The sequence below is a fragment of the Cuculus canorus genome, chromosome 25 (genome assembly GCF_017976375.1).
Source record: "Cuculus canorus isolate bCucCan1 chromosome 25, bCucCan1.pri, whole genome shotgun sequence".
NCBI lineage: Eukaryota > Metazoa > Chordata > Aves > Cuculiformes > Cuculidae > Cuculus > Cuculus canorus.
Window position 1 is genome coordinate 6,714,151 of NC_071425.1, and position 223,701 is coordinate 6,937,851.

The 223,701-nt window shown below is 49.8% G+C and overlaps 4 protein-coding genes across 5 annotated transcripts in view; 2 read left to right on the forward strand and 2 right to left on the reverse strand.

Annotated features, from left to right (window-relative positions):
- The first annotated feature begins 29,290 nt into the window (after positions 1–29,290).
- Positions 29,291–202,730, forward strand: MYO1D (myosin ID). The gene is made up of 22 exons (XM_009567284.2): positions 29,291–29,483; positions 68,181–68,389; positions 69,234–69,327; positions 70,344–70,509; positions 72,426–72,479; positions 73,388–73,483; positions 74,413–74,529; positions 76,321–76,524; positions 77,943–78,088; positions 78,170–78,284; positions 79,938–80,108; positions 85,396–85,466; positions 87,853–87,927; positions 89,646–89,778; positions 95,176–95,342; positions 101,440–101,647; positions 117,993–118,216; positions 120,525–120,669; positions 121,442–121,546; positions 131,310–131,423; positions 136,290–136,444; positions 200,678–202,730. Exons 1-22 carry the CDS (start codon positions 29,389–29,391, stop codon positions 200,832–200,834), a joined length of 3,021 nt encoding a protein of 1,006 aa, XP_009565579.1. The 5' UTR covers positions 29,291–29,388; the 3' UTR covers positions 200,835–202,730.
- A 144-nt stretch (positions 202,731–202,874) lies between these two features.
- CDK5R1 (cyclin dependent kinase 5 regulatory subunit 1) lies at positions 202,875–205,685 on the reverse strand. Its single transcript, XM_054088128.1, has one exon. It carries the CDS (start codon positions 205,592–205,594, stop codon positions 204,683–204,685), a length of 912 nt encoding a protein of 303 aa, XP_053944103.1. The 5' UTR covers positions 205,595–205,685; the 3' UTR covers positions 202,875–204,682.
- LOC128854496 (proline-rich protein 2-like) lies at positions 205,593–206,466 on the forward strand. Its single transcript, XM_054088056.1, has 3 exons — positions 205,593–205,900; positions 206,065–206,150; positions 206,219–206,466. Exons 1-3 carry the CDS (start codon positions 205,593–205,595, stop codon positions 206,464–206,466), a joined length of 642 nt encoding a protein of 213 aa, XP_053944031.1.
- A 2,836-nt stretch (positions 206,467–209,302) lies between these two features.
- Positions 209,303–223,701, reverse strand: part of PSMD11 (proteasome 26S subunit, non-ATPase 11) — a 22,134-nt gene continuing 7,735 nt past the window's right edge. The window contains exons 3-14 of one of the 2 annotated variants that reach the window (XM_054088482.1): positions 221,736–221,860; positions 218,902–218,973; positions 218,341–218,398; positions 216,012–216,206; positions 215,388–215,532; positions 215,064–215,124; positions 213,378–213,440; positions 212,647–212,772; positions 211,978–212,013; positions 210,826–210,877; positions 209,699–209,841; positions 209,303–209,567 (exon numbers count right to left, since the gene is read on the reverse strand). In XM_054088482.1, the coding sequence (XP_053944457.1) occupies positions 209,699–209,841; positions 210,826–210,877; positions 211,978–212,013; positions 212,647–212,772; positions 213,378–213,440; positions 215,064–215,124; positions 215,388–215,532; positions 216,012–216,206; positions 218,341–218,398; positions 218,902–218,973; positions 221,736–221,860 (1,076 nt within the window). In that variant the 3' untranslated portion in view covers positions 209,303–209,567. Of the gene's footprint in view, positions 209,568–209,698; positions 209,842–209,870; positions 210,039–210,769; positions 210,878–211,977; positions 212,014–212,646; positions 212,773–213,377; positions 213,441–215,063; positions 215,125–215,387; positions 215,533–216,011; positions 216,207–218,340; positions 218,399–218,901; positions 218,974–221,735; positions 221,861–223,701 lie in introns of those variants that run through there. The other variant, XM_054088484.1, reaches the window with a different exon arrangement.

Sequence of the window (223,701 nt, forward strand, 5' to 3'; positions counted from 1 at the left end):
CGGACACGGTTTTGTCCCAACACTGGGGCTGATCTCTGCTGGGCAGTGAAGCCAAATGAGGCTGAATAAGTGGTGCCTGTTACCAAGAACCAGGTTGTGCAGAGTCACCCTCAGCTGAGGGGCGGAGGTGACAGAGGGATCCGATGAGTTGGGCATCAGGCAGGCAGGGCGAATATGTGCTGCAATATGCGGTGGCTCAAGGACACCATCCCTACACCGCAGTTTTTTTCCCTGGCAGGCTGAACACAGCCATCACCCCAGGTCTTGCCTTGGAGAAGAAGGAGAGCTCACACTGGGTCCAGGGTTTTTGAAGCACTAATGCTCCCGACACTACGGATGAAGGCTTTGGAACAAACTCTCAAATGGACACATTTGTGGGCCCTGTCCCAAACTTCTGCTTCAGGCGTTTCAACTCTGCAGTCCCTGCTGAATGCTATAATTTGGGATCTGGTGAAACAGCACGAGGTCTGTGTCTGAGGCAGTCAGGATTCCCACCCTCTGCAACCTCTCACCATGTCGGGAAGAGCTGCTCCAGCTTCTTGTGAGGTTAAAATGGTCAGAGCCCTCTCTGACTAACAGCAATGTGGTGGCATGGACAGGAACGGATCCAGGGATATGGTAGGAGAGCAGAGAGGAAACCCTGAGAGCATCCGGACAGACAGCCCTCGAAGAGGCTCAGCTGGCGGCTGCTGTTGTGCAGCCTCCCTTTCGGAACGTCCCCTTTCATCACAGCCCCTGTCCTCCGCTTGAACCTTCAGAAATCCCGAGCAGTCGATAAGCTCTCTCCTCTTACAGGCATTCAGATGGTCTGAATTAAACCCCAGCAGCTGCTGCCTGCTGTGTTGCTCTTCCACCCCGTTTCTGCAAGGCAGCCATCCCCTGCCTGGCTGGAGGGTGGGCACAGCTCCGTGTTCACACCTGCTCCCAGATCAGCGGCAGGGAGCTGCCTCGCTCTGTATTCTGTAGCAGATTTCTTTATTCAGCTGCTGTATCCCAGTCCCCAGTTCATGTTCTTGTACTGTTCTGGGTTACCATCCACAGATGGATGGGTGGGTTTCCCCCATACCTTCGCCATCCACCCTTGGAACTCCACTAGCTCCGTTCAGTGCTGCTCCAGCACAGAACAACAAAATGCCAGCGTGCCGTTCTAATGTGGGTTGCTGATTTTCTGAGACTGGAAATATGATAAAATGTTCAAAATATTCACATATATTCTTCTCTTTCTCATATGTGGTGGGAAGGGCTACCCAGAAACAGAGAGACAGAAAAGGAAAGGCAGTCAACCACTGTCCGGCTAGAGACACCTCATTTCCAGGGCTGTACTCAGTGGTTCCTCTGGGTATTCTCTCCCTCTCCTGAGGTTCCCAGCCTTCCACCCAACATCTCGGTCCAGCGCAACCTCTACTGGCATCCCCAGTCTCCCTCACAACTTTGCTGATCTCCTAATTTACTTCCATCCGTCCGACCACCTGTCCATCTATACCTCTGTCCCTTTATTTCCTATGAAAACTGTGCCCATAAGGTAAGATAATTCACACAAACCTTGGAGCTTTAACTCCCTCTCTGTGATGCCTTTCATTTTTAACTTTACCAGAGGAGGATGATCATAAAATCATAGAGTCACGGAATGGGTTGGGTTGGAAGGGACCTCAAAGCCCATCCAGTCCCACCCCCTGCCATGGGCAGGGACACCTCCCACTGGATCCGGTTGCTCCAAGCTCCATCCAACCTGGCCTGGAACAGATCACAGTCCTGGTCCCTGCTGTCATGTGTGAAGAGAGCTGGAGAGAAACACATCCAGGATTTCTTCTGTCCCCAGGATGGATGAGCACCACTGCACGGGGAGCAACAGGGGCCAGAGCTGGGCATGAAACAAGGTACAGGTGTGTCCAAAGTCCTCTCATCTGCAAGACCGTACAAGATGATGACATTCCTCCTGAAACAAAATGCCTAAAAAGAAGGATCCACGAGGCTTGACAGCTCGATTGGGGGGGATGGGACAGCTAAGTATTTACAGACAGATCAGTTGGGGTTTCCTGCAGGCAGGCAAACCCTGGCAAAAATCAACACCCGAGGGATCTTTGCTTTCCAAACACAAAAAGTGCCCTTTACAAAGCAGTCTGGGAGCACACAGGGACGTTTGTCTGCCCTGATAAATGCAAGGCCTGTAGGTTTGCTGTCTGTGAGGGTCCTGCAACTCCCATGCCAGTAAATGCGGCTCGTTCGATGTACCCAGCAGGAGGAGACAGGCAGTGCCTCTTGCCTCATCGAATCATAGAATCGCGTGGTTGGAAAAGACCTTTGAGTCCATTGAGTCCAACCGTACCTGCCCACTACTGAACCATCCCTGAGCAACTCATCTGCCCGGCTTTATACCCATCCAGGGATCAAGGCTCCTCCCTGGGCAGCCTCTGCCAGGGCCTGAGAACACTTTTGGTGAAGAAATTTTTCCTGATTTCCAATTTGAACCTGCCCTGGGGCAACTTGAGGCCATTCCCTCTCATCTCACCCCACCACTTGTTACTTGGGAGAAAAGCCCAGCACCCACCTCCCCATAACCGCCTTTCCGGGAGCTGCACAGAGCGATGAGGTGTCCCCTCAGCTTCCTTTGCTTCAGGCTAAAGAACCCCATGTCCCTCAGCCACCTCTCACAACCCCTGTTCTCCAGCCCCTTCCCCACATCTGTTCCCTTTTCTGGAAGCGCTCCAGCCCCTCAATGTCCTTCTTGGAGCGAAGAGCCCAAAACTGAACCCAGGATTTGAGGTGCAGCCTCACCAGTGCCAAGTCCAGAGGCCCAATCCCTGCCCTGCTCCTTCCAGCCACTCTTCCCTAGGCCTGGAGCTGCACGGGGTTGTTGTGACCCAAGTGGAGAGGGACTGTTCATAAAGGCTTGTGGTGGTAGGACGAGGGGGAACGGGGATAAACTGGAGAGGGGCAGATTTAGGTCTGATATAAGGAAGAATTTCTTCCCCATGAGAGTGGTGAGGCCCTGGCCCAGGTTGCCCAGGGCAGTTGTAGCTGCCCCATCCCTGGAGGTGTTCAAGGCCAGGTTGGATGGGCCTTGGGCAGCCTGGTCCAGTGGGATGGGCAGGGGGGTTGGAACTGGATGATCCAGTCCTCTGCAGTGTTGGTTGCGATGGACCTGCTGGGTGCTAAATCCTACTGTGCGGGCAGGGAGTGGAACAGAAACCCCTGCTGGGACCTGGCGGAGGGAGCTGCTCCTTTCCTGCCAGGCGTGGACTTCTCTGTTGATCAAATCAGGCGGAAGTTTTGGAGGAAAAGGAAACGGAGTCAACAAGGTTTTTCTGGGCAGCGGCACACACGTGGCCTGAGCTCCCTCCTTGCTTTGTACTGGCTGGATATAGAAATGGAGGCTGTTCTTGCGGGTGGACTCAGGACCAAGAAAGAAGCCAACATGTGTTCAGTAATGAACTTCTGTTCCTGTGAGATGCTTAAACCAGCTCAAGCCTCTTCCTTGGATACAATCAGAGAGAACCTATCCAGACCTGGTCATGGGGCTGTTGGGATGAGGGTGTGGGTCTTGTGCTGCAAAAGACAAATTGGGAAGGGTTAATAAAGACGAGAGTGACTGGGGGTGGGACAAACCCCCCTAACAGAGTAAAGCAGTGCTATATTGAGTTTGTTTAACTAAGAAAGTTAAGGAGTGACTCAATCCCAGTCCCTGGTGACAATTGTGATGTTTATTTTAACGAGTAGAAGAATAACAAGTGTCAACAGGCAGGAGGAGAAAGGAGGCAGACTCAGACTGGGATGAAGTGTGGGAAAGGCTCGTTGGAACCATGTTAACGATTCTCCATCAGCAAAGTCCTGAAACCAAATAAAGGGTCTGTGGAAGCTGCAGGCTTGACCAGAAATTCCTGCCATAAAATAAAGTAGTCTTGCTCTAACACGGAGTTGTAGCAAAAGATGAAGTCATTGTTATGTCCTGTCGCTGCCTTGTGTCCTGTTACACTGTCAATGATCTGACTCAGAGACAAACTCCCTCTTTTGGCTTGATGTGAAAGGAGCCCTGTTTATTCCCATGATCCCAAGATGCTCTTGCAACAGACACCACAGGGTAAAGCTGCCATGCTGCCAAGTTGAGATGGGAGCCTGATTCTCTTCTCCGTATATGCAGGCTTTGACATGTCTTAACCAATCAAAGTGTTACTATAGATAAGAGCAACAACTCTTGTATTCGATAGAAAGCAGCTTCTACCCTGTGAAGATAAGAAATAGGTTCTTGGTGTTTAACATAAATGCAAAAGTTCATTAAGTCACTTTACAAAAGAAAGAAACCAGTATCTTTCTTAAGAAAATCAGGTCTGATGAGAATATAAAGCATCTTTCATAGAATCATCAGGTTGGAAAAGACCTCTTGGATCAATGCATCCAAGCACTCCTATCTGCCACTAAACTATGTCCTTGAGCCCCTCATTTACTCATCTTTTAAACACCTCCAGGGATAGTGACTCCAACCCCTCCCTGGACAGCCTCTGCCAGGGCCCCATGAACCTTTCTGTGAAAAATCTTTCCCTGATATCCAGTCTGACCCTCCCCTGGTGCAGCTTGAGGCCATTCCCCCTTGTCCTGTCCTCTGTCACTTGGGAAAAGAGCCCAGCTCCCTCCTCTCCACCACCTCCTTTCAGGCAGTTGTAGAGAGCAATAAGGTCTCCCCTCAGCCTCCTCTTCTCCAGGCTAAACAACCCCAGGTCCCTCAGCCGCTCCTCGTAACCCTTGTTCTCCAGCCCCTTTTCCAGCTTCATTACTCTTCTCTGGACATGCTCCAGAGCCTCAACATCCTTCTTGTCGCGAGGGGCCCATCTTTCATCCCCTTCTACCCACAGGACACTCATTCCTCTCCCTTCCACATGAGGTCTGAGAGCTCTGGATAAAGGAGCCTGCGCTGCCAGCCAGGAGCCAGAAGCCCCATCCAACGTGACTTGGAATGTTTCCAGGGGTGGGGCTTCCACTGCCTCCCTGGGCCAGAGCCTCCCCATCCTCAGCATAAAAAATGTCTTCTTCAAATCCAGTCTATATCTCCCCTCCTTTAGTTTAAAACCATCCCTCCTCATCCTGTCACAACAGGCCTTGCTAAGGACTCCGGCCCCAGCTTTTCTGGAGCCCCTTTCCATACTGGAAGCTGCTCTAAGTTCTCCCCAGAGCCTTCTCCAGGCTGAACAACCCCGACTCTCTCAGCCTGTCCTTGTACAGAAGATGCTCCAGCTGTCAGATCATCTCCGTAGCCTCCTCTGGACCTTCTCCAACAGCTCCATGTCCTTCCTATGCTGAGGACTCCTGAACTGGATGCAGGACTCCAGGTGGGTCTCACCAGGGCAGAGCAGAGCAGAGCAGAGGGGCAGAATTCCCTCCCTCCGTACTGGTCCCACCACTGTGGATGCAGCCCAGGACACGGTTGGTTTCTGGGCTGCGAGTGCGCATTGTTGGCTCATGTTGAGATTGTCATCCACCAAGTCCTTCTCTTCAAGGCTGCTCCCAATCCATTCTCAATCCATGTTGTTGGCTGTTAAAAATAAAATATTACACTCATGAGGCAGATTGAAGATCCATCAGGCAAGGCACCCCGACACCAACTGGTGCTGGAGCAAGGACTCTCCAGCAGTGTCTTCTGCAGCTGAGGGATGGGATTGCTACAGCCACTCTCTGTGTCACCTCTGGTACTGCTGTTCTGGGAGGAAAGCCCTCAGCAGCTAACAGCAGAGATAGGAAGGAACCCAAGGACAGATCCTTTCCCAGCAAACCCTCCTGGTTTCCAGCGATCTGCAGCTTTGGGACTTTCTGACCTGGATGTCCTCTCTGGACTGGTGCCCCTCGGTAGCTCCCACTTTTGGAGACAAGCAGACAGGAGGAGACTGGGAGGTCTCTGACCCGCACTGAGGCTTTCACCAGCGTCTCCACGTGCACCAACCACTCTCAGCACTTTCCTCTCTGCGGAAAATTGGCACTTGCATTTCACCGGTGCGGCAGGGTCACCCGGCTGTGCCGCGAGGACAGGAGGGGCGGCTGCGCTGGTCACTGCCCCTTCCCAGTATTGCTGTGCGCCTGGAAAACAAACGGACCCAACCAGCACTCAGGTCTCTTCCAAAAACAATTACATCATGCCGAAGCCAGCAAGCATGTGATTTCCCAGCCCTGTAACCGAAAGGAGCCTCTCTCGAGGAGAGTGAGTGAAGCTGGGCAAGATCCAGGCAGGATTCAGGGGGAAAAGCTTCATCCTCTCCAGGGAGGCTGTGTCCGAGTAGGAGCTCTGTGACAGGAGATGGGACCGTAGCTCAGTCCCTCTGAGACACCGTGAAGGAGGACATGCTGCAGCCTTTGGAGATGGAAAACACTTGAAAGTTTAGATCTGTCTTTTTTTTTGAGGCTGTTTCCTGGGAAACTGGCTTATTTCTCTCACAGCCATGAAAATATTGATGCAGGTTTCCAAAGAGGGTGTTGGAATCATAGAATCACTAGGTTTGGAAAAGACCTTTGAGAGCATCAGGCCCAACCATACCTGCCCACTGCTGAACCATCTCTAAGCACCTCATCTACCCAGCTTTTAAACCTCTCCAGGGACCTCATTTAAACCCTCCACCACCCCCCTGGGCAGCCTCTGCCAAGGCCTAAGAACCCTTCTGGTGAAGAAGATTTTCCTGATGTGCAATCAGAACCTGCCCAGGGGGGCAACTTGAGGCCATTCCCTCTCATCCCACCCCACCACTTGTTACTTGGGAGAAAAGCCCAGCACCCACCTCCCCACAACCTCCTTTCTGGGAGCTGCAGAGAGAGATGAGGTCTCCCCTTGCCTCCTTTGCTCCAGGCTAAAGAACCCCTTGTCCCTCAGCCACCTCTCACAACCCTTCCTCTCCAGCCCCTTCCCGAGCTCCACTGCCTTCTCCAGATGTGCTCCAGCCCCTCAATCTCCTTCTTGGTGTAAGGGACCCAAAACTGAACCTGAGATTCGAAATGTGACCTCACCAATGCCAAGTCCAGAGGCCCAATCCCTGCCCTGCTCCCAGTGGCCACCCCATGGCAGATCCAAGCCAGGATGCTGTTGGCCTTCTTGGCCACCTGGGCCACTGCTGGCTCATGTTCAGCCAGTGTCAACCAACGCCCCCAGTTTGTTCTCTGCCAGGCAGCTTTCCAGCCACTTTTCTCCAAGCCTGGAAGGGGAGCAGAGGGGATGCACCTCCTGGTGTCATGTTTTAGGGCAAGGGAATGTAAGGACATCTCAGATTTCCTAACCCCATGCTCCGTAGCGTACACTGTGTGGCAGAGAGCAAAGAGCACAGAGTGTAGAGCATATGAACAGCCTGATTTGGTTGAAGAACATTGCAGGGAGGTTGGACTAGGTGACCTGTAAAAGGTCCCTTCCAACCCAAACCATTCCATGATTCTCTATAGCCTAAAACACCCAGCGTGCAGCTTTGATGGCCGGACAGGTCAAATTGCTCTGCCGAGTCCCAGGGCAGCAGGGCCTGGCTTTCTTCTGCACCCGTGCTCTCAATAGCACCTCCATCCCCTGTCCCATTTTCCTGCAGCCTCCTGGTTGGGGGAGGGAAGTGCAGAGGGTGGGCAGCTCCGCTCGGGCATTGAGCGCTGGCCTGACTCATGGCCCACGTGGACATGGCACAAGGATCGCCTTTGATCCGTGCACAGCGAGGAGGCTGCAGGAACAAGGACAGAGGCCACAAACACTGCAGAAGAACTGATCAAAGTGAGGAAACCCACTGGGAACTGTTGTCTGAGACAAATCTCAGTCTCGAGAGACTCAGGTGTGCTTCCCCAGCCGGGAGAGAATCGTAGTCTCATAGAATCATAGGATAGTTTGGGTTGGAAGGGACCTTAAAGATCATTTAGTTCCAACACCCCTGCCATGGGCAGGGACATCCCACTGGATCAGGCTGCCCAAGGCCCATCCAACCTCGACTGGAACACCTCCAGGGATGGGGCAGCCACAACTTCCCTGGGCAACCTGGGCCAGGGTCTCACCACTCTCATGGGGAAGAAATTCACCCCAATGACCAGTCTATATCTGCCCCTCTCCAGTTTATACCCATTGCCCCTTGTCCTATCCCCACAAGCCTTTGTAAACAGCCCCTCTCCAGCTTTCCTATAGCCCCTTCAGGTACTGGAAGGTTTCTATAAGATCTCCTCGGAGCCTTCTCTTCTCCAGACTGAACAACCCCAACTCTCTCAGCCTGTCCTCGTAGCAGAGGTGCTCCAGCCCTCGGATCATCTTTGTAGCCTCTTCTGGACCAGTTCCAACAGCTCCATCTCCTTATGTTGAGGATTCCAGAACTGGACACAATCCTCCAGATGAGGTCTCCCAAGAGAGGAACAGAGGGGCAGAATCCCCTCCCTCCCTGCTGGCCACGCTGCTTTGGATGCAGCCCAGGACACGGTTGGTTTCTGGGCTGTGAGCGCACGTTGCGGCTCACGTCGAGCTTCTCATCGACCAGCACCCCAAGTCCTTCTCTGCAGGGCTGCTCTCAATCACATCATCCCCCATTGTTTACTGAAGTCGGGGATTGCCCTGACCCAGGTGTAAGACCATGCACTTGGCTTTGTTGAACCTCATGAGGTTCTCCCAGCCCCACTTCTCCAGCCTGTTCAGGTCCCTCTGGATGACATCCCGTCCTTCTGGTGTGGCAACCACACCACTCAGCTTGGTGTCCCCTGCAAACTTGCTGAGGGTGCCCTCAATCTCACTGTCAATATCATTGATAAATATAATGAACAGCACCGGACCCAGTATGGACCCCTGAGGGACAGCACTCATCACGGATCTCCATGAGGACTTTGAGCCATAGACCACTACTCTTTGAATACAACCACCCAACCAGTTTCAGGCAAGTCTGCAACTCACAGAGCCTGACTGGGAGCAAAGTATCCTGAAACCTTCCAAGTTCTCTTTCCTGAAAGCTCAGTTCTGCGGATTGAGCAGATGTCTTTGTTGGAAGCCTGAGTACCTGCCAAGAATTACTGTAAACTCTTGGCAAGGTGCAGCCTCTTGGCTCCGACGCTCGGCGGTGGAGGGGGGAGCACGGTTCACCACACCGAGTGGCAAGGCTGATGTTCACACTCCCAGGAAGCCGTTAACTGGAAACACCCCAGGCAGGGGTGATGCAGCAAAACCCGCATCTCTGAAACACCAGGCGTATTTTGGGTTTCCCACCTATCTTACCAAGGAGGGGGAAAGGGGTTCCTTGCCCATTTACTGGGAACAGAGTCACGTATGGTTGGACACGGTCCGACGCGATGGCCATCGCGAAGAGAGTGTCTGCATGGTGTCAGGAGTCAGAAACAAGAAAAGACCGTGATAGAGGCTGATGATCTAGGGTCTAATCCAGGCCTGAGCAGCCGCGGTCAATAGTTTCTGCCATGGAACTTGGAACAGCTCATGCTCCATAGCATCAGGAGAAAGACAACAGATGCCTCTGCTATTGCTTGGGGATGATCTTCATAGAATCATAGAGTAGTTAGTGTTGGAAGTGACCTTAAAGATCATCTAGTTCCAACCCACCTGCTATGGGTCAAGATTTTGCGTCTTTGCAGCCACGTTTGGACTAAGTGAGAGTGCAGGAGGACTCCCTCACTTTGGGGTGGAGTAAAGACCTGTGCAATGTGTTATATTTGTCCACATCATCACTGAAGGACGCTGTGTTTTCAGGCACAACTCCCGCAGGAGCATAACCTTCAGCTCCAGCTCCCGAACACCAAAGGCCACACTCGAACTTGGTGTTCCGACTCTAAAGGACTCTGAAAGACACCTGGCTGATGCAGAACAGCCCTGAGTAACTTGTGTTAGAAGAAAAATGCTTTCTAGAAAAGGTCTGCAACTTTATTTCAGTCTGGCAGTGACTGAACCTGCCAGCACCTCAATGAGTGGCTCCAACAATTTATTACCATCCCTGTTAAAATACGAGCTGTGTTTCCAGTTGCAATCCACCTCAGCTGGCTGGCACTGCTGGCTTGCCTTCTCCTTTTCTCTGCCAGACAGAAGAACTCTCCAATGTCAAACTTCTGTTTCCTGTGGGAACTGACAAAGGTGAAGTCTTTCCTGAGTCATGAGCAGGAGCAGGGGTGTGGGATCCCAATCCCACTCTGGATTCCCCAGTCTGCCAACATGAACTCCCAGCCTGTGGTCCACCATCCCACCATCTAGATCTCAATTTTCCCATCTGACATCACGAAGAGTCATAGAATCATAGAATAGTTTGGGTTGGAAGGGACCTTAGAGATCATCCAGTTCCAACCCCCCTGCCATGGGCAGGGACACCCCACTGGATCAGGCTGCCCAAGGCCCATCCAACCTCGACTGGAACACCTCCAGGGATGGGGCAGCCACAGCTTCCCTGGGCAAGCTGGGCCAGTGTCTCACCACTCTCATGGGGAAGAAATTCTTCCTAATGTCCAGTCGAAATCTGCCCCTCTCCAGTTTATCCCCGTTCCCCCTCATCCTATCCCCACAAGCCTTTATGAACAACCCCTCTCCAGCTTTCCTGTAGCCCCTTTCAGGTACTGGAAGGTCACTATAAGATCTCCTCAGAGCCTTCTTTTATCCAGGCTGAACAACCCCAACTCTCTCAGCCTGTCCTCGTATGGAGGTACTCCAGCCCTCGGATCATCCTTGTAGCCTCCTCTGGACCCGTTCCAGCAGCTCCATCTCCTTCTTCTGTTGAGGATTGCAGAACTGGACACAGTATTCCAGATGAGGTCTCCCAAGAGAGGAACAGAGGGGCAGAATCCCCTCCCTCGCCCTGCTGGCCACGCTGCTTTGGATGCAGCCCAGGACACGGTTGGTTTCTGGGCTATGAGCGCATGTTGTGGCTCATGTTGAGCTTCTCATTGACCAGCACCCCACGTCCTTGCAGGGCTGCTCTCAATCACATCATTCCCCATCGTCTACTGAAACAAGGATTGCCCTGACACAGGTGCAGGGCCTTACACTGGGCCTTGTTGAACCTCATGAGGTTCTCCCAGCCCCACTTCTCCAGCCTGTCCAGGTCCCTCTGGATGACATCCCATCCTTCCGGTGTGGCTACCACACCACTCAGCTCGGTGTCATCATATACATACACACAGTAACCCCCATCCTATACATCAGAACTGTGTGCAGTGCTGGGCCCCACCGTTTATGAAGAAGATGAAGGTCTAATGCACCCAGAGGGGGGCATAAAGCTGGAAGACACATCCTGGGAGGAGCAGATGAGGACTTTGGGTTTGTCTGGTTCAGTGAGAAGGAGGCTGAGGGGCCACCTCATTGCTCTCTGCAGCTTCCTGAGGAGGGGATGTGGAGAGGCTGAGCTCTTCTCTCTGGAATGCAGAGATAAGACACATGGTTATGGTTCAAAGCTGCATCAGGGGAGATTTAAACTGGGTATTTGGAAGCACTGCTTTACTGAGAGGGTGGTCAAAGTCCTGAACAGGCTGCCTAGAGAGGAGGTCGATGCCTGTGGCTGTCAGAGGCTGTCCTCAATTGAAAAATTCCCTTCATGCTTTGACTTTTGATCAGCTCTGAAATGGTCAGGCAGTTGGACTGGATGATCCTTGTGGATCCCTTCTGACTTGTATATTCTATTCTACTATCTTGACAAGCTCAACGTGAGCTGGCCCAGAAGGCCAACCATGGCCCGGACTGCATCCAAAGCAGCGCGGCCAGCATGGCGAGAGAGGGGATTCTGCCCCTCTGTTCCTCTCTTGGGAGACCTCACCAGGAGTATTGTGTGCAGTTCTGGAATCCTCAACAGAAAAAGGAGATGGAGCTGTTGGAACGGGTCCAGAGGAGGCTACAAAGATGATCCGAGGGCTGGAGCACCTTCTGTATGAGGACAGGCTGAGAGAGTTGGGGTTGTTCAGCCTGGAGAAGAGAAGGCTCCAAGGAGACCTTATAGTGACCTGAAGGGGCTACAAGAAAGCTGGGGAGGGACTGTCCACTGTTCACAAAGGCTTGTGGTGATAGGACGAGGGGCAATGAGCGTAAACTGGAGAGGGGCAGATTTAGACTAGAGATAAGGAGGAATTTCTTCACGATGAGAGTGGTGAGACCCTGGCCCAGGTCGCCCAGGGAAGCTGTGGCTGCTCCATCCCTGGAAGTGTTCAAGGCCAGGTTGGATGGGCCTTGGGCAGCCTGATCCAGTGGGATGTCCCTGCCCATGCAGGGGGTCGGAACTGGATGATCTTTAAGGTTCCTTCCGAACCAAACTATTCTATGATTCGATTCTATTCTATTCGATTTGATTCTAGTCTAGTCTAATCTAGTCTTGTCTAGTCTGTTCCATTCCATTCTGTTCCATTACACATGGCCTTCATTTGTTCTTCTGAGTTACACAGACTTAAACATGACCAGTTCAAACACTTTCTCCTTGTTCACATCCAGCTTCTTAGGCGATGGACGTGGCCTCCGTCTGCCATGCAGCACGGATCCAAACCCCATCCCTCGCATCCCCATACCTGATGCTGTTATTGCCAGTGCTGTCCCAGGCTGCAGCCCGCGTGCTGGGACTGGGCTGGGTGTGCAGGGGCTGAAGGGGATGGATCACAGAATCATAGAATCATAGAATCGTTTGAGTTGGAAGGGACCTTAAAGATCATTTAGTTCCACCCCCTGCCATGGGCAGGGACATCCCGCTGGATCAGGCTGCTCAAGGCCCATCCAACCTGGCCTTGAACACCTCCAGGGATGGGGCAGCCACAACTTCCCTTGGCAGGGATGGATGCTGCTGGCAGGAGCGGAGCCCTGTTTCCTGATGGAGTGGCTCCATCTAGTGCTGGTCCTCAGGCTGGTGGGACAACTCAGTGCGGGTGGCCAAGCCAGGAACCCGGAGAACAAGTCTTATGAGGAGCAGGTGAGGGAACTAGGATTGCTTGGTCTGGAGAAGAGGAGACTGAGGGGACACCTGTACAACTACCAGGAGGTTGGAGCCAGGTGGGTGCTGGTGTCTTCTCCCGTGTAACAAGCAATAGGATGAGAGGAAATGGCCTCAAGTTGTGCTGAGAGAGGTTTAGATTGGATACCAGGAACAATTTTTCACTGACAGAGTGGTGAAGCCCTGGCAGAGGTTGCCCAGCACCCTGGTGGAGTCTCCATCCCTGGAGGGGTTAAGAAAAATGTGTTTAGGTAGCACTTGGGGATGTGGTTTAGTAAGTCCAGTGGGGTTGGGCTGATGGTTGGACTGGATGAGCTGAGAGGGCTTTTCCAACCACAATGAGTCTATCACTCCATGATTCTAGGACCCAGGTCTGACAAGGACACATTCAGCAGCTCTGCTCCCGGTGCCATCCCTTGGAAGGTCTGAGTTCAGCCACCGTAATTTAGATCCCTGAAGGCATCATGGGGTGGCAGAAAAACCTGGTGCCAAGGAAGAGGCTGTGTAAGCTTCTTCAGACTCTTTTAGTGAAGATAGAGGCTACCAACCATGCAACACGCTCTCCTGGTCTCCTTTGAATGTGAGAGAGTGTCAAGAGGAGAGACCGGAATGCTGGGGAGCAGTGGAGGGCTCTGGGCCTTTTCTGATTTCTGCTGCATCGTGGTTGGACTGGTACTGGGTGGAAGGAGATAGGGAGAAGACAGAAATGTGGGGAGAAACTCTTACTGTGCATTTAATATTGGGAATCTTTTATATTCTTAAGGACTTTGTGTGCTCTCGCCCTGATCATGGCATGGCTGTAGGACCAGAGCAGGTCCCTGAGTAGAAGGCAGTCAATAGAGATGGGGACACCGCAGAGCGGGTGCCTGGAGCAGGAATGAGGGCTGTGCAGCATCAGCTGCCCATCTCGCCTGTCCTGCCAGCACAGCTCAACTGTTCCCAGCCCTGTAACCCCAAAGAGGAGTGGGAGTTGGGTGGGGAGACTGTAGGAGTCCCTGGCTGGGTGATGGTGGAACTCCTCCACTGCACACTCATGCGTTTCTGGCTTCTTATGGAGCACAACAACCGTGTCCCCTTCTCTTGACTCCTGCTACCTTACACATTTTCCTCTTGCTCTTCCCTGGAGTTTTCTGAGGAGACAGTATCTTCATTCATGATCTGGATGGCACAGCGTTTACTGAGGACACCAGTGGTCATAGTGCCACCCAGAGGGACTTGGAGAAATGAGCTCAGAGGAACATCATGCAATTCAACATCTCTTTTCTTTTCTGTTTTCCCTCTGGCCCTCAGGTCAAACTCACCATCCTTTCTACATCAAATTTTATGTCCTTGCTTTGTCTCATCACAGCAAGCTCTGGCTGCTGGACTCGTCCACGGAGACATCAGAGTGAGAAGATGGGCCCAGGGAGGCAGAGCCCAGCGTCCTCTCAAAGAGGGTCGCCATGACTTGGGTTAACAACATCCCCTCAGTCATTTCACTTCTTTAAATCCACAAACTCTTCTCCATCTGAGCTCATCACAGATTTGCTGATCACAAATTCTGGTAGCTGGAAACCAAGTTGGGCAAGTCTTGGGCTCCAGAGTCCACGGAAAACTCTTCTGTGCCCACTTAGTTGGAAACCATTGAGGTGCACATCCAGCACCTGTCTTTGGCTGTTGGATTTCTTTGGAATCTCTGCTACCCAAGTCTACTCCAACTCCACTCTACCTAACTCAACTCTACTTTGGGTGTGTTTTTGTGGTCCTTCCACACAGCCATCCCCAGCTTTCCCAGGAACTGGAGCCCAGAGGATCTGAAGGTCATTGCTAGCAGCCTCTACTGCTTGACTCGTGTCTGGGTCTGTTCTCCCAGAGCGGGGAGAGCTCCAGGCTGGTGGCTGCTGCACCTGCAGTGGCAGGGGGAAGCTTCTGAAGACTTGCAACACCTTTTTTAACCACAGATGGGGGAAGTTCATGCCCTCAGGAGTTCTCTAGCTTGGGTGGCACGGTGTTTGATGATGACTGGGTGATCATCGTCCTGAGTTATGCTGATATTGCGCAGTTGAAGTCACTGTGCCAGGCTTTTTTTTAAGATACAGGGGCTTTCAACATTCTGAGATAAGCGGAAATACCTCTGCAGATTTTTAACATTCTTTTGGCATTGGGAGTGCAGGTATCTCTGAGGGATCTTCCACTGCATCTTAGATAGCTGGAAACCTGCCTCTTAAACTAGAATTCCCACCCGAGAACTGAGTCCGTTTGCAGCCGGGTTAACTTCCAGGGAGAAAGCAATACAAGGAGACTGTAATTAGGCTTCACGGGTAAGTTGGGGGCTGCTTTTTCTTCTGCTCGTGATGAGCAGCCCCAAATCAGGGAGTCACGGTGGGGTCTGGGCACCTTCTTCCTTTGCAGAGTGGAGGGCAAGGGAAGCAGCTCTGTTTTATCACTTGAGACACCTGCAGGAAGCAGGTGAGCTGGTGGACAGGGCTGACCCAATCTATCACCTATTTTCATGAAAGCAATCAAGTTCACGATCTTTTAGTTCACGTCAGTAGGGACAAGAAATTCTGATGGAAATGAATCATAGAATTATTTGGTTGGAAAAGACCTTTCAGATCGTCGAGTCCAACCATCCCTGTCCACTACTAAACCATAGCTGAGCACCTTGTCTGCCTGGCTTTTAAACCACTCCAGGGATGAAGACTCCACCACCTCCCTGGGCACCCTCTGCCAAGGCCTCACCACTCTTCCAGTAAAAAATTTTTCCTGATATCCAATTTAAACCTCCCCTGTTGCAACTTGAGGCCATTTCTTCTCATCCTGTCCCTTGTCACTTGGGAGAAGAGGCCAGCAGCCACCTCACCACAACCTCCTTTCAGGAGCTGCAGAGAGCAATGAGGTCTCTCCTCACCCTGTTCTCCAGGCTAAACAGCCCCAGGTCCGTCAGCCACTCCCAGAACCTCTGGGCTCCTTCGCCAGCTCTGTTCCCTTCTCTGGACGCGCTCCAGCCCTTCGATGTCCTTCTTGTGCTGAGGGACCCAAACATGAACCCAGGATTCGAGATGCAGCCTTACATTGTTTCCTGTTTATTGTTTTATTTAGTGCAACCCCTTTGGATTCTGAAGACTGGACAAAGGCAGTCGGTCCTTCCACAAGTCCTGCTTTGCTGGCCCTACTCCTGGATCCTCTCCCAGCCCTGTGCTCTTGCCACACTCATACAACGATGGGCGAGTTTGTGATCCCTCAGCAGATTCTACAGAAGGGTTTCCTCACCTCCAAGGACAGGGGACTTGCTCCTTCCTTACCACGACCTGGATAAGAATCTGGTTGGTTGGGTAAGAAACTAGTTGGGTGGTCATATTCGAAGAGTAATGGACAATGGCTCAAAGTCCAGATGGAGGTCCGTTGATGAGTGCTGTCCCTCAGGGGTCCGTACTGGCACCAGTGCTGTTCAATACCTTTATCAATGATATTGACAGCGAGATTGAGTGCACCCTCAGCAAGTTTGCAGGTGACACCAAGCTGAATGGTGTAGTTGCCACATCGGAAGGACGGGATGTCATCCAGAGGGACCTGGACAGGCTGGAGAAGTGGGGCTGGGAGAAACTCATGAGCTTCAACAAGGCCAAGGGCAAGGTCCTGCACCTGGGTCGGGGCAATCCCCGATTTCAGTAGACGATGGGGGATGTGATTGAGAGCGGCCCTGCAGAGAAGGACTTGGGGTGCTGGTCGATGAGAAGCTCAACATAAGCCGCAACGTGTGCTCACAGCCCAGAAACCAACCGTGTCCTGGGCTGCATCCAAAGCAGCGTGGCCAGCAGGGCGAGGGAGGGGATTCTGCCCCTCTGTTCCTCTCTTGGGAGACCTCATCTGGAGGATTGTGTCCAGTTCTGGAATCCTCAACAGAAGAAGGAGATGGAGCTGTTGGAACAGGTCCAGAGGAGACTACAAGGATGATCAGAGGGGTGGAGCACCTCCCATATGAGGACAGGCTGAGAGAGTTGGGGTTGTTTAGCCTGGAGAAGAGAAGGCTCTGAGGAGACCTTACAGTGACCTTCCAGTACCTGAGGGGGCTCCAAGAAAGCTGGAGAGGGGCTTTTCATAAAGGCTTGTGGGGACAGGATGAAGGGGAACGGGGATAAACTGGAGAGGGGCAGATTTAGACTGGACATCAGGAAGAATTTCTTCCCCATGAGAGTGGGGAGGCACTGGCCCAGGTTGCCCAGGGAAGTTGTGGCTGCCCCATCCCTGGAGGTGTTCCAGTCGAGGTTGGATGGGCCTTGGGCAGCCTGATCCAGTGGGGTGTCCCTGTCAATGGCAGGGGGGTTGGAACTGGATGATCTTTAAGGTCCCTTCCAACCCAAACTATTCTATGATTCTATGATTCTATGGTTTTATGATTCTACGACTGGTAGCGGGAATCTAGAAAGTATGATTTGCGAGGGAAGAACGAGAGAATCTGGTTGTTTGGTCCAGAGGAGGAAAGCCTGCGGGAAGACGAGGCAGCTGTGGATTAGTTGACCTCCAGACTCTTTCAGCAGCTGTGTTTCCTGCCCTGCTGTGATCACAGCCCTTCGATAAATAAAAAGCTGCCAGGAAAAGGAAGGGAATAAACCCTTCTCTGTGTCTGCCTGGAGAGGACGGGGAAGCTTGGGATGAAGCTGCGGCAGGAGAGCTTTACTAAGGCATTTAGGGACCAAGTAAATGTAAACAGAGTGATGCGCCAGGACCGATTGCCTGATGCCAGGTCTGTGTTAGCAGACATTTCGGGAGTGAAAAAAAACCCTCACAGATTAGACAAACATCCAGCAGGAAGGGTTTCAGATGTGCTTATCCTGCATTGGAACAGGACATCCCTCCAGCTTTGCTTTCTCTGCTGCTGTTTTTAGCAGCCTCACAGCTCCAGGCGGTCATTTAACGGCAGTCGGCCTCCATCCAGACCATCCTCTCCAAGAGTGGATTTTTGGCCGAGGTGGTCACTCCCATCATTGTGACAACCCAGCTCCTTCAGCCCATGGTGGGGTGGGTGAAGCATGGAGAACCACCTTGAGCACGTCTTGGAGAGACCATGGAGCCAGTGAAGCTTTGACAAAGGTCTCGAAACGCCAAAATGCTTCATTTCATTTTTTTTTTAGAGTTTTACTGCAAAGCATTGGGATGTCAAAAAGGATCACTGCCCCCCAACACTTCCACGGAGCACAGGAACTTGGGGTTCCAGGGGTCAGCCTGGGGTTATAGAATCATAGAATAGTTTGGGATGGAAGGGATCTTAAAGATCATCCAGTTCCAACCCCCCTGCCATGGTCAGGGACATTCCACTGGCTCAGGCTGCCCAAGGCCCATCCAACCTGGACTGGAACACCTCCAGGGATGGGGCAGCCACAGCTTCCCTGGGTAACCTGGGCCAGGGTCTCACCACTCTCATGGGGAAGAAATTCTTCCTTATGTCCAGTCGAAATCTGCCCCTCTCCAGTTTATCCCCGTTCCCCCTCATCCCATCCCCACAAGCCTTTATGAACAGTCCCTCTCCAGCTTTCCTGCAGCCCCTTCAGGTACTGGAAGGTCACTATAAGAGCTCCTCGGAGCCTTCTCTTCTCCAGGCTGAACAACCTAAACTCTCTCAGCCTGTCCTTGTACAGAAGGTGCTCCAGTCCTCCAGTCATCTTTGTAGCCTCCTCTGGACCCATTCCAACAGCTCCATCTCCTTCTCACACTGAGGATTCCAGAACTGGACACAATCCTCCAGATGAGGTCTCCCAAGAGAGGAACAGAGGGGCAGAATCCCCTCCCTCCCTGCTGGCCACGCTGCTTTGGATGCAGCCCAGGACACGGTTGGTTTCTGGGCTGTGAGCGCACGTTGCAGCTCATGTTGAGCTTTTCATCCACCAACACCCCAAGTCCTTCTTCTCTGCAGGGCTGCTCTCAATCACATCATCCCCGATTGTGTACTGGGGATTGCCCCGACCCAGGTGCAGGACCTTACACTTGACCCTGTTGAACCTCGTGAGGTTCTCAGAGGACCATCACTTTGTGCTCAGAAGGGCTGTCTCAGTCTCAGCAGCACATCTCCAGCCAAGGGGAGATGGCATTTTCACCTCGGCTACTGCAAAATCAGCTGCAGTCACAACTTGACGAACATCTCAAGATGTTTCCCTTCTGTTCAGTCGATACTGGCGGTTTTGGCTGGATTCCCAGCCAGCTTGGGGAATCACAGGCACGCATGTGGATATGCAGAGGCTCATAGCAAAGCTTTTGCCATAGGGCAAGTTCCTTCCTCACCAGGAAGGAGACAACAAAGATGTTGGATGCTGCTGAGGGACGAGGCAGTCCAGTAACACATCATGCTGCCTCCAGGTCCTCCAGGTCCTCACCCTGTCCTCCCAGAAATTAAAATATCCTCCAGAGGATTCTCAGAAACAGGTTTGGGAAAGACTTCCCCTTCTTCGAAGTAAAGGAATTGTGGACTTGGCTTTATCTGTTTTGTTTTAAGGGATGTCTTGCTCTGTCTCACTCTGTCCTGAAAAGGGGGCGTTAGTAGTGTTGCCCGAGTATAAATCACCGTGCATTTGTGCAATAGTCACGTTAGAGGCTCCGGAAGTCTCATTTCTGCCTTCATAATGTTTCCTGGAGAACACCATAAAAGAAAACCCAGTCTCCACTTGATGCAACTACAGAAAGCCTGAGGACTCAATATTTAGCTTTGTTTATAGTTTAACATCCTCCTTGTTGGCTGGAGACCACAACATCACTGCTCTCATCACCAGGGGATGTGGTAGACTGGAAATTTTGGGGGGATGTGTAATTTTCTTTTCTACTTCTCTTTCTAAAGAAAACAGAGAAGAGGAAAGGGCAGGTGGCAGTGCCGAGCGGTGACTCTGGGGAGGCCGACAGGGCTGTGTGCCAGCAGCGAGACGGGAGAAAGGAGGAAGGTGGCCTGGCTAATGGAACAGAAGAAGAAATGAAGTACCAATATCGTTTATCAAAAGCCAGACTTATGCTTTTAAAGGGAGACCCAACAGGTGAGGCAGCAGAGTACACCTGTCAGAGAAACCTCTGTATTTCAGTGATCTGGTTTGTCCTCATTTATAGAATCATGGAATGGTTTAGGTTGGAAGGGACCTCAAAGCCCATCCAGTTCCACCCTTGCCATAGGCAGGGACACCTCCCACTGGATCCAGTTGCTCCAAGAACCATCCAACCTGACCTGGAACCCCTCCAGGGGTGGGGCAGCCACCACTGCTCTGGGCACCCTGGGCCAGGACCTCCCCACCCTCACAGGAAAGCATTTCTATGTAAGATCTCATCTCCATCTCCCCTCTTGCAGCTCAAAACCATTCCCCATCATCCCATTCCTGCACTCCCTGATCAAGAGCCCCTCCCCAGGTTTCCTGGAGCCCCTTTCAGTGCTGGAGGGTGCTCTAAGTTCTCCCCAGAGCCTTCTCAAGGCTGAACAATCACAACTCTCCCAGCCTGTCCTCATACAGAAGGTGCTCCAGCCTCCAGTTCACCTTTGTTCTAACCTTCCACCCCAGGGAGAAGCCAGTTCTCAGGGAGGTCCATTCCTGGTCTCCAGTGTGCTCCAGAGATGCGATTTTGATGTGTCCAAACCCACCTGAGTGGACTTTAAGGCTGTCCCCAGTCACCTGCTGGCCACAACAATTTGCCGGTGACTGGTGTGGGCACGTGCCAACACACAACTCCCACACCAGCTCAGTCCAGCTCCCGGAGCCCAAATCCTGTCTTGCTCTGTTTCTGTGATCACTTTCAATGCCATTAAATATCAAAATTGTGGATGACACTAAGCTGGGAGGAAGTGTTGATCTGCTGGAGGGTGGGGAGGTTCTGCAGAGGAACCTGGCCAGGAAGAAGTGGACAGGTACGGTTGGGCTCGATGATCTCAAAGGTCTTTTCCAACCTAGGAATTCTATGATTCTATGAATATCTAAAGGCAACAATCAGATGACTTTGCCTCCTGGCAGGTTTCCTGCCCAGGCACAGGGATGTGCTCTGCACCCAATGCACAGCCCATCGCATCGCAGCACCCTGGCGAGAGGATGTGTGCTCATCCCTCCTTACGTGTGGGACAAGAAACAGCAGCTTTGAATGTCTTCTCCTGGTCCTTTCACTGTGTGCTGTGCTGGAGCACGAAGCAGCCCCTCTGCTTGTTTTCCCGAAGCTGTTTGCTGCCTGATTTAGGTTTATTTGCTCAAAAGTCTCCAGCCAGAGCTCTAAACCCCACAGCTGTGTTTTGCAGATGAGAGGCTTGGGCTGGGTTCAGATATGGTTTTTGGAAAGGCTGCCGCGATCCTGAGCAAAGGCAACACACATGGCACGAGTCCATCCTTTAGAGCGGTGAACCGTGAGAGCCAGGGTCCTCCAGCCCTCACGAAGGACACAGTCTTTCGCTGTTAATTTTAGACCTACAGACTGAAAAAAGCACCTCTTGATGTTTAACCCTTCCATTTCTTCAGCCCATCTAGGCTTCAATCACTGACACTGAAAAAAAATAGAAGATACTATCAAAAAAACCCACCCTGAAAAGCCCTTTCAGGCCCAGTTACGTGGAGGTTCATCCTCCTGCTTCTACCAAAACTGCTTCTGGTGATGACAGAGAGGGTTTTTAAAGGGTGTCCACGTGGTGCATGAAGCCTCTGTTGGCCACGGCCCCTCCAGGAATACATCATTGCATCCAATTTCTGAGTCAAGGCTTGGCACCCGGGTGTTTCCCCATGAATAGGAGGAGAGGAATCGGCCTCAGGTTGTGACAGGGCAGGTTTAGGTTGGATATCATGGAAAATTTCTTCACTGACAGGGTGGTGAAGCCCTGGTAGAGGCTGCCCACGGCAGTGGTGGAGTCTCCATCCCTGGAGGGGTTCAAAGAACATCTAGACGTGGCACTCAGGGACACGTTTTAGCAGGCACGGTGGGGATGGGCTGATGGTTGGACTGGATGAGCTAAGAGGGCTTTTCCAGCCTCAGTGATTCTATGATAATAGGTTGGAGGAGAAGGTGAAAAATGAGAAGAGAGTGCAGTTGCAGAAAGAATGACAAACGTGGACTTCCACATGCAGTTGCTGCGGTCTGGTACCGGGGGACTGTGCCTGTACTTGGAGTGAGCGTGTGCCAGGGCTGCCCTCACCTAAGGAACTGCTGCTACCATGGGGTCAGTGGAGCACATCTCCCTCTTCCCCCAAACCAGACCCTCTAGAAGATCTTTGAGAAGTTGCTTGATTCACTCTGTGCTTCAGATTCATATTTTTAACACAAGAGCTCTCCGTTCCAAAAGCAGAGGGGACAAAATAAAAAGGAAAAAAAGAACAAAAGAGACCAAAGCGTGGATCCTGGAGAGCTGAGGATCAACTAAGTGGTGAGGTTGAGGAGGATCCAGCAGTAGATGCAGAGACGCCCTGCAGGCACCATCCTGGTGCAGAGCTCCTTATGATGCTCTGGCTCTTCCCGGGATGAAGCTGCCTTGATAGCAACATCTTGCAGCTGTATCAGCATCTGAGGATGCTGCTTTACACCACTGACACCCACTAAGGTGTTCGCCACCACATGGTCTAGCAAATCCCCCAACACTGATGGTGGCCCACCAGCCAGCCCAGGTAGTCGCAGGGGATCACTCAGGAACAGGCAGAACTGTTGCCACCTCCCACTGCAAACCCACCAACGAGGCATTTCACAACCTTCAGCTCATGCCAGCATCATGAGGTGGCAAAGGCCGAATCCCTTTGGAAGGATCCATCCCTCTTCCAGCATCTTGCCCATGATCCTGGGAACAGAAGCTCAACAGCCAGAAGGGCTGGTGCAGGGAGGTTGTTCTATCACCAGCAGGAGCTGGTGGCACTTAGCTGGGACTGAGGACACCCTTGCGGGAAGGCGAGTGACCAGGCACTGCCACACAGCCCAACCATCCCCATGACTGGATTTGGAGCTGCAGGGAGGAGGCTGGAGAACCTGGAGACTTCCCTGAGCGCGGGGGGGACCCGTGCGTGAAGGGGTTCCATGAAGAAACAATTCATGCGCTGTCACCACCTAACGTGGCCTCACCAGAGGACACTGCTGCTCTCCAAATGTGGTATTTCCCCAGGACTTGGAGTAACAGCCAACTTTCCTCCTCTACCGGTTTTTGGCCGGATCTGGTGCAGAGAGGATCCAGTTGCCAAGCAGCCGGGGGGGTTGGAGCAAAGAAGCTCCTCCAGCCAGGCAGAGCCCTTTGGACCTCCAGGGACCATCCAGCTGCTCCACAAATACTTATCGAGGTGGGTGTGCACAAGCACCCTCTCTCCCAAAGCCCTTCCTGGGCATGTGGGCGATCAGACCCGTGGTGGTCCAGACCCACCCAGTGTGGGCAGCTGCTGGCCCAGGCTGGAGGCTCTGTTAAACAATAGTAATAAATACTTTATTTACCAAAACCACATAAAAATACTCCTAAGACAGTCCCATCTTGCCAGGTCCCTTCTATAGTGGCTGACAGCTCACAGATACTTGAGGAGGCTTGGTGAGCTCACGAAGCAGCACCAGCTTCATGGCCAGTAGGACCTCCCACTGGCCAAGGTGGCTTCTTCTGCTGCATCGAGAGAGCTGGGCGGCCTCCAGCGCCACAGCCTCCAGTAGACAGGGGCTGCCCAGCAGGGCCAGGGCAGCAGCAAGCAGGTCAGAGCCTCCAGTGGACCACGTCTGCAGGGAGAGCAACCACCAGAGCATCAGCACAGTCATAGAATTGTCTGGTTAGAAAAGAGCTTCGAGATCATTGAGTCCAATCATACCTGTCTGCTACTAAACCACCCCTGAGCACCTGACCATCTGCCTGGCTTTTAACCCCCTCCAGGGATGGAGACTCCACCACCTCCCTGGGCAGCCTCTGCCAGGGCCTGAGAACTCTTTTGGTGAAGAAATTTTTCCCAATGTCCAATCTAAACCTGCCCTGGCGCAGCTTGAGGCCATTTCCGCTCATCCCGTCACTTGTTCTCTGGGAGCAGAGCCCAGCACTCACCTTACCACAACCTCCTTTCCAAGAGCTGCACAGAACGATGAGGTCTCCCCACAACCTCTTCTCCAGACTAAACAGCCCCAGGTCCCTCAGCTGCTCCCCATAATCCCTGTTCTCCAGCCCCTCCCCCACCTCCGTTCCCTTCTCTACATGCGCTCCAGGACCTCAATGTCCTTCTTGTGCTGAGGGGCCCAAACCTGAACCCAGGATTCGAGGTGCAGCCTCCCCAGCATCAAGCACAGGGGGCCCATCCCCTCTCTGCTCCCACTGGCCACCCCATGGCTGATCCAAGGCAGGATGCTGGTGGCCTTCTTGGCCGCCTGGGCCACTGCTGGCTCATGTTCAGCTGCTGCCATTAAGCACCTCCAGGTCCTTCTCTGCTGGGCAGCTTTTCAACCGCTCTTTCCCAGGCCTGGAGTGTTGTGTGAGGTTGTTGTGACCCAAGTGCAGGACCTGGAACTTGGCCTGGTTGAACTTTGTAGGGCAGGAGAACTCTGGAGCTGCCTGCAAGCACAGGTCAGGCAGAGCGTCCCAGCCCCATCCACCACACCATTCCGAGTCAAACCCCTCCAGATTAAGCAAACATGAGGCTTGGATACGAGGACGACCAAGCTGAGCTTGGAAATCAGGTGGTTGCATCCAAGGCTGGCTAGAGCATACCTGGTTTCGGAGCTTGCGGATGTAGGTGCGATAAGCCACTTTCTTCTTCTGCCTGCATGGATGGAGGCAGAGGAGGCTCCGCCAGGGGCACCCAGAAACTCTTTTCTCCCTCGAGATGACAGGGGAGTTGGGCTTCATCGCTGCTGCCCACACACGGCACGGTTGAGCGTCCACGCTTGCGGCGGCCCTGATGTCTCTGTGAAGGGAGAGCGGATCAGGAGTCCCAGCAGCAGGTGCCACCTTCCACCAGGCTCCTCCACCCCAGCCCAGGCTCCCAGGTCATTTGCATAATGCAAATTAAGCACTTGCAATAACACCAACCCCATTCAGAAACTGCATAGAGCAACGGTGGGAAACTTCCCCCATGGAGCCAGACACGGCAGGAGCAAACCACAACCAGGGCATTGGGGGGCACTTCTTCACCTTCAGGAGCTTCTCCAACCCTGTCCTCCTGGGAACAAGGAAAGAACCAGCCAGGAGCTGCCGCCTTTAACCAGAGCGGTTCATTGCTGCCAGCTGGGCTGTGGCTGGGGGTGGGGACGGGGGTGGAGAGAGGGATTGGGATCGGGATGGGAATGGGGATGGAGACAGGGATGGGGTTGGGGAAGGAGATGAGGATGAAGAGAGGGATGGGGGTGGAGAGAGGGATGGGGACAGAGAGAGGGATGGAAATGAGGATGGAGAGAGGGATAGAGATGGGGACAGGGATGGGGATGGAGAAAGGGATGGGAATGGGGACAGAGATGAGGACGGGCATGGAGATGAGGATGGATGCAGGGATGGGGATGGAGACAGGGATGGGGGTGAGAATGGAGACAAGGATGGGGCTAGAAATGAGGATGGAGACAGGGATAGCCATGGAAACAGGGATGGAGACAGGGACAGGGATGGAGACAGGGATGGGGGCAGGGTTGGGGATGGAGATGAGGACAGAGGCAGGGATGGATTTGGGGACAAGGATAAACACAGGGACAGGTATAGAGACGAGGGTGGCCAAGCAGTCTCAAACCCCCTACACCTAAACCAGCAATTCTCACCCAAAATTTAGGTCAGTTTGTGCCTGCTCTCAGGTGCCCCCTACCCTTGTTGCCCTAATTAAGAGTCATTAATCTGATCAGCCTGAGGCAGCAGGGTGGTTCAGGACCTTTGCTCAGCACATCCAAGTGTTGCTGAGGTTCTTCGTGTGGTTTGATTTTGCACTTATTTGGAGAGTTTCTAAGGGTTCTGTAAGAGCCAGAGTGAGCAGCAGAGCCTGGGAAAGCACCCAGGGTGCTGGGTGCAGGATCTGGCCCTCCATGGTGGGGACCTGGGATGAGTGTCCCATGGGTGCAGGACCTGTCCCTGCCCTGTGGCACCCTATCACAGGGGGTCTCCAGGTGCGGGATCATACTCTACAGTGCAAGGTGTTGGAGCAAAAGGGGGGCGGTGGGTGCAGGATTTGGCCCCATCCTGATGGGGCTGAGTGTGTTCAGGTGTTCCCTGGGGTGCAGCCCCCCACCCTGCTGGATGTTTGTGTGGGGATGGGCTCCTTTGGTGCAGCCTTGTGGGACACTGGAGAGGGGTGGGGGTTCTCCTTGCTGGGTTCCAAGGTGTCCCCTTGGCTCAGGATCACACCATGCCCTGCAATGGAGATCCCATGGGGTGCAGGATGTGGCCCTGTAGCACCTCAAGGTCGTGGCATCCCCTGGTGCAGGACCCAGTCCCAAAGCCCCCTAAGCTGGGGCTTCCTTGGGTGCAGGATCCCCCTACAAAGTGCTCTGAGATGAGAGGGGGTTCTTCCCCTGTGCAGGGGGTTCCTCTGGGAGCAGGATGCCACTCTGCAGTGGGCAGTGCTGGCAGTCACCCCCCCGCAGCACCCCAGCATGGAGCCTTTCCTGGGTGCAGAGAAGGACTTGGGGCGCTGATCAATGAGAAGCTCAACATGAGCCACAACGAGTGCTCACAGCCCAGAAACCAACCGTGTCCTGGGCTGCATCCAAAGCAGCGTGGCCAGCAGGGCGAGGGAGGGGATTCTGCCCCTCTGTTCCTCTCTTGGGAGACCTCATCTGGAGGATTGTGACCAGTTGTGGAATCCTCAATGTGAGAAGGAGATGGAGCTGTTGGAATGGGTCCAGAGGAGGCTACAAGGATGATCTGAGGGCTGGAGCACCTCCCATATGAGGACAGGCTGAGAGAGTTGGGGTTGTTCAGCCTGGAGAAGAGAAGGCTCTGAGGAGACCTTATAGCGACCTTCCAGTACCTGAAAGGGGCTCCAAGAAAGCTGGAGAGGGGCTGTTCATAAAGGCTTGTGGGGATAGGATGAGGGGGAATGGGGATAAACTGGAGAGGGGCAGATTTAGTCTGGACATTAGGGCAAATATCTTCCCCATGAGAGTGGTGAGACCCTGGCCCAGGTTGCCCAGGGAAGTTGTGGCTGCTCCATCCCTGGAGGTGTTCCAGTCGAGGTTGGATGGACCTTGGGCAGCCTGATCCAGTGGGATGTCCCTGCCCATGGCAGGGGGGTTGGAACTGGATGATCTTTAAGGTCCTTTCCAACTCGAAGCATTCTATAATTCCACTGTGGCCCTGCAGCCCCTGGGACTGGGTCACCCTGTGGTTCTGGATGCAGGTTCACGGCACTCTGCTCCGTGGGCTCCCCTGGGTGTTGGATCCCTCCTTAGGAACCCTGGGGGCGTTCTCTGGGGTGCAGGACACAGCCCTGCAGAGGATGGGGCTGAGAGGCACCCCTGCAGCACCCTGGCGTGGAGCCTTCCATGGGTGCAGGATGTGGCCCCGCAGCCCTCAGGACAGAGTCACCCTTGGGTGCTGGTTGTGGGTTCACAGTACCCTGGTCCGTGGGCCCTCCTGGGATGGAGATCACTTGGGGTGCAAAACGTAGAATCATAGAATTAATGATAGAATCCCTAGATTGGAAAGGACCTCTTGGATCATCGAGTCTAACCACTCCTGTCTGCCACTAAACCATGTCCCTGAGCACCTCACCTACTTGTCTATTAAACCCTTCCAGGGATGGGGACTCCACCCCCGTCTCTGCGCAGCCTCTGCCAGGGCCCCATGACCCTTTCTGTGAAAATTTTTTTCCTGATATCCAGTCTGACCCTCCCCTGGCGCAGCTTGAGGCCATTCCCCTTTGTCCTGTCCCCTGTCACTTGGGAGAAGATCCCAGCTCCCTCCTCTCCACAACCTCCTTTCAGGCAGTTGCAGAGAGCAATAAGGTCTCCCCTCAGCCTCCTCTTCTCCAGGCTAAACACCCCCAGGTCCCTCAGCCGCTCCTCGTAACCCTTGTTCTCCAGCCCCTCACCAGCTTTGTTGCTCTTCTCTGGACACACTCCAGAGCCTCAACATCCTTCTTGTCATGAGGGGCCCAGAACTGAACACAGGATTTGAGGTGCGGTCTCCCCAGTGCCGAGTCTGGAGGCAGAATCCCCTCCCTGGCCCTGCTGGTCACACCGTTTCTGATCCAAGCCAAGATGCCATTGGCCTTCTTGGTCACCTGGGCCACTGCTGGCTCCTGGTCAGTCGATCAACACCCCCAGGCCCTTCTTCCCCACGCAGCTTTCCAGCCACTCTTCCCCTGGTCTGTAGCTGCACAGGGTTGTTGTGCCCCAAGTGCAGGACCCGGTGTTTGGCCTCGTTAAACCTCCTGCCATTGGTCTCAGCCCATCGATCCATCCTGTTCGGATCCCTTTGGAGCCTCTCTACCTTCCAGCAGATCCACACTTCCACCCAGTTCAGTGTCATCTGTGAACCTGCTAACGGTGCACTCAATGCCTTCATCCAGGTCATTGATAAAGATATTGAACACGGTCCCGCAGCCCCTGGGACGGGGATTCCTGTGGGTGCAGCCCCCCCTGCAGCCCCCCGGGATGGAGATGGGACAGGGTGCAGAATGTGGCCCCTTAGCATCCGTTAGCATCCTCCCCCACCGGTGATCCAAGAGGTCTTTTCCAACCTAGTGATTCGAGGATGCTGTGATGCTGTGATGCTCTGATTGTAGGATCCTCGGGTTCTCGGGTTCTCGGCTTCTGGGATTCTGGGATTCCATGACCTCTGCCCCCCGCCTGCAGCTCCCGCCTCTCCCCTGCAGGGGGCGACGCTGCTCCTGCCGCGCCGATGGGGGCGTGGCCAGCTCCAAGGGGGCTGGGCCAGCACCGGGGTGGGAGCGTTGCCCGGCAAGGGGGCGTGGTCATAAGCAGTGGGCGTGGCCAGAGCAGGGGAGGGGCGGGGCCAGCTCGGAGGCTTGGCCAGTGTCGGGATGGCATGACCGGTGCCAGGGTTGCAGACAGCGCCCGTGCGGGATTGGGAGTGGGGGGGAAGCGAAGCCGCTGGGAGGCGTGGCCAGTGCTCGGAGGGGCTGTGCCCAGAGTGGGGGCATTGCCAGAGCCGAGGGCGGCAGGAGGGGATGGCCAGAGCAGGGGGCGTGTCCATAGAGAGGCGTGGGCATAGTGGGGACATTGTCCGCGCCCTAGAGGGGGCGTGGCCATAGGGTTATCAACGAGGGGCGTGACCACGGATTGCTAACCCTGTGCGAGGGCGTGGCCACGACTAAGGGGCGTGGTCATGAGTGGCTTCCAGTCAATGAGTGGGCGTGGTCAGCGGCGTGACCAGACGAGTTACCTATCCAGGAGGGGGCGTGACCAACGCAGTGGCGGCGTGGTCCTAGGGTAAGCAGTCAATAAGTGGGCGTGACCAGTGATTGTGGGGCGTGGCCACACGGGACTGTCCGCCCGGGGGGCGTGACCAGCGCGGGGGCGGACATGGCCATGGGGATCGGCTGCCCACGAGGGGGCGCGGTCAGGGGCGTGCCCGCCCGGCCGCAGGTGAGGCGGGGCCCGCGGGCTCGAGGCGGGCACCGCGATCCTCCTGGTCCCCGTCCCAGCCATGGCGGAGCAGGAGAGCCTGGAGTTCGGCAAAGCTGACTTTGTGCTGATGGACGCTGTCACCATGCCCGAGTTCATGGCCAACCTCCGCCTGCGGTGAGAGAGAGCGGAGGGGCAGTGAGGGGGTCTGAGGGGGTAGGGTGGACTATGAGGGGGTCTGAAAGGATCCTGAGGGGATGAGGGGGCCTGTGAGGGGGCCTGAGAAGGGCCTGAGGGGGTCTGAGGGGTCTTGAAAGGGTGGGACAAGGTCTTGAGGGGGTCTGAGGGGATGGGAGCAGGAGTGAGGGCGTCTTGAGGGGTTGTGAAGGTGTCTGAGGGGGGATGAAGGGGATGTGAGGGGCTGCGAAGGGATGTGAGGGGCTGCGAAGGGATGTGAGGGGCTGTGAAGGGGTCTGAGGGGCTGCGAGGGGGTGTGAAGGGGTCTGAGGGGCTGTGAAGGGGGCTGAGGGGCTGCAAGGGGACAGAAAGGGGTGAGAAGGGAGTTTCAGGGGGAGTGAGGGGTCTGAGAAGTCTTGAGTGGCTCTGAGGGGGTGTGAAGGGCTCTGAGGGGGTAGGAAGGGCTCTGAGGGGGTGTGAAGACTCGTTTTTCCACTCATTTTTCCACTTGCTTCCCCCCCCTCCCCATTCCCTCATTTTGGATGTGGGGAGGGGATGCGCTGTGCTGGTTTAGTGACCTGTAGCAGCCCTGCACTGAGGGAGCCATGATCCCCTCACTCTGGCAGTGGCTTGGCCATAGCAGAGCAAACCTGGTGCAAAAGACTGGAATTTCCTATAAAATTGAGATACTTGGAAGAGAAGAGTGAGTATGAGAGTGCCTGGGGTGCAGGCAGGGAGCACCAAGCCCTGGCTTTCTGTCACCCCTTTGGCAAACCTTCTCCCAGACCTCCTCTCCCTCTGCCTGCGCCCCCATCGCTCCCCTCTAACCGGAATCTGCCCGTACTGACAGCGTGCAAAGTTGAGACGGAAAAAAACCAGCAATAAAAGTCGCCAAGTCCAAGGCTGCTGCAGCCCCGTAGGAGCGTTACAGCTGCTCACCCGTGCAGACTCGCTGCGTTAACATTTCGTGATCTTTATGGTTTTATTTACCTTCTAGATGTGATGGGCTTTGGGAATAGCTGCATTTTCATTCCTGTTTCCCTGTGAAGCTCAACTCAATCCTGAGCAGCACTGATAGTTTGGACAGCCCGTGGGGACCCTAAGTCCATGGCTGTCTTTCACTTTCCGTTATAAAAGATTCATGTGAGCTTTTCCTGATAAACTCTTCTGCCCCTGCTTGAGCAAGGATTTGGTGATTACCAAAGGAAAGGCTTTGGGATAAAGGTGTGACTTATTGGTTGCCTCTTTGCCCCGGTTTTGCTCAAGTTTTATTGCCAGTTCCTCTCCTGCTGCTTCTGGAGAAGGTGGTGAAATCAATAACTTGTCGGCCCTTGCAGTTGTAGGACATATCTGAGACCAGCTTTGGTGATAGCCAAAGGAGGAAGGGTGGGCTAAGCTGCCTCAGCTGTCTGAAAACTACCAAGGAAGGAGAAAATTAAGCTCTTTCAGGCGATTGTTGTGTCTCCTCTGGATGAAATCTGGAGGTTTTGAGGCCTGGTTGCATCAGGTGCTCAGAGGTGGGGAATCTTTGTGCTGCACAACCGGGCAGGGGGTGCACTCCTCTTCTGTGCTGCAAGGTCAGGACCTCAGATCCCTGCAGCTGCAGGTATAACAACAACCACTGGTGTATTTCTGCTTCTATGTTTTGGATTTCTGTTTGAGTGAGGAGGCATTGGTGTTTAAGTACTACAGGAGACTTAATGTGAACAGGTGAGCTTTGAACGTGAGGAAATGTCAGATTTAAATGCATTCTGTGGTGCTTCTAAAGCTTAAATTTGCATCTCATTTGTGCACACCTCGACACTCTAATTGTATTACAAAGGCCTTACGCACAAAGTTGTTGCAATTAGCAGGAAAAGTGTATAACAGTTTGTTCTTGGAGTTTTGGTGATTTGGTTAATGTGTACTAGAAATCAAAGTGAAGTATTGGAAATGGATTGCTAGATAACTTAAAAATAAGCATAGCATCTTGGTTGTATTTAGGAATTGGTTAATTCAGAGGTACCTTGCACTGGTAGACTTTGGTTTTGTACAAAAGAGGACGAGTAGAAGCAGCTGGCAATTCTGGATCTGTACAGTTGATATGCAGTTCTGACTTTTCCCCTGTCCTGTTCCATGCTGATTGTGCTACAGACATTGTGTGAACATCCCTGCTGTATCCAATAGACAGTCATGTGTCCCTTTAACTCCAACAGTTTGGTCAGTGGTGCTCAACACCAGGCTTTTCCCTGTGACACCCATTCAAACTCCTTTCTCTTCTGCTCAGGAACGTGTGCGCTGCTTTGGCTACGCTCTGCAATTCACAGGCAGAGCTCTGCCCATCTGTCAACGCTGTCTTCTGTCTGTGCTGTGGGCAGAATCATCTTTGTTGAAAAGAATTTCTTACCTTGGTGTTGTTGTCCCCTGCCTTCAGGTTTGCCTGCACTGGCATTTTTTTGGTCTGGAATATAAATTTACCAAAAGTGAGAGCTGTGGCCCTGGCCCGCTGACCTGGCTTCGCTGCTGACCTTATTGCAATGCTCAAGCAACCTTTGCTTCTCTTATTTTTACTGCTGTGGAGGTGGTAATTAACACTGCTAGTGCATTTTGAGTTGTGTCAGACCCACATTGCACCCAAGACTCTGACCTGCTCAGGGCTGATTGTGTCACGTTCTGTTGTGCAGGTTGTGTAGCTGGCACATGTCACCTTTGTGCTCCTCATGTGCTGAGCAGAACTAGGAAACTTGCTTCTCCGTCATTAGCTTCAAGTGGCAGGTTTGTTGGGTTGACACTCAGATGGGCTCCACCCTTTTCCATAAATCCAGCTTTCTGCCAGAGCTATTTTTGTTCAGGGTCAAATCCTGACCCCAGACAGGCTGTGCTGGATTTAGTTCCCAAGTGAGCCCAGATGTGGGTGGAACTGAAATCATTCCAGTTTCAGTGCATGCAAGGATATTTCCCCAAGGATGTCTCCAGTGGGAAAAAGAGAAATGGTGAAGTTGCACTTTTTATTACTTTAATATTTGAATTTAGTGGTGTTGACATGGGTTGGATTAGTGGCTGAGTTGTTTGTTGGCATGAGTACCTACCTGCCTGGGTTGGTGGGATGTGATTTCCTACCTCATTGCCCCATCTTTGCACTCCGTGCCCTCTTGTTTGTAGGTGTGTATAGTGATTCAGCAAGGTTATCATAGTGTTTCCTCATGGTGGTGTCTTACAGCTACGTAACAAACTGGCCATTTCACGTGGACACTCAAGCAATCGCTGCACATTACACATTAATTGTAAATAAAAGTCATCCTGTCCTTGAATTCCTTAGTTCTGAGTGGGCTTTGTACAGAGTCTGGTTGTGGTTCTTAGTCATCAGAATAACTAAAAAAAAAAAAAAAAGCAAGAGTATTGGAAGAGTCAGGGTGGGCTCAGTAGCTGGCTTTGTTTCTATACAGGAAATCTCCAGAGCTTTAACAGATAATTGTTCCTTAAGTGCTCTTAAGTACAAATTCTTCTAAACTGCTGTATTTGAGCAGTTTGCCAGAGTCTGGTTCCTTTAGTCAGCTCCTCGCTGACCTTTCCGGGCAGGTTGATTATTGCAGTAGCAGCTGGCATTTCAGTTCCTATCACAGGATGAAGGAATAATTGAAAGGCTCCTTAAAACAGGGAATCATTTTACTGTCAGAAAGCTCTCGGGTCCTCTTTACTGGCATTCATGGGCCAGTATTTAGCTGTCCTCCAAGTGTGGCCCGCCTCTTGTTTAAGGGAGGACATCCTGCTCCGTACTGCAAACCCTTTCATTCGATATCACAGCGGGAGGGCGACGTTTGGGGTAGTCCTGTATGAGCTTTGGGCTCGAGTCTTTCTGTTCCCACATCTGAATTGTGAGCAGGTGCCACCTGACTCATCTCCCGATTTCTAGTGAGTTGCTCATTTTTCATATGCATTGTGCATATCCCCTCCTGGGAACGGAATAGATCTTTGTCTCAATTATTAAAGAATTCAAGGATGCATGAAAAGAAGGTTGTGGAAGCACCTGGTAAAGTGTAATGAGCATAAAAGGGATTTTGGGTTGTTCTCCTCTTCTTTTAACTCATTCCAGCATGGAACCCGATGTGGAAAGCTGTGTTTGCTGCTCAGGTGGTTCTTCATCATCCCCGCCTGCCTGAGCCTGAGGTGTGGTGTGAACCACGGTTTAGTGGTCCTTGCAGTTGTCTCCCTGCCCACATTGTGATTTCTGACCTCTTAAAGCAACACTTGGTGAAAACACTGTTCTGCAGGGATCTGGCTCACTGACAGCATTTGGCTCTTTGTATCGCACCCTTTCTGCTCTGCACTGACTTAATCTTACTTGAAGTGTCAGAGCAAAGGGGCGCTGTCTTTATTACATTGATGTTTTCACACTTGTCTTTTGAGCACCATCTGAAGCATTCATGGTTGTGGTGGGGGAGGTTTGGCTTCATGCTGGGTAGTAAAGTATCTTTAATCTTGGCCGAGGAAATATTATGTGAATGCTTGGTTTCATTCGTGCTTTTGGTAATGAAATATTCATGCTTAATAAACAAGCTTTTCATGCCTTTAAGCCATTTTAATTTCCTCATTTTAAATAGATATTCATATTTGAGTTGTTCATGTGGTGTTGAATTAAAAAGCTGCTGGGAAGACTCTACTTTCCTCCTGGAGCGGGGTGCCTGCTGCCGCAGGACACTCCTCATGGCTCCTTGGCCCACCAGCAGTTAAGTCTCATCAGCTGCTCTAGGCTTCTTCAGAATTGCTCAGCTTGCAGAGAGCTGTCTTGTGTCGGAATTTGGAATGAATGGAATGAAAGTTCCCCTTAGTCCATCAAGATTTGACTTATGAGCTTGGCCAGGGGCCAGCTTGATCTTCATAGATGGAAAAGGCCATCAATCTTACTTAAAAAGCAGATCCTAACTACACAAGTAGCAGCAGCGGGGATCAGGGCCAGTTTTCGGATTTCTGCAGGGACGTAGCGTTCCGCTTACAGAAACCAAGAGCTGCTACAGGTGGGCTCTGTGCTTCCTGACAGTCGTGTGGATGACGCATTGAATGAGGTGGTGTCCCACGTGGAATTTGTTTCGCCTCTGTATGTGCTGATTTTGCATCGTTTCACTGACTCTGCTTCTGCACATCCTGACTGATGAATCCCTTGGCTTCTCTGAGTGAAATTGTACAGTAGTTTTTTTACAGCAGTGTGGGTGAGGTACTGTTTAATAATTTTAACACATGGGTGTTGAGTAAAATATGAGGTCAGATTTATGAATGAGATCAATTTCTTGGAGTAACTTCCTGTTTTAATGCTTATGCTGGTTGTGCTGTGCCCAAGATCTGCTGGTCCTGGCTTGCTGACTGGCATTGAGCTGCGTTTATGATCCTTGTCAGAGCAGAGATAACAAGATGTCGCTATAGGTTGTTAGCAAGCAGCAAGCTGGGGAGGGATATCCATGTCACATAGCATCAGGTGTGAAGAAAAAGCTCTCCAGAATCCATTTTGTAACCAGAACTATTTTGAACTGCCTCGATAGGAGATGTTCCTTGTTGCATCTTGCTTTAATAAATTGTTTTTTCTGCTATTTACACAAAGGATATCTACAAAAAGTCAGCTGTGAATTTAGGGATTCCTCAGCAGCCTTTTGCTTTCATCCTCGCCTCTTCTCTGCAAGTATTTTGCACAGAATCTTAGAGTCGCATAATGCTTTGGGTTGGAAGGGACCTCGAAGCCCATCCAGTTCCACCGCCTGCCATGAGCAGGGAAACCGCCCACTGGATCCAAGCTTGGTTGCTCCAAGCCCCATCCAACCTGGCCTTGAACACCTCCAGGGATGGGGCAGCCACCACTGCTCTGGGCAACCTGGGAAAACATTTCTTCCTAAGATCTCATCTAAATCTCCCCTCTTTCAGCTGAAAACCATTCCCCTCATCCTACCCCTGCATTCTCTGATCAAGAGCCCCTCCCCAGCTCTCCTGCGAAGATCCTGATGAAGGGACATGGGCCGTGCAGATCCTCAGAGTCTGCAGTGCTTCTGCTTGCGATACTGTAAAGCAGAATACTTTTGGTTTTAAGTGCCACATGTTTGAGATGGCTTGTAGAACCTGCATCGTCTTAAGAGGAGTGATCATCACCTTTGGAATTTCACTAGCTAAAGGTTGGCTTTAAGATATGCCAAATCCTTGTAGTAAATATTAGCTAATATTTCCAATGAGTCCCATTGTCTCCTTTAGTCAAGAGTTCTTTGTATTGAGTTCTGTTCAAATATCCACCTCTTTGGATGGTTTTACTGCTCCACTGACCCCTTGCATTCCTTTTGGGCTTTTACAGTACCAAAACATTTCCCCTGTAGTTATACCTGCTCAAATTCCTTCTAGACATGCAGATCTTGCTGGATCCTTGACTGTTACATTGTCACTCTCCTGTCTCAGTCCCTGGGCTGTGATTACATCTTTTTGTGGGATGAAGACATCCTGATGTGGGGGGAGAAGAAAACTGATGTCTGTGGGTGTTCAGTAAGGGAGCCCCTTTGTAGGGAATGCTCGTTTCCAGGTCTTAGAAGCAGGTATGGCATTTCTAGAGGATTTCTGTTCCTTTCAGGATCCGATGACGTCTCGGCTCACACTGCTGATATCAGGTACTGATGTTTGTTAAACAGATGAGGAGGAGAAGTAAGTTTTCATTGTGGTGCTTTCAAGTGCTACAAGAACAGCTTGGATATGAGATGTGAGTGAGTATATGGGAGTGAAAAAAGATAGATTTAACCTGTCAAAAAGACTTTTCCTTCAAATCTAACCCATTAAACTGTTCCTCAGATAACCTTTATCTTGCGATAGTAATGAGGTTTCTCTTGTTCCAGGGATTTGTTTCAGCCCTAATGGTCTTGCCTGGTCAGTGCTGCTGCAGGTGGACACGGAGCAGTGGGATGATTCTGTTTGTGATTAGTGGTTTAGATCCACACAGATCACATCATCTCTCTCCTTGGGCTTGTGGAAAGCATTCAACACTGATCCCCTGACGCCCTTGCTGTTTGCCTGCTTTGACCTGCTATCCCTGAGACAGGGGAAACCTCAGTGAGGGCTTAGTGTGGGACTGCTGGGCTGCTCTGATCCTGAGCATTCCTTCTAGGAATATGTGCCCTTGGGTGAAAACACAGCATCAAACCAGCCAGCTACCTGCCAGGATGTCATTTCCCATCCTTGAATGTTTCTTGCTGTGTCTACAGTGTCAGTTGTGGGCTCTCGCTGTCCCTCCCAGCAGTGTAGTCCCACCTGACCCTTCCTTTCTCCTCTTGCTGACTTTTCTCTCTCCTCTTGCCTTTAGTACCTTCTTTATACAGATGGACGCTTCTGCCCAAATTTGTCCCTTGCGGAAGTGTCTGTTCGGATGCCTTTAGCCTTCTCCAGTGTTGGTGGGATCTTTTCAGCCTTACTCAGTGAGTCAGTTGGAGTTTTCTTGCTCTAGCAAGTGAGCTTTTCTGGGCAGCAAGTCGCTTGTTCTACCTGTGCCATCTGTCTGGGCCCTTTCTCAGCCTTTGTGTTCACAGTCAAATCTTGCTATTTCCCCCATAATACATCAGACCCACGTCTCAGCTGCATGCAGAGCTGCAGCTCTTACCAAGAATCACCTTCACACTGCTTGCTGTGCTCACTTCTTTGCCTTACACCTTGGCCAACCCTCCTTTCCCACATAAGCTTGTTCAAAGTGTATATACAGAGATTGTTTTTGCTTTCTATTTTATCTGCTTCACCTATCTCTTTGCCTCTTTCCTGTCTGACCTCAGAAACACAGCTTATCTCCTTCTGATGTTTATCTGCTACTCCCGCAGCACTGATCTGCTAACGTGACTGCTTGAGACCTTTCTGACCAGCGTTGGTTTACTTTTCCCTCAGCTGCTTCTTTTGGCATGGAAAAAATACCATATAAATTTTAACAGAAATGCTGCCTCCTCCTTAAACGTCTAATTTATGAAGCCTGTGCAAACTTTATCAAGGTAGGAGGTTTGGTATGCTGTCACTGCTGGTTATTGTGTTGATCTGATCAAGTAGTTTTCTGGTTCCAGGCTGGATCCATGCCCTTTGGAGTTCATGTTCTCTTGGGTCTGGGCAGAGCCTGGCCCAGTGTTGTCCAGTCTGAGGTTGTTCAGGTAGAGAATAATTCACTTATAGTATCAGAATAATTCACTTACAGTGTCATGATCTGTTCCCGTTTAAGGCTGATGTAACTCCGTTTGGGAAGCCTTAAGGCTCCCTGCATCTTCTTAGGAAGTAAAGCTTGGAGCAGTTTTGCGGCAGGTCTCTGCAATATGCGACATACAATGTGCTGCAAAAGGTGGGTCTTGAGTTTAGGATAGTGCATCTAACTCCATCTCCAAACACAACATCTTGAGTTTGTGGTTTTGTGCTTCCCTCCACACGTGCAATCTCATTTTTTTTTGGAGTGAGCCAGCTTAAGAAGTGTTTCACTGGACTTGCTGATGGCCTTTGAATGTCTTCTTACAGGGGTCTGAAGGAAAGGTTTTCAGTGTTGTTCTGATGCAGAGCAGGTGTACGTTGCTGTCCCACAAATGAATTTCCAGATTGCACCAGGGGAGGTTTAGGTTGGATATCAGGAAAAATTTCTTTACCAAAAGAGTGGTGAAGCCCTAGCAGAGGCTGCCCAGATGCAGTCTCCATCCCTGGAGGGGTTCATAAAAACGTGTAGATGTGGCACTTGGGGATGTGGTTTAGTCAGCACGGTGGGGTTGGGCTGACGGTTGGACCGGATGAGCTGAGAGTTCTTTTCCAACCTGAATGATTGATTCTCTGATTCTACGATAATTGTACATTAGAGCACCAGCCAACACTTTCTGCAAAGGTTCTCTTGTAAGATCTTTCTCCCATTATGAGCATTGGACTGGTCAGGGCTTTTGTCATGATACTGGGTTTTACTTATGCACAAAGTCGCCATGGGGAAATCAATTCACTACATCACTCTGTGCAAGAAGCACAACAGCTGAGGAGTTATGAGAACCTGTATGTTAGCTTACAGGATGGCAGCAAAGGCTGTCTCATGCTGAATGGCAAAGGAAAACAGGCTAAAACAAAAAATCCCCTTTTCACAGTGTGTGAAAAGCATGGCTTTCTCTCGGGAGAGCTCTTTTGGGGCTCATTGCAGTGGTAAAATCTCACCTGTCAGCCTGCAGAATCTCTGGTGGCTGTAAAAGCCTTAACATCACAGCTCTCAAGAGCACAATGGGGCTTTCATCTGGCATCTCCTAGATGTTTACAGTGAAACTTTTGCTTTTATTCCTATTGCTGAACTTAACTAAATAGGTTATTTGGTTTATGAGAAGGAATCATAAAGTAAGTTTCACCTTCAAAGGAAAAATCCAGCTATGGTTGTTTGGAGGCCTCTCTTCCTGTGCACTGTTTATAAAGCAACTGGATATCAAGGTTATAAACTTCCGAGGCCAGGAATAGTGCCTTCCACTTCTTCTGAATACTGGCTGATTTGGCGCTTTGTTACTTCTGGATCCTGAGTGTAAAACCGGGGGAATAAATGCAAGAAAACTCCAAGAGCTGTAAGTACAACATAGGCCTCCGGAACAGTCCCAGGGATACAGGAACTGGTTACAAAAAGTAGAATATTTTTTATTTAACCTAAAGTAAAGTTTCATCTAATTAATTGTGTTCTTTGAAAGTTAGACAGAATGTCCCTCTGATAGCAGGGTTTCTTTTAAAATGGTGTTTTTCCAGCCATTGTTCATTCTTTGAAGATGATAATGCCTTGTGTTCAGGATGATGTGTGCTGAACAGATGTCTCTCCTTCTGCAATCCCCTCTGTTTGGAGTTTCCTATCTCAAAGGCAAGGTCAGGCAGAGCTGCAGCCCGCTCCAAATGAGCAAGAGTTTTGATTGTTGCAAAGTTTCATAATAACATTAAAATTAGACCTTGGAATGTAATAGGATATGCATAAGATTTCTGGGAAAAATATCCATATGCATGTAAATGGGAAATCTGTTCTGTCCCAGCTTTTGTCTCATTGCACATGATGGATGGAAATTGCTCCCACCTGTTGCCCAAGCCTGATAAAGGCTGCTTGCTTTTGAAAACTCCAAAATGAGTCTTAGAGAGTTTTATTTACCAGCATTTTTGGTATTGCCAGAATCGCTCATCACGGGGAGCCTTGAAGTGAACTTGTGTAGAGGAACTGTGGCCCCTACATGCGGCAAAGAATATTCTCTCCTTTGTTTGCTTCTCAAAGTATTGGGAAGATGCCATGCTGCTTTTCCTTCTGCTTCAGGGACGTGAGTCGCCCAGGTTTCTTTTTGAGCTGGATGTAAACAGCTCCTTGGAACAGTAGCTATTAAACTTTGTTGAAAAGTGCTTAGCAATGACAAAAAAATGTTATTTCTGAAAGGATTTCTGAAGCGCTGAAGGGGTTTTTTTTTGCAAATGAAAGTCCAAATTTACCACAAAAATTTGCCTGTAACCTCTTATAATTCAAAACATATTACTTGCTTTTCAAAAGCACAGGCAAATTACCAGGGAGACTTTCTAAAATAAGACCCAGGGTTAGATGTATAACTTTGTGGACAATGCTTGGTGATAATAAAGTGTTTCCTTTTTTGAGTTTAGGCCGTGTTGCAGTGAAAAAGTAACTTTGCTTTATGTGGTTTATGTGCTGACCTCATTTAGGTGAAGAGAACGCTAATGACGTTTGTGCATCTCTGCAGGCAGCGGTGCATAAAAAGAAGTATATTACCTTCTGTTTTTCCTGTTGAATGTAGCATTTATGTCTTGAAAGAAACATAGAATCACAGAATCATAGAATCATAGTTTGGGTTGGAAGGGACCTCAAAGCCCAGCCAGTTCCACCCCTGCCATGGTCAGGGACACCTCCCACTGGCTCAGGCTGCCCAAGGCCCATCCAACCCGGCCTTGAACACCTCCAGGGATGGCACAGCCACCACTGCTCTGGGCAACCTGAGCCAGTGTCTCACTACTCTCATGGTGAAGAAAATCCTCCTTGCGCTGGCTCTAAATCTGCTTCTCTCCAGTTTATAACCATTGCCCCTTGTCCTATCACTCCAAGCCTTTGTAAGTAGTCCCTCCCCAGTTTTCTTGTAGCCCCTTCAGGTACTGGAAGGTCGCTCTAAGATCTCCTTGGAGCCTTCTCTTCTCCAGGTTTAAACAAACAATAGAAATCTTGTCTTTATTTGTTCTTCACTTGTTTTTTGGGCTGTACTGCATCCTGGCATTCAAGGATGCAGACATTCCACAGCTCAACATCCCCGATCTCTGGCAGGCAATTCTCTGCGTCTTTATTAGTTGTGCTGAACTGAAATGCTATGAGGAGAGGCCAAGAAAAATCAGATACTGGTAAACCTTTTTAAGCCTGGTATGAAACTACACGAGCCGGATTCGATTGGAACCTGAAGGCAAATTGAATAATTTTGAAATAAAATTGGGACTATTTTGCTTAATTTTTCCCATCAGCTGATAAAAAACATGTTTTCCACTCAGACCTTACATGTTTGGAGACTTAAAGTGGGGCTGCTTATTGTCAAAACAAGCCTTGTCTTTAACAGAATCTTTTGGCTGCTGTCTCTGTATGTCCTGGTGCTCTGTTCCTGCACGCAGGGAAGAGTGGTGGGTGCTGGCCAGGCATCCTGGAGCGATGGGCGTTGTAGATTTGGATGAGTGCTCCTGCCCTTGGGAGCAGAGTAGGGCTAGCTTTGAGGCTGGAAGGTGGAAGTATGGAAGCCAGGAAAGCGGGACAGTGATTCTGGCCCTCTATTCCTCTCTCGTGAGACCTCTGGAGTACTGTGTCCAATTCTGGAATCCTCAACAGAAGAAGGATGTGGAGCTGTTGGAACGGGTCCACAGGAGTCTACAAGAATGATCTGAGGACTGGAGCACCTTCCATACGAAGACAGGCTGAGAGAGTTGGGGTTGTTCAGCCTGGAGAAGAGAAGGCTGCGAGACGACCTTATAGTGACCTTCCAGTACCTGAAGGGGCTACAGGAAAGCTGAGGAGGGACTGTTTACAAAGGCTTGTGGTGATAGGATGAGGGGCAATGGGTATAAACTGAAGAGGGGCAGACTTAGACTAGACATTAGGAGGAATTTCATCACAATGAGAGCGGTGAGGCACTGGAACAGGTTGCCCCAGGAAGTGGTGGCTGCCCCATTCCCAGATGTGTTCAAGGGCAAGTTGGATGGGCCTTGGGCAGCCTTATCCAGTGGGAGGTGTCCCTGCCCATCGCAGGGGGTTGGCACTGGATGGGCGTTGAGGTCCCTTACAACTCAAACCATTCTATGATTCTATGGGAGGACACTTGTCTGTTAAAAGATGCTCTGTGTGTCATCTCCTGTCATGCTGAAAACAAGTGGCAGTGTCAATCTCAAACTTTTTCATTTGCTTAAAGAATGTCTGATTGGGTTTTTTCCTGCTTTTCTGTTGGGTTTCTGGGTTTTGGATCCTCTCATTCAGGTGCCAATGTGGCACCTGCTGCTCGACATATGAAGGAACAATGGAAGTAGTTGGCTGAGAGCAGATAGGTCTCTGCCGTTTCCATGACTTCTCTGGGTTGATGGCTTGGTTTCAGGGCTTCGATGACACATCACAGGCCATGACTGACTTTAGAGACCAGTCCAGGTTTGTTGCTACTGAATTTGGGGAGAAAACTGTAGTTCATCTAAGTCCCCTGCCAGAAGAAGAATTGGTAATAACTGGTTTGTAACTTGTAGTTCAGCTGCTTTGCTTGAGGCTTACTCAAGGTTGGTGAGGAGACCCTGTACAGACAGACAGATCAGAGTAATTTCACTTGTTTTATTGTACAGACTAGTTTGGAAGCGGTAAAAATGTATTGTGTAGCAAACATTGTGGGTGACTCGTAGAAGCTGTTGAATCGGGTCATAATCTTTCGGTCATAATCTCTACCTGATGAGACATTTTAGCCTTCTGCCTTTGCTGTATCAGCCTTGTATCTGGAAAAGAAATAAATTAAATACAGTAAGCAGAGTGAATTTTGAAGGCGTTTTGTAGCACCTTGACTAAACTAAAGGAAAATATTGCTAGGGTTATGTTTACTCATGTAAACTATTAAAACAAATTGCAGGATGGAACAAATTAACAGATTCTTACAGAAAGACTGGCTGGCTCAGAAGATCTGGTTGATGTTGTACGGGAGTATGGGAAGACTGGAGAGCTCAGACATTTCAGTAGTCGCAGTCAGTTTGGTGAGTTGTTTTCATTAAGACACTTCTGAATTTTGAAGGCTCCTCAATACCTGTACTTGGGTTCTGTGTCAGAAACCTTGTGGCAGTAGTAATTCTCACATCACTCTCACATCCTTTGTGCAGTGCCAAAGTATTTTGCACCTCTAGTGGACAGATTCTGGGCTCTCTTTGTGAGTGTGGTGAATCCCATCGCCCCTCTGGGAAAGCTTTCAGGGGGAAAGAAAAGCCAATTCCTAACCTTTCATATGTAGATGTGTTGGCTCCTCTCAGCCCCAAACAACTAAAGATAACTGAGCAGCCTTTACCATAACGAGGCATTTGATGGAAAGGCTGGTAGCAGCAATGGCCAGATCCCAAGAAATTTGCTGTGTAACAGCCTGTAGGAAAATGACACAACTGTGCCCACCCATCTAGTCATTGCTGGGTGGTGGGAGCCTTCGATACGCTTTCGTTTTGTTCTCTGAGTAATGGAGTGTGATGGATATGCTGCAAATGAAACATTCCTGTCCTTGGAGACAGCAATGCCTTTGTAGCTCTGACCTCCGTTTTGGTACTCTGTGTGTTCCAGTGCTATTAGTGCCAAACAGGCCCCTTTTCATTAATGTGGGGAGGAAATAACGTGAAAAAACATCCTACGCCGTCTGTCCATCAGTGAGGACACTGTGTGCGAGTAGTGAGTGAGCAGCGCTGAGAAAGTCAACCATTCCCTCATTTGGGTTTCTGCTTGCTGACATTGAAGCCTTCAGGGTACGCTGTGGTTGCTTCCAAACTTTTCTTCAGAGTGATGAAAGCTGAAAACTTCTCTTAATAAGGGCGAAGACGGCTGTATTCATTTCACTCTAGGAGGATTATTTTAAGAACAGTAGTCATCCTGAGACCCAGGGAATAAATCACAATCCCAGTGGTGAGGATCATTTCTCAGTCTGTAATCTTGCCCTGTGTTTGCCTCCCATCCCAGTGTCGCTGCCACGGCCACTGACCCCTCGGGTTTTCTGCTCTTAACTTACATTAATTCATCTTGCCATCGAGATTGCGCACCAAGGATTTTGCCTCTGGAACTAAATCTTGTGTTCAGTGTGGCAGAGTGAAGTAGTTTTTGGTCTCACAGGAATCCTGTGTGAACACAGACAAGATGTTGGCAACAGAAGGATTTTGTGGAGCAGGTCATGTTGGAATTCACTTTCACAGGTACTTTAAAGTGATGCAAGGACTGAGGGCTTTCATGGGGGGTGTCCCTGCCCTTAAGCACCTTGAGGTGCTGGTGCTACTGCATAGGAACTGATTTGGGTGGGAAAAGGATCTGTTGCTTCTCTGCTCAGAATCCCCAGGAGCCTTCCAGAGTGGGAGTCAGTGGCAGAAGTTGATGCTGGGGGTCCTTGCTTGACTCCTGCTCCCTTGGACTGACAGCCTTCAACTCCCACTGTTTGCTCACTGACCCCCTGCTCCTTCCTGCCCCATCGGGGACCTCATAGAAGGTGTCAGTGGAAACTCTCCTCTCTGAGCATCTTTGTCTTAGTTTTATCTCTCTCACATTTATTTTCCAGGTCAGCCTTCAGGAATGTTCCTCAGTGCCTTGCTTCTTAGCCAGTACTTAACCTCTGGAAGCCACTGAAGCATTGATGGTGTTGCCCTGACGCAAGTCTTTGCTTTGCTGTTAGGTTCTGTAATTAAGCACACTATTTATCGATTCGAGTGCTTTTGGATCCTGATGCAGCTTTTGTCACTTTGCCTTTTGTCACATTTGTCAGCATTTGTCACATTTGCAGAGCATAATGAGCTATTCTTCACGTGGTTTGAATTTTTCTTGTCATATTTGCCTTGAATTACATCACAGAGAAGAAGCTGAAATAGTAGGAGGGTGATTTATTAGGGCTAAGTAATCGCATCTACTCACCTCAGTTTGTCCCGCTTTCTTACCAAGTGTAGTTTGGGAATTCACAAAAACTTATTTATTAGACTGTACGTGTGAAGATAGCATGTGAGATTGTTCCTCTTATTCCACATAGAACCATCCTGGAACCATCTGTTTTATCCAATAGGCACTGGATTTTTGCTGGTAGCCTTTATCCAGGAGCTGGCTTTTTCTTCCCCAATTTGTCCACCTAACAACAAACAGAAAGCCCAGGTGCAGTTGGAGGGTGTCTCTATTCATGGTTTTGCTGCCACCTTGCCCTTCAATCTGCCTTGTTTTTATTGCTGGGAGTGGGAATTGCCCATGGTCATCTTTCGGAAAGCAAAAGCGTGCTATTCCTGCCACTGACTCTGCCTTCTGGCTGGTTTTGGAGGCCTCAGCCTTGGCTTGCAGCAGCCTGTGGGAGCACGGGTGGTTAATTAGTGTGAGTCGCACCACTCCCGGTTTTTAATTTCCTAGATAGTCCCTGGATAATCTCCATTGCAATTATAGTTTCGCTGTTGCAACACTACAGCTGCAGCAGGGACTTGGTTTTGTATTGGTGCGTAGTTGCCTTTCTCAGGGGCTTTGGAGATCTTGGAGCTGATGGGGTGGGGCATGAGAGAACTGAGGAGAAACACTTTTAACCTGGAAACTGGGCTGTGAGGATTCCCCAGGGAGCAAGGACTGGTCTGGTCACGTTCAGAAAATAATACCCAGCTCCAAGCGTTGTGGTCTTCCAAGGGCATCGCCTATGGAAACACCCAGAGAGGAGGAGGAAGTTCCTCCTGCCTTACCCAAAGTAAGATCTTCCTGCTGGGAAGTTCATCCTCGATAGTGGCATCTGCACTTGGATCTGGCGTGGCAGCTCTCAACCTGTGGTGTGATGAGCTGGAATACACAGCTGGAATAGAAGTAGGAAAGAGTTGTAGCTGCAGTTTTTTGTCTGCTCAAGACACTCTTTCCAATTCTTTACCTTTCCTCAGCATTTTTTTTGCTAATGTCTGCATCCTCTGTCCTGTCCTTTATGAATAGCTTGTTTGGAGCCAGGAGCAGTCCTCTCTGCTGGGTGCGTACAAGAGGTGTCTAAAGAATTGCCTTCCAAGTTAATGAGAAAGTTCAGGGGGAGGCAGTCGTCTCCACTTAGGGATTCAGTGAGTGAAGCTGAATGGGAGGGTCTAAATAAAAGCCTGAACTGTGTGTTTCCAGGTTGAAATCAGCCTTGTTAGGATCGGGGCTCCGTAATTGACCAAATTACTTCCTGATATTCACAGATATTACTTCCTAAAAGGAGATTATTGTCAATGCTTTAGTGCTCCCTTGGGGCTTCAACAACAGGGTGACCTGTAGGAAACCTCAAGGGGCTCATTTCTCTCAATTTAAATTCCTTCTGTCAAAACAGGAATAACTCTTTGGATAGGGAAATGGTTTTAGCAGGATCCTCTCTGCTCAGTGGTTGTCTGGCTTTGCTGGATCCAGGCTGGCTGTGCCACAGGGGGAGGAGGTGCTTTTCAGCCCTGTGAGCAGTGGATATGCTGCCCCTTGGAAGCTCCTGCTCCTTCTGCTGCCCTTCCCTTCCCGGCTGGCACAGACGAGCGTGACGCCAGCGCGTCGGCATGGCCTGCGGTTGCACAGCACGCTGCGGCGAGCTCACCAGCTTTAGCAAAACGCTCGGCTTGGACAGATGCGGCTGTGGAGCTGTGATTAATCGGGGAAAAATTTTAACAACCTTAAATGGCAGTAAATTTGTTTTGGCAGGTGGAGGCTGAGAAAGCACTGCTGCAGTAGAGTGCACTCTGGAGGGTTAGAACCAGGGCTTATCTGCCGGGACACTTTCTCATGCTGTCTCCTTTCTCATACTCTTGCTGGAGTGGGAGCAATCTCCTTTTTACAGATCTTTCTAACCCATTTGCCATCCATTTCAGAATGGGGAATGCCATTTTTCAGGCGCTTGCTGAACGTCAGAAGTACCATTTCTGCTTCTTTCAGAGAATGCAATGCACATGCTTATGGATAAGGAATAAAATATCCTCTAGACTGGCATAGTGTGACAGCTTTAGCTTTGTTCTGAAGTTTGTCTTTCCAAGGCATACGAACTGGCATTGCAAATAATGCTGGATATCTGCTGTGAGAATGTGGGAGGAAGTGATGTATCGACTGCCAGGCTAAATTCTTCGCATGTTCCTGTGATAGACTTCCTGAAAGTGAAAAAGTAACTGAGTTTATCAGAGATTTCTTTATAGTAGTGTTCTGGATTAAGATTTGAGCTATTTAGGTTTAGTGAGACAGTAACATGTTTAAAAGATCCTTGAGAAGCGATAGGGATAGGGGAGAATTGATTACTGCAACAATTTGAGCAACATTGAAGACTGAAAAGCTCCAGATTCTCAGCAGCTCTGTTGTATCTTGCTTTGAACGGGAATTTAGTTTTGATTTCAGGAGCTGATTGCTGGCATTTCTCTTTTTGAATCTGTCCTTGTTGGCCAACAAGAGTTATTGTTGGTGAATCATGGAAGATTGTTTATTCACAGAGGCTCTGTTCAGACAGAAGATGCTCACCTGAACCTGGATTTTAAATGCTCTGGGAAGCTTTCAGCCTCTCTCTCTCTAATTGCTGAACTGAAAATGCCTGTTGACTGTTTATATGATACTGTTACTGCCTGGGATGCGCGATGTGTGCAGACGGCTGTCACAGTGACAGCACTGCTTGTGTTTGTGGCATTTTCCTATGTCCTTAATCCTTTCTTTAACTGCAGAAGGTGACCCCGAGCTGCTTTCTTACCAATGCTGCGCTGAAAGTCAGTGTTAGCTGCAGACAGGGAGCAGCTGCTGAAGACTAAGCGTTAGAGTAAGTGTTTTCCTTGTAAAAAATAACAGCATTTATTTCCTACAGTCAGTCTTTCTGTGAACAGACGAGTTGTTAGTCTGGTAGGATGCAATTCCATTTTCCTTAGGAGTTTAGTTTCCTTTTGGCCTGAAGACTGAAGCTCGTCAGTAGCTGTGGGCTGGATCGAAGTGGATTGCAGCTTGCTTTTATCTATAGCAAATGCATCAAGAGAACTTAAAGATACTATAAGTATAGGCCCATCTGTGCATCATTTTCAGTCACATTTTATGGCCTCACGTGATCGCTGCTGTTCCTGGTGCAAAGAACCGTCTGGCAGGCACTTTGGGTATTTTAACAAGGTGTGAAGGCACAGCACAAATCTGAAACAGCCGAGAGATCAGTAGGGCTTAAAGAGTTTATTCTGTTAACTTCAAATCCCAAGGCAGCTCTAACGTGAGGTGTGCTGATTTCTTCAGTCAGTTTGGGTAGAGGCCATGTTGTGCAAGGTGTAGAGATTTGGCATCACAGTAGAGTTTCTAACAAGGTTAAAGCTTGGCCAGTGGCATCAGTGTCTGTGCACACAGAATGGCACAGGTGAGGGTTGTTTATAAAGGCCCCATTTCTCTGTTTGCTGTTTCATAATGACCATGTCTTGTCCCCCTCAGTTCCTTTACTGATGGGTGACTCTCCTGAGTGCCGGCAGTCAGGCAAATGAGAAAACAGACAGAAAAGCCTTCTGTATTCCTGTTCTCCAAAGTGCTTTGAGGCTGCAGCTCGCAGCTCCCGTCTGTCGTGTTCTCGTTGAAGAGCTCCAAGAGGTGCCACTTGGTCGGCGTGGGCTCTGCTGAGCCCGAGATGAGTGTTCTGTGTGGCTTTACTCGGGGCAAGCCAGGATCCAGCCTGCCACCAGAGTGGTGTTCAGAGGATCAAGAGGTCTCCTACTGCTGGCTCAGTAGCCACACCTGAGATGTTTTAAAATCCTTTTCCCTGGTATTGCAAAGACTTGCTAAGAACCTCCTTAAATTCCCTCTTATTTTGTTTTCCATGTGTTTTTTTCTTCACCCTAAGTGGAATCAAGGCAGCCTGGAATAATGTGTGTGGAACTGACAGGCTGGTTTTGTTGCACTCGGTTTTCCTTTGAGATGACCTTTAAGCCTCGGGTTGGTTGCTTTTCCACTTAGGGAATCCTTAAACTATTTGGTATTATTGGAGGGGGAGGCGTAGACAGAATCAGAATTCTGAATGTTTCTTTGCTGATAGTAAGTTGCTTTCTCGTGTGTCCTTTTGATCCTGGCACAGACAATGCTATAAACTGGGCTGTTCTCAGGGAGGTGGCAGCAGAGATGGCAGTGGGAGCAGCCCTTGGGGTGAGAAGGTCCGTGGGGCGAGCGCAGTGGCAGAGACTGTTGAGGGTGCGTGCTCGGAGAGAGGAGAAAAGGTCTAGTCTTGTGCTGAAAACATTCCATGTTCCCTGAAGTACACTGGAGATATGGGATTTCTCAAGATCCTGGACGCATTTTATGTTATGGAGAAACTGTGCCTTAGGGCAGCACCAGGAAAGGTTCTGGAGAGCTGCTCCTTGTTGGGTCATTCTTGACCCCTTCCTCACACATTCAGATTCTAGGATGGCAAAGCCTGCTGAGAACTAGATCAGATCAGGAGCAGTCAAGGCTTTTGCCTTTGCTCATCAGTGCATCTTGGAGTTTCACAGTAGCATCTAATCCTTTATCAGAAACCTTGTTTTCCTCCTCTTGAGTCATTTTATGGTTTGTATGTTTGTATGAACTAACTGTTCAGGTGATGTTTCACTGCTACATTGAATATAAATCTTGGTTTCCTCTGAGAGCTTCAGCCTTCATGTCTGTATTGGTGAAGGGGGGCCGAAGGCGCTCCTGGAGCTCATTGCTGTGCTCTCTGCAGTCGAGAGCATCTGCTCAGGAGATGGCTCATCTCCTCCACCCCTCCGGCTTCCAAGGAGCGGCTGAGGGACCTGGGATTGTTTAGCCTGGAGAAGGTGAAGCTGAGGGGAGACCTTGTCACTGTCTACAACTCCCTGAAAAGAGGTTGTAGAGAGGTGGGTGCTGGTCTCTTCTCCCAAGTGACAGGTGATAAGACAAGAGGAAATGGCCTCAAGCTGCGCCAGGGGAGGTTCAGATTGGACATTAGGAAAAACTTCTTCACCAAAGGGCTCCCAGGCCCTGCTCAGGGAGGTGATTGAGTCCCCATCCCTGGAGGTGTTTAAAAGACAGGCAGGTAAAGTGCTGAGGGGTATGATTCAGTAGTGGACAAGTACGGTTGGGCTTGATGATCTCAAAGGTCTTTTCCAACTTAGTGATTCTATGTTTCTATGCCCCATCCGTACTCCTTCCCTCCCTGGCCCAAGACAGCGTGGCAGGAGCAGCACGGAGAATGCCCTGGCATAAAGATTGCTCTGTCTTAAGTAAGAGCAGTGCCGCAGTCTCATCTGATGCCTGCGTGAAACTTTCACTGAGCTGCTCAGCCATGAGACAAAGTAGGAAACATTATCAGCCATGGAGGAATTAACTTGCTAAAAGTGGTTTTCCATGCAAAGCTGTTATGATTCTTTGGCACCAACTGTGTCCTTGGGAAGCTCAGGTTAGTGTGACATGGTCAGAACACTTGCCATGTATTTACTGTGGGTTTTCAGGCACTAGAGGGGTGAACCAAGTCAGTGAGTTGCTAATGGAACACCTGCAGGAGCCTTAGACAAATGGGCTGAGAGGCTGATCTCCAAAGTTGTGCTCCTTTCACTGAAGGTACCACCCAGCACAGAGTTAGTTTGCAGTGGAGGAAGGTGCAGCTCTTTCTGCTGGAGGGATTTGTGCCCCACAGGTTACTGGAACTCGTTTACAGCTATATTATTGTATTTGTTTCCTTCAGATCTATACAGGATGATTGTTCTTTCAACCTCCTGCTTTTTACGATGATTATAGGTTGTGAGTGCCAGCTGTGAAGGAGGCAATGCCTGTAATTGCCGTTCTCCTGGGAGTGCCCTGCAGACTGTGTCCTCCTCTCTGTCAGTCGTTTTTATTTGAAACAGACTTTTGTTTGGATGCCTCACTGAATAATTTGTCAATAGTTGAAATAATATCTTAATCCCAGAGTAAGCAAGCGGTGCTGCCAGAAATCCTGCTTGCGTGTCTGGCTGGTTCCATGGTCACTGCTAACAACTCGTCTCTGCTCACACTGCCCGTTCTCTTCTTGAATTGCCCGATCGCGATAGATCTGCATGTGCTGGCGGATTGGGTTGGTTATCCATTAATGTAATGTACAGAAAAAACTGCTTGCTCCGCTGTTTCTGTGGCTGGGTTTGTCGATCCTCAGTGTTATCTCATTCCTCCAGTGCTCCTGTGGACTTCCTGGGGGAGTCTGGGCTGGAGGACCTCCCATCCAAGGATAGGCTTGAGAGTTGGATTCCTTCAGCCTGGAGAAGAGAAGGCTTTGGGGAGAACTTAGAGCAACTTCCAGTACTGAGAGGGGCTCTAGGAACCCTGTGGAGGAACTTTTTACAAGGGTCTGAAGTGTTGGGATGTGGGGGAATGGCTTTAAATTGGAAGGAAGAAGATTTAGGTTAGACATTAGGAAGAAATTCTTCACACTGAGGGTGGGGAGGCCCTGGCCCAGGTTGCCCAGAGCAGTGGTGGCTGCCCCATCCCTGGAGGTGTTCAAAGCCAGGTTGGATGGGGATTGGAGCAACCAGATGGAGTGGGAGATGTCCCTGCCCATGGCAGGGGGTGGAACTGGATGGGCTTTTGAGGTCCCTCCCAGCCCAAACCATTTTGTGAGTCTATGATTTAATGGTGGGAATGCCAGCAGAGGCCACCTGCCTGACTTTGGGGTAACCATGGCTAAAACTCACAGCCTAGCTGGCCTTCTTTTCCTTTGCTTGCAGTTGTGAAGACAGTTGTGTCTAAGAATTTTCTCTCTTCTTGTTTTTTTTTAATTAAGGCTGGCTACAATGTGAGGGAGGGAGAGGAACACGACAGGGCCATGAGCCAATTCCAGGGTTCATGAAGCAGCAATAAAAGCGCTATTATAAGTGAGCAATGGCTTGTAAAGGGTCGCAATCTGCAAATGTAGGTTACTGGGTTGATACTATGGATTTACTAACGGTTCTTTAATCTGTTCAGATATTTTGACAGCTGTGTCAGTTTGAATGTGAGGAATTGGTCCCTCATGAATTTTTGATTATTTCTCTGGGTCATTTTAATAGAACTGTAGAATAGTTTGGGTTGGAAGGGACCTTAAAGATCAGTTAATAGTTGGAAACCTGTAGAGTACCACCGAGCTGTACGGTACGCTGCTGCTTCTGATCAAACTATGAGGATAACAGCCTTGATAACTGCAGCAGAGTGGAAGTGATCGTCATCTGAGAAGCTGTAGTTTGAAACTGGGTGCCACTGCCTGGCCAGTGTGGAGATAGAGTTCAGAAGCCTTTAAAATACCACAGAGATGATCTGAGGGCTGGAGCACCTCTGCTGTGAGGACAGACTGAGAGAGTTGGGGTTGTTCAGCCTGGAGAAGAGAAGGCTCTGGGGAGACCTTAGAGCAGTTTCCAGTATGGAAAGGGGCTGCAGGGAAATAGGAAAGTGGCTCTTTATCAGAGAGTGTAGGAGTAGGATGAGGGAGAACAGTGTTGTGCTGAAAGAGGGGAGATTGAGATGAGATCTTAGGGAAACATGTTTTCCTGGGAGAGTGGGAAGGCCCTGGCCCAGGTTGCCCAGAGCAGTGGTGGCTGCCTCATCCCTGGAGGTGTTCAAGGCCAGGTTGGATGGGGCTTGGAGCAACTGGATCCAGTGGGAGGTGTCCCTGCCCATGGCACGAGGTGGAACTGGATGAGCTTGGAAGTCTTTTCCAACCTAAATCATTCCGTGATTCTATGAAAATACTACCTTGATAGCTTTGTTATAGACTGCTTATATCTCATTGGCATGTGGTGAAAACATCACATGTGCCCATCTTTTTAATCTTACATCATAATTACATGTTTACAACGCAGTCAGTGCTGTGCAGAAACTGAGAAGCACAGCAAGAGCCTGTGCTTAAATCCCCAGTTGCACGTTTCTGCGCAGGTTTTGAATGCACCGTGTGTGTGATGTGTGTCAGTTTGTGCATTCACTATCGGTCAGGGCAATGAGGCTTATGGTATCATCTGGTTGTGTGAGTTTACCCCACAGAGGCTGTGGTTAGCAAGAAGAAAGGATGTTCTGTTTACTGACTGTTGAATAAAGAGGTGTGTGACGCAATCAGTGCGGCTCCAGCTTCCTCCTCATACCAGTGGAGCTTAGCCCTGTGCTCTCCTTGGAGTTACGGCAGATGATCAGGGAGGGGCTGAGGGAACAAAGCAACCTGAACTCACCTGCTTAAAGCAGGAATAGGAATGCTGACCTTGTTGGGAAGGGGGATCCGGGTGGAGGCCAGCAATAAATGATCAAAAAGATTCCTGAATTTCTGAAAGACTCCCTGGTCTGTGGAGGTGTCGTTCCATGCTGTGGATGCTGTGGTACTGTTTGGAAATGGTGCTTCATGCTCTCAGCTTGTGCACCATGAATCCTGGGTTCAGTTTTGGGCCCCTCAGCACAAGAAGCACATTGAGGGGCTGGAGCGCATCTGGAGAAGGGAACGGAGCTGGGGAAGGAGCCCAGGGTTTCTGGGAGTGGCTGAGGAACCTGGGGCTGTTTAGCCTGGAGAAGAGGAGGCAAGGGGACACCTCATCACTCTCTGCAGCTCTCAGAAAGGAGGTTGTGTGGAGATGGGTGCTGGGCCCTTCTGCCAAGGAACAAATGGTAGGACGAGAGGATATGGCCTCAAGTTGCACGAGGGGAGGTTTAGATTGGATATTGGGAAAAATTTCTTCCCTGACAGTGGTGAAGCCCTGGCAGAGGCTGCCCAGGGCAGGGGTGGTGCCTCCTTCTCTGGAGGAATTCAAACAAAGTGTGGCCATGGCACGTGGGGACATGGTCAGCAGGCACAGTGGGGTTAGGCTGACAGTTGGAGTGGATGAGCTTAGAGGTCTTTTCCAACCTTAATGATTCTATGATTCTTACCCTTGTTGTTAGCACCATCTTCTTTCCCTACTTAATGAGAGAGGTGGGAAGCTTAAACACAAGAGTTGAGCAGCAGTGAGTTAATGTTTAGTTTTAGTAATATCTATCTTATTTCCTGTACATTTAATCCTCTGTTGCCCTGGAACGATCTGGTTGCAGATTAACCACGCCATTGATAAAGGTGTGTGTGAGCCCTGTTCAGGAGCAGCTCAATCCTGGCAGAGCTGAGCAGCCTGGGTGTGGTGTTGGGAGGACGCACCCAGACTGCTTTGAGTCTGGGGAGCCCTGTCCTTGTTTTGTCACCCTGTGGAGCCCCAGGTGACACCACTGCAGAGCTGAAGTGGCTCCACACAGGGCTGGCACTTACCTTTTGTCACCATATCCTCAGAGCAGAGGGCACAGGGAAGAAGCTGCAGAGATCTGGCAGGAGGTGAACCCTACTTTTGCAGTGTGGACACCAGACAAGAGCCAGTGGTGTTAGGATCTCTTTATATAGTCAGGCAGAACCTAGTCAGTGCAGGTCAGGAATCAACCCCAAAATTCCACCTGCCTGAATGTCATCGGAATGTCGGCATTGAGTGGGAGGCTCGTGGTGTTGTGCTGGTTAACCCTGCTGCAGGGCCAGCAGGCTGGAGAATCACGGAATCATGGAACAGTTAGGGTTGGAAGGGACCTTAAAGACCATCCAGTTCCAACCCCCCTGCCACGGGCAGGGACATGCCACTGGGTCAAGCTGCCCAAGGCCCATCTAACCTGGCCTTGAACACCTCCAGGGATGGAGCAGCCACAACTTCCCTGGACAGCCTGATCCAGCATCTCATCGCTTTCTACAGGGGTTTGGCAGCGTGGCTTTGTCCTGCAGGGCTGCTCAAATTAAATAAATGGAGCCTGGCCTATGTTAAGGTGCCCTGTGGGGGCTGCTGTGGTGTGTGATGCAGCATGTGGTCTGTTGGAGAGCTGTGGGAGTGCATCTGCGCAAAGACCTGTTTAGGAAGGTCCCTCTCCCAAGGCTGGTGGAACATCTTCTTGAGAAGGAGCGAGCAGGGATGCTGTGCTTGTGAGCTGCTTTGCATCATTTGAAACACGAACCTCCCCACAGCGGATCAGAAAGGTGCTGCAGATGTTGCTGAGGTAGCCATAGTGTCAAAGCAGGATTCATAACATGGGTGATGGCACAGCTTGGGGAGGTGGTGCTTCTCCTGGAGATGCCTAGATCACCTCGTGAGTGAAATCCAATTATACGAAGTGCTGAGCCATTCATGTACAGATGAGTAATACACTGTAAATTGCAAAGTCATGGATCCGCGGCAGAGGAGGGTTAGAGGACACTACATGGGCTGCGTGCTACCAGCCACCAGTTCAGTGTGCTCCTAGAAGACATCCATGAGGCTGGAGCGGGAGGAGATGGAGCCAGCAAAGACAAGGAGTCGTCTATGTGACTTCATAAAATATTAGCAGGCTTTTGGTTTAATAACTATAAACAGGTTTGTTTCCCTGTATTTAAAATAGGAAAAATGAGAAGCAATAGTGATGGATGTGGTGATGGAGTTGCTGGAGGTTTGGGGAAAGGCAGTAAGTAAAGTTTGACTAAAGCAGAAACAAACCCTCAAACCTGAGCTGAGGGAATTACACTTTCCCATTCTCTCTTCTTCTTCCAGCCCTCCTCTTCTCCCTGCTCTCCTCACTCCCTCTTATCCCCACGGAAAAAAGGGGAAAGAAAGAGTTTAGCGAATAGCACTGGTGGTAGCGGGGAAATTGTGAGTTATCATTGCTGGCTGGTTGCACAGGCTGGTTTAATATATCAGTCCTGTATTTTAGGGCTTCCACTTGGTGTCTGCAAAGCAGGAATCCTTTGTCCTGGCATGCCGCTTTGGCTAGCAGGTGTCTATTGTTCTCTCCTCCAGAGCTGGAGGAGCCTCAGCCCACATGAGACATTTTCAGGGTGAACCGATGCTTCAAGCGGAGCTAAACTGTTTTGGGTCCTTGGCCTGTCTTGATTTAGGTAACATCAACAGATTTGGACTGAGGAAAGGATTTTTCTTGTATCAAGTTACTGGACAGCTTGAAAGGGTGGCCCATTTCCTGGAACAGTTGGCATTTTCACTGCTGAACTGTGGTTCTTTTAGGACTGAGGCAGAATTTCAATATGCAGGCAAGGAGCTTCAAAAGGCAAAGCTCACTTGCATGAGAGAAGTAGCAAAAATAATTAGCTGGGTTTTATCTACACTGACCTGGTACTTTGAGAACTGAAGATATGGCGTTAATGCCTGCCCTTGTTTCCTGGCCTTTGCTTATCAGTGTTCTTGCCCTCTGCACCGTAGCAACAACTCCTCAAAGACGGGGGTTTTCCTGTGTGCAGGGCTGTTTCCTTCGCGGTTGATGCCAGGCTGTGGTCCGGTTAAAAGGCCAAGGAATGGGAGTTCGAGATGAGTGGGGATATGATGTGTCAAATCCCTTTGTTCTCCTTCTCAAAGGACAAAGATGCGAACAGGAAATAACTCAGCTTTATTTCTTTTCCTGTAAGTCTCTCATGAATATATTTAAGAGGAAAAGAGTCATTTCATAGATACATTCTTCTCTCCTTTTGACAAAAGTGGGATTATAGTGATTTTGTTGCACTGCATGAAAGAGCTGTGAATGAAACACCTGAACTCTGTCCTTACATGTGAGTCCCCCAATCCTTGTGTCTCAAAGCTGTAGATGACTTTCCTTCCTGGATTGTAGAAAGGATGATTTCGTTAATCAGATTCAGTTTGAAGGAGGCCAGAGTAGAGTGCGCGGTATTTGCGAGGAGGAACATTCTGTAAATATAGAGTTGGATTGATACTTTCTTATATAGGTGTAAAAGACCAGAAAAATACTACACTTGGTGCGTACGCTGTATGTACACACAGCCCTAGCCCAGAAACCAACCGTGTCCTGGGCTGCATCCAAAGCAGCGTGGCCAGCAGGGCGAGGGAGGGGATTCTGCCCCTCTGTTCCTCTCTTGGGAGACCTCATCTGGAGGATTGTGTCCAGTTCTGGAATCCTCAACAGAAGAAGGAGATGGAGCTGTTGGGACGGGTCCAGAGGAGGCTACAAGGATGATCCAAGGGCTGGAGAACCTTCCGTATGAGGACAGGCTGAGAGAGTTAGAGTTGTTCAGCCTGGAGAAGAGAAGGCTCTGAGGAGATCTTATAGCGACCTTCCAGTACCTGAAAGGGGCTACAAAAAAGCTGGAGAGGGACTGTTCATAAAGGCTTGTGGTGATAGGACGAGGAGGAACGGGTACAAACTGGACAGGGGCAGATTTAGACTAGACGTTAGGAAGAATTTCTTCCCCATGAGGAGTGAGACAGTGGCCCAGGTTGTCCAGGGAAGTTGTGGCTGCTCCACCCCTGGAGGTGTTCAAGGCCAGGTTGGATGGGCCTTGGGCAGCCTGATCCAGTGGGATGTCCCTGCCCATGGCAGGGGGGTTGGAACTGGATGATCTTTAAGTTTCCTTCCAACCCAAACTATTCTATGATTCTATGAAAAACAATCCAGCAAACTTGAACCAAATCTACAATCATGAAGTGGGATGCTTTTCCTGACTAGACATGTCTTCAAGGAAGTACGAGGAAAAATCCTTTCTTTCTATCCGAACAATTAATGGTCATATTGTGGGCAAACCTATTGGCTGTGTGATTCACAAACTTAATTTTCTCCCCTCTGTTGCTTATGGGTCGTTAGCGGGCTGAAGCTATTGGGGTCTGTCTCGCAGGGCATTGTCAGTGGCAATTGGAATGGATTGTCTCTCGTCATCCCTCCAGCAGACGTGGCAGAGGGAGTCTCTGCCAGAGGCGCTGGATGGGCAGCTGTAGGTGGAACATCTTCATCTACTGCTCAGAGACTCGGCAGTTTGCTGAAGCCCGGCGTCGGTAATCTAATGCGCTGCGAGGACAGTTCGTGAGCCAAAACCACAGGAGCTGTGTTAGGTCACACCACTGTAAAACACATAAATGCCTAAAGGAGTCTGCCTGTTGCATGGCCAGAAAACACACAGTCTTAGAGCTGTGCACTCGATGTTTGCGTGTAGGTGAGATAGCGGAGATTGCTGTGGTAACTCTAAAAGAAACCCTGATTAGGCAGAAAGCTAAATCATATTTGTGCATTATTTGCATATTTTACATTAGTATTTTGCATTATTTTGGCGTGACTTGCATGGCCTGTCTTAGCATAAATAGAGCATTAATTTTATTTTAGGTCTAATGTAACCAAAGGGCTGAGCAGGCCTTTCTGTGCTGAGGTACAGATGATCTCGGATTTTGGAGCCCTGTATCAGAACAATGCTGTATTGAGGAGGCTCCGGCAGCATTCGCAGATCGGTGCTGGGTATGAGCTTAACAAATGCAGAATATTCCTTTACAGCTGAACAATGAAGCGTCTGAGCATCAGCGTCTCACGGCCAGCTGACTGCAAAAGGGCTCTCCAAGCATCTCCAAAGTGAACCCGTGAACTGCCGTGATCGTTCCTTGGTGCCCAGGCTTGTGGAATAGATGGAGGTGTAGGTAGACGACAGCATCTGTTAATTGTGCCGTGTATGCAGGAAACTGTGAAGGTGTTATAGTACAAGAAATATGGCTTAAATAAGGTGGAAAGTCATCATCAGTACAGTTGCTGATGTGGCTTCAGGGTTTGTTTGCTGATACAAGGACGCCGCTGTGCGTGAATGGGTTTTGTTCCCTGAGGTTGCTGGAGAGGTTAGAAGGAATTCACAGGCTGTTAGTTGTGGTCGCTGTTTTTCTGCACGTCTCTTGGCTTTTCTGAGTTGCAGGATTTTATTGTTCCTTCAGCATCCCTCCAAAGAAAGGTTGTTACTCAGCAATTTGAGCTTGTCCTTCTCTGGCCACTGTTCAGACACACTGATGGTTGCACAATTCACGTACCACTGAACCAGGGCGCTGGAATTGGATGGCATCTTCTGCACGGTGCAGATCTGTCTGACCACCAGCCACTAGTCTGGTTCTTGCCTTTCACGATCCAATTTTGTCCACCAAGACATTTGCAGGTAGTGGTGTATAATCTGATGAACAAGGCTGAACACCCAATATTGAAGGCTGAGATAATCATGGTGTGGCGGATTACAGCTAATGTGGTCACGGGGTTTGGTGTGAATGAAGTCTTAAGTACCTGAATGCTGTAACACCAGCATGGAAGGAACACAATGGACCGTGAAGTCAGTTACTGGTCACTAAAGGAACCCAGATCTTCTAAGCAAACCCATAAAATAAGTTTGACAGTATCTGGCAGGGGTCACTGGTCCTTGTAGACTCCATTAAAATGCTCTTCCAGTACTGTTTCCCTGACAGCAACCTTTCATTTCAAGCCTGCGTTGGCCAGGGTAAGTCCCATCCCATTTTTCTTTTGTAAGAACCTGTGTAGCTATTTGTTTAATTAATTCTTCTGGCTACCTGGCAAGATGATGGCCATCTACTGATGGATTCACAGCATGATAACTTCTGCCTTTCCCTCCCTCTCAGTAGTTTTATGAGTCTTTTGCATTTAAGTTGTGCGAACCTTGTGGAGTTCAACCAGGCCAAGTGCAAGGTCTGCACCTGGGTCAGGGCAATCCCAAGCATGAATACAGGCTGGGTGGAGACTGGGTTTGGAGCAGCCGTGAGGAGGAGGGTTTGAGGTGCTGGGGAGAAGCTCAACATGAGCCGGCAACGTGCACTTGCAGCCCAGAAAGCTAAACCATGTCCTAGACTGCATCCAAAGCAGTGGGACCAACAGCGCGAGAGAGGTGATTCTCACCCTCTGCTCTGCTCTGCCGAAATCTAACCTGGAGCCCTGTGTTCAGCTCTGCAGTCCTCGGTACAAGGAGGACATGGATCTGTTGGAGCAAGTCCTTAGGAAGCCATGAAGATGATCCAAGGGCTGCAGCACCTCCTGTACAAGGACAGGCTGAGAGAGCTGGGGATGTTCAGCTGCCTGGAGAAGAGAAGGCTCCAGGGTCTCTCTACTCTTGGAGTAGCCTTCCGGTACTGAAAGGGTTCCAGGAAATGTGGGGAGGGGCTCTTGATCAAGGAGGGCAGGGAGAGGATGAGGGGAACGGTTTTGAGCTGAAAGAGGGGAGTTTGGGATGAGATCTTAGGAAGAAATGTTTTCCTGTGTAGGTGGGGAGGCCCTGGTGCAGGTTTCCCAGAGCAGTGGTGGCTGCCCCATCCCTGGATGGCCAGGTTGGATGGGGCTTGGAGCAACCGGATCCAGTTGGAGGTGTCCCTGCCCATAGCAGGAGGTGGAACTGGATGGGCTTTGAGTTCCCTTCCAACCCAAACCAAACCATGATTCTATGATGAAGTTAATTCTCTCACATGACAAACTCTATGCTTATCTACTCGCGTCCAGTTGACTTCATGTGTGATGGTTGCAAACAGCTCTAAAGTCAGGTAGATTGTTCATTCTTTTTCTTTGTACTGTCCTTTTATTGATCGTGTGCTTTTATTTGACCAATTAAATCATTGGAGGCTATGGGTAGATGTCAGTCTCTTGGTTGTTGCTGTCCCATACCTGTTCTCTTTCCTGGGTAGAAACAGACTCATTGGATAATTCAGCCTCAGGAGGACACTCGGGGCAGCCCATGCCCAAAGCAGAGCAGTATGGTTACTGCATTGGGATTTTACAGTGTTCCAGCAGACTTTTCACATGGAAAGGAGGAATTTCTTCATGAGGAGAGTGGTGAGGCCCTGGCTCAGGTTGCCCAGGAAAGTTGTGGCTGCCCCATCCCTGGAGGTGTTCAAGGCCAGGTTGGATGGGGCTTTGAGCAACAGGATCCAGTAGGAGGTGTCCCTGCCTGTGGCAGGGGAGTTGGAACCGGATGATCTTAAGGTTCCTTCCAACGCCCTTCTATGATTCTGTGAAAGTGGGGGAGCGTTTTACTTCCCTATGAGGAAAAATTGGAAGCGTCTTTCCTCCACCTGTGCTCAACAGCGACCTCCTCACATATTGGCTGGAATAAACGCAAGGCATTGTGGTGTCCCTGAAGCTTTTCAAAGACCTGCCTTGTGTCTCATTGTGTGTTTCAAGTCTTCTGCCATGCTTCTAGACATGTAGAAGGAGCGTGCAGTGCTTCCCTGCTGTCACAGAGAGCTTGGTCTGACGCAAACAGCTGAGAGAGGTCAGTGACTCCTGGGTTTAGTGGCTTGGCGGTTTTTCAGCTCAAGATTCATACTTCATGTTTAAGGAGAGGGATTTTAACGCTATGCCAGTTTCTAGCTACGCAGCTGCATTTCTTCCTTAGAGCTAGATTAGCACCCATCGTTCATTTTCCCTTCCCCTGCTCTCGCCCACTGGGTTTGCAACACTGCACGGATGACTCGCAGATTGGCTGTGGCAGAGCTGAACCAGCCTTGCTGAATGCTGCTCCCTTCGTAAGCGTTGGTTTGCTGGGGGAGATGCGGCACTGGTCGCTCCTCGGTTACTGTTTCCTTTTGAAAAAAAAACTTTACATCATGACAACGGACTCCTTTAGCCTCATTTCAAAAGCTGACTGTCAGAATTGGAGATGAACGAAGTGTTCCTCGCCCTGCCCTCGCTGCTCCCTCCGTACAGGAAAGGAGTGGTGCAGGACGAGCGCCGAATGGCATTTCCTATGCTGTTAAACTGGCAGCATCTGAAAAACCAAATCCAGGCAGGACAACTGCAAGCCAAAATTTCACCTGCACGTTAAAAGAACTTAAATTCCAGTTTTTCTGGCCCTCACGATGGATCAAAACGTTGTAGAGATGCCTTTTCTGAGTTGTGACCGACACGGGTTGTTTTCCTAGCGTAGGGAGGGAGTCCTGACTGGACACTTCTTTGTTCTGTTTTTCCAAGTGCAGCAAGAATATTTTAGCTACAGTTTTGCCAACGCAAATCCTGTTTATCCGAGTTCTCTGGTGAGGAGGATGATTTGCTGCAATACAGTTCATGAGCAATTCACTGAAAGACTTGAAAGTTGTTCTTTCCTGCTTGACAGCTGAGTTTATCTCAAGGTTCACCTAATGTAAAGTCTTTAAGTAGCCCTGAATGCTCAGTACGGACTTGGTATCGCATATAAAAGGCACAACTGTTTGACATACACAGGGCGAAGTGTGCTTAAGCAAAGTCATGTTATGTCCCAAAGCACAAGAAGAGTTGTTCCTTTGTCGGTCCAACTGCCTATACATTCTTGCATTTAAATTACCTATACATTCTTGCATTTTAAGCAGGTAAATACCATTTCCCTGCCAGAAGCCTCCTTAAGTTCCCTTCCTTAGTGAACACATCCTAAATTATCCATATACATCTTCACCAGCACCAGTTTAGTTAATGTTTTCATTTGTGTCTGCAGAGAGAATGGAATCAAAGCCTGCAGGGATGGGTTTTTAATGTATATATAGGGAATATATATAGGAATATATATATTTTAATGTATATATAGGGAAGAAATAATGAAGAACTGGGAACCTCCCTGGGGGAATAGCCCAAACTACATGAGGTGTTTGCAACAGGAAAAGGAACTCTTCCCTCTGCTTAAGGATATGGTACTTAAGGGAATGGTTTAGTGGCAGGTAGGTATGGTTGGACTCGATGATCTTGGAGGTATCTTCCAACTCGGTGATTCTACGATTCCCATGTGCCAGAGGGGTTTATGGCTGCTGGATCATCCACCTTCCCATGCACGAAGGAGGAAGGTGGAAAAGCGGAATGCTCATACTAAATATTCCACTTTCATTTGTAATTTGGAGTTAATGGGTAAGCTGGAAGTAAATAATAGCTTGAAACCACCAGCTTTTATCCTTCTAGCCTTCTGTGGCGCTAATTTAGCTTCTGACTGTCTAGCGCAGGCTGATGCATTTCAAGCCCTCCTGTATCCATCCTGAATTGTTTCCTCTTACTGTTTTTGCTAAGGTTTGCTTTACTTTAAACCACTGCTATAGGTTAAACTGAAAGTCTGCCTTCAGCTGCTGGCTGTGTTGGGAATTGTTGTTATGAAGAGGGGCTGGATCTGGAGCATCCGTGTAGCTCCAGGGAGCAGGAAAGGGTGAGAACCAGGGAGCTTCACTGAACACCTGCTGATGCAGGGAAGCTTTGGGGTGTGTGTAATGCAGAATGTGATGTCTGCTGTCATCACTGGTGGAAAAGGAGTAGTTTGAGATGAAAGAAGGTCTTTTCCCAGGAGAAAATGATCCGTAAAACCAGTAGCTATGCTTCAGCTCTCTTAAAGAAGCAGAAATGAGTCAACTGGTGACTTGATGCGGTTTTTTGAGCAGCTGCTCTCCTCCTTGGGTATTGGGCAGATGGAGGGGAAGACTGGCACAGTGTGTTTCTGTGGAGCCATTTCTCACCCCGGCAAGGCCCGGGCTGCGATCTGGCTGCAGACGGTCCCTGGGAGCTGGCGCGGGCGGCTCAGACAGGATGCTGGGTTCTGGAAATAGCAGCGAGCCTGTGGGCTGCGATCCTGGCCAGTTTCTGTTTATCTTTTTGGTACAGAGGAGTTACCATGTAAATGATCAATTAGAAATTCCCTTTTGAATTAAAATTGCAGCGTTTGGAGCAGAGATTGAATGGTAGGATGCCTTTGTTTAACGGTCTGTGTTCTGCAGATGTTGTTTTGGAGTATGGGTTCCAAGTCTTGCCAGCTCACTCTTTTCTTTATTTGAACTGAGTGCATTTGAAGTTGCATCATTTCCTTGGTAAGAACAGTTTTATTTTTGACTGGCGTGTTTGTCAGGTGGGAGAAATCCTAAATGTGAGTGCTCTCTGGTGGTGAGGGTTTCTGCTTCAGCTTTTGCTTTCTGTGGTCTGTTTTCCAGTGACAGTTGGATATGAACATGGGATGTTGGGACTTCAGGGTGTATTTTTTTTTCCAACTCCCTGGAAGTACAGATTACTAAACAAAGTCTTGGCAGTCCTCTTTTCTAGACAATCCTTTCAATCCCTTTCAGTGATTTCTATTCTGTGACTTACTGGTTGATGTTTTCTCACTGTCAATCTGTTTTAAGTAGGTGATAAAAACAGACATAGAAACCTCTTGTGAAAGAGCTGATGCTCCTCATCAAACTAACACACAGGGATTAAATACTGTGACTTTCTTTTTGGCTGCTGACCTCGATTTCAGGTGCCAGAGTGGGGTAAGTGGAGAATGCAGAAAACTGCGACACAGAAATTATTCAAACGGCACCACTGGGGGGATTATTTTCTCCTCCCAGCAGCAACGCAAGCTGTCAGGATTGTCATACACACAAACTGAGGTTCGATCGCGGGGTGCTGACCCTGAGAGCGCATACAGGGGCTCCTTTTATGAAATGTGCTGTAGATTGCTATTCATTACAATAACCCACTCCCACATCGTCATCTGGTTTTGGACCTTGCTTTGCAGCAGAGCGGCGGATTTAGCACAGCCTGCACCTCCCTGTTTGGGCTGGTGTTGTTGGTTGTTTTCTTAAGTTTTCATGAGCTCTTGGGCAAGGAAAACCGTAGCTCTCGCACCGAAGCAATGCAGCTAGGAAAACAGGCACTGCTGTTCTTGGCCTGCTGCTGCGCTCCCGGATGAAAAGAGGCTTTATCAGCAAGGAGAGGCGAGGAGCAACAGCTCCTTTTAGGAACATTGAAGCACAGCTCTGGAATTTTAGCCTCTGTGCTAAGAAGTAAAAAAACTGAACAGAGAGGTAAGCAGGGATGTCAGTTCTCCATGAACTCCATATACTTAAAGCCAAGCTTGAGAGATAGTCATAGAATAGTTTGCATTGGAAGGGACCTCAAAGCCCATCCAGTCCCACCCCCTGCCATGGGCAGGGACACATCCCACTGGATCCGGTTGCTCCAAGCCCCATCCAACCTGGCCTTGAACCTCTCCAGGGATGGGGCAGCCAGAGCTTCCCTGGGCAACCTGGGCCAGGGCCTCACCACTCTCATTGTGAAGAAATTTCTCCTAATGTCCAGTCTAAATCTGCCTCTCTCCAGTTTATACCCATCCCCCCTCGTCCCATCACTCCAAGCCTTTGTAAACGGTCCTTCCCCAGCTTTCTTGTAGCACCTTCAGATACTGGAAGGTGGGAAGGTGCTGTTTGTCAAGTCTGGAGGTGGATCCTCCTTCCTCCTCTCCTTCAGCCTTTTGGTACAGAGACTGAAGACACAACTCGTCAGAATTCCAGTAAAACCTTTTAGAGCTTGGCTTGAAGGCCAAGTGTGAGAGCTGTCGTCTGAGCTGGCGCTGCTGGGGGAGTGAGAAGGGGGATCTCAGGCTGCTCTGTGGGGCAGAGCTGGCACTCCCAAAGCCGCGCTATGCTCTGGTCGCGAGGCTGCTCCAAACAGTGGGCTCGGAATGGCCAGCGGTGGGAAATCTGTGGGTTCTGCTCACGGGACAGTTGGGGACACTGAGCTGTCAAGGGAGGAAACTGAAACTGCATTCTACTCCTGCCCATGTGCATAATTCATTACCTAAGGAAGAGGTCAGTGCTGGGCACTGGGGCAGTGACTTGGCACCACGCTTCAGCAGGGACATCTGTTTGGTTTTTTTCAGCAGCTAAAAGAAACCCCCTTAACCTCTGTGCTGACCACAAACCCTCCAGCCGTGCGCCTGGCAGTATGGTGTGGCTTAAAACCTCCTCCAGCAGTTGCCATGTCTTCATTTTTGTCATTATTGGTGCCTTCAGTGGCAGTTTTGTGCCTGCTATGCAATGACTTTTGGTGAGCGGTCTGGATGTTGGGTGACTTGTGTTTGCAGATGGCCCATGATGGGAAGGATCTGCTGATTCTGATGTCCTTGTAGTGGTTTCCATTATATATGTGTATCCCTGTGTGGTCTGATCTCCTGAACGGAGGCAGCGCTCTGTGTGTTTGGTTTTTCTTAGGGTCTCCTATGTGTTTGCAGAGTCCCTCGTGCTCCCGAGAGGGTGGAAGATGAGCATCCTGGTGGCAGACGATCTCTGTGCACCCACCACTTGCATGTTCAGCATCTTCCAATGCCCCAATGTCTGCTTTGTGCTTCAAAGGATTAAAATTAGGGGTAGCCAATGACAAGGACTGAGCACGTGAGGCTTCCAGGGTACTCAAGTCCCTCTTCTGGTTTCCCAAAATGGTTTATAGGAATTGGGCTGTGGTTCTGTATTTCATACTGGGCTTGTGATTTGTGGCATTGCCTGTACTTTATCTGTCCTTTTTGTTGCAAGAGTTAGCTGCTGATATTGCTAAGGGTTTTAAATAGGCGGGGGGGGGAAGAAGATTTAAAGTGAACGTTGGGAAGAAATTCTTCACGATGAGGGTGGGGAGGCCCTGGCCAAGATTGACTAGAGCAGTAGTGGCTGCCCCATCCCTGCGGGTGTTCAAGGCCAGGTTGGATGGGGCTTGGAGCAACCGGATCCAGTGGGAGGTGTCCCTGGCCATGGCAGGCAGTGGAACTGGATGGGCTTTGAGATCCCTTCCAACCCAAACCATTCTATCATTCTATAAATTATAACAGCCTTCCCTTGTCTGAAATATTTTAGTAGCTTCAAACAATGTATATCTCTACAATATAAAATATCCATGTGTTTGAAGCTCACTGATGATTTGGGAAATGCAGATCAGGACTCACAAAAAGATGCTTTGCAATTCTCGTGTTGTTTTAGTGAAGTCTTTCTGGAGGAAGCTGGATTAAGAGGCAGATTCGCTTTTTGGAGGTGGAATGCTAGTCGCTAGATTGTGTTTCTTGAGTTTTATTCCACCTGCTAAGAACTAGCACTGCCAAGATGCTGCAGAAAATTCTCAAATGAACAATAGAAAGTGTCAAGGCTGTCACCACATGGAGGTGGTAATGAATTCTGTAGAGCACTGCTGGAACTTGGGCTGAAGTCCATCAAGGATTTGGAGGGCCCTTCAGTCTGCAGAAGTGCTGTGGTGCCACCTAATGTTGTGAGATTTAAATACAGGTTGTAGCCAGGTGTTTAGTGCAGGAATGCCACAGTTTGGACATTGATCTCTAAATCATAGAATCATAGAACGGTCTGGGTTGGAAGGGACCTCAAAGCCCATCCAGTTCCAACCCTCCGCTGTAGTCAAGGACACCTCCCACAGGATCAGGCTGCCCAAGGCCCATCCAACCTGTCCTTGAACACCTCCAGGGTTGGGGCAGGCGCAGCTTCCCTGGGCAACCTGGGCCAGTGTCTCACCACTCTCATGGGGAAGAAATTCTTCCTTATGTCTACTCTAAATCTGCCCCTCTCCAGTTTAAAGCCATTGCCCCTCATCCTATCACTCCAAGTGATAGATGAATGCTGTCTGAAGTCTCCAAGTCTTGATCTGAAATGCATCCTGTGCTCTGCTGCTGGGTAACTTCCATAATGTGGATGTCTTTGGAAGCTTCTTCTAGTTTAAACACATTTTTAAAGCAAACTTCACATTATTTTCTGTCTTCTTTGCAGGAGGAGTACTAAGGACCATGCTGGGTTTAGGAAACCTGTTGTTCAGGGCTGTTTTCACCTGTTCCTAAAAAGCCTTTACTTTTGGTTTAGCTGCAGTGATGGCAGCAAAGCGCCTTCCAGTGAAAAGGATGCAGTGGGAGCTAACTGCTAGAGTGGAAAGGCTGTGATTTGCTTCTTGGCTTGTATCTTTATTTACTTTCCTGCAAATATTTATTCGACCTCTAAGGAGTGGCTCCAAAACTTGTACTTCTCTGCCCTGAGCTGGGCTGTGGATGACTGCTGAATGTGAAAAAAGTTTGCCTTTAAATTCCCTTCACTAGGAAAATTGTGTGGACCCATCACAATTCACTGTAAATAAATTATATTAACTTAAATCTTACTAACGAATTCCCTAGAAACTTTGTTTTCTGGCAGAACATGAATGGCAACAGAAATATCTGAATATGCAGAAAGCTGGGGTGGTTGTGTTGGCAAAGCAAGACCTGACTGTAGTCAGAAACAGTCAGAATCTGATCGGTTGTGCATATGTAAGTGAAACAGTGGTAGAAATTTCTGTTGAGGGCAGTAAGATTTGAAGCTGGCCCTGGTTCTGAGTCCCTATTATGATTCTGCCCCTGGACTCGGCACTGGTGAGGCCGCACCTCGAATTCTGTGTTCAGTTTTGGGCCCCTCATGACAAGAAGGATGTTGAGGCTCTGGAGCGTGTCCAGAGAAGAGAACGAAGCTGGTGAGGGGGGCTGGAGAACAAGGGTTACGAGGAGCAGCTGAGGGACCTGGAAGTGTTTAGCCTGGAGAAGAGGAGGCTGAGGGGAGACCTTATTGCTCTCTACAACCGCCTGAAAGGAGGTTGTAGAGAGAAGGGTGCTGGGCTCTTCTCTCAAGTGACAGGGGACAGGACAAGAGGGAATGGCCTCAAGCTGCACCAGGGGAGGGTCAGCTTGAACATTAGGAAAAAATTTTCACCAAAAGGGTCATAAGGGTCTGTCAGAGACTGCCCAGGGAGGGGATTGAGTCACCGTCCCTGGAGGTATTTAAAAGACGTGTAGATGAAGTACTTAAGAAAATGGTTTAGTGGCAGATAGAATCATAGAATCAACAACTTGGAAAAGACCTCTGAGATTATCGAGTCCAACCATATCTATGTGGAATTTGCTGATCCACCTCGTGGACCATACTGGTCCAGTAATGTCCGTAGCCAATGTTTTATTGTAATATTTCAGTATGATGATGGATTGAAGAATGCACTTGATGAGATGGGCACCTTGCTTGGAAAACATATTAATTTGACTAATTCCTTTTCTCCCTTTTGTCCCGTCTGGATAGGTTTGAAAAAGGACGGATTTATACGTTTATTGGGGAGGTGGTGGTTTCCATGAATCCCTACAAAAACCTGAACATCTACGGGCGTGACACGATTGAGCAGTACAAGGGAAGGGAGCTGTACGAGAGGCCTCCGCACCTCTTTGCGATTGCCGACGCTGCTTACAAAGCAATGAAGAGGCGATCAAAAGACACCTGCATTGTAATATCTGGTAAGCTGAAGAGGTTCGCATTGTGATGAACACTTGATCTTTGTGAAATTCCAGGCACAGGAAGAATGATTCACCTAATTGGCAGCATTTTATAAAAGAAAACTTCATTTATCTTAAAACTGCTTATTTGCATTTGAATCTGTGTATGGAGACCTTAACAATTATTTTGTACTAATTCAAGAGCTGGTGTCAGTCATCAGCTTAATGTGTGCATGCAGGGTGATAATTGGAACCTGAGTCCTCTTCCTTCTCTGCCTGTGTGAACGGAGATCAGGGAGGAGGGCTCGTGTCGCTCTTCAGAACCACTGGTTCCTGTCCCCGCGGTGCCTGGCCAGTGTTCTGTTCTCCGTTTCGATGGCTGGACTGCCGGCTTGTCACGGCTCTAACAGAGGGAGCAGTGCTTGTACCATGCACAGTCGCTATCTGGATCCTGGCACTTCACTTCCTTGATGTCCCTGTGCCTCAGCAGCTCTGAAAAGCGCGAGACCCATGATGCTGTGCTGAACAGAAGCCTCTTGTACAGCAGCTCCCGGCGCTGCTGCTCGCCCGGCCTCTGCATGCCAGTCTGTCTCCTCTAACAATATTCCTTTTGATCCTGTGTGCCAGGCCTTTTCCTGACTGGTGAAACCTCACATCACGACTGCTTCTGAGTCAGCGTAACAGCAACAACCCGGCAGGCTTATGGCTGTGTTCAGAGAACGTTCAAAGGGCACGTAAATAAGATTGCTTTAAAAAGACAATAATAACTCCTCCAAGCACTGTTTGGGCAGAATTAAGATACGCTGCTTGGTGATTTGCTTTGTCTTTTTGATCTGTTGTGTCATCCTTGTGTTTATGCCCTCAGGTGAAAGTGGGGCTGGGAAGACGGAGGCCAGTAAATACATTATGCAGTACATAGCAGCCATCACCAACCCCGGGCAGCGAGCAGAGGTGGAGAGGTAAGGGCTTTGCAGGAAAACAAGTGGAATTGCTTTGTTTATGGATCACTCTGTGGACTGGGCAGCACCATGTTCTTAGGTGATCTCTTGTACCAATTGTACGCTGACTTCACAGCATTTACCAAATTTACAGAATCATAGAATCACAGAATGGTTTGAGTTGGAAGAGACCTCAAAGCCCATCCAGTTCCAACCCCCTGCCATGGGCAGGGACACCTCCCACTGGGTCTGGTTGTTCCAAGCCCCATCCAACCAGTTCTTTTAACTGGATGGGGCAGCCACCACTGCTCTGGGCAACCTGTTCCAGGGCCTTCCTACCCTCACAGGAAAACCTTTCTCCTTAAGATTTTATCCCAATCTCCCCTCTTTCAGCTTAAAACTGTTCCCCTCATTCTATCCCTGCCCTCCCTGATCAAAAAATCCTTCCCCACATTTCCTGGAGCCCCTTTCAGTGCTGGAAGCTGCTCTAAGGTCTTCCTGGAGCCTTCTCTCCTCCAGAATGAGTGACCCCAGCTTCTTCAGATGCTGCTTTTACTCCGGTATTTTTATCATGTTGACGGTTAAAATCATGTAGAAAATAAAGACAGTACCTAGAAATTGTGTTTCCCATGGCACGTTGCCTGGAACGTGGGTACATTAGAATGGCATATTGGGTGCAAGGACTGTATTCCATCACCTCCCAAGTCTATTGCTCCTGAATTGCAAAATATGCACATCCATCTCTGATTGGAAGTTTTTGAGCAAGGAATGTGACTTTGTGCTGGAACAGACACTGTACCTACCCCGACAGAAATTTTTGAGGTGATCTGGTCTTTGGTTCCTATTTGCTCGGCTCTAAGGAACATTACTGAAAGCTCCCAGATAGTTTACCATGGGATCGCAGATATACCTGTCTACCCAAATATCTCATCAAAGAGCATCTCCGCTGTTCCCAAGTTCTCTAGAAATGCCTGTGAAAAAGATTTCCATGTTTTGAGTGTAAAAGTCAAATTTATCTCCATTTATCTGTGCTGCAGAGTGAAGAACATACTGCTGAAATCCAACTGTGTGCTAGAGGCCTTTGGCAATGCCAAGACAAACCGGAATGACAATTCCAGCAGGTTTGGAAAATACATGGATATCAACTTTGATTTTAAAGGAGACCCGATCGGCGGGCATATCAATAATTACTTGCTAGAAAAGGTAAGCCAAGCTCGCATTGAGAGTTGCTGCCTTTGGGGGAGTTCTGTAATGTGTGCTTCGCCATTGCCTTTTGAACATGATTTGTCAGTACGTGACATATGAGGGCACAGAATTCTTAAATCTAGGGCTTAGTTTTTCGTCAAGAGTTGGTATAAATAACTGAATTGCTGCTGAAGCGCTGGCACTGCCGTGTTACTGTGACAGCACTGTTTTCAGAGCTCACTGCGTGAGGGTCTCGGGCTGCTCAAAGCTTATTTGCCTCTACCTGCTTGTACTTTGTATCCAGAATAAAAGCAGAGATTAATTTAACGCCTGCAAAACTCCTTCTTTATAAGTTCCCACGTTGAGATCTCACTGGTGGATAAAAGGAGAAGATCTCTAGGTGTGTGAGTAGCAACCGTACGCTTCAGAATTGTTGTCCTGGAATAACGCCATAGCCTTGTGTAATCTTCTAGTAGCTTTGTTTTTATATATTCCAAGTGATCCTTGTACGTTGTTAAGTGGTGGCCAAAAATATTGGAATATGTAAAACTCTGTAGAGACACTGGGCTCGGTGTATTAACAGTTCTCATTACGTGTCTGGCTTTAATTTGTGTTTGACCACATCTGCTAACATGCTTCTTTGTTTGTGTTTTGTACTTTCCCCGTTATTTCCCTGAAGTCTATTTTCAGAATAAACACTTTGTTTTATTAAAAAAACCCAACAACAACAAACTAGAACATTTATCGTGTGATACTTTTGTGCAGAAAGGGGCTGAAGCTGCAGCTGCAGTGACCTAAATTCTGATCATTTAGTATAACTAAGTATTAATTAAATACCAAATTAAATTTGTTTCTGTTTTGCAAGCAGTTGAGGTTCCAATCGGAATCCAGGTGGTTAACAGTGACCTCGTGCTGCAGCAGGAACACATGCCTCATCAACCTACGCAGCCCAGACTGTGTGTGTGTGTGTAAATATCTGTAGTATAAGATGAGGATGCACTAGTTGTTGACTGAATTTCTGTTGTGGTTAGCGGCATGGGTTTGTGCTGTTCTACATCGATTTAGAATGAGTGCTGTGAAGGTGGAGCTGTCGCTCACCCCGCAGTGCAACACCACTGCTGCACGGTGACTGGTGCAGAGCCGGCCACTGTTGCTCATTCCCTCCTGGGGCTGCAGAATTGGACCAAGAGGTCCTGTTTGTGGTCTGCAGAGCACTGGTTTGTAGAATCATAGAATCATAAGATTGGAAAAGACCTTTGAGATCATCGGCTCCAACCGTACCTGTCCACTACTAAACCATGTCCCCGAGCACCTGCCTTTTAAACACCTCCAGGGATGGGGAGTCAACCCCCTCCCTGGGCAGCCTCTGCCAGGGCCTGAGAGCCCTTTCAGTGAAGAAATTTTTCCTGATGTCCAACCTAAGCTTCCCCTGATGCAGCTTGAGGCCATTCTCTCTCATCCTATCACCTGTCACTTGGGAGAAGAGACCAACACCCACGTCTCCCAACCTCCTTTCAGGCAGCTGTAGAGAGCAATAAGGTCTCCCCTCAGTCTCCTCCAGGCTAAACAACCCCATTTCTCCCGGCCGCTCCTTCTAGGAGTTCTGGTTTTCATTTCCAGTGGTGAAATGACTCTTGAAACTAAAATGATGTTTCATTTGACTCTTGCATGAGAGCAATTCTGGAGTTGCCATGTGGGATTCCTGGTTGGAAGTAGGATGTTGCAGCTGTTACGCAAGGCCATCTTTTTGATCATAGACTTCAAACTCCATGGTCGTGCCTTTAATAGTGTTCACAACAGCCTTACTGTCCCGACAAGATCCATTTGGCTCTGTCCTGGCTGTGTGAACCGATGTGTCCATGTCCCAGGGAGGCGCTGGGGAATTGGGCCGTGCACATGCACAAATATCCATCTCGTGTTTTGTTTCCCCTCAGTCTCGCGTGATTGTGCAACAGCCAGGAGAACGAAGCTTTCATTCATTTTACCAGGTTTGTATTTGCTGAAACAAATGACTTTTCTCAAATTTCCCAGACACAGTAAGCAAAACATTCAAAGCTTTCCCCCTCTCTTGTGTTTTGCAAAGGGTTCCCTTGTGGTTGCTTTTTGGGTGATCGTAGGCTCTCCAGCTCTGTGGGGAGGCCTGGCCCAGGGAAGGAGCTTGGGAGGATTTATTTATCTGTCCTCCAGTCTCATATCAACACATTTGTAAACTTTAAAGCAGACGAAGTGAACAAATACAGAACACGGGACTTTGACTCACTGATTTATTTGTAACGAGTCTAATCCCTGTATTTTCTCTCAAGACCTTTAGTCCATGTGGAAGTGATTTTATGACACCAAGCTGACTTTCTTCTTCTCTTTGGGTTCGTTTTAATGTCTTCCATATTGTGTGGTGGTTCCCTCGTGGGCCCTTTGGGGGAAGTGGTCAGCCTGTTAGCATAACCCTGATTCTCTGTTTTGCAGTCAGGGAAGCACAGGGTTGTTTGGGTTATTTTTCCCACTTGCACAGCACTCCATGATGGCACGTTAGTACCTTTCTCATCAACGTGTCGTTGTCCTCTTGGGAAGTCTCTGTGTGGCAGAGAAGGGAAATGTGCTGCCCTGGACACGTCTGTCTGGCACAGGTGCAGACGTGTCCTGTCTGTGGAGGGGTGCAGGCTCAGTTTCTCAGCCATTGTCACTCAACAGGACAGTCACTCAGGCAACCTCTGTCTGCTGGGCAGAGCCAGGCCATGTATTTCACACGTATTATGACTCCACTTACTGTAGATGATTCTTCTGTAGCAGTAATTTAATGTTTTTATGATTTTGCTTGTCAAGCAGATGAATAAGAAACAGAAAAAGGGAAGATTGTATTTTTTTTTTCACTCGCTATTTCTTTGTACTCTCTGTGCAGCTGCTCCAGGGGGGTTCTGACCAGATGTTGCGCTCCCTCCACCTGCAGAAGGATGCATCTGCATACAACTACATCAGTCCTGGAGCGCAGCTGAAGGTGAGAGCAGTGTTAGCCAGTTAAAGACAACTTGTCTTAAAATTGTAAGTGCTTCATGAAATACTTGATGTACTGCTGAACTGACAGAGGCTGAGACGAGTATTTATGGGGTGAAGATGGAAAGGGGACACCAGCGTGCTGTTTCAAATGGGTTTTCTGGCTCTTGAAGACAAGCAGATGTGTACTTGTGCCTGCTACGCTGGTGTCTGCTTATAAAGAATAATCAAATGGGGTAGGAGAGATTTCACCCTTGTTAATAAATGCAAGCATGGATGTTTGACCCATTACCAGTGATAGACTTTCCATGCTTCATAGTGGGTAATTTAAGGACTAAAAAGCAATAGGGACTCTTTTATTTTTTTTATTTTTTTTTTTTAACAACAGGAGCATTTAAGTTACTGAAGCATTCTTTCTTCACACCTAACTAATCCCCAAGGGGGGCTCTGAGAAGAAAGGAAGGGAACAAACCCATAAAGTTCTTAGGACAACAAGATCCTGAACGCTTCAGATGTGTCTGGAGTTGTCTCTAGTGTTGTCCCTGTGAAGCAGGGTCCAGACAAAAGACTCCCTGATTTCCTGGTTGCATCCTTGAGATGCTCTTTGGCAAATATCCCGCAGACCTTCTCAGATGCCTTTATCGGTTCCTCTTGAAAACAAACCGCAATCATTTTTTTTATGAATTGCTTCAGGGTAGATTCCACTGGGAAAGAGGTTTGCGTCTCCTTGCTGCTCGTATCCGTGCATGTACAGCGCAGGGTTCAGCGTACAAGTGTATGGGGCGGCGTTAGGATCAGCTGAAAAGATCTCATGCTAGTGTCTTGCACCTGGAAAATAGTGAAGTGCGTATCTGTATCCATGGGCTTGCAAAGCCTTTGCTTTCCAGCAGCTGACTTCTGTTAAGCCTCTCATGTCCCAAACATCTCTTTCAGTGCTCCATCAACGATGGTGCAGAGTTCAAAGCAGTAGCGGATGCCATGAAGGTGATAGGCTTCAAGCAAGAGGAGATTCAGACTGTCTACAAAATCGTGGCAGCAATTCTTCACCTGGTAAGCTCCCTGCCGCAGGTACGAGCGAGCTGTTCTTCCGGAGGGGTCAGGCAGTACGCTCTCGCTTCCAGCAGCTCTGATTTCCTTGCTGCAGAACAGCTGGAAGATTTCTTGGCTGGATAAGTGTTTACAGTTTACAGCTTCCAGTGGTGAGTGAAATTCCTTGATGAAATTGGACACTGCAGTAATGATGGAAGATCACATTTATTCCTGCATATTCCAGATCCCAAAACAGATATCATCAAGTACTGGGAGCTGTTGAATAGTCTGAAAATGAATTACAGGAATGGTTTGGGTTTGGCAGTGAGGGGGAAGGGAGCTCTCATCCCACTGTCCTTCTGTCCCCTTTGGCACTCTCACTCTCTATCCCCGCTGTGGTTCTGCTGGAGGGGTGCTGCTTCGCCTCATGGTGGAGGCATCATCACAGCCAGGTACAGGAGAATTCTTCAGTCCCTGTATCCTGACACTAAGGAAATCCTTCCTTCCACCATGCTCTCCTGGTACCCACAGAGTCTCTGTGCAGTCTTGTACTCAGATCTTCTTTTTTCCTGAGGAGAGAGCTTCTGCGGGGGCGTAGGAGGAAGATGGCAAAGGAAACAGTGCCCCGTTGCTGGGGAGGGAACAGAGGCAGAGCAGAGCCAGGCTGTGCAGGCAGGGGATGAGACTGCTCCTGCAGCCGATGCAGCGGGGTCCTGCTGGATCCTGGCACTGGAGGTGTTCGCTGACAAAGCTGTTGTGGCAGCACACTTCAGTCCAGTCCTATTGGCTGTGCTGCCGTGTTGGCTTTGCTGGATGTTCACATTGCCTTTGTGGGCAACAGCCTTATTGTGGGAACTGCAGCCTGGCATTCCTGTGGCGAGCGGTGTTGGAAGTGTGACCAGCAGGGTGAGAGAGGGGATTCGTCCCCTCTGCTCTGCTTTTATGAAGCCCCACCTGGAGCCCTGTGTCCAGTTCTGGAACCCTCAGCACAGGCAGGACTTGGATCTGTTGGAGTGAGTCCAGAGAAGGCCACGGAGATGATTCGAGGGCTGGAGCACCTCTGCTGTGAGGACACGCTGAGAGAGTTGGGGTTGTTCAGCCTGGAGAAGAGAAGGCTGCGGGGAGACCTTAGAGCAGCTTCCAGTATGGAAAGGGGCTCCAGGAAAACTGGAGAGGGACTCTTGATCAGGGAGTGCAGAGACAGGATGAGGAGAACAGTTTTCAGCTGAAAGAGGGGAGATTGAGATGAGATCTTAGGGAAAAATGTTTTCCTGTGAGGGTGGGGAGGCCCTGGCCCAGGTTGCCCAGAGCAGTGGTGGCTGCCCCATCCCTGGAGGGGTTCAAGGCCAGGTTGGATGGGGCTTGGAGCAACCGGATCCTGTAGGAGGTGTCCCTGCCCATGGCAGGGGTTCGATCTGGAGGGCCTTTGAGGTCCCTTCCAACCAAACCATTCAGTGGTTCTATGAGTCTGTGACATGCTCCATCCACTGTTTGTCTCCGTAATGCTGTTTCCCACCACTAGCCTCTGAGTCTTGAGACAGCATTTGATTAAACCTCTGGCGGCATTTGATGTAGTTTCTTTCAAAAGCTCAGCTGGACACTGAGCAGGAATGCTTTTCTTTGGGTTGGGCTTTGCTCCTTCCAGTGGTGTTGGAGCTTTGTGGGTGCGTGGATGTGCAAGGCCCACCATTCTGATGTGTTAGGAGGTTTACTGCCTTGAACAGCAGATGGAACGTGGATGGACTTGGGCTGTACTGATTCATTTCAATAAAAGACAGAGTGAGAAATCTAATTTTTTGCTACTTATTGCAGGGGAACTTGAAATTTTCTGTGGATGGTGATACGCCTGTAATAGAAAACAGCAAGGTTGTGGCCATCATCGCTGACTTGCTGTCAACAAAGTCTGAATTGGTGGAGAAGGCTCTTCTGTTTCGAACTGTAGCTACGGGTCGGGATGTCATTGACAAACAACACACCGAACAAGAAGCCACCTACGGCAGAGATGCCTTTGCAAAAGTGAGTTTAGATTTCCTTTTCCTGCATCTGGTTTTGGACGTGACAGTAACTCAGACACAGTTCTTTTGTCTTTTACTTGAGTTGTACTTCATGCAGCAAAGAACGGTGGTGCCTGGGGAAGGCTTTCAGTATTGAAGTGCCTTCATTAATACGCTTTTTTTCAGTGCTCAGCTCCCAGCAGGATTCCTGGATGGATCAATAAGTACAGTCAGTGCTTGCTGAGGCCCAGGAAGGCTGTATTTCTTGCAGATCTATTTCTGAATGTACGGGCCGCTGTGTTCCATCGGGGGATTGCAGAGCAGCCTCGTCCCTCCCCTCTGCTGCCTGTGACACAACGTGTACCACAATCGGCAGTGCTTGCAGCGCGGAAGAGGAGAGGAGCTGTGAGCCTGCCTTCATGGTGTCTGCAAAAGGAAGGCATTGTACAGGACTGAATATTTTGTGAAATGTGATTCTTGACCTTATTTAGCAGCTAAATACAAAGAGCAGAGAGTGGAACTGTAACATCTAGAACTCGTGTTGGAAACCTCAGTTCTGAACTCAGATTGGAAACTGCTGTCTCTTTTTTGGAGAGGAGGATACAGATGACCAAAGGAATGACACTTGTTGTTCCTTTGCTAAGAAATCAAATGGCAAAGGAAGAACGGATGAAGTTAGAAAGATCCCCAATTATCAACTTGACTTTTTTCCCTGAGATTATATGTTTGTGCAGCTTCGCAGTATATTTTAAACACACAGACTGCAAAGATGCCTGTGCCTACAGAACATTTTCTTTTTGAAAGATGAACAGCTGTATTTCACTGCCTCTCTGTTAGGTTGTTAGGTTTCTGTAACTGAGCAATAGTTGCTTTTCAGCATTGTTAACTATTCTCAAGTATGGAAGTTATTAGGCAGCTGAAAAGCAGACTGGAACCAAATTAGAGGATCACTGTACCTGGGGACCTCCCTAGGGTTTAGACTTCAAGTAAATGAGGTTTGGAAGAAAGATAAAATATAATTTCATGGAATATTTATCTGAAAGAGGGGAGATTGAGATGAGCTCTTCGGGAGAAATGTTCTCCTGTGAGGGTGGGGAGGCCTTGGCCCAGGTTGCCCAGGGAAGCCGTGGCTGCCCCATCCCTGGAGGGGTTCAAGGCCAGGTTGGATGGGGCTTGGAGCCCCTGATCCAGTGGGAGATGTCCCTGCCCGTGGCACAGGTTTGGGCTGGATAGACTTTGAGATCTCTTCTAACCCAAACCACTCAGTGATTCTGTGATTAAATTTTCTTCTTTTGTAGCTGTTCGGTTTTAGCAGAATGTTGTCTGTCGCTTTTTTTAGGGTAGTGTCTTGAATTAAGCTTTGTAATGCCACATATTGCATTGACCAGAAAGAACCAAGACAGATGCAGGCAAAATTCCTTGGTGTTTGTCTCCCGGCAGGCCATATACGAGCGACTTTTCTGTTGGATCGTGTCACACATCAATGATGTCATTGAAGTGAAGAACTATGACACTACGATACATGGGAAAAACACAGTCATTGGTGTCCTGGATATCTATGGCTTTGAAATATTTGACAATAACAGGTGAGTCACGTTGTTAAAATGCAGTGTGGGGCCTTCGGCTTTCCTGAGAACTCATCTCTTTTTGTTCTGATGTTTTTGCAGTTTTGAGCAATTTTGCATTAACTACTGCAATGAAAAGCTACAGCAGCTCTTTATTCAGCTGGTTCTAAAGCAGGAGCAGGAAGAGTACCAGCGAGAGGGAATTCCCTGGAAGCATGTGAGTGATTTGGCAGAGGCGGGAGAGGTCGGATCGAGGTCAGTGTACCAGCAGAAGGCCCAGATCTAAAGCTGCCCACATGTATGCTCCTGTCGCAGTCGATAGGACATCTGTGTCTGTGTCAGCTGTACTGCCAGGCTCGCTGTCTGGAAATCAGGCTGTGGAAAAAGCCAACCATTTATCTCACAACATTTCCATATTTGCTGTGGTTTGGGAAAATAAATGATCCAGGGCTGTCCCCCTCTCTGGAGAGGTTAAAAGCCAGGCAGACGAGGTGCTCAGGGGTGGTTCAGTAGTGGACAGGTAAGGTTGGATTCAATCATCTCAAAGGTCTTTTCCAACCAAACGGTTCTATGTTCTCTGTGATGCTACATCTCTGCATGTTTGTTTGGAGTGCTTACGTATTTTGTCTAGTTGGAACTGTTCAAGTGTGCAAATCTTGAGTTCCTCTTGTCCAGATTCCTATTGCAGTACTGAGGACCAGATGCGCAGTTTTCACTGTGGCAACTGTGCACGCTTAAGTTTTAAGAGTCCTCTTAAAGTGTATTCTGGAGCAGCTGATTTTTGGCAGAGTTCTCAAGATGAATGCGAGGGGTGTGAAAGGTCGGCTTCTCTGCTCTTTAGTGGTTAAGCAGCCTGGTTAATTTTGAGGTAGTGGTCACCATACTGAGAGCTGATTGCCTCTCCTGTGACGAGGGCTCCATTCTCTCTGTCAGACACGTGTTCATCAGTGGCCAACATAGAATCATAGAATCGATAAGGTTGGAAGGGACCTGAAAGATCATCCAGTTCCAACCCCCCTGCCATGGGCAGGGACATCCCACTGGCTCAGGCTGCCCAAGGCCCATCCAACCTGGCCTTGAAAACCTCCAGGGATGGGGCAGCCACCACTGCCCTGGGCAACCTGCGCCAGTGTCTCACCACTCTCATGGGGAGGAAACTCTTCCTAATGTCCAGTCTAAATCTGCAGTTTATACCCATTCCGCCTCGTCCTATCACCACAAGCCTTTATGAACAGTCCCTCTCCAGCTTTCCTTTAGCCCCTTCAGGTACTGGAAGGTCGCAATAAGGTCTCCTTGGAGCCTTCTCCAGGCTGAACAACCCCAACTCTCTCAGCCTGTCCTCTTAGGCAAGGTGCTCCAGCCCTCAGATCGTCCTTGTAGCCTCCTCTGGACCTGTTCCAACAGCTCCATCTTCTTATGCTGAGTATTCCAGGACACAGTCCTCCAGATGAGGTCTCCCAAGAGAGGAACAGAGGGGCAGAATCCCCTCCCTCACCCTGCGGGCCACACTGCTTTGGATGCAGCCCAGGACGTAGTTGGTTTCTGGGCTGTGAGCGCACATTGCAGCTCATGTTGAGCTTCTCATTGACCAGCACCCCAAGTCCTTCTCTGCAGGGCTGCTCTCTATCACTTCGTCCCCCATTCTGTACCGAAATAGGGAATTGCCCTGACCCATGTCTAGGAACGTGCAGACCGCTCTCCAAAATTCACTGCACAGCAGGCACAGAAACACCACTGAAGACACTAATAATGACAAAAATAAAGACACGGCAGCTGCTGGAGCCCTTCTCTGCAGGGCTGCTCTCAATCGCATAACATCGCCCCTCTGCTCTGCAAAGCCACGAATGCACCCACTCTTTGTGTTTTACAGATCGATTACTTCAACAACCAGGTCATCGTAGACCTGGTAGAGCAGCAGCACAAGGGGATCATTGCCATTCTGGATGATGCCTGCATGAACGTTGGCAAGGTTACAGATGAGATGTTCCTGGAGGCTCTGAATAACAAGCTGGGCAAGCATGCGCATTTCTCTAGCAGAAAGGTAATGCGCTCCTCTGTCTCCTCTAAACTCTCTTCTTTTTCTCGGTGATGCCTTTTCTGTTTCTTTAGGGGTAGCGGAATAAGGAAAAAGACTTGAAGGGAGTTTGGGGTTTGAATCATTGCCGTCGAGCGGGCAAGAATCACCAGGGAGCAGCAGCAGCTCCTCACCACAGCACAGGAGTCTGGTCTGGGTTTGGGTCGTGCCTTGGGCAGCCTCGTATCCAGCAGAGGGAGCTGAAGTTATGTGGCAATTGCGATCTACTTATTCTAGGCATAAAAGAAGCATGAGTTTGTCCCTTGATGTATCATGATGTCATTGGTAACCAATCGATGTGCGCTTTCAGCCCACGTGGCGTTCTTCCCAGGCTGCTCTAATACACAGTGACAGTGAAATTATTCACACTTCTGCTTTATTACAGCACTGTGGGCTTTTTCATCGTCATTGGCTACAAAACATGTTCATCTCGGATTGTACCTATGATCATCCTGGCCCCTCGGCTAGCTTTGGTTTGGGTACAGTGTGCAAATTAAAAGGCTTTACTTATTCCTCACTCGGCAGCATATTGAAAACATGGTCACCAGCCTGATTAATTTGAGCATCTTTCACACTGAGGGATCAAATCAGGGCCTTTAATTTATTGATGTCTCTCTACTGCTGTTTGAAACACATCATTGAGGATGCTGGTTCCCCCTCCTCCCCCACCCCAGTGCAATATTTTATGTAGGTCAGAAATCCAGAATTAGCACAGTTGTATAAGATATGTGCTAAACGCTGCCTCCAGGGAGGCTGGATATAAAACAACGCCTCTCGATGTGGCTTGTTTAGAGAGAGGCTTTGCATGGAAATACAATAACCACTTGTTTCTCCCAGATGTGACATTCTGTAAGTGCCCGTTAGCTGTGGCACCTGCCTTCTCCTCTGCCACACACGTCCTGGCTGGGGGAGCGGGATGGGGACAGCACTTCCCGTAATGACCAGGATTTTACCCGCAGATCTGTTAGGCAAAGCGTGTCCTGAATAAATGCACCTGAAAACGAGGCTTTTCATGAAGTCTCGTCTTGGTTTGTGCACGTTAATGCAAATTGCTTCTTTCAGTAGTGCTAACGATTAGGAATAGTGAAGCCTAGGAGGGATGAAGGCTTAAATCCTCTGCAGTGGGGAATGTGGAAGTGATCCAGCTTCTGGAGATGTCTAGGCAGGAGATGTAAGCTGGCAGAGAAAGGAGTTCAGTTCTGTCCTGTCCTTGGTCCAGGGCCTGCTGAGGCGGTGTGGTTCCGTCACAGAGAGGGCAGGTAGGACTTCAGTGTGGAGGAGGAAGAGGTCTGATTTCTTAAAGTACATGAGAGGCTATAAAAAAGGAAATTATAAACAAAAATCTGTTTGAGTCCTCACCTTCAGGAGTCCCCAAACAGCACAAGAAGCATTAACGGAAAATATTGCCAGTTCAGCGTTCCTCGGTAGGGGGTGGCATTGTCAGACAACTGTTTGCACAGGCTGGGAGAGAAATGAGGAATACTGCTATAAATACTGTTTATGGAGGGGATAATGTATCTTCCCAGCCTGCTAATTTCTAGTTTAAATCAATATAGCCTGGAAAAAATTCACCCATAAAACCCTCAGCCTCATAATTATTTTTTTCTCCCCTTCACATATTCACAGATGGCCTTCACCAGTATCTATGGCAGCTTCCTCAGTCCCATCTAGAGCTGCTGCAGGAAACCTCAGCTCTCCAAGCCATGCTCTTTAGCTTGAGTTAAAACAAAGGGCTTGATTTCATTTCACAGTTTGCTTTTGCAGGCTGCAGTAGTTTTGTCCAGATACTCCAAGTTCAGTTTACATCCAAGTTGTTCCCAAAGAGTTAAAGTGTATGTGCCAATACGATATGGGAACAGCTCCCATCTTGCAGCCCAAGTTAATGCTTCACTGCTCCCCTGTAGAGCGGGTTGCACGCTGGCTCCATGTGGATAAGCTCTGAGGGGCTGCTGTGCCCTAAATAGTAGTGTCCTAGTTTGTGTAGTCATGTCTGATCTACTGCTGTCGGCTTGGTTGGCCTGGAGAAAGCCAAACAAACCAGGAAGAGTACCGGGAAATGCTTCCCCTGTGACTATTAGTGGCGAAGTTTCATAGAATCATAGAATAGTTTGGGTTGGAAGGGACCTTAAAGATCATCCAGTTCCAACCCCCCTGCCATGGGCAGGGACATCCCACTGGATCAGGCTGCCCAAGGCCCATCCAACCTGGTCTTGAACACCTCCAGGATGGGGCAGCCACAACTTCCCTGGGCGACCTGGGCCAGGGTCTCACCACTCTCATGGGGAAGAAATTCTTCCTAATGTCCAGTCTAAATCTGCTCCTCTCCAGTTTATCCCCATTCCCCCTCATCCTGTCTCCACAAGCCTTTATGAACAGTCCCTCTCCAGCTTTCTTGTAGCCCCTTTCAGGTACTGGAAGGTCACTATAAGATCACCTCTGACCCTTCTCCAGGCTGAAGAGTTCATGTTCCTAGAGCATGGGTCATCCTTCTCTGAATTGTCCAATGCTGATCTAGATCTGCAGACACGCTGCCCATCCTGACAGTGCTTCTCAGCATCACAAGTTCATTTGTTCAGCCTCTTTAAGTTCTGATTTCTTTGATTGATCTGATGCTTCCAAAGGATCGAGTGCAGCAATGGGCAGCCTGTTAATTCCTACATCATCAAACTGTGGAAAGGTTCAACCTCAACAAGATGATTGTGAAGGGAAGAGTAGGAGAAGGTCCAGTCCAGTCCACCTGATGTAGTGTCTTCCAAGACTCCAGCAAACAGGGAAGGTCAAAGTGACGGAGGAATATGGGACAAACGTGTAAATAATTTGGTCTGTTCTCAGTCTCCAGGGACCTGCAGAGCAGGAGCCTCCTGAGCCAGGGCTGGTGTCCTGAATTGGTTTTAATCCTTTTTTGAATTGACAAATCTCATAGCTTAGGTACTCACATGAAGAGCTCCTTCCTTCCCATTTTCCTCCATCCGTTGTCTCCTGGCATTTTGTTCTTTACCCGAAGAGACTTAGTTTGTTTGGCCCTTCCTCCATAGCAGTCAGACAGTATTTTTGATTGATTTTGCCTTTTCCAGTTCTCTTGTATCCTTTTTGAGGTGGAGGGTAGTTAAGACACTTGTTGGGTTAAGAATGGACAGTTTGGGGCCCATTATTTGCTATGAACTTTGGCTTTTCTCTGAGTGGATCACTGTTCATGTTGAATTTCATTTGTTCTTTGCCATTCCTTTAGCCTATTGTGTCTTCCTGCAGTTCTTCACAGCCAGCCATTGCCTTTATTTTCCTAAATAATTAAATACCATCAGCAGGCTTGATGACCTTCCCATTACCCTCAGATTACAGCTCATTTAAGGTGGTGTTAGCAGCGTAGTCCTTGGCAGGAGGAAACTCCCGTTTCCTCTCTTTCCAGCAGTTTTCTGTGGAGGAGCCTTTCTCTTATCTCAGCAGCTTAAACTCTGAGTTGTTGGGAGGAGCCCTGTGAAGAGGCTCCGAGGAATCCAAGCAGATATCGACTCCATCAGAACACTTGCTGTTCGTTTTTGGTCATTTGAACTGATGTGCTCAGTAGAGATAGAATCACTCCTTAAATACCCATCCTAGCATGGTGTTAAGGCACCTGCCAGTCTCTCCAGTACTGGATGAGTTTTAAGCTCATGCAGCTGACTCTGTCCTATCTGGTAGCAGCAGGTGTTTCATTCCCTTGTGGCTTTGCTTGTCTTATACCTTTCTGTTGGCATCTTGGTTTGAGATGTAAGTTTTGAGCACGTTACATCCTCTATAGCCCCTTGCTGGTGAACACAGCTGCAAAAGAAAAATTACTTTGTTTTCCTGGCATGGCCTCATTTCTTCTTTTTCTGTGTCCTTCTAGACCATTGTCATCCATCAGCTCTGCAGACCCTGGCGTGCTTCCTGCTCCTACTGTGCTGGACTTCTTATTCCTTTGTAACCTTCTATCTACATTATTAATCTCCCTTCTGGTTTCCTCCTTGTGATTTATTTTAATGTATAGTAATGGACAGCTATGGTTGGACTTGATGATCTCAAAGGTCTTTTCCAGCCTGGGGATTCTATGACCTTTTATTGGTTTACATCTGTTATGTCTGTTTGAGCCAATCAATCTCGACTTTAGACACAGGTGAAGTTTTTTGGAGGATATCTTCCTGCTTCTAATAATTTCTCCTGCCCTGTAGTTTAACTGTGCTAATTTTCTCTTTTATTTTTCCAAGGCTTTTGGTGTATAACAGATATTTGCTCACAGCCCTTGGTGTTTTAAAACGGTGACCATGCAAAGACTTAATTCTTCTGCCTGCTCCTTTTGGTTTTAGTAAAAATCTTTGGTTTTATCTTCTTCTCTTTCTTTTTCAATTAAGCTGAGCCTGATGGATTTTTTAGCTTCTGTTATTCCTGAAGGGACTGAATATATAACGGCCAGTGCTCCTGACTGGCTGCCATGTGGACACTTGACGTCTTCATTGTGCTGAGGGCATGGAATGGGTGGTGAGAGCAGAGGCTGGAGCTGTGACCACCCTGTGGGTGCTGTTGAGGGGTGTTAGGTGGCCCAGAGGGACCTGGGGCAGAGCAAACACGGCTCTTGTCATTGTCACAATGTGGTTGCGTCATTTCTTTGCAGAGCAGGGATGTAGCAATGGGGGAAAACAAATAAAAGACGAATTTAGAAAAAAGCCCAGCGCCCCCCTCACCACAACCTCCTTTCCAGGAGCTGCACGGAGTGATGAGGTCTCCCCTCAGCCTCCTCTTCTCCAGACCAAACATCCCCAGGGCCCTCAGCTGCTCCCAGAACCCCTGTTCTCCAGCCCCTTCCTCACCTCCGTTCCCTTCTCCGGATGCACTCCAGCCCCTCGATGTCCTTCTTGCAGTGAGAGGCCCAAAACCGAACCCAGGTTTCGAGGTGCAGCCTCCCCAGTGCCGAGCACAGGGGGACGATCATAAATTAACTCTTAGCTGCAATGCTTCTTTACATACATAAATGTTCTTTTTGGTGTTTTGAGATAGTGGCAATTTTTTTAATAAAACTGTAGGCTCTCATAACTTGATTTTGTACAAATCTGTGTTCTTAGAGTGCACCCGTGGAAAAATACCATCAAGCAGTGTTCTAGCTGGATTTCACATCCACACATGCTTATATAGAGTGGAATAACTGTAGTTTCCATTTCTATTTCTGATGCCTTTTACTCTTCCTTGAAACTTGAAAGCCGCTGCCTGATGTTTTAACGTATGTGAATTTGTTTTATTTCAGCTTTGTGCAACTGATAAAACGCTGGAGTTTGACAGAGACTTTCGAATCAAGCACTATGCCGGTGATGTGATGTGAGTTCTTTTCAGAACTAAAGTTGTACCTTCTATTTCTGTCTTTTCGCTGGCTTTGAAGCGGTACAATATTCTGTTTTAATGCTGCTCCGGGTACGCGCCAGAATAGCTGTCACACGGAATTACAGAGTGCAGTGATTGCCTATCAATTAAATCTTCTACTGGTGACTTGCTGTACGGAATAAGATTTCGTACTTGGAACTGGAACAAAAGGAGAACGTAGGGAGGAGGGTGAGAGGAGAGCAGTGCTTGGGGAAAAAAAGGAGAGGAATGAAAAAAAACCCACCATGTTTATGCAGAAAAAACCATACTGAGCTAATAAAATCTGGTTTCGACATCTGGTTCGTGTGATTGTATAACTGCCTGGCTTTAAATTCTCAAATCAGTTTGAGCGGACCCCAAATACCCGGCAGTGTGGAACTGAAATGAGCATCAGTGCCAGGAGCCTTCCCACTTCAGGTTGAGAAGTTTTCCCTACCTGAAGCCTGAAGAAGAGGCTGCAGGATGTGGTGGTTTTGAGGGGAGATTGAGTAGAAGGGGAAGGAGGGAAAGTGCCCATATGGGAAACCTGTTTTCTCTAATATTGCTGGAGTGATTTAATGTTTTCGGGTTGCTGTTGTTCCCTGTGCCAGCAGAATTTAAAGGGAGTAAAAGAGGAAATAATTTAGGATTTCTTTTGCCTTTGAATTAAATTTATCTTTAATATATAAGGATAACCGATGTGATCGTACTGGAGCCCATCGGGGCAGCTAGGTTTTGTTCTGGAGTTTGAGCTACGTGATTGCTGGTGGTCACAGTGACCTTCCAGTACCTGAAGGGGCTACAAGAAAGCTGGGGAGGGACTTTTTACAAGGGCCTGGAGTGATAGGATGAGGGGGAATGGCTTTAAATTGGAAGGAAGAAGATTTAGATTAGGCATTGGGAAGAAATTCTTCACACTGAGGGTGGGGAGGCCCTGGCCCAGGCTGCCCAGAGCAGTGGTGGCTGCTCCATCCCTGGAGGGGTTCAAGGCCAGGTTGGATGGGGCTCGGAGCAACCGGTGTCCCTGCATGTGGCAGGGGGTTGAAACTGGTGGGCTTTGATGTCCCTTGCAACTCAAACCATTCCATGACTCTGTGATCCTGTGACGTCCCTGACTTCAGAGCATTTTTCCAAGGAGGGAGAAATGCAAGGTGCCATAGTCGTGGTTGAACTTTCTGTGCTGCCAGTGGCTAGAGAATTCTGCAAAGGAAAACTGAAATGTGGAAATAGTCACAGATAACATAGTTCAGCCCAGATCTTACGCGGAACAGTAAGATTTGAGGATGAATCCATGCAGGGATTTGAACACTGTGGTGCTCTCAATCCCAGCGCCCTCAGTTTAGGTGCGGGCTTCCTGGAGGGATCTGAAGCTCAGGAAGTGACTGAGTGGGGAGCTTTTCATAGAATAATAGAATCACCAGGTTGGAAAGGACCCATTGGATCATCGAGTCCAACCATTCCCAACAATCCCTAAACCATTGCCCCATAGCACCTCATCCACCCGTCCCTTAAACATCTCCATGGAAGGTGGCTCAACCACCTCCCTGGGCAGCTGTTCCAGTGCCCAATGACCCTTTCCATGAAAAATTTTTGGACCTTTTCTTTGAGGCCAGAGCACTGTCTATCTGGAGTCTTGGATAGGAGATGGAACTCTGAAGCGGTGTCTTTCAGAGTGATGTTTCTGTGGGAACAGATGAAGGAAAGATCCCAAAATGTGTGTGGAGTTATAGGTGACACAGCTCTTGATTTCAGACACTCCCCCACTGGAGAATCTTCCTGGGAACGAGGAGAGGGACAGACTTGATCTATTGAAAGAGAAAACTTAATCCCTGTAGGATTTAACACAAACTTCTGGTCTGAACTTGGAGGCAGAAGTCATGGGTCCAGCGCTGGGATTTGGGCCAACTGCAGCTTGCTGAAGTCCTGCAAGGCATCTTGGGCATCGTGCTCTCCACCTGCTTGGTGTCCATAGCTGTCTAACACATGATGTTCTTGTACTGGAGGCGGAAAGCTGGGCAGAGGGATCTAGGCCTCAGACAGTGCTCATGCAGCAGATTAGAGATAGGCTGGGAAACAGAGCTGTGTGCCTGATTAGAATCATGGAATCATTTGGTTGGACAAAACCTTTGAGATCATTGAGTCCAACCATACCTGTCCACTACTAAACCATCCCTGAGCACCTCATCTACCCAGTTTTTAAACCTGTCCAGGGATGGAGACTCAACCACTTCCTTGGTCAGCCCTTTCCCGTGCTTGATAACCTCGTCTGTAGGAGTGCAAGGGTGCTGGTCCCAGGCTGACACAGCAGCTCAGAGAAGGGCTTTGCTTCTTTGTAATTAACTCTGCTTTCCATGTTTTTTTTTAGTTACTCCGTCACGGGATTTATTGACAAAAACAAGGACACTTTATTTCAAGACTTCAAGCGCCTCATGTACAACAGGTAGGAACAAAAGTATTAATGAGGCGGATGTGTGAGAATCCTTTTTATAGAGCGGATACTAGAAGGAACGAATGTTTTCCCTGATGCCATGTTTGCTGTGTGTGCAGTGAACAGGAATAAAACCATTGCTTGCGGATTTGAGCTTTGTGTACTGACTGTGACCCGAAGGGTGTTTGTTTGATTTTTCAGGATAAAGCCCTTATTCTGTAGATGTTAGGTTTGCTTTGCTATAACCTTTAATTGAACTAAATTTCAAGTGTTTGTTTGAACCCAGCTTGTTGTGCAACCAGGAGAGCTGGACAGAGATTCTCTGTGCTGCTTGGTTGGTCATTAACCAGGTTTTTGGATGTCCCGTTGCTGCCCTCCCTTTAACCAGTACTGAAGGTACTGAGTAGTGTTTGGTCATCACCATCCCTGGGCCCAGCTGGAAGCCCTTCTTCTGAAAGAAAGTTTAGGGATGTGGGGAAGAATTGACAAGTAGATTTGAATCCTTTTCATACATGGGATGTGAAAAATTAAGCCATGGGTTAGAAATGATATGGAGCTGTTGGAACGGGTCCAGAGGAGGCTACAAGGATGATGCAAGGGCTGGAGCACCTTCCGTACGAGGACAGGCTGAGAGAGTTGGGGTTGTTCAGCGTGGAGAAGAGAAGCCTCCGAGGAGATCATATAGTGACCTTCCAGTACCTGAAGGGGCTAAAGGAAAGCTGGAGAGGGACTGTTCATAAAGGCTTGTGGGGACAGGATGAGGGGGAATGGGGATAAACTGGAGAGGGGCAAACTGAGACTAGACATAAGGAGAAATTTCTTCACTATGAGAGTGGTGAGGCCCAGGGAAGTTGTGGTTGCCCCATCCCTGGAGGTGTTCCAGGCCAGGTTGGATGGGCCTTGGGCAGCCTGATCCAGTGGGAGGTGTCCCTGCCCATCGCAGGGTGGTTGTAACTATGTGATCTTTACGGTCCCTTCAAATCCAAACTATTCTGTGATTCTAAATACTATTTGGGGAGGTAAAAATTGCCTTTGAGGAGCAAATTTGAAATCCTGTCAAAATGAGTGTGTACAGAGCTGCCCAGAGAGCTGTGTTCCTTGATGGCTGGCACTAAGCATGTTCTGATCGATCCTTTTGTAAGTGGCCCATCTCCACCTTTCAGAGATTTTGCTCAGAGGTGAAGGTCAGCGTAAAATCGCCTTCAGCCACACAGCCAGCTCTGTTTACCGGGTTTAAAAGCTGGTACAACTGTTAACCTTATTTACAGACCTGTTCACTCACTGAACTCCCTTCCTGTTTGTGTTTTCAGGGCTTTGAGTTAACCAAAAAACTACCAAATCTTTGCTCTACAGAGGTTTTACTACACTTTGCCTCTGTTTTCTGTTATGTCTCTGGTGAAGGCTGTTCACAAAGACCACTTACGGCGTATTGAAGCACGCGATGGATGGGTGCTTGGATTACTGCAACTGCTCTCAGCTCTTGTCCATTCCAGAGCTTTTGCCATCCATCACGGCTGTTTTCCCTCCACTTTCACCCCTCAGTGTTGTATTGTAAGCTTGAACCAAGCATCGCTCAAAAGCAAAAGGTGTTTTGCCCAGGGATGTCATATTAGTTTGACTGCTGCATTTTGAGCTGAGAACACCAGCAGATCTGCACAGAAGCAAGCTGGTGAAATCTAAATGTGGTGGAAGTGCTGTTAGGCCATGGAATTAAAGAGACTTTCTTTTAGCTCTAACCCTGTGTTGAAGATGATGTGGCCTGAAGGTAAACTGAGCATCACGGAGGTAACCAAGAGGCCTCTGACAGCTGCTACGCTCTTTAAGAACTCCATGATTGCATTGGTGGACAACCTGGCATCAAAGGTGAGTATTCCTGTTTGCAAATCGACTCCAGCTTTGGAGCAGCGCTCCAGGGAGAAGCTGCTGCCCTCCTGCCGGTGGCAGAGGAGCATGGTTGGGGCAGAGGGCACCTGTGAAAGTCTCATAGGAGAGTTTGCTGCCACTCCTGCATAAAGATAGTGGGGTTGTTTTCTCTGTGACCAACGTGTCTTTCACTTGTAGGAAAGCCCATACATTTAGGTTAATAATTATTATATCAAATAAATAGTTGTCTTTAATAGAGCTCTTTTGGCAGAGGGCCCAGATGATGTAGTTGTTGGTGGAGAGACTCTGGCTTTTGCTACCAAGGGACTTCAATAGAAATACAGGCAGACCTGTGTGATTTCCTTCTTTCCTTCTCTTCGCTGTGTCAGGGAGTGAGAAGTGAAAACTTTTATTTTAGTAAATATTTAAGTTTCATAGTATAAAGGATTGCTTTGACAAGATGCATTTTATGTGAAGAAAGGAGAGGAGACCATGACGATAATCTGAGGGCCGGAGCACCTCCCATACGAGGACAGGCTGAGAGAGTTGGGGTTGTTCAGCCTGGAGAAGAGAAGGCTCCAAGGAGACCTTAGAGCAGCTTCCAGTCCTGAAAGGACCTCCAGGAAAGCTGGGGAGGGGCTCTTGGTCAGGGAGTGCAGGGATGGGACAAAGGGAATGTTTTTCAGCTGAAAGAGGGGAGATTGAGATGAAATCTTCAGGAGAAATATTTTCCTGTGAGGGTGGGGAGGCCCTGGCCCAGGTTGCCCAGAGCAGTGGTGGCTGCCCCATCCCTGGAGGTATTCAAGGCCAGGTTGGATGGGGCTTGGAACAACCGGATCTGGTGGGAGGTGTTCCTACCCATGGCAGGGGGTGGAACTGGATGGGCTTTGAGGTCCCTTCCAACCCAAACCATTCTGTGATTTCTCAAGCACATGTTCTACCACCCATGCTGTTCTCTTGAGGACTTGGCCTTTCTCTGATGGATCACTTTGAATAACTTTCATTCTAAATACTGACTCAGGGAGTACTTTTGGCAGACAAGGCTGTGAATGATGAGCTCTTCTAGGAACTCCCTCTGGACAGGCATCTCTTTTTTCTTTTCATTCCCCCTCTCCATTTCTGTAACTCCTTTTGTCTGACCCTTCATTCTCCCGGGCATCTCTCTGGGTTGACAGGCTTCATCTCTAGTTGGTTGTCATGTTATCAATGTGACTGATTGCACACATCCAATTTGTCAGTCATTTGATTTGTCAGTCCTGTGTCCTCTCCCTTCTCTCATCTGGCAAACTATAAACTAAAGAAAAGAAATCTTTCAAGGAGTTTTTTTTTTTTTTTAGGGTGCAGTGACTTTAAACTGTTCTTTTTTTCCTTTTTAATATTTAAAAGTATAAAAATCACTCAGCTTGATTTAAAAAAAACCAAAAACCTCAGTGGCAGTGAGGTATCCAAAGAGCTGTCAGCACCGGGGCCTTTGTGTCTCTGTATTTCAGTTCTTCCATTTATAAAATGCTGCTTCCAGGCTTGACAGCCTCGTGGTGCAATAATGGGTCTGTGTAATTATCCCCTTGAAGAGACGAAGCTGGGGGGGATTCTGAGCATGGAATAATCTACTGTAGCATTTCACCAAGTAACTGTCATTGCTGAGAGGCTTTAATTACACTGAAATTGCAGTGAGAGACGATCTCCTGTCTGTGCAGGAACTTCCTATGTCTCTTTTCCAAGAGGAAAGCAGCTCCTTGACTTCTGCCTTTTGTATTTGAGAAGAGGCTGAGGGGAGACCTTATTGCTCTCTGCAACGGCCTGAAAGGAGGTTGCAGAGAGGTGGGTGTGGGTCTCTTCTCCCAAGTTGTTGGTGATAGGACAAGGGGGAATGGCGTCAAGCTGCGTCAGGGGAAGTTTAGATTGGACATTAGGAAAAATTTCTTCATGGAAAGAGTTCTCAAGCACTGGAACTCCCCAGAGAGGTGATTCTGGAGGTGTTTAAAAGACGGGCAGAGAAGGTGTTTGGGGACATTATTTAGTAGTGGACAGGTACAGTTGGGCTTGATGGTCTCACAGGTCTTTTCCAACCTAATGATTCTATGATCAAAGGCAGACGGAGTCACTCCTCTGTGCGCTGGGCTGGAATTCCGGGGTTGCTTGTATCGAGGCTTGTTGTGTTTTTGAATGGCAAAGACAGGAATGACGACCCAAGCAGCCAGCTTTGCGTGGGGAGGGGGAGTGTTAGCAGTAACGAAGAGCTGTGAACTGGACGCTGATGTCACTAATGAACACGTGCCACCACTTCCCTTGTGCCACTGCCTTGACTTCATGCTCCCAGTGACTTCTTTGATTTGGTTCCTGTGTCCTCAGGAATGGTTGGACTCGATGACCCAGTGGGTCCCTTCCAACCTAGTGATTCTGTGGTTCTATGTTGCAGTGCTGTCCATCAAACCTAGAATATTTGTGATATAGAATCTTTCCGGTTGGAAAAGACATTTAAGATCATTGAGTCCAACTGTAATATCAATCTCATCAAAAGATTTGCATTCATCTAGACATCGGATACGAGACAGCAGGGCAGATCTGGCATGGTCTGGCATCATTATGATGTTAATTACCCTGCTGCTAATACTGGGGTGGGTCTGTCCCTAAGGATGACTAACGTGGGGATGGAGAAGTTGCCCAAGCGAGAACGGGATGGGGAGAGTTGCATGCATTCACCTTCACAACTGCAGGCTCCTTCACAGCTTCCGAGTTCAGGTGTAACTTGGGATGCTCTCCGTCTGCCCTGCAGCTTCCCTAAAGAACTGATTCCCACTCATCCAGGAGATGTTCTAGCAGGTGAACGACCTGGCCATTGTTTCTTGCCGTGCAACTGAGAGATGACAATACAGAGCTTAGAAATTAGAGGCATCGGGTCCAGCCAACTCCTACTCCTCATCAGTTTTAGGTGCCGTGACCACGTCAAACCTACTTAACGGTGATGTGAGGTTCAGAAAGGGCTGCTTCTGCCTTCAGAGTTCGACACACGATGTCTGAGAGAGCTCTGATGGCAGCTGGAGCAGTTGGAGAGCACAGCCAGGCTCTCCAACCAAAGAGAAAATCATCACCCACACAGATTGCTGGTTCTGAGAGCTGGCAAGTGACTGTGGAGTGAACAAAGACCCTGGTAAACCTTCTTACCTTCAGCGCAGAGAGAATTCTCAGGAGAATTATGCAAATCTCTTAAAACTCCTTGAATTGTGCCAGCACGTCGTATTTCACATTCTCTCCTGAAGGAAAGGAGAACAAATAGAGAAGTTATGGGTTGTGTTGAATTACGGTGGCAGAAGAAAGTGCTCAGTGTGGTGGTGACCTCTGTAGAAGACCTCACGCAGAGCAAAGCTGTTGCTTGATGTCCTGGGGGAGCTGTGTTCCTTAGTATTCCTTCCTTGTTTGAGCCCGCTGCTTTCTGAGGTTGTGAAAAGAGGAGGATGAAGGGAGCGCTGCCTCACCGGGAGCACAGCCGGTTATTTGGAAGCAGGATGTTTTTCTCTGCTGCATGCAACTCTATCTCAGTCACCCTGCTAAGGAAAGGAGCCAAGTGAGACATGAAAGAGCTCTCCCTGACGCACAGGGTGGGAAGAGATTGGACTGGATCATCTTAGAGGTCTTTTCCAACCTTAATGATCCTATGAGAGATGAAGTCACTGGGAGAAGAGAGATGATGTAGGAATGTGCATCGCCTGTGGATCCTTCCGTTTACCCATGCTCTCCGCATGCCTCCTCGCACTCTCCCAGGTTGCTGCATGGAGGGTCGGCAGCACAGGGTTGCTGCCAGCTCTGGTACGGGGTCCTGTTATTCCTACCCCACAGAGAGCCTTCCAGGAGAAAAGCACAGCATGACGCTACTGGTTGCATGCTGAGGAAAGCAGGGAAATGTTCCAGTCCAACACCTTCCGCAGAAGGTCCTCTGGCTTGTATCAGTTTCAAGGACAGAAGGCTCTACTTTTCCAAGGCCTCCATATGCTACCCTGGTCATTACTCATATTTAACCTATTCCTGCTCCTTAAGGAGTGAGAGCTCCGTGTGCTCGTCATTAGTGCTGCATTCCTCCAGGCTGTGTCAGGGCTGGTCAGGGTATTCAAGGATGATCCTGTTTCTTCAATATTACTGAAGGGAAAAGAGCAGGTTTGGGCCTTTCGTATTATCCTGAGATTAGGTAAGTGACCTCAAATCACAGAAAACAGGGCTAAATTGGAGACAAATCGTAGAAAATAGGGCTGAGGGGGACCTTGGGAATTTACATCCTGTTTGAGGATACCTCTGCCTTTTCTATGCAGGTGCTTGTTCAGGCTATTCCTCTCCAGTGGTGGAGGTTCCCCTCCTTTCTGCGAACATTGTGCTGCCATTCCTTCTTCTCCTGATGCCTAATTTGAATGTTTATAATGTAGTCAAAGCCAATGCTGCTTTGTCCTAAACCTGAATGTTTACTTTCCTACATAGAATCATGGAATCATAGAATGATTTGGGTTGGAAGGGAACAGTTCCACCCCCTACCATGGGCAGGGACACCTCCCACTGGATGCGGTTGCTCCAAGCCCCATCCAGCCTGGCCTTCAACCCCTCCAGGGATGGATCAGCCATGACTTCTCTGGGAAACCTGCACCAGGGCCTCCCCACCCTCACAGGAAAACATTTCTCCCCAAGATCTCATCTCAATGTCCACTCTACCTGACAGTCAGGGCAATGTTTGTTCTCTCTTTTATAAAGACTGGGTTTGTTATTATACGAGACTGTAGAGCAGGAGCTGCGGAACTGGTTCTGATGTGTAGCAAAGGACAGTAGAAATTAAGTGAGTACCACACCGGTCCTGTAACAGATGTCATTGTGTGAGGGGAGGAACATGTCATGTGCCCCTCTGTCATTTCTGTTCCAGGCTTGTGATTTAGCCTGGAGATGATGAGGCTAAGGGGGAGACCTCATCGCTCTCTACAACTGCCTAAAAGGAGGTTGCAGGGAGGTGGGTGTTGGTCTCTTCTCCCAAGTGATCGGTGGTAGGATGGGAGGGAATGGCCTTAAGCTGCATCAGGGGAAGTTTAGATTGGACATTAGGAAAAAATTCTTAACAGAAAGGTTTCTCAGGCCCTGGCAGAGGCTGCCCAGGGAGGGAGTTGACTCCCCGTCCCTGGAGGTGTTTAAAAGGCAGGTAGATGAGGTGCTTGGGGACATGGTTTAGTAGTGGACAGGTACGGTTGGAGTTGATGATCTCAAAAGTCTTTTCCAACCTAATGATTCTGTGACTCCTGTTGAGCAACCAAGCCTCATTCAGGTGGCTGTGTTGGACTGTCATCTCAGTGCTTTCACAAGAAAGCAGCTGTGTCTGCATTGACTGTTTTCTTTCTGAGTGAATCTTGGTTTGATTTGTCCCCTTAGGAGCCCTATTATGTCCGTTGCATTAAGCCCAACGATAAGAAGTCACCCCAGCTTTTTGACGAGGAGCGTTGCAGGCATCAGGTCGAATACCTTGGCCTTTTGGAGAATGTCAGAGTCCGCCGAGCAGGCTTCGCCTACCGCCAAACGTACGAGAAGTTCCTTCACAGGTAAGAAGGCTTAGTTCAGCTTTTTGCAGGACAGCTTGGACATCAGCATGAGGGGTGTGATTCGGCTGTCTGTCCTTGAAGGGTGAGTCTGGAGTCCTCTGGGCTTGTGATCCTCACCCTTGAGCACCTGGTGGTGTGTTTGGTTTAACACCTGATGTTGGGGATGATAGAACACAAAGCTAACACAGACTCCAGCTGCTCCCTGGTTTTGTAGCAGGAGATGTCTAGAGATGCCCATGTGGCACGCAGGCTCGACTTTGCTGCTCAAATCCATTTGCTGTGTGACTCTCTGCAGCAGGAACATGTAATGAAGTCCTTCCCCAGAGCATCACCCTAAAACCAGGGCTAATTAACTTCTGTTTCCTCTCCAAGCATTGTCTAATTGTTGCAGTCAGACAGACAGGCGTGTGTCAGGGAAGGGATCGATGTTGCATGGTGATGTTATGTGTGTGCAGGAGGAAACCTCTGGACTTCAAAACTGGGAATCTGGAGAGAGATAATAACGTGACCCCATTAAACTGTGTGTTTGATACTTCTTGCCCTCTTAATTCCTACCAGACTTGTGGCACAAAAAATGGTTTAGATTGAAATCTGCCTTGTGCCTTCAGTCAATTAGCATGGGTACCAAGGATTCAACCTCTTACTGGTGAAATAATAAATTGATTTTTACTTCTGTTATTGAATGAGGTGAGGAAAAGAGTAGAAAACAATTAAACTGTTTGTGCAGGTGGGATGTTGTGCCCCCTCATCCTATCACTCCATGCTTTATGAACAGTCCCTCTCCAGCTTTCTTGTAGCCCCTTCAGGTACTGGAAGGTCACTATAAGATCTCCTCACAGCCTTCTCTTCTCCAGGCTGAACAACCTAAACTCTCTCAGCCTGTCATGTGGAACTTGTTACAATTTATTCTTAAGAGTTCTGTAATTCCTATTAATATAAACAACTGCTTGGTTTTAATGAATGTTTGAGGAGCTCCTCTGAGCTGAAGACCAGAAGTGTGTGTATGGCCAGGAAACCAAATTAGCACATGGCAGCTGGTGCGGCTCTCAGGCTACTGGAACGCTGGTTCTGCGGGATCCTGGAGCGGGATTAAATGTCAGCAGTGAGAGTTATCAGACGCTTTATTTACACGTTACAGTGTTGCTCTGAGTCCAGGCTATGCTGACTTCTCTGAATTATAAAAAATAATCTTCTGGCCTGGATGTTAGTTTTATTTTTTCCCAAATTCCTCGCTCCCCATCTCTGGATGAGAAATCACTGCTTCAGGGGCTGGAATGTGATTTGTGATACACACCACACGTTTCTTGAGCTGTTTTTCAGCAGGAATCACAAGGGATTTCTGTTTCTTTATGTGCAACAGTCTAATTGGGAGACGGGGAATGTGGAGAAGACTCCAGGCCCTTCAGCTCTGGACACTAAATTGGAGAGATATTGATTTGATGGGTGGATGGTACAGTGGATAAGAAACTGGTTGGATGGTCATATTCAAAAAGTAGTGGTCAATGGCTCAAAGTGCAGATGGAGATCCGTGACGAGTGGTGTCCCTCAGGGGTCCATACTGGGACCAGTGCTGTTCAATACCTTTATCAATGATATTGACAGCAAGATTGAGTGCACCCTCAGCAAGTTTGCAGGTGACACCAAGCTGAGTGGTGTGATTGCCACTCCGGAAGGAGGGGATGTCATCCAGAGGGACCTGAACAGGCTGGAGAAGTGGGACTGGGAGAACCTCATGAGGTTCAACATGGCCAAGGGCAAGGTTGGTCGGGGCAATCCCCGATTTCAGTACACGATGGGGGATGATGTGATTGAGAGCAGCCCTTCAGAGAAGGACTTGGGGTGCTGGTCGATGAGAAGCTCAATGTGAGCTGCAACGTGCGCTCACAGCTCAGAAACCAACCGTGTTCTGGGCTACATCCAAAGCAGCGTGGCCAGCAGGGTGAGGGAGGGGATTCTGCCCCTCTGCTCCTCTCTTGGGAGACCTCATCTGGAGGATTGTTTCCAGTTCTGGAATCCTCAGTGGTAAGAAGGAGATGGAGCTGTTGGAATGGGTCCAGAGGAGGCTACAAGGATGATCCGAGGGCTGGAGCACCTCCCATATGAGGACAGGCTGAGAGAGTTGGAGTTGTTCAGCCTGGAGAAGAGAAGGCTCTGAGGAGACCTTATAGCGACCTTCCAGTACTGAAAGGGGCTCCAGGAAAGCTGGGGAGGGACTGTTCATAAAGGCTTGTGGTGATAGGACAAGGGGGAATGGGTATAAACTGAAGAGGGGCAGATTTGGACTAAACATTGGGAAGAATTTCTTCCCCATGAGTGTGGTGAGGCTCTGGCCCAGGTTGCCAGGGAAGTTGTGGCTGCCCCATCCCTGGAGGTGTTCCAGGCCAGGTTGGATGGGCCTTGGGCAGCCTGATCCAGTGGGAGGTGTCCCTGCCCATGGCAGGGGGGTTGGAACTGGATGATCTTTAAGGTCTCTTCCAACCCAAACCATTCTATGATTCTGTGACTCTTGCAGTGCATGTGGGGCAGATTTGAAGCCAGATCAAATGTACCTCAGTGAGAGGCGATTTGAGGACGTAACTTTCATCTCTTTGCTTACATTTGCGAAAGATATAAAGTTCAGTCCCACAAGCAGGTTGCTGTCTCCCGTACGGCCCCCTGGGGCTTTCAGATTTTCTGAGCCCAACAGAAATACCTGTGTTTTGTCCTGCTGATTCCTCCCAGAGGGGACAGGAGATGTATATTAGGATAGAGAAAGAGAAGAGATACGTACATATATATATATATATATATATGGGGAAATATGTATATATATGAGTGCATGTCTGCATGTTTTTTATATGTATTTATATACTTGTGTATATAAAAAGCATAGAAAAATAGCTTTCCTTTCTGTAGGAAAAGTTTGTTGCTCTTTAGCCCCAAAATACTGTAAGGTAGTTGATATCTTGTATGTACCAATAGGAAATGATGTGAAGTGCAGTTAAGACCATTAATAAATGCCCTTTTCAAGCTTTCCTTGAAACAAAGAAGAGTTTTATTTGAGCTCTGTGCAAACCGTTCTGCCTTTACCAGGGATTAAGATCTAAATATGTGTTTGTTGGACTCAGAGATGTTGTGCATCCACTCTGTAACTGCGTCTTCCAGTAGTGTGAAATGCAGGTCAGGACTGAGTATCTTAAATAAATGCGGTGGATTCCTTTGTTTCAAGATATAACTGCCTATCTGCAAAAAGCTGATTGGGTTTCAGACAAGGGCATGTGTGTGGGACAGAGGAGAACGGCGCCTGCGAGGCATCTGCAGGCACGGCTGCGTGTGAGCGTAATCCAACACTTGCCCCATGCAGGCATCCACGTGCCTATTTCCAGGCCATGTTAAACATAGCATGGAAAGGACACTGAGATGGCTGTGGGAAGAGAAGAGAATGAGCCAGGTTCACACACAGACCCAGCATTTTCGTTAAAGCTTCGCAATTTAATGGTTCACGAAGATCTTGGCTCTTAGGAGAGCTGCACTGGGAATTGTAAGTTCTGGTTGCAACTTCCTGCGTGCCAGGTGTTTCAATAGCTGAGTGTGGAGAAGGAGGAGGAGAAACAAAAGCGATGTGGAAATGGATGCTTAATGTATAAGAGACCTTGAAAGCTGTCAGGGTCAGGCAAGGGATGAGAAAGGTTGTGGTGTCAGCAAGCGGATTTATTCTGGGTTCTGCCTCATTATAATTAGCAGTGAGCTCAGGCTGTGGCATCCAGGTCGTGCTCTGCTGCGGGAAAGGAGCTGGTGGCATTGGGACAGAAGGAACAAAAGGATGCAACAACATTCCATCACCGACCCCACCACCTGTGGGCTGGCAGGGAGGCGGAAGTTTGCTTTGGGGTATCTCCAAATACTGGAGCCTTGGTTTTGCCACTTTTTATGGGTATAAACTGGAGAGGGGCAGATTTAGACTAGACATAAGGAGGAATTTCTTCATGCTGAGAGTGGTGAGACCCTGGCCCAGGTTGCCCAGGGAAGCTGTAGCTGCCCCATCCCTGGAGGGGTTCCAGGCCAGGTTGGATGGGCCTTGGGCAGCCTGATCCAGTGGGATGTCCCTGCCCATGGCAGGGGGTTGGAACTGGATGATCTTTAAGGTCCCTTCCAACCCAAACTATTCTGTGATTCTATGATTTCTTTGGTCAGGTTTTCAGCTCTCTGCCATCTTATCTCTTTTTTCTAGCCCTGTTGGCAGAGGCCTGTTCCATCACACTGGCTTTGCGCAGCCACTCTGCTTGTCTTTTTTCCTTCCTAACGTACCATGTGTCAAGGTGGAAGATTGTCCCAGTAAATTAATTATTGCAGGAATATTTCCTGGTGAGAATAGGAAAGAGAAACCAGTGTCAAATCTTGATGTCCTGTGCATACATGTGTTCAAGAGACGGAAAGCTTTTTCCAGCCAAGTGTAAATGCAGGATCTCCTGTTGTGAGTCTGAGGAGGGCTTATAATATTCCAGTTCTTCTGATCAGGAGGATCCCTTCTCTCCATGTTGTAACCCTCACACTGACGGTGTTCCCTGCTTCAGCATGCTCTCCCCTCCATTTTTTCTCCTCTCCCAACAGCTTATTCCAAAAAGCCGATGTAATGAATGAAGGCAGCAGGATGGTGGGTTTCCATTCTGGCTGTTGAGTGACTCCTGCAGTCCTCCTGCTCCCCAGGAAAAGGTTTATCGCTGCGCTCGTTTAATAGCAGCTGAAAATTCAGAATGTCTCAACCATTGAGATTGATGCTTGACTTGGATCGTGGGCTTTTAAAGAGAGAAGTGGTTAAGATTGCTGTATGCGTGCTTTATTTAGAACATGAATGCGGGTACTGTTACAGTGGAAATGTCTATTACAGGTTTGATTATGTCCATAAATCTTATGTAGCAAATTCATTGTTGCTGTTTGCAGGCGTCTGTTTACCTCATCAGCACTTTGTGAAGCCAATAAATCTTACAGGGAGCAGAGTCTGATGTGGTTACTTTCCTGTTTGATTTGTGGTTGTCTTAATTCCAACCTGTGTTCTGTCTCTTGGTGTGAAAAGGAGCTTGGAGAGGAAGGATGGGAGGGAAGGGTTGAACAGTGGTGGAGTTTGCACAGACTGTGGCAGTCCCCAACCTGTGAGTTCAGTAAATCACAGAATATGTTAGAAACAGCTGCCAAAATGATAGACGAGAGAAGTTATTTACAGAATTTTTTAAATCTCTGGTTTCTAATAAAGTGATTTGCTCCAGTTGGCTTCTCCAGCAAAGCAGAGCTTTTCTTCCTCGCAAAAAAAAAAAAAAAAAATTAAAGTGGAATGCTTAGACTGTAGATAATAGAGCTGCCAAATCCACAGGGAGACAGTGGTGAGGTTTGTCGTGTCCTGTCAGGGCCGTGTTGAGGGAGATAGCTCCTCCCAATATTTTGGCGTCTCGCAAAATCATGCTTCTTGAATTCGTTTTTCTTGGATTTTGAGGATCACGGTTCCTACAGAGAATACTGTTCTATGGAACTGTTGGAACGGGTCCAGGGAAAGCTACAAAGATGATCCAAGGGCTGGAGCACCTCCCGTACAAGGACAGGCTGAGAGAGTTTAGGTTGTTCAGCCTGGAGAAGGGAAGGCTCTGAGGAGACCTTATAGTGACCTTCCAGTACCTGAAGAGGCTCCAGGAAAGCTGTAGGGTGATTGTTCATAAAGGCTTGTGGTGATAGGACGAGGGGGAATGCAGATAAACTGGAGAGGAGCAGATTTAGACTGGACATTAGGAAGGATTTCTTCATCATGAGTGAGACCCTGGCCCAGGTTGCCCAGGGAAGTTGTGGCTGCCCCATCCCTGGAGGTGTTCAAGGCCAGGTTGGATGGGCCTTGGGCAGCCTGAGCCAGTGGGATGTCCCTGCCCATGGCAGGGGGTTGGAACCGGATGATCTTTAAGGTCCCTTCCAACCCAAACTATTCTATGATTCTATGGTACTGTGAGGCATTTCTGTCTATGATCTGTTTTATTAGAATTCAGATCATAATTATTTCTAAACCATGTTGAAGGTTGGCGTTTTTGAGAGTCTGGATGATGAGCTTACATTTGTAACTTGTACCTTGTAATTCCAGGTACAAGATGATCTCGGAATTCACTTGGCCCAACCACGACCTCCCTTCAGACAAGGATGCTGTGAAGAAGCTCATTGAGTGCCATGGATTCCAGCATGATGTTGCTTATGGCAAGACCAAGATTTTCATCCGTACGCCTCGCACTCTGTTCACCCTGGAGGAGCTGCATGCCAAGATGCTTGTACGGATCGTCCTCTTCCTGCAGAAGGTAATGCTTTGTTTGCTGCATCAAAAACTCAGCTCGAATTCCATAAAATACCTTTGCTTCCTTGCAACAGTGCCGAGCCTGCACATGTTCTAGAGTTTGGTTACTGCTTATTTCTTTACAGCTCTTCCAGTGCTCTCTGTAGCTGCACTGGAGCCTCGACGTGATGGGATGCGCTGTGAGCTGTGGGACCTGCAAATTGCTGGTGACTCTGTAAAAGATGTGCTCCGTACTCGGGGAAAGCAGGCTGCCTGGAAACTTGGAAAAGCTTTTATGGATGAGGGTGTGACTGATGCACAATGGATGTTGAGACAGGCTCTTGTGCATAAAAGTTGATCAGTGGATCCGTAGCTGATGGCACACATTAACTCTAATGGTAAAACTCTTGGGGGTGCAGGGAAAGGAGTGAGAGGGTTAGAACAGAGACAGGGAAAACCTTCCCCAGCGGTCAGCTAGGAAGAGAAGGACAGGATTCCCAAATGAGCATCCTCCCAGAGCGTCCTTTCTGGTGCAGCCTCTGGTCCCTCATCATACTATTCCATTAATGATTATGGAGGTTTTATGAGGACCTGTGTGAAATTCCAATTGTTATTTCTTTTGATACCATTGATGCTGACTGGAGCGTTCAGGGACTGGGGCAGATGCTCGTGTGTATTGGTTTATTAAGATTTGAGCATCTGTATTCCTGAGTTTCCTAATGTAATCCAAACCAAACAGTTGAGGGATGTAAAGGAAGGGTGATTTGCATACCGGCAGCAATCGCTTCCTGTGGGAACCCACTGTACTGTGTGATATTGGGGTGCAGGTGCAAGCCCAGGGGAGTTACAGGTCCGGAACAAGGCAAAACGCTGCTGTAGCAGCTCTGGAAAACTCTGCCCCAGCAGCACCGGGGTAGGATTTACAGGAGGAAGCAAATAGGCTCTTACGGAACAGCGAATAGGCCCTTAGCCTTGCAAAGGGTAAGACACCCAAGGCGCTGTGTAACAGGACCTATGCACTTGTCTCTCCTCTCTGAAGGTGGCATTTGAGCTCAAGAGCTGTCTGGTTTTACCCTTAGGATAACTGATTTTACATTCCGTGACTGCAGGGCAAACACCTTCCCAGACTTTGCTCACAAAGGTCCCCTTCTAAGTCGTCAGACTCTGCTGTGACTTGGCTGGCTCCTAGATCATTCAGGTGCTTTCTGGGGCCACAAAGGCAGAGTAGAAGCTGGTTTTGTGGCCTCAAAAGCAACGCACAGTAGAGGGAGAAAAAAATGCAAGAGCTGTTTTTAATGCCTGCTAGAAGCTGTGTTCTATGTGAGCGTGAGCAAAGAGCAATGACTTCTGAATTTCACAGCCACAGGAATGGTGGAACTGACTTCTGACAGGGATTGCTGATGAGTTCAACATTTTGAAAGACCTATTTCTTACCAGGCGTTTTTGTTTTGTCATTCTTGGAACTCGACAGACCTTCTGAAACCCCTTTGCCCATCAGAAATAGAAACTGCTGACAGATGAGGATAAAAAAATCCTGGAGAAAAAGCCTGTTCCAAAGCTGTGCCATTACACAGACTTTCTAAACCCGATGGGCTGAATCACTTCTTGTGCAGAGTCAGACCCTGGAAGGGAAGGTATCCACTGCGTGCTTCCATAGTGACACACAACACTCCCGTTGCTTGTGTTTGCAGTGTCTGTTCTGATTCCCTTCTAGAAAGCAAACCAATTTGACCAGTATGGAAGTGCAAAGTCCAGCACTGCATCTCTGTTGCAGGGCAGAGATCGTCCCTCTGTGCTCAGTGCTGGTGAGGCTGTGCCTCAAATCCTGGGTTCAGTTTTGGGCCCCTCACTCCAAGAGGGACATTGAGGGGCTGGAGCGTGTCTGGAGAAGGGAACAGAGCTGGGGAAGTAGCCCAGGGGTTCTGGGAGCGGCTGAGGTACCTGGAGCTGTTTAGTCTGGAGGAAAGGAGACTGAGGGGAGACCTCATTGCTCTCTGCAGCTCCTGGAAAGGAGATTGGATGGGATTTGGAGCTGCTGATCCAGTGGGCGGTGTCCCTGCCCATGGCAGAGGGTGGAACTGGATGACCTGTAGAGCTCCTTTCCAACCCCAAGCATTCTACGATTTTGTGAATGTAAATGCTCACTAACCAGCTCGTCCACAGCGGCACAGGTGCTGGTTGGTGGCTGTAGGTGTGTAGGTACCTTGTACACTGCAGAATCTGTCTAGAAAATCCTTAACTCTTCCCTTTTTGATACCTCTCTTGTCTGCTGTTTGATCTCCTCCTCTCTGTACCTCCTCCCTCCCGTGTCCGCGCCCGAGCCGGGCTCTGCTGCCAGCAGATGGGGCAGCTCAGGACAGGCAGTGCCTGAAAAGGAACGAGCGACACAATAAAATAAAATCACAGTGAGGGTGCAGAAACCTTTTCTATGCTCTGAAAACATCAAGGCAGTTTTGCCTGCATCTCAATTTCTGTTCTCAACTTCAATTGATCATTTAAAAACTCACATGAAAATTTAATTCTTGCTCTTTTTCCCTTACTTTGTTTTTTCCTGTGAGCGTAAAAGGCTGAGGAAAGCAAATTGATACTGCTGGGAGTCACCAGATTCCATCTACAAGGAAGGAGAGAGATTAACTTGATTTAAAACAAATAATGGACCTTTCTGTTGTGTTGGAGTTCCTCAAATTTGAATTTAGGAAAAGAGAACTGGGGATATATTGTGGTGGTGTGACAATGGGCACTTGTGCGATAGAAGCCGAGGGGAAATGAGAGGTGTAGCCTTAAAAGCAGCCGGTCCCAGGTTCGGATCCAGGAATGGGTTTCTTTGCCCTGGAATATTGTAAAGGAAAGAAGGAGCCACACAGAGTGCGTACGGTGGCTCTGGTTCGGAAGTGTTAAAGTTGCATCTTCATTTCAGACAGTCTATATCCTGTTGGGTATCGCTCTGCTACAAATCACAAGACTTTCACACAGACATTCAGTAATTTTCTTAAGAGCTTCAGCGTGAGTAACCCTCGACCCTCAGATGATGCTGAGCCCTTTGTTCAGCACTGAGAAGAGTGTGCTTCATATGAGTTTGGTTAAATTGAATTAAAACTGACTTCCAGTTTCAATAGATAACTTCACTTTCTTTTGTTTGCACATCTCCTGGATGTCTTCTCCTTTAGCTTTATCTTCAACGTTCCTTTTCCTTCTGTGATAAAAAGTTACAGGATTCCAGGCTGGGATTTTACTCCAGACCAAACCAAGTCCATCAGTGGATGGGATGGGATGGGATGGAACCATGTCAGCTTATACATCCATGGAGGCATTAAGATTGGAAAAGACTTAAGATCATCCAGTCCAACTTGCTGGCTGCAGGAGAATTTAGCGGGTGAGAGCTGTCTGGTACTGGAGAACTCATAAGGCATCGTGAGCGTCGCTGTCAGAGTCCACTCAAACAGTTGTTTTAGAAGCACCAGCTGAGCACGTCTCTGCTTTTCATGCAGTGAACAGTTTTCAGCTGAAAGAAGGGAGAGTGAGTTGAGATCTTAGGAAGAAATGTTTTCCTGTGCAGGTGGGGAGGCCCTGGCCCAGGGTGCCCAGAGCAGTGGTGGCTGCCCCATCCCTGGAGGGGTTCCAGGCCAGGTTGGATGGGGCTTGGAGCAACCGGATCCAGTGGGAGGTGTCCCTGCCCTTAGCAGGGGGTGGAACTGGCTGGGCTTTGAGGTCCCTTCCAACCCAAACCATTCATGATTCTCTGTGATTGCCTTCATAAATGCAAATGGGGCAGCTCTGACATCAGTGATGGAAATAAAAAATAACATTCAAAAAGCTGCCATAAAACCCGGTTGCTTTTTCTGCCCTTGGAAACATTCCCACGTATTCATTAGCTTTGCAGAATGGTGCTTTGTTCCAGGAAAAAAAAAAGCCCAGCCAGCACGTGCGGAATGCAAAGATGAGGAATCTTGTCAGGGTAATTTAGTGCACTGTTTCAGTGTAATTTTATCAAGCTGGTGCAGCTGCGCATGGTAATCGCTTCACTAAATCTTTACTGCCTGGTGCAGGGGAAGCCAGAATTGCTCTTGCACCGCAGCGCAGCACCTCCCTGGGCAGGATTCCTTGTGCGTGGGAGCCCTGTAAGCGCGGGAGGTCAGTGCAGCTGCCCAGGGTATCCCAGCGCCCCCTCCGGCATTGTGCCCTTCGCTGCGGGCACCAGCAGAAGCTGCTCTGGAAGAGCTGTCGCCCGCAGCTGCAATCACCATGGCAACATTCCCCAAACCCGTTGGGAAGAGCGGAAAGAAACAACCATGGCTGACTTGTCATAATTTAATGTTTCACCTTCCCTTTCTTCTCCAGCCCCAGGAGTCCTCGGAGAAGCATTAACCACAAAGGGAAGCTTTCGCTCTGACAAAGGAGGCGTTTTCCTGCCTGATGATGGGCGGGAGTAGCAATCTGATGAGGGCTTGGGTTCAGTGACCCAAATAAAAGGTGATGCGAGACGTTTGCCATCCGGACTTGAGGCATTTGTGCCATCTTGGGGGAATGTGTTCATGAAGTTTGGGATATTGGTGGAAATAGGTCTATAAAAACACATGATTTGTACCGTGAACTGAGCCTTTGATCTTGAGAGGCTTTGGCAGGGAGAAGCTGGGAAAGGAGGTGCTGTGGCTGCTTCCAAAGGAGCAGCACATGGGTGTTGTGAGGACCAAGTGAAGCGAAGGGTTGGATGTGTCCGCTGAGCTGACAGTGCCGCTGGCCGGTGTGGCCAAGCTGATCTCTCAGTGACTGATCTGGCTGCTGCCCCCGTGCTGTTTGCCTCCCGTGTGCTCATACCATCACTTGTCTGCCTCCAGCGGATGCACTGAGGCATCTCAAACTGAAAAAAACCAGACAGAAATCTAAATCCACTTCCAAAAGAACTCAAACTCATCCAACCAAACCTACCTGCGACCAAAAATAAAAGAAAAAAAGACGTTCTTTCCTGCCAGTTTAGCTTCACAGCCAGCTTCCTTCCTTCGGGAGAGCATCTGGGATGGTGAAAAGGAGAGTTGGGCAGAAATGGATCCTGCTCTTTTCGTAGCAGGCGCAGTGGGCACCTGGGTTCTTGCTCGTAATCGTTTTCCTCCCCAGGCTGTGCTGTGACAGCGCGCTTTAATCAAAATAAGTGCAAATAATGATTGAATCTTGAGCAAGGGGGGAGGAAAGGGCAGTGTGCGAGAGCATCACTGTTGGAAAATAGGGTCCAGCAAGGAACAGACGGCAGGGCACCTGCTTGTTCCAGAACTTGTGTCCCAGCTTTGAGACCCTGAGCTTTGTGGCTGTTGGAGTCACCTCAACACTTGGGGTTTTAACTTCCATGCATTGGGGAAAATCAGTAACAAAAAAAAACCCACCCAAACTCCTCTCTGCGCCTGTTGGAAGCATCACAGAGAATGTTGGTGCTGTGCTGAGCACGTGAATGCTATTGATCAGCCTGGTCGGAAGCAAAGCCAACAAAACTAGAATTCTGTAAAGCTTTTGACATGGTTCCCCACAACATCCTGCTCTCTAAATTGGAGTGATGTGGATTTGATGGGTGGACAGTACGGTGGATAAGGACCTGGTTGGATGGTTGTATTCAAAGTGCAGTGGTCAGTGGCTCAAAGTGCAGATGGAGATCCATGATGAGTGCTGTCCCTCAGGGGTCCGTACTGGGACCGGTGCTGTTCAATACCTTTATCAATGATATTGACAATGAGATTGAGTGCACCCTCAGCAAGTTTGCAGGGGACACCGAGCTGAGTGGTGTAGTTGCCACACGGGAAGGATGGGATGTCATCCAGAGGGACCTGGACAGGCTGGAGAAGTGGGGCTGGGAGAACCTCATGAGGTTCAACATGGCCAAGGGCAAGGTCCTGCACCTGGGTCGGGGCGATCCCTGATTTCAGTACACAATGGGGGATGATGTGATTGAGAGCAGCCCTGCAGTGAAGGACTTGGGGTGCTGGTCAATGAGAAGCTCGATGTGAGCCGCAACGTGTGCTCACAGCCCAGAAGCCAACCATGTCCTGAGCTGCATCCAAAGCAGCGTGGCCAGCAGGGCGAAGGAGGGGATTCTGCCCCTCTGCTCCTCTCTTGGGAGACCTCATCTGGAGGATTGTGTCCAGTTCTGGAATCCTCAGTGTAAGAAGGAGATGGAGCTGTTGGAACAGGTCCAGAAGAGGCTTCAAGGATGGTCCGAGGGCTGGCGCACCTTCTATACGAGGTCACTTTGGAACTGGATGATCTTTAAGGTCCCTTCCAACCCAAACTATTCTATAATTTTATAAAACCTGCCCGATTCTGTAAACACTTCCTCTTGGTCTGCTTTTTGCAGCACTGCTTGGAAATTCCCATCAATGCTGACTGCTGAACTGGCTGCGGAGCCTGTAGTTGGATGTTCCTGCTGCCCACTGCTTGCTCCATCCTGCCTGCTCAGGTTTTGCTTTACTTCGGTTCGCTCTGCAGAAGGTGTCAGAAAAGGGATCAAAATTGTCTGTCCTAAGGGATCAGAGGAGCTGAGGGATGCTGCATCCACGTGTCCCTCTGGAAATCCCAGTCTCACGTGTGGCTTTTTGTGGGCTTCTTCCTGCAAATGCTTCTGCTGTCCTTTGTTAACGCAAACTTTTTGTAGTTCTGATCTTCTGTATTGATTATTTCAGGGTCTAACTCTGCCTCTCACGGGTCTCTGGAGTTGGGGTTTTCACACTCATTCCTATGTATCACAGACAAACTGGGGAGACTGGATTCTGCACCCAGTGCTACTGATGCTTCCCTGTTGTTTTCCTGGAAGGGAACTGGTTTTTATTGTTCTAGATCTTTTCATTTTTAAAAGATCCTGATCTGCTGCACCTCAAGGTGTCTTTAAGCTTCATTAGAAGTGCAAAACTGCTGCCCACGTGGTGTTAATTAAGTGCAAGCAAGAACGAATGGCACCGAGCAACCTGAACTGGGAGAAGATCTTAATGTAATATGAAATACTGGGGTCAGGTGAGCTGTGCCTGTGATAAGCTAGAGATTCACAGACACTTTCTGTCCATATCTTCTTTCCCAAGAGGACACTGCAGGATAAACCGTGGTCCCTCTAAGGGGTTTTCCCCCTCTTTCCTGGGGATGAGTAGTGAGCTGCTCCATCACAGAATCAGAATGTTTTGGGTTGGAGGGGACCTCAAAGCCCATCCAGTCCCACCCCCTGCCATGGGCAGGGACACCTCCCACTGGATCCAGTTGCTCCGAGCCCCATCCAGCCTGGCCTGGAACACCTCCAGGGATGGGGCAGCCACCACTGCTCTGCAGGAATACTTGGTTTAGTGGTGATTGTGTCCAAGGATGACAATGGTCAATAGCATATTCTAGCATGCTCTTTTTTACCTGTATCTCTTTGTTCCAGAAAGGTTTGGTAACAGAATGGTGCTGCCACAACTTCGGGAATGTACACAGAGCTGAATCCTCAGCCACTTCACTGAACAGATGTAGGTTTTAAGCTGTAGCAGCTGCTGTGCCACGTCAGGCTGAAGGTCTGTTGGGACCACAGTCGTGTCTCCAGGAGATGCCTTGAGATGACAGCAGCACGACAAGTGTGCATCGTACCTCTCCTTAACACCTTCCCAGTCCCTTCAAACACTTGGACTTGGGGTGATGACCTGAGCTGGCCATAGGTTTTTATTCAGTAACACCTTCTGGATTTCTCTGAACTTGTCCTCAGACATGCATCACCAGCTTTCGGGTGCTGTAGCCTTCTTTGGCAAGCTCGCCTAAGCACTGCGTGGAGAGATCTTGCTTTGTTTGGGTCCTTGCGTCTACCAGCTTCACTAGATAGAAACCCATTCCTGTATGGAAGGCAGGACTTCGCTCAGAACTTCGTGGACATTTGTCACATCCTCTTTCAGTCCTCTGCCCACAGAGGAGTGTCCTAGCTTGTTTACCTTCTCCATGTTTGGAGATTGTTCTGTGCTTTGGGTTGTCCTTGCAGTCTTTACCAGCAATAAAACTTTGAAGATGATGAAATTACCTGTATTTTGGTATTTTCACCAGAAAAAAGCCCTACCTTGATGTTTCATGGGATGAGTGAAGGTTCCTGCCTTCTTCTAATGGCAGTGGTTTTGTTCTGGCGATCGTAAACTTCTCTGCTTCTTTAACATGGGAGCTCTTGCGGTTCTCTTCATCTATTCATGTAACTTCATATCCTTTCTCCCAACATCTTCCTTCCCTGGTTGCTGCAGAAGCAGGAAATTCCGCGGAGCGCCATCAGGATGGAGTGACAGGATGCCACGAGAGAGGAATGCTGCCCGTAGGGCACTGCCATGAGCACCGGGTGGGCCTGGCAGCTCCTGATATGGAGAATGGCAAAGGGCTTTCTTGGGGCTCTCAGGCTGAACTGCGGCAGCAGCAGCTGAGCCTTGACCAGAGGGAAGACGGGCGCAGCAGCGCGATATTTGCTGCAGCCGTTGCTGAGCAGCAGCAGGAGCTGCAGGAGGAACCCACGGCAGCTCCGCTGGGGCTGTACATCCAGCCCGGGGTGCGTACGTGCACGAGTCCCTCATGTGCAACTTTCTTATAACCACTGCTCCTTTGACAATGTTTATGTTTCTCATTGGACACGGTCCTGTTAGTACAATCTAATTAATCTCTTTTTCTCTCTCCTAGCTTGTGCAATATTGTCTCCATTAAGCAGAGCGACAGAAAGAACGCAGTTCAGCTGACTCATGTGAAAAGAGAAAATAGCATTTAGTAAATTAAGCAGCTCTTCCCACTCGCTGTTTATGTGCTCTGTAATGTGAGCCGTTAAAGGGAGGAAGCTTTGATGTAAAACGGTTTTGCCTCAAACCTTTGATGAGATCTGAATTTACTTGAACTGGGGAAAAAGGCAGATCACAAACCGCGGTGGGTGCTGCATGTTGAGTATCAACCGCTCCTCATAACTGGGCTCTGCGAGGAGGTGACCCCTTTCAAAGGCAAACGGGAACAGCACAGTCAGAGCTTCCTTCTGATCGGAGCATTTATTCAGGCTGCGACGCCTCGAAGGACCCCGTGGCAGAGCTGCTTCTGCGCGGCACTACTGACTTCAATATTTAATAACCTTTCCTGTCTCAGAGCCTTTAAAGCTGGGCAAGAAGGTTCAGGCCTGCGTGCATTTCTATCTGGGTTTTGTTTTATTCTTTTCCGTTTGGATGCCTGGAGGGCGCCTCCTGCCAGAGCAGCATGAAATATTGATCACACAACCGTTCAGGGTGGTGCGAAGGAGGCTGGGTGGGAGGAGGTGTGCTGGCTTCCAGCGAGCAGGAGAGAGTCCTCCAGGTTTCGTTAGTGGCTTCACTGCTCAGAAATCCAACCTTGGGGTTTAATTTAGACAAGCTGGGTTTGTTTGAGTCATTCTGGGCATTTATTTGCTGGCTTGTATGCTTAGATGGCATCCGGTGTGGGTTTTCCTCTGCATTCATGGAGATTGCAGCATCTAGGTCAAATCTAGATTATTAGATTATCCCTTTTTCTATGGAGGAATGACAGGCGAGGCGGTCTCGGCATTTGGGGCCCCCCTGTCAGCTGAATCGCAGAATTGTGGAATGGTTTGGGTCAGAAGGGATCTCAAAGCCCATCCAGTCCCACCCCTGCCATGGGCAGGGACACCTCCCACTGGATCCGGTTGCTCCAAGCCCCATCCAACCTGGCCTTGAACCCCTCCAGGGATGGGGCAGCCACCACTGCTCTGAGCAACCTGGGCCAGGGCCTCCCCACCCTCACAGCAAAACATTTCTTCCTAAGATCTCATCTCAATCTCCTCTCTTTCATCTGAAAACTGTTCCCCTCGTCCTGTCCCTGCCCTCCCTGACCAAGAGCCCCTCCCCAGCTTTCCTGTAGTCCTCTTTTCCTGAGAACCCGGCTTCCTGTGGGTCTGTCCTGCACTGCTGGCACCTACATTGACCACAGTCCGCTTTCTTCATGTGAGTGCTTCAGTGCCACTGCTCTCCAGCCGCCCTCACCGCATCCTCCACTCCTTCCCTTGTGTCCCCTACCTTCACACCTCCCTGAAATACTGTCGGATCCTTCTGTCCCCTACCTGCTTGCTATGCTCCCATGGCTGGGAGCTCCGTGTGTGCTGGTTGGGATTTGGAGATTGAAGGAGGCAGATGGCTCTTGAGCTTATTCTGAGGCATTTCCAGCAATGTCACTAATTTGAGGCATGCTCTATCCTGCTGTTGATTTTTCCTGAAGGATATGTGGACTTGCCTCTTTCCTTCTTCTGTTCTGCTCTCAGGCTTGGTTGAAGCTGGCTGGAGAGCGAGGAGATATCAAGGCAGTCTCAGGAGGTCAGATGGGGACAGGGTTATCTTCAGTCTCATTTCTATGGGAAGCTAAGTTAATCAGAAGCAAAAGCCACAGCAAGGTGGCCAAAGAAGCATCACTTTATTCTTGCCTGGAGGAGGAAAGACACGGCGTACTGTGATCCTCGGGCTTGTTTGTCCTGTCCTTGCAAGATTTGCCGAATGCAAGAAGTGAAACAACCAGTGGGCTGGTGTGGAGCTTTGGTCTGGAGCAAAGCTGAAAACTCCTCACTGGGGGCTGAGTTTCAGAAAGTCAACGTATGTGAGCTGTTGAATCCTTTCTGAAATGACTTGGGTGTAAGAGGCTGAAAGGAAGAACCCTGGATGCGCAGATCTGTTGGGTTTTTGGCATATGGCTCTCCCATATTTGGCCATGGCTCTGCTGCTGTTATAAAATCATAAAATCGTGTGGTTGGAAAAGACCTTTGAGATCATCGAGTCCAGCCATACCTGTCCACTGCTGAACCATCCCTGAGCACCTCATCTACTTGTCTGTTAAAGCCCTTGAGGGATGGGGACTCCACCACCTCCCTGGGCAGCCTCTGCCAGTGCCTGGGAACCCTTTTGGTGAAGGGATTTTTCCTGATGTCCAATCTGAACGTGCCCTGGGGCAACTTCAGGCCATTCCTGCTTGTCCTGTTGCTCGTCACTTGGGAGAAGTGACCAACACCCACCTCATCACAACCTTCTCTCAGGGACCTGCAGAGAACAACGAGGTCTCCCCTCAGCCTCCTCTTCTCCAGGCTGAACAACCCCATGTCCCTCAGCCACCTCTCATAACTGTTGTTCTCCAGACCCTTCACCAGCTTCCAGCATAGAACAGAAAAGTGCTTTTGCAGTGTAAGAATCTGTTAAATGCTGTGATAAACTGAGTTCTGGTTGATGGCGTTGGGCTGACGGTTGGACTGGATGAGCTAAGAGGTCTTTTCCAACCTTAATTGTTCTGTGATCCTATGACGGAGAGAGGTAGCACTCTCCCGGTTTCAGGTAGGAGAATGGTGCTTGTTGGCAGGAGACGCTTCAGCGTCCCTGCTTGTCTCATGTATGATTCTGACCCACGGCTCACAACTACGCCATGCGAGTTCACAAAGTGGCTGCTCAACAAGGAGAGCGTTGCTTTGAAAGCCTCCTCTTGTCTGTGTGTCTGAAGGTTCTGTGTTTCTGGAAGAGGCGGTTCAACCATGAGGCCATCAGTTTGCCTTGGCCTTTCAACGTCACTGATGGGCTGACGTGAGCAGAAACAAGCCCTGGGGGTGGAAGAAAACACCCAACCAGAAAAAAACAATTAGTTTAAATATTTCATAGAATCATAGAATGGTTTGGGTTGGAAGGGGCCTCAAAACCCATCCAGTTCCACCCTCTGCCATGGGTAGGGACACTTTCCACTGGATCCGGTTGCTCCAAGCCCTATCCAACCTGGCCTTGAACCCCAACAGGAATGGGGCAGCCACCACTCTGGGCAACCTGGGCCAGGGCCTCTCCATCCTTAGCATGAAGAATTTCTTCCTAATGTCTCATCTAAATCCTTCCAATCCCTTCTAATGTCTCATCTAAATCCCTTCCTATTTAAAGCCATTTCCTCTCATCTGATCACTCCATGTCCTTATAAAAAGTCCCTCCCCGGCTTTCCTGGAGCCCCTTTCAGGTGCTGAAAGGTGGCTATAAAGTCTTATTGGAGCCTCTCTTTTCCATTCGTTGGACAAAGCTTGTTCTTACCTTTGTCATTCTCCTTACGTGTGGGAGCAGCTGCCGTTGTGGCTGTTTGGAAGGTCCTTCCTAGGAGTGGGGTTATCCAGTTATGACAACTTGATTTGCGGACATGCTTTTCATTCCGCGTTGCTGCCTGGGTAGCCGAGGGGCACGCCTCGCCGGGGTAATAGGATTTGGAAGGCTGGTGTTTGCAGCGATTGTGACACTTCTTGCTGTGAAGCCAATTCCTGCAGCGATGCGGCTGATACGACATCGGGGCAATCTGTTCCAGCACCATTGTTCCACAAGGGGCTGACTGAGGGGGAGAAGAACCCCAGCAAGAGACTGTCCTCAAGCGCGTGCCTGCTGCGAGTGCCAGGGAACAAAATCGGGGCCCTTTTCTGTGTCTGAAAACAGTTCAAAATGGTTTTAAAGTGAAGCTCTGCAAAGTCTTTCCCAGCTTACACAAATTCACCGTGGACTTTCTTTTTTGGGAGATCCTTTACAGGGCTGTTTAGCTGTGGCCGCGCACCCTTTGTTCCTCCTTTCTCTTCATAAGAAATTAAAAACTGAGAAGTCGGTGGTAGAATTTTCATAGAATGGTTTGGGCTAGAAGGCATCTTTACAGGTCACCCAGTGCAACCCCTCTGCAGTGAGTGGGGACATCTTCAACTAAATCCGGTTGCTCCAAGCCCCATCCAACCTGGCCTTGAACCCCTCCAGGGATGCAGCCACCACTGCTCTGGGCAACCTGGGCCAGGGCCTCCCCACCCTCACAGCAAAACATTTCTTCCTAAAATCCAGCCCAAACCTCCCTTGTTTTAGCTTAAAACCATCACCCCTTGTCCTGTTGCTACAGGCCCTGCTAAAAAGTTTTCTCCCATCTTTCTTATCAGCTCCCTTTAAGTATTGAAAGGCTATAATAAGGTCTCCTCGAAGTCTTCTCCAAGCTGAACAACCCCAACTCTCTCAGCCTCTCTTCACACAGGAGGTGCTCCAGGCCTTTGGTCATTTTGATGGCTTCCTCTGAACCCACTCCAACAGATCCATGTCTTTCCTGTGCTGAGGCTCCAATTTTACCTGGTTTAATTGGTTTACTGTCTGTACAGTCCTTGTAGGTACATTTTGTAACCCTTCAGTTTCAATGTCTCCCACAATCAAAGTCTTCCACGCTTCGCTGTAAATAAGGGCACAAATTCCTTCATGACTCCTTAGATGCTCAGTTATTTTCTCCTGGTTGCTGATCCTGTCAAATTCACACAATATCTCAACATAATGTGCCCTTGGACATGAAAATGCTAAGTTAAATCAGTGTTGCACACTGGGTGAAATCCAGGCCCTGTGCAAGTCGGTTTGAGCTTGTGGCTTCAGGAAGCCCAGAGCTTCTCAGGAGCTCCAGTGCCCTTTACACAGCGATGTTCTTGTGTCTCTTTGTGATGCACGGGTTCCATAGAGCTAAAACTACAATTATAGTTGAGTGTGCTAGAAAGGAACACTGGGAACAGCATCAGTGATGCACGGGATGTCGCCTCTCTCGATCTGTCTGATAATCTCAATGAATAAATGAGGGAAGGGTTATATAGCATCATAGAAGCACAGAATCATTAAAGGTGGAAAAGCCCTCTCAGCTCATCCAGTCCAACTCTCAGCCCAACCCCACTGTACTGACTGAACCATGTCCCCAAGTGCCACAGCCACACTCTTTTTTTAGAAGCCTTCTAAGGATGGAGACTCTACGGCTGCCCTGGGCAGCCTCTGCCAGGGCTTCACCGCTCTGTCACTAAGAGAAACTTTTCCCTAACATCCAGTCTAAGCCTCCCCTGGTGCAACTTGAGGCCATTTCCTCTCGTCCCATCACTTGTCTCTTGGGGGAAGAGCCCAACACCCACCTCACCGCAACCTCCTTTCCAGGAGCTGCACAGAGCAATAAGGTCTTCCCTCAAGTCTCCTCTTCTCCAGACCAAACAGCCCCAGGTCCCTCAGCTGCTCCCAGAACCCCTGTTCTCCAGCCCCTTCCCCACCTCCATTCCCCTTTGGATGTGCTCCAGCCCCTCAATGTCCTTCTTGTGCTGAAGGCCCCGAAATGAACCCAGGATTTGAGTACAATATTTTATATGCACTCACTGTGGAGGTTTTCAGTCCCAGTCCCCGTTCACTGTTCAGCTCGTGCTTTCTCTTCCTGCCGGTTTTGTTTGTTGGGTCGGTACAGCTGATTTTCTGCCATGGTTCCAGGGACTGCTGTTTGTGCTTCCTGCTCTTACATCTCCCGTTGCTGTCTCAGAATGTGCCTCACTTCCCCAGCTCCTTCCTGTGGTCTCTGAAGTAGTTTCTGTGCCCACACTCTCCTTAGGAGAGCAGCTCCTGGCAGGGGTTGGGGCTGCTGAGGACCACGTTGCCTTCGGTCACTTTGCACATGTTGAGTTGTTCCCTGGTTGCTTGCCATGCTTCCTATGCTTTGCTGTTCATGATCCTCTTCCTACCAACAATATCCAGTGTATGGTACAGAGGGAATGGGGCTTCACCTGCTTCTCTTCTGGGATTTAGCAGCTGCAGTTCACTCTTCACCACACTAAATGATCCACAGAAAGGGTAGGGTGTAGGGCAACTCCGTACTATTGTAAGGATTGGGTTCTATCTTGGATTGAGATGTTGGAGGTTGGATGCTTATGACCAGTTTGACACCCTGAAACACCAGTGAGGGATGGATCGGCTCAGCTGTGCTGTTGGATGGTTGGGCAGTGTTGTGTTGTTGACCTGTTCTGGCACGCGAGGACACAAAAGGACTTTATGGAGCATCACACACCCTGGTGATGTGGTGGGTGCTCAGACAGCTCCCCAGGAGCTCCATGAAGCATGTTTGTCATGAACAGGAGATATCATGGAATGTCCTCAGTGGGAAGGGACCCACGAGGATCATCTCCTGTCCCTGGAGATGGACAACCCCAGCGTTCACACTATGAGGGTGTTGGCCAGAGTCTTCTGGAATAGGGTCAGACTTGGGATCTTGACTGCTTCCCTGGGAGCTGTTCCAGTGTTCCACCACCCTCTGGGGGAAGAATCTTGTCCTAAAGTCCAACCTAACCCTCCCCGTGCAAGGACAGGGAGGCCAAAGGAGAAGAAGGAGGGCTTACTGTGCAGGGATTAGAAGAAGTGAGTCCTTTGCTTCTGAGGGATTTGGAACCCCAAATCTCTATTGCTGGTTGAATTTAGAGTGTATAGAGAGGAGCAGCCCCTCACATTTGCTGTTCTGCTGCCAACGTAGGGTTTTTTAAGCCACGTATCAGGATTATTAGTAAAGCTGTCAAGAGAACCTTTGACATCAGCTTCATAAAGCGCATATCATGTTGAAAATTGCCTCAGGTAATTAATTAATTCTTCTGTAAATAGAAAGCTTGATATGCATCAATGGTGCTGTGGGATGTTTCTCAAGAGGGAAATAAAGTCTCCAGCGGGGCCCACAGCGAGCAGTGAAGCACTCTTCGTGTGCTGGAGACTCATTATCTTTCCAGTTTAATTCTACAAGGAAACAAAAATACAATCTTCGTCTTGGCGGATTCAATTAGAGGGAAAGTACAGCTGATGACGGATCCCTTGGGGACGTGCCTGTCGGCTCACGAGCACTCCAGTGAATACTGGCCTCCCTTCCAGTACCTGGAGGGGCTACAAGAAAGCTGGGAAGGGACTTTTTACAAAGGCTTGTGGTGATAGGACGAGGGGGAAGGGGTATAAACTGGAGAGGGACAGATTTAGACTGGACATAAGGAGGAATTTCTTCATGATGAGGGTGGGGGGGCCCTGGCCCAGGTTGCCCAGGGAAGTTGTGGCTGCCCCATCCCTGGGGGGGTTCAGGTTGGATGGGGTTTGGAGCAAAGGCATCCAGTGGGAGGTGTCCGTGCCCATAACATGGGTGGAACTGGGTGGGCTTTGAGGTCCTGGGCCAGGGCCTCCCCACCCTCATCGTGAAGAATTTCATCCTATTGTCTAATCTAAATTTCCACCTTCCAATTCAAAGCCATTCCTCCCCATCGTATCACCCCAGGCCCTTGTAAAAAGCCCCTCCCCAGCTTTCCTTTCAGTACTGGAAGCTGCTCTAAGGTCTCCTTGGACCCTTCTCTTCTCCAGGCTGAACAACCCCGACTTTCTCAGCCTGTCCTCATAGCAGAGATGCTCCAGCCCTTGGATCACCTCCATAGCCTCTTCTGGACCCATTCCAACAGTTCTATATCTTTTTTACGTTCGGCATTCCAAAACTGGACACAGGGCTCCAGGTTTGTCTCACAAGAGCAGAGCAGAGGAGCAGAATCACCTACTTTTATGCTGCTTTTTATTGCTAAAGCTGTCTTCTCCGCTTGCTCCTAGGTCTGGAGGGGCACGCTGGCTCGCCTGCGCTACAAGAGGACGAAGGCTGCCCTCGCGATCCTCAAGTATTACCGCCGCTACAAGGTGAAGGCCTACATCCATGAGGTTGCTCGACGTTTCCACAACGTGAGGCTTATGAAGGATTACGGGAAGCACGTGCAGTGGCCCACTCCCCCAAAAGTGCTGCGCCGATTCGAAGAGGCTCTCCAGAGCATTTACCATAGGTACAGAGGAAAGAGCTTGTCTGTTTGGTCTAACCTAGAGCTACTGCTTGCTCTGTAAAGTTGGAGTAATGACTGGAGAACATCAACAGGATGTCAGTGGCTTTTGGTGCCCTTGATTGGGCAAATAACGATTCTGTTTCCAAGTGTCACCATTTAGCCCTGGCCTGGCTAATTTTGTCAGTTTAAACTGAGCAGTTGGGCTCCTGATTCCCTTCCCATCACCCCCAGGGAAAGGGAAATCAGAGGAAAAGACTTGCGGGTTAGAAACTAAACTAAAACAGCTTTAATAAAATAATAGTAGTGGTAATAATAGAAAATACTATTAATAAAAAAAATAGTAGAATTTATAGAATTGTAGAATTTATGGAATCATAGAATCCCTACGTTGAAAAAGACCTTTGAGGCCATAGAGTCCAACCGTACCTGTCCACTACTAAACCATCCCTGAGCACCTCATCTACCGGGCTTTTAAACCCTTCCAGGGATGGGGGCTCCACCACCTCCCTGGGCAGCCTCTGCCAGGGCTGAGGACCCTTTTGGTGAAGAAGTTTTTCCTGATGTCCAATGTGAACCTGCCCTGGGGCAGCTTCAGGCCATTCCCTCTCGTCCTAAAATATATACAAATATATGAAATTGTCCCTGTCCCTCGATGACTCTGTGTCACCACAGATGCTGCAGAGCAGACACGAGGGAAAGGGTCTGAGGTTAGGACGGAGCTGGGCTCAGGGACTGGAGTCAGAGATGCACAGATCCAGGATCAAGGACAGACAAGGTCCTCACTGGACATTGGCTGTCGAAGAAAAGAGAATCTTGTGATTCCTTAATTTTACATCAAGTGTGACGTGTATGGGATGGAATCCTCTGCTGGTCAGTTTGGGGTCACCTCTCCTCTCTGCCCCTCCTTGGAAGTGCCACCCTTTCTCACCCCTTATGGCTTCACCAGTTCAGGACTGGTCTTGGTGTCTATAGGAAGAAGTATCAGCCTTTGTGCTTCCCAGTGATCACTGCTTAGAGAGAAACCCTGTCTGAAACACATGCGGTTAACCTTCAGAAAATGACGTTACTTAGATGAGGCTGAGCTGAAGTTAGAAACTTATTCTACTTTAGCTCTAATCAGAACACAAAGATTTACTCAGGGTAGATGTTGTGTTTCCTTCCTTGGCCCTTTTCTGGTTGATTCTGAAACAAAAAAGGAGCTCCTGTGAGATGGGGGGAGAGAAAAGGAATCTCTCTGACTCCGCCAAGACTTTGTATAGTAAGTTTTCTGCAATAGAACAAGCACCGTTCTGCTGTCTACCCATATCGCGGGTGCGGAAGAGGTATTTTATGCCTTTATTACAACCTGCTTGTATCTAAATGCTGGTGACATTTTCTCTGGTAAGTCGTAGATAAAGTAGTTACAATTCCAGTGTGAAAAATGATGACGTCTGAAGGTCTTTGAACAAGAGAAATATTATCTGGATGAAGCCTCTGGAGATCTCCACTCCGGCCATCTGCTGGAATGGGGGTTACCATCAGCACTAGATCAAGACAGATTTGTTTTTCTCCCCACCTGTCTTGTGAAAGCCTTCCACAGCCTCTCTGGGTAGAGTTCCACCTTCTCAATAAGCTCAGTTATCATAACTACTAAATTTTAATTGCTCAAACACTTTTCATGGCATTAATCCCACAGAGCTGGTGTTGCTGCCAAGGGCTTGAGGGTGGTGTGGGGTCACGGATGGGCTCCCCTGCCCTGTTATGTGTTACAGTCTGTTAGATTCTGATTGCAGGGCCAAATTCAGCTCTGAAAGGAGAATAGTGGTGTAAATGAGCCAAAAAATGGCATTCCATAAACTTTATTGCAAACAGATGTGCCAGTAGTTGACTTCTGGGGAAGTCAGTTGACTTCAGGGGAGGTTCAGGTTGGATATCAGAAAAAAATTCTTCACAGTAAGAGTCATTGGGTACTGGAACAGCTGCCCAGGGAGGGTGTCGAGTCGCCTTCCCTGGAGGTGTTTAAGGAACGGGTGGATGAAGTGCTGAGGGACATGGTTTAGGGAGTGTTAGGAATGGTTGGACTCGATGATCCAATGGGTCCTTTCCAACCTTGTGATTCTGTGATTCTGGGTTTTGGACGGGGAAGATACCGGCCAAACTTGTCAGGAGTCAGGGGTGATGTTTCAGTTTAAATGATAACCGACATGTCAGCTCTATGAACACAGGAAAGGACTTTTTTCTCCCCTGACATTTGTAGTTCAGGGGTGTTCTTGTTGGCAGAAGGAGCGGAGCCCTCATGGTGTGTGGTACTGATTCAGGTGTTTTGTGGCAGGTGGAGGGCAGGGGAACTCATCCGGAGCGTCCCACCAGAAGTCCTACCTCAACTGAGGGCCAAGGTTGCTGCCATGGAAGTGCTGAAGGGTCACAGAGCTGATATTGGCCTACAGAGAGCATGGGAGGGGAATTACATCGCACTGGTGAGTACGAGCGAAGGAATCAGTGCAATCTCTGGGGCTCAGGGGGCTGCAGGGGTGGGAACTGGAAAAGTGAATGTTGGTTGGCACGCTGAGAGAGTTGGGGTTGTTCAGCCTGGAGAAGAGAAGGCTCCAGGGAGACCTTAGAGCAGCTTCCACTACTGAAAGTGGGCTCCAGGAAAGCTGGGGAGGGGCTCTGGATCAGGGAGTGCAGGGAAAGAATGAGGAGGAATAGTTTGAATCTGAAAGAGGGGAGACTGAGATGAGATCTTAGGGAGAAATGTTTTGCTGTGAGGATGGGCGATTCCCGGCCCAGGTTGCCCAGAGCAGTGGTGGCTGCCCCATCCCTGGAGGGGTTCCAGGCCAGGTTGGATGGGGCTTGGAGCAACTGGATCCAGTGGGAGGTGTCCCTGCTCATGGCAGGAGGTGGGACTGGATGGGCTTTGAGGCCCCTTCCAACCCCAGTTGTTCTATGATTCTGTGGTTTCTTGGGAGGGGGAGGGTCTTTGCAATTTCCTCTGCAAGTTGGTTTATGTCATTTCAGAATCTTTGACTTCTGCTGCACTAAGGGTGATTTCTCTGAATATTGAGCATCACAGGTCACGTGAAATGATAATGAGCCATCAGCTGGCTCTTCCAATGGCCAAAGCTGGAAAAAAATCAATAGGAAACTAAAATTCTAGCTAGTACGTAGTGTTAATAAGTAGCATAAAATGGAAAGGTACAAAGAAACTCTCTAGCACAAAGAGTTACGTGCCTGTCTCTGCTCTTTTAGAAACCAGACAACCCTCAGACCATGGGTTCCTTCATCCCTGTGGCCAACGAGCTGAAACGGAAAGACAAGTACATGAATGTGCTCTTCTCCTGTCACGTCCGCAAGGTAACCGGCACCCGTATGGTCGGCAGACGTGGGCTGGGTGGAAACTTCTTGTGGCCCAGGTGAAACCTTGGGAGGACAAGGGCAAGGAGGCAACGGGGAGATGCTGTAAGAGGGAGCAGTTTCAGCAGTCCTGGTTCAGGCAAGGCCATCAGTGAGTTTTTGATGGACACGTAACTCCAAGAGTGCTCTGTGCGAGGGGCTTCTGCGGCCTCTGCATGGTGCGGGTGTGAATAAATTCTCTGTGTGACTGGTTCAGATCTGACATTTTCCATGGCAGGATGGGGGTTTGTGAAGTTGGTGGAAGGTTTAAAAAAAAACAATTACAAAAATGTGCTATCCATGATTTTTCTGGGTGGTTCCTGATGATCTGAGTGACGCTTGTTTAGGTGTCTGTCAGGAGGGGATGTTCAAAGTTTACAAAGTCAACAAACAAAGCCAATCTAGAGGACAGCCACGGCTGATGATGTTCGAGGGGTTTTAAGAAGCTGTGTGTTCATTTTATTTCTAACCCTGTGCTCTTGCGGTTGGTCCCCACTTGCCAGGAGGGGAGCGTGAGCACGATTGGTGTTCATCATTCTACAAATATTATAGTCAACAGTAACAACAAAAATCATTTTGCAGCACAGAATCTCACTTTATAACAAATGTCTTTGCTGGTAGCAGTGAGGTCTGTGAGAACCTCATGAGGTTCAACATGGCCAAGGGCAAGGTCCTACACCTGGGTCGGGGCAATCCCCGATTTCAGTAGACGATGGGGGATGATGTGATTGAGAGCAGAGAAGGACTTGAGGTGCTGGTTGATGAGAAGCTCAACGTGAGCCGCAACGTGCGCTCACAGCCCAGAAGCCAACCATGTCCTGAGCTGCATCCAAAGCAGCGTGGCCAGCAGGGCGAGGGAGGGGATTCTGCCCCTCTGCTCCTCTCTTGGGAGACCTCATCTGGAGGATTGTGTCCAGTTCTGGAATCCTCAATGTAAGAAGGAGATGGAGCTGTTGGAATGGGTCCAAAGGAGGCTACAAGGATGATCCGAGGGCTGGAGCACCTTGCCTATAAGGACAGGCTGAGAGAGTTGGGGTTGTTTAGCCTGGAGAAGAGAAGGCTCCGAGGAGATCTCATAGTGACCTTCTAGTACCTGAAAGGGGCTCCAGGAAAGCTGGAGAAGGACCGTTCGTAAAGACTCGTGGGGATAGGATGAAGGGAAATAAGTATAAACTGGAGAGGGGCAGTAATACTGGACATTAGGAAGAATTTCTTTGCCATGAGAGCGGTGAGGCACTGGGACAGGTTGCCTTGTTTCCCTCTTTCCTGGTTCAGCTTCGAAGGGTAAAGAGGAGGGGAAAGCAGATCTTGGAGGCGCAGATCCTCACCATATCCTGGTCAGCCATCACAGGCACAGAGCTCCTACCTATAGGCAAACCCCTGAGTAGTTCTTGGTTATGGTGTCTGAGGACACATCTTGACTTGTGTGAGGACTCCCTTGAGCATACGGGCAGGCCTGGCTCCTGTATATCCTGCAAAAACCCTTCTTCTGATGGGGTTTGTTGTGTTGGTGTCCCAGCACTGCAAGAATAGGAGCAGTCTGGAGGTGGAATAGGTGTTACCTATTGTCAGTGATGTCCAGCTGCTCACAGACATGCACACCAAGCCCTGGGTGATGTCCAGCTGCTCACAGATGTGCACACCAAGCCCTGGGTGATGTCCAGCTGCTCACAGACATGCACACCAAGCCCTGGGTGATGTCCAGCTGCTCACAGATGTGCACACCAAGCCCTGGGTGATGTCCAGCTGCCCACAGACGTGCACACCAAGCCCTGGGTGATGTCCAGCTGCTCACAGATGTGCACACCAAGCCCTGGGTGATGTCCAGCTGCCCACAGACGTGCACACCAAGCCCTGGGTGATGTCCAGCTGCTCACAGACGTGCACACCAAGCCCTGGGTGATGTCCAGCTGCCCACAGACGTGCACACCAAGCCCTGGGTGATGTCCAGCTGCTCACAGACGTGCACACCGAGCCCTGGGTGATGTCCAGCTGCTCACAGACGTGCACACCAATCCCTGGGTGATGTCCAGCTGCCCACAGACGTGCACACCAAGCCCTGGGTGATGTCCAGCTGCTCACAGATGTGCACACCAAGCCCTGGGTGATGTCCAGCTGCTCACAGATGTGCACACCAAGCCCTGGGTGATGTCCAGCTGCCCACAGACGTGCACACCAAGCCCTGGGTGATGTCCAGCTGCTCACAGACGTGCACACCAAGCCCTGGGTGATGTCCAGCTGCCCACAGACGTGCACACCAAGCCCTGGGTGATGTCCAGCTGCTCACAGACGTGCACACCGAGCCCTGGGTGATGTCCAGCTGCTCACAGACGTGCACACCAATCCCTGGGTGATGTCCAGCTGCCCACAGACGTGCACACCAAGCCCTGGGTGATGTCCAGCTGCTCACAGATGTGCACACCAAGCCCTGGGTGATGTCCAGCTGCCCACAGACGTGCACACCAAGCCCTGGGTGATGTCCAGCTGCTCACAGACGTGCACACCAAGGCCTGGGTGATGTCCAGCTGCCCACAGACATGCACACCAAGCCCTGGGTGATGTCTAGCTGCCCACAGACGTGCACACCAAGCCCTGGGTGATGTCCAGCTGCCCACAGACATGCACACCAAGCCCCAGGTGATGTCCAGCTGCTCACAGACATGCACACCAAGCCCCAGGTGATGGTTGGTCACCCACAGACATGCAGAGCGAGCATGGGTGGTGGTCAGCTGGCACATGGAAACTGCTGCTTGTACACAGCCCGGCTGTGCCCTGAGTCTTTGATGTCGTTAATACTCGTTCCGGTATTCATTTCTAAGGATATGTGTCAGAGAGAACAAATACAACTGAATTCAGTGAACATACACATCTACCTCAGGAAAATGATGGTCTTAAAGAAGCAAATTAGAGCACCTTTATCCAACAAAAGGATAAAATCATTTCAGCATTGCTGTTGAGGACAAGACAGCAGCTTTGCGGGATTTCTGAAGACGTGCGTAAGCCTGGTGATTTCACTAGTCTCCTTGCTTAAACCCAAAAGCAAACGACCCCATGCTTGGCTGTAATATCTGTTTGAGGGAACCATTTATCTTCCTACTTATATAGACAAGAAATGTCCAGGCGAGCCTGAAGTGAACGAAGAAGACAAGCAATCTTGAACTTTGCAAGCTAATGAGGCAAAGATCTGACATTTCAGGATTTACCATTTCACTTCACAACCAATGCACTCCTTTAGGTAATCTGCGATGCCTTGAATTCAGACATCGGATTTGCAGACCGAAGGGCTGTGGAGCCGTTAAGCAGCTCCGTGCTTTGACTACAAGAGCACGTTTTTTACCCTGAAAACAGCATTAACCTTCTTTTACTCTTCACATAAAACAATTTATATCCTACACTGTCTTTTCAAACAAAGGTGTTCCTCTTGTCAAAAATATGAGCTGTAACATTCTTCCTCCCTGGAGGTGTTCAAGGCCAGGTTGGAGGCTTAAGGCCTCTCTGTATGTACAGAATGATTCCCAGCCGTCTCGATACCGGTCTGAACACCCTGCCATGAGGTTTTAGTAAGGGCAAATCTGAGCTTAAGCTGAAAGAGGAGATTGAGATGAGATCTTAGGGAGAAATGTTCTCTGAGAGTGGTTGCCCAGAGCAGTGGTGGCCGCCCCATCCCTGGAGGGGTTCCAGGCCAGGTTGGATGGGACATGGAGCCCCTGATCCAGTGGGAGGTGTCCCTGCCCATGGCAGGAGGTGGGACTGGATGGGCTTTGAGACCTCTTCCAACCAAACCATTCCATGATTCTACCCCTTACCCAGAAAACACAGCCCAAGGCCCAGTGTCAGTGCTGTGGAGGAGGGGAATTTCTCCCCATTGCTGCCATCTTCCCTTTCTTTTTTAACAAATACATAATAAAATCATAAAGCGTCTTCCTTTCAGCCTTGCTCTTCCCCTCGTCACACCAGATGTTGTGTGGCACTTGGTGTTTTCCATGTGGGCTGTTTGATGGTCAGGATGTTCGACAGGGAGCGACTTTCACCACAGGGAAGTTTGTCCGAGTTCTTATACTAAACCTGTGGACTTGTGGCTCTGCAAACTGGCTCTTTGCTTCTGAGCTGAAACCTGGCTCACGCAAAGCTTTTGCAGGGGACTGAAGAGTTACAGAAGTGAAGATGCAATTAATTATCAGCTGATTTCATTGCTGCCCTTAGAGAAATACTCTCGAACGGCACATCAGCCCACAGAATGAGGTCACTCAAGTTCACTCGTGGTATATTTTCATGACTCAGCTTATTTGAGGATTCTTGAGCAAAAGATGTGCCGTTGCAGCTGGTCGCTTAGGCCGTCAGGAAGGTGTCACAGGGAAAGAGAGGGCGCCGTGGTGGGTTGAGGTGAACGTTTTGTTTCTGGAGCGGCATCAGAGCTCTTGCAGCTTTCAGTAAGGTGACAAATCACCCCAACGTGTGTGAGGACATTCAAATACTCAATTTGTGGGTTCGGTTTTGGGCTCCTCTCTATGAGGGACATTGAGGGGCTGGAGCGTGTCCGGAGAAGGGAATGGAGGTGGGGAAGGGGCTGGAGAACAGCGGTTCTGGGAGCAGCTGAGGGACCTGGGGGTGTTTGGTCTGGAGAAGAGGAGGCTGAGGGGAGACCTCATTGCTCTCTGCAGGTCCCAGAAAGGAGATTGGAGCCATGTGGGCGCTGGGCTCTTCCCCCAAGTGACAAGAGACAGGGTGAGAGGAAATGGCCTTGAGTTGCGCCAGGGCAGGTTCAGATTGGATATTGGGAAAAATTTCTTACTGACGGAGTGGTGAAGTCCTGGCAGAGGCTGCCGGGGCAGGGGTGGAGTCTCCATCCCTGGAGGTTAAAAGCCAGGCAGATGCTCAGGTGCTCAGGGATGGTTCAGTAGTGGACGGATATGATTGGATTCAATGATCTCAAAAGTCTTTTCCAACCAAACAATTCTATGATTCTGTGACTTTCAGCCACAACATGAGTTGTCTGCTCTTTAGTTTGGGTTATTTCAAATACAGTTCTTTCCTTGTAAAGGAGAGAAATTAAAAGCATAAATACTGGAAAACCAGAACCGACACGAGGTAAACCTGGATTTGATGTATTTAAAAATGTTTATATACAGAACACACCTCATGGCCTGTGTGATATTTGCTAACCATTAAATTCCTTGAGATGGATTATTTTAGCCGGTGATTGACACTGTTCTAGCGAAGTCAAGGAAGCCACACCGGTTCTCACCAGCCGGGGAGCTGCTCTCCAAGTGCCGATAACTGCTGGGGAAGTTTTCTTTAGCTTGAGTGCGTGGGGTCTTCATTTCAACAGCTTGGGATGAATAATAAGGGTGAATCTGTTTGGACCAAAGCTGTTCTAGCTCTTTTTATAGATGGTTTGTGAAAAGACTCTGAAGTCTCGCTGATGGGAGATGCGTGCGCTCGCTTTCTCGCAGTAGGTAGAGGTAGAAGCAGGTCATTTCTGCCTGTGGAAAAATCCATCATTTCTGAGCATCGTGGTGCTCTTCATTTTTCAAAGGAAGTTTTTTGCCTCGGGAAGCTGAATGCATATTTCATGCACACCACCAGGATTTGTTGTGTCACCTTGGAAACAACAGTTCTCTTTATTTTTGTTTTTTGGAAAAAGGCTTTTCTTCCCACTTTCTCCCATGTCTTTTGTGGCACTGAGGTCCCTGGAGAGGCCCATCGCTTCCCAAGTCCGGAGCCTGCGGTGCCGACAGGCTCCTGGAACCTGGCTTAGAGGCTTTGCTGCTATGGACTAGGCTTTCGTTTTCCCCATCAACCAGTCAGGAAGCTAAATTGAGACTGATTCACGTTTGGATCAACAAAGATATAAATACAAAATGCCCAGAAGGTGCTGAGAACACAATGCGAGGCAGGGCTGTTCTCCGGAGGGGATGAGCTGTAGCTGAGAACAGAAGGGCTCTCTCCTCCTACAAAACCAAAGGACTGGTGACATTTGCAATGGTGCTGGCGTTAGTCCGAATCTTTTTGGTGTGTGCTTCCCAATGTGACAGTTTACTTCTAAATCCGTGGCATGTATTATTGACTTAAATAGTCCATAGGTGCATGGAGCACATCAACTGCTTGGAAAGAGATGGAAAGGACAAGCTCCAGGGCAGTGAGAATTTGCTTCTGATGCAGAATGAGCTGCTGGACTTCCCCTTCAGAGCATCTCTAGCTCTTCAGCTGCATTCGTTGTTCGATGTGAGCACTAAAAACAGTGGGTAACCATGAGAAAAAAAAGTGGAATTATAGCAACCTCCCAGTACTGGAAAAGACTAAAGGAAAGTTGGGGAGGGGCTCTTGATCAGGGAGTGCAGGGGTGGGATGTGTGGAACAGTTTTCAGCTGGAAGAGGGGAGACTGAGATGAGATCGTAGGGAGAAATGTTTTCCTGTGAGGGTGGGGAGGCCCTGGCCCAGGTTGCCCAGAGCAGTGGTGGCTGCCCCATCCCTGGAGGGGTTCAAGGCCAGGTTGGATGGGGCTTTAAGCAACCGGGTCCAGTGGGAGGTGTCCCTGCCCATGGCAGGGGGTGGGACTGGATGGGCTTTGAGGTTTGTTCCAGCCCAAACCATTTTATGGTTCTATGAATTTAAAATACACTTGTAGAACTACTGCAATATTGGATTGTCTTGCAAAAGCCATCCCCACGCTCTGGTCAGCAGCCACAGGACCTTCTGCAGTGGGATGGATCTGGTTGCATAGCTCAGGGAGGTCTGTTCCGTTTGTCACCGGGGGCTCTGGACTGGAGGATGGCACGGACAATGCTATGATGGGAGCAACAAGCGGGACCCCGGTGGTGGTGTCAGACCCTTTAAAAGAGCCTAAATTCAAAAGAGGGGTTTTGGAGCTGTGACCGCATGGCACCAGAGCTGAGGCTGCAGCCCGGAGAAGCCTTTGCTCAGTCTCCCGAGCCGTGGAGTGTGCTGTGAGCTGCACGGCCAGGTGACGGTTTGAGGAGCCTGTGCTACTCTGCTCAAGCACACTCCTAACTACTTTCTCTGGGCTATTTGGTGTTTCATAGCCTTTATTTTTTTTCCTCTCTCATTCAGCTGCTTCCTAAAATAATCCCAGTTCTTCAGCATCTCTTCCTATGAGATTTTCCAGGCCCTCAGTCATTTCCTTTACCTCCTCTGAACCAGCAGAGTCTCCTTTACTTCCTCTGAACCAGCAGAATCTCCTTCATGTTCCCAATCCCGGTGCCTCACACACTATTCCAAGAGGGACCGCAGCCCCAGGACATCATTCCCCACGCACATCTTTACCGCCTGCTAACGCCCTGCCTGTTTTCAGCTGCTTTGCCTGTTTGTGCCAAGATCAATCCCTAGCTGTCAAAAATCATCTTCAGTTACTTGTTCTGAGTTGGTGCTCTTCATTTAAAGCTGTTATATAGTTTTCCAATTTGCATTTTCTGCTTTTATCCGCTCTAAACTGTGCCGCTCTCTGCCTGTTGACTGGGAATATTTCAGTTCTCCTGATTTCACCTAGGAAAATCCTATTTGTGTTCATCTGCTTCGTCATGTCTCGCCCTTGTCTGCCCTTCTCAACTGATGAATCGCTGTGACTGTGATACACCGGTGACTCCGGGTTTGCCGTAGTGAGAAATAATTTCTCCTCTGTCCTGCTTCTCATTTGCTTTTGACAAAACTTGGTGTGTCCAGAGAAGAGCAATAGAGCTGGTGAAGGGGTTGGAGAACAAGTCTTACAAGGAGCAGCTGGGAGAGCTGGGAGTCTTTAGCCTGGAGAAGGGGAGGCTGAGGGGAGACCTTATTTCTCTCTACAAATACCTGAAAGGAGGTTGCTGAGAGGTGGGTGTTGGCCTCTTCTCCAGGTGACTCATGACAGGACAAGGGGGAATGGCCTCAACCTGCGCCGGGGGGGGGGGTCAGCTTGGACATTAGGAAAGAGTTTTTCACCAGCAGGTTCATAAGGCACTGGCAGAGGCTGTGCAGGGAGGTGATGGAGTCACCATCCCTGGAGGTGTTTAGAAGATGCGGTATTTACAGATATGTTTTAGTGGCAGATAGGTATGGTTGGACTCGATGCTCTCAGAGGTCTTTTCCAACCTGGTGATTCTATGATTCTATGATCTTGTGCCTCTTCAGTACCCTCTTGGGGCACCTGAAACTCTGAGTGTCATCAAATTTGGGGTAGCAATTCCTTGACAAGTTGTAATAACTGCAGTGTTGATGAATGCGTGGTTCCTCTGTGAAATCCCCACTCACTCGAGCCCAACGTTACCAACAACCTAAGAGAATATTTGTGATGAGTTGTAGTGGGATGAGGGAATGGAAATGACCCATGTTTTGAAAGGAGAGGAATAAAAGTGTGATCCCAGATATAAAACACTTCTCGGGGGGGATTAGAATTTTGTTTCCTGCCATGATGTGATCCTCCCGCTTCTGTTTTTGTAACCGATCACACAAATCCATAAGATGTGAAATGGTGATTGATTATCGTCAGTCTTCTTGGATTTTCCCCAGATCAGATGTTACTGTCGAGGTAGAACATTTCATGTCTGGTGCCCTTTGAAGGCACACACGTTAATAAACAGTTCCATATCTTTACAGTCATTTTCCAGAGGTGTTCGCATGGCCTTTGCTGGTAGGGTTAGTGGTTGGATTCATGAGGCACTGGAAGGATGCTGCTGCGAGAGGAGTGTTGGTGGCCAAAAATAAAGACGAATTCAGGATTTCAGAATGTCTAGAATGAAGGAAACTTCTAGAATTGTATGACTCCTGTGTATGACTTGCTGCTGGGCTCTGTTACTCTGCATCTTTAGCTGCCCCCGACTCATCTGTTCTTCCATTGCTCTTACTGCATGGAAACAGGATGTGTGAACTGCACCGGAACACGGAAGGTGGGGCTGTGCGTGGAGCTGTGCTTGTTGAGGGGGTTCACGTGTTGCTGTCTTCCCACAGTTAATTTTTACCGTATCAAATCTTTTACGTGTAATTGGTGTTTGCTGGGAAGAAACACCATGTCTCAGGGCTGATCCACACAAAACCCATAGATTCCTTAGAAGTATGTTCCGGTTGACCATGGGCTCAGGCCCTCGGATCATCTTTGTGGCCTTGTCTGGACTTGCTCTCAAATCCATGTCCTTAAGAGCTGTGCCCTCATTCTGCTGCCTGGTTCCCTGGGTCCCTGTGTATGGGCTCAGCTCTCCCAGGTGCCGTCCGGCCCCTTCACTCTCTTCTTCCTTCCTGCAGAGAGGCACAACCTTAGCAGAACCAGTGGAACGTGCCCACTCTCAGCTAACACATCCACTAATGGTCAGTGGAAGAGATGTTGTCCACGTTTCGCACTTCTTAGGCAAGGCACAGATGTTTTAAAAGAGGGACGTGGGACCTGCTTATATATAAGATGAGCATTGGCTTTCAGGTGCCTCGGGTCAGGGCTGTCGCAGATCCTGGTGGCACTCTGCGGGCAGGAATTCCACATCAGGCTTTTGAGGTGACAAAGGCAGCTCTATAAAGTAGGAAGAACAACCGTCTGCCCAAGCTTGGCATTGCTTCTCCAAGGCTCTGCGTTTCTCTTGCTGTTGAACAGCATTCTGAGACCCACCTTCCCTTTCCGCTCTCTCCAGATCTGTGGGGGAAACCTGTTTGATCTCTGACAGTTTTGTATATTTATTACTACAATGTTTTATTCTGCGTGTTCTTGCAGCGATTAAGTGGGACTGAAAGTTTGCTTCTCCACAGGTCAATCGCTTTAACAAGGTGGAGGACAGAGCGATCTTCATTACTGACCGGCACCTTTACAAGATGGACCCGATGAAGCAGTACAAAGTGATGAAGACGATCCCCCTCTATAATGTAAGTACGAGCGCTGGGGAATCTCATCGTGGGCTCTCTTGCTAATGAGCACTACATCTGCTGTTTAGCTCCATTTCAATATCCATGAAGTCAGAAACATCTTAGTTTACAATTTTTAATACATTTAATGTCTTTAAGACAGTTCTCGTGGGAGGTGTCCCCTGGCAGGGGATTGGAATTGGATGGCCTTTGAGGTCCCTTCCAACCCAAACCATTCCCTGATTCCATGATAGTGTAATTATCTACGACACTGGTGCATCTTCTTAGCTCTTATTCTCAGTGCATGAAATAAAAGCTAAACCTCAAACTGCTTATCGCTGCCTCTCCTGTTCATTCTTCTATTTTGATTTTTATTGCACTGGAAGATCTCAGCCCCGTAAAGGGGTTTGTGTTTCACAGCAGCTCTTGGCACAATTTCTGCTCTCTGGGGGTTGGTTTGATCCTTTGTGTCATGTTTGAATTTTTTTTATATCTGTTCCTGTTTAATGTAAATCTTATCAAAGCAAAATTCAGAATGATAGGGAGGTGCCTGCCCTTCGGGGTGGTGGAGTTGAGCTGCCAGTGACAAAGAAAACGATTATCGCTGTAGGAAGGAGGATGGGGAACAACCTCATCTTAGCCCTTCAGCATCACCGCGTGCTTGTTTTCCTGAGCCTGAGGTAACGCTATGGTTATCTTCAACCCACAGAACTGGGCTGGGTTGCTTGGAAATGTCCTACGCAAATTTGTTGGGAGGTTTGTGTGTGAAGAAATAATAAATCTGGCAGCCCTGGGTTGCTGGAAGAGCAGAGATGGGATTGGGGGAACGGCAAAATCTAATCTGCAGATGTGGAGTGAATGATTAGCTCCAGTGGCATCCGAAAGGTTGGGTCTGTAGGTCCTCTTCCAAGCTCCCTGTCGGTTGTCCGCCAAAGCTGTGCCCCAACCACACACCGCAGCACTGTCCTCGCCTGCCCTGTTTGTTTGCCCTCGTATTGACACTGTTTGCGTGGCAGCGTCTCTTGCTTTGGAAAGACCCCACTGCCACGGTTGTTTTCCTCCACTGATGTTTTGTTCGATTGACTTTATCTTGTAATTATGCAGAATGAACCTGTCAGCAGATTGTGCTGAAGAATGCTGACTCCTGCTTGTGCAAACCTTGTTCAAGCACCCGGAGCCTCCAGGCAGAGTGGTTTTCCTCCATGGGTGGGGGTTGTGAAGGATCCAGGTGATCTTAGAGAGAAATGTTTTCCTGTGCGGATGGGGAGGCCCTGGCCCAGGGTGCCCAGAGCAGTGGTGGCTGCCCCATCTCTGGAGGGGTTCCAGGCCAGGTTGGTTGGGGCTTGGAGCAACCGGATCGATCCAGTGGGAGGTGTCCCTGCCCATGGCAGGGGTGGAACTGGGTGGGTTTTGTGGTCCTTTCTGACCGAAACCGTTCCATGATTCTATGATGAATTTTGTTCATCACAATTTCTCAATATTGGTTTTCTGAGCTGTTGCCTCATACAAAATAATTAGGTCACTGCGATTCACTCACCACATCAATAATCACAGGTAAATCTGTATTTATCACAGTGCTAGAAAAAAAATCTGCTTTACCTGTGTTCTTGGTGGGTTTATCAGAGGAGCTTGGACATCTAACTCCAACCCCTGCCATGGACAGGGACACCTCCCACTGGATCCAGTTGCTCCAAGCCCCATCCAACCTGGCCTTGAACTGCTCCAGGAATGGGGCAGCCACCACTGCTCTGGGCAACCTGGGCCAGGGCCTCCCCAGCCTCATTGGGAAGAATTTCTTCCTAAGATCTAATCTACATCTTCCCCCTTCCAATTTAAAGCCATTCCTCCTTGTCCTATCACTCCATGTCCTTGGAAAAAGCCCTTCCCCAGCTTTCCTGGAGCCCCTTTCAGTGCTGGAAACTGCTCTGAGGTCTCCCTGGAGCCTTCTCCAGGCTGAACAACCCCAGCTCTCTCAGCCTGTCCTGGTACGGGAGGAGCTGCAGCCCTCGGATCATCTTTGCAGCCCTACAAATTACAGCGGTGTCGATGTGTGTCAGTGTATGGGATGTGTCCTGCTGGGATGAGGAGTTCACTGGGGAGGACGGTGTCCTGCTGCTCTGCAAAGGCAAACCCAGCGACAGGCGCCTGCTGCAGGCTGTCAGCAGCTCTGAGCACCCTGTCAACACAGCAACATCCTTACGGATGGCGTTGCCATGGAAATCTCACTGGAGACCGTCAGCTGATGTCTGTTACGACTGTGAACTTGTTGTCGGTAAAGAAATCTCACTGCGGTTCCTGGTCTCCTCTAACCAGGGTTCCGAGTACCACATCCCCGGCTCTGCCTCCTGCTCCGTCCTGCCCGGTGTATGGAATTGGAAATGCTGTGCAAGTGGTGACAAAGCAATAACTTTTGTTTCAGCCCTGACTGTTTTGCTGGATCGAGGTGAAACCTCGAGGCAATTTCTGTGTGCCAGCGTTATGGCAGGTACCTCGGAAGCGCTGATGTCCGATTGCCTTTTTGTTCTCACCTGGAGGGAAAATAAAGAGGTGATGGCAAAAAGGAATTAAAAGGCGGCTGCGCAGCAGACGGGATCTTGCCACCGCCTTTCCCAGTGGGGAACAGACCGGACAGCAGAGCTGGCATTAGTGTTTGTACCCACTGAGATAAACACCTCCTTTAGAGTCATTTTTCTTGTGTTGTATTTATTCTTTCAGATGCTGGGGAGGGGTGAAATAGGGAAATTTCAAAGGGCTCTTGGACTTCTGACGTGGTTTTGTTGAATAATTAATATTTAAATAGGCTTTTCAAATCCAGAGATTTCAACTGGCTCATCTTTCACACTTGGTGCACATGTAAAACCTCGACGGCACTAGTCCCTGTGGTGCTATTGTGCTCCCGGGCTGAGATTTAAGCATGCAAATTAATTTTAAGGGACACTATAAACCCTGGCAGCTGTTAGTGCCTGTGCATGAAGCTAAGCTGGTTTTTAAAGTATTTCATACCCCCAAAATAGCCTGAACAGCAGAGAATAAACTCCACCTGCGCTGGGTGGACGCAACTGGTGGCAGGAGGGCTCTGCTCAGTGTTTAAACTATCAGGTTGCAGTGGTCGAGCGAGCGTTGTGTGGTGATAAGAAGGCAAGAAAATACGAGCGATGGTAACGGCGTGTAGTGTTTCACTGAGAAAGCAGGGCCCCCACCGCACTCTGTCTGTCGGCCGTGCTGTGCCGTGTGCTCCCTGGGATGTGTCAGACACCCGGAGCTGGAGCGGCTCTCTTGGGCATCACGTTGTGTCTGCTAAAGCAAACACCCGCATCCAGACTGTTCCTGAGTGCGATTCACGCTCCTGAAAGCCGTGAGCAGGCTCCGGCTCGATTTGTGCTGAGATCCCCTAACACAGCACTGGGTACCTACAAGGCTTCTTTCTTTAAGAAGGAAATAATGACTTCCATGTCCACACAATGGTACCTCAGAGCCTGTTGCTTTTTGTGCCTTCTCTGCAATTCTCTGGATGCCTCCAAGGAGTCGTGTAGTCCTTTGGTGGACAGGGAAGGGCTGCTGGATCCTTTCTATTCTCAGCAATCCTTTGCAGTTCTCTCTCTTTATTTTCACATCACTCTTTCAGTAAAGGAATTTTCCCCAATATTCAACCTGAACCTCCTCTGGTACAGCTTGAGGCCATTTCCTCTCATCCCATCACTTGTCTCTTGGGAGCAGAGCCCAGCGCCCACCTCCCCACAACCTCCTTTCCAGGAGCTGCACAGAGCAATGAGGACTCCCCTCAGTCTCCTCTTCTCCAGACCAAACAGCCCCAGGTCCCTCCGCCGCTCCCTATAATCCCTGTTCTCCAGACCTTTCCCCACCTCCGTTCCCTTCTCTGGATGCGCTCCAGCCCCTCACTGTCCTTCTCGTGCTGAGAGCCCCAAAACTGAACCCAGGATTCAAGGTGCAGCCTCCCCAGTGCTGAGCACAGGGGGGTGATCCCTGCCCTGCTCCTGCTGCCACCCCATGGCTGGTCTAACCCAAGATGCCATTGGCCTTCTTGGCCACCTGGGCCACTGCTGGCTCACGTTCAGCCACTGTCACACAGCACCCCCAGGTCCTTTTCCACCAGGCAGCTTTCCAGCCACTCTTCCCCAAGCGTGGAGCTTTGTGTGAGGTTGTTGGGTCCCAAGTGCAAGCCTCGGCACTCGGCCTGGTTGAACCTCATGCAGTTGACTCTCAGCTCATGGATCCAGCCTGTCCAGGTCCCTCTTCCTGTCCAGGAATCCATGGATCCACTCTGTCCAGGTGCAGAACCTTCCTGCCCTCACTGCCGGGTTTACAGCTTATATTATTCATCAAGATGTTTAGGCTTTCAGTAACAAACTTCATTCTTGTCTTGTCTGCGTATCCTCGTGCTCCCAGTGTTGCGGATGTGCGTGTGGAGGCGGTCACTGGCCGGATTCGTGATTGCTGTTGGTTTCCATTGAAAAGAAAAGAAAGCAGACTGGTGGCGCTGGTGTCATCCAGGGTGAAACTTTGGGAAAGCAAGTGTTGGCTGTCAGAGTTCCACCCAGTGCACTCTTGGGTGGGAAGCCCATGGCACCGAGTAGGCATGGTGGTAACATGGAAAGTGCTGCTCCTGGCAGGAGTTGTTCAGAGCGAAGTCTAGACGGCAACATTTCCTCATACCTTTGAGGTCGTTGACTTCCAAAAACAAAACCCTATTATTTTGCCTTGATGCTTTCCACAGGCGTGAGGACCTGCACGCTGCCACTGCCCTCAGCAGTCCGGTAGAGGAGGATGTTGAGGGCAGGTGTGGCATCCTGGAGAGGAAAGAACGAGCCTGGCGAGTAGCAGAGATCTATTGATGAATATAACTTCGTTCTTGCTTTCTCTTCCCAGTTGATAGGATTGAGCGTCTCCAATGGAAAGGACCAGCTCGTGGTCTTCCACACGAAAGACAACAAGGATCTCATTGTCTGTCTCTTCAGCAAAGAGCCCTCTAATGACAGCAGGATCGGAGAGCTGGTGGGAGTCCTGGCAAGTCACTTCAAGAGGTCAGTGCTGGGGATGGAGTTTGTTGAGAGCTCAGTCTAAAAGTGCGGAATCAGAAGCTCCCCCTGGAGTCATGGTGCCGGCCTTGAGCTTGATCTGTGTAACTTCACTGTGTTATGGGATACCACAGCAACGTTTATTTCCGAGCGTTTTTGGGACATGTTTTTTAGCTGCAACACTTGATCACCCCTTCTACCTTCCCTGTGTATGTTCATTAGAGCGTGGCTGTTTGGGGACACATATCATTGAAGATGCATTTTGAGTGCATCACAAAGTCTCCCAAATGCTTCTCACAGTCAAGCTGTTAACATAAAATTAAGATACAGCCGTTCCTTTCCCATTTTGCTCCCCCTGCCTCCAGTATCAGTAGAAAATTTATTTCTTGAGCTGTCAGATGTTATCTTTGTTTCCTGAAAATCGTTTCTCTTGTACATCAGTGCACAAGGGCTGGTTTACTGGTGGGATGAACGCATTAGTGCCTGTCTTGCCACTAACAGCTGAACTAGCAGTCATCACCTTTACACCATAGAGCGAGTTTGGGGCGGTCCGGACAAGCATCACAACAGCAGCTGCATTGCAGACAATCTCATAAACATAAATGCTTTAGAGAAATGGTGTGTGGAGTGAATGGACCTTTGGAATTGTTTCCTTACTCCTCCGGAAGAGATTCTCATGAGGGTTGATACCGTTTGGTGTCCCATGGAGCGCTGGCTTTTGCCATCACAATCTCACGCTCCATTTGTGACCTACAAAGAGGAGGCTTTGTAGGTGAATATTCATACAGAGCTGCAAGTGGCAGGACGCTGAGAGTGAGTTTAGGTGATACAATGTCCCTGGGTCTTCTTTTCATGGATCCAAGAAGATTGTGGTGCTTCAGCCGCTGCTCGCCACTGCTGGAGGGAGGTGCCAAGTTCAGTTGAAATGAATTCTCAGCATCGGCCTAACTTGTTGGGGGAAATCAGTGCTGAAAAAGCTACAGAAAACATTCTCTGGTTTTGTTTTTACCTAAATATAGTTTCATTTCAAAGGCTCCTGAAGGCTCTGGAGAGATGGGTGTTGTAAAGCAACACACTTCATCTTGAGAGTCCTGTGAAGTAGCTGGAGTTCTTTCATGTCTGACATGTTTTGAACACAGGTGACACCTGCTGCAGCGAGCTGATGCTCCTCAGCACCTTAACAAGTCTCTCATGTTGGGAAGAGCTGTGAAACTGTTGAGTATGCTCCACATACTGGATGTTCACTGTTCAGACTGCCCTGGTGTGCTGTTCTTTTTGCTCGGACATGATGACGTGCTCAGCCTTTTTATCCCACATCCAGTGTAGCTCAGTGGGAGGCAGGCGCTCGTCAGTCTAAGGAGGTGTTTGCGTGGCCACCAGGCTGAAATACTGCACCTTTCATCTAACGGTATAAACTATTGGTTTTCCATTTCTTTGAGTGATTTTAACAATAAGAGAGTTGGAGAAGAGAAGGTTCTGGGGACAGCAGATTCCAGTATGGAAAGGGGCTCCAGGAAAGCTGGAAAGGGGCTCTTGATCAGGAAGTGCAGGGATAGGATGGATTTTAAGCTGAAAGAGGGGAGATTGAGATGATATTTTAGGAACAAATGTTTTGCTGTGAGAGTGGGAGGCCCTGGCCCAGGATGCCCAGAGCAGTGGTGGCTGCCCCATCCCTGGAGGGGTTCCAGGCCAAGTTGGATGGGGCTTGGAGCAACCGGATCCAGTGGGAGGTGTCCCTGCCCATGGCAGGGGGTGGGACTGGATGGGCTTTGAGGTCCCTTCCAATTCAAACCATTCTGTGATTCTATGTTTTTCACCTTAAAAAAGAATTAGTTTTTATCTAATCACTGTCTGTGGAAGAATGGCAGTTCAAGACACTCCTTTGCTGTTTAATCTTCACTTCAAACAATATTAGCATTCTTTTTTACTGCTTCAAATGACAAATCTCAGCCCAGCTGGCTAAATGGGAGAGCTGCTCTGAAAGCCTCTTTTTCTCCCACATCTAAGAGTTCCTGGTTTTACGGTAATGTACAGGAACAGCTCACGTTTAGTTTTCCAAATACCCAGATGTCATAGTTTCCTTCTTCAAAGCAGTATCTGTAAATCAAAATAAAAGGCAATACTCTCCTTTTCAACCACTTTCCATCTTCTAAGAGTAAAAAATCCCTGTCACTCAATGGGATTAGCTGACCCTTGGCTTGAGAGGCACTTTGGGAATTCCTCATTAAACGGGATTAGCTGAAAGTAACCGTGCGCCTGATGGCAAGTGTCGGGTTTCTCTCTTCTGCTTGTCAGGAGGTGGTTGCTGTGAAAAGAAAGTGAATCCGGCAGTAAAATCCTGAGCCTGAAATTTCAATCGTTTTGTGAGCCTGGAATGGGACTTGAGAGCTCGACTCCACCTGGCATGTGGGGAGCAGCTTCCTCAGGTTACGGGGTTCTCGCTTAAGGGCTCTCTGAACATACAGAGTGATTCCCGACTGTCTCAATATCAGTCTGAACGCCCCTGGCATGAGGCTTTAGCAAGGGCAAAGCTGAGCTTAAGCTGAAAGAGGGGAGAATACCATGAGATCTTACATAGAAATGTTTTGCTGTGAGGGTGGGGAGGCCCTGGCCCAGGTTGCCCAGAGCAGTGGTGGCTCCGGTTTTGGCCATGAGCAGGGACATCCCACTGGATCAGGCTGCCCAAGGCCCATCCAACCTGGCCTTGAACACCTCCAGGGATGGAGCAGCCACAACTTCCCTGGGCAACCTGGGCCAGGGTCTCACCACTCTCATGGGGAAGAAATTCTTCCTCATGTCCAGTCTAAATCTGCTCCTCTCCACTTTATCCCCGTTCCCCCTCGTCCTATCCCCACAAGCCTTTATGAACAGTCCCTCTCCAGCTTTCCTGTAGCCCCCTGGAAGGTCGCTGTAAGGTCTCCTCGCAGTCTTCTCTTCTCCAGGCTGAACAAGCCCAACTCTCTCAGCCTGTCCTCGTACAGAAGGTGCTCCAGCCCTTGGATCATCCTTGTAGCCTCCTCTGGACCTGTTCCAACAGCTCCATCTCGTCCTTACATCAAGGACTCCAGAACTTGACACAGGACTCCAGATGAGGTCTCCCAAGAGAGGAACAGAGGGGTAGAATCCCCTCCCTCGCCCTGCTGGCCACGCTGCTTTTGAAGGGCACGCACTAAAACCTCTCTTTGGGGAGAGAAGTGCATTTCGGAGAGACGATGGGGACTCATGGTCTTGGGTTTTGGGGACAAAGATGGATAAGAAGAGCTCAGAGTGGTGTTTGGAAGCAGGTGGGGTGCTGTGCCGCTCCCAAACCAGCCTCGCTCCGAGGAAACAGCCATCTCAGAAGACAGACAGCCCCGCACAAAGGGAGGCTGTTCCAGCCACTGGTATCAAATTAATCTGTCACTTTGGCTTTGTGAGCGCTATGAAATTATCCATTAACTGACAATGGGTGTCAGCGGCGCCGCAGCCCGGCCAGTGATGAGCGTTCTTTAACTGGAAGTTGCCAGCGATGCTGGTGATTTCTTGTAGGCTAGACGAGATCAAAAGGAGTTGAGCGCTCCTTCAGAAAAGCGGACTGGAACCAAACTGCTTCTGAATTGCTGTTTAATACGATTTGTCCTTTGTCAGTGCTGCCAGCTACCCCGTGTTTAGCTCCGCTCAGCCGTGCCAGTGGCTGACACCATTGTTAGCGGCGGCTGGAGCCTGACAAAGGAGCAGACTTTATGCCGATCAGACTCTTCCCTGACATTGCTTTCAGTGCTTGAGCTTTGTTTTTGTACAGGATTTCTATTCAGAATGCATTTTTAGTCAAATTGTGCCATACTTGGGGGGGACCCCTAACCCGCAGTCACCTGTGAGGCTCTAAACACCAGGTACTCAGCGCTGGGGAAAGGGAAACCAGTTTCCTTATTAAAAAGAAATAAAAAACCCACATAAACTGGAAGAATTGGCTTCATTCTCTTACCTGGTCTTAGTCACTTAAGAATATTTCGAGGATTTAGCTCAGATTAAACTTTGATTAATGTATGAGCTTCGTAATCATCTCTGGTGATGCCTGAGTGGGTTTGTTGACCTCACAGTTGTAGCTTAGATTAAGAAATTGCAGTTTTCCTTTGGAATAGATTAAAGATCTGTTTCTTTGATTGACTCCAGGGCATGAGCAGTGCTGACACCTCGATGCAGCGCACTCTTTTTTAATCCTTTTATATTTCAGAAAGGTTTCTTCAGCTGTTGAGGCCTCTGAGCTTTTCTGAGCACTTGTCCTGCTACAAGGAAGCTCGTTACTAATCTTGTGAGACCTCACCTGGAGCCCTGTGTTCAATTCTGGAGTCCTCAGCACAGGAAGGACACAGAACTGTTGGAGCGAGTCCAGAGGAGGCCACGGAGATGATCCAAGGACTGGAGCACCTCCTGTATGAGGACAGGCTGAAAGAGTTGGGGCTGTTCAGCCTGGAGAGGAGAAGACTGTGAGGACATCTTGGAGCAGCTTCCAGTACCTGAAGGGGCTCCAGGAAAGCTGGGGAGGGGCTCTTGATCAGGGGGTGCAGGGAGAGGGTGAAAGGAATGATTTTCAGCTGAAAGAGGGGAGATTGAGATGAGATCTTAGGAGGAAATGTTTTGCTGTGCGGGTGGGGAGGCCCTGGCCCAGGTTGCCCAGAGCAGTGGTGGCTGCCTCATCCCTGGAGGGGTTCCAGGCCAGGTTGGATGGGGCTTGGAGCAACCTCATCCGTTGGAAGTGTCCCTGCCCATGGCAGGGGTGGAACTGGATGGACTTTGAAGTCCCTTCCAACCCGAACTATTCTATGATTCTGATCGTAATATCCTGAACACTTAATATTTTCTGTGTTTTTTTATTAATTTCTGCCCGGCTCCTGCCTGTTCTTGAGAAATTTATGGTCAGGGTATAAAAACAATGGAAGAAATATCACCTGAGTGGTCCCTGTGGGCAGTGAGGTGAGGTGTCTGCGTCCTGCAGCCACTGCACCAGCCTTCCCAATGGAGCTTCCCTTTCGATGGCGTGTACTGAGGAGTCTCCCCAGCGAAGGTGTGAAAATAGGTGAATGTGGGAGTGTTTTGTCTCACAGAGATGTTCTTACAGGCTCTCTGCTCTATTCACCATACCCATTATCACACCTTTCCGACCCAATTGTGATTTCTAGTCTTGAACTACAGCTCTTGGCATTCCATGGAAGTTTGACACAAGCCATCCCCTTGCCCACGGTTCACTGACACAAGCAGAAAGTGTCTTCTAAAGAGCCTCAATGGTGCGAACTGTAGTGCAGAAATCCCACGCCACATCTTGAAACGGAGCAGGAGCAGCCTGATGGGGCAGAGTTCTGCTGCCAGCTGGACGTGTGTGGGTGCAAAAGTAAAGGCTGTAAATACTGATGATCTTGCTGTTGGTTTAATTCTCAACCAAAGCATCGGCTACCTGCTGTTCCAAGAGCCTTTCCTCTCCAGCAAACAGATGGCCCCACGTTGGCTGCCCTTCCCGGGGTTTGGTTTCACCAGTGAGTCCATATTATCAAGCTGTCAAAGGACCCATCTGCCCTGAGCAGCTGTCCTGGCATCCGCCGCTCTGTCTGCTGGAAACCTCCCTGTTCTGCGAATCTCAGGCAGATAAAACTTCTATATTTGTGTTTTATTTGGGGAAGGGGTTGTAACTCACACCATCTGCCTTGTGTGCTTAAGCAAAGGGATGTTGTGTTTGAAAACAAGCTACTAGAAAGAAGGGCTCTTCTACGCTCCTCTCGTGCCCTGTGCTCTGCCAGAGCCGCACCAGTGGGTTTTACTGAACTTGGTTCAAAAATTGCAGGTTTGGCCTCAAAACGGGTGCAGATGTAGTTTTGGTGTCAGCACATCATTCCAGCTTGTGTGGATTCTGGTGTGTTTAGTGCCTGCTCTCCCACCGACAGTCAGATCTGGGCCAAAACGGGGAACCTGTTTCCTCCCCTGTGATGGCTTTAAATTGAAGGGAGGAAGGTTTAGACTAGACATTAGGAAGAAATTCTTCATGTGAATTTCTGAGCCCCTGGCCCAGGTTGCCCAGAGCAGTGGTGGCTGCCTCATCCCTGGAGGTGTCCAAGGCCAGGTTGGATGAGACTTGGAGCAACCGGATCCAGTGGGAGGTGTCCCTGCCCATGGCACAAGGTGGAACTGGATGATCTTGGAGGTCGCTTCCAGCCCAAACCATTCTATGATTCTATGTCGGATGCTGGTGCTGACAGTCCTGGGCAGGGTTATCGGGCCCCAGGAGCTGTTGGTTACAACCCTCTGGAGATTAAAACTGTCTTGTAGGTGATGCTTAAATATTAGCATAAGTTCACGCATTCCCAGTTTCTTTATAGTACATCACTTACGGGATGGACCTTGAGTCCCATGATTTCTGACTAAAGGTGCTCAGTGGCTGCCGCTTCATCAGTTCCGTGGAGCAGATCCAGGCTTCTTCCTTTTAACTCCACACCTTGAGTTTTGGAGATGTGTGCAAAATGCTTTTGCAAAGATGAGGGAAAAAATATTTTCAAGGCTTTTTACAGGAGTGAAAATTCAATACAATCATAGAATCATAGAATAGTTTGGGTTGGAAGGGACCTTAAAGATCATCCAGTTCCAACCCCTGCCATGGGCAGGGACACCTCCCACTGGATCCGGTTGCTCCAAGCCCCATCCAACCTGGCCTGGAACCCCTCCAGGGATGGGGCAGCCACCACTGCTCTGGGCAACCTGGGCCAGGGCCTCCCCACCCGCACAGGAGAACATTTCTCACGAAGATCTCATCTCAGTCTCCCCTCCCAACAATTCCTCCTGAAGCCGAGGTCAAATCAGTCAGTGTTTCACTTTGGCTGCACTGGCCCAAATCCGTTTTATTTCTTGACAGGCTTTATAGTTTTCATTTTGTCTTTTTACAAGGGATCGAGAACTTGATGTCTGAGCTCTAGGTTTAAAGCTCCTGCTAAAAAGCAGGCTGGAAAAGAAAAGCGAGTCAATGGAATCAAGTTCAAATTGACATACATCGACCTAATGTTCTGAGCCTGGTGGAGAGCTCACCGTACAAATTCTCCTTTCCCAGCTTGTAGCTCTGCTGCTGTTTCTTACCCCAATATCTGAGTGAAATAAGTACTCGCCCGTTTTGTCTTGGCTTTCCTCTTTCCCCTTTCATCAGCCAAATTCCTAAAGAAAATTGTGTTGGCTTTTGTATGTAATATGAAAAAGATTTGCATAAGGGTAGTTACGATCATTTTTGTGGTTCGTTTTAATGTGTTGGCTTCATTTCAGTCCTTCAGAGCCCTGAATCGGTTTTGATTTGCTATTGCTTAAACATTAATTTGCCTCTTTTTTCAAGACTGATATACTGAAAACTATCTAACCTGATCTAGTGGGAGGTGTCCCTGCCCCTGGGGGGGGTGTTGGAACTGGATGAGCTTAAAGGTCCCCTCCAGTCATAGGATCATAGAATCCCTTGGTTGGAAAAGACCTTTGAGATCATCAAACCCAACCATACCTTGTTCATGAAGTCAGGCTGAAACCCTGTGCTCCTGCCCATAGCTCAGTTGTTACGTGTGGTAATTTATTATTCAAATAGGATATTTAAATGCTAAATTAAGAGAGGAAAAGGAAAAATAGAGGTGGTGTGGATTCCCCACTTTCCGTTTCCTACCCAGCACCGGTATATAGAACCTCGCTGAGGTATCCAGCCTCATGCGTGGAGAATCCGATGGCTGGTCCTTGGCGACGCATCCTATCTCAGCTTCATCTGCAGCATAGCAATGTGGGTTCTTGTGTCCTGCAAACCACGCTGTCAGCAGGAACTCGTCCCAAGGATGGTTTGCTCCCTGCTGTCAGAGTGCAAGTTGTGAGTGCCATGCTGGAATTGGGGATTTCCAGGCACGGAGCAGCAGCTGTATGCAGGAATAAGAGGTGTCCATTCAGGTGATGGCACCTCTTAAGAAGCTTGACATGAGCCGGCAATGTGCACTTACAGCCCAGAAACCAACCGTGTCCTGGGCTGCATCCAAAGCAGCGTGGCCAGCAGGGAGAGGGAGGGGATTCTGCCCCTCTGTTCCTCTCTTGGGAGACCTCATCTGGAGGATTGTGTCCAGTTCTGGAATCCTCAACAGAAGAAGGAGATGGAGCTGTTGGAACAGGTCCAGAGGAGGCCACAAGGATGATCAGAGGGGTGGAGCACCTCCCATACGAGGACAGGCTGAGAGAGTTGGGGTTGTTCAGCCTGGAAAAGAGAAGGCTCAGAGGAGACTTTATAGCGACCTTCCAGTACCTGAAGGGGCTCCAAGAAAGCTGAAGAGGGGCTGTTCGTAAAGGCTTGTGGGGATAGGATGAGGGGGAACGGGGATAAACTGGAGAGGGGCAGATTGAGACTAGACATAAGGAGGAATTTCTTCACCGTGAGAGTGGTGAGACACTGGCCCAGGTCGCCCAGGGAAATTATGGCTGCCCCATCCCTGGAGATTTTCAAGGCCAGGTTGAATGGGCCTTGGATCAATCAGATCCAGTGGGATGTCCCTGCCCATGGCAGGGGGGTTGGAACTAGATGATCTTTAAGGTCTCTTCCAACCCAAACTGTTCTGTGACTCTGTGATTCTCCCTTGGTAACTCCGTGTTCCTGTAGCACAGCACTGCTAAGGATGGGTGCCGAGCAAAGCCCCTTTCAGTTTTAGCATCTGAAAAGCAGAATTTCTTCCTTTTTGAGATGCTGGTTTTGACACGAGTTTGAGGTTTACGGCTGCTTCAGGGGTTTCTCCTGCAGCAGCAGATGTTACCATGGCTTTCTGCTGCTCTCCATCAGAGAGTTGTGTGTGCCGGGTATAAATGCATATGGTCCAATTTGCATCTTCAGAGCGTGCGACATCCCAAGGAGTTCATGTATCCAGGATAAAGCTCCATTTAGTGGAGCCAGATGGAGTTCCAGCATCTTCCCCTGCCAGATGTGACGGCTGGATCACGCCTTTGTGTCTCGCAGGCTCCGGAGGATCGCACTGACGTGGACTGTGTTCCCGGTTTCTGTGCCACGCTGCGCTGGGAGCGGCGTTATTGCTTTGAGATGCTTTAAAAGAAACAATCCCACGTTAAACAGTATGACCTGAAAGAATCTGGCCTCCAGAAGTGCTGCTGGTAGCAGGCTGATGGACCTGGTCATGTTGACAGCTCCGAAGCCTGGAAATCATCAAAGTGACCTGCTGCTTTGCCTTAATCCCCATGGGTTTTGAGGCAGAACATCAGGTGCTCAGTGTGTGGGGAGACGGCTCCCAGCACCACTGCTGCTCCTCTTTGGAGGCACCAACCTAGCTCTGACCCGAACGCCAGTGTTGGAGCCGTCACAAGGAGGGTCTACCATAACAATCCCTTTATTTAATGTTGCGCTCACTGGCTCCAGCACTTCTCTTGCCACCCAGCTCGAGCCTAATCGTGCTGCTGCTGTCTCTCCAGCAGCTCCAAGGCAGCTCTTGGTGTCCTTCAGCCATGCTGGAGCCATCTGTCTTTTCTTGGGAGCTCACGTGGGAGCGCCAGCAATGATAGATGCCTTCAGCATCACTGTGGTGTTCGCCAAAGAGGAAAACAATGAACCATTTTCTTCCTGCGATGCTCACTAATTTGGTAAATACTTGGAAAAATGCACTTTGTGCAGTGTGTTTGTTACCCGTGTAAGGAAGGGCAGAGGTTCCTTTGTGGAGCCCCTTGTGTCCCTGCGGTTGGCGGCTTGAGCGGGTGCTGAGGGCAATGCTGATGCTTTCATTACGGCTGGATTCCTTCAAGGATTTCATCCGAGAGCTGCAGCGCTGAGGTAAATGCAATCCCGATGATGCAAAACTGAATGAGGAGAAGCCCAAATGCCACCTGCAGCGTCCACCTTCAGATCACAGCTGACATTGCGCTCTGTCTCGAAGGTGTAGGAGACCTTAGAGCAACCTTCCAGTACTGGATGGGGTTCCAGGAAAGCTCCGGAGGGGTTCTTGATCAGGGAGTTACAGGACAGGATGGATTTTAAGCTGAAAGAGAGGAGATTGAGATGAGATTTTAGAGAGAAATGTTTTGCTGTGCGGGTGGGGAGGCCCTGGCCCAGGTTGCCCAGAGCAGTGGTAGCTGCCCCATCCCTGGAGGGGTTCAAGGCCAGGTTGGATGGGGCTTGGAGCAACCGGATCCAGTGGGAGGTGTCCCTGCCCATGGCAGGGGGTGGGACTGCATGAGCTTTGAGGTTCCTTCCAACACAAACCATTCTATGATTGCATAATTCTATGATTGGGCTCTTTTGTTTCCCCACTGATGGGGAAAGTTGCGATAGAAGGAGCTCCACGAGGCCATGGGGGGCAATCAGATATTTCTGCGGGACCAGAAAACTCCTGAAATACCAAAACTTTCTAGGAGCATCATTTTCTAAAATGCCGATCTCTGCTCAGATCCTTGAGGACATGGAGGAAGCCAGCGCTTGCTTAGCGCCAGGGTCTGAGACAGTGAGCTGGTTGGGTTTTAGAAGGCAGAACAGAGGAGGATATGAACTTGGCTTTGAAATAGCGCTACAATAACGTTACTTCTTTGCATCTGCCAACGAACCCAAGGCAGTCCCTTCTTCCTGCTTATGCAACCACAATTCAGTTTTGCTGAATATTTGGGAATATCTTTTTCCTCTTTATTTTCCGTTTTTCTCCCCTCTGGAAGCTCCCTCACCTGATGAACTGTGTCGGTGCCGATCAGTCCGCACAGACTGACACAATGTGGTGTTCGGATGCCAGAGGGGAAGGAGCCACGCAAACATGGGACCTGAGCCGCTTGCAGCAATGGTTTTACTTTGAAGCTGGTGGGATCCTGTGCAAACACAGCAGCATCTTCAATCCCTGTGTACTGCCCTTGGACTTCGGTGCGACCGCAGTGCTGACTGCAGTGAAGAGCTTCGGAAAATGGCAGATGATATGGCATTGCTCGATGGGTTGTTGTCCTTCGGTGGCTTGAGTAACTGCTGCAGTTTGAGCATCCATCCACATGGTGAAGCTCTTCTTCTGGCCTTGGCATGTCCCTTGGCTTCAGAGTGGCCTCCAGAGGAGGCAGCTACAGCCATGGACATCCTGCTTCTGCTTTCCCATCCCTCCTCTGTCCCATCTTTATGCACACAAAGATCCCCAGAGCTCGTGTAACAAAGGGACAGTTTGGGTTTTTTTCCCAATTCTCTCTTTTTTTTTTCTTTTTTTCGTTAAACACCTTACAGAACAAGCTCCATGGGCAAGGAGGGGACAGGGGCAGTGAGGAGGGCTTTGAGGTTGATTTTCTCAGTAGAAGAAACATGATGGGTTTAGAAAGGAGTCAGAAAGAAGAGAGGATAATGCTCTGATTCCATGAAATCCCTGCCATAAAATCCCAACCTGCATTGCATAGAATCATATATCATGGACTGATTTGTGTTGGAAGGGACCTCAAAGCCCATCCAGTTCCATGGCAGGGACACCTCCCACTGGATCCGGTTGCTCCAAGCCCCATCCAACCTGGCCTTGAACCCCTCCAGGGATGGGGCAGCCACCACTGCTCTGGGCAACCTGGGCCAGGGCCTCCCCACCCTCACAGGAAAATATTTCTCTCTAAGATCTCATCTCAATCTCCCGTCTTTCAGCTGAAAACCCTTCCTCCTCACCCTGTCTCTGCCCTCCCTAATCCAGAGCCCCTCCCGCGCTCTCCTGGAGCTCCTTTCAGTACTGGAAGCTGCTCTAAGGTCTCCCCAGAGCCTTCTCTCCTCCAGGCTGAACAACCCCAACTCTTTCAGCCTGTCCTCTCCTTGCATGAGAGGCAACAGGTACCTCAAAACAACTGTTTCCGTACCCGCAGATCTGGTAGGAGTTCTGCCCAGCGACTCGTGGTGGTGGTTCCTGCGGCCCTAAGGTCCAAGCGCATCTCCGGGCTCGCCCACGGCACAGGCACAAGGCTGGCCTCGCAGAGGGAACGCACATTCTCCTCTGGATGTGCTGCCCACCTTGCTGCTGTTGCATGGATTCCTTTTTCCTGGATTGCTCTCAAATAAGGACTCCAGTGGCTGACAGCAACAAAAACAGCAACAAAAAGACCTGTCATGATCATATTTACTGGTGACCTACTTAAAATCCTCTTTCCTCATCGTCTTTTAGTGGGTGTGCTAAAACGCTGCCTGGCTTGCAGTCTCCCAGGAACTGCCAGCAGAATGATAATGAATGCAAAACACGGCCCCTCGTTTGTTTGAGGGTAGTTTCTGCAAAGACATGGTTTATTTTTTTATTTCATCATTTAGACTTTCCCACACACACATTAGTGATGTGTTATTCCCGGTTTTGTTCTCCCTGCTCAGAGCCTTTGTGCTTTGATTGTGGGCAGTGCTGCTGTTTGAGGAGATGCCATTAAATCACAGGGTGCCTTCATCTTTGGGGGTTTTTTTTGGAGGAAAATTAGGCTTCTAGCTCTGTCCTGGAGAGGCTCCGCTGCATTGTCAGATGTTTGTGCTGAGCATCATTTTCTTTCTGGTGGCAATGATCCAAGAGGTGATGATTTAACAAATGCTTTATACCCGCTTGGATATATTTTGGTCGGGTTATTGCAAATGGGTTTGCAGAGAGTCCTCAGCACTGTGCACACCGCTCCTCTCAAGTTTTCTTCTTCCCAGTTTTTTTGCTTTACAAATTCCTTCAGAGAAAGGCTTGGATGTTCCTTTTTGCTCAACTGTCCGCCAGACCTGTGCCGTTAGGCGTAAAGAACGTGGGTACACAGGCACACACACGCGTCTGTGTGGATACTGTGATTAAACTCTCTGTTTTGGATGCTCGTGATTGAATGTCTACGTGGTGTGGATAAATGGATCCTAACCTTGGCTAGAAATATCAACAAGATGGTTTAGACATCCACAGAAACCAGGATACAAGGGATCACACCCCACGTGTTCCTTTCTAGTGACTCAAGAATCACAGGATCATTGAGGCTGGCAAAGCCCTCTCAGCTCATCCAGTCCAACCACCAGTCCAGCCCCACCGTTGCTGCTAAACCGTGTCCCACAGTGCCACGGCCACACGGGTTTGAACACCAGAATCCTTGTGGTTCAGTTGCAGGAGGCCTGTTGGGTTTCCGTATCAATCTGAATTCCGTCATCGCGGATGGAAACAGGATTTCTAGGCAGATGTGTGAAAGCACGACACGAAAAAAATTCCTGCTGGGTGGCTTCTGCGTTTCTTGGCAGCTGATAAGTTTGTTATTGGAGCTGAACCCTGCTGCCTTTAGGCTTGTGTGGCAAATTCAACTCCTTGCAGTCCAGACAATCTGTGTTTTCTCACCAAACACTTTTGTGCTAGGGGTTATTTTCACATGCTGTCTGGCATATTTGAGATCATAGTATCATAGTATAGTTCAGGTTGGAAGGCACCTTAAAGCCCATCCATTTCCAACCCCTCTGCCATGGGCAGTGACATCCCACTGGCTCAGGCTGCCCAAGGCCCCATCCAACCTGGCCTTGAACACCTCCAGGGATTGGGCAGCCACAACCTCCCTGAGCAACGTGCACCAGTGCCTCATCACTCTCATTGTGAAGAAATTCTTCCTAATGTCCAGTCTAAATCTGTCTCTCTTTTTTTTTTTATATATCATGGAATGATAGAACGCTTTGGATTGGAAAGGACCTTTACATGTCATCTTGTCCAGCCTCCCTGCAGGTGCAGGGGCATCTCTAAGCAGATCAGGTTGCTCAGAGCCCCATCCAACCTGGCCTGGAATGTTTCCAGGGCTGGGGCTTCCACTGCCTCCTTGGGCCACAACTTCACTGCCTGCATTGTAAGAAATTTCTTCCTTCTAAAATGCTAGAGGAGCGTTTATCATCTCCTCCCAGAGTTCTGGGCTACTGCTGTGTGCTGTGTTTGTAAGGTAGGACCTTGCTTCTGAGTTGTCCCTCCAGGAGGTGACAGGAATAATGGAGATGGAGGAGAAGAGGTGATTAGCTTCCCTGTACTGGTAAAACCGCTTGGTATTTACAGAAATGAATTCCGTCTCTGGCTCCAGGGCATTAGCTTGAAATTAGACTGTAAGTAATGTTTTGTTCTCTTTTAAGTAGTGAGGAGGAGCTGGTCAGGATGGAGCATAAACATGAAAACAAACTGCTGATTCGGGAGGAGGAACTTCATCCCCTGGTGCAAGTCCTTCCTCAGCCGCTGCCATCAGTCCCGTGGGTGGAATAACTCCATCCTGATGCCCGCTCATTAGAAAGGGTGTTAGAACCCTTCTGAGTGTGTGTTGCTGCCTCGTTAGGGAAATTAGGGTGCAGGTGCCTGTTGCAGGCCCAAAGAGCGTGGCTGGGTTGTCCCATCGCCCTGCCCTGTGGCGCTCACAAGCCAGCAGGCGATACATAGGGATTGACTGGAAGAGCTGTCAGCAAAGTTCTTGCCACAAAACGTGGCTTGTGGAAGGAAGAAAATCGGGATTACAGCGAGGAATATTCTCTGCCTGGTCTGAGTCTGCAGGAGTTAATCTGGATGGATTAAATGGAGGATTTAAAGAGTACAGAGCAAGCGGCCAGGAAAGTGTGCAGAAGGAAACCGCTCCAGTGGTGTTAACCGAGAATCTTCGTTACAACCAGTGGGGTTTAATATAAACCATCGTCAGAAACACTGACCGACCTCATGGCTGTGTAGGCTCTGATGGCTGATTTCACCTTAAAATGCACCGAGAGCGTGTTCCTCGTTAAGAAACACTGATCAGCAGTGCTGTCTTATCTCCTTATCGTCTTTAATTTCACTTAATCTTCCAGAGCCTGTGGTATAAATTAATATCCCTAGTCCACAGGGTGCTTTGTATAAAGCATTTTTACATATAAATGGCACGATATATCCTGTAACAGGAGTGTGATTCATCGGCTATTACATGTTAAATCTGAGGTGGGAGCCAGCTAACTAATTTATACCGAGTAATTAGATTCTGAATTAAAGGCACAAAAGATTTTTGTCCCTCCTTCTTGCTTTTCCTTGTGTGAACTCAGAAAATGAGCTGATAAGGGAGAAGGGGAAAGAGTGCTTCCTTCGCAGGAGTTCTTTGCTCAGGGACGTGGTTTAGTGGCAGATAGGAATGGTTTGACTCAATGATCCAAGAGGTCTTTTCCAACCTGATGATTCCATGATTATATGATTATATTCTCCATCAGCCCACCCAGGCACTCCAGTGGGGCAGGAGAAGGGCTCCATCCTCACCCTGCCCTGCTGGGGCTGCTCGCCAGAGGAGCTCCCGTCCAGAAAACACTGATGTGCAGTTAGGCCATGAGGGGACAGTTCCTTCTGGAAGAAACATGTGATATTTGTGTTTGCGTAGATCGCTGTAACAGTATAAGAGGTTTCATTGATGTACAAGAAGGGAAGAAGAGGGGAAGAGCGGCTGGAAAGCTGCCTGGTGGAAAAGGACGTGGAGGTGTTGGTTGGCAGCAGCTGAACATGAGCCAGCAATGGCCCAGGTGGCCAAGAAGGCCATTGGCATCCTGGCTTGGACCAGCCATGGGGTGGCCAGCAGCAGCAGGGAAGGGGTCATCCCCCTGTGCTCAGCGCTCGTGAGGCTGCACCTCGAATCCTGGGTTCAGTTTTGGGCCCCTCACTGCAAGAAGGACATTGAGGGGCTGGAGTGCATCCGGAGAAGGGAACGGAGGTGAGGAAGGGTCTGGAGCACAAGGGTTATGAGAGGTGGCTGAGGGACCTAGAGCTGTTTGGTCTGGAGAACAGGAGGTTGAGGGGAGACCTCATTGCTCTGTGCAGCTCCTGCAAAGGAGGTTGTAGTGAGGTGGGTGCTGGGCTCTTCTCTCGGAGAACAAGTGATGAGACGAGAGTAACTGGCCTCAAGCTGCACCAGGGCAGGTTTAGATTGGATATCAAGAAAAAATTCTTTACTGGAAGAGTGACTCCCTGGCAGGGGCTGCCCAGGGCAGGGGTGGAGTCTCCATCCTGGAGGGGCCTAAACAACATGTGGCCATGGCACTTTGGGGCATGGTTTAGCAGGCACGGTGGGGTTGGGCTGATGGTTGGGCTGGATGAGCTGAGAGGTCTTTTCCAACCTTAATGATTCCATGATAGTGTTCGATGATTCTAGAACAGCCAAAAGCAATAAAGTAAAGACCCCAAATAAACTTCAGTCCACCCCAGTCCCAATGCTTATAGTATGAATTCGTTCCTTGGCTCATTGCAGAGATGCCGCACAGAGGAGAGTTACGGCACCTGAGCTGTGGATGCTGCAGACCCCAACTGACACCACCTCTGCTCCTTGGGGACAGACGCCCCACCGAGCTCCTGGTGCCTGTGCTCCGTCCCCGCCAGGCTGCAGCAGCTCCTGACCAGCGTGGGTTCAGCTGTCGCTTCCACTCCACGCTGGAAGCGGAACCCGCGGCTGCCGATGGTTTCAAACCAGACTGCATCCCCCAACCTGGGACTGCAGATCGGGGTGTGCTGCTGCGTTGGGCTGGCAGAGCAGCTGCCGGCTGGGCAGCCCGAGCTCCTCCCCGCATGTAGAGAGGGGACAGCAGGGTTTTCTGCTGGGATCTCTAGCATTCTGGGTCGGTGATGCAGATACTTTACCCCCAGTGCTGTCTTGTCCTAACTGCAATTTCAAAACCTCCAGCGCAGCCTCCCCAGGCAGCCAGCCGGGCTATTTTTAGCTTGGTTTCCCAGGGAAACGTGGTTTTATGTGGCTGCTGTATCCTCCAATTTGACAGTGAAGGAAAGCGGTAGCAAAGATCGTTCTCCAAGTTTCCTGAAAATCACTAATTTTTATTAAAGAGATGAGCTCAAAAATCTCTGTGCAGCCAAGGGCAGGGGAGTTCAGCCATCCTGCATCCCAGGGGAGCCGTGCCTTGCTGCTCCGGCGGCTCACCAGGAAAAACCAGCATCACAGCATGGAAATACAAGGCTGGGTGTGAGGGAATCATAGAATCATTAAGGATGGAAAAGCCCTCTCAGCTCATTCAGTCCAACCAGCAGCCCAACCCCACCGTGCCTGCTAAACCATGTCCCCACGTGCCACATCTACACTTGTTTTGAACCCCTCCAGGGATGGGGACTCCCCCACTGCCCTGAGCAGTCTCTGCTGGGGCTTCACCACTCTTCCAGTAAAGATATTTTTCTAAAGCCCAGTGCTGAGGGACAAGGCAGTGGCGTAAGGAGCACCAGGCACTTTTGGTTTGGTTTATTTTGAAGTTAAGCAGCCTGAAGCCCTTCCTCCATTCCTGGAGCTTCACACAAGATGCTTTTGGGTTGCCCTTGAGCCACGTGCAGGACATTGCAGCACCCACAGATGTCCTTTTGTTTTCAGGTAGAAAAGGGGAGAGGAAGGATCTTTTGGTGAGCGAACCCAGTGGCCCTGAGATGCTGCGGACTTTTCAGCTCTGTGTGAGATGGACACACAGGCACTGGGCAGCTTGGTCTTTGCATCCAAAGCCAAGCAGTGACACTTCCTTCCAGGAGCTGTGGAAGAGGGCAAAATGGGTGAGAAAAACACTTTATTGTGCATTTGTCACCTCTACAGCCAGCACACGTGCTGGTTTGCCTTGCCGAGCATGTCGGCTTGGGGGTGACGCTGGAGAAGAGCATATGTTTTCCAGGGTTCATCAGCACAAGGTGCATCGCGGCCACGAGCACCGGCTGTCATGGCTCGACTTGAGCCTGGAATGGGGTTTTGGAGTAGACTGAGCTGGTAGGTGGGAGTGGAATTAATTTGCCTAAGCAGAGGTGTACATTGCCATTTAAAACTGCCTTGTGGTGTGTCAGGAACCTGCCTGGGGCTGTTAGGTGAGACAGAGGACCTACAGGAGATGTGTACCTTTCTGCAGCAGCAGCTCAAGGTAGAGGGAGATGCACCCCAGAGGCTCTGAAATGGCACGAGATGCCGGTGTTTAGGACCTTCATCCCACCATCCATCCTCAAATCTGAGTAGAAAGTGTCTCCACCAGTTTTAACTGAGACGGCTTTGGGGCAAGTGGGAGAGGGATGCCATTTCCCAAAGCCTTCCTTCATCAGCTACTTTTATTTGCTTTACTTCTACACTTGCAGTTTGGAGGCTTATGTGTTTGCCCAGCTGCTGGTCTGGGTTGAGTTTGGCTCGGGCTGGAATTAATTTGCTTTATAATAAGGATGTACGTGAAGGCTTTTGAATGTTAATGGTCCTCTCGTGCCTCTCCTACAGCTCCACTGGTACTGTATCTTGCAGATTGGCGAGGAGAAACCATGAACAAGACAAAGGACACATGCAGATGAGCTCAGAAACCACCTTGGAGGGAGTATGCTTCAAAAAAAACTTTGGCTGGTCCAGTCCGGTGTGGCTGAAGTAGGGTTTAAGTGCCCAGCTTCCCCCCACCCTGTACTCATGTACATGTTTGCAAAGAGTAGAATCATGCTTTGGGTTGGAAAAGACCTTTAAAGGTCATCTGGTCCAACCCCGTGCATGAGCAGGGACATTGTTAAGCAGGTCAGGTTGCTCAGAGCTCCATCCAACCTGACCTGGAGTGTTTCCCAGGCTGGGGCCTCCACTGCCTCCCTGGGCAACCTGGGCCATGGCCTCCCCACCCTCAGTGTAAGAAATTTCTTCCTTCTATCCAATCTAAACTCCCCTCCCTTAGTTTAAAGCCATCACTCCTTGTTCTGTCACAACAAGCCTTGCTCAAAAGCCTGTCCCCATCCTTCCTATAAACCCTTTTTAGGTGCTGGAGGCTGCTCTAAGGTCTTCCTGAAGCCTTCTCCTCTCCAGGCTGAACAACTCCAACCCTCTCAGCCTGTCCTTGTAGGAGAGACGCTCCAGCCCTCGGATCATCTTTGTGGCCCTGGAGACATGTTGGGAATGTGTCGCGTCAGGCTTGGCAGTGACCAGGAAGGGTCTCCCACCAGTGTGCAGACACCTCCTGAAGTTGAGTCGCGGAGTGATGGCACAGACAATGCGCAGGGCTAGTGACTCTTCTTGGGGCTGGAGGGTCCACTTTGCTTCTCTTGTGTCCGTATTAATCTGTAAAGAAGATGCTGGTGGTGGTGGCAATGCGGCAGGAGAACCAGCCTGTCCGCAGAACTGGCATGCAGGGACCTGCAGGGCTGGCGGGAGGCTGAGGAGCAGGAGGTGCCGGAGCCCCAGAGCGTGTGCGTGGGGAGCAGCAGGACTCGTTTCAGTGATGGTGCAGGGAGCAGTGGGACACGCAGGAGGACGAGGCAGAAGTGTGTGTTTTCCATGGCTGTGCCCGGTCTGAGATGGAGCCAGGAGCTGCTGCCAACACTCCCTGTGAGTGGTGTTGGTGGGTGCAAGCTGTGAGAGGCCTTGATGCAGGTAAGGAGGAGAACAGGGCCCTCACTGTTCCTCTGTCCAGGCTGTTGCCACGTATTTCCCATAAATAATCAAAAGTGCTTTTGTATCGAAAGCAGCGCGGCCAGCAGGGCGAGGGAGGGGATTCTGCCCCTCTATTGCTCTCTTGGGAGACCTCGTCTGGAAGATTGTGTCCAGTTCTGGAATCCTCAGCGTAAGGAGATGGAGCTGTTGGAACGGGTCCAGAGGAGGCTACAAGGATGATCCAAGAGCTGGAGCACCTTCCATACGAGGACAGGCTGAGAGAGTTGGGGTTGTTCAGCCTGGAGAGGAGAAGGCTCCGAGGAGACCTTATAGCGACCTTCTGGTACCTGAAGGGGCTCCAGGAAAGCTGGAGAGGGACTGTTCATAAAGGCTTGTGGGGATAGGATGAGGGGGAACGGGGATAAACTGGAGAGGGACAGATTTAGACTGGACATTAGGAAGAGTTTCTTCCCCATGAGAGTGGTGAGGCACTGGCCCAGGTTGCCCAGAGAAGCTGTGGCTGCCCCATCCCTGGAGGTGTTCCAGGCCAGGTTGGATGGGCCTTGGGCAGCCTGAGCCAGTGGGATGTCCCTGCCCATGGCAGGGGGTTGGAACTGGATGATCTTTAAGGTCCCTTCCAACCCGAACTATTCTATAATTCTATTATTCTATCCTATGTTCCAAACAAGCAGCAAATCTCCTCCTCTTAATGACCGTGCTGGTCTTTCTCCTCTGCAAACATGCAGTGCTGTGCTAACGTGTGCTAGAGGGAGGACAGGGGATGGAGCCACCAGTGAAGTGGTCAGAAACATGTGCCTGTAATGATGTTAAAGTGCCGGGCATTCTTGTGACCCCTCAGGATTAGAGCCAGGTAACTGTAAACGTTGGTGCACATGGGTGTCTGAAGCATTCAGCTTGCCCACCACATAGGGAGGAAGAGTTTATTCATATTTCTGTTGAGAAAAATAACAAAATGAGTGAATTTTATCTGAACATAGGGGTTAGCGCTGAGTGCTCAGTATTTACGAACCCCCGAACTCGCGGTGTAGGGTAGATGGCTCAGGCCGGTCGTGTGTCAGTTGCGATCACACATCTTCCATAGCTGATAGCGATGAACTCGCGTTGTTGTGCGCTGGCAGATGCAGCTAAATATAGAGTGGGAGATGGCAGGATGGCCAACACTGACCTAATTTTTGGGGTTTGCTGGTTTGGTTTTTTCCTTTAAAGCCTTAGTAAAAGAGCTAAAAGCTGTCTGCCTGTCAACTTGGCTTCAAAGGGCTGCTCTGTTTGCGGGAGATTGCTCCCTGATATACTACCTTCCTTTGGGCTTGGTTGAAGAGTTCAACCAAGTTTAATTCAGGGCAAACCCAGCCAAGTGCAAGGGTTTCTGTAGCCAAACCTGAGATCATTTACTGCACTCGCACAGTTTGTGCGTTTTCGTCTGTCCCAGGTCGCGTCTGGCTTTGCTGTTGCTGCAGGGGAGGCTGTGAGCTGCTCTGCAACAGGGGATATACAAAACCTGAAGGGGCTCCTGGAAAGCTGGCAAAAGGCTCTTGACCAGAGAGTGCAGGGACAGGGTGAGGGGAACGTTTTTCAGGTGAAAGAGGAGAGACTGAGATGAGATCTTGGGAAGAAATGTCTTCCTGGGAGGGTGGGAGGCCCTGGCCCAGGTTGCCCAGAGCAGTGGTGGCTGCCCCATCCCTGGAGGGGTTCAGGGCCAGGTTGGATGGAGCTTGGAGCAACCGGATCCAGTGGGAGATGTCCCTGCCCATGGCGGGGGGGTGGAACTGGATGGACTTTGAGGTTCCTTCCAATCCAAACCATTCTGTGATTCTATGAAACCCCAGTAGATTCCTGAATGAGCCATCATGGAGCGCCTGAGCTGGGGGACTCAGCCGTCAGCGTCTGCTCATGCAGGAGTGATGGACACTTGGAAATGAATTCACTTCTGACTCCGAAGCTTACTAACAAGGACAAAACTATCTTCAGTCCTGGGCCAGAGGTCGTTTGTGAAGAGGAAGAAGAACAGGGGTTCAGATGTAAGCCTGGAAAAGGTCCATTACAGGTCTATGTTGCATTTTTACTTACAGAGGCTGTGCTTTATAACAGAGGCATCCATCTCTCCCAGTAGATAAAACCAGGTTGCCTAAGGATTGGGTCCTTTTCTTCTAAATATCAGTACTGTTGGCACAACAGCTGATCCCTCCTGTCTCTGCTCATCCTCCGGAGCAAGAGATGATGTGGTACATGGCCAATGTAGAGAGATACATGTGCTTGCTTGACAGGAGCCAGCCAAGAGGACATGGATGGGCTGAGTCTGACTCGCCAGGGCTGAAACATGATGATCTTTAAGGTCCCTTCCAGCCCAAACTATTCTATGATTCCATATCTCTGGCAGTTATTTTTCATTTAGTCTCTTTATTAGTCTTTTTCCTCTCCATCAGACTTGGGGACAGACTAGGGACAGACAGATGGACGGGCAAGCACAACTGTAGCTGCAAAGGTCACCAGGCTGAAATGCACTTTGTTTTTCAAAAGTCAAAACTGTGTTTCCTCTTTCACTCCCAAACCACCCAAGTATCAAACGTCTGTGGATGGGAATTCGGGAAGGAAAAGGTTCCACACACAACAGCTTTTTAGGTTTGTACCAAGAGTTTATTTTTAGCCGTAAGCTTTCAGGGGAAGTTCTTGACTTTCCTCTGTACTTACCAAGGCTCAGCCTCCCTCAGCCCTCGGTGCAAATCTCTGCTACAAAGCCCTGTGTCCAGTCGGAGCCTCCGCCAGCCTCGCTGCAGCTGCCTGCGTGTGCTCTGCAGCCCACTGGACCCTGCCTGGGGCAAACTCGTGCTGAATCGCCATGGCTCAAACCAAAGTCCTGTCTGTTGGGTCTTGGTTGCTGCATGATTTTCCTTGTCGATCGAACAGAACATCACTCACAGTGCTCTTATGTCCACGTCTCCGAGCAGTGATCTGACCGGACCCAGGGACGTGGGCATCTCGGCTGGATTTGAAATGATTCAGCAGGTAGAAATGTCAGAGGAGGTGGAGGGTTGAAGCTTTGTGGAGTGGAAGGGACTTGCTGTGAGAGGGACAGCATCCGGCTCTCTGAAGGCTTTGTGCCCTTTGTTTATGCTCACAACTGTCTTGAACATCACATTTCACTCCCCTATGCCAAAAAAAAAGCTGTGCCAGTACAGCTGTGTCTGTATAAAAAGTGGTTTTTCAGCACCGCCTCAGTCTCTTTGTGCATCCTCCCACCCTCTTGCTGACAGCTACTCCTGGGAAGGTTTGTATTTAGTGTGAGCCTTGCCTCCATGGGGTTTGCACAGGCTTAGCTAAATAGGTTTAATTAAACTGGAGTTCCTTTGTGTCTAGACAGGCTGTGAATGCGGGTGGGTTTCATTGTGGAGCCGGTGCGGGAAGGAGCTCCAGCCGTAGCCTTGCTGGGGATGACGCCCTCACCCCGTCTCATTTGAGGCGTGCCGCGCTTTACTCAGAGCTGCTGAAAGAGGGCTAATGGGCTTCGTTTCGTTGTTTCATCTGAAGCGCTGTCATCCTCCTTGTTTTGTTTCCAACAGACTCAGAACTGCTTTTTCAAGGTACTTGCCCAGCTGGAATATCCCTAAATATGCATAAAGTCCCAAGTCACGTATTCAGACTCCCATAAGCAAAGCACACTGGAATGTTTAAGCAGGGGCTGGATAAATTTTTAAACAGAGGTAACAAGCCAAGGAAGAGGTGGTAGGTGATGAAATGAGGGTGAGGAAAGAAGCAAATTAGATCCCTGATGTGTAGCTGCCCTTTCTCCAGCTTCTGAGGCATCCGCACTGCTAATGAGTTTGATTGCAGCTTCGGCTGTGTCAGCTGAAACGCCTTTTGCTGGCCGGGGCCAGCGGGTGTTGGTGCTTGGAAGGGACGGGGTTGTTTTCTGAGCTCAGGTGATTATGCACAGCACTGACTGCTGCTTTCTCCAAGTCATGAATATCAAAGAGGGAAATAAGGAGGTATTTTCTGCAGAGTATGAAAAGCCCTGGCACCCCTGAGACAGTGGCCATGAGTCGTTGAGGTGCAACCAGCCGTCACCCTGTGACCTGGTAGGAGTCACACCAAGTGATGCTTGCCTGTCTTGGGCGTGAAGACCAATGTCTGGTTCCACCTCTTTTCCTAAGGTGCAGAGTGGTTTTATCATCAGCTTGGGTTCCTGTCCATCCGTGTTACCTGATTTGTACCAGATCTGCATGAAGACAACATTATAGGGAGGGATTTTATTCCCAGTTTCGGTGCATCGCACCCGGCTGTGTCTTGCAGGAATGCTCTGCAATATGGAGCAGTAGGGCTGTTCCTTAAATCATGCAGAAAACACTTTCAAAAGGTGTGTTGCTGTCTTTATTGTAGGTAACGATATAGCATGTCAATAAATCTGCAAATTAAATTCACAAGCTCTTCTGTAAGGAAAGGGGAGGAGATGCAAAGGAAAGAGCCTGGAGTGCAGGGTTCCTGCGAGGTTCCCCATGTTGGCAGACTAACGTGGGGCCAGCGCTCCTGATGCTTTGCTTCACTCCCCGCGTGCAGGCTGGGCAATTCCAACATCATCGACTCATCTCACCCGGGACTCTTTTCCCTTTGGGCATCCCTGGGAGGTCGGTTGCCGATGCTGCGTTATTGCGTCTCCTGCTTGAGTTCAAAGGAATTAGGTTAATGAGCTTAAAGCAGCGAGCAGAAAGTCAGCCATCGCATTATATTGGTGCTTGTTTGCTACCTCTTGAATTTCCCACTTCATCCCTCTTTGATGCGTGTGATGCTGGCAATTAAATACATAATAAAAACTACGGTGACCTTATAAGCTAAATTTAGCCCTTTTCTTTCAGATAGCATTGTCTTCACATGAGGCTGGATACTGAATGAGGAGGTGGGGAAGGGAGGAGACCCAAAATTAGTGGAAAACCTTTTGTCTGGAGGAACGAAATGGATATGGAGAGAGGCTGTAATATCATAAAACCTCGGGTGCTTCAGCAGGCTTGGAAGAGCATCAGCAGCACAGGCTGTTGGAGGAGCGGCGGCTCAGGAGAGCTGCTGGGAAGGACAGCTACATCAGAAGTAATTATAGTTGATGGCTTCGGCTTTCACACTGCTGAATGAGATCCTGAGTTCACAAGAGATGCTGCTTTTTTCTGGAAGAGCGGGATCAGGGAAGTGGGATGGGAGCCCCACTGGTGGACAAACAAGGGCAGGAAAAGGAGCTTCTCTCAACTGCTGCTGTTGCATCTTGCGGATGATGGCAGAGGTGTCTGGAACAGAAAGGGGATGCTCTCTCCATCTGTTGCTGCAATAACATGTGCAGTCATACAGACCTGACCCAGAATCAGTCATTGACAGGCTGAGAGAGTTGGGGTTGTTCCACCTGGAGAAGAGAAGGCTCCAAGGAGAACTTAGAGCAGCTTCCAGTACCTGAAGGGGCTAAAAGAAAACTGGGGAGGGACTGTTCATAAAAGCTTGGAGTGATAGGATGAGGGGCAATGGGGATAAACTGGAGAGGGGCAGATTTAGACTGGACATAAGGAGGAACTTCTTCATGATGAAGGTGGGGAGGCCCTGGAACAGGCTGCCCAGAGCAGTGGTGGCTGCCCCATCCCTGGAGGTGTTCAAGGCCAGGTTGGATCTAGTGGGATGTCCCTGCCTATGGCAGGGGGTTGGAACTGGTTGGGCTTTAAGGTCCCCTCCAACCCAGTCTATTCTGTGATTCTATGATTTGCTTTCAAGGGGTTTGAACAGTCATCTGAAGAGCATCCTCTACCAGGAAGGGGGGAGAGGCATAAATACATCAGGGAGTTTCAGGCCAGCAGCCTCCCCCTCCGGCTCTCTGCCCTGCAGCATTTCTGCCCAAGCTGTCGGCGATCCTGCGCTGCAGGGTTGGCCCCGGCACGGGCAGCAAGGCTGAGCCAGGAGCCCTGGCCGCAGTGGCAGCCGGGGAGCTGAGCCTGCCCGCCAGGCTGAGCCGCTGCGCTCGCTGACAGCCTGCCTTTCAGCTCCTGCCCTTGGCTCTGGAAAGGCTGTCGCCAGCCCAGGGAAAGCAGGGCGTTAAAGCTGGGCCATGTCAGATATTAAAATCCGCTTCTAAAGAGAAATATCTGCCCAACTTCTGGTGGGGTGTGTTCACCTCAAGCCGCTGGCGGCATCCACATCCCGTTGGGGTTTGTTCAAGAGAGCAGTTGAGCTCAAGAGAGCAATAATGAGAGGTCAAGGTCTGACCGATAGCAAGAATTACGATGGAGGGCATCTGAATTGTGACTCCTGACTTAGTTATTCTTTTCCAGTGTCGTTAAAAATATTGAGGGAGCTTGCGGAGCTGAGCACATCCTGTAACTGCGTGTGCTGGGGAAATGTATTTTTGCAGAGAAAGGCTGCTCTGTTCTGCCGTGACTCAGGCGCGGGGACTGAGAGCACAAATAGAAATGAGGCAGTGGAGAGGATGTTTCCTCAGTAAGGAAGGTGGTGGAGGGGGTGTGCGGCAGCTTCATATCCTTGCACGTTACAGTAGACAATTTTTAGCTTATGCAAATGTTTCACTTCCTCCTCATATGACAGCGGTAACTTCAGTGATCCCAGTGCCGGAGATGATCCTGTCGTCAGCCCTCCTGGTCAACAAGATGCTAGCATTCACTGCTGTTATTAATGCTATTAATAATCTTAACTGGCAAGGATCTTTGTCTGTTAAATGGCTTAATATTAGTTACATTTCATGATTGTAAGGGGCTGGTTATCCGTGCCTACAGATGGGATTTACTCTTCCTATTTTGCATCGAATCATTTTTCACAGCCTTGACTCAGCTCAATGTGCAGAGGCTGAGCTGCGCAGAGCTGGGTGGGAGCCACTGCCTGTCCTGCTGCCGTCTGTCTGTCCTGCCCCTGATCTGCCTGTCCTGCTGCTGTCTGTCTGTCCTGCCCCTGATCTGCCTGTCCTGCTGCCGTCTGCCTGTCCTGCCCCTGATCTGCCTGTCCTGCTGCCGTCTGTCTGTCCTGCCCCTGATCTGCCTGTCCTGCCCCTGATCTGCCTGTCCTGCCCCTGGTCTGCCTGTCCTACTGCCATCTGACTGTCCTGCCCACAGAATTATAGAGTCATAGAATCATAGAATCATAGAACAGTTTGGGTTGGAAGAGACCTTAAAGCCTTCTAGCTCTGGACAGTAAGGGAGAGAAAATATCACAGGAGGGGAAAAGAGAGATCTGTTAGAGTGATTGGAAAGGACACTTTAACCCCACGGTAAGGGTCAGGATGGAAATGACTCCATACACATAGAATCATGGAATGGTTTGGGTTGGAAGGGACCTTAAAGTCCATCCAGTTCCCCCTCTTGCCATGGGCAGGGACACCTCCCCCTGGGTCAGGTGCCCATCCAACCCATCCAACCTGGCCTTGAACACCTTCAGGGATGGAGCAAACACAATTTCCCTGGGTAACCTGTTCCAGGGCCTCCCCACCCTCATCGTGAAGAAATTCCTCCTTATGTCTAGTCTAAATCTGCTCCTCTCCAGTTTATCTCCATTGCCCCTCGTCCTGTCACTCCACGCCTTTATAAACAACCCCTCCCCGGCTTTCTTGTAGCCCCTTCAGGTACTGGAAAGTCGCTCTAATATCTCTCTGTGATCTGCCTGTCCTGCTTGCAGTCTGTCTGTCCTGCCTGACTCTGTTTTAGCCCAAGCACCACAGTGTTTGTCCCTGCTGCCTGGCTCTGGGGATGTGTCTGTATGGCCAGTGCATCCCACTGCAGTCCTCGATGCGCTCAGTTTAATTTAAACGAGTGGGAATTAAGGTTCCCTTAAGTGTAAACACAAATTCAAGCTGTGGTTTGGGTTTTTTTAACGTCTCAGTATTGCAAACCGTTTTAATCAGCCTCATTAACTCTGTGAACACAAGGCTTCACTCCCTGCCTGTGAAATCTTGGAAAGGACTGTTTTTCCCCAAACAGCCTGGTGGGTCGGACGGCTGCTCCATCACCCAGGAGGGGAGCAGCTGCCCGCATTGCCCACGCGGCGCACGTTGAGAGGGGGTGAAGGCAAGGAACAGCGATGCCTTGCAAAGATCTCCTTGCCAGAGCATCCTTTGTTTCAACCTTTCTAGGAAAGAGCTGGAACAGCGCCAGCAGGGAAGGGATTGGAAGGGGGATGGGACTGGGCATGGGGATGAGGGGAAGGGGATCCCGGCAATCTGTTGTGCGCCGGACGGTACGGGCCGCCTGCGCTGGATTGGGGTGACGGCAATTACGGGGCCAGGCAGGTCCCCTGAGCAGGGAGCGGTTGCCATGGCTACAGCAGCAGCATCTCTGCGACTCGCTGTCACACCGCCTCGGTGATTTAATGAGTTCATTACCAAATCCTAAAAATAATAACAATTACAATGGCGAAATGACTCGGCGGTGGGGCTCACAGAGCCCCCAGGCACTGCGGTCCTTATCTCCGTGCTGAAACTGCACTTGGGTTTCCCAGGACAGAGTGGAGGAGAGCGGTGAGGTACCCACCTGCGTCCACAGGGCCTGGCAGGGAGGGCATCTCTCTTATTTTTAGCGCTCTGTGCCTCAGGACGGTGTGCCAAACCCTCAACATGAAAATCACCCTGTGCTCTGCAAACTCCCCCTCATTGCAGCAGCTGCAGTGACTGATGGAGGCTCTTCAGAAAGGAGAAAACAGCCCCAACAAGCTGATTTTTCACAAGTACCATGAATTTGATTGATTCACAGTGTGTGATTTAACAGAAGTCATTTAATTCTCAAACCACAGCCAAGGTTCAGCCGGGGCTGTAGCTCTGCAGCGCTGGAGGATGTGATGATGAGACCCAGGAGAGACCTTAGAGCAGCTTCCAGCACTGAAAGGGGCTCCAGGAAAGCTGGGGAGGGGCTTTTTACAAGGGCCTGGAGTGATGGGATGAGAGAAAATGGCTTTAGATTGGAAGGGGGACGATTTAGATTAGACATTAGGAAGAAATTCTTCCCGATGAGGGTGGGGAGGCCCTGGCCCAGGTTGCCCAGAGCAGTGGTGGCTGCTAATAGATCTCTCTCTTCCCATCCTGTGGTATTTTCTCTCCCTTACTGGCCAGAGCTAGAAGAGAGGAGATAAACCCATTTCTACATATATAAAGGTTACATTTTTATAGACAGCTCCGTGTTTTAACACAGAGACAATAACGCTATCTGGTTAAAAATAAGCAAACTCCTCCGCATTGGTTATGTGGCAATTAAAGAAAAAACTACATCTCTGGAGCACTCAGCTGTGATTTCAAAGGGAAATGGAAATTGAGTTCTGTTTGTCTGGTTTGACAAGATTTATTGAGAGCTTTCATTATGCGGCAGGTTCAAGAAAACCTCTCTCCGGAGCACACATACAATTTAGAAAATGAAAGCCTGGAACAGTTTATTATTAGAAGGTGGGTTGGGTTCTGCTACATGAACATCCATCGTCTTGTGCATCTGAGATGGTTTTTACTGGAGCTATTAAACTCCTGGCATAGAAACCTGTTATTAAAACAGTGATTTAGGCTAAGACGGGATAAATACTTTGAAGTCTGTTTAATGGACTTGTTTCACTTCAGAATTCAGTCTCAGGCCTTAGACTAAAAAGAATTGACTTCGTAAGTTTTCTCGTCCATGTACCGGTGTCTCAAGTGCTGGGGAGGCGTGGGGACAGGTCCCCGCAGGGTGATGAGGTGCCAGCCCTGCCCACAGCCCAGCAGAGTCCTGGTGTCCCAGAGCAGTGGGAGCAGCAGGTTGTGATATCAGAGGGTTTCTCTTCTTGGCTTGCATTATAAGCTTTGAGATGGGAATGTTTTCCTTCTTGCATTGTTTCTGTTGCATCTCACTCTGTGCAATATTCTCATTGTGGAGATGCAGAGCATCCTCTGCTTTTGCTCGTGTTACATCTCCACTGAAGGTCTCACTCAAGAAATAAATGTGCATTCTGTCTACATTTGTGTTAGAATCATAGAATCATCAGGTTGGAAAAGACCTCTTGGATCATCGAGTCCAACCATTCCTATCTGCCACTAAACCATGGCCCTGAGCACCTCGTCCACCCATCTTTCAAACACCTCCAGGGATGGGGACTCAACCCCCTCCCTGGGCACCTTCTGCCAGGGCCAAATCGTGGAATCACTGAATGGTTTGAGTTAGAGGGGCCTCAGAGCCATCCAGTCCCACCCCCTGCCATGGGCAGGGACACCTCCCACTGGATCCAGTTGCTCCGAGCCCCATCCAACCTGGCCTTGAACCCCTCCAGGGATGGGGCAGCCACCACTGCTCTGGGCAACCTGGGCCAGGGCCTCCCCACCCTCACAGGAAAATATTTCTCCCTAAAATCTCATCTCAATCTCCCCTCTTTCAGCTGAAAACCATTCACTCTTGTCCTATCCTTGTATGAGAAGTGCTCCAGCCCTCGGAGCATCTCTGTAGCCTCCTCTGGAGTCACTCCAACACATCCATGTTCTTCTTGCGCTGAGGACTCCAGAACTGAACGCAGAGCTCCAGGTGGAGTAGAGTGGAGTAGAGGGCGAGAATCCCCTTCCTTGGTGCTGCTGGTCCCACAGCTTTGGATGCAGCCCACGATTGGCTTCTGGGCTCCACATGCACGTTGTCACATTGAGCTTCTCCTCCCCAGCACCCCAAGCCCTTCTCTTCAGGGCTGCTCTCAATCCACAGTTTTGTTCAGCTAATATGTCTACTGAGGGGGAATTGCTGCTCAGATATAAACTGAAATCTGTTTCTGTACAGTCCATGTCATGGTTTTATTGTCCTGGTGGTTTTTTTCCTCCTGTTTGTGTTACATCTCTGCATTATTTCCACGTCTGCTGACAGACGCTCCTGTGCTCCTCAGGCCTGGCAAAATACTATGGTTTTCCTAAGTGATTTGCTCCATCCCTGCAATTAACTTAGTGCGTTTGACTTGACCTGTGAGTAGAACTACGTGCTGAGATGAAAGCAGGCAGCGTTTTTGTCGGAAGAGAAGTGATGCACCTGAGGATGCATCATCCTTCCTCTCCGAAACACTTGCCGTTGCGAGTCTGAGCACGCCACATGCGGTGAGACACAGGACAGGTACTGCTGGTCAGACTGGGCTGCTTAAATAAGTAGCCACAGTGGCCTTTCAGGTAGGCCAGTGCCAGGGAACATCTCGTGGTGGAAGGTGCTTCCCCGGCAGAGTTCCCTACGCTGCCTGAGGTTTTGCCAAATTCTCCTTTTGATTTTCCCCTCCTCTTTCAAGACAATACTCAAGTTATCCTCCATCACTTTGATGTCTGTGCGTTGCTGTCCTGCGCAGCTTTGAATTGTTTTTCCAGAAGCAGACTTTGGTAGGAGCACACCTGAGTTCTCTGGCTGGTTTGGAGCATCCTTCCTGGGGTGGCTCTGGCCACATCTGTCTCCTGTCAGCGGACGTTACGGCAGCGTGAGATGAGCCATTGAGGCTTACCCGGCAGAGGAAGAGCAGCAGAGGTCACCTTGGTGTGTTTCAGAGCAAAGCAACGCCTTTGAGTAAAGCCCCAAAGTGAAGGTTTTGAGAAACCAGTGCCCAAATCTGTTTGGTTGCCTGCCAGGGTCTGGCTTAAGTAAAGCAGCGCTTAAGAACAGGCAGTAGATTATTTTAGCTTGGGTATTTAGGTGTTTACTTGCCAATATTTTGCTTGAATATGTAAAAAGGATTGAATGTCCTTTTCCTGATGCAAACTGAAGACCACCTGATCAAAACAGGATCCTGAACTTCCCAAAGGAATTCTCTTCACACAACCGTTCTGTGATTCTATGAAAAAGCCACAAGAATGATTTAAGATGCAGAAAAACAAACTGTGGTTACCACTTGGTAAGGTCAATCTATCGGTTTATAGAAGATTGGTGTCAGGGTTGGGTTGATTGCTTAGCGATGAGTACTTAACAAAGACATTTCTTCCTGTGTGTGCAATATTTGGTGCACTTTCTTTAGTGCCATGGTAGAAACTTTGACCCAAAGTAGAACCATAGAATCACATAATCATAGAATCGTAGAATAGTTTGGGTTGGAAGGGACCTTAGAGATCATCCAGTTCCATGGGCAGGGAAATCCCACTGGATCAGGCTGCCCAAGGCCCATCCAACCTGGCCCTGAACACCTCCAGGGATGGGGCAGTCACAACTTCCCTGGGCAACCTGGGCCAGTGTCTCACCACTCTCATGGGGAAGAAATTCTTCCTAATGTCTAGTCTATATCTGCCCCTCTCCAGTTTATACCCATTCCCCCTCGTCCTATCCCCAGAAGCCTTTATGAACAGTCCCTTTCCTGCTTTCTTGTAGCCCCTTTCAGGTACTGGAAGGTCACTATGAGATCTCCTCAGAGCCTTCTCTTCTCCAGGCTGAACAACTCCAACTCTCTCAGCCTGTCCTCGTACGGGAGGTGCTCCAGCCCTCTGATCATCCTTGTAGCATCCTCTGGACCAGTTCCAACAGCTCCATCTCCTTCTTACACTGAGGATTCCAGACCTGGACACAATCCTCCAGATGAGGTCTCCCAAGAGAGGAACAGAGGGGCAGAATCCCCTCCCTCGCCCTGCTGGCCACGCTGCTTTGGATGCAGCCCAGGACACGGTTGGTTTCTGGGCTGTAAGCGCATGTTGTGGCTCATGTTGAGCTTCTCATTGACCAGCACCCCAAGTCCTTCTCTGCAGGGCTGCTCTCAATCACATCATCCCCCATCGTGCACTGGAACCAGTGATTGCCCTGACCCAGGTGCAGGACCTTGCCCTTGGCCTTGTTTAACTTCATGAGGTTCTCCCAGCCGCATTTCTCCAGTCTGTCCAGGTCTCTCTGGATGACATCCCATCCTTCTGGTGTGGCAACTGCCCCACTCAGCTTGGTGTCATCTGCATGTCTTGAAATCAGAGGAGTAACCTTGGTTGTGTCTGAAATGAGACATTCTTGTTTTGTTTCTTAGTCTTCCACCAGCTGGTGTAGCTGTCTGACCCAGTGCTGTCCAGGCCCGGGGAATGTCAGAATGGTCCTGAACTATGAATGATCTTGATCTCCTTGAGTAACTCTGGGGCAAAGCTTTCAAAGGTTCTCTGCAGGTCTCTCAGATAATATCTACCTGCTGGTGTGCGGAGAGATGGTGGCAACGGAAAGGTCTTTGAAGTTTTCTGGGGCTTCTGGTCCTGTAAGTCCCAGGAGACCACCACTCCAGGCCTCCAGCAGTATGTGTATTTGTGGTGTTTGTGGCTCCCTGGTCTCTGTCCTGATAATCCTCTGTGATGACCTTGGCAATTGGTGTTCTCCTTTCAGCTGAAGAGCCTTCTTCCTTGGACAGCAGTTAACTGCAGTTCCCAAAGTTACTGAGCATCTACAAAGGTCTTAGGAGGAGCCACCTTCTTCTATGTTCTCTACCACCTCCTCTCTACAAAGAACTTGGCTGGAGAGAGAAAACCAGCAAAATCCCCCCCTGTTCTCTGGTTTGAGCTGTGCTCATCTATTTTTAAGAGATCAGTCAGAAACTTGGGATTCCCTCTGGAAATATCATGTGCACAACTCCCGTGATGGAATTCTGGGAAAGGTTTATTCATCTCAATTTGGACTGGAGTCCAAATTTGGCCCTATCAGTTCTCTGATGATCCACAATCTTGATGGGGAGGAAAACGGAAAGCGTGGGCATGGTGAGCAGAGCGATGCTGGTATTGCTTACACGAGCACTGTAGTCCCCAACAATGAGGGTTCTGTGCCAGCTGCTGCGCACAGAGAGGAGCCCTGGCCCAGGCGATGACAATAAACTGGCTGCACATCACCAGGGAACAGCAAATCTCCTGTGAAAAGACAATTTGCCAGCATCCGGGTTCCAAAAGTCTCCATTTCTCCTTAAGTGAAAATATCCTTATTAGCAAATATTTATTAATCTGCTCTTTAGCAAATGGGTAGCGTTCAGAAGGTCTGTGCAGTGCTGGCGCTCTGTCTCAAACACCTTTTGTCACTCGGTCAGGGCTGGCAAGAAACCAAGCATATAACCGGCGTGGAAAGGTGGTGGTGACTTGGCTGCGATGCTGCGTTGGAAGTTCAGGCACGTGGCAGTGCCGGGTGGGATGGGGCCAGGAGGGAACCTTGGCTTACAGGAAAGAGGAGAGCGCTGCCTGGGACAAAACCCAGCGGTGCTGCGCTACAAAACATCCCCCTAGCTCGATGATCCGAGGGCTGGAGAACCTACTGTACATGGACAGGCTGAGAGAGTTGAGGTTGTTCAGCCTGGAGAAGAGAAGGCTCCAAGGAGACCTTAGAGCAGCTCCCAACACTGAAAGGGGCTCCAGAAAAGCTGGGAAGAGGCTGGGAGGGTCAGGGAGTACAGGGATAGAATGAGGGGAATGGTTTTGAGCTTAAAGAGGAGACATTGAGATGAGATCTTAGGAAGAAATGCTTTCCTGTGTGGATGGGGAGGCCCTGGCCCAGGTTGCCCAGAGCAGTGGTGGCTGCCCCATCCCTGGAGGTGTTCCAGGCCACGTTGGATGGGGCTTGGAGTGACCGGATCCAGTGGGAGGTGTCCCTGCCCATGGCAGGGGGTGGGACTGGGTGGGCTTTGAAGTCCTTTCCAACCCAAACCATTCTATGATTTGCCTTCAGAAACAGAGCTGTTGGAGAAGAGCTGTCACTACAGGAGAGGCAGGAGCATAGACTGGAAGCAGGAAAGTGATGGAGCTTCAGGTCTTCTTTGGAGGATAGGGAGAAAATTGTCCTGTGTTTTTTCTCTGGCCCCATATGAATGGTTTTGAGTGAGCTGAGGCTGAGCAAGTTTCTCCATGTTAGTGTCCATCAGTTGAGCCAACTCTCTCAGAATGGTGCGGTGGAGGACACAGGGTGGTGGCTCCATGGTGTGCCTGTCACCTGCACCGTGTCTCCTCTCCCTGCACCTTGCCCACCCTCGCCCTCCTCCCCACCTTCCCACCACGCTCCTCACTTTTTCCCCACCCAGTGCTCCTTTCCCTCGCTGCCCAGAACCACGCTTGCTCCTTGTTTTAAAGAACACCTTCCCCTGAGTGAGGTCCTGCGCTCACCTGGAGCAGGTGTGAAAGCAGAGTCAGCATCAGAGCCGTGCAGGGGCACTTGCTTGGCTTTGTGCCTGCTTTCCTTTTGACTTGATAAGGAAGCTCCTTGAAGCTCCTCGAGCTAAATCAAGCTGCTGGTAAACCACAGAGCCGGCTCCGCTGTATCACGTTTCAAAATCGGTTTTGATGATGAGCTCGGTGCTGGGGTTAAGCAGCTCTGACAGCTCTCGAAGCAGCGCTGAGCATGAGCTGCCTTCTCTCACTTTCCCACGGCCGCTATCCGACCAGGGCACTTGGAATCGTAGAATCATAGAATCACCAGGTTGGAAAGGACCCATGGGATCATTGAGTCCAACCATTCCTAACACTCCCTAAACCATGTCCCTCAGCACTTCATCCACCCGTTCCTTAAACACCTCCAGGGAAGGCGACTCGACCCCCTCCCTGGGCAGCTGTTCCAGTGCCCGATGACTCTTTCTGTGAAGAATTTTTTTCTGATATCCAGCCTGAACCTGCCCTGGCGGAGCTTGAGGCCATTCCCCCTTGTCCTGTCCCCTGTCACTTGGGAGAAGAGCCCAGCTCCCTCCTCTCCACAACCTCCTTTCAGGCAGTTGTAGAGAGCAATAAGGTCTCCCCTCAGCCTCCTCCAGGCTAAACACCCCCAGGTCCCTCAGCCGCTCCTCGTAACCCTTGTTCTCCAGCCCCTCACCAGCTTCGTTGCTCTTCTCTGGACACACTCCAGAGCCTCAACATCCTTCTTGTGGGGAGGGGCCCAGAACACAGTGCTCGAAGTGCGGTCTCACCAGTGCCGAGTACAGAGGGAGAATCCCCTCCCTGGCCCTGCTGGTCACACCGTTTCTGATCCAAGCCAAGATGCCATTGGCCTTCTTGGCCATCTGGGCACACTGCTGGCTCATGGTCAGTTGGCTGTCAACCATTACCCCCAGGTCCTTCTCCTCCGTGCAGCTCTCAAAGGAACACCTCGGAAGGTGATTTGGCCTCTGGGTGCTGCGCCGTCAGCCCCCGTTGCATTGCACACCCTCCGTCAGCGGGCGCAGCTGCACCCGCACATGCCGTCAGCCTTCCTGCTCTGCGCGCTGCCGGCGGCCCTCCCGCAGCTGCCCCCGCCTTTGTGGCAGCCCCGAGGAGATTTCCAGCAATTCAGAAGGAAAGAAGTGGAGCAGTAAAATTTTACTGACGCCCAGGAAGCCATAGGACATATCCTTGGGAGCAGCAGCGAGGCAGAGGGTTGAGCATCTGTCCTGGTGTCCTAGGCAGGGGTTGTGAGCGCCCGTGGCTGTGTGAGGCTCTCCTGGCTTTGAGTACAAAGCATCCCTTTAATTCCAGAGCATTTCTTTCAAAGCAGGTGGGTAGAAATGGTCTGAAAAAGAAAAAGCTGCCACAGAGCGAGCGCTGCGCCCTCTCTTTCCGTAGCCAGAGGCAGCGCTGGCCATCAATCACCAGTGCTGCTTATTACTGGGCATTTTATTAACAAGAAACCCATTTATGACTTGAAAATGCTTATTCATGAAATCTGTTTACACTTAAGATTATACAAGAAGCCACACGCTGTATCGCCTTCACAATATCAAAACCCAATGACTCATTAAATTTAAGCAGAGCCAGTGCTGAACCAGCACGTGCTTTGTTAAAGCTTCTGAATTTCCAGCGTGCTCTTTCCCTGCTGTGTTTATGCCCCCAGTTTTCAAGTCCGGGCATCCAAGTGCTAATTTAATTTCTCCTCTCTGCTGACACAAGGGCAGATGGGCTGGAACAGTCTGTTTAGGGGGGTTAAAAGCCAAATTTGACCTAAAAACATTGAAGTGTGTTGGACAATGGACTCAATTTACCAAGGCATTTTGGCCCAGGTAATTGCGTTTAACCTTGAGAGAATGCACTGCTTATTTTGCACATTTTCTGTTCTCCAAGGTAAAAACAGAAAGGTTAAAAGAACAAGAGAAGGTGGGATTTCGGCTGGGTTTATTCGAGCCTGAGTTCAGTTTGTAAATATAACCCCAAAACTGCCAACACTTATTAATTGTTCTGGTTAATAGTGTGCAGGCCGACAACGATTTTAGTTAATCACAGTATCGTAGAATTATAGAATCAGAGGATGGTTTGGATTGGAAAAGACCTCAAAGCCCATCCAGTCCCACCCCCTGCCATGGGCAGGGACACCTCCCACGTGATCCGGTCGCTCCAAGCCCCATCCAACCTGGCCTTGAACCCCTCCAGGGATGGGGCAGCCACCACTGCTCTGGGCAACCTGGGCCAGGGCCTCCCCACCCTCACAGGAGAACATTTCTTCCTAAGATCTCTTATCTCAATTTCCCCTCTTTCAGCTCAAAACCATTCTCCTTCATCCTATCCCTGCCCTCCCTGATCCAAAGCCCCTCCGCCACTTTCCTGGAGCCCCTTTCATTGCTGGAAGCTGCTCTAAGGACTCCGTGGAGCCTTCTCTTCTCCAGGCTGAACAACCCCAACTCTCTCAGTGTGTCCTCATACGGGAGGTGTTCCAGCCCTCAGATCATCTCCATGGCCTCCTCTGGACGCACTCCAACAGCTCCATCTCCTTCCTGTGCTGAGGACTCCAGAACTGGACTCACGGCTCCAGATGGGGTCTCACCAGAGAGGAGCAGAGGGGCAGAATCCCCTCCCTCACTGTGCTGATGCCACTGGTTCTGATTCAGCCCAAGACACAGATGGCCTTCATAAGTTTCTTAATTTTTCGGGCCTTTCAGATGCTGCGGAGTTAAGGAATTGTGCAGTAAGCTTATTGGCAGAGGGGCTTTCTCCGTCGTTATAATATAAACCCACAGCATTTTGGTTTTGGTTTAATAAACCAGTAGAAAACAGCGGTAAATCTCCGTGGCAAATTGGAGGCATTATTCTGGATTCTGAGAACAGTTGAAATGGAAAGTATTGACTGGGCACAGGTTTAATTTAGGTTTTAATGATCATTTTTGTATAAGTAGTCTTTAAATCCCTCCTACAAAGCAATCAACACTCCAGAGGTAAAATTCCACCCCTAGGAATTGAGGAGGAGGCAGCTTTAAATAGCAGCGCAGCACCCTCTTCTCCCTTTTGTCTGTGTCCTTGTGCAAGCAGCAGACAGCTCATCCTCTTTGTTTTTCATCTCCTTTGGATCCTGCAGATGAAGAGAGGAGATAAAAGCATAAAGTAAAGGCAGGAGTCTCCCCGGTAGCAATCAGCCCCGAGGCTAGAGTTTCACAGCCAGGAGATGCCGGCGATCCCATCTTCCTCCAGCCCTGGAGCTGAAGGCGCTGCACTCAGGTTTGAAACCAGTTGGTTGTCCCTTCCAGCCAAGAGCTGCGGCTCCTTTGGTGACATTCTTGGTTCAGGAGGTCCTCAGGGCACCAGCGCATCCCTGTCTCTGGGGAGCACAAGGAGTAAAGCCAGGGGTTGTTCAGCCTGGAGAAGGCTCCCACAACATCTTATAGTGGCCTTCCAGGACCTGAAGGGGCTCCAGAAGGGCTGAGGAGGGACTTTTTACAAGGGCATGGAGTGATAGGATGGGGAGGAATGGCTTTAAGTTGGAAGGGGGAAGATTTAAACTAGACATAAGGAAGAAATTCTTCACGATGAGGGTGGGAGGCCCTTGCTCAGAGCAGTGGTGGCTGCCCCATCCCTGGAAGGGTTCAAGGCCAGGTTGGATGGGTCTTGGAGCAACAGGATCCGGTAGGAGGTGTCCCTGCACATGGCAAGGAGTGGGACTGGATGGGCTTTGAGGTCCCTTCCAACCCAAAGCATTCCATGATTCTATGATTCTGATTTTCCCAATCTGCTTGTTATTTTGTCGCTGCTCTGGGGACATGGGAGGTGCTTTCCTTCGCTGTGCCTCCCACCTTGGTGGCCTGGGCTGTTCCTTCCACAGCTTTTCTGTCCCATCCTGGCTCCAACATTCATGCAGCTTGTGGGTTGCTGATGTCCAGCACTCCTGTGTCTGGAAGCCTCTAGGAAATCTTAAAGTCATCTGGATCAGGAACGTCTCCTTGTACTTAAAGGCTGTGAAGTGGCAGCTAATAGAGAACAGCTCCTTTTCATGAGGTGTCCTCTTCTGCTGCTCTCAGCCAGGCTGGCCGTGGCCGTTCAGGGGTGGCTGGTGCTGAGCAGCCTCCCTGAGCCATCAGCTGTAACAAGACGTGCTGCCTACTCCCAGAATTTGATCCCATTTTCAGGCTGGCCTCACTTGGGATCGGGGCTTGGAGCTGGTGACCTCAGTGACCCCCACCAACCTGGAGGTGTTCAAGACCAGATTGGATGGAACTTTGAGCCACCTGATCCAGTGGTAGGTGTCCCTGCCCATGGCAGGGGCAACTAGATGGGCTTTAGGGTGCCTTCCAACCCAAACCATCCCATGAGTCTATGATTCTTCATGAATTATTCTGTGAGTTTGTTTTTCGGGGACCAGTTGTGGAAGAGCAAACAGCACAAGACTTTGGTGGTCTCCAGTAGGAGCAGACCTTGGGGAGCATCCCTCACTTTCTGGGTCAGATGGGAGCTGGGAGCACAGGCAGGGGGTAACGTGCGTATTCAACCTGGGGTGTGCAGCACAGTCCTCTTGATAACAGTGCTTCTGGAGAGCTGAACAAGGTTGATGGGCTGCAGGAGCTGCTCCTTCTCCAGAGCTGGAAGAAGAACCTGAAGCCAGGGAATGAAAAAAGCTGGAGAGACATCCTGGGCTTTCTTGCTGCCTTGAGAGAGCAGAGTAGCACCGACAGATACCAGCAGGATTGTGCTGTAGAGCACAAGTCAGCATCGTCACAAGTCCTGAATCACCACAGAGTTTTTCCTTCCTGCTTTGACCTTTGCTAAAATGGGATTTTTTTGAGAATCCAAAAGATTAAAGTTGTCATTCTGCTTACTCACGGCCAGAGTGCAGCCCAGCACTTACCTTTTGGCTTTTCCTTGCCAAATACACCTGGAAAGCAAAAAACAGGTTGAGATGAAGTCAGAAACAGTGGCAAGTGTTACTATCACACAACTCTAGTGCTTCTCTCCATAAAGAAGCATTCCCAAAGGGTGTAATTCTTGGACGATGAGATCCAGCTGGCTTCAGAGTCCGTGGCCATGCGAGTCTGTAAGAGGCTGGGTTTGAGTTGTGGTTTCCTCTGCAAAAGAGGATGCAGAGCAGCTGGGTGCCAGCAGAGAGGTAACAGAGCCACTTGGCACTTTGCCCAATTTCCCCCAGTTCAAATGGCTGCAGCTCCAGTTCTCCTCTCAGAACCCAACTGGGAACAGTTGGTCAGTAAAGGAGGCTGAGGATTCGCAGCAGACTGAGAGGGAGCACATAAAGATGGTTCTTGCTGGAATAGGAGGAGCACAAGGATGCTTTCAGCAGTGAAAATAACAGCTAATGGGCCAACACAAGCTAACTGCATCCTTACTGCCCTTCCGAGGTTCTGTTAAACAGCAGTGGGAGCAAAGTGGAACTTATGGTCCGTGTAAAACCCAGCGCCGTGCGACAGCTTTGGATGTTCTCCTGTCCCGGGCTGCAGATTAGAGTTCACAGTTAGCGCTGCTCCCCACCAATATTTGATCTGCTGCAGGACTTTGTCAGTCCCAGAAGGCAAGCAGCTTCTTTTAAATGTACGGGGGATTTTGTTTGTTTGTTGGTGGCTTTGAACAAGTTGTTTTCTTCTCCTGCCTTCTGTCCATGTGTATTTTTACAGGGGGGCTGGGAGAAAGTTGTGTTCCTGGCTGTCAAAATTGGCTTTGGGGAGTAAGTTAAGCAGTAAGTGAACGTCTCTCTCCTCTGGGCATTTTGGTCAATCCTTGGCAGAGGCTGCCCAGGGCAGTGGGGGAGTCCCCATTCCTGGAGGGGTTCAAAACCCATGTAGATGTGGCCCTTGGGGACATGGTTTAGCAGGCACAGTGGGGATGGGCTGATGGCTGGCCTGGATGAGCTGAGAGGGCTTTTCCATCCTTAATAATTCCATGTTTCTGTGATTTCTTCAAGTGTTTTCTGTCTTCTATCACACAGGCAAGCGGCTGGAGTGCTTGTATCCAAGGAGATTGCAGAGGGGGCTTTGGCAGCGATGGGAACAGGAGCCCTGTCTCTTCTGCTGCCCAGCCCGATTCCATCCGCAATGCCTATGAAATTTAATACATCTCTTCGGTCTGCTTCGTTAGGCTGTTGTTAACAGCTGTTCTAACGAGCCTTGGACCACTGGGCTCCTACTCCTGTGCCTCTGGAGAATAGTTTGTAAGCTATTGGCCATGCTGTTGCCGGTTCGCTTTGCATGTCAGGCTGTTAATCATCTCCTGTTACCACTTACTCCTTTATCTCCAGCGGATGTTATCTCCGGAGCAGATCTAGAGTGTTTAGGGTTCGGTTTTACGGTTTGTCTGGGTGAGGGAAAATGTGATAATTAGCCGGTGGTTACCCAAGGAGCAGAGTAAAATCCACAGGGTAAACCTTTCCTTCCTCTCACCTCACACCTCAGACGCTTACTGCTAATAATTGTGAGTGCTGGCACAAGAATATTGAAGTGCTCGTTACAGCTGGGTTGATTTGGTGTCGTGGGATGTTATGCTGTCGGGCGAGTTAATAGAGCCCTTACCTGGCTTTAGTAGTTCCTTCCAGAAGTGAGGGTGCTGGACTGCATCGTGTTTGGAGAACGTCTCAGTCTGGGGAGCTTTCAACCACCTGTGCATGGAAGACTGTCTTTATTAAGCCCAAATAAAAAGTTGTTTTGAATTTAAGTAACATGTCAAAATAACACAGCTTTGAAAGCTGTAGTGATATGTGTTCACTGATGAGCGCTGGCTGCAGCCTCACCCAGGAGGACCCAAATCATTCCCAGGTAACACTCCCTGGGGTCCTGAGGCTTTGGTCCTGCTCCTGCATTGTAGTCGTAGAATCCAGGAATGGTTTGGGTTGGAAAGGACCTCAAAGGCCATCCAGTTCCACCCACTGCCATGGATCCTATTGCTCCAAGCCCCATCCAAGCTGGCCTTGAACCCCTCCCGGGATGGGGCAGTCACAGCTCCCCTGGGCAGCCTGGGCCAGGGCCTCACCTCTTCTCCGAGGACTGAAGCTCTCCTCTCAATTCTTGCAGCAGCGCACGTGGGGCACAGTTTCAGAGAGCTCGGAGATCGCATAGGATGTGAAAAATCATTGGAAAGGTTTTACTCTTGAGTATAGATCTGCAGATTATGGAGATTTAATTGTGCTGACTCCTAGCTGGCAGCAGCTCAGTGCCTTGTGGGAGGGGCAGAGAGAGCAAAGAGTAAGAAGCAGCTCCAATTAGTGACCTAAGTGTTTACTCTAGCTAAGGAGCACTTAATTACCTGTCAGAAGCTTGCTTTCTCCTGGTCACAAGTGTTTACACACGGAGCCAGTAATTCCAGCTGTTTCCCTCTTGTGCTGCAGGAATTCAGAGAGAATTATGTGCAGCGATTTCAAGGTAGCAAGCTCTTCCCTGAGTGTCAGTGTCATGTGAAGCTGCATTCACCCAGGAGAGAGTCAGGTGAGCGCTATCGCCTTTGGGAAATGCCACTCGAAAAAGAGACTTTATCTCCTTTCAGCATCAGGACCAGGGCACGCTAGGAACCCGCCACAAGCTTGACCTCACTGCGTATACGCAGGGCTGCCAAGGCAGCGCCTCCCAAAAGCACAGCAGTAGATTTCTAAGCTGCCAGGCCATTTTCAGGTAGTTTTTTTGCAGGCGGGCTCCCTCAGCAGCTCGCGCTGGCTGTCGTACACCGCTGCGCTGAGCTTGGCAGCACCACGTTTGCTGTGACCTCTGTTTCTCAGCGATCTGACTAAGCCTGTTGGCTCCTTGTGACCGTGGCAGGATTTTCACCCCCAAGAAACTTGTGTGGCTTAAGGAGGCTTTTACTGATCTCAAGGTCAGGCAGACTCTTAATCGTCAATCCTAATCGTTTGCAGTGCACAGGCCCTGGCAGTTCACCCAGCGATGCAGAGGGCTGCTTAACACCAAACAGTGCAGCGTCTGGATAAAAGCAGGATCTGCGCCATGGCAGACAAGATCAGGGAGGGCATTAGGATTTTGCCACCAAGCAATCGCGCCTACATTTATTCCTTTCCATACTCCGGCTTTTCATAGAATCGAATCATAGAATGATTTTGTTGGAAGGGACCTTAAAGATCATAGAATCAAAGAATCATAAAATCATAGAATAGTTGGGTTTGGAAGGGACCTCAAAGTCCATCCAGTTCCACCCCCTGCCATGGGCAGGGACATCCCACTGGATCCGGTTGCTCCAAGGCCCATCCAACCTGGCCTTGAACCCCTCCAGGGATAGGGCAGCCACAACTTCCCTGGGCGACCTGGGCCAGGGTCTCACCACTCTCATCTTCTAATGTCCAGTCTAAATCTGCCCCTCTCCAGTTTATCCCCGTTCCCCCTCGTACTGTCCCCACAAGCCTTTATGAACAGTCCCTCTCCAGCTTTCTTGTAGCCTCCTCAGGTACTGGAAGGTCGCTCTAAGGTCTCCTCAGAGCCTTCTCTTCTCCAGGCTGAACAACCCCACCTCTCTCAGCCTGTCCTTGTATAGGAGGTGCTCCAGCCCTTTGGTCATCCTTGTAGCCTCCTCTGGCCCCATTCCAACCCAGTTTCATGTTGGGATTTCAGTTTTGTGTACAACACATTTCCAAGCTCTGTGGTCCAGTGACCTTAGACTCGTGTGTTCATACATCAGGCTGCTGTGTCGTTCTGCCGTGGGGTCCCGTTTTCTGTTGTGTTACAGGATGCCCTGGATGTTGTACATTCTGCCTGTAGCGCTGTTGGAGCTAGAAAAGAGAAGCTCAAGGGCTGCGATGGGGAAGAAGCCAGTTTGCACCCTGGCAGGCAGGAAGGGAAAATCATGAGACTCAGATCAGTTTTGCAAAGGATTTGGTTTATATTCTTTACTGAAACCCCCTCATCAGCAAAGAAACAGCTCCCTCGCAAAGAAACATCTGTGTTACAAAAGTCAAGATCCTGAGATGCTTTGTTTAAACTAGAGTGAAGAACATTGGTGAAGGGTTTAGAGGGGAAGCTGTGTGAGGAGCAGCTGAAATCACTTGGTCTGTTCAGCCTGGAGAGGGGGAAACTGAGGGGAGACCTCATCATGCTCTATGGCTTCCTCTGATCTCTGGACCTGAGAGAATGGCAGGAAGATGCCAGCGGAGGGTTAGGTTGGACACTGGGACAAGGTTCTTCCCCCAGAGGGTGATGGAGCACTGGAACAGCTCCCAGGGAAGCGATCACGGTGTTGAGACTGACAATATTCCAGAAGCCTTTGGCCAACGCCCTCAGCCCCACGGTGTGAATGTTGGGGTTGCCCAGCGTGGGGACAGGATTTGGACTCCATGATTCTTGTGGGCCTCTTCCACCTCAGGATGATTCTGTGAATATTCCTCATTTGTGGTGTTAGCGGAAAGCATTAAGGTGAATGTAGATAGGGCAAGTTACGCCTCGAGATGAGGGATTCGCTGTCATTGTGGTGGTGCTACCTTCAAGCTCCACCACCAGCTCACCTTCCAGACTAGAGGAATGATTCTCATCCCAAAGATTATTTCACAGTGGTGGTATCTTATCTTGTCCCTGCACTGGCTCTTCGGAAAACATACAGGAAACCTCTTGAAATGCTGCGATAATCTTGGAACAAAGAGTTAATCTATTGCTAGAGGAAGCATTTGCTTTGCAATCCATTTTTCCCCATTTGCAGCTCATTTTTTCAGTTTATCACAGTGAGCAATGTGAAAGATTTAACTCTGGTAAGCCCAGAGGAGGACGGAAGCTGATTAGAAACTGGGTTGGGGGAAGGTATTCTGCTCAGCTGCAATGACTGCAGCAAAATAAATTAACACTGAATGCTTGAGCCGTAGATATCTGATTTGTTAATGGCTTTAGCTTTGCAGGCGTTTGGTTGATGTAGTGAATTTCTCAGTGCCATGTGTAAATCTGCTGATTTCTCCTAGCACAAGTTCTGAAACAGAGAAGCATCAAATATTGATGATTCTGCCTGCCAGAAGATGGGTTTGATAATGGGAAGCCTACGCCGTTTGGTACCTCCACGTTGCGCGACATGGCTCAGGAACTGCAGTTATTCATCCTTGCCAGTGATTAGTGTCCCTCTTAGGCTGGAAACTTGAGGATATAGGATGCGGTGTCTGAGAATAACTTGCCTGTCTTTGGAGAAATTCCTGTAGGAGCACAGAACCCTGCAGGGCACCAGGTCTCTTTTCGTAGTGTTGCGTGGCAGAATCATCGCGAAGGCGAGGGCTGAGGCCAAAGGCACGGCGGATCCCAGGTTGTTTGGTATAAAGGCAACGCTGTTGAAGTCGCTGCAGCGGTGCTGCCGTAATTACCGCCCTTGGCACCCGTTCCAATCTACACGGAGCAGCAGGTTGGGGGTGGGAGGGGAAGAGGCTCGTGCGCAGATATGGCATTTGAGTAAAAACTGGCCCCTCTGCCACAAGGAGAGATAGGAAGAAGGATGGATTCTTTTGCAGCTGAGAATGCAAACTGTGCCAGACAGTCATTAAAAGCGTTTCACTGTGCCTAGGAACGTGGCTGAGCTCTAAAGCTCGTGTCCAAAGCCTGCTCACCAACAGACCTGGTTTTATTCCGGGGAGATGAAGGGATGGGAGCAGGCACCCAGCCCTCCCCTGTCCCGCTCCCTTGCTCCGAATCATCCGTGCGCTTTCCCTGGCCCTCACCTCGCCGAACACTGGGTGAGGTGCACCTGAGAGCATTTCAAAGCCCAGCTCAGAGGGCAGGGATAGCGATACGGACTGGGATTTCCGCAGTGAGCTCACCCTGCCTGCTGAGCCAGGAGCTGACTTGCAGGCCACAGGGATTTACTGTGTTTCCAGGTTGGGAGGTGATGATCGACGTCTGAATGTGTACTGCTGTGTCGTGTTTACATAGGTGTTGGCCTCCAGCGGAGTCACCTAATGCTCTGAAATGAAAATTATATGTTGTTGCAATGAAAATGCAAATGCTGAGCACAGTGGGAATCAGCCTGACAGCGTGCATTTCCCCTCCAAACTTCTCATTTCTATAAGCAAAAATCTCTTTGTTTATGCACCCACTTTTCATGCTGGTTTTGCCACGAGGCAGAGTATTTTTCACATGATCCAACACTGTTATTTCATCTATTTCTGCAAATCCAAACTTCTTGAGTTAGGCACAGCAAAAGCAGAAATAGGTCAGGTATTTAAATAAGATGTAGTTGTCTCTCTTCACAGCAAGTTGCCTTTTTTCCTGCCTATGTGAGTTGTGCTAACGTTATCAGCGAATAAAGATGAGAGAACAAAGGGAAGCAGGGGTGCCAGCATTTTTATTCGAAGCTTGCAGCTTCCAAGCCCTTTTCTTTGCAGAAGTGACACCGAGCCACTCTGGAGCATCTCAGCAAATGCCCCTGAAATAATAAACCCCAAACTGGCTGACCAGCCTCTCTGGGTACACAAGACCCACTTTAAACCCTGCCTGTTGGTTCACTACCATGTGAAATATTGATTTCCTGGTGTAGCCTAAGTCCCAGTTCTAAGAAGCATCCTTGCTGCCTGGCAGGGCATCAGGAATCCATAATATTAAGGAAACACAGGGAATGTTTGATGCTCTTAGGAATCACCTGGCTTGAAACAGGCTGCCTTTCCTCATTAGTCGTAGGGGATATTTTTCAGCTCGGTTCTTTGTTGCAGGCAGTGCTGGTGGCTGACACTGAGCTCCTGGCTGGTCGCCTGTCACTTTGGTTTAGGCTGATCTGGCTGCTCTTGGTCCTTGGAGAGGACAGTGGAAGTCTAGAATTAAATCCGTCTTTTTGAATACCCGTGTGGTGCTGCGAGAACTTGGGTTCATGGCTTTTAAGTTTTGTGATGGAAGGAAAATCTTTCTTACAAAATCTGCCGCATCATTTCATTGAAGCATGGAATGGTTTGGGTCGAAAGGGACCTCAAAGCCCATCCAGTTCCCACCTCAGCACACTGTGATGATGGCTGTTACAGGATCGGTGTGTTCTTCACTCGAGTTCCACTGTCCTTTGCTGCGTATCAGAACCAGTTCTGCAGCCCCTTCTCTGCAGCCTTGGACAATAACCAACCTGGTCTTCATAAAAGAGAGAAGGAACATTGTAATTCATGGCCCTGGTTCTCAGATAGGGCTCTTCCAGTATAAATATCTACGACCCGAATGGATTACTCCATAAGCAAAGAATCATAGAATGGTTTGGGTTGGAAGACACCTCAAAGCCCATTCAGTTCCAACCCCCTGCCATGGGCAAAGACATTTTCCACTGGATCAGGGTGCTCAAATCCTCATCCAACCTTGCCTTGAACACCTCCTCAGAACCCACAACTTCTCTGTTCTCTCCAGACTTCATGTCTTCAAACCTGATTCACTCTAATGCTTATCTGTTCAATATCTTTATCGATGACCTGGATGAAGGCATTGAAGGTACCCTTGACAAGTTCGCAGGTGACCCTGAGGTGGGAGGAAGTGCTGGAGGGTAGGGAGACTCCAAAGGGGTCCGAACAGGCTGGACCGATGGGCTGAGACCAATGGCAGGTGGTTTAACAAGGCCAAACACCGGGTCCTGCACTTGGGGCACAACAACCCCGTACAACTACAGACCAGGGGAAGAGGGGCTGGAGAGCTGCGTGGAGGAGAAGGGCCTGGGGGTGTTGATCGACTGACCAGGAGCCAGCAGTGGCCCAGGTGGCCAAGAAGGCCAATGGCATCTTGGCTTGGATCAGAAACAGCGTGGCCAGCAGGGCCAGGGAGGGGATTCTGCCCCTGGACTCGGCACTGGGGAGACCGCACCTCGAATCCTGTGTTCACTTCTGGGCCCCTCATGACAAGAAGGATGTTGAGGCTCTGGAGTGTGTCCAGAGAAGAGAATGAAGCTGGTGAGGGGCTGGAGAACAAGGGTTACGAGGAGCGGCTGAGGGACCTGGGGATGTTTAGCCTGGAGAAGAGGAGGCTGAGGGGAGACCTTATTACTCTCTACAACTGCCTGAAAGGAGGTTGTGGAGAGGAGGGTGCTGGGCTCTTCTCCCAGGGGACAGGGGACAGGACAAGGGGGAATGGCCTCAAGCTGTGCCAGGGGAGGGTCAGACTGGATATCAGAAGGGGTTTGGAGTCTGGACAGATGGTCTGGACATCAGAAAAAAAAATTTCACAGAAAAGGTCATCGGCCCTGGCAGAGGCTGCCCAGGAAGGGGTTGGAGTCACCATCCCTGAAGGGGTTTAAAAGACGAGTAGATGAGGTGCTCAGGGGTGTGGTTTGGAGGCAGATAGGAGTGGTTGGACTCGATGGTCTAAGAGGTCTTTTCCAACCTAGTGATTCTATGATTGATTCTATGATTCTATGATTCTATGACCAAACAGGAATGACTTTCATCATGCCTGAAATTTGATTAGACCCAAGGTGTGTCATTGGGATGCCAATGTGAGGTGACGTCAGGACTGGTTGTAGCTGGGCTTTCCCGCATGGGCAGGTTTATGCATCAGAGGTTTTGAGGCAGGAGAAGCAACTTTTCCTATGATACAGGAGGAAAAGTGCTCACAGCCCTGAACACCCTCGTCTTCCTTCCTGACATTTCTGAAATCCCTCACTTCCTCCTTAATTGGTCCATCTTCTAAGTGCCTGCTGCAGTTATTGCTCCTCTTCTTTTTTCTGTGATCCAGGATCTCCTTAGTAACCAACCATCCCCATCTTTTGACCATCCCATGCTGGGAAACAGAGGCCAAATTTCCTCAAGACTAGAAACCCAGTGTTGCTGGGAAAGTTTGGTGTCGGCGAGGTGCGTCAGTGCCTGACGTCCTGCAAACGCATGTAAACCTGTCCAAACATCACCCCTAGAACACCCTGCACCTCTCAGACCCCGCTGACAGCCCATGGCAGCCAAAAAGAAAAGTGATGGCGTCACTCTGGGATGTGGTTTCTTGTTCCTGAAGCCCCAGGCTCTGCTTGGTGGTTTTCTCCAGTAGCACCAGTCTTGGTGAGATCTGCTCCTGAGCTTCGCTCTGGTCTTCTGAGCATCCCTCATCTTTAAAATCTTTTTTGAAGCCCTGCGTCCTTGCTGTGTCTCTTCAGGCTCCTCCAAAAGGCCCTGAGTGTGCTCTGACCTCAGGAAATAAGAGGAAGTAGCAGTTGGTGAAAAAGCTGAAACCTGAATGTGATGATGGAGCAATCAAGAGCCCTGAGTCACTCTGACTTGTTGCTTACTCTTCCCCTTTCTGTCCATCATCCTTTACCTGATGAGTCTTCCCTGCCTCGTTCCGCAGGGTCTGGTACGTGTTTTAAACTGCCCTCGCTTTGGGAGACACCCGGCAGAGGGACGTGTTGGGAGGAAGCACCGTGCTGCCTGCAGCGTCCTGAACGGCTCCCACCTCGGGGGTGGAAACATCCCTGTGTTGGAGCGATCCTTCTCTTGGCCTTCAAGAGAGGTGATTTTAGCAGGAGGGCGACCTCAGTGAGGCTCCTCAGCATCAGGTTAAAAGCCTGTCAGTAATTGAAGGATGATTCAGCTTCCTCAGCTAAAATGTCACAGCGTGGATGCTGGGGGAGGAGGAGCCGGTTCGCAACCGGCGATAACCGTGATAACTGTTCACCCCACCCCTTGCTGCTCCCCTGGGGTAAAAGTGTATAGGTTAGCGTTTGGGAGCAAGCTGGGACTGGATAGCCCTGAATCACCGAAGAAAACACTGGTTGCCCATGAAATGGTGACCTTTTGTCGGGCTCTGTGTGATGAAAAACCCGCTTCACACAGGGAGGGGGAACAGGAACGTTGCTTCTCCCTGGGAGAAGCGCTGCGGCAAAGCACAGCGCCATAACACCCCTTTCTTATAGCGTTTTTTTCTCTTCCCTTGGAGCTTGAGCTAATTTCTCTCTTTTTCTATTAGAAAAGGAGAAAAATCTAGGTTTTCAGATCAGATCTGGAAACAGCGAGGCAGGACAAGCCCGGCTGTTCCAGGTCAGAGGAGCTGAGGAGGGGAGACGTCTCCCATGCTGACAGACCAAGGTTATCCCGCCAGCCAGACGTATGTGCTCCTTGGAGTCCGATAAGTTCAGTGTGGCTACCGGACAAAGTGGTCCAGAGGACCGGGAAGCCACTGGCATTTTAACATGATGTCACCTCGTCCTGCATAAAGTAGGTCACGGTGACACCGTGCCTGAAAGCCCTCTGCGCCAGAGCTGCTGCAGCAGTGCTCGGCAGGACCGTCCCCAGGGAACCTCTGAAATACCCTCAGAAAAGGGGATTCATGCAGAATGAGCTCATGCAGGGGTTATCCGGGGTGCTCGGAGCAGCGAGCAGAGGAGGCAGTGAAGGAACCCATCTCTGGTCGCTCTGCATCAGCCCCTGGTTGGCTGGCAGAAATGAAGCATCAGATGGGATGATGAATATCCAGGTTGCTATAGTGACCGGGAGCCATCGTGCTAAAAGCAGGCGTTCTCCAGCACCCCCTCCCCGCACACACGAGCTGCCACACGCCGTTCAAAGGCAGCCGCTGAGTTATGCCCGTGCTGAAGCTGCGGTGCCGAGCGACTGCACCTGGCAGTGGATGTTCTCCGGAATGTCAGAGCCCTCCCATTAAATTCCCAGCTTTAATGAGTCCAGTGGCGATGTGTGCAGAATAGAATGGAGCTGAGCTGTTGGCCTGCGCAGCAGCTCGCTGTTTCACAGGCGACAGGGCGGGAGCACGGCCAGGACGGCTGGGGACAATGACAGCCAGGTCCTCTGCATGGCCACCCTGCCGAGGCCTTATTGAACCGAAGCTTTCAGAGCCGTGAGTGGGATGCCACAATGCAACCCTGCTTCCTGGCCCCTGCACGTGAGGACAGCCCTTGTGCCATTGGCCTCGTGGCCGTCAGCCCCTGGATCCACTCGTTTCCCGCAGCTCCAGTGCTGGCCAAAGCCGAGCTTGTAGCGGCGCCAGAGCAAATTCCCCTCCCACAGAACTGTGCCGCCTGCCCAGCAGCTTCACTCTCAATGGTCAATCCCAAAGAATGATCAAAAAAAATAATGAAAGGAGAAGAGAACTTGAAAAGCATGCCCAGTTTTGGTTTGCTGATGGTAATTTTAGGGGATCTCTATGAAGATCAGTGGCAGCTTCCCACGTTTTGTGACACTGGACTTTTGCCAAGCTCTGAAAACCAAAGAATCACAGGATGGTTTGGGTTGGAAGGGAACTCAAGACCCATCCAGTCCCATCCCCTGCCATGGGCAGGGACACCTCCCACTGGATCCGGTTGCTCCAAGCCCCATCCAACCTGGCCTTGAACCCCTCCAGGGATGGGGCAGCCACCACTGCTCTGGGCAACCTGGGCCAGGGCCTCCCCACCCTCACAGGAGAACATTTCTTCCTAAGATCTCTTATCTCAATCTCCCCTCTTTCAGCTCAAAACCATTTTCCTTCATCCTATCCCTGCCCTCCCTGATCCAAAGCCCCTCCGCCACTTTCCTGGAGCCCCTTTCATTGCTGGAAGCTGCTTTAAGGTCTCCCCAGAGCCTTCTCTTCTCCAGGCTGAACAACCCCAGCTCTCTCAGCCTGTCTTCATACAGGAGGTGCTCCAGCCCTCGAATCATCTCCGTGGCCTCCTCTGGAGCCGCTCTAACAGCTCCTTCCTGTGCTGAGGAATCCAGAGCTGAAATACCGTTTAATTCCCAGCCCTGCCTGTACCAATGGGGAAAGTGGAGTGCTCATCCATCAGGATGACTACAGGTTTGTCTGTGTTGAAGGGAAACGACAGGGCAACAGCAATGCTGTTTCCACCGTAACACACCTGTCAACTGCTTCAATCTCTGTTTGATAGTAGAAAATTGTTGCCCTCTTGTAAATTCGAGTGGTGCTCAGTTGGATAATCTGACACTTATTGTTCTCGCCATCAGCTCCCTCTGCCTCACGTTCTTGACAGGGGTGAATAAATACATCCCCGGTGACCAAAACGTGCAGGATTCCCTTTGAAGTCGTCCTTTTCTAAATTTCATCCTTCCTTAAACTTCAAATGTCAGGCAGCAGGGTTCCATCAGCACCTGCCAAGCAGGCTGAGAGCATCCTTCCAGGAGGGACATTGCACACATGGGCTGCGCACATCCCAACAAACGTGGGGCTGGTGGATCCAGCCCACGGGGCAATGGTGAGGAGCAGAGCTGAAAAGAGAATGTAAGGAGAAACTTTTGCTGCTCCTCAGCCTGCCCAGGGATCAAGATCTGCAAGATCCCAAACAGGAAGCCAGTCTGTGCTCATCTTCCTAAGTGGTCCTCTTTTATTTATGTGCTGGTGCATTTATGATGCAGGATTCTTGGCATACCCTCCGATGTTCTGCTCTTACTCTGTCTCCAACCAAGGACTTAGAGTCATATTTTTGGCTCAGTGGTTTCTATAAAATATGTAACGCTCCAGCGTCTTGCGGCCACGTTTGCTCCTTCTGAGGCCGCAAGCCGGATGAGAGCTGACTCTCCAAGGCTTTGCCAGGACTCAGAATAGCTGAGAAGACGCAACTCATTGGAGGCTTCAGGAGAAGCCATACTTTGTACATTGGTGCTACAGCCCAGGAAATCTCTTGGTGTCGGGAATTGGGTCATTTGGAGGAGATGGAGGCAAGCGGCACGTTCTTCAGCATCAGAAACTGCATCGGTCTGTTTATCCACAGCCCGGTAGGGTATAAAGTGACCCACAAAGCACAGCAGAGCCTCACGCGTAGGCAGGGTGAGGATGTTATGCGGGCATAGAAATCATTTCTCACCTTAAGAGGAGGCTGAGAGAAGACCTCATCGCACTTCACAGCTTCCAGACAAGGAGCGGAGGGGGAGCAGGCGCTGAGCTCTTCTCTCTGGACCCAAGGGAATGGAAGGAAGATGCTTGGGGAAGGTTAGGTTGGACATTAGGACACGGTTCTTCCCCCAGAGGGTGGTGGAGCACTGGAACAGTTCCCAGGGAAGCAGTCACGGCACCGAGCCTTGCAGAAGCCTTTGGCAAACACCCTCAGCCCCACAGTGTGAATGATAGAGTTGTCTTGTGCAGGTACAGGAGTTGGACTCAATGACCCTTGTGGGTCCCTTCCAACTCAAGACGTTCTGCAATTCTATGAGATCACTCATTTCATAATCCAGCGCCAGAACTGATTTCCCCTCCTGGCTGATGAAGAAGGTGCTGGGGCACCCCTGGATGACACTGCTCTTCTCATGTTATTGCTGAAACCTCACAGGTGTTGGAGAGGATGGAAGGGGCATGAGAGCCTTCCCTCCTGCCACCACACTCACGCAGCAGCAGATACCACAAACCCCACATCTTTCATGCCCAATTCTCCCCATCCTTTCACTTTCCCCTATGTGGCTGCTTGTCACTGGGCTCTGAATCTTCACTGTGCTGACGATGTGATGCAAAACTCACAATATTAACTGTACAGAGAGCACAAAATACACTGTATTTTGGAAAGGATTTAAATCCTACGGTATCAAACTGCCCATGGGGATGAGAACATATGGCCTTAAGTTACACCAGGGGAAGTTTAGATTGGATATCAGGAAAAATTTCTTCACTGCCAGAATGGTGAAGCTCTGGCAGAGGCTGCCCAGGGCAGTGGGGGAGTCTCCATCCCTGGAGGGGTTCAAAAAGCATCTAGATGTGCTGCTTTGGGACATAGTTTAACAGGCATGTTGGTGGTGTGTTGGTGGTTGGACTGGATGAGCTTAGAGATCTTTTCCAAGCTTACTGATTCTATGACGAGGGAGGGAGAAGGAGCAGCGTGTGGATTTTAGGGTTCCCTATGGTCCTGAGTGCTTGAGCAGGGCCTGCAGAGCTTGGGGTGCCTCCAGGCAGGGGTCTGTTCCGGCACAGCCGCAGTAGGTGGATGTGGTGCTCTCATGGGAGTGACCTTTTCCACCTCTTACTCAGGAACTTGGGTGTTGTTCACTTTGCCTGTTGAAGGAAATCAAATATTTAACGCCCTGCATGTGCCTTTTATATTTTTCTATTTGAAAGCCTCTTTGTTGATGAGATTTCCCAGGAAATGCCCGACATAACACACTTTTTGTCTGGAAAACCATTGACTGGCTTTAGTGAGTGCTTCATAAGGGATAATTGCATCAGGCATTGAATGCTGATGACACCACGGGAAGAAAAAAGACTGAGGCTTCTCCTTTTGAAGCATGTAAATGAATTCTCAGCTTCGCCAGGAGCAGAATTCGTGGAGCATCAGGCTCAGGGAGGGCTTCGCTCAACAGTGCGGCAATGAGGAGATCGGGGTAGGGTTCATCGCTGAGCTTAGGGGCCTGAAGGGCATCTCTCCACCCCATCCAATACCTTCAGCTTGGAGACAGTGGTCATGTTGGGGGCTGGGAGTCGAGAGGGTGAGCTGGCAGTCGAGCGGGTGAGTATTCACCCCAGTCTGGCTGGAGGATGGAGCTTCGATGAGCGTTTGACGCCATTCTCGAATGTTGCGTGATGTGGGATAGTTTTTCTTTCAATATGATTTCCCAGGGATGGAGGAATGGGGATGTCAGAGTGCACCACGCAGTCTGCTCGCAAAGGGATGTCTCAAAACCATGTCTTGGGGCTTTCCGACCATAAAATAGGAGCTTTGGGGTGCAGCCCCTGCGGGTGGTGAGGATGGGACCTGACCCCTCTTAACCTGCTTTTGAGCTGCCCAGCTCGTTCTTTGAAACCTGGCTCTTACCTCAAGTTCCCACTGAAGATGAACAGAGAGAGCAGAGAAGAGGAGCAGCACCTGCGCCATCGCCCTGGGATCCTCCTTTGCCCAGAACCCCCTGAACCAAACGGTTTGGCTGGAAGAGACAGAAATATTTTACAGCTCGCTGATGCTCTGCAAAGTGCTCTCTGGCTGGCGAACCTGGATGCCCGAACGCCCTGGTGACCAAAGAGACGGAGAGCGATGCGCAGCTCGCCAGCGCTGCTCGGGGACCATCTGACCGGGGGGTCAAGTAGGAATAAATGCATTTTAAGAAGGAGAGAGCCAAACATTTAATTTGCTGAGCTACACCTCAGCTAGAGAAGGAATAAACCTGGAGCAGCCACAGCATGAACAAACACTGCAGTGTTGTGGCAGCTTTGGTTCTCTTAGGAAAGTGACTTTTATGGTTCAGACATGGATAAAGAACCATCTCGGTGCCCTGGCTGGACGCCAGCAGACTGGAGTATTAATAGCTGGCTTTGCTTTTGCCTTGCTGTGTGATATTGGATATATATAATGCTTTTCACTGGGAATATATAGATATTAGCAAAGCTTATTTATCATTAAAAGGGCAAAAATAGAGTTGCTGACGCAACCCAGTAGCACAGTGCTGTAACAGTGCTGTATGGTTCCCAGCACCGTCGGTGAGCGGCTCTGTGGTTTGCACTGGTAAATAGATGTCAGCATGAGCTGCGGGGGAAAAGGACACCCAGAGAATCACAGAATGGTTGGAAAAGACCTTTGAGATCATCGAGTCCAACCATCAATCCAGCCCTGCTAAGCCCACCAGCAGACCATGTCCCCAAGGACAACATCTACTCATCTTTTAAACCCCTCCAGGGATGGGGACTCAACCTCCTCCCTGGGCTACGTCTGCCAGTGCCCAAGAACCCTTTCAGTAAAGAAATTCCTTCCAATATCCAACCTAAATCTCCTCCGGCCCATGTTGAGGCCGTTTCCCCTTGTCCTATCACTGGCCACCAAGGAGAAGAGACCAACCCCCACCTCGCTACAACCTCCTTTCGGGCAGTTGTAGAGAGCGATAATCAGTCTCCTTTTCTCCAGACTAAACAACCCAACTCCCTCAGCCACTCAAAGAGTTTGTGCTCTATACCCTTCCCCAGCTCCATTCTCTTCTCCAGCCGCTCAGTGTCGTTGAAGTAAGAGCCCAAAACTGAACCCAGGATTCGAGGTTCAGCCTCACCAGCGCTGAGAATTCTGAGCCAGAAAAGACTGAAAGCCACTTTTTAAGTGGTGTGGTTGAGTTTCCAGCGGAACGGTGTGGGTTTGCAATTTGGAGCCTCGTCCTTCTCTTGCAGATTAAGACAATGGTGTTGGTTTTGAAATCTCCAGAACAATTCTTGGTATCAAGTGTCACTTGACTGCAGATAATTTTGAAAACTCCTCTGGTGAGAAGGGACCTGCCAAACCCGTGTTTGTGGCATTAAAATGCCTGGAGGACCTGTTCTGACCTTCAGCTACAGAAATTTTCTGTCTGACTCTGACTTGAGATCTCCTTTAGAATCATAGAATACTTTGGGTTGGAAGGGACCTTAAAGATCATCCAGTTCCAACCCCTCTGTGATGGGCAGGGACATCCCACTGGATCAGGTTGCCCATCTTTATTCATCTCTGACTTCTTTAGTCTCTCCTTTCCATAGCTTTGATAAAGGTTGATGTCCAAGACGCCCTGGTATGTAACAGCTCTATGGCACCAACCGCCCCATGTGTCTAAAAAGCAAGTAACGGTTTGCAAAAACATCCTGTTTGTCTTGTGCTTTGGCTGTGCGAGACGTCAGAGAGGTTTTCGCAAGGCAGGTTTTGAAACCCCGTTGTGGTTTAGGATGTTGTCGTGTCCCCTTGGTGCACGTGTGAGGAGTGCAGCACACGGTGAATGAGCAGGACGTCACCTACGTAGGCGTGTTCAGCGCCTGCTGGGCCGGCTGCTCTCGAGTGATGGACAGAGAGGAATCATCTGCACCCAAAAATGAATCCTGGGTAATCTCCTCACCCTGGGCTTGGTACCAAAGCCATGGGATGAAGAGTGTTGCCAGCAGCAGCTTCAGGGCTGTTCTGAGAAGGGGTGGATGGAGTGGGATGTCCTTTGGTGGAGCTGACGCAGCCCAGCAGCCAGAGCGAGGAGGCGAAGAGGACGTTAAATTATCTCAGACACACAGGACGGGAAATCGTCACTTTTAACCTGTAGCTACATGAGTCAGGGTGTTTTACTGGGTGGGAAAATGCATCTTCTCTCTGTGATGGCAGGGGATCGGAGCAGGACAAGGAAGTGTGAAACATGCTGAGGAGTCGCAGGGGTGATGCTGGCAAAATCATCGAAGTCTTACTTAGGGAAATTTATGCTCTGAGTGTGTAAATCCCTTCTGGAAGTGGGACTTGGTACTTTAAAGCTGTGCACGCTTCCAGTGTTCCTGTCCCCTCGAGAGGCAGTGAGAGAGTGGAGCTGGAGGGGGCTGGACGCTGGCAGCCTGCGGGCTCTGCAAACTTACAGCAGGACGTCTCCCTCCCTGGAATGAAAAATCTACCCGAGATTATTTGCACGCGATGCCCTTCGTGTGCGGCTCCTCAGGTGTGGCGCTTGCCCAGCTCCACAAAGCAAGGATAGAATTATAGAATCATTGAGGTTAGAAGAGCTTTAAGCTCATCCAGTCTGCCCATCACCACCATCCCTACTGAACCATGTCAAAAAGCAGCACATCTAGAGGCTTTTTGAACCCCTCCAGAGATGGAGACTCCAGCCCTGCCCTGGGCAGCCTCTGACGGGGCTTCACCACTCTGTCAGGGAAGAAATTTTTCCTAATATCCAATCTAAACCTCCCCCGGCGCAACTTGAGGCCATTTCCTCTCATCCCATCATTTGTTCCTTGAGAGAAAAGCCCAACACCCACCTCACCACAACCTCCTTGTACAGGAGCTGCGCAGAGCGATGAGGTACCCCCTCAGCCTCCTCCAGGCTAAACAGCCCCAGGTCCCTCAGCCACCTCTCATAACCCCTGTTCTCCAGCCCCTTTCCCAACTCTGTTCCCTTCTCCAGACGGGCTCCAGCCCCTCAATGTCCTCCTCTTGCTGAAGGGCCCAAAACTGAACCCAGGATTCAAGGAGCAGCCTCTGCAGCGCTGAGCACAGGGGGACAATCCCCTCCCTGCTCCTGCTGGCCACCCCATGGCTGATCCAAGCCAAGATGCTGGTGGCCTTCTTGGTCTGTTCAGAGACAGCGTGGACCATGCCAGTGCTTTGTTCCTCCCGCAAAGCTGAGAGGCCACAGCTGGGATGATACAAAATGCAGATGAAGTTTGGGTGTAGGTTTTGCGCTGGTCCATGTTGGGAAACTCGATGTTCTTATTTTAGTCTCCGTTTAAGCTATGAAGGGGTTAATTTTCCCTGTGAAGCTTTGCCTTTGCGCCCAAGTGTCCCCAGTATCACCGTCCTGCAAGGTGCAAACACCATGAGTGCTCAGACGAGATAGATCCCCCCATCCCTCCGCTGCCCGTGCACATCAAACACAGAAGACACTGATCCCGTCCAAAAAATGACACCTCCTGTAACTCAGATCTGTAAATGTTTATTACCTCGGTTACACCCAATGCCATTTTCGATCCTGCTCATCTTTTCTCACCTCGGTGCCACCCAGGGTGCCAGATTCCGCTCTTCCTGCAGAACTCTGACCCACCTTGAAATCCTCAGGATTGCTGTTTGTCTCTTTGGCTGCTGTTGGGAAGCAGAGCCTTGACAGCTGCCTTTTTTTTTAGACCTCTCAAGGTTTCCTCTCTGCTTCTTACATATTTCCTTTGTGCAGAACAGAGCTGCTGCTGTTTTGGCTTCTTTTTCACAGCCTCCCTTCACCTGCAAGCCGCCTCTTTCCTTTTTCCAGGGCTGAGCCCCTCCAAGGCTGCAGTCGGTTCCCGGATGAGGCTGCAGCACCAGCTTATATAAGGTGTTACAATTTGTTCACTATTCACCATCCTGCTCCTAATGCTTCCTAACGTCTTGTTTCCAGCTGGCGGCTGGCTCGAAGCCTTACCCAGACAGTCCACAGTGATGCTGCCTTTCCAGAAAAAAAGGCCTTGATCTAAACTCCAGGAAGATATGATCATTTAACACCCCCCCCTGGAATACATCCCGTTTGGTTTATTGCTGCTGAGCCCTCATTTCACGCTGCGCTGCTTGCTTGGCCTCATTGAAATCCCTCTGGTTGGTTGTCATGAAAATCGAACACTTCCTGTGCTCGGCTTTGCCATCTTCTACCCAAATTTCGCTTCCTAAAAAGACCTCGTTTTCTGCTCCCTGACTGCTTTGGCTGCATCCGTAGGCAGCCACTCATTTAGAGACCTTGGAAATTGTATAAACTGCCCATCCCTCCCTCCCCAACCCTGGGAGCGATGGGGCTGCATCTGGAGCCCCCCGGCAGGGATCAGGCCCCGCTGCTCCTGGGTACGGCGACTTCCCGGCTCTGCGAGTGCTCCCTGATGGAGCTCACAGCTAAGAGTAAAGAATGTTTCATCACCGAGTGCCTTGACAGATTTCCAGGCCTATTTCAGCTCCTTGCAAGGCATTCCAGGTCACCTCTGTCTGCTCTGTGTGTTTAACATTTACTTAACAATGCATTTATTTAACTTTCTACTCTTAAACCCCTGTCTTCGCAGAAAATCTTCCCAATCTGTCCCCCCCCTTTCCCTTCACTGTTTTGCTTCCCACCACTTACTGGCGACGTGGATGCTTTTGTGTTCTCAGCAGCGCTGACAGATGTCTGGGGCCATTTCTGCGCCACTTGGCTTGTGTTTTCCCTGAGGTCCTCGATTAAATGCTCAGTCAAAACTCTCATATTTCATGGGCCAGTAGTCAGCTTCCACTTGGAGTCATCTCCTCTGCTGGTTTCCCTTTTGCCAGCGCTCAGCCAGGTGCCCGTCCAGCTCGCACTGTATTTCCAGTGATGCTCTCGCTCCAGGACGTGTTTCTTCCATACACGTGATGCTCGCACACTCGCTCACACCCACAGCCATCATCTATTTGCCACTAACTCCTCTAACGAGCGCGAGTCAATAGATGAGCTGTGTGATGGTTTGCAGCAGAGGAAGGAAGAGAAGTCACCCAGTCCTGCAGAGCCCACTGAGCTGTGAAATCCAAAGGGCAAAGAGGAGTCCCAGCCGGCAAACCAGCTGGGATGGGCGGCTGTGGCATCCAGGGCGTTGAGAGAGGCTGCTTCCACCCAGAAATGTTTGCAGTTGTATAAAAAATTCCATGTTTTCAGGAAACACCAACACCTTGGTGTTTGTTATAAACAGAAATCATTATCATGTAGTTTGTTATATACAGAAATTATCATGTGGTCCCCTGGCAGGACTGGAGGAACGCTCTTTTTCCCCTTTGCTCTCTTTTTTTCCCTTTACATTTTGCAGGCAGTTTCCTGCCTGGATGCTGGGGGCTGGCATTTCTTTCCTGGCAGGGCCTCAGCCAGCGCTTGCTTCTCGCTGTCTCTTCTAATGGAATCGTTGTTAAAAATAAGTAAGTTTATTCCCCAGAAGATGCCCGGCAGTAGCATCCATCATTTGGTCCTAATTCACTTGACTTCCGTCGGCGTGCAGGTTGCGCCAGGGCTTGGGGAAGAGCCAGGCCTGCCAGCAGACAGGGCTGTGCTGGTGCCTACAGGAGACCTGATGTCTGGTAGATGGTCTCCTAGATGTTTGTCCACACAGGACAGACGACAGCATCTCAGGACCCTCTTAAGGGTTTACAAAAATAGAGGCTGCTGTCTGGGACAGCTTCTCCTGCGCAGCCTGGAGTCCATCTGGTGACATCTCCAGAGGCCCCTGGTCATCCTGCTGTCACATTTGCAGGTCTCTCCTGTTGGCAGACACGGGGTGTGGGATGCAGCGAGATCAGGAGGGGTGAAAGCAAAGGATGAAAGCAGGGCTCTTCTCCAGGCAGCAAAAACTTCCCAACTTCTTGAGGATGCCGGCAGTCGTTGCCTACTGAAAGGAGTGGTGAGCTTGGGCATCGCTCTGGGTAAAAAAACAGGTCTGAACCAATGCAGGGTCCTTGAATCAAGTTGATCTTCAGGATGAAAGAAGAGACTGGCGTTTGGATTGCTGTGGCCATTTGCCGTTATAAAAGACAGATCTTGAAAGTTGGAGAATTTGGGTTTAGCTCTTAATTCCTGCACTGTTTTCTGTGACTTTGGGCATGTCCCTTAGCTGTCTGCATGGTGGCCGTGTCTTCAACTGCAGAACAGTCATAAAGAGAATCACAGAAAAGTTTGGGTTGGAAGGGACCTTAAAGATCACCCAGTTCCAACCCCCTGCCATGGGCAGGGACATCCCACTGGCTCAGGCTGCCCAAGGCCCATCCAACCTGGACTGGAACACCTCCAGGGATGGAGCAGCCACAGCTTCCCTGGGCAACCTGGGCCAGGGCCTCATCGCTCTCATCGTGAAGAAGTTCCTCCTTATGTTTAGTCTAAATCTGCCCCTCTCCAGTTTATCCCTGTTTCCCCTCATCCTATCAGCACAAGCCTTTGTAAACAGTCCCTTCCCAGCTTTCTTGTAGACCTTCCAGTATCTGGAAGGTCACTCTAAGGTCTCCTCACTAAACAGGTTCACTTCTGCCCGTAAGTCTCTAAATTACCAGATCCACCACCTCTAACACGAAAGCCAGTTGGTCCTTTCACTTGCCGCTGGGCTCTCCTTGGGGCCTTACACAGCACCAGTGGTCCCCAAAGGGCATTTTCACTCTGCGTTGCCCTTGTCTGTGAAAGACTTGACTGGACTTCCAGGATTGCTCTGGACCACCTCCATCTCAGACTCTTCCTTTGGGATCTAAATTCTGCAGGAACTTGGGGAAGCGTCTCCCCAGCTGTGCTTCTTGCTAACATTGTAGCAGGTTTGGGAGGGCTTTTAGCCTGATTTATGGGCCAACGCAGGTAGCTGTTTTCTCCCTTTCAACCAATAAACAACCCACCTTGCTCCAGGGCAGCCAGCAGCTCTCACCTCCCTTCTTTGCACCAAGCGGAATGCTGATGTGAGTGATGGACTGGAAACCAAACTGACTTTGCTTCCAACCCTTTCCTTGTTGGTGACTGACCAAGCACAGAAGTGGCGTCCAAGAGGCTCAAGGTCCCAGGGTTCAGCCTAGCGAGGAAGACCACAGAGGGGGGTTGTAATGCTGATGTGGCCTTGCAAATCCCTCTGTGGATTGCTCTTGGGAGCAAGAGCAATGGATTTCTCTTTGGATGCCATTCCAAAGCTGTCCTGCTCCCCCAGCAAAAGATTTTGAGGCTGAAACCTGTTCTCACATGAAGGAGAGGCTTACAATCAAGAGTGAATGTCACAGTGGGATCTGGAGAACGTGGTGGGGGAAGTGAAGCTCTTATTGAATGTAAATGTTAAATGGAGCAAAGAGCAGAGCGTCCTCTCTAGAGCCCACCATCCTAGGACAATGTTGCTTCACATAGACACGTTTAGTTGATTCTCCACATTCCAGAAGGAGCTGGGACCTAGAGGGTTTCACCTTCTTGCTGAAGGTCCCACAGCCACAGGGCTCAAAATACATCAAGGATCTTCTGATTTCCAGGCCTGGGTTCTGCTTGTCGTCAAAATTCAGGTTAATGACGTTTCTTTGCCCTCTTCTGGGCTGCTTTTCACTGTGCAAAAAGTTTGACTACTGACAGCAACAGACCCTCATAGAATCACAGAACGGTTTGAGTTGGAAGGGACCTCAAAGCCCATCCAGTCCCACCCTTTGCCATGGGCAGGGACACCTCCCACTGGATCCGGTTGCTCCAAGCCCCATCCAACCTGGCCTTGAACCCCTCCAGGGATGGGGCAGCCACCACTGCTCTGGGCAGCCTGGGCCAGGGCCTCCCCACCCTCACAGGAGAACATTTCTCCCTAAGATCTCATCTCAATCTCCCCTCTTTCAGCTGAAAAACATTCCCCCTTGTCCTATCCCTGCCCTCCCTGATCAGAGCCCCTCCCCAGCTTTCCTGCCTTCTTCCGTTAAAGCTGATGAGGGCTGTGGGAGAGAAGGGACATCGTTACCCTTATCCTCGTTATAGACGCTTGGTGCTAAACCTGCTCGCCGGGCACACGATGGCAGGATCTCCAAGAGGCTCCTCTGCGTGTGCGGCTCGTTCTGCTAAGACACGGTAAAAATAGCAAACTAAGCAGGGATTTGAGCCTCCACTCACTGAGTAAATAAGTATTAAATACCTGAGACAACGTGAGGGCCTCGCGTGCTGCTGCCCTGGCAGCACCCCTCCAGCCCAGCCCCGTCCTTCTTCTGGAAGCAGTGAACGTTTTAATTATTTCGAAGCAGCACAAAAATGTGGCTTATGGGCTATGACGGGACTTGGATGGCAAGAGCTTCCTTGGGTTTGGTAGCTCAGCCCAGTGCGTCCTCCTCCGTGCATTCAGAGCATTGAGGGAGGTGGTGGAGTCAATGCCACTGGGGCTTTAAAGCTCTCCATATGATGCTGAGAAATGCTGCAAGGTCAGGAATCTGAAGTGTGGGTGAGATCGCAGGAGGGATTTCATAGAATCATGGAATGGTTTGGGTTGGAAGGAACCTCAAAGCCCATCCAGTCCCACCCCCTGTGATAGGCAGGGACACCTCCCACTGGATCCGGTTGCTCCAAGCCCCATCCAACCTGGCCTGGAACACCTCCAGGGATGGGGCAGCCACCACTATGCTGTTTTCCTGTAGGCGAAGACCCTGGATCTCTCCTCCTTCCCCAGGCTGGGGGTGGCTGGGGCTGGTGGATCTGCTGCGGTCGCTTCTCCTGATTTTCTCCCTCCCTGCTGATGCAAAGGGTTTGTGGCTGGAGCTGGTGGTTCAGCTTGGCCGCCCCTCGGTTCCATCCCCAAGGGAGCAGCCGGGCACCTCTCTGCTCACAGAGAACAAGAGGGATTATTTGTGATATAGAAGAGTGGCTTTGGTGGCCTTGAGCAAAGGGGGACGTCCTTGCAGCCGCCCCTGACCCTGTCTCCAGCCAGAGCAGCGCTGGGCAGCATCTGACCGTGCTGTCTCCGCGGGCAGTGACCCCAACAGCCAGGGACAAACCACTGTGGGTGGCACAAACTCCTGATTGCTCTCCTGGGGACCAAATTTTAGCTCCAAAGCTGGGTTAAAGGGTTAAAAAGCCAGGGAACAGTTGGCAGTGACACGGTTTTGTCCTATCACTGGTGCTTTCAGCTCAGGGTGCACCGACCCCCCGAGGCTGCGTGGCTTCGCTGACTGCAGAGGCAACTGAACAATCCCAACCCGACCTGTGATTCTTTTTGATCTTTCATGCGGTATTTTTGATCTTTGTGCTCAGAACAAGGGATGTTGTTATCATGAACCTCAACAACGCCAAGTGCAAGGTCCTACACATGGGTCGGGGCAATCTTCGGTATCAGTACAGGCTGAGGGACAACGTGATTGAGAGCAGCATGTGGAGAAGGACTTTGGGTGCTGGTGGATGAGAAGCTCAACATGAGCCACAACGTGCGCTCACAGCCCAGAAACCAACTGTGTTCTGGGCTGCATCCAAAGCAGCGTGGCCAGCAGGGAGAGGGAGGGGATTCTGCCCCTCTGTTCCTCTCTTGGGAGACCTCATCTGGAGGATTGTGTCCAGTTCTGGAATCCTCAGCATGAGAAGGAGATGGAGCTGTTGGAACTGGTCCAGAGGAGGCTACAAGGATGATCCGAGGGCTGGAGCACCTTCCGTATGAGGACAGGCTGAGAGAGTTGGGGTTGTTCAGCCTGGAGAAGAGAAGGCTCTGAGGAGACCTTAGAGCAGCTTCCAGTACTGAAAGGGGCTCCAGGAAAGCTGGAGAGGGACTGTTTCCAAAGGCCTGGAGTGATAGGATGAGGGGGAGTGGCTTTAAATTGCAGGGGGGAAGATTTATATCAGACATTAGGAAGAAATTCTTCATGATGAGGACAGTGAGACCCTGGCCCAGGCTGCCCAGAGAAGTGGTGGCTGCCCCATCCCTGGAGGGGTTCAAGGCCAGGTTGGATGGGGCTTGGAGCAACCGTATCCAGTGGGAGGTGTCCCTTTCCATGGCAGAGGTGGGACTGGATGGGCTTTAAGGTCCATTCCAACCCAAACCATTCTATGGTTCTAAACACAATGTGCTCAGATTGAGGCAGGATGCATCCATCCCTCTCCCTGCCTCCCACCGAGGGCTGAGCAGTAGTGTCGAGCACATCCCATCCCTCCATCCTGACTTCTTTTTTCCTGTTTGCCTTTGCAGGGAGAAACGCGCCCTGCAAGTCAGTGTCACCAACCCGGTCCAGTGCAGTCTGCACGGGCGGAAATGCACCGTCGCTGTGGAGACCAAGATTAACCAATCCCAGCCGGATTTCACCAGGCATCGTTCCGGTTTCATCCTCTGCGTGCCGGGGAATTAGCATCCCCCCTCTGCTTGGCGCAGTGAGCCCGGAGAGAGAGCGAGAGCACAGAGGGAAGACAGACTGGGGCTTGGATCACCCTCCCCATGCCTTGGACTTGGCGAGGGGCTGAACTGGGAGATGCTCAGCTGTGACTTGGTGATGCGCCTAAAAACGAGCTCTAAAGCCAGAGGTTTAATGGACCTGAATTCAGGAGAGGGTTTCACTGCCACATGCAACAAGGGCTTAAAATAGCTGGTGACCTGTATCCACCCTACCAAACAGGCCACGATATCAGGAAAGTGCTTCTGAGTTATGCAATAAGAAAGCGATTTTAGGTACTCACACCTTTTCCCATACTGATTTCTCGAACCCTCTCCAGCATTCCTGTCTACGTCCCTTTTTTTGTTGATGTCATTTTTGCAATATTCTGCAGCCTTCACTGGAGGAACCAAAGATTCCCGGCTCAGGAAGGGAGTCTGGTCCCATGAGACCAAATCCCCGTGGAACCAGAGCCAGGTTTGGACCAGAGGGCTGCCTTGCCGCCCTGCGCTCTTCCAGCCCTGCCGGCAACGGGAGCTGGGATGGTACATGGACACACGCCTCTAGACTTGCTGCTTTCCTGCCCGGAGCTCGTTACTCTCACGGCACCTCAGGTGGAGAGAGATCCACTGCAGGAAGGGAGTGAGATTCACCGTACAGCGGTGTTATTTTTAACTCCTGCGATGCTTTTGCCTTAATTCCCCTCTCCCATGCCCTAAAACCCGATGCGTTCCCCTGTGGACCAAGTGGCCTTGCTGAAATTTTTGGTGCTCCACGTGGCTCCGTGTTGTCCCAGCGATGGGGCGAATGGCCCTGCTGCCGATGGGTTGGGCTGGAGACCACGTGGAGCTCGGGGGACCCTCGCTTTGCACTATTTTACTCTGGGCACGTCCGTCCACGCCAGGTGAGGGGCAGCAACACAAACCCAACTGCAGCCACCCAGGCTGGGCCCCTCCTGGCTGCGGGAGCTGCTCTTGGGGCTTTGGGCATCACCTCGCCTTGTCTGGTGGCCTCACGCTTCGCCTGCCCCGCGCAGATAACCTCAAGCGTGACGTTCAGGGCAGGGACGGGTGTGCCAATGGGAGCTATTTGTTTCCCTCCTGGCGGGCTGCTCCGGTGGGATTGGAGTGGAAGAGGCCCCTGGCATGGCGGGATGGCGCGTGCCGAGTCCTGGCGCTGCTGGTCAGGTCAGGATTTCCAGCCCCCGCCTTGGGGATCGCTGGTCACCAGCCCCGCGGCAAACAGGGAGCGCGTGTGTAATGGAGAGTTTTAGGAACTGGGAGGCCTGGAAGAGGCTCTTTGCCCAATGTCCTGGGAATGAAAGCCTTCCAGAGCCAGGGATGCTGGGTTGCTGCAGCGTTTGGTCCCCACCAGGGCTGGCAGGACCCAAAGGTGAGGGCATAGAGATGCTCCTGCTCTGGATTTGTGGGACCAGCTCAATCCTGGCTGTGCTCTTTGCCGAGGAGCCCCCACACCGGAGCCCTCCGGCCTCAGACCCAGCCCTGCGTCCTTGTCCCGAAGCCCTGGGACGCTCCAGCTCCTCTTTGCACCCTCCTGGGGAAGCAGCAGCAGGAAAAGCCCCGGCATCACTGTGCTTCCACTTGCACTTCTCGCTTCTCCCGTTGCCCGTCTCGCCGCCCCCGACCCCACTAAAACCCGGAGGCGAGGCAGGGGCAGGAGCTTTAATCAGCACTTTTATCGCTCTCCCTCCAGCGAAACAGTTGTATCGAATCAGGACGGATAAATGGTAGGATCGGGGAATTCCTAACACTACGAGATGGCGATATTGTATGTGAGGAAATGTGTCTTTATAAAATATATTATCTGTTCCTGCTCTGGTTTTATATATATAAATATAAATATATAAAATAGATATATTCCTGGGTTTTCCCATAAATTAACTATTTCTAAATTGAATTTCGATTTTCAGCCTGGGGCGATGATGCAATGATTTATTTTGTTTTTTTAAATCGCTGATATTTTAATGTGTAAAAGCAGAAAACCAAACCCTGCTATAATGGACCTGGCTTTGTGTTTACATCATTCTGTAATAAATTAAAAGAAAGAACATTTGTCGCATCCCAGTGCCGGTTCCCACCGCGGCAGGTCATGCCTGATGGGAAGCAGAGTGTCGGTGTCTGGGTAAGTCGTTTTGTGCCCTCTCTCGCGGGTGCGATGCTGCTCCTCGCCTCTCTCAGCATCTTAAACCCACTTAAACCCGTGGGTGCCTTAAACCCCGCTTCTGTCAAGGCAAATCCCGTTTCCCAGCGGCGCGCAGGGGGTGTCGCGTTGCAGAAACAACTCCACCACGAAGTGCTGCCGTGTAATGGATGGTCAGTGCATTTTTATTTCATCAGCACAGTACAAAAATAAATAAAAATAAGGGGAGGGGATTAAATTACAGGCACACTGAGCCCCATGACACAGCCGGTCAGGTTATAAACCACACATACTTACAAACACACTATACACATACATACAAAAATGAGACGAATATAAATTAATAACAATACCCACCGATTTGGTCAACAAAGATCTACAGAAGAGATTGCACTAAAAAAACGTACGGACACATGTGTCATAGCAGGGTCCAATGTACAGCGATGGAGCTTCAAGTGAAAAAAAAGAAAGAATAAAAATCAATGGCACGGTATTTCTCCCTCTCGGCTGCGAGTTCGGTGCCTGACGGAGCAGAACCGAAGCGGAACCGAACCAGAACACGCGGAGAACAGAAATCGGGGAAACTGGGGGTGGAAGGGCCCTGGCGTGGGGCTGCGGGGCGGTGCCGGGCTTTGTGCACGGTTTGACAGCCGTTTTCTCCTTCAGGTTTGGGGTTGGTTTTTTTTTTTTCCCTTTTGCTTATTCATTATTATTTTTTTTTTATGATTTTGCCTTTTTTTTTTTTTTTCTGAAGACACAAAAACGCTCCCGTTTGCATGCGCGATACCACTGTAAAAGCAACAATGAAAGAATAAAGAAGGGGTTGGTTCTTTTCCTTCCCCCCCAGGTCAGCGGCGTGGGGGGGTGTTCTAGAAGGACTCGTATAGCAGCATGTGGGGTCGGTCCTTGCACACCCAGGTCGATCCTTTACACGATGCTCGTGGTCAGTGCACGATGGGAATGAGACATTTCACATGGATGGCGTGGGAAGGAGCGGGATCGTCTCCCTTTCCCTTCACCCGCTCGGGGAATCCGAGTCTCTTCAAAGAAAATAAATAAAGGGATGGGGGTTCGGGGGTCCCCGGGCCCGCGGTTCTGTCCCGTTACCGGCTGCTCCACCAAGTCACGATTGGGCCCGTCCAGATGCCTCCGGTGAAGCTTTTAGCCCATTTTTTTTTTCCATTTTTTTGCCCCATTTTCCCCCTACCTGGTCCCTGGCTCGGCGATGCGGTGCCCGGGGGGGGGAGGATTTGGGGGGCTCCCCCCCGTCCGCTGGGATCGCTCCGGTTGAAAATCCCCAATACCCCCGTCCCCCTCAGACCCCGGAGGAGCCGCAGCAGCTCCCGCTTTTCCCTGCCTGGAAAAAAAAAAAGCTCGGGAAGCGGCTGAGAGTCGAGAGGGGGGAGCGGAGCGGGGCCAGGAGCATCCTCGGGCCCGGGAGCATCTCCGGAGCCGAGAAGCATCCTCGGGGCCGAGAAGCACCCCCGGAGCATCCTCGGGACCAGGAGCATCCCCGGAGCCCAGAGCATCCTCGGGGCCAGGACTGGGAGCATCCCCGGAGCCGAGAAGCATCCTCGGGGCCGAGAAGCATCCCCGGAGCCCAGAGCACCCTCGGGGCCAGGACCGGGAGCATCCTCGGGACCGGGAGCCTCCCCGGGGCCGGTCGCTCACCGGTCGAGGCCGATGAGCAGCCGTCCCTTCTCCTCGGCGCCGCTTTCCTTCTTGAGGTCGGCGAAGACCTGGGTGAAGTAGTGCGGGTCGGCGTTGACCTGCAGCATCTTGGGGCTCATGAGGTCGATGATGGAGAGGCAGCGGTCCCAGAAGGCCTCCTTACAGCTCTCCACCAGGAAGGGCTTCAGCGGGTAGGAGATCTCGTTGCCCATGTAGGAGTAGGAGAGGTACAGGCAGGTGAGCAGCACCGCCTGCAGTTCGTGGTCGCTGCCCACCTCGGCCGAGATGACGTCCCGGCAGAGCATGTAGAGGAAGACCACGTTGGCGGGGGTGATGAAGCCCTGGTCCTGCCAGCCCTGCAGCAGCAGCGAGCGGTCCACGGAGCGCAGCCAGAGCACGGGGTCGGTGGGCGAGAGGTGCTTGAGGCGGTAGCAGCGCCGGCACAGGAACTCGCCGAGGCAGCGCAGCAGCTCGCTGGTCGAAGCCTGCACCACCACGCGGCGGGGGGTGGCGGCGGCGGCGGCGGCGGCGGAGGGGGGGGGGGCGGCCGGGGGCGCCTTCTGCGCCGAGGCGAGGGCGGCGGGGGGCGGCGGCGGCGCGAAGGTGGCGAGGTTGGCGCAGGAGAGCGACTTCTTCAGGTTCTCGTTGTTGAGGTGGGTCACGTTGCTCTGGTAGCCGCCGCCGCCGCCGCCGCCGTTGGGCTGCACCTTCTTGGAGCTCTTCTTCTTGGCCGAGACGGCGGCGATGCGCTTCCAGGGCAGCACCGAGATCAGCGAGTGCCGCTTCAGGCCCTTCTCCTTGGCGTTCTTGCTGTTCTGCACCGCCGTGTAGTGCCCCACCGTGCCCGCCCCCTCCTCGAACAGCGGGGCCTTCCGGTAGCTCGGCGACAGCGACAGCACCGTGCCCATGGCGCCGGCCGCCCCCGGCGGGCCCCGCCGCCCGCCCCGGCCCCGCCGCTGCCCGCTCCTCCGCCGCCGCCGCCGCTCAGCGCAGCGCGCGCCCCGCCCCGCCCCGCGCGCTCCCGGCGGCGCAGTGCGCGCCCCCCGCCCCGCCCCGCCCCGGCACGTGCGCCCGCGCGCGGCCAATCGTGGCGAGACCCGCGGCGCTGGGACGCGCCCCCCGCCCCGCCCGCGGCCGATGGCGACACGCCCCCAGGAGCCGGGCCACGCCCTCCGCCCGCTGGCAGCCAATGGGGACACGCCTCCAGGAGCCAGGTCACGCCCCCGCCCTCCCGCGGCCAATGGGGACACTCCCCCAGGAGCCAGGCCACGCCCCTTCGCAATCTTCTGTCAAAGAGGCCGCGGCGCGCTGGGCGGGGCAACCCCCACCCCCAGGAACCAGACCACGCCCCCACTCAGACCCCGCCCTCTTTGCCCAGGCCCCGCCCCCAGCGCCGCTGGCATCCAATGGAGCCACGCCCCCACCGCCCGGGTTACGCCCCTCCGCCGCGCTCAGCTACTGAGAGTGCGTCCCACGCCCTGGCCACGCCCCCATGCGGCCCGAACGGCTTAAACCACGCCCCCACCGCCCAGCCCCGCCCCTGCAGCGCCCACAGCCAATGGAGACACGCTCCCACTACCAAGGCTACGCCCCCACAGCACAGGCCACCCCCTCTGCCCAGGCCACGCCCCCGAGCAGCCCGCAGTCAATGGGGTACGCCGTTGCTACAGAGGCCACGCCTCCTGCATCTCTACCGTCAATTAGGCCCCGCCCCATTGCCCGGGCCACTCCTCCGCAGGGCCCGCAGCAGGACACGCCCCCCGGTTCTGAATGGCTTTAGCCCCGCCCCCCTCTCTGATTGGCAGACATTTCCCCGAGTCTTTTCCCCCACCCGCTTCAGACACAGCATTTCAGCTCCTCGAGGTCGATGAGGGCAAAGCGGATGCTCAGCAGCAGGATGGAGCAGTTTGAAACCAGGGGCAGGGCTCGAACGCCAGCCTGGCCCCAATCCCGACCCACAGCCAGCCCTGAGAGCAGCTCAGGACCCAGCGGGATACGGATGCTGTGAGGACAGACCTGCCCCAGAGCCCCCACCACCCTGTACGCCCCTCGCAGTGCGTGCAACCAGCGCAGGAGCTCATTGTTGAAGGGTTCTCCCAAGTCCATCCTCCTCACAAGGGCCTTGGGAAGCTTCTCTGCACCAGAGAAGGCACCCTGCACGTCCAGCCTGAGCAGCACTGCTGCCACCAAGAGAAATCCCTTCATCCATCACTACGACACCGACACAAGCAGCACGAAACATGCCTCTGGGTGAGAACCTGCTTTTCCAGTTAGGCCTTCTGAAGTTTTAGCCAAAAGGCTTTAACACCAAACCATTTGAGCGTTTTTGGCCCAAATTTTAATACGGGGATGCAAGGCAGGCGCTCAGAAAAAAAACCCAGCTTTCCACAGGCAATTGGAAAGACTTGGGCAATTAAACCTCCTGGACACCACGCAAGGAGCCACCTCCAAGCTGGTACCACCAGGGACAGGCTGCGTCGCTCCTGCTCCTGGTCTAAGCACAGAGGTTTGTCTGCTCCCCATCACCACCTTCTGGGTCAGGACCCGTTCTGCACCCTTTGAGGGGTCGCAGACAGAGCTGGATGCCATTCCCAGGGAAGGTGCTCAGGACTTTTCGGCCACCTCCACCTTTCTCCACCTTGGGACCTTGCGTGTAACCATCACTGCTGCCTACACAGGCTTCAGCTCTGCTTCCACGAATGAATTCCTCCTCATGCCCCTACAATCAGCAACCTAAACCCGCAACTCCTGCCCACAGCTAAGCACTCCAGAGAAAATATCACTGAAGTGACCAGAGCTGCTTTTAGGGAATCCCTTACCAACTATTTACGGTTCTAAAAAAGCCATTAAGAAAACCATCAATGCCCTTCCCCTGTGATCCAAGCTGTGCACAAGAACAGGAATCAAGTCCTTCACCTTGTCCTGCCTGCGAGACCGGGTTCCTTTCCAAGAGAGCTGCATCAGCCCGACCGCTGGTGTCCAAGACGCACGGGGTTTCAGGCATGGAATCAAAGATGTCGATCACATGCCAAAGCGCTCTCTATCCTTAAGAATGTATGCACACTGTGGGACCCACCACAAGACCCTCCTCTGCAGCAATGGAGCATGTTCAAGAAAGCCCAGAGGTGTAATTAATTTTCCATCATAATAATGATGATAGCAATAACATCATAACTTCATTTGAATCATAGAATCATTTGGTTGGAAAAGACCTTTGAGATCGAGTCAAACTGTACCTATCCACTACTAAACCATCCCCGAGTTTGGTAGAACTGAAAATCGCCCTGCCAGGAACAGGTCAAGATCCATAAATCTTTAGTGACGCTGCTTAAAACGTGATCCTAGTCCCAGAAACGTCACCACTGACAACACCCTTCTGAGCCTGCAATGCAATCTGCTCTTCCCTAAGCAAAGGGAGAATCCATGGATGGTGCCCAGCGCTGGCCCCGGCAGCTGACGACAGGAGACTGGGCTTTGAAAAAAAAATCATTTTATTGGAACTCATCTGAACATCAGATATACCTGGTGTTGGTTAGCAAGAACCGTTTGTACATTTGATATTGATGGTGCCAAAAACCCAAACAGTGACTGACCGGATGAGATGGGAATTCAAATAAAAACAAAAATAAGATGTCGGAGAGGTTAAAATGTGAACAGAAAGCAGAGAAGTCAGCCAGTCTAAGATTCAGTGTGAAAGCAAAAATCTTTCCTGATAAAACAGAACCCTTTTACAAAATATAAATTTTGTAAGAAAAACATGGAGAGGGAGAGAGAGACGGAGGGGAGAGGAGAAATAAAGAGTCGTGGGACAGAGATGCAGAAGCTTACACTGCCCAAATGGCATTAAAACCTAGCTAGTGACCTCACCGTAATGAAACATGCTGGATACACCGGGCTCCCCCCCCTGACAACTTTGGAGCGGTAACGAGGAGGCTCCCCAGCAAGCGCTGCACGAGGTTATTCCAGGAGGGCCACCCTGTCTCACCTCAGACATTGAAATAAAGACAGGCTGGTGCAGCAGAGATAAATAACGCCAGCCTGAGCGGCGCCCAGTGGCAGCTCGCCTCCCCGTCGGAGCACACTCAGCTCCTGCAGCAAGGCGAGGCCTCGGGGAGCGCCCGCTTTCCTGATCTTCCTACCAGTGCAGGTTGGGGGGAAGGGTAAAACATTTAAACTCTAGTCTATTTGAAAACAATAGCATGCAAGACAGGCCTCCAGGGGAAACCTGCACTGTTCCCTTCACTAGAAACTGGCCGAATGGGCTGGACAGTGGCTGCAGCCGCCACGAGGCTTCTGGCTGCGCGGGGTGGGTTTGGGCTATCACAGCACAACGACAATTCCGAAGCAGATCCTCAGCCTTCTGGAAAATCATTGTGGAGCTACTTTGGAGGGGATCTGAGGCCTTTAAGAATAAAACCAGCAGTCTGTACATTTGGGTTTTTTTTGGTTCAGTACAAATGGAATCAACTTGGCTGCTTATACACCGTCAGTAAGTCTCAGATTTAGGAGCAGAGGGAGAGATGAAACGAACTTGTTTTGGGCACCTACAGGTAACAAAACTTTGTCCCTGCTTAACTCTCTGCCATCCCTCAGGAAGTGGAAAGCACATGTTTAGGTAGTGTAAGCCTTTTTCCTTTTATTTAGAATACCCTCTTTGTTTAAACAATGTTCCCCCCCCAGATACAAAGTTCGGCCAGTAAAGATTACATGGAAACTGGAACACGCATCGTATGGAATACAAGATGCACTGGATGAGGAAGTTTAAAAACTTTCCGAGCGAAAAGTAGAACAAAGAAAAAAAAAAAAGTCTCCTAACATTTTCCCAAAGGTTTCACTCTCCTGTCACACACACTCTCCAAATGACAGCTAGCAAATTCAACTCTGCAAGAGAAAACAGAGCCACGTCAATTGAGAGGAGAGAAAACGAGCCTCGAGGACACAAATCGCAGCCTGGCCTGGGAGGAGCGATGGGTCCAGAGTGGCTGTGGCCTCCAGCTCCTGCATCCACTCACCTATGTTAGCTTCTTGGCTTTGTTGTAGAGCGAATCCACTACTTTGCTCATATTCTGAATAGTCTCGAGGGCAGCTTCATAAGTTTTGTCTACGGGGGGTTCGTCGAAGATGATCAGGACTCCCTCGCCTTGGTCAAGGATGCCTGCGGACACAAAGCCACGGTTACCGCGGTATCACTTGACAGACCGCATCTTCCAGACAGCAGGTATTTAGGAATCTACCTGGCAAATGGCCCGTCAGCTGGGTTGGGTCTGGAAGGGGGTCATGTCAACACGTGACTGGCTGACTGGTTTTTGTCCGGACTGCATCAACCAGGAAAAAAAAGTCCTGGAGAGGAGCCTGAGAAGACATCCAGGAGATGCTTATGCCTGCACATTCCCTAACAGCCACCTTCCATCTCGAGGCTCCTGCGCCCAGCAGGACGGCTCTGCACAATGGCAGAGGAAGTGAAAAAGAGAGTCATTTTATAATTAAACTCTTTGCCAGATGGGCACTGCCGCTGGGTTCCACACTTTCTGAGCTGTTCTCTAACCAACATGCTCTTTCAGCCATTCATCTTGCTCATCTACATCAGGAGGGCTTTCTAAACTGACACTGGGGACACTGTAAACAAGAACAGAGCTGTTTCCTTCAGGGCTTATGAGAAAAACGGCCTCCTGTGGTGCCAGACAAACCCAAATCCATCAGTCGTGCTGTGTGGGTGCCTACCAACACTCAAAATGCTCCTGACACAAGCCAGCCGGGAAAGGCAACTGCATACTCCAAGGCAGAAGAGTACATCATTGCTAGATGCCCACTAGTGGGTATTGGATGCAGTCACAGCAAGTAAGGACTTAACAGCAGTTTCTGATCTGTGAGAAATTAATCCTCAAGCTTAATGAAGGCAGATGGAGCAATAGGAACAGACTTCATTACAGCAGAGTAATGAATAAACCCACCGCTCATGTCTCTTCCCACAGCGCCTATTAAGCTGCGCGCCTGCCGCTCAAAGCAGAGCTGAGCGCTCCAAGGAAGACAGTCAGGGTTCAAAGGGGCTGTGGTAAAGAGGAATTGGCCCACAGCACACTTACACGACACCTGGCCTCAGGTGGCAAGGCAGGCAGGACTGAGGGATGCGCAGACTCACCATGAAATTTCTTGTCCAAGATCATCTGTGACAGTTTCCTTTCTACCTCAGCCTGAAATTGAAGCAGAAAAATTAAAAGTCTCCCAGAACTACAGACATGTGAGTTTTACTGCTCCACATCAACAGCCCTGGCAGGATACGAACACTGCTTAAAAGCAGCTCACTTATCACTGGGCATGATGTCAGCATCTTGGACGTTGCTTTGACACTACCATATGTTTTAGATGACACCGGAAATTAAGCAGTAGCTCTTAATGACGAGAGCACCAGGGCGCCTCGCCCTCCTGTTCCCCAGAAGGCAGCGTATCTGTCATTCCATACAGGCGCTACTCATCAGGGATCTGGAGCATTCTAGCTTGGCACAGCAAAGATTTAGCCAAGTGCTGGCCAAGCTTCATTTAAGCTTCTTGGTAGCGAGCTGACCTGCTGCCCAGTGCCTGGATTTATACTCTCCGGACAGAGAGTTGCAGTGCAGAGACAACTGCAGTCCAGCTCTTACTCAAACTGTGTATAAAACACCAAGGGAAACACTAGGAAACAACTGCACAGACACAAAAGGAGGACAGCTGATGGAACGACCAGCTCAGGACACTTTGCAGCCACTTCAGGGCAGCCCAGGACAAAAGCACTTTGATGTGCACCTGGCTGGAGATGACAGTGGCTCCTCCTACAGCTACTGTGGCTTGGGTTGTCTGACTCCTGCAATAACTGCTTTACAATGTGACATATACATCCCTAACGAAACTCCAACCAAGTGATCAGGTGGATTCTCTATCTTAAGGGACTAAGAAAACCTCCTCTGGGCTCCACAAGGATTAAACGCAGGTCAACAGGGAAGACTGAGCTGGTCACAACATGAGCTGTTACCTCAGCAGAGGAAAATCTGTCTCTGCTTGCTAACGCAAGGAGCAAAACTGATGAGAAGGAAGGTGAACGTTACAGCAAAGCTAGCGTAGAGAAAGCCTCTCCGATGGTGCCTGGAAACTGTTTGTGTTAAAGTGAGCTTCCATGGAGTGGTATTTGCTTGTAAATGCTGTGGAGCTGATCTGTCAGACTTAATAGCCTGTATTTATTTCCAAGTGGCAAATGCCATTTGACTTCAATTCCTCTGCCTTCTTAAGACCTGCCACTGATTTCTAGTGGTGCTCTTACCTTTGAGAGCTTGATGAGGCTGGATATGTGTTCAATCTAAAAGAGAGACCAACAGAGTTAAGTAAACTTCTAGCTGTACTTTTGTCACACAACACAAAGCTATGGGGCCCAAAGGCCTGTAAATGCTCTGGCCTAAAAGCCTCCAGTGGCTTTCTCCACTTTGCACCCCTCTCTCTGCACATCTTTCAGACTTCAGATCCAATTTTAACTGGAGATGGATTAGACGCCTAACATCATTTCACTCTGAAACATGAAATAATATTTCTTCCCCGAGATGATCACAGCTTTATCCAGACCCGGTCAGAGCCCTGAAAACCCAAACACCATTACCTTAGGTGTTAAAAGCATGCCCACCTTCCAGTGTGTCTAAGTGAAAGAGGTAGAAAAGGCAACGACTCTACCAAAAGTTTTCCAAAGTGGTTTTCCAAAGTTCCCCTCAGACCTTTCCTTATTTTGCAGCTGAACGTGATGAGCCCTGAGCTCTGGAAGCACTTAGCAGTTCTAAGTGAGAGGTTTTCTGCATGTCCCTCACCTACCAACATCAGGGAAAAAAGGTGCTAGCAGTTTTCTGTATGGGAAAAAGTCCCTCACTCAGTGACAGCAGGGGACAGAGATGCCAGCATGGGACAGAGATGCCAGCACAGCAGTGTGCTTGCTGCTAACACTGACCTGTACTCTGGAGAAGGGCTCGATGACTCTGATCAGGTTCTGTTCCAATAAGTTATCGTAGAGCTTAGCCAAGTGGGTGTTTATGATGGGGTCGTCCCTGAGCTCCACCTTGTAATCTGTCAGAGCCTGCGGAAGAGACAGTCGAAACAAATACTTCAGGGAGCAGCACATCTCCTGTCCTCGCAGCCCTCAAATGAGGGAGTCTTCCCTCCCAGCCCAGCAAAGCCTCAGTGGTGAATCCAATCCTGTAATTCAGCTAAAAGGCCCCGAGGTCAGGACAGCCTCACAGCCTTTCAAGCACTGTGCACAAGCATCTTTCTTCTTTCCACTGCTGGCGCTTAGCCAGCCAGCATCTCTGGTTTACACTTGGAAGGCAGCATGACAGGATTGTTCCCTGACATGGGAATCCTCTCTGTTACCTCACCAGTGTTCTTGCTGAAGCCAGGACAAATTTAGGAAGATACATCACCCATTGAACAGCACCAAAAGTACAGGAAATGGCTTCTGAGTTCACTCTCCATTAAAAAAGGAAAAAACTAGTTTCAAGCAAGCTGTTACTCCCCACTCTGCAAAAAACAAATTGGTGGATTATTGTGGGGTATTTGCTTGACACGCCGTTGCTTTCTATGAATGCGTTCACGGTTTCCTGCTGTGGGATGCGGCAGCTCCTACAACGTTCCAAACCCACATGTTTTGCCCAGTCAGGCCCCGTTTTCCATCTCCTGACTCACCTTTTCGAAGTCTGCCAGTGACCGGTTCTTACTGGCCTGTGCCACACATTTTAGCGCTTCTGTCTGCAGAGAAAGAAAACGAGAGCAGGTTATGTTTCTGGATTTCTGGCTATTATGCCAACTGTGCAGTACACTGAAAACGTGCTTCAGCAGCAAAGCGGGAATGTTCCTTTTGCCACAGAGCCATGTCAGTGTTACGGTGACACAGGCAGAATAAGAACAGCTGCTAATAAGCAGAACGTGAAGAGCAGCTGCAGGAGACAGCATGAAATTGGCTTCACAGAAACAAAGAACTCAAGTTCTACAAAGTTGGAGAACATCAGCTGCGGTTCCTATCAGGTTGCAGCCTGGGAGCAAGTTTGATACAACTTTTAAAGGAAATGCACGTTTTGGCACATGCTCAATAAGTGTGGCCACGCTCAGCTCTGAAGCTGTGCTTCTCCCCTTCAGCATGCCGCAGGTCCTCTGCGGGGCAACAGAAGCACAAGTCCTACAGAAACCGTATCATGGAGAGCATCAGAAAGTGTGTCTTGTCTACCCCGCAGTGGCTCAAACAAAGCAAATGCCTCAGCCACAGCCAAACCACCATATTTACAGTAAACAGAGCAGTAGCACCACTAGAAGAACAGCTTCCAAGTGGTGAGAGGCACAAGTGTACAAGGGAAGCAGGAGAGCCCGGTGGCCATGGTGCACAAGGTCCAGGTTTCTGCTACCAGCTCTTCCGCTGACCTGTCCCCAGGGCTGTCCACTTTCTCCCTGCTCCCCAAGCTCAGTTTCCACAGCTGCCACAGTAACTTGTGATTGCTGCTGTCCCAGGAGGATGGTGTGGGGAACAGCTGAGATTCCCCCATGGTGCACGGCCCTTCTGCTCTGAAAAGGAGCCTCCAACCCAGCTGTCACTCAGCAGAAGAGGATGAAGCAGGACCAGGGCTTCTCTTTGTGATCCAGCAGGGATAACGCCAGGATATCCTCACTTTAAACTCTTTTGTAGGCACGTGCGCTCACTAAGCTCTACTAAACAGCTTCCCCAATCCTCTGTGAGGTAGGTGAGCATTAGCTCTGGCGTCAACGCAGTCGGCTGACCAAAGCTACCAAGGGCATCAGCGTCTAAGCCTGGTTCAGACCCTGGCACGTTTGGCTTTTGGCCCTGTGCTTTATATAAGCATCCCTGGATTTAATACGGGGGTGGCATTCACAGACTGGCAAGTTAACGGGTTAGAATAAACAGTTGATTTAACAGCTCCCCAGCTGCCTGGCTTCCACCTTGCAGTCATCTAGGTCTCAAGCTGCTCAGCTATGCTGCTATGAATGGATTTTCAGGACTTGCTACAACACAAGTGAATAACTTGGATTTAAACACATCAGATCCATGGCTGACAAGCGGTTGATGAGGGATGATGAGACGAGCACCTTACGGCATTAGGAGTTCATGAAAAGAGCAGGGAGGAGAAAAACAGAGAACGAAGCGAGCAGGCCAGCTTCTCAGGTGGTGAAAAATCACTGTGTTCCCTTGGAAGCAATTGGCTTATGGTAATTACTTAGGTTAATTTAATCAGTTCTGGATCTTGTTCAGGACGCCCAGAAGTGAAAGGTGTTTTGGTAAGGAAAGATCAAAGGATTTGACAAAAAGAATAACACAATATTCCCAGAGAGAATAGGAAGATAGAAAGGATTACATTTTCATACCTGTCTTCCCGCATACCGCAGAGCAAGCTTTCCGCTCACTAACGCTTGCACATCTTCTGGGCTGGGGAGGGGAGGGAAGGGAAGAGAGCATTTATTCAACAGCATGGTCAGCTTAAATCTAAGCGTGCCTCAAAAATTCCCAACTGAGAGCAAATCACTACAATAGAAATAACTTTGTATCAGAAGCATCGATTAAGTCATAAATAAAGACAAAGAGTAAAGCTTGTCTGCTCGGGTTCTTTCATTAGTTTAGAGGCTGATAAACAAAGAGCCTTTCCCATTTAAATGTAGGAAGTGTTCTTCGCAGACCCATTTGTCACGTACATGTTCAGCATGATTTTGCACAGCAACATGTATTTCAGTGCAGTGATGGCTTTTGGATTGTCGATTGAATCGTATCCCTCAAACGCCTCATAAAAATATGAATAGGCTGTTTTCCAGTCCTTCTCTTCTGCTGCGTGGATAATACCTGTTGAGAGGAACAAAAACAGGCAGGCATCAGACTTAATTCTGAACGGAACTGGGAGAGGACACAACAATTTGGTTGCCCAGTGCTTTGTCTGGGACTTCATTAAGGGGAATCCTTTCTCTCTAGCATGAGAACATTCACTTCCCCTCTTAAGGGGACATGTTAAGACAGACACGTCAAGGGCACTTTAGGGAAGTGCCTGCAAATTGGGTCAGGAACAGTGTTGCAGTTACACTAACAGTGCAATGCTGCAAAGCCCAGGGAGCCCAAATACTCCACCACCAGAGGTGTTCAAAGCCGGCTGAAAACACGTGTCAGGAGCAATATAACTATAGCCGATCCTGTCATGAGGCAGCCAGGCAGATTTGTAGGCATCCCGAGGTACCACCTAGCATAGCTGTCTGTCGTTGACTCAGGAAAGAGCAAATATCAGTCAATTGATGCATCATGACAAGTCCTACACTTCTGAAGGGCTTTACCTGACTGCATGTCTAACGCCGCTTGCAGCTTCGGTGGACAGTAAATTGCGTTGGCCGTAGTCCGTGCAGAGGTTAAGGCTGCTCTTGCTTTTGGCAGGTTGCTCAGGGCATGGTAAGTCTTACTTTCTAACAGTTGCACTTCCACCAGCAATGCTTTGTCGTCCATCTTTTTCAGTTCCCGAAGAAGCTGGGAGCCTGGCAGTGGGGAAGAATGAGAACCTTTGTAACCTGCTCTGCATCAACAACTTCCCAAACCAAGCCTTTCCAGGTGACACACTTGTCCCCAACAGCAGTCCTAGCTTTGAGGAAGAGAAACAGAGCTTATACAACCTGTTCTTCCAAGTAGGAACAAAGGAAGGGAAATAATAGTAGGTCAGTGTTGGTCCAGAGTTGGAGAAGAATGAACCAGTTCTGTGTTAGAGGTGGAAGAGGCCTGTGGGAACACTTCATATGCGGACGGCACAGCTCTGCAGCCTCATCCTGAGCAGTGGGAACACTTGGTATGTGGACAGCACAGCTCTGCTGCTTCATCCTGGGCAGCAGACACTCGAGGAAGTCAAGGATGGGGCGTGCAGTTCAGATGGTGGCTCTGGTAGCCTTCCCCAGCTGACACTGTGATTCACCACTCGCACTCAGAGCTCTGAGCAAACCTGGAGTCCTGCCTATTCCTGCACCCCTGGGGTGAGACCTGAGGATTTCCAAGCAACTCCTAAGGATATGGGATGAGGAACATTTAAGCACAAGACATTTACAGATCAGATTTAGGAGGTAGGAATGGACAATCTAAGAAATGCCTGGATGAAAAGCCAGCCTCAGAGAAAACTTTTCCCCTTCTTTACCCCGACTATGAATTGAAGAGCTGACTTATGGTGAGCAGAGACGAACTTCATCCTCATTTGCTAGCTCAGAAGCTGAAAACCACAGCTGAAACTGCCTAACTCTGCAGCAGGGAACTGCCTCTCCCCAGAACCATCCCACAGAGACTCCCTGCTTGCACCCATAACAGGGTCTTGGCCACCCACACACAACTGCTAGCGCACAGCACTGACACCTCAGTACAGCTTTTGGAGAGGCTGTCCTCTAGGTACAGGCCTTCACAACTCCCCAGGCGGTACCACCATCACTAATAAACTTAATTAAGCCTAGGTTTGGAGCTTGGACTCTAATCAGTTTAAACCTGAGTTCATTATGCAAACTAATTTGACTCTGATATTGAATTCCATTTACCAGAGCACTTAGCTGGATATTCTTATGGGATTCAAGTCACCCAGGTGACTCTGGCCATGACACATGCTCTTGACACCACTGCTCAAGCAGTGATGGGTGTCTGGTGAAGCATCATCACTGCCTGGGCAAGCCCTTCTGTTTGTGTCAGTGCAGTCATTCCTCAGCCTTGCTCACACCTGACCCGAGCCGGCGGCGCAGGCTGTACAAACGCCCCTTCACCAGCTGAAACCTCATCTTGTATCACCAGTCATTTGCAAGATGAGTATTCGAAAAGCACCACGGGGAGCTGGTGATGTAGGATGACCTGTTTCACTCAGCCTTGTAGGAGAGTTCACACAGTTAATTACCATATCTCAGGTGGTGCAGAAGCAAATTCTTAAAGCCTTTACACTGCTTCACAAGAACTTGTCTAATCACGCCAGAGAGTGCAGGGACAGGATGAGGAGGAACGGTTTTCAGCTGAAAGAGGGGAGATCAAGATGAGATCTTAGGAAGAATTGTTCTTCTGTGAGAGTGGGGAGGCTCTGGCCCAGGCTGCCCAGAGCAGTGGTGGCTGCCCCATCCCTGGAGGGGTTCAAGGCCAGGTTGGATGGAGCTTTGAGCAACCGGATCCAGTGGGAGGTGTCCCTGCCCACGGCAGGGAGTGCAACCGGATGGGCTTTGAGGTCCCTTTCAACCCAAACCATTCTGTGGCTCTTCATCCTCAGTGCTTTGCCACCTCCTGGCATTGCTACTGTTTATATTATGGCCATATTTAAGCAAACTGAAGAAAGCTGTAGGTTTCCCCTACAGCCTCTCTGTCTACAGCAACGCACCACATATGTTTCAGCAGGAGCCAAACGTGGTAGCCTTCAACTAGATACAGCTCCTCTTCGCTACCAAAATGGTTTCAAATAAGTAAATGGCGAGAACAAAGAGATCTCCAAAACTTTGGATCACCAAGCTATAGCAAAAAATGGCAGGTCTGGTACCGCGCTGAGAAATCAAAGCTCAAGTCCTACAAAACTTAGCGAAGAGCATGAGGTAATTGACCATTTCCCTTGTCAGCCTCAATAGAGATGTCAAAACGTGAACCAGCACCACCACCTAGCGGGAGACTCACCCAGCTGCAGCGCTTCCTGGTACCGCTTAGTATCGAAGTAGAGAGAGACGAGCCTCGCCTGCAGAACGAAAAAGGAACTGCTGAAAGGAACGCCAGAGAAAGGGAGAACAGGTTTATTCTGTCAAATGAAACTTTATGTTCTTATCTGCATGGACTTCGCTAAATTAGTTTGCATTCAGTTCCAGAGAGGTTCGTGGATGCCCCATCCCTGGAGGTGTCCAAGACAAGGTTGGATGGGCCTTGGAGCAACCGGATCCAGTGGGAAGTTTCCCTGCCCATGGCAGGGGGTGGAACTGGATTGGCTTTGAGGTCCCTTCCAACCAGAACCATTCTATGATTCTGTGACAAGATCTACTCCTTGGAAGAGTGGCTGGACCCAAACACAGTTGGTAAAATCCTGCTTGTTCAAGGGAAGTCACTAACGTTAGGGTAATTGTTATCACCTGTCCATCACATGTACAAAGATCTGGAGAACATACTACAAGCGCTCTACACTCAGAAGATTAAATCCGATGAAGAAAAGCCATTATTACCGAGGTTTGGGATCGCAGTGTAACATACCTCCAGAGCCTGGCGTAGGAAAGTCCTCTTCTCTGATTTGGCCCATTCAATACACTCTAAACACAGGTCAACCTTAAAGGGAGCAGAAAGAAATGTGTAAAGCCTTCTGCTGCCCCTCTTTAAACAGCAGTATGGTTCAATCATTTCCTACAAAGCAACAGAAATACAAAGCCTGAATCTCCACAATGCGGTTTAAGGAAATAAATCGTTCCTGCTTTAACAACAGCACTTGAGATCAGCTCTGCTTTAAACAGAGCCTGGAGATGAGCCCCTGTGACCAGTGCTGACTCCACAAGTCTCTCAAGGGCACTTTTAATATTACCAGGCACAGCATAGTTCACCGCTGGTGAAAATCACAGCTCAACAGCGACGCTACATGATGTCTCTTCAACAAGGACTCGCTGGTAACCCCACACTCGAAACTGATAGAGGTGCTGCACAGAATTAGACAGAGCACCTATGTTTTGCACTGCACATTTTCATATCCTATTTGCTAGATGAACTTCCTGCAACTTGTGACAACATTCACAGAATTATTCTGCTTATAACTCAAACTGCAAGAGAAAGTTTGGAAGGCAAACTAAGGTTTAGTTTAAGCTTTAGTCATCACAAAAAAACCCAACAGACCAGCACCTTTGGTGATTTTCTAATGTATTTGGCTTCCAATAACTTTTTCTGACCACCAGGGACAATCCTGCCACACTGGAATATGAAAATAAAGATTTGGCTTCTGAAGTTTCACCAGTAAAACTTACTAACAGCATTTCTTAAACAGCTGTGTGTTTGAAATAAAAACATCTGGATACAGAGAACTGATGCTGCCTCAGGGCAAGGGACACACTTTGAGGTCTGTTCCTGTGTGTTTTGTACGATTTCATTCAGCCATAGAGGAAAATGTATTTTCAATTCCTCTAGAAAGAAATGAAAATGAAGTGCATGTGTTTTAGGGACTAAATATGTCAGAACACGTGCATTCTTTGGCAGTGTAAAGTGACAGAGGTGCTGGGCTCCAGGGCCATCAACAGAGTCAGGCGCCAGTTGATAAGCAACACCGGATGCTTTATCCATCGCTTCAAAGTGAAGTAAGGGAACCCAACGGCTTCTTGTATTTTTAAGACCGCCGAGATTCCCTTGATGAATAAAGCAGTGATGTTCCACCCCAATTATAACAGCAGATGGGGCCAATTTAGTACTGGCCAGTAACATACAATAAGTCACCCTGGGGCACTAAGCTCAGGAGCGTCTTTTCCCAAGATCTCTGGATGGCAGCTCTCTTTGGAGCAGGTCTGGAGCTCTTCTACACTGCAGGGCTTGTCAGCTCCTCACCACTGCTTATTAAACAGGGACATTTTACGAAAAGCCATTATGAAGTTGCAATTTATTGCACAGTGACAGCTGGAGCATTAGGAGCTTGAAGAACCTCTAATTTCATTGCTTTACTGGGCTCTTGGGAGTCATCTTAATATACGTTACACCAAGGAAGCAAACGTCCCTCCAAACACTTCTGAGGTGCTGAAAGTATTCAGGATCACTGCATCAAGAACCTCAAAGGTTTAGGTGCCATAATTCCTTAAGGTTTTGGGTTTGGCTTCTGAATATGCTTGAAAGTGAATGTTCTGACTAACTGGGCCCTTTTTCCATCGCTGTTACTCCAAGTTCTTCCCCTGCCATAAAATGCCACCTTTTGGGACTGCATCAATTACCATCGCTTACATCAAGTTATCTTTAGAAGAAATCCGAAGCCACTTGTTTTCTGCTGGCTCCTTAGGTGTTCCCTTCTCCCTTGCACATCCCACCCAGCTTCCCTGAATCTCTTCTGCTAAACGACAGGGGCAAGAGAACGTGTCTGTCACCACGAACCTGACACTCAAGAGCTTAAGAGCAAATGAAGAACGTTTGTTGGGTTACTTGAACTAAACGACGATACTTCTACGCTAATTTGGCTAATGAGAATGCCACTTTGCTAGCAAAACCTCTTCTAGACACAATCTGCTCATTGCCATGTGTACAGGTTGATGTGGGCATTGTCCCCAGCCTGCGGCGCAGGCCCTCCTTGGCTCCTCTTTCCATCAAACAGCTTTGATGTGCCAGTACAACCGACACCACTGCAGGCCAGTGCTGCGTGTAAGCAGTTCCTCATCATTTACAAGATGTTCCTGTCCCTCTCCCATTCCCAAATAACCTACAAATTTCATAAACAAAAAAGAAAAATAACTGTATTCTAGGGAGCTAATGAGACCAAAGAAAACCCTGACTGTGGGCTATCTTAGACCAAATGGGTTTTCCAGTGGAGAATCTCATCCGGTGGGAGCAGTTACACTTGCTAACTGCAAAACTTTACCCACTCCTGCTCCAGGAGTAACTTTCATGTAAGTTAAGACATCCCCATGCAATGCATCTTTGTGTCTCCAGAAGAGAGATCCTAAGCAACACCGTCTCATCCCACCAACTCCTGGGCGGGCCTTGAGGCCCCACTCCTCCAGCTCTGTGCCATCATGCACTGCTCCACGTTTCTGCTTGGCCGAGCTCCTGGAGCAGGCGCAGCACTTTCCCCTCTCCTATCCCATGTGTGATCACATCATACACCCTATAGCAAGCAATGCAAACTAAAGAGAAATGCCCAGGGTGAGAGTTACTGCAGCACGATGAGGCTTGCAGAAAAACATTGGTTAGGAGTGAATTAAATTAGATAATGTTTTATTAATAGAATATATCCAAATGCATTAAATGAATGTTTCCTGACATGAATAATTCTTCAGTGCGGAGCAAAGTAGGTCAGAGAACGGTGTTACAGGCTTTTGAGGAACAGAGTATTGCTGGAACTTCAGTCTCACCTCCTGTCCTGTGGCTGCCTCCATATCAAGGAAGAGATCGAGCAGGGATCGGACTAAGCGGGCTGCCTTGGCTTTGCTGATAGAGTTCAAGAAGGGTCGAACATACTTCAGGAGTCCTCCCAACTCTGTGGACAAGAAAAACCAAACCGTGAAATACAACCACGCAGCCATGAGTTTCACCGCAGCCAGAGGATCCAGCACATCCATACACAGCTGCATTTATTACACCAAACATTTTATAAGCAGTCTCTCAACATCATTTACCAGAAAAGAGTGATAAACATTACCTGAAGTAAACACACGTTGCAGTAAACACGTGATGAGCAGAGGTGACGACTGGGCTCCAGTCCTACCCACACAGCACATGCTTCCCGTTACTGCAGCTCAGCCAATTACAACACCATTTGCAATTATGCTTGCCCGAGGCACGCTTTAAAAATGTAAGCAACTGCTAAATGTTTTGAGTTTTCTATAAAATAGGCAATGGAGTTTATAGCTTAAGTTTTTATTGACTCACAGTTTGACATTTTAAGCTGCCATACCTTGCCAGGCCTGGAAGTCCGACACACTCCACGCTCCAGGGCCAGAAAACTATTTTTCTTAAAATTCAGCTACCTGCATTACCTAGTGAGATCTTACCTTACCCAACAAGAGCTCTGCTTCTCTCGTCTCCTTACTAGTTTGCAGTTCTAAATCTAGTCCCAAGCTCACAAAGTCAAAGCTTTTCTTCACTAAGAAGCTGGCAACAAAGCAGGTGAAGGAGCTAGAGGACAAGTCTTACAAGGAGCAGCGGAAGGAACCGGGGTTGTTTAGTCTGGAGAAAAGAGGCTGAGAGTAGACCTTGTTGCTGTCTACAACTGCCTGAAAGGAGGTTATAGAGAGGTGAGTGTTGGTCTCTTTGTCCAAATGACAAGACAAGAGGGAATGGCCTCAATCTGCCCCCGGGCAGGTTCATATCAGACATTAGGGAAAAATTCTTCACTGAAAGGGTTCTCAGGCATCCGCAGAGGCTGTCCAGGGAGGTGGTGGAGCCCTCGTCCCTGGACGGGTTTAGAAGACACAGGGATGAAGTGTTTAGGGATATGATTTAGTAGTAGACAGGTACGGTTGGACCTGATGATCTCAAAGATCTTTTCCAAACAAATGATGCTATGATTCTAAGAAGTATCCTAACGTGTCATTCCCACAGACTGCAGGAACATGGTAGGCAGCATCACAGCAATTTCAGGACGAGGCGTTTGCAGAGCAGAAAGGACTCACGTGTTGGAACCACACAGCACAAGTTACAAGTCGTCTACTGTGACAAACACTACGTGGCCATCTGGTCAGTGGCCGTGATGCCTGTTTACAATGGGGAAGATGACACTCGCAGCAGCCCAGTCCTGTGCAGGCTCAGGAAGCAGCGGAGTTCTACACTGAAATCCCAGTTTATTTGCCCCAGAATTCTACCTCTCACCCAAGCATCAGCAAGATCTTTCACTGCCAGGCTTACAGGACTTGATAGTAAAAAATCAAAACAAAACCTGTAATGAGTATTTCAAAGTCCTCAGTGTACTCTACCAAACTAAAATAAGAGAATAATCTAGCTGTATTTCAATTAGGAGGAGCATCAGCAGAACTTCAGTTCAGGACAATTACAATAAAAACAGTTGAGAAAGAGGCTTCTTTCATATCTCATTTACCAGCAACGCAAAAGAATTGTAAGCACACCTTAATATCTAAAAAATATTCCTTATATTTGTTACTTTTTCAACCTATTTATTGTGAAAGTTTAAGCTGACAACTCATTTCTCACCCTGTTAAGAAGTGGAACTCAGGGTGTGTGGCAATCCAATTACTCATGGTGAGGTACTGACATTTTTATACATCTGAAAGCACAGTTTCAGAACAAGTGGAACTTGAGATCTCAAGCCCTCCCTGAATACTTAGAGGAACGCTATTTCCCAAAAAGCAGTGCAACAAATGG

What these genes read in the sequence shown, in the direction of transcription:
- MYO1D (XM_009567284.2), top strand. Translation starts at nt 29,389, where the DNA reads ATGGCGGAGCAGGAGAGCCTGGAGTTCGGCAAAGCTGACTTTGTGCTG. An exon ending in ATAATTACTTGCTAGAAAAG is followed by an intron (nt 70,510 to 72,425) that starts GTAAGCCAAGCT and finishes GTTTCCCCTCAG; the next exon opens with TCTCGCGTGATTGTGCAACA. An exon ending in GAAATATTTGACAATAACAG is followed by an intron (nt 78,089 to 78,169) that starts GTGAGTCACGTT and finishes ATGTTTTTGCAG; the next exon opens with TTTTGAGCAATTTTGCATTA.
- LOC128854496 (XM_054088056.1), top strand. Translation starts at nt 205,593, where the DNA reads ATGGCGCCGGCCGCCCCCGGCGGGCCCCGCCGCCCGCCCCGGCCCCGC. An exon ending in GACACGCCTCCAGGAGCCAG is followed by an intron (nt 205,901 to 206,064) that starts GTCACGCCCCCG and finishes CTCTTTGCCCAG; the next exon opens with GCCCCGCCCCCAGCGCCGCT. An exon ending in GCCGCGCTCAGCTACTGAGA is followed by an intron (nt 206,151 to 206,218) that starts GTGCGTCCCACG and finishes CCCACCGCCCAG; the next exon opens with CCCCGCCCCTGCAGCGCCCA.
- CDK5R1 (XM_054088128.1), bottom strand. Translation starts at nt 205,594, where the DNA reads ATGGGCACGGTGCTGTCGCTGTCGCCGAGCTACCGGAAGGCCCCGCTG.